The 288,358-nt window shown below is 37.6% G+C and overlaps 10 protein-coding genes across 12 annotated transcripts; 4 read left to right on the top strand and 6 right to left on the bottom strand.

The window, feature by feature from the left end:
- Positions 1-55,732: 55,732 nt before the first annotated feature.
- Positions 55,733-110,297, bottom strand: tns3.2 (tensin 3, tandem duplicate 2). Of its 2 annotated transcripts, none has more exons than XM_065257289.2 (27): positions 110,117-110,297; positions 107,409-107,587; positions 106,896-106,946; positions 106,682-106,804; positions 105,967-106,031; positions 105,313-105,396; positions 102,934-103,043; positions 101,359-101,419; positions 101,190-101,265; positions 100,964-101,093; positions 98,900-98,974; positions 98,701-98,799; positions 87,273-88,058; positions 79,965-80,071; positions 78,410-78,539; positions 78,191-78,268; positions 65,859-66,015; positions 63,122-63,480; positions 62,956-63,042; positions 62,734-62,865; positions 60,467-60,562; positions 59,925-60,002; positions 59,771-59,848; positions 59,459-59,627; positions 57,593-57,661; positions 57,081-57,110; positions 55,733-56,956 (listed from the first exon to the last, which is right to left on the bottom strand). In XM_065257289.2, exons 2-27 carry the CDS (start codon positions 107,571-107,573, stop codon positions 56,812-56,814), a joined length of 3,540 nt encoding a protein of 1,179 aa, XP_065113361.1. In that variant the 5' UTR covers positions 107,574-107,587; positions 110,117-110,297; the 3' UTR covers positions 55,733-56,811. The 2 variants fall into 2 exon arrangements, with proteins under 2 accessions (XP_065113361.1, XP_065113362.1); XM_065257290.2 differs by lacking the exon at positions 110,117-110,297 and adding an exon at positions 108,454-108,499.
- Positions 110,298-112,462: 2,165 nt separating this feature from the next.
- Positions 112,463-118,439, bottom strand: LOC135739033 (MARVEL domain-containing protein 3). Its single transcript, XM_065257288.2, has 4 exons — positions 118,266-118,439; positions 117,134-117,338; positions 116,841-116,950; positions 112,463-113,396 (listed from the first exon to the last, which is right to left on the bottom strand). Exons 2-4 carry the CDS (start codon positions 117,259-117,261, stop codon positions 112,741-112,743), a joined length of 894 nt encoding a protein of 297 aa, XP_065113360.1. The 5' UTR covers positions 117,262-117,338; positions 118,266-118,439; the 3' UTR covers positions 112,463-112,740.
- A 755-nt stretch (positions 118,440-119,194) lies between these two features.
- mcm3l (MCM3 minichromosome maintenance deficient 3 (S. cerevisiae), like) lies at positions 119,195-128,216 on the top strand. Its single transcript, XM_073811430.1, has 18 exons — positions 119,195-119,296; positions 119,468-119,561; positions 119,676-119,788; positions 119,936-120,144; positions 120,571-120,701; positions 122,199-122,437; positions 122,511-122,619; positions 122,720-122,873; positions 122,953-123,084; positions 123,551-123,759; positions 123,858-124,032; positions 126,265-126,391; positions 126,509-126,659; positions 126,960-127,100; positions 127,193-127,284; positions 127,531-127,622; positions 127,688-127,763; positions 127,872-128,216. The coding sequence occupies exons 2-18, from the start codon at positions 119,490-119,492 to the stop codon at positions 128,068-128,070; spliced, it is 2,421 nt and encodes an 806-aa protein (XP_073667531.1). The 5' UTR covers positions 119,195-119,296; positions 119,468-119,489; the 3' UTR covers positions 128,071-128,216.
- Positions 128,217-128,252: 36 nt separating this feature from the next.
- mep1ba (meprin A subunit beta a) lies at positions 128,253-141,353 on the bottom strand. Its single transcript, XM_065257293.2, has 15 exons — positions 141,280-141,353; positions 139,487-139,565; positions 139,328-139,346; positions 139,161-139,220; positions 139,040-139,083; positions 138,817-138,895; positions 138,597-138,714; positions 137,489-137,667; positions 137,150-137,368; positions 133,428-133,580; positions 132,864-133,079; positions 130,791-131,258; positions 130,519-130,704; positions 130,198-130,425; positions 128,253-128,398 (listed from the first exon to the last, which is right to left on the bottom strand). Coding segments are annotated over exons 2-15 (2,028 nt in total). The 5' UTR covers positions 139,544-139,565; positions 141,280-141,353; the 3' UTR covers positions 128,253-128,396.
- A 6,098-nt stretch (positions 141,354-147,451) lies between these two features.
- LOC135739037 (meprin A subunit beta-like) lies at positions 147,452-153,088 on the bottom strand. Its single transcript, XM_065257292.1, has 15 exons — positions 152,710-153,088; positions 152,549-152,567; positions 152,379-152,441; positions 152,197-152,256; positions 152,079-152,122; positions 151,853-151,931; positions 151,457-151,574; positions 150,375-150,553; positions 150,039-150,257; positions 149,735-149,887; positions 149,181-149,396; positions 148,531-148,998; positions 148,258-148,443; positions 147,937-148,164; positions 147,452-147,589 (listed from the first exon to the last, which is right to left on the bottom strand). Coding segments are annotated over exons 1-15 (2,091 nt in total). The 5' UTR covers positions 152,767-153,088; the 3' UTR covers positions 147,452-147,587.
- Positions 153,089-153,226: 138 nt separating this feature from the next.
- Positions 153,227-159,845, bottom strand: rnf125 (ring finger protein 125, E3 ubiquitin protein ligase). The gene is made up of 8 exons (XM_065257294.2): positions 159,564-159,845; positions 158,846-158,933; positions 158,619-158,716; positions 158,242-158,493; positions 158,101-158,157; positions 154,385-154,493; positions 154,055-154,162; positions 153,227-153,954 (listed from the first exon to the last, which is right to left on the bottom strand). Exons 1-8 carry the CDS (start codon positions 159,644-159,646, stop codon positions 153,886-153,888), a joined length of 864 nt encoding a protein of 287 aa, XP_065113366.1. The 5' UTR covers positions 159,647-159,845; the 3' UTR covers positions 153,227-153,885.
- Positions 159,846-161,329: 1,484 nt separating this feature from the next.
- On the top strand, positions 161,330-220,620 carry trappc8 (trafficking protein particle complex subunit 8). 2 transcript variants are annotated; one of them, XM_065257286.1, is made up of 30 exons: positions 161,330-161,608; positions 165,916-166,110; positions 168,523-168,606; positions 172,902-172,991; positions 173,155-173,329; positions 175,253-175,406; positions 175,724-175,808; positions 175,928-176,193; positions 178,277-178,392; positions 179,231-179,381; positions 179,506-179,606; positions 179,768-179,873; positions 180,924-181,055; positions 181,832-182,056; positions 184,069-184,177; positions 189,360-189,554; positions 195,850-196,016; positions 196,104-196,178; positions 197,049-197,142; positions 197,254-197,411; positions 197,609-198,042; positions 199,764-199,929; positions 200,101-200,197; positions 201,973-202,041; positions 202,402-202,460; positions 202,595-202,798; positions 204,781-204,882; positions 215,633-215,775; positions 217,111-217,200; positions 219,413-220,620. In XM_065257286.1, exons 1-30 carry the CDS (start codon positions 161,452-161,454, stop codon positions 219,645-219,647), a joined length of 4,434 nt encoding a protein of 1,477 aa, XP_065113358.1. In that variant the 5' UTR covers positions 161,330-161,451; the 3' UTR covers positions 219,648-220,620. The 2 variants fall into 2 exon arrangements, with proteins under 2 accessions (XP_065113358.1, XP_065113359.1); XM_065257287.1 differs by lacking the exon at positions 168,523-168,606.
- Positions 220,621-233,102: 12,482 nt separating this feature from the next.
- On the top strand, positions 233,103-247,599 carry opn7a (opsin 7, group member a). Its single transcript, XM_065257283.2, has 5 exons — positions 233,103-233,187; positions 240,708-240,870; positions 243,938-244,065; positions 244,450-244,784; positions 244,936-247,599. The coding sequence occupies exons 1-5, from the start codon at positions 233,103-233,105 to the stop codon at positions 245,575-245,577; spliced, it is 1,353 nt and encodes a 450-aa protein (XP_065113355.1). The 3' UTR covers positions 245,578-247,599.
- A 7,454-nt stretch (positions 247,600-255,053) lies between these two features.
- b4galt6 (UDP-Gal:betaGlcNAc beta 1,4- galactosyltransferase, polypeptide 6) lies at positions 255,054-281,670 on the top strand. The gene is made up of 9 exons (XM_065257284.2): positions 255,054-255,809; positions 266,848-266,964; positions 267,080-267,193; positions 270,147-270,268; positions 270,726-270,842; positions 271,175-271,362; positions 272,387-272,509; positions 272,698-272,799; positions 278,511-281,670. The coding sequence occupies exons 1-9, from the start codon at positions 255,695-255,697 to the stop codon at positions 278,656-278,658; spliced, it is 1,146 nt and encodes a 381-aa protein (XP_065113356.1). The 5' UTR covers positions 255,054-255,694; the 3' UTR covers positions 278,659-281,670.
- On the bottom strand, positions 281,414-287,151 carry ttr (transthyretin (prealbumin, amyloidosis type I)). Its single transcript, XM_065257285.2, has 4 exons — positions 287,009-287,151; positions 285,829-285,968; positions 283,690-283,825; positions 281,414-281,876 (listed from the first exon to the last, which is right to left on the bottom strand). The coding sequence occupies exons 1-4, from the start codon at positions 287,072-287,074 to the stop codon at positions 281,769-281,771; spliced, it is 450 nt and encodes a 149-aa protein (XP_065113357.1). The 5' UTR covers positions 287,075-287,151; the 3' UTR covers positions 281,414-281,768.
- Between the last annotated feature and the right edge of the window lie 1,207 nt (positions 287,152-288,358).

Genomic DNA, 288,358 nt, shown 5'->3' with positions numbered 1-288,358 from the left:
ATTTTTGTCTATATTTAAGCCATGGTCATTTGGAGTTGGGGTTAGAATTGGGGTTTGTGTTAGGATGTCATTTGTATATAATAAACCAGAATAAAATGACAAAAAAGATGCGCCGTTTAAGTGAATGGGAAGAACTGGCGTATCAGATAAACGCAAAAGAGGGATTTTCACACTTTGTGTTATTTATACGCAACTCTGTGAGACTGGGTTCATCGATCTGTGTCTTGTAAGCATATGCACACCCCTGGCATGCTCTGAGCAAAGTATCCATTTAATACAAGGCCTTTGTGCCCATTTGGAAGCCTAAAATGTACACAGCATTATCAGATATACGGCTTCATTGAATCTAAGCTCTCAAACATGTCAATTTTTAGATCAAACTTAAACAAAGTAATTGCCTGTGAAGACCAACATCATCTGTTCATGGCAAATTTCCCAAACTCGCTCTAGATTGTGATAGCAACTGTATCTCAACCAGGAAAGAAACCAAATGCTCAAAGCGCTCAGGAGCCAGAGCTGAATATGTTCCTGAATGCATGCTCTCTCTCTCTCTCTCTCTCTCTCTCTCTCTCTCTCTCTCTCTCTCTCTCTCTCTCTCCTCAGGGGTGAATAATTACAGTCACAGCATGTGACTTAACAGCACCGAGATCAAATTCCACCGTGTTATAATCACTCGCTGTTCGGCTATTGCAGCAGCAAAAAGCGAGGGAGTCTAATGGGTGGGGGGGGGTAGCAGGAAAGATTTGCTCTTGCTGGGTTGCAGAACGAGATCAGAATGGAAATCAAAGGAGCTCAGAGTGATTTCGAGAAAGCAGGCGTGACAAACAGGTGGTTTGTCACTGTGAGAAATTTCCTAAGAGGCAAAACGGACTGAACATAATCATTTTGCGTTTTGGCGATAAGCTCTCTGAGCTCTGCTCTATTTTTGGAAAAGCTTTTCCGTGAGAGCAATTCTGAAGATGGAAATAGTGAGCGCACGGTTGAGCGTATAAAGCTGAAGGAATGTGTGAGATCCGAGTATGACTTCGCACTGCAAGGTTTCAGCGTGAGCCAAAACAGATGGATCGGACCCAATAAAGGTTTAGCTCAACACTGTCCCCATTCACCACACGCACACCTTCATGAGTGAAGTTCCTCTGTGCCACTTTTGCAGTGCTACTCAAAACCTCTTCTGGATTTCCCCATTGAGACATTCATTGTGGATGATATATGGAAATTTGTGGGTTTGTGCGCTTACGTTCAAGTTAGTGACGTAAGCGGTTAATTGAGTAATCATTTAGTATGAGAGTGCTTTAATGTACTGTCGTCTTCTCAATGAAATTAAAATGTAAACATTTTTTTTGCAAATTACGTATCTGTAAGATTCATTGTTTTTTTATTCATGTGCCCTCATAGTCTTTAATCAAAATGCAAATCTCCTCCTCTCCATGAAACGATCTCTCTTTACTTCGGTCACAGGGAATGATGGGAGGCTGGGGCCTGGGAAAATGTGTCTAGGTACATCGTGTCTCTGGAGTTAAAACTTTTATTTAAGTTTTTTAAAGCCGATTAATATGAAAATTATTAAATTTGCATCCCTATAATTTGGCAGTGTTGTTACGCTGGAACAGGTTGAATACACATCAATGCCAACGACTTTTATCCCCTGCCAGGTTGGTTTGAAGAAAACAAAGTCTTGAGCTCCCTAACTCTCTCTTGTGATGACAGAACCGACAGACTCTGTCATTTAGGGGCTGACAGCCAGCCAATCACGTCAGGAATGTGAAGGGAGGAAGAGAAGGGTTTGGGGTCGTAGATTAGCTATGGGCCAGTGAGTCTGCAAATACGCTTGAAAACAAGCATGTTGGTTTAGTCTCCAGAATGTTCTAGAGTAGCCGAGCCGGTGGGCAAAAAGCCAGCTCAGGAAGAAAGGTTGGCAAATTATTAAATGTGATGTGCAGTATGTCTATGATTCTTCTGTTGTGCCAGGGGTTGAGATTAGTCTGTGAGCCTCGCAGCACACCAGCCATTACAAACCCAGCCATTGGGTTAAATTAACCTAATTCTAATACTAGGTTAACGTTAACTGAAAAGTTTGGTTTGTCCATAAATATGAAAAGCACAGCTACTAAACGCACCTCCATCAAAATTAGATAATGGCTGTTTTTAATGTGCTTTTTTCAGCGATCTTGTGTCCTTGTGTTCTCGCTCTACGCTCATCATTAACCGTCGAAGTTCAATTCCAATTCTCAAGAACACAAGTACAGAGGACGCGTGAAAATACCTGGATGTGTTCTTGATATCGAGGATGCATCGATTGCAGACTTGCCCGCTGAAATCTGGGTAGGTCAGGTGACCAACAGGAAGATCGGACACATCTCAGTGCGTTCTGTGTTCTCGCGCCCTTCTGAATTTGTTCTTCCAAGATCGCCTGGCAAGACCAGTCTTCGCGAGAATGCAAGTGATACTGACCGAATGCTCTTGGCACGTAGTATACGTTCATCAAATACTTTAAAATCCGCTTAATCCTGACCTCAGGCCATTCAGAAATACTGCTTTATTAGCAGAATCTGTTAAACGACACACCATTTTCAGCAAAGTCATCTAAGTGCATGGAAGACGAATTGGGTGAACGTACGTTTTTTTTTTGGTCAATTGATTACTATGAGCAAAACCATGGTTTTACTACAGTAACCATGGTTTTTTGGTCATAACTGTAGTAAAACCATGGTTAATTTTCGTAAGGGTTGGATTTCAATTATCGAGCTGCAAGACTGTTTTACCTGGTTAAAGGGGGTTTACCAGATACATTAGGATATGAGCTTATTTACCTTTATTCAGAAAGGACAGTGGTAAGTGACTGGAGAGAGATAAGGTGGGATTGGGAAACGAGCGTGGATCACATTCAAACTTGGGTCCCTTGTGAGTACTTACAACACGAATGTGGCAGCAACATACATTATAGCGACCCCTAATGTGTGGTTCAGTTTCTTAATTTTTACATTTTGAACAGTGGCGGCTCGTGAGTGCTCTTCCGAGGGGCACAAATTCAAAATATATTGCAGTTTGTTGCATCACGTGTTTTGTCAAAATAAGTGCCTGCTGCACACACGTCAAAACCGTTTATGATAAAAGAGACGCTCACGTTTACAAAATACACGCAAAACACTCCCTTAACAGTAAACTCTGATTACACATGAGATTATGTGAGTACCTGGCAAACCCTTTAGACGCGTCTGCAGCAGGCACTTATTTTGACAAGACACATGATGCACATAAGTTCATTCAACGCGCCGAACACATATTATGAAATTACGAACCACACACATGATGGCTACATACATGTTGTGACGAACTCGCGTGCGCCCTCGATAAAAGAAGTCACCGGCCGCCACTGATTTTGAATTCTGATTTTCATAATTTGCTATGTTTCTAGTTGCATCTTTAATGATTTTGCAACTGTTTACTATGTCTTCCCATAAAAAGTGGGGGTTTTTTTGAGAAAAAAAAGGCAATAAGCTTATATGAGTTTTGCATCAAAAGGATCAAATTAGTTAAATACCAGTTAAATTACTAAAGTGACATTTGTGAAAATAAGGGATTTCAATTGATGAAATTACTGAACCTAAATATAAGAGCCTGAAAGAAAGCTCATTTATAGGAGAAAACATGTCAGATGCATCTTATAAACTCTTTGGGGTGGTTTCCCGGACAGGGTTTAGGTTAATCCAGTACTGGCCTCATTAATTTTAGGCCATTCTAAAATACTAACATTAAAATGTAACATTCTAAAACGCTTACCTGCCAATGTCGAGAATTTCCGGCTTTCAGCAATACCGCTATTATCCACCAGGTGGCGCACTTCCGCAACTTATACAACCCGGAAGTAGCGCCTCTCGCTAAAGAGAAAGAACTCCGTGTATGTTTTAAATATTGATCTGAATCTGATCTCTATCAAAAGTCCTTCACAAAAATGGAATTATCTCAGCTTTTTGCTCAAAATTGGGTGTTTTTGAAGAAACCTACCCATATTTGAGAGGTGATGAAAGAGAAATGAAGGTAGGATGAAACGTTTCTTTTTTTATGAAAGCAGAGAGTCTGTTCTTTCATTTGATATATTGTTTGTTTATATATATAATTTATTTATATAGAAAATTTTCTGGAAAGCATTAAACCTTTGTGAAAATCATGAAAAATGCTGGCACTGGCTGGCAACTTTAAAAATAAAAGGCTGGCGGGAAAAGAGTTAAAAAGTTTTCAAACATTACAAAAAACCATACAGGTGTGCATCTTAAGACAAAACAATGTCAATGAAATATGTTAAGATTAAACAGAACAAGATGTTTTAAAATTAAAGCCCCTCAAACATGCTTTTTAGTCTAAGACTAAGATAAGCCCTGTCCGGGAAACCGACCCATAATGGACCCCAAACCCATCTGTTTAAATTAACCTTGCTGGGTTTTTTTAAACTCATTGGGTTAAATATTAAAAAAAATTCAAGTTAATTTGATCCAGAGGTTGGGTTGTCCATATTTTACCCAACCATGGGTTGAAACAAGCCAGCTTTTTTAAAGGGCATTGTTTAATAAATAATTACTGGAAAACATGTAAAATTATTGAAAGCAATGTTTATACAAATGACACATATTTAAAATTTACATATCATTTTGGTTTGTTAACATTTATTTACCTATTAATTACTTCTATAAATGTGCTATAAATTAACAGATCATAAAAAATATGTTGTTGGTAATAAATTGTTTTTTGGACAACCCCTCTGCTCCCCAGAATATCTCCAAGAGGTCTTAAATGCTGTTCAGAAGACAATCACAACATTGAAACGTTTTACCTTAATGCGATTGTCTTTCCTAAAGCTCTATAAAAAGGGAACCAGTCGTTCTGCTGTATAACTCTTTAGCTTTGGTTTGCTTTTATTTGATTTTTCCTTTTTACCACTTCATAAAGCATATCTTTCCAACTCACCATCTGACCATGGTATTTTAGTTGCTGTTTTCATGGAGCCAGAATGATTGTGTTTGACTTAGTTGAGTATTTAGTCCTTACCAGGGTTTGCCATTTATGGTTAAAGTCACGTCGTGTGTGCATGTATCACCTCTCCCGACTGTAAAAAAAACAAAAATGTTTAAGTTTACAAGTTTAAACAATGTGAATTTTGGCATTTGTGTGCAGTGGTTCTTACATTAAGTATTTAACTTTACAATGCCATTATAGTTCCTGTTTGTGCTAAGTGCTTCTTGTAGGCGATCAGAATGATTTCCACCTGACAGACAGTAAATCAAGCAAAAAAGGTTTACATTAAGGCTTGAATCCAAAGTCTAGATACTCATGATCGGTTCTGACTTTGTAATATAAAATAATATGACATTGATATACAATAATAAGACTTTATGAGGCATGTTAACGTTTGGAAATCTGTTACAAAGACTGTATTGTATTGAGTACTTGTTCTTAGAAAGCCACAGCTGGAGCAATGCCTGTCAATAAAAATATGGCATGTTTTGATCCCCAAGGGATGCTGTGGGTTCATGTGTGAGAATGTTTCTTGGGAAACATCTGGAGCGAAATTCCACGAACTGCTCAAATGAGGTTTCAGACATTTTAGAAACAGCAGGAGGTACATCTTCACAACCTTTTATCTTGGAGAGCAAAAGAGAGGGAGATGGGGGAGAAGATACAGATGGGATAAAAAGTGGAAACAGGAAGGAGGATACGATGTGGGTGTAAGGCAGGGTGTCTAATGGCACAGAGTGCACTGAAAGCGTGTATGCAAGTATGTGAATGCAAGCAATTTCTGTGACATTTCGTAATGCAACAACACTGTATTCGTAAACGTGTCAGAATGTGGTTTGCATTCCCAGTGTGTGGCAATCTTTTGCCACTAGGGGTGTTATAGAGAGCATTAGAGTAGAGTAGATGTGAACCTGCCTGTGAAACCCCAAAGATGTATGTTTTTTTTACATAAAATCATCCTAAATAAACCTGCCCTAAGATATTCCCCTGAGATATTTTTCAGTTCCGCTTTTCACTTAATTTGTTATGCTGATTATATAGTTATTACTCAATTTGAAAAGGACCCCAATGTATGTAGCGTGTATGTGCACATACTTGAAGTGCGTTAGCCAAACAAGCAGATGAATTAAATACTGTATATCAAACCTATGTTGCGTGACTGCAAACCAGCTGTGTTATGATTGGAACAAATTCAGCCTCTGTTGACCATCACCTGTTGGGATGTTTAGCCCGTGCCTGTGTCTGTGCCCAGCTGTGCGACTGTGGTCAGAGTTGAGAGTTGTTAACACATGACTTGAGCGTGTAAAGACCCAAACACAGTGCAATCCCAACTGAATAATATAAGCAAACCCACATTAATTTATGCATGCCAACATAACACATAAGAGTCATGTGCTTCACATACACATTTGGTTAACAGTTGTTTTAGTTAAAAGAATAGTTCAAGAAAATTAAAATTCTCATAATTTATTTACGATCATGTCATCCCAGATGCACTTCATATCTTCAGTTGAACACAAATTTATAATTTTATATTAAAATGCCATCATGTCATTATATTCTATATTGGAGCCAACATGTCAAATCTCCACACTAATCTTGCACTTGAAGGATTACCCACTTTCTTAAAAAAATCCTGATAATTGACTCACCCCCATGTCACCCAAACTGTTGTCTTTCTTTGTTCAGTCAAGAAGAAATAAAGTTTTTTGAGGAAAACATTCCAGGATTTCTCTAATTTAATAGACTTTATTGGACCTCAACAGTTAACAGTTTAAATGCAGTTTAAAGTTGCAGTTTCCACACAGCTTCAAAGGGCTCTAAATGATCCCAAATGAGGAATAAGGGTCTTATCTAACAAAACGATTGTCATTTTCAGCAAGAAAAATAAAAAATATGTACTTTTAAACCACAACTTCTTGACTTGCCACCATTCCACATACAACAACGTCGATACAGCCCTCTTTCTCCACACTTGTATACACTGGGGTGGTAGTTTCGCATACGTCATGTGTGACCTTTCGATGTGATGGTGCGTTACGTGAGGTTGCGCTGGCGCGTCACACAGCTGGTGCAAGACAAAACGTTGTGGTTTAAAAGTACATATTTTTTATTTTTCTTGCTAAAAATGACAATTGTTTTGTTAGATACAGCCCTAATGCCTCGTTTGGGATCATTTGGAGCCCTTTGAAGCTGCGTTGAAATGGAAAGTTTAAAGTGAATGGAAAAACTGTTGAGGTCCAATAAACTCTATTCACTCTAAAAACAAACGGTGCTATATAGCACCAAAAGTGGTTCTTTGCTCGTAATCATAGAAGAACAATTTTTAGTGCCATATAGCACCGGTGAAGCACCAGTGAAGCACCTGTGTAGAACCATATAGTGCTATGTAGAACCAAATGTGGTGCTATAGTGGTGCTATATGGCCCCTATATGGTTCTACACAGGTGCTTCACCGGTTCTTCACCGGTGCTATATGGCACTAAAAACGGTTCTTCTATGGTTACGATTCAAATCAACAGTTTTGGTGCTATATAGCACCGTTTGTTTTTTTAGAGTGTTGAATTAAGAAAAATCCAGGAATGTTTTTCTTAAAAAAAAAAAAAAAAAAAACGTAATTTCTTCTCCACTGAACAAAAAAAAACATCAACATTTTGGATGATGTGGGAGAGGAAATTATCAGGATTTTTTACGAAAGTGGAGTAATATTTTAATTTTAAGTTTAATCATTTTAAATTAAAAATAATTTCAACTTTCTTGACTAGTGAGAAGTTGTAATAAATTAAAAATAAATAGAAAAAAACTTAAGCTAATTCAACTTTATTTTTATAAATTATAGCAACTCTTCACTAGTCAAGATATTTAAAATGATTTGTAAATTCTAGTTGATTAAACTTTAAAATTTAAATACAACAAGGATTTTTTTTACAGTGCAGAAACCACATACACTGTAAAAATTGCAGCATGAAGTTAAAACAACATGTTTAGGTTTGGTCAATTCAACCTAATATTTTACCTACTGTTTTGACTTGTGATAAGTTGACATAACTTGAAAACAAGTTGAAATTTAATTTGAAAAAACTTAATTTGTTGAGTTAAAGTAACAAAAAAATATGTTGATTTGACATCTTTTTTTACAGTGTACAGTACATCCAACAGCGATCCAGATGTCTTTAGTGAGTTAATACATGTCTTCTACTAATGCCAGACAATACATTTGTAAGAGAAAACAATTCATATTTGATAAATACAATGTAAAAAGTGAAACATTTGATCAACTTAATAGATTACTTCAATTGGTAACACCTAAAAAATTAACATTTTCTCAACTTAAATTTTCACTTAAAATATTTTTATTTGTTACCAAATGAATACATTTTTTTATGTTGATCCAACTTTTCACACTAGCAACTCCTGACTATTCAAGATTTAAAATAGTAAGTTAAACTGACTTATACTGTCAATTTGTTTATACTTTTTTATAATTTAAAGTGAATACCAATAATTACATAATTGTTTTTACATAAAAATGTAATAAAATGGCAACCCAAAAAGCTAAATTACTTCTAATGAAGAAATGTCACCACTTCCCAACTTTCAATCTCTTTCTTTTAGTCACACACATTCTTGTCACGCTATGTAACTGCACTGAAAAGCCCAAATAATCATTACTAACTTGAGGCCTTTAAATTTAACAACATGTCAGTTTTAGGATACTTTTAAACCAATAAAAAGGCAACTTGAACCATTTTAACAAGATGAACTGTTATTGTACTGTAAGCAAGTAATCCAAGAGCCCAGTTTGGCAGCATTATCACCTTATGGTGTGCATACATTTTTATTTATTAACTGGCCTGTTGTCAATTATTGCTGCACGTATATGAGAAGCTGAAGAAACGCGATGGATAATAGATTATAAAGAGATGCACATTCAGAGTTTGAGAGAATGGTTCAGTGCCAAGCGATATATTTTCTTTAACAGAATTCGCTTTTCAAAGCTTACAGCGAATGGCCGGTTTGGACTACAGTCCTCTACTTCCCGATTGAATGACGTCAATAAAAAGTTTTTGACTAAACTCCACCCACAGGAATGCATCAGTCGCCAGCTAAGCTCAAACGGTTCTGCTGAGCTAAGCTGCATGCTGTTGAATCACAACAAGTTTAACTAAACAACTTAACTTAACAAGCTACACAATCAGAACTCATTACTGAAGAAGGGACTTCCCGTTTTTAGGACAGTGAAAACTGCGGTAAAGAGATAAGTGTTTTTTACACAAAAAAGATAAACACATGTTATATTGCGCACCATAAACACAATCAATTGGCTTCCAAAACACAGGAAAAATGGGACATTTAAGCAAAACATGAAACAGGTACCCAGCTAATGACACAAGAGGGCATCTTGTCCTCAAGATGAAATCCCATTGTGTAAACCTAACATATATGCTATGTATCTGATAGAGTTTAAAGTAGACTACTGAACAAACATCTGTCTGGTTTATATAGAAGTGTATACTGTATATCAGAGCAATGTGTAAGAGTGTATCCACACCTGTGTCAGAGCACCAGAGAAGCATATGGACTATGTGTGTGACAGATTGTATAGGAAAGTTGAAATAGACCTTCAGTCAAATCCACTTCACTTCACACCATATGGCTATGAATACACAAAAAGGTTTATAAAAGGTTCTAGCTGTGGGAATGGTAAGGGGTTGTGTGGGGTGCTTGAGTATTGGGGTCCAAATATCATTGGACCAAGTGTTCAGGACATACTTTCCAAATACTGTAATAATGTAAGCTCCTCTACAAGTGTCCTGAGATTAACCTAAACCTTAGCTTTCAGTTCATGAAGGTAACTGATCATGAATGGCACAAAGATTGTTGTGCAGAAGACGCACAAGTGCATTAGTCCAGATTTCAATACGACTATGAATTTTGCACCATCAGTGCCACAGCACAAGATTTATTGATTTTAAATGCAACTGATAGTTTTGTCACAGTTTATAATGCAGACGTGGTGTGGTGTAGAATTAGCGCTTTACAGCATTAACAAATATACAGTTCCGCCTCTGACCCCCTGTGAGCCCCAGAACCCCGGTTGAAGCCCCATAGTTTAAGAGGTTTGGATTTTGACCACATATCTCCATGTGTCATGTTCATATCTTCACTTCTTGGTTGTTAAAAATGTTACCTTCTTATATGGTTTCATCAGATGTACGCACATTTTGCACGTGAACTGAAGTGAAATTTGGGGTCTGTATATTTATCCTTATAACTGGCTAAACTGCTCTCTGACACAAATAAATATGTGTTTGTAATATAGTTGATATGTGTTTGATATGATATATGAACAAAGGTAATTTACCTCTCCATTGTTATCAAAAATAAACTCTCGTAGTCTACCCGGAAATTGCGTTTAGACCACAAAAGCCGTTTGTTTATGTTGTTACTGCTAAAATCGTCTATAAATGTTAGGAATTTGCTTACTCTTCATTGTGTTGCGTGCATCAAAAGTTTGTTTTAGAAATCTTTTTTTATCAGTATTGGATCGGCATTTGCGGAATCTTCATAATTATGTGTTACCGTCAACTGCTATTTCTGAAATCATAACAATTTGGCTGTATTTGGATAAAATGCAAACACAGAAATAAATTGCTTTTGGTAGAACCACAATCTGTGTTTAATGCACGAACAGAGAAGGACTTCCCATCTGGGGACAATAAAAACTTGATTACTTTTCATTAGATTTTTTTTGTTTTTTTAAATTAAAAAAGCATTTCACATGGAAAGCATTTTTCCCAAGATTTATTAGCTTTTACTTTTCATCACATGAATTAAGGGCCAAAGATGAACCATAATAAAACAAATCCAAAGTTGTCAACATTCTTCACAAACACAGTTCTTATCAACTTTTAAAGCTCTTAGAAAAGATTTCGTCATTAATGTTATGGAACGGCATGCAAACTAATAATGTAAGGAGGATTAAGAGAGATCAATGAACTTATCAGTCAGGTGTTAGGGGATGCAGTCGCACTCAGGTCACTCAGTTCAGCGGTCTGCATTATAAACCCTCACTGCCCATTATGGATACGTCCAGGGGTGTAGCACAAGGTCCCGGGCCCTTTCCTTTCTGTTTTGGTGACTTGATAAGCTTTCTTTGAGAAAGGCATTTAAACCGCACTGCAGAAGTTTGCGCTTTACCAGACGCTAACATAAGCAAAATGCGCATGCAGATGGACTAAACCATTTGGCGCATTAGCAAGGGGTGGGACTGTTAGACTTTAGATCATTTTTACTTATCCAAACTGTAGTCAGTCAGCCAATACACTAACTTTACATTTCAACTGACATTCATTATGAAATGTAATTAGGAAATGAAATTATCCAGGTAAAATAAAATATATTCCAGACTTTTCAAGGGCCCTCTCTCCCCTTGGGGCCCTGGTAATCAGTACTGGTTTTACCCCCAGTACTGGTTTTGCTTATAATAAGCTTATCTTTGGTAGCTTTCTTTCAAAGCATCTTGAGTAAAACATTGATCAATTTAATGAAGCACACCCAAAAGTAATGTGACCCGTTTTGCTGAACACAGAAGTCCATTCTTGATATGACAAAGCTTGGTCTAGGAGCTGTGTAGCATACTCGTTCAGGAAATCTCAGATTTCCCTCATGTTGTGCAGTGCGCACCTGCATGACCGAGCAGTTCTGATATGAATAGTACATTTCAGCTGGTGATCAAACAGTCCCCCCAGTCCTTGCAGACTTGTAAGGCATAAGATTTGAGCATCCAAGCTGGATAAGGAAGTGGGGTTCTGTTGATAGGTCTGCAGAGATTCGAGGAGCTCCATCTTGGCAGGAGTTATGGCGTTCCTTAATCCAGGAAGAGATGTCTAAAAGGCATGTAAAGATGATACAAGCAGACATTATTTTCTTCTGAATGGTTTTATTTGTTCTGTGGAATGCAAGATCTTGATGATGTTTCATTGCCTATGTTCAAGTGAAATATGCTTACATCACTTCTAAGACATGCTCAACTACAAATTGGTTCACTGGCTCAAAATCATAACCGGATAACACTTTAAGTGCTATGTAGCACCTGTGTAGAACTATAAGGAGTGCTATAGTCGTGTTATGGCACCACTTTTGGTTCTATATAGGTGCTATATTGCACTTAAAGTGGTTCCCAAATATGATTTTGAGCGAGTGAACCAATTTTTAATAGGGGTGCACCGATATATCGGCTGATCATGCTTGCTATGCTTCTCAATGAATTACAGTGAAAAGCCAGAGGGCGCTCACATGCAGAAACTCAACATGCACTGCAGACGAAGAACCATACACATGCAGCTATGACACGCAGGCTGTTTCTCAATGTCAAGGAAGGATCCTCGGAAGCCAGAATTTCGAGGATGCTACGTCATCGACATCCGTCGAAGGACTGTTCCAATGTCTAGGATCCTCGGAATTGCAACCAGAGTCCGAAAAATATCCCATATACAAGAAAGGATGCATATGTGTATCCTTCGCGATCTTTCACCCTATTTAAATTTCTATATTAATCCGCAAATTGCATGCGAGCCGAACTGTGGGTCGTGATCTGTACGGATCACAGATCAACTGCGATCCGTTACACCACTAATTGTTATTAAAAAACAAACATCTTGAGAAACTTTGTAGCTTAAAATATTTACCTCTTATGATTGAGCATTTGAGACTTGTGCTTGAGTAGGCTACTTGCTGGTGGCAAGTTTCTCATTTCTCCGATAAGTCAACAACGACCGTCATATTAATGTGTGACGAGTCATACAAGACAGAAATCTTGTCAAAGAACGAAAAAATAACGGTATTAACCAGTAGCCATTATTTTAAATAAACGTTTCTGTTCCGGAGCATATCTTTTTTGAAAGTTTCTGGTTGCGTTTCTGTTCCTTACAAAACCTCAAAAGTTTTTGTTTTCACTCCGTGAACCGGTTCAAAGCCTTGCCAGAAATAACACTTTATTGCTATCTAGCCCCCTTTTATTAAAGTCTAGAATAGAAGTGTAGGGATTCCAGCCTTATCTCATGAGAATTCATACATATACAGTACGAGAAGGCTATTTCGTATGAATTCGTGCAAAGTTAATTGTGCGAAAACGTACTATTATCATTTAAAAACAATAACGAAACCCACCCCTTACCCCAATGTCACAGGGGTCAAGGCAAATCGTACAAAAATGTACAAATGTGGTAGTACCAATTAATACGAATTAGCCACTTTGTAAAATATGTACGAATTGCCATGAGATAGCGTTGAGTGATTCATACATATAGTTTTTAAGTCTAAATGAGCAGTTTTAGAGGACTGCTGAGCTACATGAAGTGTAGTCTGTTCCTTGACAAACTTGACCTTGTAAGCTGATTGGATGACTTGGGCATGCAGGTATTTTTAACAAACTTGATCGTACAAACACTTTTGGAGGGAAATAATCACTGAATTTACCAAAGTTACACTGTCAGATAAAACGTTTTGAAAAAATTGACCCTATCTGTCACTGGGGTGGTACCTCATTTATACATAATCTGCACCTAAATGGTACAAGTTATGACATTTTTAAAAGGGTCTGCCCCAGTAATGACCATTTAGCAAAGACTAAGTTTTATTTGTTGCATGTTTGTAGCAAGTTAGGTAGTTATCCACCAGCAGAAGTGTATTTTCCAGAGTTTTCGAGTTATGTGCATACTATTCTTTATTTTCTATACACTTTTCTGCCATACATCTGAAGTGTTTTCTGTCAAACTCGTTATTTAACTAAATTTCCCATGTTGATTATTATCACCAATTTATTTCAGATACCCCCACCCCTGCATTTGGTCACTTTTTACGTCAGTCATTTGGGCGGTTGTAAGGAACACTATGAACCAGACCTTATGACCTTATGATGTTAGTCAACGGTTTGGCTAGTGAAACTGGCGCTCCCCAATATTCGGATGGGTTTTAAATGACAGGTTGGTAAACTTTCACATTCAGCTATGCACATGCGATTCTCAACAGTCGGGTTGTGACCTTGCAAAAAGGCCAATACCTAAAAACTGCATATGAAAGCTATTGAGGTAATAGCATGTATGTACGTTTGTGCGTCTATTAAAAATGGCAGGGTGTGTATCTGAGGGCAAAGTATCTGCGTATGAGTGGTAGAGAGCCTGTGGTGTGTGTAGAGTTAAGCAAGTGTGGGTGTGCACGTCTGGGTCTGGTTTGGGCTTTTCAGAAGTGATTTGTAATGATATGCTGCTCTGTCTGTACAACGTGTATTTGTGCCCCAGTGAGACATACAGAACATACTCTCATTAAGTTAAAAGGACGACGTCCAACCACAACGACTTCAGGGCAAACGCACACACACACACACACACAAATGTCCGTGCACCGGCCAGCATTTAGACACACACACTCGAATGGGATTGCCTGCACAGACACACAAAGTGCCAGTGCCATATAAAGCAGCGATTTTGGACAAATAACATTTTAACCATCATATTAAGGTTACTTGAAAGAAACTGAATAGAAATTATCTACCAAAAGAAATAATAATAATAAAAAAACTACAGTGCTTTTTAAAATATATTTTCAGTAAATACAAACAATTGTGACCCTGATATCAAGGTTATATTTTAACAAAATGTTTACATTATGATTTTATGTAAAAATCACAAAAAATACGGAAAGATTAATCATATTAATTTTAAGAATTCATATTCACATCGTGTTCTTCATGTGATGCTCTGGGTTGGCCTTTTCTATGTATTGTTCATACTAATAATGATTATATTGATAATGTGGATGTCCTTGTATGTGCGTCTGATTTTCACACGTCATATGGTGTGACATACAATCCGCAGAGCACGGGTATCAGGAGATCGGACTGACCAATCAGAGGGACTGAATGAAACCGATGCAACCTGGCGACAGCAATGGCAAGGCTCCCCCCGCTGCAATGATTTTAAAGGGTTTAAATGATCGTGAGCCCCCCACACAGACACACACATACCACCTTTACCCTATTGTATAGAGTTTTGTTTTCCTGTACCAAAATGTCATAACATTGGCATTTACTGTAATGATAAATCCATTGTTATTTGCATAATTAAAAAAAAAAAATAAGCCTTATTGTCAGAGATGACCTGCAAAGGTTATATACATTTATTCACTAGTAAAATAAAATTACCTAATGTATAAATACCAGGGTATATGGGGTAAATTATCAAAACCTTTACATATTAAAACTGGAAATTAATACATCTTTAGCCTAATATAAATATTCAGATCCAATGTATGAACTATATTTACCAACAAATTACACATTTATATTTTATTGTCAAATACAAGCATTACTACAATACATTTCTCTCTAAAATAACAAAGTCCCATCTGCCTCCAAATATCGATAGCAAGCAAATCAAGTTTTTACCAGGCTGTGACTTAAACTAAAAGCTATTAATTCAGATTTTCCGTCAAACCATTTAATAGGACCTTTAAATTTCAGCTTTAATGAAATTCTGTCCCACAACATCTGGGTGTAGTAATGATTGTGTAATAAAGCCTTTATGACAATGTCTACACTATAATAACAGATCAAATGTGTCACAATTTGGGTGAGCATATTTCTGAATGTGTCATGTCGTTCATGAATGTGAGCAGCCTTTGGCAAAATCGTGTCAGCAATGTTGATGCAATTTTCGCTGGCTGCCACCCTGCATGTCCGCCCATTGATATAGGCAGCGTAGCATAGGAAACATCAATGTGAACCAAATACAGAGCTAATAAAGAACACGTTTGTTATGCGTATGCTTAAACACACACCAAAACAAACATGAATACTCTGCACGCTTTCATCAGCCATTTGTGGAAGGCATTCGGTCCTTGTAAACCATTCGAAGCTGGCGTTTTAAAATCACGTCACCGCACGTCGGATAAATCGCACGGACGTCACACCGGAGATTAAACGCTCAAACAAGGATTTCCAACAAGTGCTTCCTAAGAGGATTTGCTTACGTACAAACACACACATCTATAGGACCAGAGGAATAAACACTTAATGAAATGTCAATGGCCTTTACCTCAGTCTAATGTGTGAGGTCATGAAAGTTTGGGTATGTGAACTCCCTCCATCATTTCCTGAACTATTTGATGAAAGCTTTGCTATTCACCCTTGACCTATGAACTCTGGACACATTCCCCCCCTCTCTGTCTCACTCTCTTTATCACACACACTAACCTTGACTTTTGCGACTGCTGACTCCAATATACGACAGATATCCAGCTACCAAACAGAACAGCCGCCACACACTGCCTGTTTTAAACAGCAAAATGTCACACAGACCAACCATGTAGTCATGGGACAAACCTTTATAGCATCTCACATTACTGTCGCATATCTAAAACCTCATGAGGGTGATTTATGATAGCAGGGCCCCTTGATATGCTATGATGATGTGATTTTTTACCTGTGGCGAGCTGCACAAGGATACGGTGGGAGGTAGATGTAAAATAATGGAGCGAGGAACATTAGACGAGATGAAGATATATAGGAATCTCACACTGATGATAAGTTAAGCCTGTGAGCAGAGATTTACTGTTGTGTGACATTCAGAGAAATGGGGGAACATTTAGCTAAGTGGGTGATTCTTAAGGGGATCGCAGACCGGCCGCGCCGTTCAGCGCCGCGTCGTGCCTACCAGAACTCGGAGGTATTGTAAACTGGAAGTGCACATTAAATAGCGCGAGCTTCGTCAGATAGCGTCTACTTCAAAATGCAAAATATACGTTAGCAGCTAATGTTAATCCTTAATGATTTGGGACAAATATGATGTTATTTAATGTTAAACTATGTGAGTGGCGCTGTGTGGCGCGACAGGGATTTGAACAACTTCCACAGTGCCACCTGGCGGCGCCGGTGTGTGTATACTCATAGAAAACAATGTGTTCAGTTGATTTAGAACGGCGCGGCCAGTGTGCGATCCCCTTTAGACTATGGGCACTTTTATGTGCTTTGGTTATATTTTCAAAAAAACTTTTTTTTCAAACTTACAATAAAAAAAATGACGACCTTTCTATTATAATTTTTTTCATATTTTTAAACTCTTAATTGGTGTCAAATTTACTGTTTTCTCCTCATTTCCACCACAACACTGTAATGTGCCTTCAAAAAGTTTGTGTGAAAGATTGTTTAGTGGGTTTCTATGGAAATTTTCAGTGACATGCTGGACATGGAGGAAATGAAAATTTTCATCAACAACAAATGAAGATAAAATCAGGGTAAATATTGCTTAATCAGTAAATATGTTTATTATACGTAATTTCCAACATGCTGTACCCTTAAGGGTGTTTTAAAAAAGCTAGAAATTTCAAGTTAAGTAAGAGTATTTTGCATACATGAAATGCTGAGTATTAATATTTAAAAGAAAAGCTAATCAGTGAAGCTATCTTCAATTTTTTCACAAAAAAAAAAACTGCAGAAATGTCATTACCACCACTGTGCGTTTATATGCACAGAATAAGCGGATAACTATCAAAAATCTGTAGTCAGTAAACCAGCTATGCAGAAAACTGCATTTACATTGGAGTTGGAGATTTGTCGGGTTTCTCGCATGTGTCAGGATCCTGCCAGATCCTTGTTTGTATTTAGATCTAGTTCAGCATGGCAGGGTTCTGACAGTACAATGTTTCATGTGGGAGATGCGTGGTTTTAGTATTGGTTTATTCTGACCACGCATTTCGCGGGTCTTGTCACTTTTTCCCCGATCCCTTACTTGTGATTCTTTTAAGGTTAAGTTTTAATTTCCTGTGTTGTCAATCCAATCTACATTTGCATTTGGGTTCTCTCTGTGTCCGATTCCTAACAGCATGTAGTGACGTCACCGCCTATAGTACATAGTCGTACAAAAAAGCAGACATTATATTTGTCTTAAGCTACTGTTGTATCTTTTCTCGTGTCTGCAGAACCTGTAAATGTAACATGAGCTTTAATTTTCACAGTTTTTCTGTCAACTGCTTTAGTTGCGGAGACTTTTATGCATTAATTTGTGTTTACTTCCGCGTGTAACGTTAATCTTTCACACCACAGAAAGAAGATTAGGTGTTTACATAATAATACATTATGGGGCGGGTTCCTGGACAGGGAAAGTATGTTAAAGTTCTGTAAGCAAGGACAAGTGACTTGAAGAGCAGCGTTACATGAGCACTTTTGGGCTTCTGGAAGATAAGCTGAGCTGCTGCATTCAGAACTAACTGGAGTGGTATGATTGACCGTACAGGATGGCCAGCAAGGAAAGCATTGCAGTAGTACTGCCTAGAGATTACCAGGGCCTGGATCAGGAGTTGTGCAGCATGCTCCATAAGGAATGGCCATATCTTCCTAATATTGTGTAACACAAATCGGCATTATCGCGCTGTCTTTGCAATGTAATCATTGAAGGACAGTTGGTCATGAAAGACTACACTGAGGTTTCTGGCAGTTTTGGAAGGATTAATGGATGTGTTGCCAAGTTGAATGGATAGGTTGTGCCATATCTTGGGTTGTGCTGGAAATAGAAGAAACTCAGTCTTAGCTAGGTTCAACTGGAGGTGATGTTTCTTCATCCAAGCCGAGATGTGTTGTAATGCGTGCTGCTATGGTGGGATCATCTGCGTAAAATGAGAACGTCGATCTGACGTCAAAATCCAACATTGATTTGATAAAATCCAACATTGATCTGATGTCAAAATCCAACGTTAATCTGACGTCAAAATCCAACGTTTATCTGACGTCAAAATCCAACATTGATCTGTTTTAAAAAGCCAACACAATTGGATACAGCAATATGACAACATAAATGTTTTTTCCAGTATAAGTCTGTAAACATTTATCATGAAATATTAGCTTCAACCTAAAGGGTTTCTGCAGATATTAAATGCTCTTAATTCACCTAAAAATTGGGTATTGACGTCGAAATCAGACATTTATCCAACGTTGATCCGACGTCAGGCTCCAACTTTGATCTGAATTCAAAATCCAACATTGATCTGATGTCAAAGTCCAACACAAGTGAATTCAGCAAACTGACAACATAAATGTTTTTTCAGTATAAGTCGTGGACATTTATAATGAAATATTAGCTTACAACCTAAAGTGTTTCTGCAGGTCTCAAATAGTCTTAACTGTCCATGAACTGTCTTTTTTAAGCAATGGAGTGACCAGGGCCTGCTTAAAAGTGGATGGAAATGTGCCGGTGAGTGGGGAGGTGTTGATGATATGTGTGAGTCAAACCAACTAGGCTTTGAGGGTCAAACGCAAATCAAGTGCACCCTTAGTAACTTCAGTGTCAGTCAGTGGGGAAAAAGAGAAAAAATGGATGTCAAATATGAGTGTAGTTTGTCCTGAGGTTTGTGGTTGCTGATGAATTATGTTATTTTTGGTGAAAAAGTTTGCAAAAGTCATCAGCTGACAATGAGGAAGTGATGGAGCAGGAGGGGGACAGATGAGACTCAAACTCAGAACTACACTAAAAACAGGTGTGGTTTGTTGAATGACTTTGTGATTTGAGTTTAATGAGTGTGATGACTTTAAGAATTTTTCTAAGGAATATCTCCACTGTTTCTCCATGTTCACATCAATTAATTGTCATTTCCATCACCACACACCTTTTTTAAAAATATTTAAAAAGCTTTCATTACATATTAAAAATGTACCCCCAATTTATGAAATCATGGTCAATATAACATTTCAAGTAATTTATTTTCTAATAAGCTCTTACCCAAATCAATATTAACTTTTAAAGTGTGACAGGTGTACAGTTTAGCATTTGGTCCTTAGGGCAGTTAATTTATCAAAATGATCTTGAGTGGCATAAGTTATTCTATATAACAACTGTATATTGAGATGTGGTGGAAATGACATTTGTTCATTGCAGGTCTAATAAAATGTAAATTATTAACAATTTCTCTTGTAATCTAAGTTTGTCCTTTAACAGACCTTAAAACTAGAGATATTGTTTAAATGTATGTGTTACGTGATTTTTGAGCAAGTTTTTTTTTATTCAAATTCACAAGGCTAAAAGTGCACCTAGTTGAAGAAATGCCCATGTACTGATTTATATGGGTCCTAAAAAGTGGTCAGTCATGTGAGCACACTTTGTAAGGAAAAGTCTTTTCACCTTACAAAATAAGTCTGCGTATCAATTTGTCCATTAGCAGTACTAACAGTAAAAAAAAGTTGTCTATGATTTTAATCAGAACATAACATATATGCTATACTTTACATATTATACATACTAGCAAATTGTATATGGATAAGTCATATTGTTTTATATATTTAAAATTCAACACAGTGTCATGGCAATTCATATCTATTTTACAAGGTTATAAGCCTAATTTATATAAATCTCATCATATGAGGTTTTGTACTAATTCATATAAATTAGTCACCTTGTAAAATGGTTACGAGTTCTGGCGATTTCAAAATAAATTTTCAAATCATATAATCTAAAGAACAACTAAATTAGGTGAGAAATGTCTGTTGTGGTGGGTTAATAAATTTTTTTTAAACAAGATTTATAATGTGTCTGTATGACGCAGTGTTGGGAGAAACGCATTACAAAATATAATATATTACACTAATATATTAGTTTTTGCTGTAACCATAATTTACCAGACTTTTAGCAGATCATTTTTCTATGTTTATGATTCTGACAGTGATTGTTACTGTATTTTGCCATAAGTCTTCACTCTGCTCAAAGCTCGAGGGCCAACACATAACTTCTAGATTTATAAGCATCAATCAACTACATTTTAACATTTTATAATGCCTAGTCATACTTCGGTTAATTTGATGAAAGTAACTCAAAAGTAACGCAAAATAGTGTAACTCATTACAGTTCAGAGACAGTAATATTGTAATGTAACGAATTACTTTTAAATGACAGTAATTTGTAATATATAATGTATTAAACTTTGGAGGTAACTTGCCCAACACTGGTATCACGGTTACAATATTAGGCCTGTATGTGCCTTGTTTACCTGTACCATATAATTGTGCAGAAACTAGACCTGTGGTAGAACACAAATGTGCAACTTTTTTTCAAAGCATTTTTAAACAGACTTCATAAAGGTTTGAGGTGATGCACATTGTCTTGGGCAAATGCCCATGTCCACTTCCCGTAAAGGGAAATGTCATTGTACACTTGAAGAGTTCATGTTTTCTTGAATAAGGCTCCTATGTTTAGGTTCAGTGATTTCACTTTAATTGCAATGAAAACGTTATTAGTCAGTAACTGAAATGCAGTATTTAAAAAAATAAATAAACAAAATTTCTTCTTTCATTGGTATTTAACAAATGTGACTATATCCAAGCGTTTTTGGGAAAAACCTACACTTCTAAAAAAATCACTTCTTGGACAAGAAAGTAAATGACTAAAGTTGTGATTATAAACATTGCAAATGATGAAAATCGGATGGTAATAATGAAGCACACATTAGGGAGCACTGTGAGCCATGTAACTGCCACATTCACACACAGACACATACACACATCTGAATCAGTCAAGAGGAAGTGAGGCCATGAGCATTTCAGGAATCTTAAAACTGTGCCAGTTATACATACACACTGGGACACCCCACTACCCCTCCACACACACACACACACACACACACACACACACACACGCATGCACACACCCACGCACGCACACACCACACACACACACAGATTTGAGTTAGGGGTTCTGAGAAATGTAGCTCATATTGAATTCTGAGAAGGAGTGACACTCAATGCAGAGAAAAGTTTATGCCCTCTGTTGAAGATTAGGACAGTGCTGTGTTTTTGTTTTTCACACTAAAGGTGCTGTGTGTAGATTTCAGCGGCATCTAGCAGTGAGATTGCGAATTGCAGCCAACGGCTCAGTCCACAGCTCACCCATCCACTTTGAAACGCATAGAGAAGCTACGGTAGCTGTCACAGGACAAGCATGTTGTCACCTGAGACATAGTGAACAAAAGGCCCTATTTTAACAATCGAAGCACATGGTCTAAAGCGCACAATGCAAGTGCACTTAGGCTGTGTCCAAATCCACTTTTGCTAAGTTAACGACAGTAAAAATGATTTGTGCGCCTGGCCAATAAACCAATGAGTCTTATCTCCCATTCCCTTTAAAAGCCAGCTGCGCTCGCACCAATGTGAATTTTATATTTAAATGGCGGAGTTTGTAAGCAAATATGCCCCCCATTTCAGCACTAGGACAGCATCCTGTGTTTTGAAAAAAATTACTTAATAATATTACTTTCATCTCATCATATCCAAAGATACAAAGTTATCATATACAATAAATCAGTGGGGTAGCATTTAAAAAATATATAAATGCAAAATTACATTTTACCACATTTCAAAAGCCTTCATTTTACCAGGTTATAGGTGAAGCAGCTTTTCTTCCAGCTGATCCGAGCCTATGCCTTCTGAAGTCCTGTAAACTGTCCTCATTTATATCTGAGAGACTCGATAATAATCTTTTACATTTTAATCCTTTCATTTTTTATATTTCATTTCATTCAATTCAATTTTATTTATATAGCACTTTTCACAACTGTTTAATCGTTTCAAATCAGCTTTACATTAATAAAAACAAGAGAAAACACAGAAAAATCAGTGGACAACATAAGAAGCAGAGTACAGTGGCTAAGATTAAACGGTAAAAGGCAGCGTAGTAATAATGTAACGTATAGAAGAGAGTTCTAAGTTAAGCCAATGTCAGCTGACTCCCTAGGGGTTAAAAAAAAAAACCCTAGCAGAAGTCAATGCAAAGATGCAAAAATAGGTGAACTCGCGTGGAGCGAAGCAAATGACGTGAATAAAGTGTAAATGCGCCAAAACACGAACTTGAAAATAACAAGCGCAACTTGAAAATAATTCAAGCCAAAAATTTGCATGACACAAAGTTAAATCCCACGAGTAATCTAGAGCAAGGACCCAGATGGTTTATGTTTGGCGTGTACTCAACATAACACTAAACCAACCCTCTTAAAAATAAAGGTGCTTAAAAAGATCTTCGCAGTGATGCCATGGAAGAATAATTTTTGGTTCCTTAAATAACCATTCAGTTAGAGGTTCTAAAAACAATTTTTTTTTCTTACATTTTTTAAACAGAAAGTTTTTTGGGATGTTTAACATTCGTTATGAAACAATTCAGCCAGAAATGGCTGTTCTATGGGATTGTAAAGTACCTTCATTTTTAAGAGGCTGTGCAGAACAATATGTACACAAAGAGATAATGTATTTTTTGGTAGCATTTTATTTTACAGAACGTGCAATTACTTTGTACATATATGGTAAATATGTTGTACATACAGACAATGTGTGGTACTTACTTTTGAGTATCTACATCGTAATTAAATGGTATCATTACTGTACTTACCCGTGGTACATACTGTAATTGGTAGTTATTATCTAACTCTAGATAGTACTGGGTAATACCAGATACATGCTTATAGTGTAGGTATACTGTAACTAACAAGAAACATTACTGTACTTACAAATGAATATACAATATAAGTATTTAGTACTTACAGGTAAGTGTGGGTTAATGAAAGGCACTCATAGTGTAAGTATATGATAACTAATAACAAACATTACTGATGTGCCATTTTTGTACTCAATATCTTTGTCCTTTTTTGTACACTTTAAACCCAAGCATTAAATAGTGTACACATTACCTACACTGCATGGAAACAGGACTGTAAAATAAAGTGTTGCACTTTATATAGTTATTACACAGGACCTACCACCTAAGATATAGCATAGTATACATATGCCAATGTGAGTTATATTTACTAGTAAAACCATAAAATTAGATGTTTTGTTGTGGAGAACTTATATTGTACATTCATTTGTAAGTACAGTAGTGTTTCTTGTTAGTTACAGTATACCTACACTATAAGTATATATCTGGTATTACCTTATCTAGAGTTACATAACAACTACCAAGTATGTACCACTGGTAGGTACAGAAATGATACCATTTAATTAGCATGTGTAGATTCTCAAAAGTAAGTACCACACATTTGTCTGTAAGTACAACATATTTACCATATATGTACAATGTAAGTGTAACGTGTTCCCTGTGTCCCTGTTATCTGGTGTTTTGTTATGCTTGTGTTTTGGGTTTATATTATGTCTCTGTGTACCTGTGTTTCACCTGTGTTCATGTATACCCTTGTTCCCAGTTGTATCTCCTTGTGTTAATTAGTGTCTCCGCCCCCTTGTTTGTAACCATGGATATTCATTGTGATCATGCTTCTCCCCTTGTGTGTTGTCCTAGTCCCTGATTGTATCTGCTCTGTGATTGGTCTTTGTCTTGCATTTATACCCTGCCTGTTCATTCTGTGTTTGTGGATTGTTGTATGATGTCGTAGTCCCTTGTGTGTTCCCGAGCTCTTGGTTTTTGCTTTATTTACACTTTTTATGGAATAAACTGCACTTGGATCCACATCTTGCCTCATCGTGTTGCTTACCCGTGACAGAACAATCCACCACTCAGGATCCAGCAGCAATTCCTCGTTCCCGTGATTTCCCAAGTTCCCTGGTGTGTTCTCTGTGTCCTTATGCTCCGTCTCAGCAGTGTCCGAGTGCACGTTTCACCCCCCACCACGGAGGAAGAATGGTGGAACGCGCTCGCCGACCTGACTTCCCTCCGGCAACAGGGGCAACCTGTGCGCTGTTTTGCGCAGACATTCTGGTCATTTTCGCATGGCATGGACCTCAGTGACTCTGAACTGAAAAATTACTTTAATGAATGTCTCGATGAGCCCGTATCGCAGCAAGAGGTCGACGGGCTGCATATACTGGATTTCTGGGGCTTCGTCGGTTACATGCACAACCGTGGCCGATGGAATTTGTGGGAGTTTCCAACCGAAAGATCCACGGAGACCGTAACATCTCTCGAGCCAGTCATCGTGAAGCCAGCGCGTTGCTCACGTCATCGGCAGCGGAGGAAGAGACCCATGCCCGAGCAATCCGCTGTTAGCACGGACGCTGTTCTCCCGAGTTCTTTTTCCCCTGTGTCAGCGCCCGCGCTCAAGATGGCCGCCACGTCATCCCACTCCATGCCTCAGTTTGCTGTTAATAAACCTGCCCCAGTTTTCGAGTTTGCCACAACCATACCAGCTCCGATTCGTCAAAAGGCCACCATCATCACTGTTCCAGATGTTAAAGGTGCAGTAGTAACACCTACACCCATTGTCAAGATGGCTCCCATACCCGAACAAACTCACAAAATGCCTGCCACACCCACTCCACTTCACCAACTTGCATTGATGAACCCTCCGGCACTGCCAAAAATCCGACTTTTAATCACCAGTCTGATGGATGTACCAATGGTATCTGTACGGGTGGCTGGGGTGCCCCGTCCTGGGGTTTCCAGCTCTGTGGTGTCTGAGGTTCCTTCATCTGAATCTCCTGAGCCGAGTGAATCTCCCGAGTCCTCCGAGCCGAGTGACTCTCCCGAGTCCTCCGAGCCGAGTGACTCTCCCGAGTCCTCCGAGCCGAGTGAATCTCCTGAGTCCTCCGAGCCGAGTGAATCTTCTGAATTCTCCGAGCCGAGTGAATCTTCTGAGTTCCCCGAGTCCCCTGAATCTTCTGAGTTCCCCGAGTCTTCTGTTCCTCCTGAGCTGAGTGAGTCTCCTGTGTCTTTTAAGTCCTCCGAGTCCCCTGAGTCTTCTGATTCCCCTGAGCCGAGTGAGACTTCTGATTCCCCTGAGCCGAGTGAGTCTTCTGATTCCCCTGAGCCGAGTGAGTCTTCTGATTCCCCTGAGCCGAGTGAGTCTTCTGATTCCCCTGAGCCGAGTGAGTTTTCTGATTCCCCTGAGCCGAGTGAGTCTTCTGATTCCCCTGAGCCGAGTGAGTCTTCTGATTCCCCTGAGCCGAGTGAGTCTTCTGATTCCCCTGAGCCGAGTGAGTCTTCTGATTCCCCTGAGCCGAGTGAGTCTTCTGTGTCTCCTGAGCCGAGTGAGTCTTCTGTGTCTCCTGAGCCGAGTGAGTCTTCTGTGTCTCCTGAGCCGAGTGAGTCTTCTGTGTCTCCTGAGCCGAGTGAGTCTCCTGTGTCTCCTAAGTCCCCCGAGTCCCCTGTGTCTCCTAAGTCCCCCGAGTCATCTGAGCCCACAGATTCCCTTGAGTCATCTGAGCCCACTGAGTCATCTGAGCCCACTGAGTCATCTGAGCCCACTGAGTCATCTGAGGCCACTGAGTCATCTGAGCCACATTGGTTGGCTAGGGTGGTCACCGAGATGCCCCAGAGACTCTTTATTGTCACCAAGACTATGGCCAGTGCTGAACTCTCTACAGATCCCAAGATGGCTATCCCCAAGCTCCTTGCCCTCACTGTCTGGTCCAAGATGACTACATGTGAAATTTCTGCCCTGCCTAACCTGGCCCAGAGGGCCTCTCTCTGTTGTTCTCTTTTACCCAGGTTCCTGATACCACCAGCACCGCCCTGGTTGCCGGTTCTGCCGGCTCCGCCCTGGGTTCCTGCTCTGCCGGCTCCGCCCTGGGTTCCTGCTCTGCCGGCTCCGCCCTGGGTTCCTGCTCTGCCGGCTCCGCCCTGGGTTCCTGCTCTGCCGGCTCCGCCCTGGGTTCCTGCTCTGCCGGCTCCGCCTTGGGTTCCTGCTCTGCCGGCTCCGCCCTGGGTTCCTGCTCTGCCGGCTCCGCCCTGGGTTCCTGCTCTGCCGGCTCCGCCTTGGGTTCCTGCACTGCCGGCTCCGCCCTGGCTGCCTGCTCTGCAGTCTCCGCCTTGGTCCCTGTCTCCGCCTGCGGCTCCGCCTTGGTCCCTGTCTCCGCCTGCGGCTCCGCCTTGGTCCCTGTCTCCGCCTGCGGCGCCGCCTTGGTCCCTGTCTCCGCCTGCGGCGCCGCCTTGGTCCCTGTCTCCGCCTGCGGCTCCGCCCTGGCCCTTGGACTTTCATGGCCTTGGCCCACCATCCCTCCCCCAGGTCCACCTCCATGCCACCGCCCACCTGGACTGATAAACTTTGAGTGTTTTCTGGTGGGCGTCTGGAAGCCGCCCTTTTGAGGGGGGGCTATGTAACGTGTTCCCTGTGTCCCTGTTATCTGGTGTTTTGTTATGCTTGTGTTTTGGGTTTATATTATGTCTCTGTGTACCTGTGTTTCACCTGTGTTCATGTATACCCTTGTTCCCAGTTGTATCTCCTTGTGTTAATTAGTGTCTCCACCCCCTTGTTTGTAACCATGGATATTCATTGTGATCATGCTTCTCCCCTTGTGTGTTGTCCTAGTCCCTGATTGTATCTGCTCTGTGATTGGTCTTTGTCTTGCATTTATACCCTGCCTGTTCATTCTGTGTTTGTGGATTGTTGTATGATGTCGTAGTCCCTTGTGTGTTCCCTAGCTCTTGGTTTTTGCTTTATTTACACTTTTTATGGAATAAACTGCACTTGGATCCACATCTTGCCTCATCGTGTTGCTTACCCGTGACAGAAAGTACACATACTGTAAAATACAGTGCTACCTATTTTTTATGTATACATGTATATATATACATATATGTATATACTATTTTATGTAGTTCTTTTATGAGAGTGATTTTCCTTTCTTTTTCCAGAGAATACATGGTTAAGAAAGCGATTTGTTAAAGATTTGGCGATTGCGTGGCAGAATGGCGTCTCTTGAAGAGACGCCGCCATTTTCACTCCGTAATGGTTTCAGGTGTGTTCCTGAGGATAATGCCAAAGTGGAGGATGTGTTAATTTCAGTCGGGGATCAGATCGGTCACGAGAATATTGTGTCTGCATCACGGATGAATCAGGCCGTAGTTGTTTTTTTGAAGGAACAGAATTTGGTTAATCGTTTAATAGTAACTGGCCTTACTGTTAAAGATGCTTTTGTGCAGCTTTCTCCGCTGTATACATTAACAACGAAAGTAACGATATCAAATATACCGCCATTCATATCCAATGACATTTTACAACGTGAGTTAGCGTGTTTTGGAAAAGTTGTCAGTCCCTTTAAAACTGTTGCGCTTGGATGTAAACATCCGGCTTTGAAGCATGTTGCGTCTTTTAGACGGTATGTTTACATGGCGCTGGAATCTCCTGATAATACACTGAATATTAACTTTCGTGTGAAACATGAGGGATGATTATATATGGTGTATGCATCTACTGGGAGTAGAAGATGTTTCGAGTGTGGAGACGTTGGACACAAGCGTCTAACGTGTCCACATAAGAAAACAGATGCAGAAAACGCGGCAGGATCAGACGATGAGGTCGCACTCGCAAACAATACCGCTGATCGGGTTGATACGGCGCAAGATGAGGTTGTTCCCATTGTTGAGGTGAGTAATGTTAATGTTAATTCAGATGCTGTGTTACCTGCTGTTAACACTGAAAATGATGATGCTGTAGTTAATGTAGCCCCAAAGAGTAGTCTGGCCGATTCACTTTATGATGATCATGCTGAAGTAGCAGCTAGTAGCAGTGGTACGACGAAACAGTTGGAAAGTGCAAATGATGGAATTGAAGAAAACTTATATTCTGGTGTTCTGAATAATGAGACAGTCTGATGATACAGCTTCACAAGTCTCTATGTGTGAAAATGATGGGGTATTTAATGCATCTCAGGCCGCTTTTTCAGGAGGCTTCAGTAAAGAATCTTTGTATAGTCTGGATCAAATCAATAGTTTTCTGGATGAAACCTATGGCAAACAAATTAACATACATGATTTCTTTCCTGATATAGACAAATTTGTACAATCTGTTATTTTTTATCAGAGGACAGTTGGAGTTGAGGAACTTAGTGAGAAGAAGCGTTTTCGATTGAAAAAGCATCTTACTAGCATAAGAAAAAGTAAAGCAATGATTAGGAAAAAGAACAACCCAAAAAAAATCGCAAATAATCATGTATTACACTCTGTCTTTTCTTTGCTTTTCTATCATGCTTACTTCTTTGTTTCCCACCTTAATTTTCTTTATGGAGGTTTTGAAGATAGGCTCTTTAAATATTAATGGTGGGAGGGATAGTGTAAAGCGTGCTATAGTCCATGAAACAATTGAACAAAAAAAGCTTGACATTGTATTTCTACAAGAAACCCATAGTGATTTGATGAATAAGACTGAGTGGAATTTATGGTGGAAAGGACATAAAATACTAAGTCATGGTACAAATTTAAGTAGAGGGGTGGGGATTTTCTTCTCTTCAACCATAAGGGTGGATATTATAAGTACAGAGGAACCAGTAAAGGGTCGAATGTTGATTGTTAAAGCTAAAATGCAAGAAACGCTTGTTTTCCTGATAAATATTTATGCACCAACAGTGGGACAAGAACGCCTTAATTTTTTTAATATAATAAATGAGAGTCTTAAAAAGTGTTTTAATGAAGGATGGATTGTTATTGGTGGAGATTGGAACTGTACTATAAACTTTACAATAGACCGTAATACTGAGGAACCTCATAAACAGTCTTCAAGTGCATTATCAAAAATTATGAAGGACTTCCAGTTATTAGACATGTGGATAATAAAACACCCTAATGATAGACAGTATACATGGATTAAAGCTTTTAACAATCGAGTTAGTGCTGCCCGATTAGATAGATTTTATGTGTCAGATTATTGTAATAGTAGAGTCATTGAATGTTGCATTTGTCCTGTAGGTTTTTCTGATCATCATTTAATTATTATGACAATGACCATGTCAAATGCACCTAGAAAATCGGTTTACTGGCATTTTAATGTTAAATTGCTGCAAGATGCTGCTTTTTGTGAGAATTTTGTTGTCTTTTGGGAAAATTGGAAAAAGAACAAACATTCTTTTGAAAACTTGAAACAGTGGTGGGATGTAGGCAAGACTCAAATAAAAATCTTTTGTCAGCAGTATACAGCCAACTGTAGTAGTAGAATAAAGAATGTGATTGAATCACTTGAAAAGCAAATTAATTCAATGGAATTGCAGTTGGTTGATGCACATAATTCTGTATTGTACAATGAACTACAAAAGAAAAGGAGAGAGCTAAGTCTGGTATTAAACGAGAAAGTAAAGGGAGCTCTGATAAGGTCCCGTTTCATGACTTTAGCAGAAATGGATGCCCCTACTTCCTTCTTTTTCAATCTGGAATATAAGGCGGCTCAACAAAAACAAATGCCATGTCTTAAACTCTCTGATGGGAGGATAACGTTTAAGAAGGAAGAAATGAGAACCCATGCTGTAAGTTTTTATTCAAGTCTTTACGCTGCTGAAAACTGTGAAAATGATGATACTATGGCACAGCTTTTTCAAGGTCTTCCTCAGTTGGACATTGACTCTAAAACTGTATTGGATGCTAATATTACATTTGAGGAAATTACTGCCGCTGTGGGACAACTTAATTCAGGACGATCTCCTGGAATAGATGGACTGCCAGCAGACTTTTATAAAAGGTTTTGGAACTGCATTGGATACGATTATTTTAATGTATTATGTGAGTCTGTAAGAGATGGAGTTTTACCTGTCACCTGTCAATATGCTGTTTTATCATTATTGCCAAAAAAGGGGGATTTAGCCTTTTTAAACAACTGGCGCCCTGTTGCCCTTCTTACAACAGAATATAAAATCTTTTCAAAATGTTTGTCAAATAGACTTAAAAAATACTTGGGTTTGGTCATACACAAGGATCAATCATATTGTATTCCAAAGAGGTCTATTATGGACAATTTGTTTTTAGTAAGAGATATTGTGGATATTTGTAATTGTTTGGATGTGAATGTCGGATTAATGGCCCTGGATCAAGAGAAGGCTTTTGAACGGGTTGATCACAATTATCTTTTTAGTTTATTGAAGGTTTTTGGTATTGGTGATTCATTTTTAAAGTTAATACAGTTATTATGTAATGGTGCATCATGTATGGTTAAGGTAGGAGGCGCTTTGAGCTGTCTGATCCCAATTTCAAGGGGTATTAGACAAGGCTGTCCACTGTCGGGTCAATTATATAGTTTAGCAATTGAGCCACTACTTTTTAAACTTCGGGAAAGATTGACTGGATTTAATGTGCCTGGTTTTTCCTTAGACTCAAAAATTTCTATGACCGCTTATGCTGATGATATTACAGTTTTTGTGAATCACACTGAAGACATAAAGTGTCTATCTGAGGTACTCTGTCTTTATGAGAAAGCTTCATCAGCTAAAGTGAACTGGGCTAAAAGTAAGGCATTTTGGGCTGGTAAAAGGGAATTAGCGAGTCTCCCAAAGTTACCTGGAGATCTTAAGTGGGGCAGAGAGGGACTTAAATTGTTAGGGGTTTATTATGCTTCCTTTTAAAAAAAAGTAATTTTATTGTTTTTATACAATAATATTTATTCTTTTTTTGTGAGTCTGTAAAATTATTGTGAACATTTGAAATTGTTATATTAAAGGAGTATTTAAATTCAAAAAATATTCTCTCTCTCTCTCTCTCTCTCTCTCTCTCTCTCTCTCTCTCTCTCTCTCTCTCTCACACATAGTGAATTTGTAAAGCATCTGATCTGTCCATCATATAGCTGTGATTCAGTTTTGGCCTGCTCTTTATCTGTATCACTGCTGCCCACTTATCTCTTTATCACTCTCTCTCTCTCTCTCTCTCTCTCTCTCTCTCTCTCTCTCTCTCTCTCTCTCTCTCTCTCTCTCTCTCTCTCTCTCTCTCTTGGCAAATGATGGGGTATCAGCTGATCTGTGCGGTGGAAGGATTTGGTGTTCCATGAAGTCTATTTAAAAGTACAAATGCCTTGCTCTCTCTCTCTCTCTCTCTCTCTCTCTCTCTCTCTCTCTCTCTCTCTCTCTCTCTTCTTTTCAGCCATATTTATATTATTATTTATTGGCTTCCTGTTTTTTCTGTATTCATATCTCTGCACTGCTTCATATGGAAAAAATCTCACCGTCTCACTGGCTATTTAGATCTCAATTTGAGCTATAAACAGACAGTAAAGAAACTACCCTTGTGTGTATTTTTAGACCAATACCCCATTTAGCAGGTTTGAGACAGCCACCCTTCACCCCATGCACATATTTACATGTCTAAATGCACACATGCATACAAGCAAACCATACAGACCATACATTCCTCTAGATATTATTGCTCCACACACACAACATACACGAGAATGAGGTATGTGAGCATACTGAAATGTGGGTCTTGTAAACCAGCATTTGTGCAGCGCAAGACACATGTTGGAGTCTAAAATTGAATAAATGCTTGTTCCATACAAATGTTATTATTTAATAATCTGTGTGAAGTAAAATTGGAAAATGAGCCTTTAGTGTCCCACAGCTTGCACTGAAGTTTGGATGTTATTCAAGCGTGATTTACGAATGATCCAAAGAACATCATGTGCACTTCAATGAAGCCAAGACATCTGATCTTTCCGAAAAAAAAGTTAACATGGTCACATGTGCTTCCATTTAATTAAACTTAAGTGACTTGGAAATATAAGGCTATAAAGATTTGTTGTATCTCACAGCTTTCATTTGCCACAATTTTTCAAAAAAACAGAAAACAAATTATCTTGTTTGTTTGGATGTTTTATTGAAAATATCCCATTATTGATCCCACATTTGAACTACAATATTATGGACCCTACGTCTAACACAGGCAATAACTATGGAAGTTCAACTTCCATAAAAAACGGAAGTAACACTGAACATGTGTGATACATTTAATACAAACTGTACATTTGATATTGCCACTTTGACCTTTTCAAGATGTAATGTGCTTCTAGGTTTCTACACATAAGAAATATTAGCTTTAATTTTGCCAAACATTGTGTGATTGATGATTACAAACTCTCCAAATCATACAGTTTCTATTTCCTCTTCTCAGTATGTATATTAACTATATGGACACATAAACCCACTGCTAGGCTTTTTGTTCGAATCTGAAAATTAATTGGTTGCCACTTGCTTTTTCTCTTCCAAACAAGCCCCTATGGAGATTCCCAACATTCAGGTCAAAAACTGTTTTTGGTGAACAGATTTTTGATTTCTAGAAGCTCTTCCATTCCGTTCATATAGGCAAACTCCTTGAGATTAAAAAGGAAGAATATCTGACATGATACAGAAAGAGTGACATGATTTTTTTTAAATAAATCAATACATAATACACGTTAAATTCTGCTGGGTTGTTTTTAAGCCAATATTGTACAGACTACAAAAAAATCATAATCATAATCGTAATCATAGGGGAACCATTTTTAGTGCTATAGCACCTATAAAGCACCCATGAAGAACCATACGGGGGTGATATAGCACCACTATAGCACTAGGTATGGTTCAATATAGCACAATATGGTTCTACACAGGTGCTATATGGCACTTTAAATGTTTCCCCTATAATTACGAGCCAGTGAACCACCTTTAGTGCTGTTTACCACCGTTTGTTTTTAGAGTTGCTGGGTTGTTGTTAACCCAACCATGAGTTGAAACAACCCAGTATTACGTTGAACAACCCAGCATAGGTTTATTTATTAACCCAATATGTGTTTTGTCCAATATTTATTGGGTGTAGAATACAAAAACATGATATTTCAACACCCTTACGAAAATTAACTATGGTTTTATGGTGGTAAAAGTGTAGTAACCATCTTTTTATGGTGTATTGATTACAATCAGCCAAACCATGGCTTTAATAAACTAACCATGGTTTAACTATGGTTTTTAAAAACCATGGTTGTCAAAACCATGATTATTTTGTGGTGACCATGGTTTTACTACAGTAACCACGTTTTTTTGGTTTAACTGCAATAAAGCCATGGTTTATTTACGTAAGGGCAAACCAAATTATGTAATGTTAATGATTTACATCAAAATTGTATTTTTTATCTTAAGTTGTGAATAATTAGAAGTCACGAATAGTATAAAATTAGATATTGTTTAAATACCCTGTCAGGAAAATGGTCAAATAGTCCCTAGCTGTCACTGGAACGGTATACCTTTAAAAAGTAGCCTACACGTTTGCACCTAACAAGTTCATATTAATTAAATACCTCTACCAAAAACTGGTACCAAAGAGTGCATATTAGTACCTCAAAGGTACGTTCTGATACCAAATGTATAGGACCTTTTTGAAAGGTACTGTCCCAGTGACAGCTTGGGACTGATTTTTTTATTTTGTTTTTTCTGATCTCAAAAGACTATGGGCCCTATCTTGCACCCAGCGCAATTGACTTTGTCAGTGACGCATGTATCATTCGTATTTTGCACCGGCGCACAGCATGTTTTTCCCTCCACAGACGCACGTCGGCAAACTAGGGAATGAACTTGCGCTCCCTGGGCGGTTCAGCGCAAAAAAAGAGGCGTGTTCCGGCGCAAACCATTCCTGATGCTATTTTTCAGTTTTAAAAAACAATTGCGCCACTGACCAGAAAAAAAAAGTTTAAAGTCAGTGGCGCGTTGCGCGTTGTTCATTATGCTATTTTAAGGGCGCATGCTTGACCATAATGTATAGCGTGCACAACGCGCATACACTTTGCATCTAATCTACACAGATGCAACAGTTATCTTTGCAAATCATAAATTGTTACACTTAAAAATATTAACACATGAGATAAGGGGAATCATAGTGGTGAGCATTGTGGTGATAGTTTTTATTTATTGTGTGGCTGCGTTAAAAAATTCTCAAGCAAATAACGATTAAAATATTTTCATAAGTTTGTTGTGTGGCTGTATTACGTTTATTTTATGTAAATAATAATTAAAATGTTTTCATAAGAAACCTTAATGTATATGAAGTTGATTTGTAAGAGTACTTTGGGGTTGGACCTTGCTTGCGTTTCTTGGGTCCGATTTCAAAGCCCCCAAACCCTTTCAGCGGTGAGGGTGGACGCAGCGATGTCCACTGCTGGCATCAGGTCCTGAGGCAGATCCACCTCCCGTTACACGGCGTGCCCGATTTATGCTGGCAAGCTTGGGATTCCCCCGTCTCCTGACATCATTGTAGCGCTTGGCGCAATGATGGGGATGCCAGCTGATGAGACTGTGGCTATTTCCTTTCAAGCCTGTTTAACCTACGCTGATTTGGGCGGGTTTCTCCTATCCCCATACAAAACAACTTCTCTGTCTTTGACTGCTCTTACAAGAACGTACGGGTCTCCTCGGCTGTGAACCGCTCCTGGCGTGCGCCTGGTAAATCCGTCATAATAATAGCAACCCGCCATGAAACTTGCGCCCTTGCGTTTAAAGGGAATGTTGGATAGCATTCTGATTGGTTTATTTGACGTTACGCCCAAACCACACCTATGAATAATGAACCTACTTCAGACCAACCCCTTATTGATTTGCGCCCGGCGCAAGAGTTATTTCTCACGCCGGGAAAATAGCAACTGCGCCAAAGATCCGCCCACAAACTCACTTGCGCGTTGCGCTTCGCACTTGCGTTTCAGATCGTTAAAATAGGGCCCTATATATATTTGTGGTTATTTTATGATTATTTAGTGAATCTGTCACAGGTAGGGGTGGACCCAGATGTTAATAAGGTCACACCCCTTTTTCCACCTCGAGGAGGTTCCCAAAGCCACCCCAATGACCAGACACACAAGGTAAGCATAATATTAAAATGCACTTTATTTAAATTAATTAAAATAATAAATAGGGGAGGGAGGAAGGGGAACTTAAAATAACGGCCTCTTCAGGCTCTCGTTCTCTTCACAGGCTGGGTTTCACACAGTTCCTTTTCGTGTCGCTCACTCTCTCTCTCTCTCTTTCTCCACAGGCGACGGCTGGGACACAGAGACACAGTCATTTGGACTTGGTTTACTCTCACCTCTCTGCTGGACACAACGTACAGTAAGTACGGGTTTCACACAGCTCCTTTTCGTGTCGCTCACTCTCTCGCTCTCTTTCTCCACAGGCAGCAGCTGGGACACAGAGACACAGTTACTTGGACTTGGTGTACTCTCACCTCTCTGCTGGACACAGCGTACAGTAAGTACGGGTTTCACACAGTTCCTTTTCGTGTCGCTCACTCTCTCGCTCTCTTTCTCCACAGGCAGCGGCTGGGACACAGAGACACAGTTACTTGGACTTGGTTTACTCTCACCTCTCGGCTGGACACAGCGTACAGTAAGTACGGGTTTCACACAGTTCCTTTTTGTGTCGCTCACTCTCTCGCTCTCTTTCTTTCCACAGGCAACAGCTGGGACACAAGAGGCACAGTTACTTTCCACCTGGGGCGTGCTCACAACATTAGTTTAGTAACCACACTGAGACCGGCAGCCTCTTCGTTCTCCCTCGACGAGGCGTATGAAGGTGGGGGTTTGGGCTGACAAGACACACAGCAATACACAGCAATACACAGCACCACGTCAAAGTGAAAGTTCCACAGCACAAAAGACTCACCCACCACGATCCAGTGTACACTTAAGATGCCCGCCTTTCTCCACTTCGCCGGGGTCTGTTCGGCGATGGTTAATACGGCCCAGTCGATAGATGCGTCGCCGTGGCTAGCCCCAGCCAATATTCCTTAGGCTCACCCACCGCGCTAAATTAGGGGTAGGGCCGTCCTCCTTCACTCGGAAATAATCGCTTTCACAACAGGTTATCCAACACAATGCGTATTCACCTCAGTGTGTTATACTCACGGATGCTGTCAACCTTGGTTCCAACTGTCCTCTGTTCTGATTCACACTGCGATCGCCTAGGTCACACAACACAGGGCGTCTCTTCTCCTAACAGGGTTACACAGCAATGTCATGCATCTCAATGTTCTCCATGCAGATATACACTCACGTTATCTCTACTTCCTCTTCGTTATTGTGTTTCAGTTTCCAATGCTTCCAATCTTTCTTCCACCCTTAAGGTGTACAAAGTCCACACAGTCATATAAGCTCCAGCCAGAGAGAGAGATCAACAGCCCACAGCCGGCGTACTAGAGGATGCAGACGCAGCGCTTCACACTGTACACAACAACAACTGCTCTCTTCCGGGTGCTCCTTCAATCGATTTACGACCTGCCTTTCTTTCGCCTCCTGTGGCTCTGTCCTCTTTCCGCGCGCTTCCCAGCGCAGCCCGGATCAACAGAGCCTTCAGGCTCTTCAAAAGGTGCGTGTCATTTACTCTGCCTTTGGCAAAGGAGCTTTCCCCATGGCAATCGCTTCTCGTGTCAATCGTGCTTCTCGTTCGTGTTTCTGCAGAGCCTTTTATGTGGCTCATCCTTCCATAGCCTCCAATCACAATCCGCTTCTTTAATGTTTGACACCTGTGGCTCGTAAAGCCCTGATTGCGTTGCCCTGGAAACCAGGAAGTGAGAGAGTGCATCGTCGAATGCGGCCTGGGCAGAAACCAACTTCGAGCGGAACCAAGTTTCGCCAATTTCGGTTCCGCTCTATAAAAGTCACCCTGTGACAGTTCTGTATAGCATTATGAGTCACACAGATTTATGCATGGATAAAGTGTCTTCTAAATGCATGCATATAATAAATAGGTTTAGTCCATATTTACAAGCTGCATAAAAAAGAAATTTAGTGCCAATAACTATTAGGTTTTTTAACTACTGTGTACTTACATGAGAAAAAACACATTTAATACATTGTACCTGTACTTATATTGTGTACATGAGTGTTGTCCGGGATAGGTTTAGGGGTGGGTTCAGAGTTAGGGGTCAAAAAGTACTTTAAATGCAATTACATACTATACATTTTTCTTATGTAAAAACAATGTAATTAAATACACCTACACTGTCAGAAATAAAGGTAAAAAAATTGAAACTGGGACGGTACTCTATAAAAAGGTCCTAATATGTACCATGATCTTTGAGGTACTAATATGCATCCTTGGGGTACAAAGGTTTACTAAAAGGGTAGCACCCCAGCGACAGCTTTGTACCTTTATTTCTAGCATATATAATAAAAGTGTTACAAAAATAATCTTTTAATTGTACCTGTTGCATGCATTGAAAACTCCATTTTATTCTAGGCCACAGTAGCCCTGTGTTTAAGCAACAGCACACAGTTTGTACTAAAACCCAGTTAATTTAAAGTCAACCCCATCTGCTTCTACCTGTGTGTGTAGTCATTTGTGTATGACTGTGTGTTTGTGATGAGGTAATGGTTACTGGGAGCTCTTATCAGCTGGAGAAAGAGGGAACAGGTGCATTTCCTGTTGGGCCCTGCCGACACAAAAGCTTCTTTGTCTGACCCCGTTCCCTGACTCTGCACTAAAGTGGTGATTCAGCCGGGTCCTTCCCCTCTCCAACCTGGTCCTTCTCTTTCTCTCTCTTCCAGCTCCGGAGAGACCAATTAGAGACAATGCAAGTAGGTTAGACTGCCCATTAACTGAGGACATTGTTAAGCACAATGCCAAAAGGATTGTACATTAACAATAAAACCCATAAGCCAGTACTAGAGTGTCGCTGACATTGTTTGGCTAAACCAAGAGTGCCATTTTGCTCCTGCGGTGAGCGTGAGTCCGTGTGTGCTGGGTCACACAGACAAGATTCTTGTCACTTAAATAGAATCTCTGTGTTCAAGGTTTTTTTTATCCTGTCTCTTTATCTGGTTCTGTTCCTGGACATCTCCATCTTCCACCCGATGACCCTCTCGCACACAAGCGCACAGTCTCTCTACGCTCTGGATAATCATGGGAAAAGGATGATGTAATGCCCCCAGCTGAAGGGTTTCGAGTGAGATGAGCTCACTTTTAAAAGGCAAACTCTCGAGGGCCTGTCTGGGGGTCCTGACCTCCGACCTTGGGGGCCATGGGTTCACCCCCTATTGAGGGAAATCGGTTTTGATGACCACTTGCCTGCGCATTGACATAGAGCGTCGTTCCTAACATCTTAATTTTGTTTTAAATGCATATTGTTGTAGTAAATGTATATTACCCAACAGTGTACATTTTACATAACCCGTACTGTTTATCTTTTTATGCTTTATTACTGTTTATTCTATATTTTATTACTTGTTACCACTTGTGTTTTATATTTATATTATTATTTTTCATATAATTCTCTGACTTGTGGCATTCTAGTGTGGAGTAGTAGTGCCTGTATCTTGTGCATATAACAATAAACGCTCTTTTACTGTACATTCTTATTTCTTTGTGTTGTATTTGCTGAAACTAGATGCCAAGCAGTGTTGTTTTCGTCAACGATGACGATAACGAAATGATTTTGTTGACACACCTTTTTTTGTGACACTAACGCGACGATGACTAGCTAAAAATGGCTCTAAGGTGACAAAAACATGACGAGACGCTTTTGAGTTTTCATTGACGAGACGGAACGAAAATGATTATAAATCTGACGTTCACAATGCATGTCATTTCTGCCTATTTTGCGTGAAATCGGTCTGCTAAAAAGTATCACCAATGTTGCCGCATCCTATCCTTGTTTTGGGTACGCCCACCACCCGGCTGCCGCGCACGAGCACCAGATTTCACACAACAACAACACACCTGCTGCTGTGGCAAGTTCGAAGGACCGTGGCGGTGACGCCAATAAACGGAAACGACGAGATGATTTATGGACATACTTTCAGTATAATCCATCAGAAAGAAAAACGGAATGCATATTGGGAGACGCTAATATTTTTTTAAAGGTAACTAACAAGTCACCCTGTTAACATATCATATACATTCAATTTTACTCGACAATCAGCTTGTGACCCATTTCATGGTAAGCTTAAGGTTTTACAAGTATCTACTTGTCAAATCTAAGCCCATTTCCAATACTTTTTGTGGTGTATTTAAATAACAAGGCAAGACAAGCGTTTCTCAACTTTATAAGTGAGGTCTCAGAGTAACACACAAACTTAACATGAGGGTATATCCATAGGGTATATCAGGCTCAACTTTTTTGTTATGACATGCGCAGAAGGCACACCGACTAAAACTACGGCAAGCCCTCAGGGACAACCTTAATGCACATTTTAATAGTATTAAATACACCACACTTTTTAACCTAAATTAATTTAATAAAAATACTTTTTTTACTAAAATTGATTTAAACCTTTTTGCGTTTTCATCGACTAAAACTTGACTAAAACTATCAAGTTTTTAAAGTGACTAAAATGTGACTAAAACTAAAAAGCATTTTCGTCCAAAAGACTAGACTAAAACTAAAAGGGCTGCCAAAAACAGCACTGGTGCCAAGTGCATGTCATTTTAAGCGTTTTATCTGACAAGATTACCAAAAAGTATATCACAAATACCTGATAACTGGTTTAACCTGTGCATTAAATCATTAAAGGAGCAGTTTATCGAAATATGAAACACAGATAGCATAAAGAATCTCACTGGTTCTTGCCCAATGTTGAACCAATGAGTTTCAACATTATCAATGTGTTGCCATATTTGAATTTACCATGCTAAAAACGTTGCTAAATATGAAGATTTGGTTCTACAATGCAATAAATCCATTTTGACTAATTTGGGTAAAAACATGTTTTCTATACCAAGAAAGTGACAAGTTGAAAATCACTATTTTCTGTAACAAACTTTCACATAACATCTTTAGGTTATAATAACATAAAAAATTCAAATCCATAATTTGATTTATTATAAAAAAGATTTTTTTCAAAATGCTATAAATCTATTGAATCAATATATATATATATATAAATGTTCATTCATCTTTTCCATGTTATATTCATTAAAAAAATAATAATAAACATGAATGGCATTAATCAAAACACTTACTTTGTCGTATTAAGAACACTGTCATTGCTGCTGTCATCCTTGGGATGTCATCGCTGAACTTTTTTGAAAGCGATCAGCTGTAAAATGTTTTGGTCCTGCTCGATTTTCGTTGACTTCGAGTAAAATAATAGAAAGTTTTGCCATAAGATCCATTGGGGGCAATGTGTTGAGATAAGCTTGATGCTGTTGTGTGCCTTCAGTCTCCAGAGTGCCTCTCCCCTCGCATAAATTATTCGTTTTTGATGGCTTACTTTTCTTCCACCACAGGTTTTTAAGGAAAAACTAGGATTCTGTGTGTATTCAATGCGCCGCCATTGTTGTTTACAGTGCGTGGAATGGTGCGCTGTGATTGGTTAAGTAGATTTATTGCATTCTGCAGAGAAGGAGGACTGGTGAAAAGATGACAGAATAACATAGGGAATATCAGATTTTGCGTAAAATAAAGAATTTACTTTTTAATACTGACCTGATACAATACTGATTTTGGTGGTAACTATTTTTTGTTTTAAATGGCGTTTCTCACATTTTGGAACCAAACTCTTCATATGCTCTACTGCGTGAGACAACATATAAACATGGTGCGGCGAAATGGCAACTTCTCTGTAAGGGGACCCGTGGTGTATCGATAAAAACGGCTCATTCTAAGGTCATTAAAACAATACAGCAATGTAAAGTCTTTATACACCACTGATAATAGTTATGTCAAGAGATCCATCTAAACGTTACACTTGGCACCTTTAATGTTCTTTACTATGCTCATTGCACAAATCTGACCCTGTTTAAGTGTGTGGGAATGGGTGGTTGCCCTTGGAGACAGTCTTATTGGCCCATAACAATACTGTCATCCCAATCAGCCTTACGGCTATTTATAAAACCATCTTCTCTCTTTCTCTGTATCACTTGTGCCCTTCGTCTCGTTACCCTGATCTCTTCATTTTTCTAAATCTCTCTCTCTCTCGCTCTCACGCTCTCTCTCTCTTACTGCACATCTCTGCCAGATTAGCTGGTTTCAATGCTCCTTGCTCTTAATAAGCTGTTGGAATCTGGGTCAGAACTCACAGCTGCTTTGGATCAGAGGATGGCGCTGGACCAGCATTAAGACGATATTAGATTTTCCTCAACTATAAATCAGTATAGTTACAAACAATAATTATACAGTCATTTAGCCATAAATCCATTGGCAAGTACTGTAAACTACAGACTGATCCAGTAATACAATTACATATCTTTATAATAAAGAGATTATCCATAAACCAATGTAACGTAAATCACGCTGTTAGCTTTTAGGCGCAAAACAGCAAATATGTGCATGCGATAATTGGTTTTGTCTGTGAAAATATGTGCTACATAAACAATACGTGATTTAGAAACAATGTGTTGTGAATTGAAACTTTTTAATTTGACATTCAGTCTCAGCAGTAAAACTTGATTTTAACTGCAGACCAACACAATGTACCCAAACACGACTTACTAGGCCACATTTTGTTTCAATTGTACATACACTCAGCAATAAAGTTACAAGAAGGGACTAAAATCATCACTGGGGTACAAAAAGTTCATGAACTCGTTCATATTTTGGGCGAACGTGAACTGAACGTACTGTATTACTGCCTGATGAACGTTACCATGAACTTGTTCATTCTGGTGCCTGTGAACGGCACGTTCTCTCAGTTTAACGTCATTCAATAGGGTGCCAGATTTCTATAGTCTTCCAGGCGAAAACCGGCTAAAACACACTGTAAACAGGCCTTAATGTGTAGCAGAAAAACACCCAATCTGGCAACACCCGTGTTTCACGGCTGCATGCGTCATCAATACAAAGATCAGCATGAAAGTGACGCATGCTGAAATCCCTGCCGCGCCACTCACATAGTTTAACATTGAATAACATCATATTTGTCCTAAACGGTTAACGATTAACATAGGCTGCTGACGCATATTCTGGATCTTGAAATAGACTTTGACTAAGCTCACGCTATTTAACGTGCACGTGCGGTGTGCAATACCTGCGTGTTATTCTACACGCGACGCCTCGCAGCGCTTCTCGCCCGGGGTGCGACCCCCTTGAAGCACCTGGGTAGTCTTTCAAGGTATGTGCAAGCAAATACAAAAATTAAAAGACAGTCAATGCTAATGTAAACCCTGGTTGGATAAGGATTTAAAGTTGGATATGAAGATGAAATCTGACGCATTTAGCTTCAGTGTTAAAACTGATCAAATAATTGCTGTCTGTGGTTCTATATGGGCTATAATGGCAATAATTAAAAAAACATAATATGGGGGAAAAGAACTACAAATTAGTTCATTTTTGGAACTGTGAACTAGTTCAAAATTTTGAAATATGAACTGAACTAGTTCATTTTAAAATTTGACAACTGTGAACTGAACTAGTTCATGTGGAAAGTGAACTTTCCCAACACTGAACAAAAATGGTATATATTAGGACTTTTTTAAAGGTCCTAGTGACAACTTTTGTACCTTAATTTCTGCACTGTAAAAAATCCATATCCTCTAGCATGACCGGTTTGGCGGTGGGTCAGTGATGGTGTGGGGTGGCATTTCTTTGGGGGCCACACACCCCTCCATGTGCTTGCCAGAGGTAGCCTGACGGCCATTAGAGATCTTTAGACCCCTTGTGAGACAATGTCCTGGTTCGGTTGGCCCTGGATTCCTCCTAATGCAAGACAATGCTAGACCTCATGTGGCTGGAGTGTGTCAGCAAGAGGAAGGCATTGATGCTATGGACTGCCCCGCCCATTCCCAAGACCTGAATCCAATTGAGCACATTCGGGACATCATCCACCATCACCATGTTGCACCACAGACTGTCCAGGAGTCGGAGGATGCTTTAGTCCAGGTCTGGGTGGAGATCCCTCAGGAGACCATTCGGCACCTCGTCAGGAGCATGCCCAGGAGTTGTGGGAAGGTCATACCGGCACGTGGAGGCCACACACACTACTGAACCTCATTTTGACTTGTTTTAAGGACATTACATCAAGGTTGGATCAGCCTGCAGTGTGGTTTTCCACTTCAATTTTGAGTGTGACTTCAAATCCAGACCTCCATGGGTTGATAAATTCAATTTCCATTGATAATTTTTGTGTGATTTTGTTGTCAACACTATCAACTATGTAAAGAAGAAAGTATTTAATCAAATTATTTTATTCATTCAGATCTAGGAGTTATTTAGTGTTCCCTTTATTTTTTTAAGCAGGGTGTATTTATCTTGACTAGAGATGAGTTGTTATAACTTATAAAAATGAAGTCTCTTGTTTACTATATTTTATAAGTTGTAGCAACTCATCTCTTGTCAAGATAGATAAATAATAGACATGACTTGTAAATCTGAGTTGATTCAACAAAAAAATTTAAGGCAGCAAAGATTTTTTTACAGTGTGAGAGTGTACCATTTAAAGTTATTATATATTATCTTCCGTGCCCCAAATTTCATACATAACTTCAGCTTCCATAAATGTATATAAGCACTGTTTATAAGTAGTGAGCTGCCTACATAGATATCATTGTATGTCATCATAAAAGCAGGGCAAATCAATGCCAATGTCAACCATGGTTTTACCCAATTTTTACAATACTGATGTCAAGGTAAGGTTTAAATAATGCAGCTAAAGTTAAAACAACTTGGTTTTGCAAGTCAATTCATCCTTCTATTTAAGGTTTTAATCTGTGATAAGTTGACATAAAAATAGATGAAATGGTTTATGAAATGTCACATCCATAATGTTGTTTCCTCCTTATAAAAGCACATAACAAAATTAAAAATAAAATAAATATTTTTTGTTCTTTGAAGAGCCTTTCCCTCTCCATTTGTTGGCAATTATGGCTTCTGGTTTGTGTATTTTAGTCTACAGAAATTTTTATGTAGTATGTTGTCTCCCCAAAACTCATTTTTTTTTTGTGACAATAAAAATGTGCATGCATGTTTCCCTCATTTAGTAAAAATAACTCGGACCACATAAATTTGACACTTTCTCTTTGAATATTTCTTTACTGGCATGTACAATACAAGAATGATATCCTCCACATGTTACTGAGGCCAAATTTAAAAACAACTGAAAGCAAAAATAGATAGCGTCCTATAATTTGCCCTGTCCTCCAAAAACGCAAATACACAAACTCCCTCATTAAGTGATTTACAGTAATGCTGATGTAATGAAAACAAATCTGTACTTTTTTTGGCTAAGAAGTGAATGTGATTACCCTGCCCACACCCCCGCATACAGGTTCATTAACTCCCAGTGTGAGTGTGTTTCCATACACAGACAATACACAGAGGGAAAAGATCGCAAAGTGCTCTGAGCATGTGCTTTACAGCACGTAGGCATTGGTGGAAAGGGAACGTGAGAATGAACGAGAAACTGTGCAAAAAAGATTCGTTTCGGAATGAGAAGAAATTGCCGAGTTCATTGTCTTGAGAGTCACAAAGGGAGCGTTCTGAAATGTAGGCGCGTGCTTGAGTGCACTATTCTTGTCTAAGCTGTGACCCCAACGCTTTCTTGACACCCAGTGACCCGGGTCAACATGAGGGTCACAACCCCTTAGATGCCATAACATTGAGAAGCAGCAGTTTGTTCGCGTGAAGTGCATGGGCTGTATGCATTTTATCACCTCTAAAGTGCTCTCGGAGCACAAAGGTACGTTTTTGGTTAATAATCCGATCTTCTTTTTTGGTAATGTGACTCCACAACTGTATGCATTTTTTTTTAAGTTGCTCCACAATTTTTATGCGAAAATGTTTTAATTAAATACATTGGTGAAATGTGTGGCAATTCAAAGCTGATTCGAAAATTTAAAGGGTTGCGGTAGGCTCACCTGTGATCAACTGAAAAGGTTGAAAGTGCATGAGGCAAATTGAGTCTGGAGGCCATAGATCAGTCTTTACTATTTTTCACGAAAGCCACACTGATAGGACAAAGTCAATAGGAAAGCAACTTTTACCCAGTATCAAAAGTTTCATCCATGTCTGCTTATTAATCGTCCCTGAAAATACAACATGCAATGCAATAAATACAAAATGGGGGATCATTCTTTATCATTTGTGACTTTGGACCACAAAACTAATCATAAGGGTAATAATATTTTATAAATATTAATAAATAAGCTTTCCATTGATGTATGGTCCATTGATAACATAATCTTTATATAATATTCTCATGATTTTTGACATAGAAGAAAAGTCGATCATTTTGACCCATACAATGTATTTCTGGCTATTGCTACTAATATACCCCTACTACTTACCTTGTGGTCCAGGGTCACATTTACCTCGAACAAGATGATTTTACTTAATGAAACCTGGATTAACAGGGACATATCATCAAAATCTGACTTTTTCCATGTTTAAGTGCTATAATTGTGTCCGCAGTGCTTCTGTTAACCCAGAAAATGTGAAAAATAACCAACCAGTAAGTTAGTTTACTATTCTCTTTAAGCATGTGAAAAAATAGGTAATTGGAATTTGTCTCCCCTTGTGATGTCAGAAGGGGATCTTATTATAATAATAAGGCCTCTTAATCTGCACTATCCAACCACAGCACTGCTATTAAGTGCAGAGATTTTGAAAAAATAATTGACAGCAGTTTCAATAAAAAAACTTCCTTTATGGCGATCAGTGTTTGCATTTCATCAGTCCATTTGCATTTTAAAGACACAACCAAAAATGGCACATTTTTGCTCACACCTACAAAGTGGCAATTTTAACATGTTATAATAAATCTGTGGGGTATAAAACTTCACATGGGGACACCAAAGATTTATTTTACATCTTAAAAAAGTCCCCTTTAATGCTTCGCATTGTTATAATGCGTGTATGCAGTGCCCCCAATACCCCCATTTTATTTTTTAAGAGTGCGCTTGTTTGCCTCCAGGCTGCATAACTAGCTCAACCAATAAGACTTTGTTGGTTAACCGGCTAAATCAGAACTATAAATATGTCAAATGTGAAATCTAGATCTCTTTCTCAATGACAGGCTGTCCAAACTTAACCCAAAACTACTGTGCAACATCAGGATACGATCAGAAAATAGTTGATGTTTAATGGACAGTTATGAGGAACAGGATTTTTGACCAAAGTGGTTTGGGAGTAAACATCTACCCATGTCACTCTTTTACTATGTTTGGAGTCCTTCATCCAGCACAACAGAAGATTTTCATTTTCCATATGGTAACATTCACAGAGTTTAATGTTGTTTCTGCAAACTGCGGTCAAGCGTGTGGGTCCGTCATATTGCATGACACAGTCGTGTGGTACAAAAGCATAAAACACGATTTCCAGTAAAGACGATTCGTTTGGTAACCGCTGCAATCTGCACGCCAAACAAAAACACTGGAGATTGAAGCATCACTGGTGCACTGTTCCACAAAAGAAGCACAACTAATGCATTTGTGTGCAATTAACACCTCTCCATGGATATCGCATGCTTAGATAATGAAGCAATCTGCAGCATCACCATTTATTTTGAAACCAAAAGCACAGGGCCGTTTTCCAGCATGAAATCAAACTTGGCATGAGCGTTTGAGGAGTTGTTAAGAAAATGTTTGTTTGTGTGATGAACTGACGATGACTGTGCAACAACGCAGGACACAATGGCACCTTGGCATCTTCTCAAGCATGCATCTTTTATAAAACACCGCATCAATGTGACCGAGAGACACCATTTTGTTCATTGCTAAATATTTGGGCTGAGTCGCTTTTCAAGAAAGGTTGTATACTTGAGATTAGGCTTTTTTACGCAGTGTGTTAAATTTCTGCTTTTTCTCTTTTAGTTCACCTTTTGACAGCGGGCTTTGTGTACAGACTGTGGGAAAGTTTTCTTTCCTGGTGAGGTCATCCCTTTAAATCCCCCCCATACACACACACACACCAGATCTGTTTCACTTAAACACACACACACACACACACACATACAAAAAAAGAGGAATACAACAAGGTCTTGGCTTTTATTTGTATCTCCATGTACACACATCTAACTGTGATGCGTTTTTTCTGGTAACATTTAAAATACATTTTAGTAACATCAATGCATCAATCTGATGTCTAAAAAGGTTTGATTTCACCAGGTTTCTTATTTGCATCTCTCAATCTAAAAAAAATACAAATATGTTTAGTATTTTCTATAGTTAACTGTAGTAACTATTGTAGTATACTGTGGTATAATTACTTTGTTAATGTATACTGCACTTTAAGAAAAAATGGTGGTCAAAATATGTATCCCAGCTGTCACTGGGACATTACCCTTTTCTATAAAGTGTGCATATTAGTATCTCAAAGGTACGCATTGATAGCAAATGTACCATTAGGTACAGCTATGTATACAAATTAGGACCTTTTCCCAGCTGGGGTACATATTTTGACAATTTTCTGACAGTGAATAGTATTCTGTACTATTTATTATAGGAAATTGATACACTTTAGTATACTTCAATATATACTCTGCTAAGAAAACACTCTAGTATATATAAACTTTTTCTACAGTCGAATCTGGTAAATACTATAGTATACTATAGTATTGTTTCATGTGGAATGTGATGGACTCTCGCATTAATGCACGGTTTGCTTGATTAAGAGTCTACACAGTACTCCGTTTTGCACGTCTTCCACGTACGCCATCGTACCGTGTCTATCACATTTCATTCAAATACAAATTTTCAATGACCCTTATCCACCTCAACCCAGAACCAATTAAACTCAAGGTCAAAGTCTTTATAACATATAGAAAATAACCCCTCAGGACCACACTTACAGCGCAGCTCACAATATCCCTTATGGCAGCGAAGGTTGTGCTTCCAGAGTGATGCTGAAAGCAAGCAGCAAGCTAAAACATGCTAAACTAAACGTACCCCAAAACACAGACGTTCATTGTAATCATAAAGAAGAATGCCTGAGTCACAGACACACACACACACAAGAGTCTTTGTTTTATGTGTGTTATACACTCACGACTCTTAATCAAACTTGCCCGACTGTGAGTCTTTTCCAACGTGTGTTTATCCAAACATGTGGAGACCTGCAGGGTGTTGAGATGAAGTGTGTGTGTGGAGTTGCATGACGGGCATTCCTCTCAATCAGACTGAAGCCCAAACTAAAAGGTTAAAGAAACAGAAAAGTGAGAAAACACACACACACTTATGGTCTATATTAAGGCCTACCGGAGGGTTTTGCCAGAAGGGGGCGCTCCACTGAAGGAATACCGAGAATGCCAGTAATACCTGGAGAAAGCTATCCATTTAGATTGTCATTCATCTTGATGGCAGTTGCTTGCCTGGATAGTGCAGGACCCTTATAAACTTTTAAAGCCAGTTTGAGACAAAAAATGTTGAGGAAACGCTTTGGATCCACAGGAAGACAAGAGATTTGTTTGACTTGATGCTTATGACATTAAAGTACATACTGTCGAGTGCCTTATTCGGCCTGCCGACATATTCATTCCAAAACGAGGCTGTGAGGGATGGACGCCCAGAGCGTGAGCTTTAAACCTATTGTTTTGTATGTTGGTCATTCAGCCATCAAAACACAGAAAAAAACGAAATCAGAAATCTTGGATTGTTAAAATGAGAAGGGACACATGACCCAATTTTGAGATGTGCAACGCAATGCGTACATAATATCTGTTTTGTTATTAGCCTGTTTGCTAATCACTAATTTCTAATGTTGTAAGCATGCCTACTTTTCTTTAAAACACTATTTTAGTCCTATAACTTATTTACAATCGTATAGATTTCAAAAAACGCAAGGCATGAATATGTTAAAAACTTTTCCGGTAAGTTTTTTAAGCACATTGACCAGAATCAACAGAAGCAGGATTCATTTCTATCTAAATAACATTTGTACATAACTTTAGGGGTTCATATGGGGTTTTTCTTCTGACAATAGACTCTTTTCCTGTTGACTTTATTAACATTTTCAGCTACCAGATCCGTGTACTATAGTGGAGTGGATAGAAGACGTTAGCAAATGGCCAAAAATAAAGTTGCCAGATACATATATACGTATATTAGTATGTTATATTAGTGCAACCAAGCGAAGCAACCAGACATTTTGATGCTTTCTGAGTTGCTAACACGTTAGAACCAATAGGGAATAACACCACTTATGTTGCCCAAATGCGCGCGGGCTGTAAAAGGGTCTATACTCGCACAACAAACTATTATGTAAATAGCTTGTTATTAAGTCAATCACACGGTATAAGTCAATGTTTGTGTCTTGAAAAAACATAACGGAGAAAACACATGGGACATACTCTTCGTTGTTGTCATAAAATATTGTATTGTTGCACTATATTGGTGTTTTAAGGAGCACCTAATTTCCTATTCATGATTTTACACATCCTTTTGTGTTTAAGTATTGTATTTGTACATGTTAATGATATGCAAAGGTACAAATCCCAAAGTAAATAATGACGCAAAATATCACTTCCAACTTAAAATCAAGGTCAAGCTTTATTTAAATCCCTTACGGGCAATTTTGGATACAGTTGTCAAAAAAAGAGAACATATGACAGACCCATACATTACAATAAAAAACATACATATAAATAGATATAAAACATAAAACATTAACCTCTTGAAAAGCACCCCCATTCTGGCCCGAAACCATGAAAATACCTACTTTCACTAAAAGGGCTGTTTTTACTAAACCATTTATAGTATAAGCATAACTGTGGTATCATTAGATAGAAGACATTAGCTTCGTTTTCCATGTTTCAAAATTATTTTAAGATAAAAAATTAAAAAGTTAGAGAGGCTGAAGTACATTGTAATAATTTTTTTTTTGCATAACATCTTTTTTAACACTAAAAACCTTAATGATAAATATATGTGTGAAACCTAGAAATGCAATGAGGCCAAAGCCACAAGTCTAAAGAAGTTATATTTCACGTTTGAAGTCAATAGACCCAAAATGAGGTTCTTGCAAGAGTTTTTGTAAGACTAGTGCCTTTTCTAAGTGCCAGTCAGCCACAAAATAAAAGTCTTTTGTTTACATGCATACACGTTCGTTCTTTTGATTGTTTATTCTTATATAAGCGTATAAAATGCCGTATCCACACCAGGAAATGAAGCTTCACACAAAGATCTTTGAATTCGTGTTCTAATTGGCTACACGTTCTGTCTATCAATATTTTCCATGAAGTCATTGGAGGAACGCGCGAGTCAGATGACGTCACGATATTTGACAGCGCTGTTTGGATATTATGTATTACCGCCTACTTGTACAATCAAGTTTGAGTGCTGGTTTTGAACGCGAGTGTGCTCTCATATACAAGTGTTACGATGTAAATAGTCCTCAGATTGTATATTATAATCTATTACAAGACGTGCATCTGAAATCTGATGTAAACAATGGAAAATATATCCATATTTCACGGATTATACGCATTTGTGGACAAAAATGGTCATTGGATGTACTTTGTTGGAGTTTTTATGGGTTATTCACACATCTGAAACAGACTGAATTCGATTCGCGTTCCTTATACCAGCACAAAGGTAAGGAGTCAGTTTATATTATGCATGTTGTTATCTGGACTTCTGTAATAAAATACTATATTTATGATGCTAGAGCAATTTAATCTCAAAACAGACACCATACACTGATGCTAAACCCTTAGACCTTTTAAACGATGTATAGTAGTGTTATTATTATTGTTGTTTGTACACAGTAGGCTATATATATATTATTAGCAGCATTAAAAAAAACTGACGTCTTTCCGTCCGCGAGCTAGTGCGCGTCGAGAGGTTAAAGCAACACTATGTAGTTTCCATGAAAAAATTACTTACACCATCTGGTCGAAAAGCGCAACAGTGCATGGTATCAGACACTCTTCTGCAGGCAGGGGGAGGGGCGGGGCTGTGTTTCCTACCCTCCACCGCCACTTTCAGAGTGTGCTTGTAGCAGCTAGGAGGTTGCTCGGGGTTGCAGCAACAGTACAATTTGTCCAGTTAAAAGTTGTTGAAATAATTTTAGATACATTATTTAAAGGTAAAAAAACGACATAGTGTTACTTTAAACCTAAGGCATTATGTTTATGTTTATCTTGGACAAACACTACTGACTAAACCATGATTCAAACCCGAGTTTTTTTGCAGTGCAGAGTAGCGCTTGTTGTTTGATGTTTCTACAATCACAAATGCAGACATGGTTTTATGTTTTAGTATCCTTACCTAACCAATCTGTTACGTTCTGCTCAAGCCGCGCTGGCAAAGTTGATCGATCAGCTTGGTCAGCTGCATTTCTGGATCAGAGCTGGTATTGATACGGCAGTAAAGACGATGCTAACTGCTAATGTTCTAAATACGGTAAGGAGTGTCACATTTCCAGTCTCATTCAGGCCAATCAGAGTACACTGCACTTTTTAGAACGATGAGCTTTGTACAAAAACAACGAGCTACAGGGAGTCAGGGCACAGACGAGCAACAATAATCTAATGTATGTGGAAAATAGTGTGATTTCTGAACCACAAACCATGCGAACACATTGTATTACAATGTTGGGGGTAACGCATTACAAGTAACGCGCATTGCGTAATAATATTACTCTTCTAAAGTAACGGGTAAAGTAACGCATTACTTTATAAATGTACACATTCATATTTGAGCTACTTTTTTTTAAAGTAATGCGAATTACTTTTCAGTTTAATTAATTAATTTAAAAATAATATAATGTACTGAATTAACCTGAACATATTAACATAGAATTACACACTCTGTGCACCTGAGCCGGAACAGTTTGAGCCAGAAACGGAGATGGAAGGCCAGAGCTCGACATTTTTGCGATAATAAAAACCACCTACAAGGCCTGAAAGAGATCAAGCCTCAGCCAAGTAAGAAAAAGTAACGCAAAAGTAACGTAAGCATTACTTTCCATGAAAAGTAACTAAGTAACGCATTTAGTTACTTTTTTGCGGAGTAACTTAATATTGTAATGCATTACTTTTAAAAGTAACTTTCCCAAACACTGTTGTATAACAGCAAATACACAAAATAACGTTGTTTTAAGCAATGTAATAGCTGCTTTTTAAAGAAAAGTGAACATGCTTACAACATGAGAAATAAACAATTAGCCAACAGGCTTATAACCAAAACAGATATTATGTACTCAATGCATTATGTACTATGGACATAGCTTTTTCTCATTTCATTTAATGTTTAAGGTTGTATCCTCACGAGGACTCATCCTCTGAAGGATGTGGTCTACAGAGAGTCCTTAACCAGAATTAAACGAGACGTCCTTTATAGGACACACGGGCAGGAAGGAAACAGGAAGTATCACGTCGCTACGCCAACACATTCATGGCAGCGTCGTTGCGCTGTAAATAAATGAGTGAATACATTTTTTTTATTTGGAAAGAAATTTCACACGAGAATGTGTTTGCTTGTTTTATTTGGGGTAATGCTTGAGGAGTTGAGGTTAATGCATAACAGATATCTGCTACTGAGGAGGATATTAAGAAGAACCAAATTTATCCGTTTTTACTGGAGATTTAAGGTAAGTTAAAAAGAGTAATGAGGCGATAAATATAACTAACAGTTAATTTTATTTATAAATAAACGGTTGTTGACGCCAACGCAAATAATTGTGGCCTATTTGCAGCAACAAAGGAAACACCTCATGTATCCTCCGAATTCCTGTGAAAGAAGAGCACATTTGAATGTTGCCTTTAGAGAGTCCTACTTACATTTCTGAAATAAGACAGCCTCAATGACGTATGCAACTTTAGATTGTGACCTCTAGAGGACACAACCAGTGGAACGAGACACAGCGGCTGCGTCCGAAACCGCATACTGTTCAGTAGGTACTGAATGAGATGAAGTACTTACTTACTGACTATTAAAACAGTAGGTGCTGTATAGTATGAATCCTAGTAGTATGAATGCGTTTCGGACATACTACATCTGCCATGTTGATACATCACGTGACATACGTCGTCATCGTGTAACGTCATACCAGCATGAAAACAGCCGCATCGCTGCTTTCACCTTTCTTCTTCGTTGCATAACTCCGCTCCTGTGGCATCATGGGATACTGAAGTGTCCATTTTATGAATGCTTCGAAATCTAACCTGAAGTAGTAGGTCATCCGGGTACTTTTCGCATACTGTTTTTGGAATACTACATATTCAGACATACTCGCCTCGCCTACTGCTTTTCGCCTACCATATAGTATGGAAGTAGGCAGTTTCAGACGCAGCAAGAATCTATATCCCTCATAACCTCGGTTTGGAATCAACATGGCGGCGGAGTAGCCTGGTTAGCCAGACCTACATCAAGATGTAAGGTCTGGCAACTCTTCACACAAACGGCTCAATGCAAGGGGCGGGATATAAGGTTGTCCCTCAAAATGCCTCTGCACGCAAAAGGATAGCGCTATGACCAATCAGAGCAACGAAGAAGGTGACGTAGTTACCGTAACCAGTCGGCAAAACTCCAAACACATCTTTCTTGCTTAAAAAGGACTTCAGTAGGGTTATTTGCTCTTCTCTCAAAGAAAAACATAAGTCTAATTCCTCCAGAGTCGCGGCCAAAGGCGCTTCAAAAGAAAGCTGTTCGCCAGCAGCAGCAGCCATTCTTTGTTTTCAAGTAGGAACCGTTGCAGCTCTGTCGTCATCATGTTAAGCCCGCCCCACAGACGCTACACACGATGTGATTGGCCTGACCAAATTTTGGTTTTTGGAGCTGTTAAGTGTATTGTGAGTGCCTAGACTAAACCCTGGCAGCAAATATATTTTGCGGCCGCTAGGGTGCGTCTAGATTTCTAGGCTAGCGGCGGAGTGAATGAGACGTATGAATTTAAACTTCACATTTTTACCTAAAACAGTAGACCATCCGGGAACTTTATGGACACTCGTTTTAACATACTATGAGACTATTTGGGACATACTTATTCTAATTTCAAATACTATTTAGGATGAATAGTATGCAGATTGGGATGCAGGGATGCGGAGCAGTCTACATCTCACATCAATAGGTTTGTTTGACTGTCGCAAGAACCGACAGGCGGATGACATCACAGTACCGCAAGAGTAAAGTATTTTGATGTCATCCACCTGTCGGTGCTTACAGTGCCACATGAAGTCGAACAAGCCTCAGCTTGCCGTACTTTTACGTCAAATGACTAGGATTGCCAACTGTCCTGTATTTTGAGCCTAATTTATTTGGGACGTCCGGTTTTTTTTGACTGCTACGCTGATCTAAACAGTGACTGATACAACAGGCTTATTCGACTTTATGTGGTGCAACAAGAACCAAGAGGCAGATCAAATTAAAATCCCGCGAGTGATTCGAGAAATAAAAGGAGACTGCTATCGTAATGCTCATGTGGTACTTTAATGTCTTCCACTAAAAGCTTAAATACACTATACACAAAACCATAAACGCACTGCTGCGGCAGACCATCTTTTGACTGTATTTCAGAGCGAGAAAGATGGCAAACCTAGTTGGGACTGTGCACTGCCACATCACATCAACACACTGAATCTCAATACACTGAGATCACGCGGTGTTAGCTGAGCTATGATATAAAAAGCAGCAATAAACTGATAAAAAGCTGATAAAAGAAATGTATAGCTTGAATCGTTTTGGATATATGCCAAATGTAAATATACCTGCAGTATACATGGCTACTTTTCAACAGCCATCAATGCACAAAGATGTTTCTTCAAACCAGATGGTGTAGTTATGACATCTACCAGCAGGGGTTAACTGGGTCATGCTAACCAACAAAACCTTGACCCCATGAGGAATCCAACCTGCTGCTGACTCACAAAATTCTTCAGTTTCTTTTTGTCTCATTCTTTCTTGTAATTCCCCCCTCCCGTCTTGCCTCAAACCCAAATAAAGGCACAGTTTTGTTTAATCAGTAATCACATTTGAACAAGTGAGTCTCTTTCCGTCCAAACCTCTGAATAAGCAAACCATTATACTCCACTGCTCTCTCTCTCTCTTTCTTTTTCTCTCTTAACAGAGAACATGGTTGCCACCGGCAGTGCACCACATGATGCTGGATGGATATATTATTGACAGGTATTACTGAAAGAGATGTCCTGAGTAATCTACTTGTCTCTCTCATTTAGTACCATACTATTTCTTTATTGTATTCTTTCCATGTATGTTACAGTCAACAAAACATTAATTTACATAGCAATACAGTTAGGCAGTATACTAACCAAGTGTCTCCACAAAACATCCTGAACATTTAAAATAATAAGAAGCAAATATAAATATATAAGTATATACTATATGGCTATATCCGCTTCAGATGATTTCCATGTGAAACATTTAACGCAGACTTTTCATCATGCAAAAACCATATACACGCAGAATTTATAGGCATGAATTCACATAACAAGACCTTAAACGAATGTTATCCATATCAATTGTATAGTAAAACATATACGAGTAAAAGATGAGTATACACAGAATATGGATTTCTATGATAAATATTTCCAAATATATAAACAAGGTCAAAGTCAACATAGTTTATAAGGTAGCCAATAATTGGATAAAACTGATAGGATGTGCCTTATAAACCAAAAAGTACACAGATAAACAAAAATGTACTGAATATTTTGAACGAATAAAAAAGTAATATATGATAATTTACACACAGATATATATATATATAAAATGGAAGATATTGAAGGAAATTGGTATGAAGATGATGAGATCTTTGGTCGACTTATATCGAGAAAAATTACATCTCCATTAATTATAAGCATCCTTAATGGATCAGCCTGTTCAATAAAACAAAAATGACCATGGACCTCTAAAATACTGCAAACAGTACTAAAATAAAATCACTTTTAGTTGAATTTCTCATGCCCTTAACTTTGATTTTGAGCTGGTTCAGTTCAAGGGTGATCCTGAAGAAATCTGGAAAGGAAATCTGGCTCCCCCTACTGGATCTGACATGTGGTGCAACAGTTGGATATGGATTTGGGACCATACAAGAATGTTGTCCTGGCATCTGCCATAATGAAAAGTCTGATAAAGTCCGCAGAGGTATAGTCATTAACCCATAGAGCCAATAAAACTTTAGTCATGGGCCCCCTTAAATGTCACAGCAGCTTTTTCTGCCTTTTAAATGTTTGATCAACGATCTCTCATCTGTCTTGCTGTGCAGTAGGAATCTTCGCATAGGTTTGCTTTCATTTGGTCTTCTGAGAACCTATCATCACCTTGGAGACAAAGTTGACGATGGCACTGGCCGGCTGTTCAGGGTCGTGTTCGGCAAACAGGTGACATATGTTCTGCGTACTGCTTAGGCTTTTACGTGCGATGAAGCCGAAGATCCTGTTACACACAAACACATGCCCACAACAATAAATACACTGGCACAAAACTAATGCTATTGCTGAGATAATACTGAGATAAACAAATAAGAGGAAAGTGATTGGTGAAGAGGAGTTAGACTCACTTTGCAGATGTGCAGCCGTCTCGTGTCCACCTGGAAACAGAGCAGCAGAAAAGTCAGAACATCTTACAAAATCCCATGTATCAAACACAACAGTTAAATTTGACTAAGGGACCAGGGACCAAATCTATGAAAAGAAATGAAGAGCACAAATGCAAAACCCTGCAACCCTGTTTTCTTACAAATGAGCATTTATTTTATCAGGCTTAAAATAAATGCTCTATAGTCAACGTTCACCAAACACTCAGGCCAAGAGCATTGGGTTAATATCATCATCTCATTTTTGACAGAGGTGGCGTTTAGCGGCTTTTGCATCTGAGCTCCTCAAATGTAAACTCGAATGCACTGTAAGTCGCTTTCGAAAAACTGTTTGGCAAAATGAATAAATGTAAATTTTGTTAGATTATAATTTATCTACTAATAGTTTAACTATATCTAAAATGGTAAAAGACGACTTTCTTGCGTCCAAATATTTAAAAACAATACTGTGGATAATCTGTGAGTATATTACATACTTCCTGTCCTGGGGATCCAAAGCGCAGAATATCACTGTATTGACGGCGTAGTGTCTCCTAAAGAACAATCTGTACACACAAAGTAGGCAAAAATTAAAGATCTACACAAAAAAAACATACTTAAAAGTTTCATCGATTCTGCAGTGTATGTGTGGCTGTCTAATCTAATGAAAGAATGTATGATGTGTGTTGGTAGCAGGAGTAAAACAATGGTTAGCTGAGTGCATGTGTCAGCATAACTTAATATGTTTGTAAGTGAAACCTGTCATTATCTATTCAGTATATCTCATTAGGCGAATTATGTATTTAAATCTGAAATAATTCTCTAATATAAAACTTGTTACTTGTAGGGGTGGTTCCCCAGACAGGGTTTATATTAAGCCAGGACTAGGCTGTGGTTTAATTAGGTAATATAACTAGTTTTAACAAACATGCCTTACTAAATACATTAGTTGTTTGCATTTTGAGGCAAAACAAAGGGCACTGATGTATTTTAAGATATGTCAGAGCAAGTTGTTTTCAGTTTGAACAACTCTTACATTTATTTTAGTCTAGGATTTGTCTAATCCCTGTCCAAGAAACTGCCCGTAGTGATGATTTTTAATCTTATTGTTAAATATTTTTAATATTAACACGAATATTTAAAGGAGCTGTATTTGTATATATTTAGGAAACATGCAAAGTTCACATATCTGTTTTTCTGAAAAACAATGCCGTTGCCAGTTATTCTCTTTTGAAATGGTACTTACTAGTCAGAATGTCTGTTTTTGTTTTTGTCTGTGTAATCCCGCCCACTTTACCCAAAAGTATATTTCGACAGCTCGGATGCCGGTTATCACAGTTGCCTAAATGAGACCGCAATGGGACGCAACCTCCAAAAAGGCTCTGGTTGAGGTATAAATAACCACACGAGCGGGTTTGTAATTTGCAAACAACAAAAACATTGCTAAAATTTTGCATATCAAGGTATGCTGTCCATCGTCAGTTACACTCCTGTATGTGTCTGGCAACCCAAAAGGGGGCGGAGAAGAAACTGTCTAAGAATTTAGTCTGCGTTACCATCTTCAGCCACTAGAGGTCAATGTTACATACAGCTCCTTTAAAGGGGATATTTCACAACTTTTGCTAAGATGTAACATCTTTGGTGTCCCCAGAGTACGTATTTGAAGTTTTAGCTCAAAATACCATATAAATAATTTATTATAACATGTTACAGTTGCCACTTTGTAGGTGTGAGCAAAAATGTGCCGTTTTTGGGTGTTTCCTATTAATGCAAATGAGCTGATCTCTGCACTAAATGGGAGTGTCGTGGTTGGATAGTGCAGATTAAGGGGTGGTATTATCCCCTTCTGACATCACAAAGGGAGCCACATTTTTCACATACAGAGGTTGTTCTTTTTCACATTTTCTAGGTTGATAGAAGCACTGGGGACCCAATTATAGCACTTAAACATGGGAAAAGTCAGATTTTTATGAAATGTCAGATTTTTATGATAAGTTGCTTTAGTATAGGGAGACTGAGACTGTTTTCACAATTAATTTTAATTAATGTTCCATGCTAACAGGGACTCCTCTGATTTGTATTAAAGCTCTTTTAATTCAGCAACTACACTTTTTTTAATTATATTATTAAAATCACACAAAGTTGTGGCTTTTATAGAAGTATAACCAACCGCTCATAGCAGGTATTGTTTAAAAAAAAACTATTTTCTTTACTTTTTATTTACCAAACCCAAATTTTATGCTCTGTACTGAACTCCGCTAACTGCTGCCTGTGATGTTTTGTGTATCAGGTATGAAGCTGTGGATGTGTATGCATGTCACAGAGAGAGAGAGAGAGAAAGAAAGAGAGAGAGAGAGACTTACTTTCTCTGGTTGTCTGTGAGCGTAATTCCCTGTGCAGACACTTTAAAGTGAACGACAGTGGAAGTGGAGGGAGGATCCATACTGAAGATCACAGTGGTGGCTTTCTGTACACCCTGAACTCCTGTTAAAGACTCCAGCTCCACACTGCCCAGGAACCACACGTTACACGCTGGACACCACACGATGCAAACAATACCACATAGATTAGTTTCTACTAAACACCCATTGATCCTTATCAATGCAATATAAATATGATTGTAATGTACCTACATAAACTCACACATAAATACTAAGCACAGTGTATTTATTTACCTGCTCCCTGCTTTAGTAGCTCAGCTGCAGAGTTGGTTGATGTTTGTGTTTGAGATTCATTAAGCTCTTCAAGTGGGTCTAGAAAGAAAGTATTTGGTTAGCATTTAGACAGACAACAGCAAAAGCACACACAGACGTACACAGATATGAGTACCTTTGTTGGGGATGATGAGTTTGCAGGGTAATGCCAAGGGTGTGATGGAATGCTGACACACCAAAGCTGTGAGACTTCCTGTACATGCAGGAAACATAACCACATATTAATCATTTTAAAATTTGTAAATTTTATTGCATTAATTTTGTTTGCATTAACTAAATTTATCAAAATGGCATCTGCTCCTTCAGATTTTTAAGCCGAGAGGATTATTTAATTCATCTTAAATTTTATTTAAATCCAATAAAGTCTAAAATTGCTTTCTGTTGCTTAAAAGGTTTTTTATTGGAAGAATATTGGAAATTTTTTCTTCAAACTATTAGAAAGTAAGAAAGAAATGGTAATTTCAAGTACATTTGATTAAAAGGTTCTTAGTGGAGCAAAAATGGTTCTTCTTAATCTAAGGCATCACTGTCAAGAACCTTTTCCGGCATTTACTTTTTAAGGACCACCTTTACAAAATATCCACTAGAGGGGGCTCACGACCATCTAAAATCGTGTATCTCTAACACGTTCTCATTACCATACATGCAGATACTTACCAAAGTAGGGTTCATTGGGGCAACCTTTTAACCGCACACCTTTCTGTGTGCATTCAATCAGGAAGTGCCGCACAAGTTCATTGGACAGATCTCCCACTGTGTACAGAGACAGGAAATGACATCATGACATTTAAAATGACCTTCAATCATGAATGCAACAAGAACACAGTATGTGGAAAATGAACGCAGATAAATGACTACCAAAACTCTTTCTGTTGGTCTTCCTTTTTTCTAACAGGCAGCAATTAAAATAAATTAAAAGCAAACTGAGAATTGTTTAAAACTACCTTTCACATTTTTCTCTCCTGATCTCACATGTCTCCAGTGTCAGATCAGATATCAAAAATGGCTCAAAATCAGTATTTCAGCAAGAAGTACTTCTCATTTAATTCTATTAGGATCAAATTATATGCTATCCACATTCATTTTATACCACGTTACCCTTGCTGTATGACAACAATTGTCCCTGCTCTATATTTCTCCCAAGGAATGTTTGGAGAAACACGAGACACTGTTGATCCTTAAATAAAACAACTGAGAATCCATAGAAGCCATTCACATTATTTATGTTATGATTTTTTTTGTGGTCCACTTCAAATGCTATAGTTTTTGGGCACCAAAATACTGCAGTGTTTTATGATCATTTTCAAAAGACTCTCTAAACTTAAGATATAAACATAAAATTTTGCTGCAGTGCATTAAAGACTTCTGCACGTGTTGCATGTAAAATGAGACACAGTCCTGTGATGCTCTCACTGGTGAGGAGTCCAATATAGTTTTAACTGTCCATCATTCAATGACAGCCTCTTTGTAATTCTTACACTTTGACAGGATCACAAAACAAATGCCTGGAAATGTGCAGCACAAAGTGTGACAACAACTGTCAGACTGTAACCGATAAGGCACCTTGTTAAAAATAAACATCAGCCGCTTATTTTCAACTCTGGAATTCATCAAAAGGATATTGCAAGACACAGCCAGAAACAACGCAATATTACACATACGTATATATTTCTTACTAATATATTTTGTAACACTTTACAATACGGTTGTATTTGTTACAAAGTTGTAACATAACTAAATGCATTAGCTAACATGAACTAACAATGAGCAATAACTTATAGTTTACCAGCATCTACAGTTTTGGATAAGCTGTTGGCCCCTTCTTGATTTTTTTTACATGTTTGTCACAATTAAATGTTTTAGATCATAAAAACAAATTTAAAGGGACACTCCACTTTTTTAAAAAATATGCTCCTTTTTCAGCTCCCCTGGAGTGAAACATTTGATTTTTACCGTTTTGGAATCCATTCAGCCGATCTCCGGGTCTGGTGGTACCATTTTTAGCATAGCTTAGCATAATCCATTGAATCTGATTAGACCATTAGCATCGCACTCAAAAATAACCAAAGAGATATTTTTCCTATTTAAAACTTGACTCTTCTGTAGTTACATCGTGTATGAAGACCGGCAGAGAATTTAATGCTTTAATTTAACTTTGCAGCTGTAACATGGCTGCAGGAGACGCAATGATATTATCCAGTAAAAATAGACCCCCTTAGTAACCTTAAATGGCAGGGGACTATTTTCGGGGGCTGCGTAATATCATTGCGCCTCATGCAGCCATGTCACAGCAGCAAAGTCTTTGATTATTATGGCAGAATGAGAGTATAGTTCCTAACCATATCTTCCTAGAAAATCACAACTTTTAATTTTCTTTCGGTCTTAGTACACGATGTAACTACAGAAGAGTCAAGTTTTAAATCGGAAAAATATCGAAACTATTTGGTTATTTTTAAGTGCAATGCTAATGGTCTAATCAGATTCAATAGATTATGCTAAGCTATGCTAAAAATGGATTCCAAAACAGTAAAAATCTTATCTTTAATTCTAGGGGAGCTGGAAAATGAGCATATTTTTCAAAAAAGTGAAGTCTCTTTAAACAATAATCAAAGATAAGACAAAGTTTTTAAATGAAGGTTTTTATTATGAAGGGAAAACAAAATCCAAGTTTGTGTGTGTGTGTGTGTGTGTGCCTTCCTTCCTCTCATTGAGAGAAACACTGTTGACAGAGGGGCTTTGGATATGAACGCTCCAGCTGTGTTCACATTAGCTCTTCATCACACAATAGTGTTGGTAAGTACGGCTCATCAGGGTCTTAAAACTCCCTGAATATCACACCACAATTCATTCAAGTTTTCCTATTCAGTCATATCCAGTGCAAGAATGATGTCACAACTTATATGTCAGTTTAAGCATTCCCTTACCTTTTTTGCTTTGCTGCAGAACCGAGGGTGGGGGCGTGGCCACCTTCATGGCCAATCCGTATGCTCCTCTGAACGAGTGACTGTCTCTGATGATGAACGAACCCGGCTCTCTATCCTTGAGAATGGCAATAGCTGCAGAATAAGTCAAATGGAATATATATTAATGCTTGCCAAAGCGGACACCATATCAATAAATATCTCTTGGATCTCGGTTAACCCTACCTTGCTCTCGAGAAATGTCTGGCTTGTACCAGAACTTTGTCGTATCCTGAACAAACTTCACGTTTTCAGGTTTAGTAGCCATGAAATCTGCAAGTCAGTAAAATCACATTATACTCAAGACTACAAATATAACAAATTCGTCCGTCTGCACAGATCCGGTTCTAACCTGGACTCGGTGTGGATCTCGTAGGTGAAGTGTTATGACTGGCGAAAGATGCACTGAGACCACTCCTGCTGAGCGGGAAACTCAACATGGTCTCTGACCCCTCTGTGCCTCTTCTCTTCAGGGGTAGAAGGGGAGGCTGTGACACATCCAGACCCAAGGCCTCAAGACCCTCGACTGCCTCCAATAGGCTGCTCTCCAGTCCTCCCATGTCCACAGAGGAGGACAGGCTGCGAGGTGCCCCCCGCGGGGAGCTGTGAGAGTTTGGGGAGGAGAGGTTGAGTGGTGGGGAGGGCTGCGGGGTGTAGTGGCTCATGGGGGTGCTGGAGCCACCCTCTAACCAGGAATGAGCTGTTGTGGGGCTATACGGATAGGAGGAAACAGCAAAAGTTGACTTACATATCCTGTGCATAGACAAACACGCCCCACGGTGTGTTTGTACGCTGTTAAATGTAGTTTACATTAGACCACACATGTAGCCTCGAAACAATAGCATTATCATTCCAGAGCGAAGAAAAACCACAAATGCCATCTCTTAAGTATATCGATTGTTTCTCAGACATGAGATGAAATGGAGAGCAAATAGGGAATTTTGCTCATGTCTCCTGTCTGTCAGATCTTAGCAACCTCAATGTGTCTTTATTTAAAGGGCGTTTTGCAGGTAAAATTTTTCAACGAATTTGTGCAATTTGCTTGTTAATAATAAACATTTAAACTGTTATCCATTGTATTTTATGTTGTTGAGTATCACAAAACCCGAAAAAGTATGAAAAAGTACAGCGGTTTGCAATGATTCTCCTTTCCCCCACAACGCACTGTATGACGTCACGCTGGGGAGAGAATTTACCATGCAGCCTTGAGAGCATTGAGAATGACTATAGAAAGACGAGTAAAGTACAGTTCTGATAGCGCAGATTATTTAGATAGATAGATAGATAGATAGATAGATAGATAGATAGATAGATAGATAGATAGATAGATAGATAGATAGATAGATAGATAGATAGATAGATAGATAGATAGATAGATAGACAGACAGATGGATAGGCTAGTACAGAGAGATAGGCAGACAGCCAGATAGCATAACGTTAGCATATTATCTTCGTGTAGAAAGTAAACAAACAATTAACATACTCGTGCATGCTGGCTTGAGGGGGTCCATGATCCTGCCTGAAGTGGGTGTAACTTTTATGCGATCTTCAGCACAAACGGTTTTGGCAGCATGTCTCTAATCCTGGAAGGTGAGTGAAGCACGTCACATCTGTTCGCGGGGACCAGCGACCCAAACGCACTCACTTTCTTACAGCCAGTAGCGGAATTGCAATCGAGAGAGTCGGGACTTTCCCGGTGGGTCGATCTGATAATAGTTATACGTTTCGAGTTAACAACACCGTCTGGCGGCGTGATGTGCGCCGGTTCCCGCAGCCCGCTGGTCAAAGTGCAGCCTCTCTGCTCAACAAAGTATATGAAAGTGCTCAACCTGTTCGGCAGGTCCAAACATGTACAGGATTTATAAAAATACGGTGATCAATGAGCGGTTCCTCCTCAAATGGCATAGTCTGTCGTGATGTAAAAAGCCGCCGAACGCCTGTTTATTACAGTATGTATGCGGTCGGATCCGAGTGTGCTGCTGACTGCTGCTGCGTATGAAATGATCGTGTGATTCGTTATAATCACATAAACAATATAACAAAGCATCCTTTTATTTCACAAAACAATATATTTGAGATATTATTTGATAGACTAGTAAGTGTGGATTAAGGATGTTTAAAAATCTCTAGCCTGGTGGTCAGGACATGAATGGATCCAATCAGCAGATTTGCGAAGTTTTATTTATCTCCACATATATCATAAATAATAATTAGCATGGTAACTTTGCAGTATAACACATTATATATTTCCTACGATGTATATATGATTTCCAAATTATATACGTAAGTATTAAACAGCAATAAATGTCTCATCTATCTCTATGGCTTTGGCTGAGTCTTTCTCCACTTCTCCCCAACGTGACGTCATCGCAGAATTGCGTTAAAATAACCGTTAATACCAAAAACGTAAAAAAAGTGGTCTTTAAGACCATTTTTGAGACATTTTAAAAATTATACACATATCTTGAGTGATTTATGTAGCCATTAATCGACAGTGGTGGTTAACCTGCAACACGCACTTTAAGTTTCAAAGGAGATCTTAAAATTTTCTAATCTGCGCTCAGATTTCAAGCCATTGAAGTTTGTAATTAAAAGTCTGGGATTTTAATGGGTACTTAAACATAATAGAATCTCCTCCAATTCTTCCAAGACAAAAAAATGTTTAGGTTATGCCATCTAGATACTCTTATGGTATAAAAACTCTTACTGTTGTCCCAATAGCTTATTTTTTTATTTTCTTACTGAAACCACCTAAATCAAAGTTGGCTTATGAAGTAAGATTGCCATTCACTCTCATAAATGATAGCACACATTTCCCCTTATCAGTTAGAATTGGGTTCTGGCTAAGGGCATACAGCTACAGCCAAATTTCACAAGATGTTGGGTTTAGGGGTAGGATGAAAAACAGCAGTTCTGGCTAAATATGATACAGCTACATCCTACATCCTGAGAAATGTTAGTTTTAGGGTTCCGTTAGAGGGTAGGATTAGCGTTCATCTGGCGAAATTTTGGCCGTTGCTGTATCCCTTCTAGACACAACCATAGAATTGAGGTCCTGATTGGTTCGTAACTTTGATTGACATCAGTACCTGTCTGTATTGACCAGTGGGCTCGGGGTAGACATAGAGTGCATGGATCCGAACATCCTCTGACAGGAGGCGGGACTTCCTGTGACATCAGAGTGAAAGAGCTCTCCATCTGACGACATGGATGCGTGCGTCATGCTGTCCACAAATCCTCTCGACTCTGCAAGGAGACAAATAGCAGGAGCTTTAAGACCTGGACATGCACCTTTAACCAATTATTTTCTGTAACATTCCTTTCTGTATGAGCAATTTATTATGGCACGCCTGTTTGAAAACCTGTACAGAGTTACCTGCTACTAGTTGCCAAATACAGGTCATAAATCAAACGGTGTTAGTGGCTAAATCACTGCAGGGGAGTTGTAGTTGTGGGCTTGGCAGAAGCCCATACGCATTCTTCAGATTGTGCACATAACAAAACCACAGGGGAGGGACCCTCGAGGAATTTCACTTTGTTTGTCTCACATTCCTCTCACTTTCTGTTTGGATACTAGCGAGCTATAATCTAATTAATTTTATGGGCGTATTTAAAGTATTTTTGTGACACTGCCTGTGAAAACCCAGCTGAAGTCTTTATTTTTTTATTGCTTTCTACATAAAATCATAATGTGCAAGAACATTCTGTGAAAATATAACCTTGATATCTTAAACATTGACTGAGTAAGGTTGTCAAAGATTAAAATCATAGTGAAATGTATGGCTTTGATGCTGGTTTATTTTAGAATTTGAGACTTTTACAGGCTCACATTTCAGCTTCTTGCGTTAAAAGTGTATATTTAAGTCCTTAATGCGGCTGCGTTCAGATTCAGTTCAGTTTTTTACGGGTGTGACAACCGCATTCTATAACCAAACTCACACCCCGTAAATTTTTGGATCTCACAACCGCATATACGGAGAAGCCCTGCTGTGTGAACGGAACCATAGACGTCTGTAACGTCATCCGTCGCACTCCATCTTTAAAAATGTTACCAGGAATACATGTAAACATAAAAACACACACAACATCTGGACACTTTAAGACTTAGATCATAATTGTTACTATAAATATAGCTCATAACTTGACCCACCCAGAAAACCCTGAAACTCATTCCCATGCAGGGTGCATAAATACCAAATGATTCCTCCCAGAGATTCATCTGGTTTGCCTTTGGAATTCCATCCCATTCAAAATCAAGACAGGGGCTGTACACTACATGCACACATTTATGGTGCCGTTTTGATTTTTATACAGAAATGCATTTATAGGTTAGAATTGGCCAGAAAGCTAGTGATCTATCCACTTATCCAAACCAAAAGGATCAACAGATGTTAATGTCATATGAGGATCGAACCATCCAGCAATCCAAAAGGTCAATGGTCTGTTGAACTAAAGTAGCTCTTCAAAGAAATGGGAAGACCCCTGGAGAAGAAATGTTCTCCAGGCAGAATAAAAAGGTCAGTGGATCCACCCTACCGAAATGAAAAACAGCTTAAACCACCAAAAACCAGGAAACCACCTTATGCTGGTTTAAGAAGGTCTCCAAGCCTGTCCAAGTGTGTGTTTAGATGGTCACCAAGCTGATCTCCAAGCTTACCAGGTAAATAGTAGCCAAAACCTCTATAAACCATCAAACGGACCAGCCTAACCAATCTAGACAGAGCCAAGCCTGGAGACCACTGTGCAGAACGTAATTCATGCTTTCCTCTCCGTCTCAAATTGAGAGGGTACAAAACGTCCTCAGTGTTTAAAAAAGCCAGACTTCTCGCAAATGACTTCACACACCTCCCTCTCTCCCAAAAAACTGTGTATTTGTTTGTGTGCAAGTCTCCTGAAAATGTAAGCATTGCAAGCCATATCAATATCGCATGCGGTTTGGATGTTGAATGAATAAACGATGATTAAAGTTTATGTAAGTGTGTTTGTGAGTACGTCTGTTAAACCCATGGCATTCAGAAATAATGTCCTGCATGCCCCAGAGACAAAGGACGACTTCAGTTTTATAGACTTAACAAACTCTCCATTCAGAGGAGGAATGCACACATACACACACACACGCAATGAGCCAAGCTGAAAAATGTCCAGCTGTTGTGATCAAAGCCCTAAAGCTGAAAAGAGAATGTGTGCAGAGAAAGAGAGAGAGAGAGAAAATTTAATGCTTTCTAGTCAAAAGCATTTCACCAATGATATAAGAGACTGTCAAAAATATGTCTGCAATAGCTCAAGACTTCAGCTTCAGTTCTATGATCTCAGTTTTATACTCAACACCTGGGCTTTGTCTCAGACATCAGATGCTATTGTGATCACATACAGAAGATATTTTTTGCCGGAGTGCAAAGATCTGTTTTGCACAACAAGAAAAGTTGTCTGTTCATGTCACCAAACAAAGCATGTAAGAATAAAACAGCTTTGGTTTTTTTGGGCAGTTGCCCGGAAGCCTTATTAGTTACATATTAGGACAGTAACATTATATTGTATTGTGACAGAGATGCACTATAAAAGTGTCCCGGGTTTTGTATTGGCCAGTATAGGTTGAATTTGATCTATTCACACTGCTGGTGATTTTATGGTGAGTCTATGTGTATGTTCACACTCATCCCATGAAGATCCCGTAAAGACATGTGACATAACGATGTGATGTGTAATGTAATTTATACATTTATTCAATCATAAACTAGCGCATTGTGTACCATTCGATTAAGCTGGAGAACAATCTCTGCTTCTGGCCATTGCACGATGAATTATGTCACTGTGACATCATGACATGAGAACTGTTCCTGGGTTTTGTTTACAAAGGACACATTCCGGAAATGATTCCAGTAATGTTAACAAATTGGTTTTGCAAGTCAATTCAACCTACTATTTTAAGCTTTGGTTTTTAAAAGTTGACATAACTTATAAAATCAAGTTGAAATTGTTTAATTTAAAGCTACAGTCGGCAACTCTGGAGGATTGAGATGAGAACCTCCGATGGAGCACATCCTCGTCAGTGTGTGTGCACCAGTATTTTTGTGAACGCGGCCGTCTCTTGACTCTCTTCAGCATTGATCAACACTATGGAGTACTCAGATGTAGGATGCTCTGGCTAATATACCCATAAATAGCAATTGCTAATCGGAAGTTTGTTTGTGAATGTTCTCTTCGCCATCACGCTGCGTTCAATCCAACACACCTGTGAACTACAGACAGATGCATGTGATATTAGGCTTGTTCTACTTCATACGGCGCCGCAAGAACCGACAGCCGGATGACGTCAAAGATGCCAAATCTCCTCCATATAATTTCATGAATCGCTCTCGTGGTACTTTGACGTAATCCGGTTGTCGATTCTTGCGGCGACGCATTGAGTTCGAACAAACCTGTTGTAACGCGCGCGAGGGTGGATCTGTGGCGTGTGCAGGAACTGTGATTGACAGGCAGACTTTACACAGCCTTGCACTGATTGGACCAGATGAAACGTGAACGGTGAATTTATGCCAACCAAATAACAGGCTCTAGGTTGAGGTAGAAAAGCCAGTTTTTTTTCTTATACATCCTAACTTATGTTGTTCTATTGGAGCATAGTGTCGGTTATAGTGAATATGATCAAAAAAATCTTGCAGAATGCAGCTTTAATTTAAGTTAAAGTAACATAAAAATATATGTTGAGTTGATTTGTCCTGGGATCTGGACGTGTTTGCGTTCACACAGAGAGCACACTGGCATTTCTATGGCAATTTTCTGGGATCAACGATCTGTATGAAAGGATTTTATGACTCTTACTTCCAAGGAACTAAAGAAAACATCTGTCATGACTCATGCATGTTCTAACAACATTTACCTCAGTGGAAAATTTACCACAAAGTTAAATTTATATAGTATGCCAGCTAGGCTGGTTTGCTAGTTTTTGCTGGTCTCAGCCTAGTTTCAGCTAGTGCAGCAGGCTGGTTTTAGAGGGTTTTGGACAGTTTATAGCTGGTCAGACTGGAAGACCAGATGACCCACCAGCTTAAACCAGGCTGGAAGCTTGGCCAGCTTGGCTAAGCTGGTTGGCTGGTCCTAGGTGGTTTAATATGGAAGTAGCTGGTTTAAGATGGTCCTCTCAGCCTGGCATAGCTGGTCAAGCTGATCTTCCAGCCTGGTCAAGCTGGTGGGTCAGCTGGTTTCCCAGCTAAGACCAGCTAAAAAGTGGCCAAAATCCATCTAAAACCAGCATGCTACATCACCTTAACAAGCTGAAACTAGGATGGGATGCCACGTTAAAGCAACCAATCAGATCAGGCTGGTTTTCACTGGACTTTTTAGTAGGCTATGGCGATCACTTTTGCTATTGGCTAAAGGTACACAAAGCAAAAATAATCAAATATAGAAATATAAACATTTTCTCAATTTAATCCCCATTTTTTTTTTATTTACTGTAGTAGGGATCATTCTTACTTGTATATGTTCGGCACTGTATAAAGCAATCTTTTACATTTTTGTATACAATCTGACTGTGCTGTTTTACACACTCTTGTTAATAAAGCGTTGTGATTAGGCATGGGCCGGTATAAGATTCTGGCGGTATGATAACCTTTAGCAAAAATACCACGGTTTCACGGTGTTGCGGTATTGCCATTGCAACACTAAAATGTGTTATTTTCAAATGCCAGGTACAATAATGCCTTTAAATTATAATATGCTTTCAAAACATATATAATATTTTCGTAATATATATTAAATGTAAACATCAAATCAATCAAATGACTTCATGATTTAATGAATTTTGTATAAACACAGCTCATACCTTGGAGACGGTATCACAGAACATTTTAGTGGTTTTGAAACCTTGACTGTTTTAAACCTCGGTATACCTTGAAACCGGTAATCGGCCCATGCCTAGTTGTGATGTTTTATTAAATATTATTCTTTAAAAAAAATCTAAAAAATACAGTTTGTCAAAGCAAAGTCTACTTTGGTGAACGTGATCTGTTACCTTTGCCTCTCTATCGCCACCTCTGTTTGAAACATAACATTACAGGTCATTTTAGGTACTTATTTACGCGTATTGAAAAACATTCACTGACCTAAGAGCTCATCTTATTAATTATTTTTATTATAAGCTTACTATTGTGAATCTTGATAAGATGAGCAGACAGTGAAGAGTTTTAAACACAATTTGTGCTTGCGGCTTGCATCTTTGCAGACAAACAAACCAAATTGCTTGTTTGGTTGCACACTTGTCTAACTTTTTAAAACACAAAACAAATGTTCAAACTGCCCCGGGATCTGTACTACCATTACATAAAGCATTCTTTCCCCCACATTCATGTGGACAAAGAGTCACACAGAACCATCCCTTGTCTGGACACAAAGCGGAGAATATCTCTACTGTCTACATGACGCCACCATTAGCTTCTCCTCCAACAAGCATCCATCAAAGACCTCACTATTAAACACATAACCACAAGTGAAGTCACATAAATATGCATCTACCCACAACAAGAGTATCAAGTCAATCTATTCTGATTTAGGATCTATCGTGGCTGCTTGATAAATCTGCCAGGGCAGATGGGAATGTGCCAAACTTGTCGTCCTAAATCACAGATGTGTGGTGATTCATGGGACAAGTCAAGTGTGAGCCAGACAAAAGAATGAAATAGAGTGAAAGAAGTCAGATGGTTTTCCACACAATATCGATTTGGTGAAGCAGTGGCCTATTGAGTTTGTTGCTGTGTTTGTGAGGAATGTCAACCCTTTTGAAACACTGACAGAACCAACAAGAGCATTAGAAATATACACTCTTCGGGTTCTTCCAGCGTTTCCCATACATTGATTTATTTGTGGTGGCCCACCACAGAATCAACACTGGCCCCCACAAATAGAATTTTCATGATTCCCATTTACATTTTTATTTCACCATTTAAAACAGCTTAATTCAGCTTAAAATATAATTTGATATATAATATAGATCAAATACAGATACAGATCAAAGAGTAGAAGTGAAACATATTTCAGGTGCCAACACTAGATCAAACGCAAACACGACATGATGACGTCACATATATGCTAATTAGCGGGTGACGTCATCACCACCACAGTCTCCTCAAAATCCTGTGGGAAACACTGTCTTCACAACTATTTTTGGTTCCTCGGAGTCCAACTTTTTACAATCAGGAGAAACTTTTTCCAATACAAAGATCAGAAATATTAAAAGTTGTGTTCCTGTAGTGATAGAGTACTAGTTAGCAGTGCAAAACGTTGTGGGGACGATCCCATGGGAACACACATAACAATAAAATGTATACTTTTGTAATGCACTGTATACTTTGCAACTGCTTTGGATAAAAAAGTAAAAAAATATAAATGTTGATATAAAGGGTTAGTTTTGGAACCATACAGCCTTACAGAAAGGTTTGGTTTTTAAATGTAGGTTAAGGATGAAGTAAATAGATTTTTTATGTGTATGTGACACAATTTAAATCATCAGAAAAGTATGCGCGCACCACTGGATTTTTTTAAACCCTGAGTACATAGTCACAAAAAATATGATTCATTTATTTGTGTCTATGGCACGAAATTCAGCTTTTTTGGTGCCTTTAGCACGAATGTCTTTTTCGTGTCAGTCAGTACAAATTTCTATAAATAGTTTTTCGTGTCCATGGCACGACTTTCTTTTTCTTGTCATTTTTGTTTTGTTATTTCATTTTTTTCCTATTTTTAAATCATTGTCGCTTGGAGTTGGGGTCAGATATGGGGTTTGGGTTAGGATGTACTTTTATGTATTGGTTTCTAAACGTTTTTCTTCTGCTTTTAAAACTATTCTCGCCTGGAGTTGGGGTTAGAGCTGGGGTTTGGGTTAGGATGTCTAAAAATGTAACAGAAAGTGATTCTAACCCCATGCAACAATGTTAATGAGAAATTAGAAAACAATTAGGGCCGGGACTCGATTAAAAAAAATTATCTAATTAATAAGAGGCTTTGTAATTAATGAATCAAAATTAATCACATATAAATATTTGACCTGAGAACATTGAGAAGTTATTTTTTAACATGGATTTTTAGTATACCATGAATAATGACTGAATACATAAGCTTAAGCAACAAAATATTGTTTATTTTTGTTTAACCAAGTCGTTGTACCCGGAGTCGGGCTAACGTCCACGCTAGCTGCTATATGTTTTGCATTGAGATGATACTTGAGGCTCGATGTGCTGCGGTGATATGTGAATTCCTTGTTGCATAGCTTACACACAACCATGCTCTTATCAACGCTTCCATCCGTTCGTTTTTAATAAAAAAAAATCCCATCCACGTGGCCAACCAAAGCGATCTCATCAGCTTCTTCGTTCATTTTCACTGTGGTTTGTTGTTGTCTGAAGTCATGAACGCTAGTTGGTGATCCAGAATAATCGGTCCGCCGAAACTCATCCAATGAGAAATGTTCCGCGGTGCAAAAATAAGTGCGATTAAAATGCGTTAAAAATGTTTAACGCGTTATTTTTTGTGTAATTAATTAATCTTAATTAACGCGTTAAAGTCCCAGCCCTAATAACAATACAAAAAAATGACACGAAAAAGAAGTGGCACGAAAAACTATTTATAGAAATTTGTGTGAGTGACACAAAACAGACATTCTTGCTCAAGGCACGAATAAAAACTGAATTTCATGCCATGTACACAAATAAATAAATAAAATTTTTCGTGACTATAACACGACTTTCCGTGAGATCAGTCTGCAAATAAACTATACTTTGCAAGGCTGTGCATTCGACAGTGCATGTTAAAAAACAGACTATACTTCATGCTTAGGTGAAAGCACAGCTGAGCGGGATCTTTAAATGACTGTTTTGGTCAGTGCAGATGTGTCAAAGCCAATATCTAGTTCAGATCTTCAGACAAACTGGCCACAACTTTAAGGGCCAGTGAAACAGGAAGCATTCACATATAAACAAACCAAAAGAGCTCTTAAACAAAAGTCTACCATATCACGTACCCAAATGTCCATGCATTTATTATGAGCATTAACTTCCACTTTTGAATTTTGCAATCTCAGCTGCTTAGTGTACAATAATACATTTCTAATCCATGTTTTGGACTTGTTTTTTAGTAGAAACACATTCTTAAAACATCCTTTAAATGATATCAGCAAAACTGCACAATAGTATCTTCATGTAAAAAGTGAAAGAAGTCTTAACTCAGAAAACAGAAGCTCCTGTATCTCACAAACATGTTAATACTTAGGTAAAGATAAGGATGTTTTACTGCAGAAGCCAATATACTGATTAAGAAACAGGACTGTTGCCAGTGTACTAAAGATGGAGATGCTCACATAAAAACAAAGGTGAAGAGACCACGTTCTTCATAGTGTGGGGGCAGTCAACATAGAGATGAACAGAAGACTGTCTGTTTGAGATGACTACAGCAAATGGCTGATGCATTAGCATACAAACACAGACAGTGTGTGGAAGTCACCGGAAAACACAGACAAATGCTTTCTCACACAACAAGCACAAGTCCTAAAAGTTGGCTGAAATGACCAAATATTTCCTTTCATACCTAGAGAAGCAGTCATGTTGAAGAATTCCTCATCCAAGGGGGTAAGTTGAAACTGGTGCTCACTTATGTGTCCAAAAACTCCTGCACAAATCACTTTGTTTCTTTGTTTGAATCTGAATTTCCAATGTGAATGAAACTTTTGCTCTTCAGTTTGCTCTTTCTCTGCCTCACTCTCGTACAGCAACTTTGTCTTTCATACCATCTCACATTCTCTCTCCCGAAACAAACAGTGACCACGGACGGCACGTCACACAGTACAGTTTTGTCCAGCTCTCCCCCTTACTCTCTACAAACTCTCTCTCTCTCTCTCTCTCTCTCTCTCTCTCTCTCTCTCTCTCTCGCTCTCGTGGAGTCTCTCTCTCTCTCTCTCTCTCTCTCTCTCTCGTGGAGTCTCTCTATTTCTCTTTCCCTCTCTCTCTCTCTACTCATTTATGGCCAGTCTGAATGAAGTCATTGAGTTTTTGGAAATATGTTAAACCCCAGATGGAAAACTACTTCACGCTATTCTTCTAGAAGGACTGACTTCAGCTTTGAGGAGTTCGGCTTCGAGTGGGGGTGGGGGCTGAAGGGGCGGGAGGTGCTGAATAAAAGGAAACAGGAGGTTGGACAACTGCCCCCAACTGGCACGAAGCAGAAGGACAGTGAAAGACCCCCATGGCTTCATTAACATACGAGTTCATGAGTGATCTCGCGTCTTTGATAAACTATGCAAGCATTGTTCTCCTCAGACTCGCACACAGTCTGCTACACCTAAGCTAACTGCAGCAGCAGGGGTCAGAGGTGAGGATGTCCTTTTATGGGCGTCTCACGCTCTCAATGGTAAAACATCTGCTCCATACTGCAATCATCCAGCCCTTTAAAAGTATATTAGTTGTATTTTCCAGTAAATTATCAAATTAGGAAAAAAGTGTCAAGCGTGTGGTTTCTCAAGAGTGAAATTAAAGATGATAAACAAATTAAAGACTATTAAAAAAACAATTGCATTACACGTCACATGTCCTTACAGGATCTTTACGGGATGTGTGAACATATGCAAAGATGCTAGAAAATTACTGGTAGCAAATTGTATCTGTATTTTTTTTCGTTTGCTTGAAGGGCTTCTGTGAAGTAAAGTCTAAGTTTGGAGTCCTTGTGGAGTCAATGACAGCAGTAGTGCATGCTTAAGGCCGAAGTATGGTCTATTTATGCACGTATGCAAGGGTCCACGTACAGTGCAAGTGATGCAATTTTCGTCATCAGAAAGCTGCATTCAGACTAGCAGCGACTTATTTGCTGCGTGTTGCTCGTCTTTTTTAATGAGGTCGTTAGGAGGTGTTTCTAAATCTGGTTGTCATAAATAATGAGTACCATTCACTCCAGTAACTTACGAAAGCAGATGATGTGAACTTTACTGTTTTTTCTCATTGATAGTCACTCCTGAAAGTCGCTCATTATTTGCATAAAGTTAAATTTTTCTCAACTTTGTCGCGCGACTGGATACACCCCATTCAGTCGCCAACAGTCACTGTCATTCATGTTGCTGGAAGTCGCCTGCATACATTGTACGCGTAGGTCATGTATGCGCCTACAGGAGAATGTAATACAGTATTTAGCCCAGGAGATGTATTGTATCTGTCGAAAGTCTGAGTACATGTATAAGTCAGGTATACTATACTTTGCAAGGCTGTGCGTTCGACCGTGCACATACGTTTGCATCCACGTAAAAAACTATACTCTGGCCTTTAAGACCGAAGTATGGTGACACAATTTTCATCATCAGAAGAGTGCGCACGTAGTGTATGCCCACTGCTGGATATCTGATACCCCTCGTACATGAGTAGATCACGCATGAGCGTACCATAGACTCTTAAATTGGTGAAAAGTGAAGCCGCCAGTGAATATGGCGATATGGCGCTGACATCTTGGGTCTTGAGACTGCACAGTAGCAATTTTGGGACCAGTCCTGCGCAGTAATTAGCAGGAGGTTAAGCCGTGATATCAAGGCCCCGCCCTCGCAGAATGCGCATATCACAGCTGTCAATCATGATGTGACATCGTTTTATAGCATTAAATAACTAACTAAAAACAAAAGTATTTTAAAAACAAACACTTGAATTTACATAAGCATGATAAAAACTACAGTACATGACATGCTTCGGAAAAAAGATGTTTGAAGTCCCATTGAATAACATGGGGTAGGCGAGGGTTTATGACCTATAGTAGGACCAGTCACTAGGGCGATTGAGACGTTTTGGCTTCACTTTTCAGGGCTTGTGCGGCACGCTTGGTGCGTGCATGAGTGTGTAGTATTTAGGCCATGAGAGGTATTGCAAAACAAGAGTTACAATGCACATGCATCGAACAACAGAGTCAAATTAACTATGATGTCCGTTCGACTGTGCGTGTACGCTTGCATTTGCATCAAAAAAAGACTAAACTCCAGACTTTACATACCAAATACAAACAATTCTTAAATCTATTATTCACTCTTGTTCTCACTCAAAATGCAATGGCATTTAATCAAATTCTGGCACCCTGATTTGTAAAATTGTGCAACTTTTTATTATGATGTCCCCAATGTGACCCCATACACAGTAGCACATAACTAAATGGTCATAAATGCTTTCTCTTCCTCCCCCCTTCTTACTTCCTAGTAAATATTTGTGTTTTGTCAGAACGTAAGAGTTTTAGTGAAGAAGCTTCTATTGTTTATTTGGAAATTAAAACATGGATGAACTGAAGTTATATAACCCACTAATCTTCCCATATCAGGAATTTAAATAAACAACTCATTCTTAGGCTGTCTTGCTGAAGAAAGTATGTCTGAAAGATTATAAATAAAAACAGGTTTATTTTATTACTACAATTTATTGTTAGTCATTAATCTATAGAAGGAAGAAGGAAAACTTTTGGAACGCTTCTCTTTTGGATTACATTGTTTATGGATCATTTTTTGTAGATTCAGTCTATCTTTCCGCTCTCTTCCTGTGTTTTCTCATTCAGATGTAATCAGGGGATTTAATTTCTCTCATTATGAATTATATAACTGATAGAAATAACGTTGTGCGAACAATCTTAGGAATTACCTAAGATGTGGACTGTGCCAGCTGATAGCAACATTTATCTGCACACACTGTCTGTTGTCGAGTTCCTGTAGAGCTTTCGGTTAGCAGTGGGTTCAGTCCCAGGAAACACACATACAGGGGTACTGATCAAATGTATTGCTTGAATGCACGGCAAGTCGCTTTGGATAAAAGCAAAATCCATCAATGTTGTTTTAAAGTCAGTTCACAAAAAAAAGTAATGGTGCGAATCTTTCATGCTATATTGCAGTCCAGTTCTGGGTGCTGGTTGGAGAGGATACAGCAGATTGATACTTTTCAGTGACACTCTACCGCTTATTTTCCTCTTTAAAATAAATAATAATTCCTACTTACTACTATTTACCATTATTTCTACTGGGACTAAACTTGTGAATTGTTTTACAAGCACTGCACTGAATGCTATTTTCTTAATGACATTTTTAATCCACAGCTCCAGCGCACAAGTCCATGAATGAGCAGGTTACAGGAAGTTTGCATCATGACCCGAGGGCTACATCCTGTAGCAGAGTTATTTTGAGTCACAAAGAAATTGTTACAGAAGCATGGGAGTCATTTTTATGTTGGATGCGTTCCTTGCCTGGATTAACCAGAGACTATTCATCTTTTAGCGGAAGACACACACAAAATGATTTCCACACAGATCCTCAGGCCATTTTATCTAGAACTTCCTCTTGATGTTGATGATGTAGACATAATATTGATATAGTAGATATAATACAAGGATGTAGCACAAGTAAGGCCATTTAAATAGCAATGATTACCTTGCCATATTGGAGAGGCTGTGTATTGTCTGCTGGCTTGAGAAGAAGGTCTTGAAGGAAAATAATATTCACGTTTTACTGTAAAAAATTTCAAATGTATTAGATTATAGGTTTGAAAAGGTATTTATTACTCTTTACAAATAAACAATATTGTGGTGACTCCATGACCTGTGATACCATGGTATTCTTACAGTGTATGTATCCCATGGTCATTCTTACCGTATGGAGTAGGGGGCGACACAGGAAATGCTGGTGTAGATGGAACTTGATTAAGCCCCACCCACATAGGGCTGTCACCATCTGGAGTGAAGTCACCGTAGTCAACACTGTCCATGTTGTATAGAGTTTGCTGAAACATACGATAAAACAAAAATGATATTTGGCTATACTGTATAAATGTTTAAACAAATTTAGCTTGGATTGTTAATGCTGGTTATGCACTCTAAAAAAATTTGGGTTGTTTTAACCCATTGCTGGGTGACAACAACCCAGAATAAGGTTATTTATAACCAAACAGTTTGGCCAGCTTTAACCCATTGTCCAAATGACTTTTTACATGAAGCAGTGAGAAAGCTTAAAGGAAAACACTAACATTTTTCAATATTTTACTATGTTCTTACCTCAACTCAGATGAATTAATACAAACCTATCTTTTTCAATAAGTGGACTTCATCTTTGTACAGTATGCCATGAATGTGTTAGCATTTAGCCTAGTCCGCTTAAATAATCGCCATGTTTTATTTTGTGCCACCATACTTACTCGTGTAACTACTCATGTAACAGTCTATAAATAAGGGAAAACATGGAAGTGTTTGGTGGCTTCTATATTCATCTCTGTTTGGATCCTAAGGAATGAATGGGGCTACGCTAATTGCTAACACATTCACAACATGCTGTACAAAGATTAAGTGGACTCATTGAAAAAAGATAGGTATGTATGAATTTGTCTAAGTTGAGGTAAGAACATAATAAAATATAAAAAACGGTGGTGTTTTCCTTTAAAAATGAGCCCTAAGGGATAGTTCACCCAAAAATGAAAATTCTGTCATCATTTACTCATACTCATGTTGTTCTAAACCTGTTTCAATTACTTTGTTCTGATGAACACAAAGGAAGATATTTTGAGAAATGTTTGTAACCAAACCATTTGTGGACCCCATTCACTTCCATAGTATTCTTTTTCCTACTATAGAAGTTAATGGGGTTCACGAAGGGATTGGTTACAAACATTTCTCAAAACATCTTCCATTGTGTTTATCAAAACAAAGAAATTTATGCGGGTATGTAGCAACATGAGAGTGAGTAAATAATGACAGAATTTTCATTTTTTGGTGAACTATCTCTTTAAATATCCACTTTACTATGGGCTGAACACTCTAAATATGCTGGGTTATTTTCAACCCAGCGTTTGGTCAATAAGGGACAAACCCAGCTGTTGGGTTAAATTAACTCAGAAAATGTTTCTATTCGACCCAACAATGGGTATAAACAACTTTTTTTTTGATCCAACACTGAGTTGAAAATAACTAATTTTAGAAAAAATTTGAATCAATTGACAGCCCTGATTTCAATGTTTATTTCAGCGGTATGCCCCCCTACAGCCTTTTTTTGTAAGTGTGTTAACTGTGGGATGAATTAAAATAACTTTCTGTCACAAATGATAATTAGACCTTAAACTGCATTAAACCTAGAATATTTATCTTTATGAATGCATTGCAAAGTATTTTTCACAACATACTTTACACATCACAGTGTGAATTTGTGTTATCTGTACCTTTGATGGTGTGCCGATGGCAAAGTTCTGAATGGTCTGCGACAGATCATCACCTGAACTCCGAACAGAGTATTCAGAGACATCGCTTAGTTGTCTATGTCTCCAGCCTGATGAGAGAGAAAGAGAGAGAGAGAGAGAGAGAGAGAGAGATTTTGTAAGCATTCACAAAGGCTATTCACTCAATGACAGTTCACATTCCACTGTAAGCAGTCATTCAGAAAATCAGCAATGGATATTGTATGTGTGCACTTACATTGCAAACACATTACAGACACAGTCAAGGGAACTTAAAAAGGAAAATCTAGCTTGTTCATGATTTTGTCAGACTAAAACAACATCAAGCGAGGTGAAACATACTTCCAAACACAGAACTAAAATAACATGTCATGTTCTCAAACAATGCTTGTTTTGATAAGATCCCAGAGGCATTTATAATCGTTCATAAACAAGAGACTTTCACTCCAGGGTTAGCCTATCATAAAATTCATTCAGCCAAACATTATCCACTTAAACCATGGCAAGAGATTTTATTTCTTTGGTGTAAAAGATAAAATGTACAACAGCTGAGCTGTCTAAAAAAATGCTGTGTTATTTTCAACTCAGCGTTGGGTCAAAAAAGGACAAACCCATTCGTTGGGTTAAATTAACAAAGAAAATTTTTATTTTTGACCCAACAATGGGTTAAAACAACCCAGCGCTGGGGTTGAAAATAACCATGGCCTTAGCCAGCTATGAGGTCACCTCGGTAAATTTTTCATATAAAAATTTTTTATTTAAAGTTCTCTAAAAAAACTAATTTGTTTTTTAAAACGACTCATATTGGCATACTCGTATATAATTAAGCTTGGACAGTTTACTGTGTAGTTAAGTGTAAAAATGACGGAGAATGGTGGGTGCAGAATTTGCAGTGTTGCAGTGTTCCCATTGCTAAAAATCCTTTTTAGACGTACAGTAGTGTTTTAGCAATTATGTGACACTTTGGAATATTTATAAAGTGATGATTAAAAAGTAAATTTTCGTAAAAAAATCAAGATAATTTACTCACCACCATGACATCCAAAATGTTGATGTCTTTCTTTTTTCAGTCGAGAAAATTTTTTGTTTTTTGAGGAAAACATTCCAGGATTTTTCTCATTTTAATGGTCTTTAATGGACCCCAACACTTAAGACTTAACTCAACACTTAACAGTTTTTTCAATGGAGTTTCAAAGGACTCTAAACGATCCCAAACGAGGCATAAGGGTCTTATCTAGCGAAATGAAAAATAAAAAACATTTTAAACCACAACCTCTCTCTACTTCCGGTCCTGTGACGCGCCAGCGCGACCTCACGTAATTGTGAAGTGCGGACCATTTTAAACAATAAACTGACACAAAGACAATTAATTAGTATAATTCGACATACAACAATGTCGAAACGGTCCCCTTTCTCCACACTTGTAAACACTGGAGCGTAGTTTTGCATACATCATCTGTGACCTCTTGACATGATGATGTATTGCATACATCACAGGACCGGAGATAGACTAGAAGTTGTGGTTTAAAAGTGCATATTTTTAATTTTTCTCTTCAAAAATGACAATCATTTCGCTAGATAAGACCCTTATGCCTCGTTTGGGATCGTTTAGAGTCCTTTGAAACTCTGTTGAAAAAACTGTTAAGTGTTGGGGTCCATTAAAATCCATTAAAATGAGAAAAATCCTGGAAAGAAACCTGGAATGTTTTCCTCAAAAAACATAATTTCTTTTTGACTGAACAAAGAAAGACATTAACGTTTTTGATGACATGGTGGTGAGTAAAGTATTTTTCTTTTAAGAAAATTGACTAATCCTTTAAGTGTAGGTTAGTTTTAGCGATTTCTCTGATTTTTTTTTTTTGAAAGACAATGTTTGAACTTACTTAGTTTTTTTTTGTACTAATATCTGGCAACACTGAATGACCTAAACTTATAGTTATCAAATAAGGCATCATTCAGCGTGGGTAGGTTATTACTGCTGACAGGATACTACAGTACATTCGGTAAGACAAAAGCAGTAATCATCATATTTGTGTTTGTAAGTATATTAACTGTATCAACACCAGTGTTTCCCACAGATCTGAAATTTACTTGTGGTGGTAGCTGGTGAAAAGGGCGATCATTATTATCCACCGACAAAAAATGGTCTACTATACATGTAACAAAGAACTAATAATGTGTGACACAACACAATACTTTGATTTATAAAACATTCATATTAATTTCACATTATAGTTCATTAATCTAACCACCCCAAACTTTTTTTGCCATAAACAAAGCTGACACTGTTTGTCAAAGCACCACGAAAACACTTTATGTTTTTGCACTGATATATGAAGCAATTTGATGACCCCTTTTATCAAACTCAATTATATACAATACTATGTATACTATAGCCTATATAGACAGTGCAGGTCTATAGATTTTAAATGTGACTGATGTTATAATGTTAATAACTTCTATAAGATAGGCACTTTTACTGCTTCTGCTTTCTATTTCTCTTTTGCCAATTAAAAAAAGCTTAATCCACTAATTATTTCAGATTTAAAAGTCTACTTGCTGTCCCGATGACAGACTTTACATTAGAGCTTAGCATTTTTTATATCCTGAGCCAGCTAGAGCTTTGCTCGTTCAGTATTAGCACTGCTTTTTGCTACAATCTCTGTGCTAACTGTTTAGATTTTAGTAAAGATATTGTCTATTAATAGTAAGATTAAAAAATGTGATAAAGAAAATGAAGCGGCGCGTGGTCGTGACAAGAGCCAGTTGCTATCGCCATAGGAACCGGAGGCACGCTAAAACAGCACTCGAGCTTTAGCACGGTAGCGCTCACGGCCGTTCTCCGATCGACTCGGGTTTTACACACAATATTAATCAGACTTGGGACCCGAAGTAATGAACTAGGACCGACCCGGACCCATCTGACCATTTAAAATATAAACCCGGAACCGTACGGGTCCCGCGTCCTCAGTGAAGAAAGACCTCTAATGGTAAAACTCTGCTCAAGTTCAGAAACATGAAAGGATACAATGTGACACTGAGGTTGCTTCGCGTCGCGCCCAATTCATTGAGAAACAGAGAGCACGTGAACGGACACTCAATGGGAGAGACACAACGTGCTTGCACACAAAATGAAGCCAACTTAAGATGCTATAAACACATATGCACGTAAGCATATGCGACCATTTTGGTCGCAGTGTGTTCCCTGGCTGCTCCGTATGTGCTGCTGCAGTTGATCCAGTTTGCCGCGCTGGATGATGAGTTTATGACGCGTGCATCATCTTCACGGTCACCCGACCCCCACCTCTCTCTCGCGCTCTCTCTCTCGCGCTCTATCTTTCGCTCTCTCTCTCTCTCTCGCTCTCTCCAAAACACGGGTCATCCAGTCGAGTTCAGAAAATACGGAAATTCGTAAAATGATTTTTTTTTACCTGGGCGGGTCGCAATTTACCTGGGCGCAGCGCCCAAGTAGAGCCTATGTATGGGAAACACTGAACACTACAAAAAACTGAAAATTAGTGGGGTACAAAATTGTAGAACAATTGGGTTTAAATGAAATATGTAAAATATTTTAACACCCCAAGCGTAAAACAGTACAGCTAATATCAACAGAACATTACCATTAAGAAATCTATGTTTCATTCAATTTAGGAGTCCTGAAAACATTCATAAGAGCACTAAACAAAGTTCTTGTTCAGTGTCTTGTAGAGTTCTTGTTCATATAATATTGCTTGTTGTGATAACAATAATAAGCATTGCATGGAAAAAAAATAATCCACCCTTATTTAAAGGCGCTCTAAGTGAATCTGTCTCCCACTTCCAAATCCTTCATGTCGTTTATTGGCTGGAACAGTTTTTTGTTATGTGTCGTGGTGGTTGGTTTGATCACTTGGTTTTTGTTGCCATTTGTGGAGCCTGGGCTGTCTACAGAGACCGCGTTTTTTACAGTGTGTTCAGGGGACAGGCAGCTAGCAGATAGTGAGGAGATGTTTACTGTATGAAACAAAAAATGTTTTATAGCTTAAAACGCGTGAATTTGCTTAAAGCACCTTAAACAGTCCCAGTCCATTCAGCAAAACAAACAGACAAATTGTAAAATGGCAAAAAGTTTAAGACAGAATACATTAGATCCTCACCAAAAAATTAAGTATACTTCAATGTACTAAAACTACACTGAAATGCTAAACATTAAATACTAATATTAATACTAATATTAAAATTAAAGTTCTGCATTAGTAGTACTTCAGTGCAGATGAAAAAATATACTAAATGGTGTATTGAAATAAATGGTGTCTCAAAATAGCACAGTTGTGTACACTTAAATATTAATTAATTAATCTTAATTCATCTTAAATCTACATTTACTATGTGTACTTATAAAAGTGTATTTTAGGGCATTTTTTCAATTGAGATTTTGTTAACCCTTAACACCCCTGGACCACACTAATTTTCAAACCCTGGCTACAGCCACGAAAATAACCCAATATTTCTTAAAGCGTAGATTTACACACCCTTACAGAATGTGGGTGAAAACATGTTTTTATATAAATGAATAACAGGGGATGGTTTTCCTATGGATATTTTTCTTACAATATAGCATTGATTACCTGTGAAGACCTTTATTAACCCATTTTAGCCATATGGATTATCTCTGTGGGGTTTAAAGTTAGAGTTCCCTAATCCATGTTTTCTACCATTATACAGATCGAAAGAGCAAGAACATTTACTATCTCATATATATCCCGTATTGCTTGAGGGTGAGTAAATCATGGGGTAATTTAAATATTTGGCTGGTGTATCACTTTAACATTATTGCACCAATATGATTGAGAACTGAAATATGCAAGGCATGCTGAGAAACATCGGAAGGTGTTCGTCATAAAGTGGCCAGTTTCAGCAGGTACTTACTTGCAACTTTATTGCAAAATGCTACCAACAGAAATGACTATATTTGCGGTACTATATAAAAGCAAAGTATAATTTTTATGATTCAAAAACATCTTAGACATTCTGCAGTGCTATATAAACTGTATCTGTACGTGTTTTATTTTCATAATGATTATAAAAACAAGAATCCAAACCAAGCAAATGGCAAACAGTGCAACACAAAACAAACAAAATTCTTCATACAGGCCCGGTAAAGGGGAAACACTGTGTCAGTAGACGTTCACTTCAAAGGCATTCCTTAGCCCTTACACTGCGTTTATTCAAACACACACACTAGCACCACAGGGCAAATATCTGGTGACGCACTACAGTAGCAACAACACAGTGCATAGATATCTATTCACGAGGATCAATTCAACCCCACTACTCAAAGACCTCCATACCAGTTATCTTAGTCAAGAGCTACTTTGACCTGGGGCTCCCAAAGTTTCTATTCCATCAGAAATGTTGTTAGGATCTAGAAACACAATGGGCCGGAGACATACGAGGTGTAAGGCAGAAAAAGCGCGGGGAAACTTATTAAAGCGATAAGAACTGTTCAATGTGCAAAGAAATCACTGTATAAATATATAACAGAGAAGTCCATAAAAAATCATCGTGTCACTAAATAGTTTGCATTCTTGTCAATGCCAGTATTTTTCGCACAGCAAAATACAATTATGGCAATCAGACGTCACATTTACGCTATGCAAGCACTCTTTATCGAACCTGGATGTTTACATACTCGAGCAAAGGCACTTTTGTGTGCACGCACGCGTATCCGTTCACTGAAATGAATGTGCGGGCAGGAACATGTTTTCTTTAGCTAACCGGTCAGGAGAAGCACATAGAGGACCTCTGTGTGTATTCATTAACATAAATGACATTCCTGCCAACAGAAACTTCAAACGTTTTTTAAAAAGTGATTGACATGTGTACAGTATAACGCATAAAACAATACTGTTACAGTACACTGTCAGATAATTTTTTTTTTTTAAATGGTCCCTAAGGTACTGGGGTGGTACCCTTTCAAAAAGTACACTTTTGCACCTTCAGATTAGTACCTCAAAGGTACACTTTTTGGTACCAATATACATAACTGGACCTAAATAGGACATTAGGACCTCTTTAAAGGGTACTATTGCCTAGTAATCAATTACTGACAATACAATAGCAATTTGACATTAAAGGGGACAGAGAATGAAAAACCATTTTTACCTTGTCTTTGTTGAATAATGGTAGTCTACCCGCATTCACGAACATACAAAAAGTGCTAGACATGCTAAACATCTCAGTCTCATAGAAATTCCTCTTTTAGAAATGTCAGCCAGAAAACGGCCCAATCTGATAAACTGATGCTTATGACATCACAGGCATCTCACTGCCCCTCCACTTTAAAATAATTGGCAACATTTTTTGAGTGGCAGCAAAGTCAGCCAATCAGTAATGAGATTGCAAGTTAAGCCAGTAGGGGGAGCCAAATAGGTGCAAAACCACTTGTTTAAAATCCCCCACCCTAATAGAGCTATCTGAGAGAGGTTTTTAGGAAGCTTCTAAGGCATTACAGATCCAAACAAAAAAAATGTCTACATGTCACATCACAGAACAAGGATAAATACTCCGTTCAATCATTCTATGTCACCTTTAAAGGAACAGTATGTAAGAAATGTATATCAATTAATCATAAAATGGCCCTGATATGTCACTAGACATTAAGAAATCATTTTCATTTCACATACTTATATTACTGACAACAGTGGTCCGGCCAGGATATTGTCATTTAAAAAGTGGACTTGCAGCCCTCAACTGATGTTTATGTTGTCATGTTGTGTATTGGCCACCAGTTGTGTGATTGCAGTACCAGTTTTATCCACAAGTTTTGTGATTGCAGTACCAGTTTTGGCCACAATCCTACATACTGTTCCTTTAAATATTGTAATGTATGATTTACATCATTAAAGACCCTGCCAATGAAAACCCAGCTAAAGTCATTTTTTGTGACTTATTGTTTTCTACATAAAATCATAACCTTATGAATAGTAAATATCATGAACATTGACGGAGTAAGGTAATGTCAAAGATTGAAATCAGAGAAGATTGAAATCAAACTTGATGCTGCACATCAAAATATGAGAATTAGCATGGGTTGGCCCATATTCATCTACCACAAAAAGCATCTTTGCATCTCTGGATGTATCGTATTAACATGGTAAATCAGGGTACTTAAAAGATTCATGTTATAAAAACTTACTAGTATTGCCAAGATATTATATAAATCATAACAGAAGCCTACTAAGGCACTTTTTGGTACTTTTTAAGTAAAGTTTGTGCATACAGTAAGTTGTCAATGACCAACATTTCTCTTACCTGACTGGTGAGATTTTGCCTTTTCACCTGAGTGAATCTTCCCATTGGTATGAAGGGAGGTTGAGCGGGTCATGTGGCCCCTTGTCTTTGTGGGGATTGGCTCAAACTCTGGGTCAAGGTCCAGGATGAGCTGATTTAGCTGTTCAATGGATTGATCTATATCCAAAGCAAGCGTAGCAAACTCATCAGTCTTTTCTGCCTTTGGAAAGCCATTGTCTGGTACTGAGGCTTTATTTACATCTCTGTGGATCTCCGTCACATCTCTTTGTCCTGGTCTGATGTCTGATGGAGTGTTTGAGAAAGAACTGCCAGACACTGACTGCTGCTGTTTCACCCATATGTGTGTCTGATATCCTGTTGATACTGATGGGTTCATGTTTATACTATCTCCACCTCGACAAGCGTTCTGTTCACTTCTAAGTGAAGACAAATCAAACGTCTCCCTTGAAGAAAGTGTTTCTTTAGACCCTGAAATAGCCGGAATGGTATTATTAGGGGCGGAGATATCGTCATCATCTATGATGTCTGTTTCCCGTTCTGTGAAAATAGCTCCACCATTTAAGTGATTAGAGTTGTAAAATGTTCCATCTGGTCGATTGGGGGGTATAGGGCCCAGAAAATGTTGTTCCTGCTCCATCTTGACTTCAGGGAGAACTTTGTGGAGCTGGGTTTGGTCCTCAGAGCAATTGCTGATATTAAAGCCAGAAATTTGTCCTCCAGTCCACTGGGAAGCGCTAGAGAGCCCAGAGTCACTGCTCAGGGAATGGGTGCCTTGATTTGGCAGTGCTGCAGGAAACAGAAGAAAACAATAAGTACAAGTTTAAGGTGCGCAGAGTCATTTTTCTGTTTTATTGACCTCTGTAACTACACTGACACTGATTGTGTGGTGGTGAAGCATTATAAGTGATTTTTGTTATAGGTAGCTGTGGAGAAAGTAATTCTCATGTGAATTTGTCAGCTAATAATAATTTATATTTGTTTCTTTGTTTATTCTTAAAGCTCACATAGCACACGCCATATCTGCTTATCTTACATTAATCTTGAGTACCTATAGAGTAGTATTACATCCTTCATATCTCAGAAGAGTATGAGTTTTATCAGATTAATAAAAGACAGATCAGCTTTAGCGATTGTTTCCAGGGTAAGCATGAAATCCCTGAGGCCTCCAACGTCATTCTTGCTCTCACTCTGATTGACGTGTGGGCGTGCTTTTCTGGGGGAAGTGCCCATAAAAGGAATGGGGTCACTTATATGTAACGGGTACCCATGTTCAAAAAAAAAACTTACCGAAACTTGTAGGAAAGAGGCAACATTATCTCACGGCAAGTCGTGTTATAGTCACAAATAATTTGATTAATTTCAAATATTCATTAAATTCAGCTTTTTCGTGCCTTGAGCATGAATGTCTTTTTCGTATCACTTTTCTATAAATAGTTTTTTCCTGTCCATAGCATGATTTTTTTCGTGTCATTTTATGTATTGTTTTCTTATTTTTTAAATAATTGTCGCTTGGGGTTAGATTTGGGGTTTGGGTTAGGATGTACTTTTATGTATTGGTTTCTACATGTTTTTTTTTTTTAAACTATTCTCGCTTGGAGTTGGGGTTCGATTTGGGGTTTGGATGTCTAAAAATGTAACAGAAAGTGATTCAAACCCCAACCCCAGGCTACTATGGTAAGAAAATAGGAAAAAACTATGAGAAAACAATCCATAAAATGACACGAAAAGAAAGTCGTGCCACAGACACGAAAAATGTTTATAAAAATTTGTGCTGAGTGACACAAAAAAGACATTTGTGCTCAAGACACAAAAAAAGCTAAATTGCGTGCCATGGACACAAATAAATTAATCAAATTTTTTGTGACTATAACACGACTTTCAGTGAGATCAGTCTGAAAGCGTGAGTTTGACCTATAAATACTCTGTCAGACGCTCAACTGCTTTTTTGACGCTTTGTGTTTGTTTAGCATGAGAATTTCAACTCTTAATCTGTGTTAATAAATCAAAATGCATAAAATAGCATTAACCCGCCCCCCCACAACGTCATTCCAGCATTTATGGTTATATACATGGCGAGAACCAGTTAAACCACACAAGTTGATCCATACACATGTTGGGGGAGGGACAATTCGGCATCTCCAGTTTTTGCCATGTTTTAGGAAACTGGAGTACCTGGTGTAAACCCATGCGGACACAGGGTGAAAACTCCACACAGACCTAGCTGGGGCTTGAACCAGGGGACCTACTTGCTGTGAAGCAGCGTAAATGCATATAATGTAAATGACATAAACATATAGTAAATCATAAGTTATCCAGAGATAGTTGGATAATGTTTTGTGTGTGTTGCCTGCTTGTGACTCGCTCCACTCACGGTACACCTCCAGGAGCTCTGCTTTTTTCAGAAATTATCGGTACAGCTGATCTGTCTTTTATTAATCTGATAAAACTAAAAACTCACATTTATTTAGGTGTAAAACTTGGAAAAAGTAAAAAAAAAAAGGTTACCACGGTCACACACAAATACAAATGTTGAAAAAAACACCTGTGGCCACTATCTAGACTATTCACTCTACATGAGTCCAGTAGCTTTACAGTATGTGTCAGAGTCTGGGGTACGGTTCCCACTTTACCACTCCTGAAATGAGTCATAGACACCTTAGTCATTGCACGCTTACACACAGGTAGACCAGACAGTAACCCTGATATGGTTTAGATATGCGTGGCCGCAGTGTGTGTTCTTACACAGACACATCAGTCAGCCAACAGCAGCTGAACACAGATCAGAACAGATAGCATCATGTGTCATCACACACTCATACGCATTCAAAGCCTTGCAGCATTGATTATATGATAACACATATATAGTGCTCAGAATGAAACCACCACTCATGCAGGCTGTACAAACACAACCAGCCAGACACACAAACACACACACACAGACAAACAAACAAACAGGAGTACATTCTAAATATATGGTCAGAAATACAATATTGTTATATAGGCTAGCTATTATAACGCACTGTTTGTGAATAAAATGCTATTTTGGAAAGCATGGTTGTTTTCGGATCTCACAATGGTCAGAAGAATGACCTGTGAAAATGCACAAACTGTTTTAACTTAACCAGTTAAATCTCAGGAGGCTGAAATACCAGGCATGCATGATAAAACGCCACAGCTGGCACAACTCTCACACAAAAACACACACCAAGCAACCGTAAATCCACTGTCATCCTTTAGAAACTAATAAATATCTAGAAGACCCCCCCAAATAATCAGAATAGTGCACTGTAAAAGATAATATCTAATCAACATTATATTTTATTTTATGTTACTTTAACTTAAGGTAAACAATTAACTTGTTTTTAAAAGTTATGTCAACTTATCACAAGCGAAAACTTAAAATAGTAGGTTGAATTGATCAAGTTGCAGGTTTTTTTACGGTGTGGTCAATCAATATTATCTCTTAAACAAACTTTTACATTTTATCCTCCTCCTCAATCATGAATATCTGGTTACATTGTAATCAACTCATGACAGAATGACAATAACCTTGACTTTGGCTTTTGATTAGACTTTAATGCAATTAACAAACTGCATATGTTATCAACAAGTTAAACAGCAACAGACTATCCTCCCCAAATCTATTATCGCTTCAAAAATCAACCATTTAAGACGAAAAGAACATCTAAAAAGTACTCTGAAATTGACTTATGCAACAACTACAAATCAACAACTGTTTTAGGTGATCGCAAGAGCTTTCAACACACAAAGCAAACAATTCGCAGTACACATTCCTGTTGAAAGTACACCCCACACCGCTTCATAAATACACAAAACCTAATGCTTTCCAGAAACATCTTCTCAAGTCAGACCCCAAAGGTATGTACAGATGACTTTGACCATAAAAAACAACAGCAGAAAGCAAAAGAAAGAACCACATTTACTAAATAGTACAGGACACAACAAAAAACAATCAATAGCATTTTTCTGAATGAACAACAAAGTTGAAAAGGAAGGAAAGTAGTTCTGACCGTATCATCCTGCAGGCGACTTTACAGATTGTGTCCATTTTTTCTTTCTCTCTCTCTCTGTCGCTTTCTATCTCTCTTCATGCAATTTTAAACAGACGGGCAGCCTGCATTCTTTCCAATAAGGTGATAAAAGCTCCCGAGTTCCTTCTTTCTTTACTCATTCTCTTTCCTCCCCTTACACTGTTTTCCCTCCTCCTTTTCCCTCCTTTACTGCTCTCTCCCTCTCTTTTTCTTTCTCCACCTCCACACAGGTAACCCCTTTTAGGTGCCCCTCCTCGATGTCCGTGAAAATCCTGGCTTGAAAAGCTTTATCCCGTTCAAGTCAGCCAATGCAACTCAGAATACAGCTGTGTTCTCCACACACCTACACACGCACACACTCGCATACATATGCTTGGTGTGGAGCACACACACGGACACTTGGAGGACCTTGAGCTCTCCAAATATGGAGCGGGGAATGTAAACACGAGGGCGGGGTTATGTGTGGGTGGAGAGATTGAGTGCAGAAAAGAGAAAGAGAGAGAGAGAGATAAGGGGGGTATTGATGTAGTAAAGAAAAGGAGTGCCGGGAAAAAGAAATGAATGATGGCAAGAAAGAGAGAAAAGTTTAAGTTCAATTGAGGAAAAAAACAAGAACGTTTTTGGTTGTCAGCAGCATTCGTGCAAGAATGTTTGTCGCTACAACTGGCAATAATTACAGACAGACAAGTGTGTGTTTGTGTGTAATTCTATATTTGACTCGATGCATTGTAAATTGTAAAGGCTGTTTGTGTTTCAACCGTGAGGTATCTTTAAATTACACGCCTGCTCTTAACAGACTCACACAACCAGATGTGCATCAACCATCGGTCCCGTGTGACACATACTCACAGACACACATGAAGCTGTTAGGATTGAATTTTTCACAGACAGAAAGTCCCAGCCTTTAAATATCCTGCCCTGGAATTTCCAATGCTTGCCGTGAGTTTGTAACTTTACTGTGTGAAACACTGGGTTCTGTCAAGCCAGAAGACATTTAAAGGCCTGACTGAAAAGGCAACTTATCAGCTTCCATCTGATCACTGGAGTTTAACAGGATGAGGAGAACAAAGTTAATTTTGATGGGGTTAAACATTCACCGAATTCCATTCCACGAAGAAGATTTACTGGAGATTTAACATGATTGAACAGAAACACTGGGGTAAGATGTTGGATAAGTAAAGCCAACCTGAATTGTTTTTGTGTCAGAATGAGAGGAGCCACTTCGAAAAGTTTTTTTTCTACATGTCAGGGAAAATTACATTTGTCACACACACATATTGGAGGAAAAACTAAATAAAAGAATAAATAAAATACACTCACTGCTGCCTTAAATTGTTTTAGTTGAATTAACTTAGATTTACAAGTAATTTCAACTTACTATTATTTATCTTCACAAGAGATGAGTTGCTACAACTTATGAAATGAAGTTGACTTTTTTAAATATATTTTATAAGTTATAACAACTCATCTCTAGTCAATATAAATAATAGTAAGTTGAAATGACTTGTAAATCAATAAAAAAATAATCAGTGCTCTAACTGTAGGTTTACACCAGACACGAGTTCAACGATTTGCGCGAGTGGATTACATACAAAGTCAATGCAAAGATGAGATCAGACGCATCCTCGCGTGGGGTGATGCGAATGACCCGATATGGGTGGCGAGTTTACCGCGAAAACACTCGCTATTCGCCTCAAATGCGTCTTCAAACAAGTTGAAAATAATCAACTTGAGCAAAAAATTCACATGACACGAAGTTAAATCCTGAGAGTAATCTAGAGCGAGTAACGTGATGACCTGCGTTTGGTGTGTACGTAGGATAATGCTGCGTTCACAAGCGCGAGTGATTTCAATGTTAAGTCAATGTAAAGACGCATTCACACGCATCTGGAGGAATTAGGCGTTTAGTGTGGCCCGGTAGACGCAAATCCGCCTCATTCGCGCATCTAGTTCGTGCGAATGATGCAAATTGAGCAGGAAACGCGCAAGATGAAATCTGAACTTTGGCGGAAAAACGTGCCGCATTAACCAATCAGGAGCTTGCTCTAGTAGTGACGTGATTACAGGAAGCAAGCGGAGTCGCAGAAGCCCCTCTCATGAGGCGAACTTCTGCGTGAATGTCTCGAATTACTAGAATTTGACTGCAGCTTTCACGCACAAATGAAGCGAGTAAACTCAAAATGTTCAAGAGTCCAACTGCACGCAAATAGCGCGTTTTTGTCGCCTCTACCGCGTCTGGTGTGAACCCACTGTTAAAATGCTGGGCTATTTTCAACCCAGTGTTGGGTCAAAAGGGACAAGCCCAGCCGTTGGGTTGAATTAACCCATAAAATGTTTATATTTGACCCAACAATAAGCTAAAACAACCCAGCATTTTAGGTTGAAACAACCCAGCATAGGTTAAATTACGACCCAACAAGCTGGGCATGTCCCTTTTAGTCATCCATGCACTGGTCGCGATATTCCGATACGGGGCACTATCACCTGTGCTTCTACCCATGTTATTTATTTAATTCGCTGCCCGTGTGGTCTTGCATATGTGGGTAAAACATCCAGACAATAACGTAATCGTATTTGTGAACATCGCAGCTACATTAGGACCGGTGATATGCGTAGTCCCATAGCGTCTCATTTTAGGCAAATGGGTCATAATGTCAGTGTGTTACAGTACATCAGCATAGAAAAGGTAACCAAACCATCAAGAGGTGGAGACTATAAGAAGAAATTATTACAGAGAGAATGTTTTTGGATTTATTCTTTAAATACTTTGTCACCATTATTGAATGAGGATTTTGATATCAAGCCATTTCTATAATAATTTTTAAATGTTTGTTATTTGTTTTCATGTTATATGATATGTATTTTGAGTGTTTCTGTCATATGATTTGTTTCTGTCACATGATCTGTTTCTGTCACATGACTTCTTAGTGAGCATGTCTAATTAAGGTGAGCACCTGTTATGTATTTAAAGATGTTCCTCACTTATTGAGATTGTGCCTGATGAAGACCTGAGGGTCGAAACGTTGCCTTTTAATTAAATACATTTTTGTATGGAGCAGTATCTCTCAGTGTGCGGACTTCATTTTGTAATTGATTGCAAATCCAGTTCTCCTGCATCTTGCCCAAATTTGGGTTTATTTGATGTGCACACCACTTCTGTGTGTTTTCATGTCCCTTTTTGACCCAACACTTGGGTTGAAAATAACCCAACATTTGTGTAAAGTATTATGCATATTAAAAATAATGCTTCCGATATAAGCAAAATCAGACCATTCATTTCAAGTATGGGCATCTCTAAGAATATATAGAATTAGTTTTACTTAAGTATCATTTCTTATGTCTAAAAGATATCAAGCAAAAACTGGTAGTGTATGTCAGTCCCCCATTGTGAATGTGAGACCTTAAATATATAAGCCACCATCTCTTCTTTCAGGCTTGTACTTTTGTACAGTTCTTTAAACAGGCCCTCTTTCACTATAGTTCATTTACTCCAGCAGCGTGAACATTTACAGTAATTACAAACTCCGAGGACAAAAACCCCAGCATTATCTTAAAGCACTGTGTTGGTACTGTATGGTAACCGGCAGCTGTCTACTTATACTGTAGTATTTTGAGAACTTTCTGGCCTGGAGACCTTGTGTCATACAGGATTAGATTGGGGTCACATACAAGAACTTAACTATTATTGTAGAAGGTTAAACTTTCCACACACCATGACCAGTCCAGAATGTTCTCATATGTTCCAATTAACCTCAGCAAACTGTGACCAGATTTAATAGATGCATTACAGATAATGTGCTTCCTGTTTCCAGACCAAATATTACTAGAGCGTTACAGAGACTTCTGATTTAAAAAACTTTGTTTTAGGTCTAAAACCCTTCTGTGTGCATTTTTGTTTTATATAAAAATAAAACGGCAATGCTGTGCCTTTATGCAATGCTGTGCCTTCTGTTCCGTCTTACACAAGGTCTATGAAATCTCACTAGCACTATAAAAACACCTCCCTGAGTGGGCTGTGAATCCAAAGCCAAGATTTGTGTTTGCAGTATGTCAAGAGGTACTGTTTATAGACCGCACTGTAACATGCCTCCACATGAACAACATTACAGAAAACCAAAAAAATTACACTCTGAAATATGTTGTTTAGACTCAACAAAAATGTTAACGCAACAGATTGCATCATATTGTTGAGTTGTGACAACTTCTAATGAAATTATGTTAAATTAACAAACTACTTTAAGTTGTATTTTGAGGTATTTTTTATTAACACTTACTTTACAAAATAATCACAAAATCATTACACTTAATTTCTCATAAAGATTCAGATGTTCTAAGGATTTTTTTTACATGATTTTAATCAATATATACATTTTTTGGTTTAACTGTAACTGCTGGGCTTGTCCCTTTTGACCCAATGCTAGGTTGAAATTAAACCAGCATTTTAAAGGGTTTAACAAAAAAAAAAAAAACATAAAATTGCAGTTATTTGCAGAGTTAATTTCTGTATGTGAGCTACTTTGTGTGGAAATATCTGATGTCTGTGATCACCGCGTCAGAGCAGATGTCATTTACATCGACATGAAAAAGTCATATATCTAAATAAAATTCACCTCAAACTAGTAATGTATAAATTAAAGTGTAAATGTTTCAACAAATGACATTGCTGATGATGTCCTACCGGTTCCACATTCAGTGTTTTCAGGTATTCGCAAGATCTGATAAATCAAAAATTCAAGATAACTTATCTATATCAAAAGAACAGAATGCTAATGCTAAAGTATCATTCTCTTCTCATCTTGATTGGATTGCATAAAATACAACTATTCTACATTTAACCTAATTATTCAGTCCCATGCAAACCATACTAAGAACTGGAAATCCAGTTTAATAAAACAGACATCCTTCATGTAGTACCAAACTTTAGATAAAGTTTAGATGAATGAAGACGCTAAACACAATTTTCAGCTTTTAAAACAACTAACATGCAGAGTTTTAACTTTTCCATGCATAAATGCTTTAAAAAAAACTTTATATGCTTTAAAACTTGAACTTATCAAACCATTGAGTTTTTTTATTGTTTTAATCAAACTAACACAGATATTTAAGTTACACACAATACTGTATTAACTTTACGTAACTATTATTATTAACATTATTATGATTATTATGTCAGCACGACTTAATAAAAAATAAAATAAATGTTGCGACTTAAAGGTTTAAGTAAATCAAAATAATAGAATTTTCAACTTGCACCAATGCATTAAATTAAACTGTGGTAACAGATACAGTAAAATATTTCTGTCAAACGTCAGATTTAGTTTCTTGGGTTTCCCTTTGTTTATCAAGATAATTAGTTATTTTATTATGCTTTTAAGCCCCTCCTATGTTTAATTTGTTCACACCTTTGTCTTGTTTGGTTCAGTCATAAGTTCTGCCTTTGTTTTGTTCCCATTCAGTCCTCATTTAAGTAAGTGTTGGGCTGGATGTCTAATGCTATTGTTTATGTATTTCAACTTTATTTCAAGTAAAAGTAGTGATGATTAAAAGAAGTCTCAAATGAAGAACAGAGACTTCCATTGACTGTATTGAACTAAGACTCAAAGCTTCAAGAGTGTCAAAACAGTGCAGTCTGTTGGATAATAAAACATAGTACATGTACAATACTATCTATACCAGGTGTCTCCAACCCTGCTTCTGTTGAGCTACCGTCATTATTCCAGCAGTTATTCTCATCTGCCTTGTTCAGGAAAAACTTTCTCTTGAAAACCATACACATGACTTTTTAGATCTGACATGCCTTAATCAATTCCCGGATGTCTTGGATTGTGTTCTACAATTCCAGCCTCAATGAGGGACACAAGGCATGCCTGCCCAGTGTAGGTCCTCAAGAGAATATTCCAGAGTACGTGGAGTGGGTACTCTGTAACTGCAGTTACCCCTTCAACATCTGCGAGGCAGAGGAGAACCTGAGAATGACAACTGAGGCCGTTAAGGAACTAGAGCATGAGCCATTGCCCACCACGGACCATGAGATGGTCTCCCACCATAAAGCGAGAGCCTCCTACAGTGTACATCCATTATGTCCATCATAAGGCTGGTCTGTCTGCCCCCCAAGAGCCTGTTAAGGAACTCTGGCTTATGGACTTTTCCACTTAGCCAGTCCCCACCCATGTCCCAGCCCCTAGACTTATTTCCCAGCTATCAGTAATAGGTATGCTGGATGACCTGTTCCCGGCCTGTATCCTGCCCACCGCTTTGTTCCTGGACTTTTTGCTAGTTCTGCCTAGCCCTGATTCTCCCATTCCCCCACTGGTTCAGACTACTCTTAAATGTCTTGTGAACCTTCCGCCCAGCTCTCTGCTTATGCCCAATTCCTTGGCTTTCGTCTGGCACTTCGGTTCTGCCTTATGTTTTTTTTTACCTGATGGGAGGGGTTCTAGTGGACCAATCACAGGGCTTGCGGTCCGCGTAGAACTGACACGCTGTTAAAAATTTTGCAAGGTGCACGTCAGGCTACGCAGAGCTACACACAGGCTACGGATAACCTACGGTGTAGCTACGCCATAGAGTTAACGCACAACTGTAAATGGGACTTTAGGCTTCTGTGTCTTTTCTGTTGTTATCTCGACTCTGCCTGGGTCTTCACCTCTGCCAACTCTGCTTCTGTTGATCAGCTCCCAGACTCCACCCGAAAGTCCTACTAGAGCTCCACCTTGGCTCCTCCCTCTGTTATCCGTGCCCTGGTGTTTCTCTCCACCAGCCACTCTTATTTCTGTATCGTACTGATTATTCGTCCTGCTCCCAGACCTCCCCCCTTTTCTATGGACAATTAGTTCCCCCCTTCCACCACTTTGTGGCCACACCTATTAGGAGAGGGGAGCACTGTCACAGTTTAGCTTTAGTTTCTTGTGTTTCCCTTAGTTTATCATGTTAATTAGTTAATTATCTTGTTTATTAGCCTCTCCTATCTTTCCATTGTTCATACCTGTGTCTTGTTTATCTCACTCACCCTGCCTTTGTTCTGCTCCTGGTCAGTCCTTGTTTACGTTTGAGTGTTTGGCTTTATTTTAAATAAAAGTGAATCTTATTTGATCATCTTTGTGCCTTGGATTTATCTACCCAACAACAATCATTACCATTTCTTAGTGTGATAATGTATTGGAATGGATACATTACAAATATATAATGTGTTTTATATTGTTTTTATGAATGATTAAGAGAAGATGATCAGAAAATGAGAGCAAATAAGGGAGACTGAATAAATATTTAGTGAATATAAAATGTGTGTTTTTAAAAAAGTATACATTGTTCAACACTACTCTAGAAAAATGAAAGATGTCTTTATCAGTCATTTAGCGGGTCAGAAGACGTGTTACCTCCTGATGTACCATATTCACTAGAGTCCCACTCAGTCAGTGAGTTCACAGGGTCATTTTCAATCACACCAACTAGACTGTTTCTCCGGTGGCCACAACCTTGAAATGCAATGAAGTGTGTTAATATTACCTATAACTCCCCATACCAGAAATCTGCAAAGATCAATAACTCTTCTAACACTTGTTTCAATAAGAATACCTGAAGCAAGAGGATCTCTGTCCGCAGTCTCTGAAAACAGCACCTCCACCACACCGTCCTCTGGAAATCTCCGATCTAAAATGAAGGGAGTAAATGATGGCGGTGGTAAGAGATGGAAAAACGATGTCTCACAGTGATGCGGGAACATCAACACACACCGCTCCATGATGACAGCTGATGTATCTGTGACGACTGTAAACAGTTATGAATGTGTTTCTGATTCTGTTTGATTAAATTACATTTGAGTTGATTGTGTAAGGTTTCCATAGTGCACGTGGTTATCCCTGTGGTGTGGGAACATTTAAGATAGTAATACCAGTAATTTTTTAACCTTGCGGGGATATTTTGTAGTGTGTGTTTCTTAGGTATTCCTGTCATCATGTGTCTTGCCTGTCATTATTTACAAAAAATAACACTTGCTACAGTTGCTACATGGTGAGTCACACAGACTCATATACATGGACAAAAGCATTTTGAGGCATTATTGTGTCCCATAATAGCTTTTGCTCCTTAAAAACAGTATTTGTATGACTGTCCAGGGGTGTAGCCATCATTTCAAAAGTGGTGGGGGGTGCGACATGTGTAGTGTTATAGCTGTTTGTTTGTTTGTTTGTTTGTTTGTATTTAGTTAAATGAATAGTCTATCCATTTTACATATTAAACTATGTTATTACCTTAACTAAGAAGAGTTGATACATACCTCTATCATCTTAGTGCGTGCACGTAAGCACTGGGGCGCGCTGCAACACTTCGATAGCATTTAGCTTAGCCCAATTCATTCAATGGTACCAAACAGAGATAAAGTTAGCAGTGACCAAACACATCAACGTTTTTCCTATTTAAGACGAGTAGTTATACGAGCTAGTATGGTGGAACAAAATAAAACGTAGCGCTTTTCTGAGCGGATTTAAAAGGGTAACTATATTGTATGGCGGAACAGCACTTTTGGGAGTACTTCGACTCGGCGCAGTAACACTCTCCCTATCCCATTATGAGAGGGAGAAGGGGAGCGGATTTTTCAGGTGAGTCAAAGTACTCCCAAAAGTGCTATTCCGCCATAAAATATAGTTCCTCTTTTAAATCCGCTTATAAAAGCGCTACGTTTTATTTTGTACCGCCATACTTGCTCGTATAACTACTCGTCTTAAATAGGAAAAACGTTGATGTGTTTGGTCACTTCTAAATTTATCTCTGTTTGGTACCATTGAATGAATGGGGCTAAGCTAAATGCTATCGAAGTGTCGCAGCGCGCCCCAGCGCTTACGTGCACGCACTAAGATGATAGAGGGATGTATCAACTCTTCTTAGTTAAGGTAATAACATAGTTTAATATGGAAAATGGATAGACTATTCCTTAAACCCTTGTGTAATTGATAGGTTTAATTTTTAATCATACATTTTGTTGCTTTATATGCTTTATGATTATTATAAAGATGCTGTAAACGCTGTAAAATCACAGTTCAACATTATCTTTATTCTTATTTGAAGGGTTTTGATAACATAATTGTTTAAACAAAAGACAAGAGAATTAAGGAAAATACACAGAAAATAAGTAAACGTTTGTCCAGCAGCAATTTGTTCCTTATAACTTCCAACAATATTTGCTATTTATTCAACAATAGCAACAGGCAGAGTTACTCAATATTGCGCAACACAATTTGGATACCATATGCCAACGTACGCTGCTTGACTTTTTCGTAAAAAGGAGTGAAGATTTTTTTGCCGCTTTGAACTCAACGCAACCTCTGTGAATGTTGGATACAGCGCGGGACCACGGGTGCGAGCTAGGGCATGTGATGATGACGTGACAAGTGAGTGACTGATTGCCATGGAAACCTGAACGTCATCCTTTCTCAATAAATGTTTTATCACTCTGCATTAAAATACATTACTCAATTAAAACCTCAACATGTCGTGAACACAATAAAAAATACAAATAAATAAAAAAGTGCAGGACGAAATTATTATTGTTTTAAAGTGGGTGGGACATCCCACGTGTAATCTACGCCCCTGTCACTGTCAAATACTTTTTGGGGCCACATACAGTAAATTCGTAAATGTTACCTTTGTTCGCATGATCAAGATCTTGTTTCTGAAAGGAAAGTTTGTGTCCAGACACAGTGCCCATATGAAGCTGCACTTGAAACACTATCTCATGAGTCTGCAGTGAAACAGCTTTCTGATAACATGCAATCTGCAAGACAAAAAAATGTCAAATGAATAAAAACACATATGCAGGTATGAAAATGGTTAATACTGTGCGTGTGTACGTGAGAGTAAGACATCTTACCATAATATCACCCTTAAGCATCTGTGGGGGTTCCACAAGAAAACATACTCTATTCATCTCACCTATGACAACCTGACTACAAGTCATACACAAAACACAGAATTTTACTACCAAAATGTCATTACAGGATTTTTCATATTGTATTTAAATATGATTTACAGTGTCTTACTGTACTTCTGATGTGTATACTGTCTGCATGCCTTCGTAGACTCTGATAAACAGTTGGTACTCTAAAAACAAACAAACCAGGAAGAAATTTCAAATACTCCGTTTTATAATTTAGAAGGCTTGGAAGCAGTGATTGTGCACTCAGGAGCCCATAAATTGACCTGATACTGCAAGAGATTATTTTCATTGAAATGTAACCCCTACGTTTCAAGTTTCGTGCCTTGTGAAAGATTTTTTTAAACATATTTCAGTATTTCACACAAAAGGCTTAAGGAGAAATATTTGTTGACAGTTGACACAATAAGAGTTTAGGGCTAAAGTCAAGGCCATTAGCTAAGATAATCTGGTCTTAGATTTGGAAGATTAGATTTGGATGAATTGCTTTAGACAAGCTTTTGTATTAAGATCTCGGTTTTCGATTGCAGACTTTTATATCGTGGCAAGTCCAAACAAAGTTGAGATCTTTTCTGAAATTCTAGAGGAGACAAATGTGACGTTATCAAATTAGACAGAAGTTCTCATTTGTTCTCCGTTACCACCAAGGAGGAATAATTCAGGAATTCGAGGGGGGTTTAAAGCCATTCATGCATTCTGACCTATTAAAACTGTTTAAGAGTTAGATTCCTCATGCTAAACATAGGAAAAGTGTCAAAAAAGCAGTTGAATCTATGACTTCGCCAGGGTTTGTACACGTTCCAGAAAGTGTACTACAATAAAGATCCATACGTAACAATCTTGCTTTATTTCTTTTATGGGCAATTTCAGTGCAGGAAGTACAGTGGAAGTCCTTATATGGGCAGAGTAGCGCATGCACGGACCAACCAAGAGCTGACATGAAATTAACATCACCAAAGAAGTGTGTGATGGTTTGTTCAGATTCCCAAAGAACCCAGTATTATGAAAACAATGGATATAGTTTGTTTTTCCGGGATAGCAACGGAGTTGTGCGTGTGTGTTTGTTAAACACTGGATTTTGTTAAAAAGGGCTGCCCCAACCGGGTAATGAGTCACATATGGTAAGTAAAACTTTATGAAATGTCTGTGTTTTGTTGGCAATCGGTGCGTAAATACAAATAATGTAAACAAAACATACGGTGAATCATAATTGTCCAGAGATTGTGGGAAATGTTTTGTGCATGACTCGCTCCACCTGTAGTATGCCTCCATGAGCTCGGGCAAAAACAGCCTGTGTTATGTGAGTTTTAAAGGAATATAATGCAGAGATTTATAGGCCTATAATCGGTACTAACAGATAAAAGCATTATTTCTCAATATCGTACATTGGCTGATTGTTTATAAACAGCCGATGATCAGGGCAGATTATATCAGGGCAATCAAAAGGGGCAAAAAATGCATCCCTCTGCGGCTTTCGTGATGTAATAATTTAAAAATTTGTTTAAAAAGTGAAATTATCGGTATCGGTAGATATCATTCTAAGTAATCGGATATCGGTATAGGCACAGAAATTTTGTATCAGAGCATCCCTAGTATTTTAGTTCCAACAGGGTGATTAAACAACTAACGTAACTTGGTGTGTAAAAAAACTGCCCAGATGATGTATGCGTGTTTTCCTCACCTGTAGGGTGGAAGTCAGGAATGGGATGGAGATCAATGTGGTGGATGAAGAGAGGGGAAGGATTCATATGGATCTGATGGGTGAGCAGTTTGCCAAACACCTGCACATACCTGAAACATCCACAAACACCTCTATTACTCTCACAGAGCCCAATGTATACCAGTCAACAACAAATCAAGTCTCAGAACACAGGCACAACTTCAAATAAACTTAACAGATGCATAAAAATCAGACAGGTTTTATTTGGAAATGATCAGCATAATATATTTTAAAGTTATTTAAGCCAAATATGTTATTGACTATGAGCAAAAATGTCATACTTCTTGATACTTCTACTCGATTTATAATGATTTGGGGTGTGGCTCAATATCAAATGGGGTACATAGTGTCTTTATAGGGTTGCCAACAACAGCTACGTTGTGTGATTTCAGAAACAGAGTAAAATATGTATGTCTAAAATATATGAGTTGCCAGGAGTGTTGATCCAGGTGGATTTTCAAGTTAACCTGAACATATGGTGCATTAAAGTCCTTCTGGGAAGTTCGTATTTACGAGTTGGATGCGTTCAAGTCAGTGTAGTTGAAGTTAGATGGTGGCGTACCCTCTCTTATTGAAATATACTTTAGGATTAATTATTATTTATTATTATTTTATTATTAATAATTTTTATAGTAAAACACGGAGTAATGTATTGCATTTATTGCTGTTTCTCACTGACATCCCTCCAATTTTGGAAACTCACTATGACAAATCAAAAGTTGGTTCAACTTCAAAAAGTAAGTTACCTGGTTACCTAAAAATTATTTGTAAAATATTAGTTGACATATTTATTTAGTTGACTAATATTTTTTAAGATAAATTAAATTACACATTTTAAGGCAACCCGGTGAAGTTGAACCAACAAATATTTTTTTAAAGTGCGGGTCGCAAAGAGTTTCCCACTCATATTTACAGTGTGATTGTGTATTGGGGTTCATGTGCCTTCACATGGTAACACTTTAATATGGGGAACACTTAATGGTTATTAACTATGACTTTTGCCTCAGTAAACTCCTAATTTACTGGTAATTAATAGCTATAAGGTAGTTGTTGTAAGGGATGTTGGGTTAAGGGATGTACAGTATGGTTTGCAGAACAAGGCATTAATATGTCCTTAATAAGCACTAATAAACAGCCAATATGTAAGCTAATAAGAAATTAGTTAAAAGTAAGAATTGGTCCTATACTAAACTGTTACCTGTTCGATAAACATGATATAACCAACAGATATTGGTTTTTGCTGTGATACTGTATGTCAATGATTGCACCATATTGAGAAGGGCACAAATGCCTAAACGCATACAAGTGAACGGGCCTGCAATTTTTTAGGATAAAAAAGAACAAAAACACATTACTCAATAGTTTTTGATCTACTTGGAGTTCAAAACACTCTATGCCATTGAAATACTGTTACATTTTTTGTTCATTATTGTGTTTTTATTCAGAAAAACTTCAGCTCCCCATCTACATGTGTGTTTTAGGGCAGTCTTGACATTGCTGTACAATTCAGGGATCCATATGGTGTCTATGTATGGTATACAGTCTGTGAACATTACAATAATTTATCATGAAAACTGCTGACAACTCTAAACTATTTCTTCTAAAAGTACAAAAAAAGCAAATGATACACTAAACAAAAGGAAGAAGTTAAGTACAAAATCCCTTCCTTGAACTGCATGAGCGATGGGTGGTGGAGGTTATGATAGTGTAAAAATGAAGATTTTTCACAGAAGAAGGAAGTGAGAATAATGTAAGAATGGCCAGAATGCAAGGGGGGATTTCCTCTCTTATGTGGCCATGAACCACCATCCTGAGGGAAACCTTAACTCGTTTCCACTGTTACAACTTATAGTATGACACCATGCACCACTTTTGGGGAAACATTATTGTTGGTGTCATATTTTCTGTGCAATAATATGTGCGAATTGTGACAGCTTGCACCTGGCTTCCATGTTTTACTTCTACCTTATACAATAAAAATTTACAATTTACAATAATACAGTATGCAACATTGTAAGAATGCACTATATAAATAAATTAATGAGGACAGGAACCCTATTAACAGCAAAAAAGAAGCTAATGCATATACTCTCAGAAATAAAAGTACAAAAGCTGTCACTGGGGTGATGCCTTTTCAAAAGGCACACCTTTGTACTAAAGTGTACATATTAGTACCTCAGGCATTATTGATACCTCAAAGGTACATATAGCGCCTAAATGGTATAGCTCAAAGGTACATAACGGTACCTAAATAGTACATATTAGGACCTTTTAAAAAGGTCCATCCAACGGACAGCTTTGTACTTTTATTTCTAACAGTGAACAGTAAATGAGTCTTACCTTTTTTGAGATGGGGTCATGAGGTTATCCATTTTATCACTGCAGAACCTCTTCATGGCGTAGAGATCCAACGCCTGTTCCTCACTAAGAGTCAAAAATATGGAGAACATGCATACATAGAAGATGTTTGCACACACCTATTAAACCATTTATTTATTTTTTATTTATTTTTTTGGAAAAACGGCCAGTAGTTATAGTCCTGTATTGAATGTGTATCAAATATTAATTTTACATAATGATGTGTACATAGCCCTCTTAATTACTTAATCTCTGGTTACTTTGAAAAAATCTGCTGTCAAATATATCCTGTAACTCATTGGTCACAGGTTTGATCCCATGAGATCACACATTCTGATCAAATCTATAGGCGACCTATTACAGTAATGCACTGTTAATCGTTTTGGATTAAAGCATCTGCCAAATGCATAATAGTAATTGCAAATATATAAAATGCCATACTTATGCCTATACTCCAAATTAATTACTAAGTTCAGATCTCAAAAGGCCCTATATATCGGCATGTCACAATCAAATGTCTATAAATCTATATCCATCGCAAACATCTTAATCGTATTAAAGCTTACGTGAGAAAGCGCTTGTCTTTTTAACAATATTTTGACATGTGCACAATGTACATGAGTTGCTGAGTTTTACCTGCTGAAGAGATTTGATAGTTGAATGTAAGAGGATATTACCACACCCACTCTGTCTTTGTTACCCTGTTACAGACAGGAAGAAATAAAAAAACAAACAAATATCATTCTTTTAGGATGGAATCAAAGATTTTCCAAAAACAACTCTACACTTTCTAAAGAAACTTGCTGCTTCAGTAATGTAACTAACTTCGCAATGATCTATTTTCAATTATTTCTCATGTCTCTGTGATTTTGTAGTACCTTCAAATGACTAAGGGCCCTAATGGGACTGTAGTGCCCCACAAAAAGCCTATGTACACTACACCAAATTTAAAGGGCCCAGCTCCATGGTTCTATTATACTTTTGTGCCTAAATATAGCTGACACCTTTGGGGATGACAGGGATCGATGTACACTATAATCTCAGGCCAAATAGGGACCTAAGACGTACCGAGGGACCAGATATCTTTTGACTTGGTCCTGTTTTTGTCCCCTTATTTGTTTGCTGGTTGAATATTGTAAGTATATTGATTAGAAAAGTATTAGCAGGCATGTTTATAACAAGTAAAACAATCTGAGGTATGGAAAAGGGAAATGTCACATAATTTTTATTAACAGCTATGGTGAAAGTGACTATCAAGCACCACTGGACTAGCATACATATATATATATATATAGCTATAATGCAATAATAAAGGAAAGTTAGAAGCAGTTTACAAGTCTGAATGTCTTACTTTACAATGTAGCAGTAGCATGTGTTCAGGGTTTGTGCTTAACCAGGTATTCATGCTTTTACACACTGAACACAGCAGATGAAGTGATGGAGCATGCTGCTCAGGCAAGCCAATGTCCACCACCTAACAGTCAATAATATGGGACAATTGTTATACATGCATGTCCAGTATACATAGCATCACATAGTCTGTAACAACAACATAGGATATTTACCCTTGGATTTATCCTGTTGAGAACATCTGTGGGTTCAGATAAGTTGATAATCTGCAGGAGGAAAAATAAAGGTTTTGATTGATCAGACCACCCTCAAAAAAAAAAAAAAAACCTAACACATACACTGGAGAGAATGGGGCTAGTTTTTCAAAAATTTTATTCAAGTAAATATTTAATTGTTTTTTATTTAAGTAAATGTTTGTATAAGCATATGTGTTCCCAGGGATGAATGTATTTGATTTAAGTCACTTTGGATAAAAGCATAAATGTAAACGTACAAAAAAATTCACAGTTCATTGAACACCAGTTGACTTTCTGGGACAACATGTCCCAAAAATGTACAAAACTACAGCTAGAGAAAACATGTTATTAGACAACAGACTAAAATGCTTTTAGTTACTGAGAAACAGCACCTGTGATATGCACAAAAGTCAATTATTAGACAGAGATAAACATTTATGTGATGTTTTTTTGTTTTGTTTGGGATGGTTGTTGTTTTACTTGGCTACTCACCATGTATTGATCAGAATGTTTGGACTGCAGCATCTGTGTGATACTGTGCAGATTTTGCTGATAGGTTTGCTCTGAGCAGGATTGGTGAAAGGTTACAGCGATTATACGCTCTGTAATGTAGTTCAGGTCAAATTCAGATACCTCCGCCATCATAATACTGTTCATTCATGTAAGAAGATCTACAGGAGAGAGAGAGAGAGAATAAGAAATATAAATTCACTTCAATAAAATGCAGAATTGTTTATAAGCATTAGCTTTTGATTCAACGATTTAATGAAGAGCACATTTGATTCACGGGAATTCTGCAGCAGTTGAAGTCAAGAGGCAGCCAAACATTTGGCGGGATATTGCAATGCTATCTCATTGCAATTGGTACGTTTTTTATTTTTTTTTTTTGAGGTGGCAACTTTGTATTGATTTGTGATTTACCTTTGCCCCATGACATTTTGGGTTAGCAAAAGGGGTTTCGTTACTGTTATAATATTTTAATGATAATCATATGTTTTTGTACCATTCACTTCGTATGAATAAAACATGTATGATTTCTCGTCAGATCAGGCAGGATATAACCATAGTTTAGCAAAAAGCTAGTAAGTGTGCAAAGATGCAAAAATGTCTGCACACAATCTTCAAGTTTTTAATACTAATAGCCAGGTTTTATGCTGAAATCAAAACAAAAAGTAACCATTATGACACATTTTTTATAAGTCAAAAATACATACGTAAGGGGCTGATCACACCAGGCGCATTTTAAACGCTTGGAAACGCAAAGTGCGGCGCAGCTTTTTATGTTGCAAGCAACCACAGAGGCAGCTGTCCTGTCAATCAAATAGCGAAGCATGAGTGCTCTTTTGGTGTAACTGTCATATTAGCATTTTTCGGAAGCAAACTTAAAGGCAGGGTATCTGATTTGATCCTGGTTAAAAGTCTCCTCACATCCTGATAGCAAAAAATTCCTTCAATTGGTAACCCCAACAAAGTTTTCACCTTGAAGTGAAAAAGCTAAAGGAAAACAACTGTTTTTCAATCTTTTATATGTTCTTACCTCAATGCGTGCACTTAATCGTTGTTCAGCGCGTCGTGAATGCGTTAGCATTTGGCCTAGCCCCATTCAAACAGGGATTCACGACACACTGTACAGAGATTAAGTGCAGGCATTGAATAAAGATGGGTATGTATTCATTTGTCAGTAAGTTGAATAACATAGGAAAATATTGAAAAACTGTGATGTTTTCCATTAAATAAACTCATTTTATGAATTAATTCAAACCAATTTCAATAAACTTTTTTTTACCATGTTTACTTGGTACAAAAAAAAAAAACTTTTAGACCTTCTTGCGTCCATTCTGTTATTTAAGCAAAATTGGGACATCCAGTTCCAAATATTTTGTAATTCTGAAATAAATTTATCAACACACTCTAAAAGATAATGCAGCACAAAGTTTAAACAACTTAAGTCAATGCAACCTACTTATTTAAGTTTTGACTTGTGATTAGTTGACATAACTTAATTTGTTATGTTAAAGTACCTGTACAATAAAGATTGCTATGAGAATAACTTATAATTAAATTGAAAAAATTACAATTATTTTAATAAACATTGTACAAATACAAGCATTCTCACTCATGTGAATTGGATGCCAATTTATAACACAATTCCTTGTTTATTAACATACACATGTATAAAAAACACACTAAAAAAAGACTGGGTTATTATTAAGCCAGCATTGGGTTTGAAAGAGACAAACGCAGTCATTTGGTTAAATTAACCCAACATGTTGGTTTTGTCTCTTTTTGAACCAGCGCTGGGTTGAAAATAGCCCAACATTTTTTCACAGTCTGACTATACTTCTTTGGTCAAGTACTCATATGGGATTTCTCTATTTTACACAGACCAGAACACACCCTCTATTTTTGAGTCAGTACCTCAATTTGTCAGTATGATTCATGCTTTTGATGCATTTCGAATTCCACAAAACATATCATGCAACATTCAAAACATGAACACATGACATCCCATGAGTACCAGCTAACATTTGTCTGACCCTGATCATGTGATGAAGAGGCTTGTACAGATCTATTGAACTACGCAAGACTGAAGATTAGCCAATCAGATAGTCTCTTTTGTTAGTTGACCTGATACAAAGTAGACACACCTATCAGCAAAACAAAAAAAGAAATAAAGAAAGGGGACTGTTTTCGATTCTCTCTTCTATTTATTTCTATGTCTACAGTAGGTATATGACTCCTTTTCCCCAGACACCTGCTACTGAATGTACCAGTTTTGCACTTAAATGAAAGATTTTTATGCAATGTAAGATAAAATAAAAAATAATACACTGTATAAAGGTGTGGTTGTGCGCATTTGATCTTCCCCTTGTGTTCTTTAAAAAAAAAAAATCAGATCAGATTTCCTAAAGTTCATTCACATCCTAACTTCATCTTATGCAACACCTACTCCATGTGGCCTGTAAAACAGCTGTGTCTACCGCCGGTATCAGCAGTGTACGTGTATTTGGTCACTTATCTGTGTTTAACCTGTGCTTAACCCCTTCAAATCTACTGGAGCTAAACTTACAGACTGTTGTATACAAATCAGACATTATGACAAAACAAAAATGTTAACATGACCGTGTCGATGTAGCAAAAATACTATACAGTATACACACTTTACTGTAAATACAGAAAACACAAGTTCAAGGACTTACCTTTTAGTAGAATGACAAAACCAAACTTCTGGCTGATATCTTCACACAATAGTCCACTCATCACAATGAAAGAGAGAGAGAGAAAATGGCAAAAAAAGACACAGAAGTTTTGTCTGGACTGCAACTATGGTCACATGTACTTTGGCCGCTGTGGTGTACTGTATGTGCGCGTGTTCGTCTGGCGTGACAGCACTCGCTGTGTGGTAAGCATGAGTAAAGTTACATTACCAAGGGAACACACCTCCCTCTTACAAAGCAAAAAGCCCTGAGTCACACAAGAGACGTATTATTATACTTTTTGGTTTTTTAAAGCCCAGGCCTGGTATTATTAAATAGAATTTTATTCTGTGCTAATTAATTCATAAACGTCACAGATGTTTCTATGCAGGTGCTGACTGTAACTAGGTAATAATGGTTAAATATTAGCAGTGCTTTAAGATTATGCCTGCCAGTCACAAACTGAAAAACAACTCTGGAAGACGTGCAGTGTTACGTGTAAGCGTTATTTTTGTTTGTTTTGATCTGATTTAACATAAGTAATATTTAAAACCTTACAGTGTTTGGCTAACAATGTAAGGTTAACAAACATATCTACTATTTTATTAAATCCAGGCTTCCCACACAAATAACTTCAAATTCAAGGACCTTTCAAGGTCCAATACCCTCAATACAAGAACTAAATGTGGGGAAACATTTCAAGTGAGAGTAAGGTTACCTTTAAAGAGACATTGTTACAGTTCCCTTTCAAGGGAACTCACGCTGCGTCACTGCGGTGACACTTTGGGGACACCTCCAAGGGTATAAGTGCGTCTGAGTGTGTTCATTAAATTCAACCAATGGTGAGGCTTAGCGACAAAGACGGGGTGACGCGGGAGCCAGGAAGTATATTGCTATCTGAAATATTGCCAAAGACGGCGTTACAGCGACGCAGGAAGTATGGCAAGGGAGACGCAGCACCTTGTTCCCTTCTCAGGGAAAAACAGTCACATACGTAACCCAAGATGTTTTCATGTGTCAAACAAAACTATGCAAAAACGCATTTTGGTATAAATCAACATTCACATACAGAGGATATAAGCATTTAAAGGGGACAGAGAATGAAAAACCATTTTTACCTTATCTTTGTTGAATAATGGTAGTCTACCCGCATTCACGAACATACAAAAAGTTCTAGACATGCTAAACATCTCAGTCTCATAGAAATTACTCTTTTAGAAATGTCAGCCAGAAAACTGCCCAATCTGAAAAACTGATGCTTATGACATCACAGGCACCTCACTGCCCCTCCACTTTAAAATAATTGGCTAAATTTTTTTGAGTGGCAGCGAAGTCAGCCAATCAGTAATGAGATTGCAAGTTAAGCCAGTAGGGGGAGCCAAATAGGTGGAAAACCACCTGTTTAAAATCCCCCACTCTAATAGAGCTGTCTGAGTTTTTAGGAAGCTTCTAAGGCATTACAGACCCAAACAAAAACATTTTTGTCTACATTTCACATCACAGAACAAGAAAAAATACCCCGTTCAATCATTCCATGTCACCTTTAAAGCGAACAGTTTAGCATGTGTGCTTAAAAAGTCTTAAATTTTTATATTATCCTACACTACACAGGAAATAATATGGATTTTTTCCCCAGAAAACTTGCATAAACTAGATTCAAGCACTTTCAATGACCTGTATCTATGTATGTATATTTTCAAAAACTTCCCAGAGCCTTGAATCTTTTGACAAACAACTCTGAATATAAATTGAATGATATCTTTAAAAATAATTTTTAATAAATTGTAAGAGGTTACTATTTGGCGCATAAAGATCAAAAGAGTGCATTATGTATGTATGCAGAGGTCATGATCAACATTAAGGTCTATTTAAGGTCAAACATCATAGTTTTTGTAAGGTCATTTACTGACAGGTTACTATAGTGAAGCCGCATAGATTTGTATCTGCTGCCCCCTACAGGAAAATCCGTCATAGAGAAACTAAAAACCTAAAATTTTGCATAATTCATAATATTTAATGAAAAATTAATATCAAAATAATACACTGTACTTTACAATAAAAACTTTGTTAACACTTTTCAATAACGTTGTATTTGTTAACATTAGTAAATGCATTCGCTGAAGTAAAAATGAGTAATAGCAAAAAGCCAAAACAATTGTTTATCTTAGTGCATGGTGCATTAACTAATGTTAACAGATACAATTTGTATTAATAAATGCTTAAATTATGAACTAAGATTAATAAATGCTGTAATTGTTAGTTCATGTTAGCTAATGCATTGAACTAATGTTAACAAAACAACCTTATTGTAAAGTGTTACCAAAACCTATTTATATTTATACAGTCAGAAAATCATATGCTTTTATTCATTATTTATTCATATGGCTAAAAGGCACTTGCTGTTTTACATTCAGAGTTTATCATATAGTTTAAAATATATTTGAACAGCAAACTACACTGAGTGTCTGTTAAAACCCAAAGCTAACTGCATATTTACAAACAAATTATAAAAACAAGTTGTTCACAGTCAAAAATATTAAAAAGAATTAAAAACATATTTTTTAGATTTTGTTTATATACATCAATTCCTGAGGGTTTGGGATATAGTCCATGTTTTAATGCAAAAGCTAGACATAAGTATCAGGATGAAGACGTGAACTCTGGGAATGTTTAGGTTGGTCTCTTTGGTCTGCTTCGTAACGGTCACGCTCCTTACAGTAGCGACCGACATCCCTAATCGCCTGAGCAGTCAGAACCGCCCCAGCAGTGTACAAAATTGCTGTTATGATTCCAAAAAGTGCGACGGCTGCATCCCCTCCGTTTACGTTACAGTTCATCCATGTATATCCGTTACGGGCATAAAGCCGCTCACGTCGAGTGCACACTTCGGTTGAGTTTACTGAAATCACAAAATGCAGATACAAACCTATGGCAACCACATACCCCACCGCACCGATTATTTGGAATGCAAACTGTCCGATCATCAGCTTTCGTGGAATCCGGTGGTCGGGTTTGGTGCTGGACACGACAAACATGAGTGAAATTAAACCGAGCGTGAGGCTGAAGGCCACGCCCCCATAGACTCCAGGAGCTCTCAATTGTCCATACTGCATGTCAAGATCACGTACTTGCTGAAGCTCAGTCCCTTCAAAAGGAATCATGGCGTCAACGAAGCTCCCGCCACCCATGCCCATCGCAGACATGCCCAACTGTGACACATGAGCAGCCACTATGCAGATAAGCACCAATGCATTGGTCATGACAGCGCATATCATCACAATACCTGAAAGAAACACAATTATGCCATCAGTTTTTTTAAGATGCAATAAAACATTAACAAAGAAATTAATACAGGTTTATAAAACGGGCAGTTCTGGTTCTTCATTCTGATTGGTTGAAACGCGTTCTAAGCCGTGATAAAATACACCGGTAACCTCACGGTTCAGACCACATTACATAAGTATCACTGCGCCACTGTTGCTGCGTACTGATTTATGAAAATAAACACCACAGTCTTAAATCATATTTTTAATTTGTCTACAATTGCACAATTAATGGCGATATCCAGATGAATGTCAATAAATATTGTTGAGTCATCTCGTCGATAAAGAGAAAACCTTGTCTGAGGATTTTATAACTCAAGTTCATACGTCCGCTATTATCCACTGGGTGGCGATCTTACCCAACTTAAACACTGACGCATTCACTGAAAACACCATGTAATACTGTTCATGGCTCCGTCTGAATCTGATCTCTTACTAAAGTTCTTCACAAAAATGGAATTATCTCCGCTTTTAATAAAAAAATTTGAGAGGTGATAAGAGATCAAATGAAGGTAGGATGAAATGTTTTTTTGTTTGTTTTTGTTTCAAAGCGGATGGTCTGTTCTTTAATTTGATATTTTATGTTTATATAAAGAAGATAATTTTCTGGAAGGCATTAAACTAAAACTGGGTGGCAACTTAAAAAAAAAAAAACGCTGACGGGGAAAGAGTTCAGCATGCTTCCAAGCATATTTGATCATCACTTCAACAGTTGCACGATATAAATGTTAATGTATAAATTAGATGAATGGTGATTTATAAAATAAACACCACAGTCTTAAATCATATTTTCATTGTGTCTTTGCTGTGTCTCTGTTGGTTGGGAACTGCCTGCGCTCTGGTTCAGTCACACTTGATTCTGAGGAACTACTTTGTTTGGCGGAAGAGTAATATTTGTACTAATATAATTACAACTTTTTTGGGTTTTATTTTATAAAATCCCGCTAACGTTATGCATATGAAGTAACCGTTTTATAAACGCAATAAACCCCTCGAAGCGTTGGGTTACCAGTGCATTTTATAACAGCTAAGGGGGTTTAGGCACTCCGCTTCGCGTCGTGAGGGTGAGTAAATTATCCAATTTTAATTTTTTGGGTAAACTATCCCTTTACTAACTATTATCCCGCTTCTTCATGAAAATGCACTATACAAACTTAAATAGCTGTTATTCATGAACGCTTTGGAATATAAACATAAGGTTGACCTTATTTGAATGAAAACACTAGAAGATTATTGCTGAATTGGGATAATTAAAACACATATTTTGTCTCAAATTTATTGAAGTTTAACCGTTTAAATCTGTCACCGTCCCGTATACGGGACACCTGAGTTTACTTCAATAATTTTACACCGAGTCATGATAAACTACGTATTATTGGAAAGGTCTAAGCCTCTAGAATAAATATTTTTAAAGTGTTTTATCAAATAAATTATGTAGGGAGAGGAAGCGATTTATTTCTGAAAAAGCATGTGCCTCAAAATATAGATAATCTTGCTAAATGTTATTGTCACACCAGCGGGACACCTACTTCTACTTTAGTATTGCATGTGAATCCTTATCTAATCACGACAAACTATATATCGCCGAAAAGCTCTAAGAGTATTTTTGTCATGTATCATTATTATTCAAAAATTAGTGAGTTTTTTGTAATTATTATATATTTAAAACATTATGGGGCGATTTCTGGTACAGGGTTTAAGTTTAGTCCAGGACTAAAATGCTTGTTTGAGCTTGCACTGACACATCATGAAATATTTCAGTGGCATTGTTTTGTCTCAAGATGCACACAAGTACTGTTTTTTTGTAAGGTATGTTAAAAAACTACTTAAATGTCCTAATTAAGGCCTCGTCATGGCTTAATCTGAACTCTGTTTGGAAAACCGCCCCTATAACCTATTATAAATCTTAAAAAATGTAGACAAACTATATATCAGTGGCGGCTCGTGACTGCTCATCCGAAGGGCGTTAATTAAAAATAAGTGTTCGAAGTGTCATGTGTGTTGCTTTTGTTTTCAAAATATGTGTTTGTTGTGTCATGTGAACCATGTGCATCACAATAAGTGCCTGCTGCACACCCGTCAAAACCGTTTATGATAAAAGAGACGCTCACAAAATACACGCAAGACACTCCCTTACCACTGAACTCTAATTACGCATGAGATTAAACAAATATGTGGCAAGCGCAAGCGTCTCTTTTATCATAAACCCTTTAGACGCATCTGCAGCAGGCACTTATTTTGACAAGATACATGATGCCCATAGGATTACTCGACGCGCAGAACACATTTTTTGAAATTACAAACCACACACATGACGGGCTACATACATGTTGTGACCAACTTCGCTTCGAGCTCCCTCGAAAAAAGAAGTCATCGGCCGCCACTGCTATATATATTATTGTAAGAATGAATAATCTGTAAGAATGTAGCTTTCATATTTCAAAAACTTTTAACAGTAATAATAATGCAGTGACAGTAATTTATTAATGTGTGGTGAATATGTGGCAAACTGTTGAAACCTAGTGGTCTTTGTTGGTAAAATCACAAAAAGTGTGACAGAAACCTTTTTTTTTTGCAATTTTAACTTAAAATTTGGATCAGAACTAGTTGAGACTTGTGACTTTTTGTTTTTAGCATTTTGGGCATAAAACATTTTGATTTTTATGTTTTTAAAATGTAAAATATATACATTATTGTGTTATTTTTATTTATTTAAAAGATTTAAACTGTTGTAACTATTTTATCTGTTCAATACATGCCAGATATATTAATTTGAAGGTGCACATCAACTTTTCACCCCACACTCAAAAAAAAAAGGGGGGGTGACAGTTAAAGGGTTAAGCTGAACACAAAGGAAGATATTTTGAACAATGTTTGTAACCAAAGCGTTTTTGAGCCTTCAAGTCTACTTCTGCTGCATAGGACTTATGCATGTTCCTACTAAGTATAAACTACGGAAATGTTGTCATTTTATGAAAGAGCTTATACGACACTCAATAACATTGTTTAAATAAACTTTATTCATCTACTTCCTACCTATAGGTATCCCGCTAACTTTTTAAAATGATTGATGCCGTTTGTATGTTTATTTAAAATAGGAATGAGAGTGACAATATGGTTCTTCATAAAAGATTGGTATCAACAGGCCTAAAAAAGCTAAACCGGTTAGACGAGCAAATGAGAAAGGGGGGAAAAACATTGTGATGTTTGAAGGCGTGTCATAAACTAGAGTGAAACTGGACCAGGTGAGCAATGTTTGAAAATACATGACCTAAGAATCAATAACTATATTTGGAGAAACCACCGAAACAATAAATACCTCAACATAGTAATACACCAATTCTATCAAGCCTCATGCAAAGATACTTGGCTCTGTTTATTTCTCAGTGTCAGTGAATGCTCACCTCTCCTGGAGCAGACATTAGAGCATTTTGATTCCTCATTTTCTTCTCTAGGAACACCCCTTGCTTGTCTCTGAGAACCTCGTGGATAGTTTGATGACCGACTGGATGTCCTGGGAAAGAAAACAAAAGCACTGAATTGGTAGAGCGGTTTGGTCCAGTACTGCGCCTCACATAAATACAGTATAAGACAAGTATAGCATATAGCATACGTATAGGCCAGAGTTTTATTACTGTTAAAGAAGTCTTATTGTTGAGCCCATCACTTCTTCAAATAGATTGCTTTTTTCACGCACCTGTCACCGGCTGACCGTCGGTCAGGAGGATTGTCTCGGCGGCTGCGAGGATCTCTCTCTCTCTTCTCACCATGGTCTCCTCCGTTTCTCTCTCTTTGCGCGCGATGGTTTTTGGCTGGCTGGCTCATTGTTTCAATAAGGAGATTTTTTGGTTGTTATGTTGCAACCACGGCGTTAGAAGTTTTAAAATCCAATTGCAGATCTCCTATAGTGAAAACACACAATCACTAAATTGCACTGCAGTAGACATTTATTAAGTTAACAGATGCTTGACTTATGAGGGAGCATTTACATGAGCCAGTGATGTGATCATTACCCACATGAAAAAAATGTAGTCTTCCTAAGTATTTACTGTAGAAAATTGTAGTATATACACTTGTAATTGTATACTGTGGTATTATCTATAGTGAAAAGCTGTAGTAAATACTGTAGTATGTCTTCATATTTATTATGATAAGGTTCAAAAACACTATAGTATGTATAAACGTTATTACAGTTCACTATGGTAAATACTGCACAATGCAATATTTTTCCATGTGGCTATGTTGGATGTAAACATAAATGTATATAGTCCCAGTATATTAGAAAATATAATAGTAAAAACTGCTAATACAAATAGTTACAGTATCCATCCGGTAAAAACATTGTTACTGTTCTTTTACTATGATAAACCTATTCGGAGCCACGTCTAATAAAACACCTCCATAAAACTTTCCAGCGTGACAAATACTGTAGTATACTTTAGCATTTAATGTACTTAAGTGTAGGTAAATTCCTAGAAAGTGAACCTTATCATAACAAAGTAGCTATAGGCTAATAGTATTTACTACTATTTATTCAATATAGCTAATACTATAGAATACTGTATACAGTAAAAGTAGTAATTACTATAGTCTACTATACTACAGCACATAACTTAATGCATTTAATGCAGCTTACTACAGTAAATAGACTACAACGTTTATTTTGTGGGTTAACAATGGCAAAGTTAAGGCGCGCACCTGCGCGTCACAGACAGTATCGATAAACAAGTTTCTGTCTCACTTGACTTGAACACCGAACTTTCATTTAAAATATACAAACAATGTTTTTGAACACACCAGACGAAAACAATACCGCTTAAGCAACTTACTCGGTTGAAGTACGTCGATCACATTTGTTTTTCATGCGAAATCAAAAATCCACTTTTTCCGCAAACATCTGATTTTGACCGAACCTCGACATTCAGATCTCGCGATGTTTACCTGACGTTCGCCTAGCACCTATGGAATGGGCGGAGCACAGATGAATGAAAAGCAGGTGACAGGCAGAGCCATTTGGCTCTGGTGACAGGCGGAGGTGCAGCAGGAGTGTTCGACTGTGACATCAGAGTACCGTGAGAGCGCGCAGTTGTCGAGTCGCTCTCGCGTTACTTTGAGGTCATACTCCAAACGCTCCGCGCTTAATCCCTTGTCCTAAAACAAACAGTGATAATCGCATAAATGTTTTTTTTTTTCTGACAAAAACTCTTGTGTTGCCACAGCAGTTTCTCCATTATGAATTTAAAGTAACATGAGGGAAAAAGTGGCGGTCTGTTGCTACAGGCTCTTGGAATGTGGTACTAAAAATGAAGCAATTTATATGCGCACTATGCAACACTGTGTCAACGTCAACCATTATCTCACAGCATGAATTATCACAGTGTGTCAGACACTGTGGCATCTTTATGGGTTTCTATTGAGTTGCTTTCGTTTTGTAAAAAACAGTAAAAAAAAAAACATTATACTGAGGGATGCCTTAATAAAAAAGACATTTCACTCTGCATGAGATCTAGCACTACAGAGCAGCTGGTGCTTGGCTAGCGCACTGCATATTGTCTCCTGCTTGTTTGAGACAGAAACAGGGTCCAATACAAAATATCTTTATTAAAAATATCATCAGTTTTGTTTATTTAACAGCTATGTAGCTTGAGGCAGGGCTATGGTGTTGTATAATTGGTTTTGAATAGGTTAATGAGCTTAATTAACATAATTAATATGCAGGCCTGTGTGCCCTTAGCTTTTTTCTGAGACAGACGAATGTGTTTCTTTCTGCAATGTACTAAAAAATATAGCCAAACTGAGTGCAAACAATTCATTTTGGTGCTTTTGCTCCTGAGGTCTAAGCTTTGCACATTTGTCAGGGGTAAGAAATCTCTTTGAAAATATAAAAATTTACATGTTTGTGTAGTTAGAAATCAACTGTGAATTTCATATCTTCTTAGTTGTGTCATAGAACAAAGAAGGGATTATTGTAACGGCATTATTTGTCTGAAAATGCAAATATTGAGCCTCCTTTAAATTTTTCTTATCATAGTTTTGCTGATGCTGGTGTATACATGGATCCTGGCTTTGAGGATCTTGAACTGAGAGAATCTCAGAGAGAGTATCTGGACTTTCTGGATGATGATGTGAATCCTTTTATACTTATTCATTATTTTTGAGATGCAATGCTTTGCTTTAATTTTCTGTTGCTTTGTCTGTCACATCATGTAAATGTTTGATTGTCTCTCTGTCATTTACAGCAAGACCAGGGTATCTACCATGAGAAGGTAAGAAGTATGGTGTCTGAGGGTCAGTGTCGTCTCATTGTAAACGTCAATGACCTGCGTCGGAAAAGTGAAAAAAGAGCAAAAGAGTGAGTTTTTTTTTTTATGTGGTCATTTTTTGATAAAGCCTTCATACCATTTGCTTGTTTGACGGATTTACGAATTCATCCATAAATTGATCCTTAAATCTGTCTACTGGTACAATGATCTGATTGATGCACTGTTTGTTTCAATAGATTACTGAAGAATGCTTTTGTTGAGCTGGTGGCATTTCAGAGAGCCCTGAAGGATCTTGTGGCTTCAATAGATGCCACTTATGCAAAACAGTTTGAAGAGTTTCATGTTGGTTTTGAGGGAAGCTTCGGGAGCAAACATGTCTCTCCTCGAACTCTAAGTGCACGTTTTCTGGGAAATCTTGTGTGCGTGGAGGGCATTGTGACCAAATGCAAGCGGCTTTTACTTTTATCATTTTATACTATTATCATTGATTGTTTTAACTGTAATATAAGTCTCAAAATACCCCACAGATTATTTATTATAGCATGTCCAAAAATCCCTTATTTGGATTTGAGCAAAAAGTGCTGCTTTCATGCATGAACGTATTCATTTTAAATTACACAAGACCCGAGGCCACTAATATTATACCCTATATACCCGGATGCTTTTGCAACAAATCTAAAGCGTAATTTGAGAAACTTATCTTTTACCCATGCTTTTTTGATATTAAATTTTATATACTTAATTTCATATCACTGATTAGCTTTTAGTTATAGAATATACTGTATAATGCATTTTGCATGTATATTCCACCTCAGCCATGAGTAAAAATGCCACAGGCTGTCCTCTAACTTCATTTGTTGTTACTGAATAGGTTCCTTGGTGAGGCCCAAAATTATGCGTAGCGTCCACTATTGTCCAGCCACAAAGAAAACCCTGGAGAGAAAATACACAGATCTCACCTCATTGGACGCTTTTCCTTCTAGTGCCATTTATCCAACCAAAGTAAGTTATGTGTTTAGTTGCAACAGTAATGCAGTCTCTGGATTAGCATAATTTGTGACCCTGGATGGCGTTTTTTTTTTTTTTTTTTTTTTTTTTTTTTTTTTTTTTTTTTTTGAAGAAACATTTATTCAGCTTTATTCTTTAAGCTGAATAAATATGCTTTTCATTGAAGTATGGTTAGTTGGATTGGACAATATTTGTTGGAGATACAACTACTTGAAAATCTGGAATCTGAGGGTGCAAAAATGAAAATATTGAGGGAATCACCTTGATGTCCAAAATGAAGTCCTTAGCAACACATTACTAATGAGAAACTATTTTTTTATTAAATTTTACGGTAGGAGTTTAACAACACACTCTTAATGGAACATGATCAGATTACTTTAATATCCTAATATTTTTTTTTTGGCATAAATGTATAATTCTGATCAAATGTATTGTTAGATATTGCTACACAGATCTGTGCCATGACTGGTTTTGTGGTCCAGGGTCACATTTATTTCTCCTACAGTAGGCTTTTATAACTAAAGATGCTAAATAATTTTATGTACCATTTTTGGTTGTGTGAACCCTATAAAAAAGTGCTTCTTGATCTTTTAACCTTAAAGGGTTCTTTTCTTGGACATTTTTTTTCTATCTTTATTTAAGCCTGTAGAACCTCATAATGGAAAAGATCACCCTCTCATCAAAATGGGTACAAGAGTTGTGCTTGCCCTGCGTTCCAGTTCGTTTTTTTAAGACCTTCCCTCGCTAACTTCCCTCAGTCTCGTTCACTCGGATGTACGTCATTGCTTATGTTGTACGAGTGCCCACTACTGCTGAAACACTTGAAGTAGGTTCAAATGGGTCGCCCTAAGCTCTTGATGACATGAAAAGTGAAGACCGCCCCTCCATCATTTGAACTGTGCAAAGCGCGAGTTGCTGAAGTGACGTCACAATCGTGTTGCATTGTGGGATATGGAGCTGCCTGAAGTGTACGTATGAAGTAGACTCGGTCAAAATCAAGGGAGCGAGGGTCTGTCCGTACAAACTTCCCTCGTCCACTTGACGAAGTGGAACACACTTCAAAATGGCGATAGGGATTCCCCTGAGGGGAAGTGTTTAGGGAAGTTCGTGAGTGCGTGTCTAAAACTGGACTGGAACGCACCCCTTTTGGTCACCGGGACGGTACCTTTTAAAAAGTTCCTAATATGTACATTTGAGGAACCAGTATGTACCTCTAAGGTACCTGCATGTTCCTTAGAGGTAGCATTTATGTACCTTTTAGGTACAAAAGTATACTTTTTAAAAAGGTACCACCCCAGTGACAACATTTGATAGCATGATAAAATCTGAAGGATATAAATGGGTAATGCCCCAAGTGAAAATACCACCCTGGAATAATCTTTTCTCTATTCCTAAATCTGATTGGTTAATAGGGGACATTGCTGATCACAGACTTCACAACAACAGTTACTTAATGCCATAATTACATGAGAAATTCTGTTCCTGTTTTAGGATGAAGAGAACAATCCACTGGAGACCGAGTTTGGGCTTTGCTGCTATAAAGATCACCAGACACTCACCATTCAGGAGATGCCGGAAAAAGCCCCTGCTGGACAGCTGCCACGTTCAGTCGACATCATCGCAAACGATGACCTCGTCGACAAGGTCAAACCAGGTGATCGTGTGCAGATCGTAGGGGTATACCGTTGCCTACCCGCAAAACAGGGCGGCTTCACTTCAGGAACCTTCAGGTGTGTGTTTGGACCCTCAAATGTTATCTGGATTAAAATGTTATTTTTTCTGATTGACTTGGAATGCCTGCAGAACGATCATGTTGGCTAATAATGTGAAGCTTATGAGTAAGGAGATTGTGCCAACGTTCTCTGCAGATGATGTTGCCAAGATCAAGAAGTTTTGCAAAACTCATTCTAAAGTAAGTGTTGTGTGTGTGTGTGTCCGTATATTAGTATTATGAATGAGTTTGGATTTGGTTTATTTTAAGCTAATGGGGAGTTGATGTTGGAATGTTTTAGAATGTGTTTGAGCAGCTGAGCCACTCTTTGGCTCCCAGCATCCATGGCCATGAGTACATAAAGAAGGCAATCCTGTGTCTTCTGTTGGGTGGCAATGAGACCAATTTGGAGAATGGCACACGCATCCGAGGGGACATTAATATTCTGCTAATAGGTTTGTATTGTACTATGGCACAATTTTGTTTTCGAAATCCTGACTTACTGTGCTGCGTCACTTTATTTTGATTTATCAGGTGATCCCTCAGTGGCGAAATCTCAGTTGCTGCGATATGTTTTGTTCACTGCACCAAGAGCGATTCCCACCACAGGTCGAGGCTCATCTGGAGTGGGTCTGACGGCTGCCGTCACTACTGACCAGGAGACAGGTAACATTGTGTATATATATTTTTTTTGCATTTTTACTATGCATATGTATATCTGATTATATATTAGCAATATGCATTTAAAGGTACAGCACAACTTGACAGCGGATGATGTGAGTTTGGTGTGGGGCTATCTGACCAATGTTGGACAGTGGGGTTTAATCCCCATTGCTAATGCTTAAAGCACGGATATTAAAGTGTCCCTGCCCCCCAAACTCTGCCTATTGACCGTTATACTGCGTTTCTTTATAATATTGAAGGTTTCTATAGCTGTGTTGTCTTCATGGTATAAAGAGGTGGTCAGGTGGATTAAATCAGGAAGAACATCAATGAAGGCCTAGGTGTAAAATACATGGCCTTTAAGGCACTTTGGTTAACTATTTAAAGTCTGTCAAGCCGCCAAATCGCATCATTTTCTTTGTTTGTAATGCTACTATAATATTGTTTCCTCACTGTTTGGCTAATCCAGGTGAGCGTCGCTTGGAGGCGGGAGCCATGGTGCTTGCTGACAGAGGAGTGGTATGCATTGATGAATTCGATAAGATGTCTGACATGGACCGAACAGCCATCCATGAAGTGATGGAGCAGGGCAGGGTCACCATTTCCAAGGCCGGGATTCAGGCAAGGCTTAACGCTCGCTGCAGTGTGTTAGCTGCTGCTAACCCAGTGTATGGCCGGGTAAATATTGACTCTGTGCTTGGTTTTCCCAATGTAAGGTGCAAGATCTGAAAGTGGTTATTTGATTGAATATTAATCTTTCTGTATTTGTCACCCAGTATGACCAATATAAAACTCCAATGGAGAACATCGGGCTCCAGGATTCCCTGCTCTCCCGTTTTGACCTGCTTTTTATTGTTCTGGATCAGATGGATCCGGATAGCGATCGGGAGATCTCGGAGCATGTGCTGCGTATGCACCGGTATCGAACACCTGGGGAGCCAGAAGGGACAGGTGAGACCGCCATCTGGTGGTCATCCATGTGGGCACAATGTAGATGCATGTAGATCAGTGAAAACTCATAGGGGCTGTTTCCCGGACAGGGATTAGACTAGTCCTAGACTAAAAAACGTAAGAGATGTCCAAACTGAAAACATCTTGCACTGACATATCTAAAAATGCATCAGTGCCTTCTGTTATGCCTGAAAATGCACACAAGTAATGTTTTTAGTAAGGCATGTTTGTTAAAACTAGTTATATTTCCTAATTAAACTAAGGCCCAGTCCTGGTTTAAGCTAATCCCTGCCTGGGAAACCACCCCATAATGTTTTAAAACTTAATGCATTTTGTAATATTATTTATACACTGTAAAAAACTACTTCAGTGTAGTTCACATGTTTTTGAATAAGAGTTTAGGGGGGACCTGACCCCCCCCCCCAAGTTTTATTACACTGTAAAAAATTACTCTGGAGGGTGTTAAATTTAACCCATGAAAATTAGTTATAATTTAATTAAGTATATAAGCTAGCAAGTAAAATAAAAAATAATGGGTATATTCTACCTTCACTATCCAATTTTTAACAGTAATAACTGCAATACTAAAAAAATAAGTAACATATACCCCAAAATATTGGCCTTAGCACCGCAAAGTGCGCATGAATCAACATCCAGGCGGGACTCGAGTCACCATTTTTTCATATCATATCGGCGGGAGAACTGCGGTTTGTTGACAGGTAAGTTTTTATTTAACTTGTTGATATCATCATGAATGGAAATGTTAAGTTGGTTAACTGTAAAATCTACCAGAAGTTTAGTCATTTGCGTGCTTCTCTGTCTCTGTTGTTGACAGATTGATAGGTTAGAATATGTCAGTCAGGTTAGCTTTGAATGAAACATCGCCCAGTTCTTGCACCTGCGAATACGAATAAATATCCATATTTATGATAAAAATATTAACTTCCATTATTATTATTTACATGTCTGAATCTCGTGAACAGCGGAGCTGCTCAATATGAGTGGTTGAACTTGAGCAAGCCACGTGACGAGAGAGAGCAGCGGACGGTTGATGTACGATACAGACGGGAGGGCGTCGAGCAGACAAACAAACAACGGTAAAGCTGTCGATGCTAGATAATTACTGTAAAAGTTTTCTTGCATTTATCTGTTAATATATTGAGTTTTGTTTTAGAAGGGATCCATTTATGAAGCCATTTTATTATTATTATTATTATTATCATTTACGGATATATACTTAACGTTGCCTTTCGCTTTTTAATGTCTGTTCAAAAAAGTATTTCGGAGTTCATATGTTATATATGAGACTTGTATATGACGTTGAATCACTTAAAATTGAATGTAAGTACTTCTTGTTAGTGTTCAATGTTTTATGCACGTGTACTGTGAGTTATAGCATAATATGAAGTTGTATTTTTGCACTTAATAAGTTTTAAATGAAGTTGAAATGTTTGTTTGTATCGATATAGCATGCTAGTCTACTGAGGTAAATGAGATCAGTTTTTCCTCTCATATTATTGTCTTCTTTAATTTTCTAATGATAACGTGAAGAACAGTATTTAGGAATCTTGCTTTTAATGGTTTTTTAACATCTCATGAAGCCTTGGTTTATTTTGTTTTATGAAATAATATGTTCAAGAAGCTTTATGTAAAACTATGATATGTTGTATTTCACTTGAAATGTATTGGGGTTATTATACGTCCAATAATTAGTTTTAAATGTTTACAGAATGTTATTTGGTCAATAAAGCAAGCAATTTATGCAATCTTGTGCATGACTATTTTCTTATTCAACCCTCTCTGAATAAGTAATATGTAATGTTTCTTAATGGCTTATCATTATTAATAATAATTTAATAGATCTGTGCCTTAATACCAATAGGGTTAATGTTATTCATTTTTTTATAAGTAATTAGTTATGAAAAAATAGGTAGACCTTACCTAATTTTTTTTACTTTATCATAGTAATTAAATTTAGGTATTTTTTAATCAAATATATAGGATATAATTTACTCAAACAAAGTGAGTGCAAATTGTTACAACAATTTTTTTGAGTAAATTCTATAGGTTGTTTTTTACAGTGTACTAATACAATTATTTATCTTTATACTATTTATTTACACATGGCTTTAATTTTTGGATGACGATCCTCAGATGTCCCCCGAACCCCCCGGGATTTTTGCCTGTATCAGCACTCTTCAGTTGTCTGATGCTATTGTTCTGTACCAACAGCAATGCCATTGGGAAGTACAGTAGATGTGTTTGCCACAGAGGATCCAAACATCACAGAGGCAGCTGATCAGGAACTACAGATCTATGAGAAGAAAGACAATGTCCTGCATGGCCACAGGAAGAAAAAGTAAGCACTTTATTATTTCTCTTCATAAAGGTGATGTAGTTTGTCTGCAGCAATTCAAAACCTTGGGCACCATGTTGAAAGCTAAAAAGTGAAACGCTTATTTGTGTCATCTTAAAGGGAGAAGGTAGTCACCATGGAGTTTATCAGGAAGTACATCCATGTTGCTAAGCTGGTGAAGCCAGTTTTGACCCAAGAGGCATCGGACTACATAGCAGAGGAGTATTCCAGACTCAGAAGCCATGACCAAGTCAACAGCGATTCAGCCAGGGTCTATAAAGCTCAGATCAGTTTTACCACTGCTTTAGATAGTATCATTAGCATGATTGTATGGAACTGCAAAAAAATTTGTCCATTTATTGTATGAGTTCTTGATGTTGGTTAAGCCAGTCTTATGTTAGACTGTGTCTGGATGTTTAATGTTTTAATAAGGAATGCAGGATAAACCAGTGGAACAGCATTTTAGAATAAAAAAATTGCACACTTTCCTTTAAAATCATTTACAATTTTACTTTTAGAATTGCTTGGTTTGGTGTAAGTGGACTGTGTGTGTGTGTGTGTGTAACTACAGACGATGCCCGTGACCGCTCGAGCTCTGGAGACCATGATCCGATTGGCTACGGCCCACGCCAAAGCCCGCATGAGTAAAACGACTGACCTGGGAGATGCAGAAGCTGCACTGGAACTCATGCAGTTTGCTTATTTCAAAAAGGTAACTGGTGAAATTTCGCAACTGGTCCTGCCTCCTACAATGCAAGCTCGGTTCTGTTGCGTCTATGAATTGTATCTAATTTGATTTTGTAGATTCTGGAAAAGGATAAGAAGAGGAAAGTTCCTGAGGACTCAGAAATAGATGTTACTCAAAGCCAGGAGACAGAAAGTCAAAGAAATGTTCGGTCAGTCAGATGTAGGCTACTGATATAATAAATCATGAGGCTTGTGTGGGACATTTGATAAACATTATGAAGACATTTCTAACCTTACGTAAATTCATACACTGTAAAAATTCTCAATTTGAATTTTCATAATTTCAACTTTATTTTTATAATTATAGTTGAAATTAATTTTAAGTTTAAGCGCAACAAGTAATATCTACAGTGAGTATTTAAATTAGTGAGTGTTGATTTGGCTTTGGTTTCCAGGAAGCGCTCTCGCATCTCTAAAGATGATGATGTGGAAATGACCCAAGATGCAGAGGACTCAGACCCTTATGACTTTACAGATGATGAAAACAGTAGGTAGTCACTCTTATATTCATTTTAACTGTTTCAGTTAAAACTTTAATCATATCTCTGGCAGCTCAGACCAGTCAGAAGAGCAAGCCAGCATCTCAAAGGACCAGTCAGAGGAAGAAAGGTGACATTAGCTCGGACAGGTATATCAAAAATCTCTTTCTCCATCATATAACCTCGGCTAATATCAGTTTATCTACAGCAATGGCACTAAAGTTTAACAGATTTTTCTATTCTTTGATCTCTTGTAGGATGAAAGTCTTCAAGACTGCTCTGCTGAATGCATTTAAAGTCACCAGGTCACAATCTGTGGCAGTGCCTGAGCTTCTGACTCACATCAATAAAGGTCAGGATGAAGAGTTTGACCAGAATGAGGTTAATCTACTGCTTGAACGCATGCAGGATGACAACCAGGTCATGGTATCGGAGAACGTGGTGTTTCTCATCTGAGGGAGGAGTGAAGATCAATGCCGTGTTTTATACGTTACAAAACACGGATCACGTTACTTTGATATTACAGCACTTATTTATTTCAAATTACCAATAAACTGTGCGAGCATCAAATGACTGAGTTTATTTTTTGAAGCAAAATTAAAAAGGCGTTTTATTTGTGTAAATTTGTGTTTGATTTATTTTCTTAGCCCAGCAGTATAGCAGGTTTCATTACAATCGATTTGCATTTATTTATATTACACTTTATTGACAACATTGGGTATTTAGGATGTATTCTGCATTGCGGTTGGTGTTTAGTCCACATTCTTTTAAATGAGTATTTATCCTGTAAAAGAAATGAAAATTGAGTTAAATGCATTTTTATAGTGCTGGGCAAAGATTAATCGCATAATGTGTGTATTCTGTATGTAATACACACACATACATGTATACATTATAGAACATGGGTCACCAAACTAAGGCCCGCGGGCCGAATCAGCCCCGCCACCCCCCTTTGACCGCCGCCCCTCAGCCCCCAAATTCTTGAACCGGTCATGTAATTTTTTTTTTGGAAAGTAATAACATGTTCGCATCTGGTATTTTGTTGATTTTTTTAAGTTTTTAAAATGATATTTAGTTATAAAATTAACTATATGCTTGTGATCAAGCGTTGACAGACAATGCACGTGCAGATAACTGTCACAGAACTGGAAGTGTTCAGAACGGCAAAATAGATTGTGTGTGTGTGTGTGTGTGTGTGTGTGTGTGTATATATATATATATATATATATATATATATACACACTCACCGGCCACTTTATTAGGTACACCTGTCCAACTGCGCGTTAATGCAAATTTCTAATCAGCCAGTCACATGGCAGCAACTCAATGCATTAGGCATGTAGACATGGTCAAGACGATCTGCTGCAGTTCAAACCGATCGTCAGAATGGGGAAGAAAGGTGATTTAAGTGACTTTGAAAGTGGCATGGTTGTTGGTGCCAGATGGGCTGGTCTGAGTATTTCAGAAACTGCTGATCTACTGGGATTTTCACACACAACCATCTCAAAGGTTTACAAAGAATGGTCAGAAAAAGAGAAAAATCCAGTGAGCGGCAGTTCTGTGGGCACAAATGCCTTGTTGATGCCCAAGGTCAGAGAAAAATGGCCAGCCAACAGTAACTCAAATAACCACTCGTTACAACCGAGATATACAGAAGAGCATCTCTGAACACACAACACGTCGAACCTTGAGGCGGATGGGTTACAGCAGCAGAAGACCACACCGGGTGCCACTCCTGACAGCTAAGAACAGGAAACTGAGGCTACAATTCACATAGGCTCACCAAAATTGGACAATAAAAGATTGGAAAAACGTTGCCTGGTCTGATGAGTCTTGATTTCTGCTGTGACATTCAGATGGTAGAGTCAGAATTTGGCGTCAACAACATGAAAGCATGGATCCATCCTGCCTTGTATCAATGGTTCAGGCTGGTGGTGGTGGTTTAATGATGTAGGGGATATTTTCTTGGCACACTTTGGGCCCATTAGTACCAATTGAGCATCCTGTATTGTTTCTGACCATGTTCATCCCTTTATGACCACAGTGTACCCATCCTCTGATGGCTACTTCCAGCAGGATAATGTGCCATGTCATAAAGCTCAAATCATCTCAGACTGGTTTCTTAAACCTGACAATGAGTTTACTGTACTCACATGGCCTCCACAGTCACCAGATCTCAAGCCAATGGAGCATCTTTGGGATGTGGTGGAACGGGAGGTTCTTGCCCTGGATGTGCAAGCGACAAATCTGCAGCAACTGCATGATGTTATCATGTCAATATGGACCAAAATCTCTGAGTAATGTTTCCAGTGCCTTGTGGAATCTGTGCCACGATGGATTAAGGCAGTTCTGAAGGCAAAAGGGGGTCCAACCCGTTACTAGTAAGGTGTACCTAATAAAGTGGCCGGTGAGTGTATATATATACACATGTAAATGTTTCTTAAATATAAAGGATGTCTGTGTTATTATATATATATACATAATTACACACAGCACACACTCAATCACAAATCATTTATTTTGTATGTCACTTGTCATCATTTTGGTAGGACAATATCAAAAATAGGACATGTAAATACTCACAACCATCTGTCCTCTCCAGTTCAATCTCTCCATCTTTTTCCATCTGTCGTCTTTTTCGGACTCTCTGCACATAGTACGACATGCTCACGACGACACCCAAGAATGCGACAGCTGCCACAAAGACACTTACTGCCACCGTTACCGTGGCACTGCCAGTGGAGGCGGTTGTAGGGTCATCAACACCTGATCTCAGATCTGCTTTCCAAGTCTCCAAAAGTCCAGTGGCATCTATTGAAAACAATTATCAATGACAATTCACAATTGTGTTGTACTGTAGGTATTAACCAACTGTAAGATATACCAACGTTATTAAAAGCAAACCTTCGAGAGAGAGGAGAAAGATTACATCATCTCCTTTAATAAAGGTTCGACTCTTCATGTGTTCATGTGAGATGAAACTGCTGGTGCCATAACCTGGCCCTCGGTAGTATGAGTTGCCATCTTCGTCAGTGACCAGACTTCCCACTTTTCGTGGATCATCCCAGAAATACTCCACATTACCCCTGGCTGCACAAATAGAAGAGAAGAAACTGTTTGAAAGCCAAGAGATGAAAACAATGGCACTTTATTTAGTCACAAAAATTTTATTTTACCATAAGTGGAGGTCTTGGTTGGATCTGTAGTGATCATCCTGAGGTTATTCATGCGTTTTTGGATGTCCGGATTCTGCTCCATCATCTCCATTGAAGCTTGCCGCCATGGACATGGCCATTGGAGATTGTCATCATGTGGTCCCGAGGTCAAGTAGAAGTAGATCGCCATTTTATCTGGACTATCCTTCCTGCCATTAATGTACAAACTAACCTGGAACGAGTAACCTTCCCTGGACAAGATGGGTGGGCTATAGATTTTAGAACCAACGGGGGTTGTAGCAAGAAGTTTGCTAAAGTTACGAATACGCCAAGTGTGGTGAGGACACTGTGTCTCCGAGAGGTTGATGTCATCCAGAGACAGACCCCCTGTTGATGCGCCATGTCCTTTAACCCCCTCAAACACCACTCTGAATTTATGAGAGACATCTAGGGACACATGGTACAGCTCCCAGGAATGTTGAAGTCCACCTGAATAGTAGAAAATTATGCATTACCCATAATGCACATACGTAGGTTAAATATTTGTGACGTTGTTTGTAAAATCTATGGTAAGTTAGGAGATTTGAGACTTCAAAGTTTGATTTCATTCATTGATTTCAATCTTTGTGATGGACTTACTCAGACAATATCAGTGCTTTAAGTGGGCCGGAACGCACCGGTACTCAGTACCGGCACTTCTAAATATAGCTCTTGAGCGTACCACCACCTCTCCGTGCGCCCAGAACATGCTTTTAGCGTACCAGAACGCTCATTTGCACATCTGTTTAAAAATCAAAGGTTTAATTTAATCCTTTGGCTGCGCTGCCACTTTTCAGAGCACCCTTCACAATGTACGCTTCCTATTTCATCCCACCGAGAGCAGAGACTACATTACCCATACACCCTTGCGTTTACAAGTTAAAAGCGCATGCGTCGCTTTAGCCGCTGACTGTCAGTCAGTGTGGTCTGGACTGGAAAGATGTGTGTTTGTGTGTGAAACGCGCAACCATAGCTGCTTGGTTAAAATGAAAGTACAGTGACCACTTAATATGCCCTCCTTGTTTTAGACTCTGAGTAGTAAAAGAACAAGGTCAGAATCAGAGGATTCGCTGCCTGACATCCCACCAAGCCAGAATGACAGCTACAGGTCAGACGCAAGCTTTATCCAATACCCTTTTGTAGGTACGTGACAATCTCCGCTGTGTCATGGCTGTCAATTTGGTTCAAGCGCCTTCGGAATTCCTCAGGCAATGTGCAGAATAAAAACATTCTTGAAATTGTAATAGACATTTAGTTTAATTGCTAAACTACAGTACAAGTGAACGAAATTTAAATTAATTTGAACGACAACGGGAGTTTTAACACCTGCAAAATGGAAAACAATGGGACAAAATAAAGTGATGACTTTAGTTTCAGTGGCCAGTATTTTGTTATTCTTGAACCCATGGACATGGTCTAGTGTCATTTTAAGGTTTTTTTCAAGCTCTTTCTATCTTTAACCATGCTGAAAATTTTACTCACATATCTACCTTTTGCACAGATAATCCACACATTTATATTTACAAGGTCGTCTGTTGACTGCTGAATATAAAACCCCTTCAATATAGGAGTCGAGTCAGAAAAAAAAAAAACTGGAGTACCGGCACCTTTTTTGGGCCACTTAAAGCACTGGACAATATTAAAGATATTGAGGTTATATTCTGACAGAATGTTCTTTACTTTGTTTTCTATAGGAAACAGTAAATTACATAAATGACTTAAAGGTATAGCGGAAGATTTTCTTTGTCCGGATGTATCATCAAGACTATTGGTCATCCCAGTTGTCAATCATTCTGATCATATGTTGACGTAAGGCTGTCGTACGTGCTCGTCTCTAGGTTCGCTTTTTGCACATGCTCACTTTAAGGTGTATATATGTGGTGTGCTACAGCTTCAGCCATTCATTGTAAAATGTTACAAAAAGTGGAGGGGAGGTTCTTTTCAAACATTTGGGAAAATCTTCCGCTATACCTTTAAGATGGGTTTTCACAGATAGGGTCATATATATTTATAAACTGTAAACAATTATGATTGTGGTGTATTTAAGATTATTACCACTAATCTCTTGAATAAATCTCATGTCTCCTTTGGGGTTATCATCTGTATATTCTCGCACCCAGATGTTTAGGTGGTCATCAGCGGCCCCGCTGTTGTAATGATAGAACTGCAGGCACTGGAAGTCTCTTTTGGGATAAAAGAAACGACTCTCCAGGTAAGCCTTGTCTCCATAGTTACCTGTGGTTGTGCTGAAATGCATGAAGAACCCAGCACCTATGGGAGTATAAACTTTATTAGATAGGGGAGTCATATAAAGATCATTTGGAGTCTTATTGCATGTTATATAGCTTGTACTTGTAAAGGGCAAAGGAAATAGTTTCATTATAGCACACATGGATCAATAAACAGTTTTTATCATACAGACAAAAGTGCCAGCATAACAACATCATAAAAATAAACCATTGTAACTCTTAAGCCAAGCAGTTTGTGATGCAAAAAGTTATGATAGGAGTTATCAGTGCAAAGTTATGAATTCAGCTTTTTTGTTGTGTTATTGTAAACAGAAAGAATCTAGCATTTTAATTCTTACTGGACATTTTCAGAAGAAGGGTTCGTTTATACCTTGATATTGGCCCAGATTGGAGAAGTCTGTCTTTGGACCGCCCTCTGCTGTTTGCACTCGAGCCCATCTGGCATTCCCACTCTCACCTTGGATCATACCACAGATGTACAGCTGTTCGAAATGACAAGAGTCCAGAAAAGTTGAGGATGTCTCTGGAAAAAAATTAAAAGAGTTTGATTATGAAACTAGACAGGATTTTTAAATCATAGCTCTTTCGAGTTGAATGTTGTTACTATCAACCACTTTACTAAAATCCATTTTCTAGTTATCTATCGCCCCCAGGTCAATTTGGCACCTGACACTTGTAGGAGTTGGATGTACTTCTGTCTTCATTGCCAGAGGATGGTACTCCTTTAGTAGTACTTGATGACTTCAACACCTTGAGAAATCACAGGCAGCTGACTTCAACACCTTGACTGCATCGTTTGACCTCAAGCGTGTCCTAACTTCACCAACTCACAGGTCTGGTCATCTTTTAGATCTTATCTACACACACTGCTGTTCCACTTACCACACCCAGGTCACCCCACTACACACATCTGATCACTTCCTCCTCACTCTTGGGCTCGACTTAACTCCCTCAGCCACTGCACACGATCCCCCATTGGTCACGTTCCGGCACAACCTGCGCACGCTCTCTCCCATCCGCTTATCCTCTGTGGTCTCATCCACACTCCCCCTCTGTTAGATACTAACAACGCCACTGACACACTATGTTCCACTCTTACATCCTGCTTAGACAGTTTATGCCTCTGACATCTGGACCAGCCCGGGCCACATCATCTGCCGCTTGGCTATCTGAGGTTCTCCGTGAGAATCGCTCCAGCATTAGGGCTGCAGAGAGGAAGTGGCACAGATCGAAAGATCCTGCTGACCTCTGTCTCTATCAATCTCTTCTTGCCTCCTTCTCCATGGATGTCTCCTCTGCTAAGACCCAATACTATCACTCAAAAATCAACAACTCACCTGACTCTCACACTCTCTTCAAGACCTTCTCTACTCTTCTTTGTCACCCTGCCCCCCCCACCTAAATTCGACTTAACGGCTAATGATTTTGCTTCCTTCTTTGTCAAGAAAACGAATACTATCAGCAGTCAGTTCTCAGAGCCACCGATTCTTGCCCATGCTCAAACCTCTGAGAAATTCTCGCTCCACTTCTTCTCTCTCCTAACTGACGCGGATGTTTCCAAGGTCTTTGCTTCTAACCATCCGACTACCTGTCCGCTAGATCCCATACCCACCCATCTCCTTCAGGCCATCTTTCCGTCGGTTATCCCTGCTCTCAGAGATTATTAATTCATCTCTTTCCACTGGTACCTTCTCCGCAGTTTTAAAGAGGCTTGGATAACCCTGCTACTGAAGAAACCCCCCACTCAATCCTGCTATGCTAGAAAACTACAAACCCGTTTCTCTTCTGCCCTTCATTGCCAAGACTCTTGAACGCGTGGTGTTCGACCAGCTCTCCTCTTTCTTCACACAAAATAACCTCCTGGATAGCAATCAGTCTGGTTTCAAATGTGGTCACTCCACTAAGACTTCGCTGCTCTCAGTCATTGAAGCCCTAAGGCAGGCAAGGACAGCCTCCAAATCATCTGTACTGATCTTACTGGATCTATCCACCGCTTTTGACAAGGTCAGTCACCACATCCTCCTGTCGACCCTCATGGCTATGGTTGTTTCTGACACAGCGCTTTTATGGTTCAAATCGTACCTCTCAGGAAGGTCATTCAGGGTATCCTGGATAGGGGACATTGCCGAACCCCAACGTCTCAATACCGGGGTGCCTCAAGGCTCCGTGCTTGGACCACTGCTCTTTTCGATATACATGACATCCCTGGGTTTTGTCATTCAAAAACATGGCTTTTCCTACTACTGCTATGCGGATGACACTCCCCATGGTTTCTGCCCACATCTCAGCATGCCTGAGGGCAGTGTTGGGAATGTTACTTTAAAATAGTAATTAGTTATAGTTACTAATTACTTCTCACAAATAGTAACTGAGTTAGTAACTGTGTTACATTATTATAAAAGTAATTAATTACCAGGAAAAGTAATTACTGCGTTACTTAAAAAAAAAAATATTTCAAATAACTTGAATGCCCCTTACAAAATTAAATATGTTAAATGACTAAAATGGATACTAAAGAGAAATCACTAATTTTTGGCAGCATGTGACGATGTGATGTGCTTTATTAGATCAGAATTACTTGCCACAGACGTGGAGAGACCTTTTCTTCATGGGCATAAGTTGCACATTACACAAAGATTCTTTCCTTTCACCTCAACAATGGAAAAGTAGTGCTTTAACTTGTTAAAAGCACACGTGTTTGGGACCGCTACCTTTGAGCTTGTTGTACTTGCCATCGCCCTGTCGCCGGTGTTTTCGGAGTGATTGATGACGATGACCGGGCTGCATGTCAGTGCTTTGAGATGGGGCACAGTCAGCAGCAGCACCGCTGCTCGTTGAGAAGAGAAAATGACGCGTATTTTCATGTCAGTCTACAAAAGTCTCCAACCACGCCAGAAAAGATAGCTAGATTTGTCCTATAAAGTCGCTAAAGTGATAGAAAGTTGCTAAATCAAGCAACAAAGCGACCAAGTTGCTCAGACTTTTTAACACTGCTGCTCGCTCCTCGGACTTGGACTGCGCATGTGAGCGGGCCTTTTTGTGAACTCTGCCTCTGGTTGGCTACCGATGGAAATTCAGCCAATCATCATCCGTTATGTTTCTCACAACACACACAAGAGAAAAACAGTGTTTGGCTGAGAGAGTAAGCATACGCGGCTGAAAATCACTACAGTAAGATCAATTTTAGTAACGCGCAGCATTTTAATGTCAGTAACGATAACGGCGTTATAACGGGGGAAACAGTAATTTATTTGATTACTCGTTACTGAAAAAAATAACGCAGTTACTAACGCCAATTACTTATAACGCCGTTATTCCCATCAATGCCTGAGGGACATCTCACTCTAGATGAAGGATTACCATCTCCAGCTTAACCTTGCAAAGTCAGAACTGCTTGTCATATCATCTGAACCAAAGATTCATCACAACCTTTCCATTCAGCTAGGTTCATCAACCATCACACCATCAAGGACAGCCAGAAACCTGGGAGTGGTCATTGATGATCAGCTTAGCTTCACGGCCCATGTTGCCAGCACCACCCAAATTTAAAGCTCTGCTCCTGGCCTTCTAAAACCACCACTGGGTCACCACCCCTTACCTTTGCTTGCTTATACAGCCCTATCTCGATCCCTGCACTCTGTCACCGAGTGACGGCCTGTGGTGCCATCTCAAAAAGGAAAAAAAGAACATTATCCCATACCATTCTCTGGAGCTGTTCCACAACTGTGGAATGATCTGCTGGTTGCAACACTATCTGCTGACTCTGTAGCTGTTTTTAAGAATCGGCTAAAAACCCATCTCTTTCCACCATTACCTTACCTCCTAATATACTTACTATCTTTGTCTTTTATTCTTGATCTCTCTCTATACATTCTTACAAAAAAAAACTAACCCATGGATATGTATACTGTGTTGGATTTGATGAGACTTTTCCAGTGCACTTATGTATTGCTGTTCTTGTGTTGCTATAATTGCTTTTATTGTTTACCTTATTTGTAAGTCGCTTTGGACAAAAGCGTATGCTAAATAACTATGTGTAAATGTAGGTCAGCATTAAGTAGTCGTCTGCAGAAACTGGAGTCGTAAACTTACTGCAGTCATACATCCTGTTGAGCTTGAGCAGGTCATTGTCACTGAACTCCATGCGCTGGCCGATCACATCAATAAACTCTGGGATCTTGGTAATAATAGTTGGCTCTCTGTTTTTGTTGAAGGATGTCTTACTGTAGTGCATGACAGAACTGTAGTCGTACGGGACACCAAGATCGGTTGACATGGTGTCGTCATATAAATTAAAGTTGTGCTCTTTGCCTACATAATAAACATACAATACATTATATAGTTGTATTGGAAAACATCATTTATGAAAAAAGTTTGAAGAGTTTAGCTAGATAAATACATTTATGAGATAAATGAAAACGCAATTATTACCTTCTTCAATCTGATCCCAGACTATGGTAACATAATCATCTCTGTCATATCTGGATTGCTCATGCCAGAAACCCAAAGCATGTAGAAATTCATGCTCTATTGTTCCCAATCCATCACAGTTTGAACCAATCGACAGATCCTGTTTCCCAACGTGCCGATTTCCCACTGAAGAATAACACCTAATGGAAAAAAACATCATTGATGTCAGTTTTTTTTAAACACCTTTGCAAAGGCTACATACACAGTAAAAATTATATCCTATCAACATATATTTTATGTTACTTTAACTTCATAAATTAAGTTAAACAATTTCAACTTTTTTAAGTTATGTCAATTTATCTCAAGTCAAAACTTACAGTAGGTTGAAGTGACTTATGTTGTTTAAACTTACATTTATATTAGAGATGCACTGACTCAAAATGTCTTTGCAAATAGTTGATTATTTAGAATGACATCTAAATTCTGTTGTCATTGTCCAGCAACCAATATCCATAATTTTACCATCGCGTTAAACTGTATAGACCGGATTATAGACTGTATAGACTATATAGTCTGGATAAGAGGAACCCACTTCTAGCCAAAATAAACTTGAATTTGGTTGCAGGTCATTTTTGCTCTGATAATCAGCTGTTTTTAAACAATTGTCTGAAAAAAAAAAAACGGTTTTATCGGTCTATACAGATAATGGGACGATACATTGGAGCATCTCTAAATTAAATGTAAGTTACTACTCCATGTGACAGTATTTAAGCAGTAACAACATAAACAAGCTGCTTTCGTGGTCAACACGTAACTTCCGGTAAACTTCGCTAAGAATAAATAACAACAAAGTCCTTTTTAAGTGGTTTATTTATATAACAAGCAAAATAAACAACACGTACATTACCTAGGAAACCAAAACATTTGTTATTCTCGACAAGGTATTTGTTCAAGGTATTTGTTTAAGAGTTCAGTTTAGCAACTAGTCAGACCATTAAAAAGACTGAAACCGGAAGTAAAGTTTGGACCAGATGGGTGTTGCGTCACCGAACTTGCGTACGATGAAACCATCTATAAGATGTTGATAAGTAATGTTTTTTTAATGTGTTTTGGGTGTCTGTTTTCTCACCCGCTGCCTTTAAAAACAAAAATGTAGTTTGGTTCTCCACTCCAGGGCTTGAAGTCAATGCATGTCTTGAGTCTGAATCGCTCAAATGCTTCTAGTATCACACCTTTGGCATTAATTTCTGTTCAAGTTTGTAAAAATACACAGGTTGAGCAAAATACGTTTATTCTAAATAAAAATTTTAGTTAAATTAAATGTAATCTGTTTTTCAAGATTTACCCACCAAGACTGTTATCCAAGACGTATGGCACAGTGGTAGGCCAGCGATAATTTTTATTCAAAATTCCATTTCTTCCCTTAGCCTGCAAACCACAAACACAACAGAACAACCTTTTCACATATAGGCTAACAATATTTAAAAAAATTATATTATTATGTTAATAATATGATAATATGAATTTAATTACATGCTGAAAATACTGTTTGGGTGAAGTACAGATACTGACCTCATCAATAACCAAATCTCCCTCAAGCAAGTTAAGCCCCGCCTCTGTGGATGACACCAATGGTTTAGTAATAGTGATTTTACAATGTTGTAGATTTAACACTAATGTTGTTTGCACAAACCTTCATTTATGTCAAATATGTCCTGGTCTTTACCATTATCTACATCAATTTCAGTATCACCTGCAAATAAGATTATAATGTAGATAATAAAATATAAAATTCTTCTTTGAAATCATGTCTGATCATTGTGAAGATGTTTAATTTAAATAACTGTATCTAAGGTTTACCTGTGAGAGAGGATGTTGGCTTTAAAAAGTAAACATAAAAATCATATAAATATACACAACTATAATTGCAATATTGTTATGGATATTTTTACTGAGAAACAAAATAAAAATACTGATACAGAAAATCGGGGAGTACAAGAAACTTCTTACAGAACTCACCAAACACAGGCTTGCAGTACATAAACACAAAATGAGAAAAGTCTGAAGAGAGGCCATGTCACCATTAGTCTCTGCTCACCTTAAAACCAATTTCAGAACAGAATAGCTTAGTTTGCACTAATATGAGCCACTAGCAGCTGAAATGATTTATTACAGTGGTTCTTAACGTTATTCCTGGAGGCCCACTGCCCTGCACATTTTGTATGTCTCTTTTGTCTGACAGACTCAGTTCAGTTCATGGAGATCTCTTCTAATGAGCTGATGATTTGAATCAGGTGTGTTAAATAAGGGAGACATACAAAATGTGCAGGGCATTGGGCCTCCAGGAATAACGTTAAGAACCACTGATTTATTATACTGATGGTCATTATGATTATAACAGTCAAGTTGAACTGCTTGTTAATAATAACTATAATAACTATGAAAAAGACAGTTTTTCCATATAGATTATAGTACATGCCATAGTGGGGAGTGGGGACGGTTGCAACACTTTTTGCATTTCTAAGAGACTGTTTGCATTGGAAGCCAAGATTTTTATACATTAAAGGTGACATAGAATGGTTGAACGGGGTATTTATACATGTTCTGTGATGTGACATGTAGACAAACATTTTTTTGTTTGGGTCTGTAATGCCTTAGAAGCTTCCTAAAAACCTCTCTCAGATAGCTCTATTAGGGTGAGGGATTTCAAACAAGTGGTTTTGCACCTATTTGGCTCCCCCTACTGGCTTAACTTGCAATCTCATTATTGATTGGCTGACTTTGCTGCCACTCAAAAAATGTAGCCAATTATTTTAAAGTGGAGGGGCAGTTAGATGCCTGTGATGTCATAAGCATCAGTTTTTCAGATTGGGCCGTTTTCTGGCTGACATTTCTAAAAGAGGAATCTCTATGAGACTGAGATGTTTAGCATGTTTAGCACTTTTTGTATGTTTGTGAATGTGGGTAGACTACCATTATTCAACAAAGACAAGGTAAAAATGGTTTTTCATTCTCTTTCCCCTTTAAACTCTGTCAGCTACCCAACCACACTTTTATAGCATGTGTACATATGATAATATTTGCACAGACAAAGTCAAATGTTGCAGCTGACCCCACAATAGGGGACAGTTGCAACACTCCACAGTTGCAACATATATTAAAATGTAATGAAAAATCAGTCTTAAATAATCTTTCCACTTTATTTTATTTGTGCACAGCAGGTTAAAGGAACACATTACAAATGTAGCACAAGAATCATTTTAATCAACAATGTTAATTATACCCACATTTTAATTTAAAATGTTTTATTTAAAATCGAGAGAAATTTCATAAAACCGAGAGAACTGAACTGTTATGTCTGTGTGTGTGTGTGTGTGCATATGATGAAGCATATTTGTGTGTAACAGAGAAAGTAAGAGAAAATAAAATTAGTCCACATCAGACTCCCTATCTGTCACACGCTTTCTCTCTCGTGGCATACTGAAAATAAAGAACAAGTGGTCTACATTATGGCCTAATCTGATTTTAAAAATCTTAGTTTAATAAAAAGAGGAGATAATGGACTACTAAAAAGTATTCTTTAATAATGCATAAAATTACTGTTTACGTTATAAAGAGCTTTTCATGATGTTGCAACTGTCCCTACACTGACAGCCATGATAAAACTTGCTATGCTAGTTTAACAGAATAGCTTAGACACATGGGACCTATACCAATTAGAAGCTGAGAAAACACAGATTAAAATTAAATTACTTTAGAATTCATTTTACAAACCGTTTAGACAGTGTGACAAAAAATCCTTTATTTTTTACCTTGAAATGTGTTTTGTTTGGAAGCAATTGGCCCATATGGCTGAATTCTTCCAGGAGTGGGGGAGTGTCTGATTGAGTGTTTGCATAAAAAAAATCATCACTCTTGCTCATTCCTAATTGGTGGAATAACCCATGTTGCAACTGTCCCTCGTTGCAACCGTCCCCACTCTACCCTACATAGTGCAAATATTTTTCAGCAAATGGATCATCTGAAGAAATATGTTATGCAGAATACCGTAGTTTAAATGAATCAACACCTGAGATGCATGAGATATTTGTAAAGTTTGAGGAGAGATGCTAAAATCTGAATGTATTCGGGCAATAATCCAGTTCACAATTAGCTTTTTGTTGGGTTAAATGTTGTCTAGTAAAACCTTTTATATAGTAGCCTAAACAGGGCTCAAATGTTTTTGGCAAATGATGCCATGATGGCACACTGAATGTTGATCTCATCACTCTGGTGAATGTTCTGTCGAATACAGAAATAAAGCATTGAAGTTAAACCATTGGCAGTGTGGAGAGAAAACCAAATTGTGTTATTTATGTATGTGTATATACGTAACTTACAGTTATCCTCAGTGTAGAAGCAGTTACACAGGTAAAGGTGGCCAACGAAATTGCGGCTATTGTACTGAGGGTCACCATGGGGCAAAGCCACACACACAGGACAAACCTACAGTAGAGAGCGCCATAGGGAAGAAAAAAGCTTTTAGTTTTCAGTCAAAAATTCAACATATTGATCAGCATTCAGCAAACATTTACTTATGTATTAAGTGCACCACTATTAGTCATATTCATTAACAAATGAAAGAAGTTTATCTAATGAAGTTCAGGTGCAGTTTAAAAAGATTTGTAAATGAATCCCGACTGACCACACTTCTGATGTCATGAGCATGTATAGCATTGCAGTGATCACGTAGATTTAATTCATCCAACCCATTAATTGGACAGTAGGGACATGCAAAAGTCCTCATGTTGGAGCTGAAGAAACAATGAAAACAATAAAAGAAGAAATATCAATTTGAGCCTTTTTGTATTTTTTTCTGTAATTTACAGTAATAATACATGCATCTGTGAGTTAATATAATGGAAAATAATGTTTTAAATAATGTTCTCCTGATATAACAATTTAGACATAACTTCATGTCATTGTTTCTTGCATGTCTTGTGAAGAAATATCATATGGTTTCAGTTCAAAAGTTCAAAATATTAAAGCAACACTTTACCCCAAAAATGAAAATTAGCCAAGTTACCATTAAGCCTCAGTGTGTCACGTTAGGAACCAGGAAGGAGACTGAAGGTAAGCATAAATGTTCTTTTTATAACACACACGGTTATAGAAAGCAAACAGGTGAGTAATGGTTTTAGGCACGCTTAGCTGGGAGTAACAATGTCTCTGTTGCCGGTGAGGAAGATGATCTGAACAGACCGGGTTTGGAAGAAGAGCATAGGAATATCCAGGTAAGTGAAGCTGGTGAGTCCAGCGTTCTTGTGATGAGACCAGACGGGGACTGAGAGTGGCGGTTTTAAAGGGATATGCTGAAGGAACACAGTCGGTGGTGATTAGTACTCAGGGGAATGTGAACGAGTGGGAGGAGTGAATGATGATGTGTATGGTTCTGGGGATCTTGACAGTACCCCCTCTTCCCGAGGCGGCTCTTGACACTGGTTGAAAAGGATGAGCATGGGTCTGGGAGCAGGACAGAGTTTTCGTAGTGGAACTGAGTAAGGAGAGTGGGATTTAAGATGTCCTCGCAGGGAACCCATGAGCGTTCCTCAGGGCCGTAGTCCACACGGGTACCTCGCCGCCGGGAGTCCAGGATGTCACATACTCGGTATATAGGATCTTCTTTGATGGGAACGATAGGAGGAGGCACGTCATAGGTGATGGGATCTGTGGAATGAGGGAAAACAGGATCAGTGTAAGGCTTTAATAAGGAAACATGAAATGAAGCTGCAATCCTGTATTCTGGAGGTAAGTTGAGCTGGTAGGTGCCCTCATTCAGATGCCTCTGCACGGTGAAAGGGCCAATGTATCAAGGACTCAGCTTACGGCAGGGTAGTCGGCTTGGGCTTGGTGTCATCTGATGGCTTGTTGAAGATACATGTAAGCTGAGTCCCGAACCCCCTCGCTCTGATGAAACCAGTGATCGACAGCTGGAACCACAGAAGGCTCACCCGACCAGGGGAAAAGAGGAGGTTGATAGCCCAGAGTGCATTGGAATGGGGAGAGAACAATGGTAGATTGAGGTAAGGAATTTTGGCCATATTCGGCCCAGGGGAGATAGCGGCCCAGCTGTCCTGGTACTGATGGCAGTAGGTACTGAGCGTAAAAATCTCCTGAATTTTACTCTCAGTTTGACCATTGGTTTGGAGATAATATCCGGAAGACAAACTGACGGTAACTCCTAAAAGTTTGAAAAAGGCTTTCCATACCTTCGAGATGAACTGCGGCCCTCGGACTGACACAATATCTTCGGGGATGCCAAAGTTACAGAAGAATAGGGCCTCAGCAGTCTCGAAGGCAGTAGGAAGATTAGGTAAAGATATCAGCTTGCAACCCTTGGAGAACCTGTCCATGACTACTAGGAAACAGGTGTAGTTCTGGGATCTGGGTAAGCCCATCATAAAATTGACTCCAAAGTGGGACCATGGGCGTTGTGGAATAGGTAATGGTACAAGTTTACCTTCAGGCAGTTTGGTGTTGGTGATGGCACAGACTGAGCAAACTCTCACATACTTAGATATGTCCTGGGAGATGTAAGCTTTGTTGTAAAACTTTTCCAGTTTTAGGTACAATTGGTGCTCAGGTATTTTCTTCAGGACTTGGATTACATGGTGCTGATGTTGAGAGAGAGTGTTGGAGTAAATCCACAAACTTGTTGAGGTACTCGTGGAATATATCATTCATGTATCCCTGGAATACGGAAGGCGAGTTGGATAATCCGAAGGGCATGACTTGGTATTCATAGTGGCCTGAGGGGGTCGCGAAGGCAGTCTTCCATTCATCACCTCAATGATCGCAAATTAAGTTGTAGGCACTTCTTAAATCCAGTCTAGATAAGATACGGGTTCCTTGCAGTTGCTCCAAGGCAGGTGGGACCAGAGGAAGGTGGTACCTGAACTTAACTGTCTGTGAATTGAGGTGTCGATAATCGATGCTGGGTCTTAAACCTCCATCCTTCTTTGCCACAAAGAAAAAGCTTGAAGCAGCAGGGGATGTAGATGGTCAAATAGATTGTTGATTCAGAGCTTCCTCCACATACTCCTCCATGGCCTTCTGTTCGGGGATAGACAGCAGATAGATGCGAAATGAGGCTCCAGGTAGCAGGTCGATAGCACAGTCCCATGGCCGGTGAGGGGGAAGTTGAGTTGCCAGTTGTTTAATTAATTAGTTACATTTATATAGCGCTTTTCCAGTGCTCAAAGCGCTTTACATTTGAATGGGGGAATCTCCTCAACCACCACCAATGTGCAGCATCCACCTGGATGATGCGACGGCAGCCATATTGCGCCAGAACGCCCACCACACACCAGCTTATTAGTGGAGAGGAGACAGAGTGATATAGCCAATTAGTATGAGGGATGATTAGTAGGCCAATGGGCAAGTTTGGCCAGGATGCCGGGGCACACCCCTACTCTTCTTCGAAGGACATCCTGGGAAACATTGTACTAAAAACATTGTGGAACGCCCGGTATTCTTTGGGTATTTCCACCGAATGCTGGACAGGGGGGCTTTCGGCAGTCATGGACCCAACAGTGAGATTAGATACAGATTCAGATGAGGAAGAGTGATGAAGAGCATCACGTTTTTGAACAGGTAAAAGGCATGACTGAGAACAATTCTCAGTTGCACCTCTCGATTTCTCAGTTGCACCAGTCGATGTTGGGTAGATGTTTAGAAAGCCAGGGGCGTCCCATGATGATCTCTTTGATGGATTCCTCCAGCACCATAAAAGATAACTCTTCCACATGTAAGCATCCAACACGAAGGGTTAAAGTGGGGGAGTGGTGTCGAATACAATCTCGACACAACGTTTTACCTTGTATGGTGTGCACTATTAGATTCTGTGGTGCTTTGCATCTTCGGTTGTCTTCTGTCACGTTGGGAACCAGAAAGGAGACTGAAGGTAAGTATAAAGGTTCTTTATTTAAACACACACGGTGATAGAAAGCAAACAGGTGAGTAATGGTATTAGGCAGTTGAGTAACAATGAGTATTTTGGCTGTGAGTAACAATGTCTCTCTTGCAGGTGAGGAAGATGATTTGAACAGACAGGGTTTGAAAGAAGATCATAGGGATATTCAGGTAAGTGAAGCAGGTGAGTCCAGCACTCTTGTGATGAGATCAGATGGGGACTGAGAGGGAGTGTTTTAAAAGGATATGCTGATAGAATACATTAGTTGCCACAACAATTTTTACAGTGACAACAATTGAATAATAATAACTAATATTTTTAACTTGAATTAACTTAAAATATAAGGCAACCAGGGGCCTCATTTATTAAGCATGCATACGCACAAAACCAGGCTGCAAACGTGCCTACGCCACTTCCTACACAAAGGTTGAGGCCCTGTTTACACGTACATGGTTATTTTGAAAAACTGAGACATTTCCCTTCGTTTGTGCCCTTCTTAACACGCAAACGAAGAACTCACCCCTGAATCCGATTCTTTCTAAAAACTCCGGCCAGAGTGGAGATTTGGAAAATCTTCGGTTACACTGTTGCATGTAAACTAAGACAAAACGGATGTTTAGTTAGCCAATGTCAGATTATGCACCAGAGCTCGCATCCACGCCAAAATTGTGACCTTGTTCAAAAGAGGAACAGGAAGTGATTTGTTGCTTTTTCAGGATTCTGATTGGCTTACGTGAGCTTGAGTTTCTTGTTGCACAATATATACATGGGTACGATAAATGAAAGATGTCAAAGAACACTTTTTTGAAAACATACATTTGTGCACAAAGTTATTTTTTAAACCAGAGAGGTTGAAATGTCAGTTTATGAAAATAGCCACCAATGTGTAAGCGTAGTCTGTAATCTATAAAAAAACTTGACTGCAGAATGTGCACACCTGTAAGCAAACTCTGACCCATGCGTACCCACATTTTGGAGACATTTAATCACTTTCTTTATTCACTTTCTGGCAATCTGTGTCGCCAATTCCCATTAAATGTCTCCATATATATATATATATATATATATATATATATATATATATATATAAATGCATATTGCTTATAAATTATCTTAAAATCAGATATACACATGCATGGTAAAAATGGTTAAAAAAAAAACTTGACAGCTGATGATATGAACACATTTGTACCCTTACATAAATTCATATGCAGTATACATTTTCAACTTGAATTTTAAAAATTTATTTAAACTTTTTTTATTAGTAAGGAGTTGCTATGAATAAAATAATTCCACCTTATTCAACATTATTTTTATAATTTATAATTGAAATGAATTTTAAGTGCAACAAGGAATATTTACAGTGTATATTTAAGAGTATTCAAAGTAGTGAGTGTTGACTTGGCTTTGGTTTCCAGGAAGCGCTCTCGCATCTCTAAAGATGATGATGTGGAAATGACCCAAGATGCAGAGGACTCAGACCCTTATGACTTTACAGATGATGAAAACAGTAGGTAGTCAATCTTATGCATTTTAACTGTTTCAGTTGAAACTTTAGTCGTGTCTCTGGCAGCTGAATATGGTATATCAAATCCCTTTCTCTGTCATATAACCTCGGCTAATAATATCAGTTTATTTACAGCAATGGCAGAGTTTAACAGATTCTCTATTCTTTATGATCTCTTGTAGAATGAAAGTCTTCAAGATTGCTCTACTGAATGCATTTAAAGTCACCAGGTCTCAATCTGTGGCAGTGCCTGAGCTTCTGACTCACATCAATAAAGGTCAGGATGAAGAGTTTGACCAGAATGAGGTTAATCTACTGCTTGAACGCATGAATGATGACAACCAAGTCATGGTATTGGAGAACAGGGTGTTTCTCATCTGAGAGAGGAGTGAATGTCAATGCCGTGTTTTATATTTTACAAAACACGGATCACATTACTTTTGATATTACAGCACATATTAATTACAAATGACCAAAAAACTGTGCAAGCAACAATAGCTGAGTTTGATTTATTTTTTTAGCCCATCACCATAGCAGGTTTCAATAAAATCTATTTGCATTTATATAAATTTATATTACATTTAATTGACATCATTAGGTATTTAGGATGTATTCTGCATTGAGGTTGGTGTTTAGTCCACATTCTTTTAAATGAGTATTATTCCTGTAAAATAAATGAAATTGACTTAAATGCATGTTACAGTGCTGGGCAAAGATTAATCTCAATTAATCGCATACAAAATAAAAGTGAATTTTTGCATAATATGTGTACTGTGTGTAATTATGCATATTTAAATTCACACACATACATATTTATTTTTATGTATATATCAGTTTTGTTTTATTTATTAAATATACATAATTACACACAGCACACACTTGTATATTATGCAAAAAAATCACTTATTTTGTATGCGATTAATCTTTGCCCAGAACAATTTTATTATAATATAGTACACTTGTCATATTTTTGGTAGGACAATATCAAAAACAGGACATGTAAATACTCACAACCATCTGTCCTCTCCAGTTCAATCTCTCCATCTCTTTCCATTTGTCCTCTTTTTCGGACTCTTCGCACATAGTACGATGCGCTCACGGCAACACCCAAGAACGCAACAGTTGCCACAAAGACACTTATTGCCACCGTTACCGTGGCACTGCCAGTGGAGGCAGTTGTAGAGTCATCAACAGCTGATCTCAGATCTGCTTTCCAAGTCTCCAAAAGTCCGGTGGCATCTATTGAAAACAATTCTCAATGACAATTCACAATTGTGTTGTACTGTAGGTATTAACCAATTGTAAGATGTACAAACCATATTATAAGCAAACCTTTAAGAGAAAGAAGAAAGATTACATCATCTCCTTTAATAAAGGTTCGACTCTTCATGTGTTCATGTGAGATGAAACTGCTGGTGCCAGAACCTGGCCCTCGGTAGTATGAGTTGCCATCTTTGTCAGTGACCAGACTTCCCACTTTTCGTGGGTCATCCCAGAAATACTCTACATTACCCATGGCTGCACAAAAAGAAGAGAAGATACTGTTTATGAAATCCTAGAGATGACAACAAAGGCACTTTTTTATTCACAAAAGTTTAATCTTACAATCAGTGGAGGTCTTGGTTGGATCTGTAGTGATCATCCTGAGGTTATTCATGCGTTTTTGGATGTCCGGATTCTGCTCCATCATCTCCATTGAAGCTTGCCGCCATGGACATGGCCATTGGAGATTGTCATCACGCGGTCCCGAGGTCAAATGGAAGTAGATCGCCATTTTATCTGGACTATCCTTCTTGCCATTAATGTACAAACTAACCTGGAACGAGTAACCTTCCCTGGACAGGATGGGTGGGCTATAGATTTTCGAACCGACGGGGGTTGTAGCAAGAAGTTTGCTAAAGTTACGAATACGCCAAGTATGGTGAGGACATTGTGTCTCCGAGAGGTTGATGTCATCCAGAGACAGACCCCCTGTTGATGCGTCACGTCCTTTAACCCCCTCAAACACCACTCTGAATTTATGAGAGACATCTAGGGACACATGGTACAGCTCCCAGGAATGTTGAAGTCCAGCTGAATAGTAGAAAATTATGCATTACCCATAATGCACATATGTAGGTTAAATATTTAAAGTTTGATTTCAGTCATTGATTTCAATCTTTGTGATGGCCTTCCTCAGACAATATTAAAGATATTGAGGTTATGTTTTGACAGAATGTTCTTTATTATCACTGGAGTGCATTTAAGATTATTACCACTAATCTTTTGAATAAATCTCAGGTCTCCTTTGGGGTTATCATCTGTATATTCTCGCACCCAGATGTTTAGGTGGTCATCAGCGGCCCCGCTGTTGTAATGATAGAACTGCAGGCACTGGAAGCCTCTTTTGGGATAAAAGAAACGACTCTCCAGGTAAGCCTTGTCTCCATAGTTACCTGTGGTTGTGCTGAAATGCATGAAGAACCCAGCACCTATGGGAGTATAAACTTTATTAGATAGGGGAGTCATATAAAGATCATTTGGAGTCTTATTGCATGTTACCGTATATAGCCTTTACTTGTAAAGGGCAAAGGAAATATTTTCCTTATAGCACACATGAATCAATAACCAGTTTTTATCATACAGACCAAAGTGCCACCATAACAACGTCATAAAAAACACACAGCTGCAACTATAAAGCCAACAGTTTGTGATGCAAAAAGTTATGATAGGAGTTATCAGTGCAGAGTTATGAATTCAGCTTTTCGTTGTGTTATTGTAAACAGAAATTTGAATTCTTATTGGACATTTTCAGAAGAGGTGTTCCTACCTTGACATTGGCCCAGATTGGAAAAGTCTGTCTTCGGACCACCCTCTGCTGTTTGCACTCGAGCCCATTTGGCATTCCCACCCTCACCCTGGATCATACCACAGATGTTCGGCTGTTCGAAATGACAAGAGTCCAGAAAAGTTGAGGATGCACCTAAAAAAATTAAAGAGTTTGCTTATGAAACTAGACTTTATCTTATCAAACAGACTAGTGTCAATATAATTTTATAAATATTAATGGAGGATTATTAAACCATAGGTCAGCATCAAGTAGTCATCTGCAGAAATGGGAGTCATAGACTTACTGCAGTTATACATCCTGTTGAGCTTGAGCAGGTCGTTGTCACTGAACTCCATGCGCTGGCCGATCACATCTATAAACTCTGGGATCTTGGTAACAATAGTTGGCGCCGTGTCTTTGTTGAAGGATGTCTTACTGTAGTGCATGACAGAACTGTAGTCGTACGGGAAACCAAGACTGGTTGACACGGTGTCATCATATAAATTAAAATTGTGCTCTTTGCCTACATAATAAACAGACAACACATTATATTGTTGGCTTGGAAAACATCATTTATGAAAAATGTTTGAAGAGTTTAGCTGGATAAACATATTTATGGGATAAATAAAAACGCATTTACCTTTTTCAATCTGATCCCAGACTATGGTAACATAATCATCTCTGTCATATCTGGATTGCTCATGCCAGAAACCCAGAGCGTGTAGAAATTCATGCTCTACCGTTCCCAATCGATCACAGTTCGACCCAATCGACAGATCCTGTTTCCCAACGTGACGATTTCCCACTGAAGAATAACACCTAATGCAATAGAAAAACATCCTGGATGTCAGTTTTTTGAAAAACACATTTGCAAAGGACTGTGCCACAGTAAAAATGATATGATATCAACTTATATTTATGTTACTTTAACTTAATAAATTAAGTTAAACAATTTCAACTTATCTCAAGTCAAAACTTTAAAGCAACACTATGTAGTTTTTTTACCTTTAAATAATGTCTCTAAAATGATTTCAGTGATAGAACAACTTTTAACTGGACAAATTGTACTGTTGCTGCAACCTAAGCAGCCTCCTAGCTGCTACAAGCACACTCTGAAAGTGGCGGTGGAGGGTAGAGCACACAGCCCCACCCCTCCCCCTGCCTGCAGAAGAGTGTCTGATACCAGGCACTGTTGCGCTTTTCAACCACATGGGGGAGCTGTAAGTCATTTTTACATGGAAACTACTTAGTGTTGCTTTAAAAAAGTACAGTAGGTTGAAAAGACTTGCATGATTAAGTCTTTTAAACTTACGTTTAAATTAGAGATCCACTGATTCAAAATGTCTTTGCATATACTGATAGTTGATTATTTGGAATGACATCTAAATTCTGTTGTCATTGTCCAGCAACCAATAGCCATAATTCTACCATCCCGTTTAACTATATAGACCCGATACAGTCTGGATAAGAGGAACCCACTTCTAGTCAACTAAACTTCAATTTGGTTGCATGCCATTTTTGCTAAAATAACTTTTAAAAAAAAATCTTTGATTGCCAAAATATAATTTGCTCTGATAATCAGCTGTTTTTAAACAAACGTCTGAAATAAAATCAATACAGATAATGCGACAATACATTGGGGCATCTCTAAGTTACTCCATGTGACAGTATAAGCTGCAGATGGTAATGTTTTCAATGTGTTTTGGGTGTCTATTATCTCACCCGCTGCCTTTAAAAACAAAAATGAAGTTTGGTTCTCCACTCCAGGGCTTGAAGTCAATGCATGTCTTGAGTCTGTATCGCTCAAATGCTTCTAGTATCACACCTTTGGCATTAATTTCTGTTCGGGTTTGCAAAAAGACAGGTTAAGCAAAAGATTATATTTATTGTACACTGTAAAAATAATATGCTGGATTTACTTAAAATATAGGGCATAATTTTTGCATCCACTTTTTTAATTGCATAAATTGCTTAAAATTCTATATGAAACTTAAAAAAATGGATGCAAAAATGATGCATTCTGTTTTTAAGTAAATCTAGCGTACTATTTTTTTCAGTGTAAGAAAATAAATATTTCAATGAAATTAAATTTACTCTGTTTTTCAAAATTTTACCCACCAAGACTGTTATCCAAGACGTATGGCACAGTGGTAGGCCAGCGATACTTTTCATCCAAAATACCATTTCTTCCCTCTGCCTGTAAACCACAAACACAACAGAAAAACACTTTCACACAATATGTAAACGTTTTCTGATTAATAATATGATAATAAAATTAATCAGTGCGATTTTCTTGCAAAATTCAACTACATGCTGAAAATACATGTGAAGTACGGATACTGACCTCATCAATGACCAAATCTCCCTCAAACAAGTTAAGCCCCGCCTCTGTGGATGACACCAATGGTTTAGTAATAGTGATTATACAATGCTGTAGATTTAACACTTATTTTTGCACAAACCTTCATTTATGTCAAATATGTCGTGGTCTTTTCCATTATCTACATCAATTTCAATATCACCTGCAATAAAGATAAAAATGTCGAAAGTAAAATATAAAATCCCAAACAAGTTAAGCCCTGCCTCTGTGGATGATACCAATGGTTTAATAGTGCTTTTATTTGACACTAATGTTTGCACAAACCTTTATTTATGTCCAATATGTAGTGGTCTTTTACATCATCTAAATCAATTTCAGGCCTATCATCTGCAAATAAGATTAGCATGTAGACAATAAAATATAAAATCCTTCTTTGAAATCATGTCTGATCATTGTGAAGATGTTTAATTTAAATAACTGTATCTAAGGTTTACCTGTGAGATAGGATGTTGGCTTTAAAAAGAAAACATAAAACATATAAATATACACAACTATAATTGCAATTTATTGTTAAGGATATTTTGTTACGGAGAAACAAGACAAAAATACTGATACAGAAAATCGGGGAATACAAGAAACCTCTTACAGAACTCACCAAACACAGGCTTGCAGTACATAAACACAAAATGAGAAAAGTCTGAAGAGAGGCCATGTCACCATAAGTCTCTGCTCACCTTAAAACCACAGTGCACCTTTATGTAATAACCAATTTATAGAACAGAATAGCTTAGTTTGCACTGATATGAGACACAAGCAGCTGATACGATATGATTTATTATACTGATAGTCATTATGATAATAACTGTGAAGTTGAAACTGCTTGTTAACCTAACAAATAATAAACATGCAAAAGACAGTTTGGCTAAAAGTTATTTGCATTATTTACATAAGTATTTATTTATAGCCTTTCCAAACTTGGATGTTAATCAGGAACGTCAAACACCATTCAAAGTCTTTGTCTTCAGGAAATAAATGTTAGTAAATGATGAGTACTCAATAACAGAATACTTAAATGTTAAAGTAATGCATTGTTTTTCACATACCCACCCACAAAACACACTTTTCATTTTAGGAAATGTTTTTAGCTTAATAGTGATTAAAAGGACATAAAATAAAGTATTCAAATTTTATTGCACATATTACATTACACATATACAGTAATTATATTCTGACCTTTTTATATAAAGCTTTTCATCTGTTTATTATTTAAACAGCCTTCATAGTTGATGCAGCTTTAATGTATTGCATATTTTTTGCATATAGATAAAAATGTTTTGATTTCAAAAACAACTTATATGAATTTGAAAGCAAACAGATCTAAAAAGCATTTAAGCTCCCTTAATCCCAAAACATTTTGAGTTCAAAAGCATTTACGGAGACATTTATGCAAAATATCTTTAAAAAAAATAAAGTATAGCATTAATTAATTCAAGTGGAAAAAAATATCCTATATAGACAATAAAATAACATAATCTATATCTTAATACAAAGTACATAGTGCAAATATTTTTCAGCAAATGGATCCTCTGAAGAATAGGTTATGCAGAATACAGTTTAAATGAATCAACACCTGAGATGCATGAGATATTTGAAAAGTTTGAGGAGAGATGCTAAACCAACACATTAAATCTAAATGTATTCACTTTACACACCAACATGTAGTTTAATATCAATAAATGCATGTTTTCGAGCATAAATCCAGTTCACATTGAGCTTTTTATTGGGTTAAATGCTGTCTAACACCTTTATACTGTAGTAGCCTAAACGGGGCTCAAATGTTTTTGGCAAATGATGCCATGATGGCACACTGAATGTTGATCTCATCACTCTGGTGAATGTTCTGTCGAATAGAGAAATAAAGCATTGAAGTTAAACCATTGGCAATCTTGTTATTTATGTACTGTATGTTTATATACTGTATGTTTATATACGTAACTTACAGTTATATCCTCAGTGTAGAAGCAGTGACGCAGGTTTAGATGACCAACGAAATTGCGGCTATAGTACTGAGGGTCACCATGGGGCAAAGCCACACACACAGGACAAACCTACAGTAGAGGGCGCCAGAGGGCAGGAAAAAGCTTTTAGTTTTCAGTCAAGAAACAAAAACTTCAACATATTGATCAGCATTCAGCAAACATTTACTTATGTATTAAGTGCACCACTATTGGTCATATTTATTAACAAATAAAAGAAGTTTAACTAATGAAGTTTAGTTGCAGTTTTACACATTGGGTATTAGAAAGATTTGTAAATGAATCCCGACTGACCACACTTCTGATGTCATGAGCATGTATAGCATTGCAGTGATCACGTAGATTTAATTCATCCAACCCATTAATCGGACAGTAGGGACATGCAAAAGTCCTCACGTTGGAGCTGAAGAAACAATAAAAACAATAAAAGAAGAAATATCAAGTCTAACCTCTGTCCAGTTTTTTGTATTTTTGTAATTTACAGTAATAATACATGCATCTGCATGTTAATATAATGGAAAAGAATATGTTTTAAATAATTTTCTCCTGTTATAACAATTTTGACATAACTTCAAATGTCATTGTTTTCTGCGTGTCTTGTGAAGAAATATCACATGACAGCTAGTCACAAGATGCACAGTTATTGATTCAATGCGCTAATGCAGTATATGTTTGCTTCGGTTTTAGTTCAAAAGTTTAAAATATTAAAGCAATACTTCACCTCAAAAACGAAAATTAGCCCATTTACCATCAAGCCTCAGTGTATATGTTTTTTAGCCGAGTACTATTAGTATTAAAAAATATGTATTTTTAGCTTTGGGTTAGGTTAGTGTTAACCGTACAGCATTGGATAAGGCCCCATTTTGGAAGCTCCAAAAAGCGCATGGGTTTATTGTGAATGTGCATGCAGCAATAGTTTATAAAGTTTGAAATCTTTTCCTTAAAAACCCCATCACTTCACTTGGGAGGACATTTTAAAAACCTTATGGATCAGTTAATAATGGATGAATGCACTTTTTTGGACTTTAAAATGGGGCACTATCCAATGCCATTATAAAGCTGAAAAGAGTCAGGGGGCCCTATCTTGCACCAAGCGCAATTGACTTTGTCAGTGACGCATGTATCATTCGTATTTTGCACCGGCGCACAGCGGGTTTTTCCCTCCACAGACGCACGTCGGCAAACTAGGGAATAAACTTGCGCTTCCTGGGCGGTTCAGCGCAAAAAAGGAGGCGTGTTCCGGCGCAAACCATCCCTGATGCTATTTTGCAGTTTCAAAAAACAATTGCGCCACTGACCAGAAAAAACTAGTCTAAAGTCAGTGGCACGTTGCGCGTGGTTCATTATGCTATTTTAAGGGCATGCTTGACAATAATTTATAGCGTGCACAACGCGCACACACTTTGCTTATCTAATCTACACAGATGCAACAGTTATTTTTGCAAATCATAAATACAATAAAAAATATTAACACATGAGATAAGGGAAATCATTGTGGTGAGCATTGTGGTGATAGTTTTCATTTATTTTGTGTGGCTGCGTAAAAAAATTATCATGCAAGTAACGATTAAAATATTTTCATAAGTTTGTTGTGTGGCTGTATTATGTTTATGTTATGTAAATAATTATTGAAATGTTTTCATAAGAAACCTTAATGTATGTGAACTTGATTTGTAAGTGTACTTTGGGGTTGGACTGCTTGCGTTTCTTGGCTTTCAGCGGTGAGGGTGGACGCAGCGATGTCCTCTGCTGACGTCTGTGTAGAGGCAGATCCACCTGCCGTTACACGGCGTGCCGGATTTATGCTGGCAAGCTTGGAATTCCCCCATCTCCTGACATCATTGTAGCGCTTGCGGCACAACGTCCTGGTGATGCCAGCTGATGGGACAATTGTGGCTATTTCCTCTCACGCCTGTTTAACCGACGCTGATATGGGCGGGTTTCTCCCATCCCCATACAAAACATCTTCTCTGTCTTTGACTGCTCTTACAAGAACGTCGGTCTCCTCAGCTGTGAACCGCTCCTGGCATGAGCCTGGTAAATCCGTCATAATAATAGCAACACGCCATGGAAGTTGCGCACTTGCGTTTAAAGGGAATGTTGGATGACGTTCTGATTAGTTTATTTGACGTTACGCCCAAACCACACCTATGAATAATGAACCTACTTCAGACCAACCCCTTATTGATTTGCGCCTGGCGCAAGAGTTATTTCTCCCACCGGGAAAATAGCAACAGCGCCCAAGATCCGCCCACAAAGTTATTTGTGCTTTGCGCTTCGCACTTGCGTTTCAGATCGTTAAAATAGGGCCCAGGATGTTATTTTATATAACTCCGACTGTGTTTGGCTGAAAGAAGAGTCTTATACACAAATAGCACGGCTTATATGGGCTAATTTGCATTTTTGGGTGAACTATAGAGACAGAGCGCCGATATGCAAATTTGAAAACCACGCCCACCGGGGGGGAAAACAATCCAACCGTCTCCATTGACTTTGTATTGCGAGAGGCTGCCTCCTTGTCATTTCTGGCTTATAACAAAAAACAGAATAATGCCTAAAAGCTGCTGTGTGACAATATGTACAGCTAACAAGCCAAAGAACCCAGAAATAAGTTTTTATAAGCTGTCGAGCCGTAAAACCCTGTCTTTAAGGAGAATAAAGTGGATCGCCGACTACGTTTCCCCCTAGTGGACGCAGTTCTACTAATAGAAGTACTATGAAAAGTTGCCTGTTTCCACTTTTGTTTCTTTAAACGCTCGTTTTATGAGGTCGACATCTTAAAAAAAACTTAGTTCTGGGTTTTTTTGGCTTTTTAGCTGTACACCTTGTCACACAGCAGCTTTTATGTATTATTCTGTTTTTAATTTTAATCTGTAAATAAGTTTTTATAAGCTGTCGACCCCAAAAACGAGCGTTTAAAGACACAAAAATGGAAACAGGCAACTTTTCATAGTAATACTATTAGTAGAACTGCGTCCACTAGGGGGAAACGTAGTCGGCGATCCACTTTATTCTCCTTAAAGACAGGGTTTTACGGCTCGACAGCTTATAAAAACGTATTTCTGGGTTCTTTGGCTTGTTAGCTGTAGATATTGTCACACAGCAGTTTTTAGGCATTATTCTGTTTTTTGTTATAAGCCAGAAATGACAAGGAGGCAGCCTCTCGCAATACAAAGTCAATGGAGACGGTTGGATTGTTTTCCCCCCCGGTGGGCGTGGTTTTCAGGTTATGACGCGCGGCGCTCTGTCTCTATTACTCTACTCTAATTGATTTTCACATATACACATTTAACTTTAAGGGACAGTTTCCCAAACAGGGTTTAGACATACCTTACAAAAAAACAATACTGGTGGTGTGCATCTTGAGACAAAACAATGGTACTGATAAGATATGTCAGGACAAGATGTTTTTAAATTAAAGCAGCTTAAACATCCATTTTAGTCTAGGATAAGCCCTGTCCGGGAAACCGCCCCTAAAAGACTTAACCCATTAGAGTTATTTGGATTACTTGATGGCTTTTATAAAGAATGTAATGTGTTTTAGTGTTTTGTAGGTTCAACATGTTCTGTGATCCTACTGTAAAAAAGGTACTGTTGCCTTAAAATTTTATGTTAATTCAACTTAAAAATATAAGTTGACACAACCATTTTTACAATGATAACAATTGTATAACAATAACTAATATTTTTAACTTGAATTAACTCAAAATATTAAGGCAACCAGGTAACTTACTTTTTTAAGTTGAACCAAATCTTGTCTTACAGTGTGGACATAATGTATTGGAATATTTGTATAAAAATCTTTATTTGAGGTCAGGTGAAGAAAGAAAGTCATATACATGTGGGATAGCATGAATTAATTTTTTTTGGTGAGCTACACCTTTAACAGGGAAGCACCCACAAATGCTTAATGGGGAAGAAATTATTTAAAATGATAGTGCTGAATTGACTGAGCCACCCCATGTCGGGTGTACATACGCATGTGTTTGTTAGTGTGACAGGATAGTTACCTCTGAGGTTGTTGCTGATGCTGCATTTCCATCAGATGGATCTCAGTTTGCCACGGCCTGTAAATAAAACATTACTTTGTAAATCCAGACAGGAGTTATTTAAACCATGCAGCGTAGTGATCAGTTATCCTTCTAACTCACCATTCATCCAACTCAGCTTCCAAATTTTCCGGTGCTGGGTTGGGGTTTAGTCGTGCCACTGAAGGTGGTATGCCTCTAAAGGCATGAGCTCGATTTCGTGGCACAGGCAGGGCAAAAAGAGGTGCAGTGAAACGTGAAAGGGGAGGGGCTTGACTTTGTGGGGCAGGTGCCAAGGCACTCCAATTGGGCAGACTGCCTTGATTGGCAGTGTTTGTATACTCCGACTGAGCAGCATGAAGTTGTTGAAGGCGACTGTTGGTGCATTAAAAAGTCATAATGCATTAGTGTGACTGAAAGAGCAATTCACAGAAAAACATTCTAGGCATGCAGTATGCTACATGATATAACTTCATTGTTGATGTTTGGCGGAGACTTACTTTAGTATGCGTGAGCCAACAGGTCTTACTGGATTGAATGTTGAAGAATCGCCAAACAGGTTGTGGCGCCGACTCCTCCGTCTATTTGTAGAAGGGCGCTGAAATAAAAAGACAAGAGTAGTGGACAATGTCCATTTGCACACTGTCTTTGATCTACAACCACACAAATGGATAAGTAAGAATGTATCCTAAAATCGGGATATCGCATAAGCAGAGGATTCCCTTACCAATGGATTTACTTGGTTTATTTGGCCTCTGCAGTGTGGACAGTGAGCTCTATGTTGAAGAGATTGATCTAAGCACGTCTGACAAATTCTAAAAGTACAATAAGAGAAAGAGATTTTTATTATCATGTTTACAAACTTGCTGACAAGATGATAATCATGGTGGATGACACGAAATGGAATTTCCCTATACAGATATACTTTCACTTTTGCTGCCAAGAACTGCTTGTGTTTATAGAAAGTATAGGCTAGTAGTCAGTGGTGGAGAAGAGTAAGTTTAAACAAAGATGGTAACAAATAGAATAGTATGTGCATATGAGATAAAAGTAAAAGCTCTTATTCTGCATAAAATTACTGAGTTCAACCTCTATATCCCTTATGATTAAATAGACAGAGAGATTTCACAAGTGTTAAACATTAAGCAGCTGTCTTTGTTTTCACTCCTGTCTGTTTGTAAAGCATTTGCATAGGCTCTTTATAATAAATAAATCTTTCTAAAAAGTTTCAAAAGGAACCATTAACATCCACATAAACCTTGTTGCTCAAAAGTTTCTTTTTAGTGGAAAAAGATACTTCAGACTATTTAAAGATAAGAAAGAAATGGTACTTTAAGAACCAAAAATGGTTCTTCTATGGCATCGCTGCTGAGAGCCCTTAAGCACCTTTTACTTTCAAGAATGTAAAACTAAAAATGACCATAAAATGTGAGTGACACACTTACACTTTTCCGCAGCAGGCAGTAGGCTGAGACGGATTTGTTATTGTGTCCATACACACAGGACACTCTTCTTCTGAAGTGGACATCTCTTAATCTTCTGCTGTCTAACACGTCGACTGCTACTTGAGTCGTCTCTGCCTACTGTCTCTTTACTTTCAGATCTTTTCTTTCATCTTATTATGTAAACAGTACAACTTCCTGATGTCCTCTTTACATGGTACTTTCCTCTTGTGGTGATAAACATAGAACCAGGTTGAAAGCTTCCAGTCATTTCAGAAACAAGTTCCTGAGTTGTTTTAAGTCACGTGTTTGATCAAAAGTGAAAGTAAACCGCTTGAGAAAGGGGACTTTCAAGTGAATCTTTAGGTTTCACTTATTCCTGTTCATTGTGTTCCTTACTATAATTAGCTATTAGTACAGTCTAACTAAAATAGAAATTACAGTTGTTTTATCAACATAAAGATTGTAAGGAAAACAGGCAGGGGTGTGTTCTTTTGTGTGTTTTGAAATGTAGGCTATGTCTATGGTTGTGGTTGTAAAAGGATAGTTTACCCAACCATGTTGTTCTAATCCGGTATGAGTTTAATTCTTCTGTTGATCACAAAAAAAGATATTTTTTATAAATAATAAGAACGATGAAATACCCGTTGCCTTCCATAGAAGGAAAAATTACCATGGAAACCAATGGGTGCCATCAACTGTGCGGTTACTATCATTTATCAATTTTAAATTTTGGAATCCTGTTAATGTGTAATGTGCTTCCATTTTTTTTATTAAAGGGGGCGTATCATGAAAATATAACTTTTTCCATGTTTAAGTGTTATAATTGGGTCCCCAGTGCTTCTATCAACCTAGAAAATGTGAGAAAAAAACAGTAACATAGTTTTGGTAAACCATTCTCTGCAAACATGTGAAAAAGTAGGTCATTGAAATGTGTCTCCCCTTGTGATGTCAGAAGGGGATAATACCACCCCTTAATCTGCACTATCCACTGCACTGCCATTTAGTACAGAGGTCAGCTCATTTGCATTTTTTAGGACACACCCAAAAACTTTTTTCTCACGCCTACAAAGTGTCAATTTTGACATGCTATAATAAATTATCTATATGGTATTTTGAGCTAGAACTTCACATACGTACTCTGGGGACACAAAATATTTTTTTTTTTTTAAAGTCTTGTGAAATGTCCCCTTTAAATATTATATAATATATGTTAATAATGTAAAATATTTAAAATAAATTATTTTTACTGTTTTCCCAACAATATGATTATTCAGACTGATATAGGCAGATACCAATAGTTTGGTGGTTATAATATTAACTTCCATTAACTAAATTTTGAAGATTACATTTCTTGATTGTTATTCATTTATATAATGACCACCAGTATTGATCATCAAACTAGTGATGTTTCTTTACATTTTCTATACACAGAGCTCAAATTCATTGCATTTTCCTGATCTCTTTTTACTGACAGGATATATCACGCATTACAAAAAATTTTTTTGAATGACTGTAGATTGAAATTGAGGCTAAAAATGTAACAAAAATATATTTTGCATTTTTGCATCTAATCTATATCCGTCGTCTTGTCCACACAATCATGCATTTAATATAGTTTTCAGGTTTTCAACCATCACAAGCTGTTAGCGTTTGAGGATATCCGTGAACTGGGGAGCACAAGGGCTTTTATTATGGAAACCATACGGGGCTTTTATTTCACTGCGGAAGAAAAATCACCTGATCGCCGCACAGCTTCATGGGAAAAAAATCGATCAGCAGCAGGCAACATTGGATTTCAACATGTCTGCCGTGAGCTGTCAGTAAAGGAGTTGTTTTTTGAGCTCAACAGCAGCAGATCCGCGAGGTCGGCGGACGACAGCAGACGCCCATGGCTCAGTGCGTGCAGTCTGTGCACGAGTTCATCCAGGACTCGTTCGTGCCGATGGTGGCCGTCCTGTGCAGCGAAGATGCGGAGCGAGTGACCCGCAAAAACAACCTGAGCTTTGCCGAGCTGCTGCGGCCTTTCTGCCGCCTGACGTCCGAGGGTAAGAGCCCTGATCAGACATAAAACCCTATTCACAATATCACTTATGACTGATCAATCGAGAAGAGCGATGTTAGCTTTCACAGCTCCTCTAATACACACACAGGGGCTGTGTCAAAACGTAGTAAGCTCCCTATCTTGACAGCATATTTGGGATTGCGCGAAACTGCTGCATAGGCTTGTTTCAAATGCTCGAACGCGCCTTTGATGAAGATGTTGTCTAGGTAGTCAGCTCATTAGATCTTGTGACACAGCCTTGGTCAAATGACAGGAAGAGTAGCAACATAGCTTCATCTAGTCTGATCTTTCTCTTACCCTGTCCGTGAATCTGATCTGATTTCTAGTGACCACTGTCACAGTCAGACAGATGACAGATCGAGTTACTTATACTGGTAACATTTGGATTAACAATTAAAAGGCCCATGTTGTCAACTAGCTATAGTATATGTCTGTATTGGGCCTGTGCTACAGTATTAACCAACAGCCTGGTAAACTATTCTGGATGATCTTAAGCAATCAACCGGTTAGATCTGCTGCCTCATCTCATGAAGACTCAAGTTGTTTACAATGCTGCACTACAAGATCATGTACTGTGTCAAATTCACAGGAAAGCCTTTAAGATGACCAGATGTCTTCTGTAGTCTTACATGCTAGTCAAGTGATAGAAGAGCATATAGCTTATTTACATTTTTGTGTTTATGCAGCAGGTTTATCAAAGCGACGTGCATTGCATTTAAAGCATACATTTTATCAGTGTGTTAACGTGTTCCCTGGTATCCAACTCATGACAAACCCATATTTTTGCTACAGAAACATACAAGCCATGTGTCGACAACTTTCATAATTTTAGAAATAACAAATGAGAGTGGAAACAAATACCCCAACATTACAAATAGACGTCTACTAACAAATAGATGTAGTTTTAATTGGTTTGTTAATAAAATGGTCAGTCGAGTTCACAATAAGGCCCTGTTTACACCTGGTATTAAGATGCATTTTGGTTACACAAGAAGGCAACGCTTACAAGTTGAAATGTTTTGAGCTCATCCACTTTCGATTACTTTCAGAGGTAGTCGAAACTCATTCAACCGTGTTGCTTTTGTGGTGTAGATGCTCATGTAGTCGAATGTGTTCGAGTAGCCACAAAAAGACCGCCTACACTCCCCCTACTGATCTAATGTGATGTTTTTTTTATCAGTCCTGACTTCTAGTGTGTGAACCCACAGTGTTCGGCGTGGTCACATACGTCATCAAGTCTGATTATTTAAGCTATTCTGAAATAAGAAGTCTTGATTAGGGCTGTAGTCAACCAAAGAAATGCTTAGTCGACCAAAGTCCTGTCATGCGCATCGATTAGTCGACTAAAAATAAAAAAGACGCAATGTTTTGCATTTTGATTGAACATTTATTAAACAATTGTCATAGAGAATTTATAAAACAACAAAGAAAAAACATCAATAATAATAATACATAAAACTATAATAATAACACAAATCTTTAAAAATTAAGTGATTTTTTTTAACTGCAAAGTGAGGAGCTCTGTACTAGGTCTATAGTGACAGTCGCAATCGCGCACCTGACCACACCCGCACGCTACAAAAAATATAACTGCTAAAACTGCCAAATAATGAAAACTCCTAAAAGCTCTCATTTATACAGGCTGTATATTCTTCTTTAATTTGAAGCTATGGGTTGACTTTTGTCCAGCCGATCTAGGCATTTTAAAACAAACACACAAAAATAACCTAAAACAATCCTAAGAATAATAGACTGTATAGCAGGATGGACTATAGGTTTATTTTCGTGAAGTTACATTATTTAGGCTATTTTCAAACGCGTCAACTGTACAAATAAAAACAAAAACATAAGTCCAGCAAACGCCGAATCGGAGGACAAATGGCTCCTTAGTTTCGAAATGGTTTGGGTACGAGGTGATCGTGTTGAAAATAAAGGCGTTTGTCTAGCGTTAGAAGCTCATTTGAAACATTGCCGTGGCTCATTTAAGAAAATGACTGCTGCGAAGAGACTCCGCTTTAGTTTGAGGTAGTGCTACAATAAAGAAAGAAGATGGTCACCGTATCTGTTACCACTGAAATGTAGATGTAATATATTTCCAAATCTAAGCCTGTTGTATGGGGAATGTTGCCGAATAGACTGCAACACGATAAAACTAATGGATACAATAGGCACATTAAGAATGCGTAAAAAGACGCACCGGCCAAGGCGGGTCTAGCTCACTGTATGTGAGAAAGCTCTTGTCATCTTCTAGAACGAATGCAGCAAAGATATTTAATGCTAATGTATGAGGCATATAGGCATACGCTGAGTTTTATTAATTTACAACGAGGTGCGTTCTAGTTAACAATGCAATGCAAGTAAGCGCGCCGTGCCGGCGCCTCCATGCGCGGTTATTATATTGTCTGCTATATTTTCTTTTTATTTATTAAATACATGCAGTTGGTTGATGAAACATTTATTAAAATTAAGAAACAATTTACACAAAACGAAATTCACTTTAAAGAAATGCTTTCTATAAAGCAAAACTTAATTAAGTGATAAAAATAATGTCTGAGGATTTACAAAAACAAAACTTAATCTGCAATTTACTTATAGCCTATAATACGTAAATGTTAATAATTTGGAACACAATCAGGAGAGACTTTCATTTTAATTATTTTATTACTGTATTTTATTTACTATTCGAATGAAAGAATTTACAAATAAATAGACTGTACCATTTACTTTACGCAAATCTTGTGAGCAGGCGAACTCAAACTCCGTGAGCTTTTTTTGTAAAATGCAGCCAGACAAAAGATTTAGATTTCTTGGACATTTTGCTGACTAAAGCCAAAACAGGTAGTGTTTGAATACAGCAGAACTACCTATATTCCTTTCTGAGCAAAGTAGCAGTGCAGCCAGCCACAGGTGCGGTTCCAGAGTGTTCTACGTGGTGCGCTAAACTGTGGCGCTGTTACAAAATAGCCTAAATTAAAGCATTTAAAGTTGGGGATAAAACATGGGCTAATTATATTTAGAATACAGTAATATTTAATTGCTTATAAAGGAATAAATATCAAGGAGTAAATCAATGAAAATTTCTTTATTGGGGAAAATAAATTAATTATGCAAATGGTCGACCAATGAAAATGTCAGTCGACCAAGACGGCATCGACCGATTAGTCGACTAAACGACTAAAGTTGACAGCCCTAGTCTTGATGACTACAAATACGACCTCCGGTGACCGCAGTCTTCGAATTGAGAAACGGCTTATGCCTCTTTCATTTTGATTTCATTTTGCAAGTGTGTGAAAGGTGTTGTGAGCTTATTTCATTAATTGCCCTTAAATATCTGAGAAAGCCCTTAGATTAAGATAACAATACAACAAGCACATGGTCCTCTCTTACATAATATTAATGCGCATCAACTTAACCGTAATTTTTCTTCAGCAAAATTCTTATCCACAGCATCTTATATTTGGAGAAGGGCCTGAACTTTCTCTGAATGACCCCTGTTTATATTCATTAGTAGTGATCTGAGCCATTCAGAAATCTGGAGGTTGTAAGTTAACACAGGTCAATGGAGGTTCACTAGTTGTGGTCAGCTGTATTTTTAACGTATGATAGTAGGAAATGTATCAGATAATAAGAAAACATGCTGTTTCAGATTCGTAGAAATAACAGTGACACTGTTGTTAGTTATTATTGGTTTGACGTGACCGAACACAGAGCTCTGTTTGTGTTTATCTTTAGCCCTGTGTCATATGGATAAATTGTATTCTTTTAAGAATTCCTTGGCATGCAGGGACAGAAGTCACATTAATCAATGATGAAATTTTTTTATTTAAAGCAATTATTCAGTCAAAAATAGTTCAACCCTCACGTTCTTTTGACCGTTCTGACCTTCAGTAGAAAGTTTCCAATCCTTAAGTGCTATGATCGAGATACATCAAGTCACTGAATTGTCTGATTGTTTGTCTAATGACCTCTTTTTTCCTAAATTTTTGATATGAAATTTCCCCCGATTTTCCTCATGATTTTATCTTAATAAAGCAAAAAAGCAAATCTGGTGCACCATTTACTTCCATTTGTATTTTTTTCCTATTATGGAAGCGAATGGTGCCCCAGATCTGCTTGGTTGCAAAATATTTTTTTTCAATAAACTATCACTTAAATATAAATGTACTGTTATAAATTATTCACAACCCAGGTCTTGCTCCATTATGTTTTGACACCAACCAATCTAAAATGCAAACCTCCTTTTAATTGTTCTCCTCATGTTTTTGACCCTGTGGTTTGGCTGTTTTGCAGGTCACCTGCGAGACCCCAACAACCAGGTGGTTGTGGTGAAGGGTCTCCGGATCAGTGTGACGGGTATCAGCACAAAGCCTCCGCAGACCCCAGACCTGCAGAAACTCCTCAGTCAGGCGGTCTCTGTCTGCCAGCCTCCTGAGGGTTCTCCTGCCAATGTCGTCACGGCTGGAGATTACGACCTTAACATAAGCGGTAAGTACTTGCTACAAAAGAGCTCCTCAGTTTGAGGAAGTTCATAGCACGTCTGGCGGTGTTAATAAAACTGAAAATACAGCAAAGTGAAAACAAACAGGAACTAATGAGACAGAAACGGTACATATAGTGTTTGAGGCAAGTAAAATTGCTTCTGTTTTTCATGTTTTAAAGAGCATCTATTGTCCAATTCACGTTTTTAAATTTCCTTTGGTGTGTAAGTGTGTGTAAACGATATGCAAAAGGTACAAACCCCAAAGTAAACGATGACGCAAATTAGCGTCTCCAACGTGAATCTCTTTTTTTTTTTGGACTACAACAAACACACGGATTGTAGGCAACAGTTTACTTCCTGGGTCTGTTGACGTAGACGAGCGACATTTATAATTCCTCTAGCTTCGGACTCACAGCCTGTAAGTTAACTCCTGTTAGCAACTGAATATTTCAAACATGGTAAGGAGCGTCACATTTCCGGCTGACGTCAGAGATATTCAGGCCAATCACAACATACAGATTAGCTGGCCAATCAGGGACACAGTTTCAGGAAGATATTAAAATCTGGAGCTACAAAAATGTATGGGATGTGGAAAATAATGTGATTTTTAACCATAAACCACGCAAACACATTGTATTATAGCAAATACATAAAATAATGTTGTTTTTAGCAATGAAATAGGTGCTCTTTAAGTTTAATGCAGTCTTAAATACAAATCTTTAAAACCTAAAAAATATTTTTTTGTTAAAAAGTCACAATTGTGATAGTGTTATTATTTTATATGTTTCTTTATTTTAATGCACATGCTTCACAGGTTAATGCAAAACCTGATGATCCATGTTATCCCAGAATGATTCAAGATGTGCTTCCACTGAAGCAATGTGGTTATTGAAAAACCACAGATATATAAATATTTTTCCTCTTTTTATATCATGAAGTCTTTTTCGTTTAAATTTTTTGTAATCCTACAGCTTTATTTTAGGTTTATATTTTCTATTTGTCCTCAGACCTTTGAACCCAACTGTATCTTTATTTTATTCAATAATTATTTCTTTTGAGATAAAATTAAATACCAACAGCTTTAAATGTTTTTATTTATTAAGGTAAGTTTCTGTATACTTTTACCTCGCTACCTGAAGAGGGCAGTAGATCACTTAAAGGCATAGTTGACCCAAAAAAAAAAAAATTCTGTCATCATTTACTCACTCTCATGTTGTTACAAACCTGTATATATTTTTTTGTTCTTATGAACATGAAAGCAGATATTTCAAGGATTTTTTGTAACCACGTCGATCAGAGACCCCACACTAACAGAATAATATGGGAGTCAATGAGTCTGATTGGTTTGGCTACAGACATTGCTCAAAATATCTTCTTTCATGTTCATCAGAACAAAGAAATGTATGCAGGTTTGTAACAACACGAGAGTGAGAAAATGATGACAGAATTTTCATTTTTAGGTAAACTATCTCTTTAAGAGCAAGCAATTCAATTAAATGCTATAATTGTCTGTGAAATTAAAGGGTTTGGTTTCCATTACACCTTTATGCTTATCATTTCTGATCTTGTTTTTTGAATTTTCTTTTGCCCCCAAACTCCTGTGGATGAATTTTTGGTAAGAGCTATGACCCTCATATGCACCCTCTCTGGTGTGTGTATGCCAGGTCAAAACACGTGTGCTATGCTGTGCTGTTAACCCTGTAAAAAAATGAGTGTTTGGTCACCTTTCATATCAATTCCTTCAAAGGCCCTCCACTACCTCACTACACAAACAACAAAGACTAGGTGCAATATATTAAAACCTACACGTCAAGTGTAGACAAGTTCACATTGAGTGACTTGTACCTGATTTTGACAATAGAGTCAAAATGCTACATGTCAGAACTGGTTGGGTGGTGCCTCCACCTAGGTGTTAGTCTGAAACAAAGCCAAGTAAGTTTTCGGCTAAATTATATTCATTATGCAAACTGCCAAATAGCTTACGGAGGATTGTGGGAAGGAAGGATACATAGAGTAATACAGCTGCATTACCTGCTACTCCAACTTCTGTTTGAACAGCTGTAATTATTTGGCATAATAAGATTTCAGTTTTTATAAAATATTAAAAATGTTATCTTATCCTTGAGACTTCATTGTTCATTACAATTGTTTTTTTATTTGTATTGTACTTTTCACAGTGTTGCACAATTATGGATATTGCTTAATTTATTTATAAACCCACAGCGTGAGATGGCAATGAAACAAACAAAGCAAAATGTTGCTTTGTAAATCAGCATTGCTAGCTGAAGTTGTTCAAATCTTCCTGTCTGTGGTGAAGGTTCACTTCATTTTTTTAAACCCCCATTTGGCTTCATGATGCCTTTTTGGTTCCTGTAAGTATTAACCAGATCGGCTCCCATTTGCCTCTCTTCTCTTAGACCGCACGGTCAAAGCGAGCGTTCCCTGGTACTCGGACTGGAAAGAAACAATCACCCAGCTGAACTCATCCAAGTGCTTCACAGGTATTCCCCTCCTATCCCGAGCTGGGACTGTGTCACTTTCCGGCCTCGTCTGACTCGCTCGATAGTACCGTCGCTAAACCTCCTTTCCAATTCAGCTTTCTTCACTTTCCTAGGATGTTGGTGATGGTCCTTTAGTTTGATTTGTGTGTGTGTGTGTGTGTTTGTGTGTGTTGAGATCAAAGGGAAATGACTTATTGGACGAAAGCTCACACCTCAAACTTTAAAGCATTTTTAGATCAGACCTTTTCTTTGCCAGGAAATTCACAATCACATCTTTTCTGCCGCATTGGTTAACAATTGAGAAGCTCAGATGCAAAATGCTATCAGCACATATTATACGTTTATCAAATACTTCAGGCCATTCAGAAAACTCCATTAAGAGTCTGATTAAAAATGCTAATTTACTAGAAACATGTCAGATGCACTTAGTGTTTTGAATCTGAGCTAGTTAATTGTTTTGGTTTAGTTTGTGTGTGAGCTTTTTACTTCAGTGAGTCATTTTACCTATAGTGAGTCAAAACAAGCTCTTTTCGTATAGACTTTAGAATTTCTCCTCTCTGTAGATGAGCTGTTTTCCAGATTTTGTGAAGTACGGATCAATTTACAGATGCACTTTTCGCACATTAATCATTATCTGAAATCCAAGCAGAATGAATGTTGTAGTGTCTAATTTTGCAAGATGTTGGAGGATAAATGAGATGTACAATAACATGCTAAATGACAAATCATAATAATGATATAACAAACATTCATGTTTCACATTCTTCTGAAAACAACTAAGCATCATTCTCTCTGTCTCACCCATCTTTCTGCATAGAATTAAACCTTTGGCTACAAATACTTTTTGAAATATTGTGTAAAATGTTTGATTTTGATACATCTCTTGCAGCTCTAAGCACTAGAATCAACAAACAGAACTGCAAAATGTTGTGGTAGTTTCGAACAGTTTTCCAGACGCAACAGTTGAATTAACCAGGCAAGGCAAGCAACAAGGTGAACGTAAAAATCTTAGGTCATCTTCAAGAGACCAACTCTTAATCAGAAGAGTGCGTGTTTGCTGCGCACCGCCAGATTATTGAAACCCAGCGTACATTGTATGCGTAGGTCGCACATGCGCCTACAGTAAAAAATAGTATGTAGCCCAGGAGATGCATTGCATTTTGTCCCAGTTTGCAAGTGTCGAATGTCTGTGTACACGTACAAGTAAAAAAAACTATACTTTGCAAGGCTGTGAGTTCGATCATGCGCAAGATGATGTGTTTTGTGGGCAGAGCCCAAATGGTGGCAGAAACTGACAGCTTTGCAGTAGCGGTGTGAAGTGTTTTAGCGTTAAACTGTGATTCTGTCGAAGTCTGTTTCCCCTATGTTTACCTTTAGTGCAGGGATGGGCAACCTCAGTCCTGGAGGGCCGGTGTCCTGCAGAGTTTAGCTCCAACATGCCTCAGCACACCTGCTTAAAACTTTCTAGTATGCCTAGTAAGACCTTAATTGGCTGCTTCAGGGGTGTTTAATTATGGTTGGAGCTAACCTCTGCAGGACACCGGCCCTCCAGGACCGAAGTTGCCCATTCCTGCTTTAGTGTAATGTTTCTTATAGCGTTTATATCACGTTACATTAATTTTTTATATTAGATTTTTTTAGACATGAGTCTGTAAAAGCTCTATATAAATGCAGTCCGTTTAGCATTTTTCCATTTATAATACCATTAAATAAATAAATATTATTTTTTGTTATTTCTTATATTTATAGCCTGTTCTAAAACTATTTATACTAAAATGAATGTAGGCCTGTTTATATATTAATAACACTTCGTGTGCATGCATGCATGCATGCGTGTGCGCGCACACACTATATTTATAAATTTATTATGTTTGCATAGTAATTTTAGAAGAAATAGGAAGACGACATAAGATAAAAGGTAAAAAAGAAATAATAGAAAACATAAAAAATGATGAAATATTTAACAAATTGTATTACAAAATACATGATAGTAGAATACATGATAGTATAGTATTGTTTTTTTAGTATAGCCCATTCAAAACTTTTAGCTTTCTAAATAAATTTTAAAGGTAGCGTGAGCGTCTAGCGTGATAAAAACGCTATAACACATGGAGGGAACAGACAGAACACCGGACATCTTCTCTAATTATTTTCTATTACAATTATTAATAGAGTTCCAGATAATTTTATCACTCCACTATGTCTGTTGAAGGGCTTGCAACCATAAATGCCTACGTTTATTCGACGATGGTATTTAAAAAAATTAAGGTAATCTTTTTTTGTCATTCCTATTTCTGACACCCAACAGCACATTTTCTAGTGGTTTATCCTGCCCGTTTCACTCGTGTATAATTCATTTCCACTAGGGATGCACCGAAATGAAAATTCTTGGCCGAAAAACCGAAAATGAGGAAACCAAGGCCGAAAAACCGAAACACAGAAATAAATTATTATGCCAATTATTAGTACAAATGCATTTATGTCTATCACTGTGTACTAACTTTACTAGGGGTGTGTGACAGATCACAAAACTCACGGTTCAGGTCACATTACAGTTTTTGAGGCACGGATCGGATTATTTTTCAGATCAGCAAAAAGGGGGTGGGGAAAATCTAATAACAAATAAAGAAATTACAAACATTTATAAAAAATAACAAAGCTGCACATTAATAAGGGCTAACATTAGCATTAGGTACAGAAATCGAATTAAATGAGTCATAACACTGTCTTTATTGTATAAATTAAATATATTATTATTTTTAGAGCTATTTGTCTCTTTGTTAGACTTAAATAGGTTTATTGAGGTTACTGTCTCTTTAAATAAGCAGAGACTGGTTTATGACTGTAATCTATACATACACTTAAGACATAAACAAATGTTTTTATTAGAAAAAGAATACTTTGGAGATAATTTTGTTTATATGTGCCCTGTCAATAACAGAAAGATTTTATGTTCGCTTGTTTGCGTCTCACTCGTGTGTGCACTATTGAGGGCACTTAAACGCGCGCGCGCACACACAGAGAACAAAGGCGAATCCCAAATAGCGCAGCATAAAAACTTTACGTTGTTTTTCATTGCTTTATTTGGCACACGTATGTTAATGGACTATACAGTATGAGACACATTTGCGGAACTCTCTCTAAAGTTTACACATCAAGAGTTCTGATCTTTGAAGGGCGTACTCACTGTGATGATCACGTCTGGACCGGACACAACCGCATGTGCCTCTGTGCGTACTTTAGCGCCTTTTTGTGGTTAAATACATCCACGCCGCATACATGTTGCTTCAGACAAGCACGTGCAGGGCGCGGTTTCTGTTTGCGTCATCACAACATTTCGGTCGTATTGTTTCGGTGATAAAAGTCTTTCGGTGGCCGAATATTCGGTGCATCCCTAATTTCCACTGTTTTTCTGCCACCACATTGTGCACACAGCTCTGCCTTTATCTCAACATTAACACATTTCCACAAAAGAAGATTTTGATAAATGATGGTAACAACACATGAGAATTAGTAATGAGAACAGATTATTTTAACTTTCGCTTAAAAAAGCAGTATAGTTTTGTAGGGTAGAAGCTGTTTTAAAACTTCACCTTGCTTCCTCTTAGACTCCATTCAGAAGATTTATATTATGAATTATATGAATTTAATGATAGACTGACAGAGTAAAGTGATTTATGCATTGACCTTGTTTTCATAAATGATTCTGAAACAGCGATTGATTGAGAGGAAATGTCAAGGAGGTAATAAATCTTAAGGGGAAAAATTAATTCATAAGTTATTCCTCATCTTCCCACATTTCTGGATTGATCGAAAGGATGAATTTGGCTGTGAATGCTGATGTGCATCCAATGTTCTGGTGGATTCATAAATCTTTGAACAAAGTTAGGTTGAATCTTAAAGATTGTGAAGTTGCAGAACAATGTTTATATTTTCTAACTACATTATTAATGCTGAAATGCTGAAAAGCAAAAATTTGTATACATTGTTGGCAAATTCTAACGTTTTAATTTATTTTAAAGTATTTTTTTTTACTGTATTTTAGTGGGGTTTTTTTACTGTCAATGTATGTCTTTACACACAGGTTTTTGATTAATCCGTTTAAGTGACCAAATCTTTTTAATTTTAACAGTGTTTCCAGTGTCTATTCAGCTTCTTGTAGCTCAAATGTTTTTCCTCTTTGCTTTCATACTGCGATCCCCTTCTCTTCTGCCCTTAGGGCCGATCGTGGAACCTCCAAAACTCATGTTTCTGAATCAAGACAATATTTCTTTGTGTGTGTGTTTATATTCTAGCCACAACGCCATGGTTTGAGACCTACAGGGAAAACTTCCTACAGTCCATGCCTGCATCTGAGCACGAGTTCCTCAACCACTATCTGGCCTGTATCCTTCAAAACGTAGACATATGACTTTCTTGTGTCTCTTTCTCCTTTGTTTTGCTCATAATCACATGTTTTATTTACTACTAGAGATGCACTAACATTTGTGCTGATATAGCCACTATATAGGAAATATTGTTTGTGAAGTCTCCTGAACTCATGGGCAGGTATGTTGGTGGTATCGTCACGTGACGCTGTACCCACAGAACAGTTCCTCAAACTCTCACAAGAACAGCACAGAATCCAGCACAGCGGAGAATACACCATCCCTAAATGGTTCATCCCCAATACACTTAAATATTACGTCTTACTCCATGACATCAGCGACGGAGATGAGCAGAGGTGTGTGTGTCACTCCGTTTAATATCAAGTGCTTCTTTTGTAAAAAAATTTGTTGCATTTGTAGATCTTTTGCGCAATTAATGAGACAAAATAGCTGTGTTTCTATTTTGCAATAAAAACAATTACAATTTGAAAATACGCCCATGCAAACATGTCAACTTATCAAAAACTCTTATATATAGCAAAAGTTTTGCTATGCTCACGGAGCACTTAGTTTGCAGCACTTCGACCTCGGGCGCAGTAATACTGACGGAAGTTTGAGCGAGAGGGGGAGTAGTCAGGAGTGATGATGCACCCCAGGTTGAAGTGCTGCAAACTAAGTGCTCTTCCGCCATACAACATAGTTCTCATTTTTTATTCGCTTAAAAATCACCACGTTTTATTTTGTCCCACTATACTTACCTATCTTTAACTACTCATGTAAAATTCTTTAAATGGGGAAAACATTGAAGTGTTTGGTGGTTTCCAAATTGATCCCTGTTTGTATCCTAAGGAATGAATGGAGCTAGGCTAAATGCTAACACATTTACGACGAGCTGTACAAAGAATGAAGTGCATGCATGTATTAATTAGTCTAAGTTGATGTAAGAACATAGTAAAATATTAAAAAAAGGTGGTGTTTTCCTTTAAGTATATTATATTGCATTTCTGTCAAGAGATCTTTCTAAAAGTTAAAAATTGTTTCTTTAATGGAAAATGTGTAATTTTGCAATAGTTTTAAATCAACATTTAGAATAAAAACTGACTCACTTCTGATATATAGGCACCAGGACTTTGATCGCATTGGTCATGTGAGAAGTAGTCACATTCGAACACAATTGAACCCTTGTGTTTCTCATTGAACTTTAGTGTTCTTTGTCATTGTGAAGCTCCATGTGTCTCAGTGTTGTCGATGCAGTGTAAACCAAATGATTTAAGTAAAAAAGCATTCTTCTTGCACGCAAGCACCTTTGTAGCAATAGTATCCACTTGTTTATTTTTAGGAAGTTTAGGAAATTTTATTTTTACAGCTTAAGCTTTGTGTAAACATTAGAAAAATGCTTTTTTTGTGCGAGTTTCCTTAGATCTATGAGCCTCTGTGATTCCTCTTCAGTCATCAGAATTTACAGCTGTAGTTTGATAAAAATCTTGTAATGAAACACTTCGATGCGCTTGTCTGACCTGCGCACATTATAATGTGATTGAATTTTACTTGAGCCGTGATTTGTAAATGAATATTCCATAAGCCATTCAAAGCCCTATACATATTTCTAAAGTTATTCTGGTTGCATTACTTGTTCTGGGTTTTTTTTTTTCAAAATGCAGTCAACCAGTGACTCTAAACCTGCCTCGAGTGTTAAAACTAAATTGATGTCATGAGGAAAGACTTCTGCTTTCCTTGTGGTCTTGTTTGCATTTAATTAAACCGCTATGAGAATAGCAATGTATTGAAGCTTAAACACAACATGAATGGCATTCACAATGCATTTGACATCTGTAATGTGATATTACAATGTGAACATAATATGAGTTTAGGATTTTATTGCCTTTGATTTAATCACAAGATGTCTGGTTGTGATATTGCTGGTGGTGCTTGCTAAGGCTTTTTCAAAATGTTACATTTCGGCACATATCTGGCTGCACTGCGTGTGCCACGGACATGAATTACACCTCAGATCATGTTGCTTGTTATTTTTCATATAAGTGAATGTAAGACTTATGCAACAGTTATGATTTGTCACTGATTTCACTGATTTCTACTTCCACCTCTGTGAATTTTGCATGTAAATAAGTTGCCAGTCACTTTAACCATGTGCTGTTTGCAGCCCAGAGCTCTGATGAATATAAGATAAGGACAACTGTGGGGAGAGAGATTAGACTGTCATATAAATGTATGATGATATAGACAAACTATTAATGTCTCTCTCTCTCTCTGTGTCTCAGGGCGGACTTAGTTTACGAAGATATGAAACAGCGATATGGTACGCAGGGCTGCTATCTGCTGAAGATAAATTCCCGTAGTGGAGCCGGTGGTGCGGATGAACAGATTCCGGACCCCTGGAGTCAGTACTTGCACAAGACCAGCATACACACCCCTGTGAGTGCCACACCCTCACTACATGATTAGAAAATAAACTAACCCACGTATCGGCATGTGCTCTGTTCTTCATTGCTTATTCGGGGCAAGAACGAACTAGATTGACAAGACATTTGAGGATGTTTATTTACTACAAAAGTTTTCTTATTTTAGTATCAAACTTTTTAAAAATCTGCCCAATCACAAAAGGGCTTGCTGTTTGAAGAAAGCTCTGGCATTGTGTGTGCATGCATCAGACAAAATTTGATTTTTAATGCATTAGTTAAACTTGTCAATGTCCAAATCTTTATTATTTGTGTTTGTATGTCATGCTATAGGAGCTGTATGAAGAGTCTGCAGTGAACAATGTTGTTGAAAATAATGTTGACGCTGTGGAAGATGGTCTCGATTCTGCTGCAAGAGGTGAGCACAGTCCTCCATTATTAGGGTTTTAAGGTGTACGGTAAAGCTCATATTGATGTGACCGTTTGAGAAATATTATTATTTATAATGTTAATTGAATGTTGTGCTCATGTTTACAGACGGCATCTCCGAATCGCATCCTCTGCAGCTGGACCAGGCCACTGATTCTTGTTACCCTAGCAACAACCACAGTCAGTCCGCGAACAGCGTAGATGTGACGAAGCCTCAAAAACAGACCAGCGTGACCTCTCACACCCCTGTCACCCCTCCAGGAACCTGCCTGACCTTAAACGACCACGACCGTATCCGGCAGTTTATCCAGGAATTCACCTTCAGAGGATTATTGCCACATATTGAGAAAAACATTAGGCAGCTAAATGACCAGGTACACACACAAACTGATGTTTAAGTGAAGGGAAAGTGACATGTTTGTCAAGTATGGGAGGCATACACGCATACTCAAAATTGGACCTCTGCATTTAACCCATCCCAGTGTAGTGAGTCTCAAACCAGCAACTCCCGGGTTACAAGCCCGACTCTCTAACCCAGGGGTGGGCAGTCCTAGTTCTGGAGGGCCACGGTCCTGCAAAGTTCAGCTTCAATCCTAATCAGACCTGAATGTCATTTTCAAGTAATTTGCAGCTTTTGAATAGAGTTTCAGGTGTGTTTGATTAGGATTGGAGCTAAACTTTGCAGGAAAGAGGCCCTCCAGGACCAGGAATGCCCACCCCTGCTCTAATCATTATGCTACGACTGACCCTAATAGGTCACAGGTTTGCTTATCAGGGAATGAAGCTTGATTTCCAATAACCCCAATATAGGGATGTAAATCTTTGGGTAGACAGTAAATCGTTTTGATAAATGATTTATTGGTTTTATAATTTGTTTCAAAAAAGGTTCAGCATAGTTTGATTTGATTCAAAATGAGATTTGATTTCGATTTAAATATTTTTTACCTACTTAAACCTTAACCCCTCATTTGCATTGCTCGCGTCTGTGGCTCCGACATGGCCACCGGTGCATTCAAGCCGAGTTTGAATGCAAAATAAAAGTAAGACTTAATTTACAAAAAAACAAAAAACGTACGAAAAATAAAAGGAAAACAAAATAAACATACTGTGCAGAACATAACTGTATCTTTGGCAGGAGGACAATGATGGACGACGAGGTTCTTTCTTAAAGTTGAACATTTTGATTATGGGCTACCATACTTGACAATCATGTCACTTTCAAAACTATTAATTGCACCCTAAATCTTTTCATTGCAAGCACAGGAAGAGGAAATCCTTGTATATTAAAATTGTACACAATATATGGTATATATGAAGAGTTTGGTTCCAAAACACAATACATTTTTTTTTAGAATTTCCATTTTCACCAAGAAAGTGACAAAATGAAAACCACTATTTTTTGTTACAAACTTTCACATAGCATCTTAAGGTTTTAAAAACATTAAAATTCAAATCCATAATTAGATTTTTAAAGATTTATTATAAAAACAGATAATTTTTTCCGCAAAATGCAATAAAGTTTTTAAAAAAATATGCTATAAATCTATTGAATCAATATATAAATGTGTATTCATCTTTGCCATGTTATATTCATTTAGTTGACTAGTGATATACACTGATAAAAAAAAAACATTAATGGCATTAATTAAAACACTTACTTTGTCATATTAACACTGTCATTGCTGCTGTCATCTTTGGGACGTCATCGCTGAACTTTTTTTGACAGTGATCAGCTGTAAAATGTTTTGATCCTTCTCGATTTCCGTTGTAAAATAAAGTTTTTCATGAGATCCCCTGGGGTCAATGTGTTAGCATGAGAGAAGCTTGATGCTGTCGTGTGCTTTCCATCTCCCTTGTCCCTCTCTAGTAAATTATTAGATTTTGATGGCTTACGTTTCTTCTCCGGCACAGAAAACCACCACAGGTTTATCAATGCCATCAAAAGTATTATTTTGTTTTTGTTTGTTTGCTGATCACGAAGTACAAAGTAGATGAGGAAAACTAGGAATCTGTGTGAATCAAAGCGCCGGCCTTTCTGTTGACAATGCGTGGAATGGTGCGCTGTGATTTGTTGAGCGGATTTACTGCATTCTGCAGAAAAGAAGGACTGGCGTTTGCTGCGTGTTGGGGAAAAACAGAGAAAACATGACAGAATAACAAGGCGGATATCGGATTTTGCGTAAAATGAAGAATTTGCTTTTTAATACTGACCAGATACAATACTGATTTTAGCGGTAACAATTTTTTTTTAAATGCCGTTTATCGCGTTTTGAAAGCCATACTCTTCACAACAGTACAAGTCAAGGGTCTCTTATAATGTAATATTTCTTTAAAACGGCTGACTAATACACATTTTGTTCAAATTCTTTGTTTCCAAAAAAATGCACTTCTCCTCCCATGTCTATACAACACATCATTTTCCCATATTATTTACTTAATCAGTTTCTCTCGTTCCAGCTCGTGTCGAGAAAAGGTCTCAGTCGATCTCTTTTCTCTGCCACAAAAAAGTTGTTTGGTGGAGGGAAGGTACCAGAAAAGAGTATTGCTGATTTAAAGAACACTGCTGGGTTACTGTAAGTGACTAACGTGCATATTAAAATATTTCTGTTTCTATTCCTTAAAGGAATAGTCTACTCATTTTCAATATTGAACTATGTTATTACCTTAACTAAGAAGAGTTTATACATCCCTCTATCATCTGTGTGCGTGCACGTAAGCGCTGGAGCGCGCTGCGACACTTCGATAGCATTTAGCTTAGCCCCATTCATTCAATGGTACCACACAGAGATAAAGTTAGAAGTGACCAAACACATCAACGTTTTTCCTATTTAAGACGAGTAGTTATACGACCAAGTTTGGTGGTACAAAATAAAACGTAGCGCTTTTCCAAGCGGATTTAAAAGAGGAACTATATTGTATGGCGGAACAGCACTTTTGGGAGTACTTCGACTCGGCGCAGTAACACTCTCCCCCTCGCATTATGAGAGATTTTTCAGGCGAGTTGAAGTACTCCCAAAAGTGCTGTTCCGCCATACAATATAGTTCCTCTTTTAAATCCGCTTAAAAAAGCGCTACGTTTTATTTTGTACCACCATACTTGCTCGTATAACTACTCGTCTTAAATAGGAAAAGCGTTAATGTGTTTGGTCACTTCTAACTTTATCTCTGAGTGGTACCATTGAATGAATGGGGCTAAGCTAAATGCTATCGAAGTGTCGCAGCGCGCTCCAGCGCTTGCGTGCAAACACACAGATGATAGAGGGATGTATCAACTCTTCTTAGTTAAGGTAATAACATATTTTAATATTGAAAATGAGTAGACTATTCCTTTAACCACCAAGAGAAATATTTTTCTATTTTTCTTTTCTATTTCTGTTTGTCTCATCTTATTTTTGACCTCTGTAATGTCAGCTATCCCTCAGAGGCTCCTGAACTTCAGATCAGAAAGATGGCCGACCTCTGTTTCCTTGTTCAACACTATGAGCTGGCCTACAACTGCTATCATACTGCTAAGAAGGACTTTCTTTCTGACCAGGCCATGTTGTATGCCGCAGGAGCACTGGTGAGATGCTCTGTTTGACATAAGATGAACAGATAGGACCACTAGCACTGCCTTTCTGTATTTTATCAATAAAAATTTTGTTTGAGCACACCTCCGACCGCCTGTCCGATATCTATGTCTACAGGAGATGGCTGCGGTTTCTGCCTTTCTACAAAGCGGGGCACCCAGGCCGTATCCCGCACACTACATGGACACGGCCATACAGACCTACAGAGATGTGTGCAAGTAAGGGCATGCATTTGGTTTGTAGTTTGTTACTGTATATTAGGTTATGTGAATTAAGTGCATTTCTTGCATAGATGGAGAAAACCTCCATGCAAAAATGAGAGTGCTGTGTATGAACCCAGTGTTGGTGTATTGACATCATTGATTTCTGTGTGTTGCAGAAACATGCTGTTGGCTGAGAGGTGTTGTCTATTAAGTGCTGAGATACTGAAGAGTCAAGGAAAATACTCAGAGGCTGCTGCACTTCTCATCAAGATGACCAGTGAGGTGAGCACAAATCCCTGCCCACAGGGTTTTTTAAGAGTCACAGTGTGCCATTATGCTACCACTTGCATAACCAAACAGAAAAAAACTTTTCGAAATTGATTTTCTCAAAATTTCCTAATCTCACATTGGTCGGACACCCAAACACATGCCGTTGGAGGCAATGTTATTCCTTATGTTATCCCATAAAAAGCGTTCCCCTATTCCAACTTGATGTTCAGGGACATGCATGCTCTGAATCTGTTAGCATGGATTTACCAGCTAAAACCAGCATAAAGCTGGTGAGCTGGTTTTAGATGGTCTCCCAGCTGGGTTTTAGCAGGTGTAACAAGCTGATTTAGCTGTGTTTTGGTCACTTTGTTAGCTGGATTTAGCTGGTCAGGCTGAAAGATCAGCTGACCCACCAGCTTGACCTGCTTTGCCAGGCTGGGAGGACCAGCTACTGACACCTTAAGGGGGTGTGCACACCAAAGCATGCTTTCCATTGATTCCAATGGAAACCCGGCAATTTTTCAAATAAGCAAGCAGCTAGCGTTTTTTTTCCGGTGCTTTAGGGAGTTCAAAAATATTCAACTTTGGGGGAAAAGCTCCGCTCGTCAATGTCAGTTCTCACACGGACATCCAATTACAGTGGAGGAGGGGGCGGGACATTACCACAGCAACCAACCGTCTCACAGCTGAAGGATCAGAGCTACCAAAGTGCTCGGCCGAAAAACAGCTGACATTCGGCATCCTCAAGGCGTTTTCAGCTGTGTTTAAAAGTTTTGGTGTGTCCAGCCCTTAAACCAGCTACCTGCTTTGGCTGATTTTAGCTTTTATAAAAGCTGATTTTTAGATTTTACAATAGGGACCGCCTGGTTTCCTCTCAAAGTCCAAAAACTGTCATGTTAAATGAATTGGAAATATCAAATTGCCCTTCCCCTAATGTGTATGAATTAACCAGTTCTCGCAACAGTACTATTAAATCGATACATTTTATATTGTATGTATGCTTTGACTTCAGCTTAAGTCAAATATAAATATGCATATGTAAATCTTTCCTTTTTTTGACAGGACTCTGACCTGCGGAGTGCGCTCCTATTGGAGCAGGCAGCTCACTGCTTCATTAATATGCGTAGCCCCATGGTGAGGAAATTTGCCTTCCACATGATATTGGCTGGTCATCGTTTCAGCAAAGCTGGACAGGTACATGAAACGCACAATAAATACACTCCTGAAATGGAAAATTTGTATTTGTCTTAATTTTAACCTGAAAAGATTGAATGTTGAGCATTTTGTTGACTCTGTGTCTATCTTATTACTGTCATTTTTAAGTGCGGCTAATTCTAAGTTACTAAACATAAACTGAAGTCGTGATTTATTCATGTCTCAATACTAAAAGCCATATATTTATACAAAGTGACTTACAGTGCTAATTTATTAGTATATAATTTTGTGTTGTATGTATGTATGTATGCCAAATGCATAAATATAATGTAAATAGATGTTCTTCTCTAGAACGGAAATAAGGAGAAAACATTTATTGATACAATATCGTACGATCTTTTAGCTTGTCTGTGTTTGTTGCTTATGGCCACAGACAGAGGATCTAAGAGAAAGTTTGTTTAACATGAGCTCACGCCATTATTGTTGATCTGGAAGCCGATGTTATTTTAACAGCTGTGTTTGCTGTATTATTATTGTCCCCCATTCACTTGTATGTGTTTAGGGCAGTCTTCCCCTCCCTAAATGCCACTGGTATTTGATTCAGTCAATATGGTGTCGGACACCACTACAAAATGACACCTTAATAGAGCATCGTATTAGTGTATAGGGGTTTATTTCAGACTTAGCCATAGTTTACGCCATTTTGTCTGTCAGAAACAGACGCTTTGCAAAAGTCTGCATTACATGTTTATGAAACGAAATAATAACTGCAATAATGTGTCAATATCTCTTTTTTTTCTCTTTTTCTTTAATAGAAGAGGCATGCATTGAGATGTTATTGCCAGGCGTTGCAGGTGTATAAAGGTAAAAGTTGGACACTAGCTGAGGATCACATCAACTTTACCATCGGTCGGCAGTCTTTTACTCTCCGGCAGCCAGAGAACGCGGTGGCTGCATTCCGGCACATTCTCATCAATGACAGCAAACAGTCGGCTGTACAGCAGGCTGCTTTCCTCAGGGAATACCTTTATGTGTACAAGGTCAGCATCACGTACAGGTCAATGTGAAATCAAAATAGACCCGATTTAATTTCTTAATATGTGACCCTGGACGACGAAACCATATAAGGGTCAATTAAAAAAAAAAAAATTGTAAATACATTTTTTGAATAAATAAGCTTTCCATTGACGTATGGTTTGTTAAGATAGGGCAATATTGGCGAATATTGGAAAATTCCATTATATATAATTAAGTTTCTTTTATTAAATTTTCTACATGGATTATCAAATCACTAATTATAGCATGCTTTTATAAAATTCTTACACCATGTTATTACTAGCTCGGTTCATCAGCAGTCTGACCTCAGGTGGTTCTGCTCCATCAATGGGGCTGAATGCATAAGAAGTGGAAGTGATATCATTTTGTTTGTGTTTTGCCAACAAAACACAGACATTTGATGCAGTTTTACTTATGTCCTGTGACTTATGACTCAGTTGTTTTATCACTGGGACCGTCCTATTTCAACGAAATCCAGCATTAAACAAACACAACCGCACAACTCTTGGTTGGTGTGTGAGCGCTACTATAGGTGAAGTGCCCATATAAGGACTTCCACTGTACTTCCAGCACTGCTTATGCAACAGATTCAGAAACTTGTACAAACCCTGACGAAGTGCATTTGGCACAGAAATACTCCAAATGGTTCTTTGCCCATGTTTAGGATGAACTCTTTAATTGTGTTAATAAGTCAGCATGCATGAAATGCCCCCACCCCAATGTAATGAACATAAATGGGAGACTGCCGTAGCCAAAAATGACAAAAAGCACCACAAAATATCAAGTGTGTGACCGAGTCTTTGAAAACCCAGCTAAAGTAATTTTTGTGACTTGCTGTTTTCTACATAAAATCATCATATTTAATGTAATCTTTTTCTTTTAAAAATTGACTGAGTAAGGCCATGTCAAAGATTGAAATCAAACTTTGATGCTCCAAATCTCATAAATAATGCATTATGAGACTTTAGCCTGGATTTCAGATAAGAAAATGTCAAATATAAACACAGTAAGTATGCAGTATGTATTTATTCGCCGAAACTTTACTATTGCACTGAAATACAATATTATGATGTTAGACATGTAATGTCAAGTTTGATGTGAGTCCCCATTCATCTTCATTACATAATGAACTATAAATGAAAAACAAGAAAGTAACTGGTTACATTTACATTTATTTATATAGCTGGTGCTTTTATCCAAAGCAACTTAAAAATTAACTAGCTTTCAACATTTGTCCTAATTGGTTAGGAAGTAAATGACAGAACTTTTAACAGGTGATCCTCCCAAGTCATCTACCTGACGTATAGGAAAGGGACAAAAGTAAATTTTCAGATTTTTGCTAGGAGTTTGTGAGAGCACATGAATGTTTAAAAGAAAATATGACCCGCACAGATAAATGGTTTATAATAAACACTGCAATTTTCAATTAGAAAATAAGAATTGTCACTTTTAATAGTTTATAATGTGGCTTTAAAGCTTGTTAAAGACTGAGATTAATGTGACTAAATGACATGAAAGTATGAAATATTTGCAAAGTCTTTTACCTGAATAAATGTATTATCATCGAAGCAATTAAAACCGTTAACCTAGCCTCTGTATAAAAATGTGCTTTTCTGTTTTTCTCCTTTTGTTCGAAGACTTTGCCCTGTGCATTCAAATTTTTGGAATTTAGATTTTAGTTTTCATGCTAGATCCTTGACCTTTCATACCTCTCTGAGACAGCAGAGAATGCACTTGATTCTTGCAAATTAACCCTCTCCACTATGCCCAGTCAAATGTATTCATTCTTGAAGAGCTTGTTCATTTCTGGCCATATAGTTACTGAACAAAGGCACCTAGGTGATAACATGACCCGTGTTATCCAATTAGAAGGCATCAGTAGATGATGGTACTCTATGTTTCACTAGAACTCATTAAAGAAAACATCAGTCATGTTTTCATTTATAGATGTTGAAGTGGCTTTAATATGCCTAACTCTTGGATCTCTCCCCCTCAGAGTATGGGTCAGTTGTCGGGTGAAAGCTCCCTCCCTCAGCTGCCACTGCCCTGCCTGCACAGCTCACAGACGCGGGTGTTTTTCGGCCACGAACGCAGACTTGCTGAGGGTAAGCTTTACTATTTTAATAAGTTATCGGCCTCCCTCTCTCTCTTTCACACTGATACACTGTAAAAAGTGAAAGTTGGATTAACTTAAAAAAATTAAGTCTTAGTAAGATATAAGTTATCAATTGAATACATTTTTATTAAGTAGATTCACTTTTTACTGTGCATGACCCTTTCAGACTTAAAGGAATATTAAATTTTCTTTAAAAAAAAATCCACAACTTTTCGTCTAGATCCGGTCGTGATGCGTCAGCGTGACCCCACGCAATACGTCATGACGTCAAGAGGTCACAGAGGACGAACGCGAAACTCCGCCCCAGTGTTTACAAGTGTGTTGAAAGAGGACCGTTCCTACGTTGTTGTATGTCAACTAGGGATGCTAAACAATTAATCGCGATTAATCGTTAGCAGAATAAAAGTTTTTGTTTACATCATATATGTTTGTGAACTGTGTATAATAAATTTGTATAAATAAATGTACACACATGCATGTATATGTTTTAGAAATGTTTACATGTGTATATACATTTGTATATTTATATATAATTTTTATTATATATAAATATACATACTTAATATATACATTTTTTTCTTCTTAAAATTATACATGAATGTGTTCATATTTATATATATACATATTTATTATACACAGTTTACACACATATGTGATGTAAACAAAAACTTTTATTCTGCTAACGATTAATCGCGATTAATTGTTTAGCATCCCTAAATTGTCAACTGATACTAATTAATGTCTTTGTGTCAGTTTATTGTTTACAATGATCCGCAAATGTGCGTTTTATATATGTAACACGTGACCTCCCTACGTCACTACGCATTTACGTTAGGTCACGCTGGACCGGACCTAGACGAAAAGTTGTGGTTTAAAAGAGCATATTTTTTATTTTTCTTGACAATCGTTTCGCTAGATAAGACCCTTATGCCTTGTTTGGGATCGTTTAGAGTCCTTTGAAACTCTGTTGAAAAAAACTGTTAAGCGTTAAGTATTAAATGTTGGGCTCTAATAAAATCCATTAAAATAAGAAAAATCCTGCAATGTTTTCCTCAAAAAACATCATTTCTTCTCGACTGAACAAAGAAAGACATCAACATTTTGGATGACATGGTGGTGAGTAGATTATCTGGAACTCTCATAATTTCCTCATGCCATTCGAGATGTATTTAACATCCCTTCTTCAACAAAGAACATTTTATATTAAGATGGCACCGTGTTATATTAAAATACAGGGCTCAACATGGCTTCAAAATGCACATACATCCTTCATTAAAGTAGTACAGCTGACTCTAGTGTGTTAATAAATGTCTTCTGGACTGAGACAATATGTTTCTGAGAGAAAACTTTTAATATTTTGAGTTTATTTAATGATCAATATGTCATTTATTTTTGTAAACATATCTTATGCCTGTGGTACCTTTTTTGGTACTTTACTCTTTTAAAGTAACAAAAACATTAAGTTCTGTGAAAAAAATCAATCCAAACATTTCAGTTTGAACATTTTAGTGCTTTAGGTTGGCCTGTAGTTTTCTGTAATTTTCAGACACAGAGTCTTCACTGTATAATACAAATATATATTTACCCTTAATAAAGTTACAAACGTGAATCAGTCAAGACAAGTGAATGATTTTTTATTTGTTCAATTTTTAAATAACCGAGAACATTGTGTACTGTCCCTTTAAGAGTGCATGGATCCAATATAAAGTTACAGAGTTTTATTTCTCTAATGCTACTACTAGCACTTAACATGCTGTGTTTACCAGCATAATCACAAGATGTTAAGATCATTTTGTAGAAACATGTCCATTCCAGTGCAAGAAAACATTAACTCAGTTAGCATTTGCCATTTTGCGTGCTGTCTGAAGCTTTCCAGGGACGCGCATCCAGTGGTTTAGTTGGGCCTGGAAAAGTACTCTTAATTTATGCCCTCATATTTTTTTAAGGTAGAATTAAGTATTCCCCATGCCATCAAATAAAGAGGTGTGTATACTCTGTATACTTGCGTACACCCTACACAAATCTAAAACAGCGCGTGAGAGATCTGTTGACTGTGTCGTCATGTGAGAATGATAAAAGTTGGTGACAATGCAGCACATTGAGCTGTGTGTTTGAGCTAATTGCAGAATTGACGTCATGTCACAAGGTCTCTCTCTGTGGCCCTCGCTCGCCCTTGCTCTCCATACCGACCCCATGATGCACCCATGATGCATTTTCACGGACCGAAATTTGTCAACACTTGATTTAATGTGAATTGGTCTTGACATAATTTGGTCGATCCTCTAAAAAATCGGGTTTGGTACCCAACCCTAGCAGGAACCAATGAGATTTAAAGTTATTATAGTTCTACCATTTTTTAATATATAGTGGTAGTTTGTGTGTTTACATTAAAGGGATAATTCACCCAAAAATGAAAATTCTGTCATCATTTACTCTCATGTTGTTACAAACCTGTATACATTTCTTTGTTCTGATGAACACGGAGGAATTAATCCAAAAAAAAAAATGTAACCCAACTGTTTGTGAGCCCCATTCACTTCCATATTAGGAAAAAAGAGTCCTGCGCTGCTGTTCAGTTAAACAAAAAGGCCCTTATTTCACAAATATCACAGAACTTAGATATGTAAAAGAAAAAAGCAAGGGAGTGACGAGAGCGACCCACGGAGGTTTTAAAACCTTTTTTAATTAAAGTCCTTGCCCTGATCCCACGCTTAAACCAGAACGGTGTGCACTGAATGATAAATAAGCATACATCTCATACATCCATTCCAATGCTCTGTTCGCTTTAGGGTCTGAATCCATAATGTCCCTTGAGAAATCCAGTTGATTGGAAGTAAGGAAGCTTTCGTTGGGCATTTGTTGGGTTGTAATGAGCATATATCCTTGAATCCCTGAAAATATGCTTTCCATTTCCATGATTTTGCAATCGTTTTCATATTTGTAATCAGTGCATGTAACCCTGAGGGAAGTCTTCATTGGATTTAATTTATTAGTTTTCATAGGAGGTTTTTAAGAGGAAAATAAATGCAACTGCCCTGATGTGCGTCACCTTTCTCTAATCATCAAATCCAGACTGGTTTGAGCCACGACCTAGCGTTTAGCACTCATTTTTGACGTGTTGCTCAGTTTTGTACTTATTCCTTACATATTCATACATATTTCTAGGTCTTGTATAACCATGCATGTATTTTTATGTTAAGGCCTCTCATGCGAGGTTTGTCTTACAATATACAGACATAATTTAACTGTTGAGTGAATGAAGTTAAAACAAAACAACCATGGGAATCTTACTCCTAAGTTAGAATTTTAGTTCCGCTTTTACACATACGCAGCTTTTATGCATCCAAAGATTAGGAATTATTGTTATTCAACACTTTACATATAATAATAAATACTATATTAAATATAAAGAGTTTGATTCCAAAACGCAATAAATCCATTTTGACAAATTTCAGTAAAAACGTGTTTTCTATACCAAGAAAGTGACGAGATGAAAACCACTGTTTTCTGTTACAAACTTTCACATAGCATTTTTAGGTTATAAAAACATAAAAAATTCCAATCCATAACTTGATTTATAAAGATTTATTATAAAAACGAAAAATAAATTCTGCAAAATGCAATAAATCCATGATTTGTTAAATCATGTTTTTTTTTTTTTCAAAATTCTATGAATCTATTCAATCAATGTATACATGTGCATTCATTTTTGCCATTTTATATTCATTTAGTTGAACAGTTGTACACAATGATGTAAAAAATAAACATTAATGGCCTTAATCAAAACACTTACTTTGTCATATTAGGAACACTGTCATAGCTGCGCGGTTATACTTGACGTCGTCGCTTAACATTTTTCACAGCGATCAGCTGTGATTTTTGTTGACTTTGAGTAAAATTATGGTAAGTTTTTCATAAGATCCTCTGGGGTCAATGTGTTAGCACGAGAGAAACTAGATGCTGTCGGGAGAACAAGCGATGGTCTCCCGAGTGCCTCTCGCGTAAATTATTAGATGTTGATGGCTTACGTTTCTTTCTGGTCACAGAAAGCCACCACAGGTTTATCAATGCTATCAAAGTATTATTTTGTTTTCGTTTGTTTGTTTGTTGATCACGAAGTACAAAGTAGATGAGGAAAACTAGGACTCCGTGTACTCAACGCGCTGCCATTGTTTGTTTACATTGCGTGGAATGGTGCGCTGTAATATGTGGAGCGGATTTATTGCATTCCGTAGAAAAGGAGGAGTGGTGTTTATTGCGTTTTGGGAAAAAAGGGAGAAAAGATGACAGAATAACACGACGGATATTGGATTTTGTGTAAAATTAAGAATTTACTTTTAAATACTGACCTGAAATAATACTGATTTTGGCAGTAATTCATTTTTTTTTTAAATGGCGGTTATTGCGTTTTGGAACCAAACTCTTCATATATAGATATAGATATATTATATTATATATTATATGTATATATAAACTATCAACTATTTTGGATACTACATGACGTGTCTCCATAGACTTGCATTGTAAAAAAAAAGCCAAAATATCAAAAAAATGGCAGCTGACATCTTGCGCCGATGACATCAAATTATGTCATCGGCATCCTGCTTTCAAATGGAGTTTGCGCAGTAGTGAGCCGCGGTATCATGGCCCCGTCCATTTTGTTTGATTTACATACACACAAATCAGGTTGTTGTCACATTCCTTTTTAATAGCATTTAACCAACTTAAACCAAACTTAAGAAAAAGAACACTTAAAAATTATACGAATTTACTACAACAATAGAAACCATTTTAAGTTTGGCTCACATTAGTTTACATAAAGAGGGTGGAGTTTATGACCTATGCTGCAGCCAGCCATAGGGGGCGATCGAAAAGTTTTTGCTATAGTTTTCAAGACGTATGTAGCACGCCTGTTAAAAACATGTTAGATTTGAGCATCTTTAAACCTAAAATTTGCAAAAATGAACTAATTTTATAAGACAATATATCAAGCAGTTTCTTGAGGTCTCACATCAAGATACTTTTACCACTGTATTTAATGTTTTTCGATCTATTCTGGACTCTTATTGGCTGCTTTTTCTTCATTATTTTGTCCAAGCCATCTATTTCACTTACATTCTTCATTTCTTGACCTCATTGGAATGTTTATAATGGGCTCTTATTGATTTCAGGTGAAAAGCAGGCCGCCACACACGTCTCTTTGGACCAGGAGTTTGACCGTGACCTTTCTCAGATGTGGAGGGAGTTGGAGGAGCGGGTTGTCGCTGTGGCAAACCGAGGAACGGTGCCTGCTACCTTCCAGCCATCCCAGTGTTGCCTGAATAGCCAGACGGACAACCTCAGATACCCCCTGGCTGTTGTGGAGGGTATGGCCTCTTTCAGCTACCATCACTTTATCCAAATATAAAAAAAATCTATTTCTTCATCTCTTTCAGAATTTAGTTTTAAATTCCCTCCTACTGCTTTATTGACATAACAGGGTTCCCGCGGGGTCTTAAAAAGTCTAAAATTCAGAATGTTAAATTTAAGGCCTTAAAAAGTCTTAAAAACACCCAGATTTTTATCCCAGGTCTTAAATTTAATTTACCCAAGTCTTAAATTTCTTACCTCTTTTCATTCCCAAAAAGCGTTGTCGGCAGAAAATAAAATAGTAATTTAAAACGCTGAAGAACTAACTTAATGGCGGAAAGTGTATGATGGTGGGTCTCTAAAAAGAAACGTTCCGCCCTTTGTCATAATCAACGCAAATCGTGTCATAAGCTATATTTCAGGTGTTGTGATCTGACTGTTTACTGTGGGTTTGGCGAGAAACAATCCTTAAACTTATAAGCAAAAATCTTTTTCGGGGTAATTTATAAGCCCGTGGCTTACCTGAGCATTTGCCAGGTTCTGAAACATAGAGGACACAGAAGCGAACAAAAATCAATGCTGCTTTATTGAAAATCAACTTAAACAGTCGGGCCGTCGAGTCACGAGCCACCAACAGCGTGTCAACTTTAGTGTTACACAGTTTTATATTTTAGACTTTAATATTGCTCTCTGCTGCGATGCACTTGAACCTAACGCGCTTTCCCTTCAGCTCTCCACAAACAGCAGCGATTGGCAGACGGAAAGCAAGAAAGTACCGTATTAAACCATATATTTCAAAAAAGTGCAATTGTCGTCTTTTAGGAACAATTCATACTTTTTGATTGCGCAAATGCTTCAGGAGTTACGGTTAAATGAACAGCGGTAGAATCAGAGCCCTTTCGCATAGGCAGGCTGCTGCATACGGCATCGCCTGGTTTATTTGAGTTAACTGAGCATTACATTCGCAAGTCATAAGCATATTACAACAATTAACGATTAACTAAGAATAATTATCAATATTTTAAAGTTAATTTCAAAGTTAATATTCTGAAATAAGACCATTTCTGAAATAAGAAATGCGATTCTTCTGAGGCTACAGCCTTCGGATTGAGAAACGGTCTTAGTGGATAACGTTAGCAACACATATTAAACAGCCTTTTAATGGTAAATTTCATTTTCTTAATGCAGATTCATCCCTTATTGTGTAATTAGAGAGGCTATTAAACCTGATGGCGGTATACAGTGCATATTTATGCATAAAACGAATGGGTGGAGTGTTTTTTTGTAATAAAAAAGTGTTTTAATAACTTGTATTAATAAAATGCATATATTAATGCTTTTAGGGATTAATAATAATTGAAAGTGATCTTTTGTTCTTTGTATATTTATAAACAGGCACAAGATATATACACAGCACACAGTCAGTTGTACATTAAACATTATGGGGTGGTTTCCCGGGCAGGGATTAGCTTAAACCAGGACTAGGCCACATATAACTAGTTTTAATAAACATGCCTTACTAAAACCATTACTTGTGTGCATTTTGATGTATTTTAAGATATGTCAGTGCAAATTGTTTTCAAGTTTGGAAAGCTCTTATCCCTGTCTGGGAAACCTCCCCTATAAGCTTACGTACTACAGAGTGTGACAGAGTGTGATGCATTTTAAAGCTTTAAAGTTGTATGTGGCAGTGTAAAACTAGGCACAAACCAGCAGCTGACCATACTAACTGATCTCATATTAGTGAATTTTATTTGTCAAAAAACATTGTTAATAGAATTTTATAAAAATACTACTTACGCATATTAGTGTGATGTATAAATATTGTAAATCAATGAATTTCTTGACTATTAATTAAGAAAAATCACAGCTCTTTGCCTCTAACACAATGTATTTCAATGTCTCACTATGAGCCATTTTTGGGCTTCCATTGTCAGAATTCTCTTCCTAAAGGGCTATGGGTCAAATTTGTCGGCGCCAACACTCGCGGTCTAATAGAGTTAAGCATAATGTATTTCCATGTATTTTGATTATCTATTTTAAAACTGCGTTCATTTTATATTTTTCTATAACTGAATCAATACAAATAGAACGTTTTAAGAATTTCTGAGATCATTTGAATGCTTCTAGAAATGTGTCGTGTTGGTCTTAAATTTGACTCATAATGGTCTTAAAAGGTCTTAAAAAGGTCTTAAATTTAACTTGCTGAAACCTGCAAGAACCCTGCATAACCTTTTGGTTTCTGTTGAGGTTTCAGAGCTTCATTATTGCGTTTGATGTATTGCTGAGCTGTGATTTTTGGTTTTAGGGTTTTTTTTATTGGACCCAAATTAATTATTTACTATTTGTTTTTATCTTTATTTGATTATTTAAAATACCAGTTCCACAGAGAGCTCTAATGAAAAAGCAGCCTCTTATCTACCTCTTATTTGACTGTGTGTGCGTGCGTGCGTGCGTGCGTGCGTGCGTGCGTGCGTGCGTGCGTGCGTGCGTGCGTGTGCGTGTGCTTACTTCATGTTCTCCTAGTTTCCATTGGTGCACGTGAAATATTTGTTGATCAGGAAAAAAATTAATTAGTCAATTTTAATGGCTTCAGCACTTAAGTTAAGAGCCCACAGCAATATGGAATAAGACAGGAGGAACGGTCTACAAGTCCCCCCTCAGGCTGTGTTTCTCCTCATCTTCCTCATTAGTAAATATTTAATCAGCACATTACTTTAGATCAAATGCTTAACCTAATTTCCAAGGTCCTGACTCTCTGTGGTCATTAAAAATCCCAGGATGTCATTCGAAAAGTAGGGGTGTCCCCCGGCATCCTGGCCAAACTTGCCCATTGGCCTACTAATCATTTCCATATAAACTAATTGGCAATCTGTCTCCTCTCCACTAATAAGCTGGTGTGTGGTGGGCATTCTGGCACAATATGGCTGCCGTCACATCATCCAGGTGGATGCTGTACATTGGTGGTGGTTGAGAAAGAATCCCCCATTTCATATGTAAAGCGCTTTGAGTGCTGCAGAAAAGCGACATATAAATGAACAAATTATTATTGTAATTATACGCAATAAGGATGCCTAATCATCCTTGTTATTTTATGATATGAGATTTTTGTGAAGGTTTAATTTATGCAGTCACTTTTTGGGTCTGTGGTTTACACTTGAGTTTAGCTCATGTTTGTGATGTGGTTTCGAATCCAAAATATCTTAAACACTTTCTTCCCAACTTGGAAAAATGTGATGAAATGCAGATGCACCACTAGTTTTTAAATTGTTTATGGGCTTGCCCCACCCTTATTTGAAAAAAATGTGTATGGCTGATTGTAGACGAAGCTGTAAAACACTATTAATGAAAAGTTTCTTTGGCCAGGGGAATTTTGCTTGCTTAGCGATTCATGACTGGAATGTACTGTCAGCTCATTTAAAAGTAAGCAATAAGGGTGCTGCGGAGTGATATCAAATTCGGTTTTGGCTAGAGGGGTACAGCTATGGCCAAATCTTGCGAGATGTTGGGTTTAGGGTTTGGTTTGTGGGTAGGATTAAGATGAAAAACAGCGGTTCTGGCTAGATAGAATACAGCACACGGCCTAAATCCTGTGAAATGTTGTGTCTAAGGTTAGGTTTGGGGGTAGGATTAATCTGAAGGTATACTTGGGTCCGTGTATGACAGCGCATGCCCATAAAAATGTTGAGACAGAACACTACACTACAAACAATTTCACAACAGCAATTGACAGCATTTGCACACACACCATCGTCTTTTCTTTTTTTATTTTCACTTCTTCCAAGAACAGAAACTGTGGAGCATTTTGTCACCACAATGTTTGATTCCTGTTCTTTGTTTCCTTGTTGTTTGTTCTAAACTTTGTTTGCAATGGTGGATCCGCTATTTTTATTGATTTATCCTAATTTTTTAATGCATTATAAACATCACGAATCAGTGCTGTTTTGACGGCCTGGTAGAGTAATAATTTGAAAAAGAAATCATTTGTATTGCCGTACGCGTCGAATGCAGCCATCCGCAAGTAGCCGCAATGAGTTTACTTGGAAACCTGTACAGTCTGCGCAGCTTTTCAAGAAGCGGACAAAAGGTACACCCGGCACTTCAGAATAAAAACAGCACTCATCCAGTGAGATTTCACAAGATTTTGGCTGTAGCTCTCTCCCTTCTAGCCGCAACCACCAAAGTCCTTTTAACTGTTTAAGGCCTAGTCCACACTGACACGGGTATTTTTTAGGGGTGGGAATCGCTTGGACCCTCATGAATCGATTCAGAATCGATTCTTAGGGTCCCGATTCGATTCAGAATCGATTCTTGACGTACTAATTTGCATATCTGTGACGTCATTACGTCGCATTGCTTTCAAAGCCAGGTTAATGTTTGCACTTTTGCTAGTCTCTGTACTTTAATATACTGTAATTTAATGCAACTAGGGATAAATAATGTCATTCTTATATACATACATGTCCTGTTTCTGTTGTAAGACATTAAAACCAGTAAAAATATTAATTTAACTTGACATATTAATTCTATATGTTAACCGGCATTAACTTCCACGAACGTTAAGCGTCTAATCATCATCATTATACACAGTGATTGGCAGTATTACTGTATTTATATAATGCAGCGCACCCAGCGACTGAATAACAAACTATGTGCATATTTTTACAGAAGTATATTCATGTTATATCTAAACAGTCTGCGGATGGTTTAGGGCAGGGGTGTCCAATACGTCGATCGCAAAGGCAATGCCGGTAGATCGAACAACTGCTGCTCCACGCGCAAAATTGTCATTATGGTCTTTTGGAGTAATTGTGAAACATGCAGGTCTTTTTGAGTTGCTGCGCCTTTCTTCTCAAATGTGTTTTGCCAGGCCACTGCAGCTCAGTCGTCTTTAACTTCCAAAATTCACATGGATGCGCATTCTTGCCTCACGCAGTTCCTGATTCACACGCACGGTGTGTGTTAGCGAGCAAACGAGAGGGAGAGAGAGGCAGCGTATCGCTGATTTGTATGCTTCTGATACTGTTTGTTTCACTAAACCGCATCTCCGCTATTTTAAGGAGTACTCGACATGTACTCAAGGATTTTTTTTAAAACTCCTCAAAAAGAATAGAGTTATGGTGACAGCCCTAAATTCAATGTAGAGATATATGCAGTATAGTCCTACAAGCATTTAAAGTGTTCTTTCTCTTCTGCTCTTGTAAGCTCTGCTATGCGCTCGTACAGTGCGCGCTCTCTTAAGTTGTCCGTGTGCATCACCGTTCCCCCAGTTGAGTTCCGCCTTTTGGTTCTGATAACGTGACGTTATTTTGTAAACTAACATTTAAGAATCGATTCTTGACATTTGTGAATCGATTCAGAATCGGCCCACGTCCGAATCGCGATTTATCTAAGAATCGATTTTTTTGCCCACCCCTAGTATTTTTATAACCAGAGTTTTTCCTCCTGCTGTTTAAAAAAAATCCTGTCCACACATGCTCGGTTTAAAGGGGACAGAGAATGAAAAAGCATTTTTACCTTGTCTTTGTTGAATAATGGTAGTCTACCCGCATTCACCAACATACAAAAAGTGCTAGACATGCTAAACATCTCAGTCTCATAGAAATTCCTCTTTTAGAAATGTCAGCCAGAAAACGGCCCAATCTGAAAAACTGATGCTTATGACATCACAGGCATCTTACTGCCCCTCCACTTTAAAATAATTGGCTACATTTTAAGAGTGGCAGCAAAGTCAGCCAATCAGTAATGAGATTGCAAGTTAAGCCAGTAGGGGGAGCCAAATAGGTGCAAAACCACTTGTTTAAAATCCCCCACCCTTATAGAGCTATCTGAGAGAGGTTTTTAGGAAGCTTCTATGGCATTACAGACCCAAACAAAAAAATGTTGTCTACATGTCACATCACAGAACAAGGATAAATACCCCTTTCAATCATTCTATGTCACCTTTAAAAGAAAAGATCCACGCAAAAATGCGCTGCCAAGAGCATTCCACACCAGCAGGCGATGATATAACCCTAATCGTAAAGCCACCTTGGCCAATCAGAAGCAAAAACCCCGGTTTTACTGTCTTCACAACAACACTGCAACCGGCGTTTCTGAAAATCCTCACCCTGGCAGGGGTTTTCAAAAATGTTTGGTTTCAGTGACCTGATACTGCGTTTCCGTGTGGATGAACAGCCGGACCGCGTAAAAAGTCACAGTTATAAAAATACCCGCGTCCGTGTGGACAAGGCCTAAGAAAGGACATAAAATGCAGGCATCTCCTTTTCTATCGACACTATTGCTGAAAAAGTTTTTGTTTTTGCGTGACAGAACCCATAATTGTGGAGGTGGTCTTCCGTAACCCCTTGAAGGTTCCTTTGGTTCTGTCGGCACTGTCTCTGCTGTGGAAGTTTACTCTGAAAGACTTCTCAGGCCCTCAGGGAGGCACGGTTGGAGAAACCATCACCAATGAAAAAGAGGCTACGTCTTCAAAAGAAGTAAGACCCTTCATCATCTCTTGCTTCGTCTTGCCTTTAGGGTTTAAGTTTTTCATCCATGTTAGTTAACTTTTGAATCTGTTTTAGACCACGGCCCTTAATGATGTCATCGACACACAAATCATTCCAGAGTTCAACATGAGCCCAGAAGAGACCAAAGTGGTGAGGTTCTTTGATATGTTTTAACAGACAAATGGTTTAACCGCTTGAACAAGGATCACATAGAAAAGATAAAATGTCAGCAGGAATTTGCAATGTTAAAGGTAAACACCACCGTTTTTCAATATTTTACTACGTTCTTACATCAACTTTCAAAAAAAAATCATCAAATTAATACATACCTATATTTAATCAATGCGTGCACTTTTGATCTTTGTTCCACGCGTTGTGAATGTGTTAGCATTTACCCTAGCCCCATTCATTCCTATGGCTCCAAACAGGGATAAATTTACAAGCCACCAAACACTTCCATGTTTTCCCTATTTAAAGACTGTTACATGAGTATTAACACGATTAAGATTAAAACTTTTGTTTGGAGCCATAGGAATGAATGGGGCTAGGCTAAATGCTAACACATTCATGAAGCGCTGTACAAAGATTAAAAGTGCATGCATTGAAAAATTATAGGTATGTATTAATTCATCTAAGTTGAGGTAAGACCATAGTAAAATATTTTTCTATCTTTTACAATAAAAGTAAATTCATCAGAACTATGAAATAACGCAAATGCAGCTATGAGAATTTGCAAAATGTACTTAAAAATGTAATGTACAAAAATATTAGGTCTCACCCTGGGATGTTGTTTTTCGTACTGAAAGAGTTCTCATCTTTTCTGGACTCTTATTGGCTGTGTTTTCTTCATTAAATGTTCCAAGTCATCCATTTCAACGACATAGAAAAAAAATGCACGTTTGCACTATAGTATTTTTCCACTGAAATGTTTTCAGACATAACTTTTTTTAGTGACCTTAAACTTTGGATGCTGGTGTACTTTGCTTATAATTTCTGTTTCTGGCTTTCTCAAAATTTCAGGCTCGTTTAAGGTTGCTTCCTCATAAGACAGGAGAGCTTCATGTTCTCGGGGTGGTTTACGACCTGGGCACTGCAGATGTGGGCAACAGCGAAGGTTCGATCCAAACGCACTTTGATCGTTACACCTCTGAACCCGGTTATAGATGTGATTTGTTATAGTTAATTTGTAATAAAAACAATAACTGATGATGTTTTTGTGATGCAGGTTTACCTGCCAGTGATCTGATGTGTGTGCGTGGACAGCAGAATCTGGAGATCCAGGGTCCCAGGCTCAACATGACCAAAGAAGAAAAGACCTCTGTGAAATATGGACCAGACCGCCGCCTGGACCCCATTATCACGTCTCCTATGCCTTTACTGGAGGTACATTTAGAGATGCTTTTATCCAAAGTGACAAAATTAGGAAAGATTCATCTTGGTGTGTTTGAATGAAGGGTGATGTGTAAACCATGTTGACTGATCTCACATGGATGTCTTTCTTTGGTAGAATAAACTTCATGTGGACCAGACTTAGTTATAACTGTATCTATTTCTATTTTTTTTTTTTTTTTTTCACACAGGTGTTTTTTATCAATTTCCCTACTGGTTTACTATGTGGTGAGATTCGAAAAGCGTGGGTAGAATTTGTGAATGTAAGTGCAGTCCCGCTCACCGGCCTGCGGGTGGCGTCCACTCACCCAGAGTTCTTCACATTCGGGAGTGCCACGTCTGACCTCACGCCAGTGACGCCCACGGCAGCAGAGCACTGTTCCGCTTACAAGACTGTGGCCACACCCCCTTCAGTAGCAGCGGTGACCCTCGTTTCACCAGCTGCGTTTGGGGTCACCAGCGGTCATAGGCCGGCAGTGACAGAGATCCCCTTATCAAGAGGCATTTTGGGACCAGGGGAGGCGTTACAGATTCCACTGTGGCTCAGGGGTCCTGACAGAGAGGGTGTCCATGAAATCAACTTCCTGTTTTACTATGACAGCACAGAGAAGGCTGCAAAACTCAGGTACATGGTGATTCTTGGTGTTTTAGAATAATGGCATACTACAGTTATTGTAAGAAAGTTTGTCCAGATGAGTGCTGCCGATTTTGGGTGCATCAGTATTTCACTTGCTCTTTATTTAGTTTGTATAGCAGATCACAGTGGGTTTGATGAAGACCCTGCGCACGCACGATACGTTACCTACACGCTATGCGATAGTTTTTAATAATAAAATCTTTTGATACTTTTGGAGCTCCGGTTTTGCAGACTTTGCTTCTTATACTATTAGGGTTTTTTGGTCGAGCACCCAACTAAGATTAATGTGAGTGCTTTTGCCTGCTTTTTGTCTTTATTCATTTTGTAAATGAGTTCACATGGATTTCCTCACTACGACATGCCCTTTCAGAAATGTTCCAACAATATTACTAGATCTTCTTAAGGGGAGCGATCCTTGAATCAATTACAGGACGTGTTTGCATTCACACAGTAGGCACACGGGCAATTTAATGGGATTTTTCTTCAATTATAATAAGAATTTATAATTGAAGTAAGCATTTTATGAATGTTACAAAATAAGCAAAGGTGTATTTGCTACGTGTTCTTGTTATTCCTGTTTGCTTTTTGTTTCATGCTATTAAGTAGCTTATCATTAAAGAGCACCTATTTCATTGCTAAAAAAAGGTTATGGGTATTTGGTATAATATAATGTGTTTGCGTGGTTTATGGTTAACTCTTTCCCCGCCATCCTCGAGTTTAAGAGAAAACGCTTCCCTGCCAATGAGAATTTCTGGCTTTCCGCAATGCCCTTATTATCCACCAGGTGGTGCACTTCCGCAACTTATACAACCCGGAAGTAGCGCCTCACGTGAAAGTCAAATAACTCTGTGTTTTAAAGATCACTCTGCATCTGATCTCTATCAAAAGTCCTTAAGAAAAATGGAATTATCTCAGCTTTTTGCTCAAAATTGGGTGGTTTTAAGAAACCTACCCATATTTGAGAGGTGATAAAAAAGTGAACTAATGAAGGTAGGATGAAACATTTTTCTTTTTTTTCAAAGCAATTGGTCTGTTCTTTCATTGGATATATTTTTTGTTTATATATTTAAAGAAGAACATTTTCTGGAAGGCATTACACTTTTGTAAAAATCATGAGAAATGCTGGCGCTGGCTGGCAACTTAAAAAAAAAAACGCTGGTGGGGAAAGAGTTAAAAATCACATTATTTTTCACATACCATACATTTTTCAAGCTCCAGATTTCAATCTCTTCCTAAAACACACAGATTTGAAAAGCTCTGCGTCCCTGATTGGCCAACTAATCTGTACGTTGTGATTGGCCTGAATACATGACTCCTTACCATGTTTGAAAGATTCACTCACAATGCAATGCTAACAGGAGTTAACTTACAGGCTGTGAGTCTGAAGCTAGATAAATTATGATAATGTCGGTCTTGTCCACGTCACCAATCCCAGAAAGCAAACTGTTCCGTGTGTTTGTTGTAGTTCAAGAAAAGAGATTTACGTTGGAGATAATAACTTGCGTTATTGTTTACTTTGGGGTTTGTATATCGCTAACATGTACTAATACACACTTACACATCAATGAAAATGTAAAACGTGAATCTGACAATAGGTGCTCTATACAGAAAAGTGCATGTGCCTCGTCTAAAAAAAAACGTGCCGTCAGCTGTTTAAAGAGAAATAATTTGATAATGACTCCTCCTTGTTCTCTTCGTGAAACCTTTAGTCACAGGGTGCTTCGTCATACGGTTTTCATCTGTGCAAGCCGCTCTCTCAGCGTCACAGCTACGGCGAGCCGAAGCAACACGCTGCAGGGCGGAGAGGAGCAGAGAGGGAAAGATGAGAACCACAGCAGCATGTTGGTCTTCGTAGACGTTGAAAACATCAACACAGTGAGTTCTGTCCCTTGCATAAACATCCTACTCGCACATCTGCTTTAAAGCTTTTTTATTCAAATGAAATCCAATGAAAACATCTGTCACAGGTTGTTGAACTTTAACCATGGTTTAAATATCAGCTTTTACTATATATTTAAAATCTCTATCTCTATCTCTCTTTCTCAGAGTGAAGCAGGTGTTCGTGAGTTCCACATTGTTCAGGTTTCCAGTAGCAGCCGGCAGTGGAGGCTGCACAAGTGCATCAATCCTGCAGGAGATAAGGGTACGAGTCCACCCCTGTGTTTTAAAAAAACATGCTTAGTTGCTTTGTAGACAGCGTATTCCAAAGCCATTACATCCCCCATAGAAACAACCGATACATCTACACACACTAGATTTAAAAGGTTTGGGGTCACTTCACTGAAATGTTTTACATAATCTTAAAAATCTTTTAACCCCGAGGTGTGCTTTTGACTCTGATTGAATAATGAACTGCATCTGAGCGGTGTCTTGTAAATCCAACTTATACAGTGCTTCTTTAACCAACTTCATACACCCACCCTGTTTTTAAATATGTCATTCCCAGTTCTTTGTAACACTGATCCATCTTTAAATTGTTTAAAACCTACATAAATCTATAGATCCAGTAGGGCTGGGTATCGATTCAGATGTTCCGGATCGATTCGATTCCGATTCATAAGCTATTGGATAGATTTGATTTCGATTCTTGGTTCGATTCCGGTTCTCGGGTCGATTTTTATACTTGATTCTTGAAAAACAGTGAACGTAAGTTTATAAGTGGGTAATTAATAAAAAGAAATTAAGAGTCACCAACCTGTATATTACACTTTTTTTTATTTTAGGTACACTTGGGTACCCATCTCTAATTTTCAAATGCATGCAATTATGTTAAATACAATAAAATGTTAATGCAAGATGAAAAATTTATGCTGAAAAAAGTAAAAACAGTCGCATTCCTTGATCAAACCAGATCAGATTATTTCAATTTTTTTTTAATCGATTCGTGGCCTTTGAGATTTTTTTTTGCCCAGCCCTAAGATCCAAGTATCCCTAGGAAGGTGATATTGATAGCTTGTGAGGGTGCCAACAGGGCAAACACAGTATGATATGCACCTGCAGTTGAGAGCGTGCACAGCAGGATATCCACACAGACACTTACGCTCAGTTGCCAGCAGCACTCCAGTTCTCTTTTGAAATTGGATCCCATTGCATTTATGTTGAGTCATCTGTACGGTTACACCAATGTTGTGAAAGAGGAGCGCGTGCTTATGCCCGCACACAGTGATGAAGCAGATCTGAGCTGTGAGATGAAATTAGGTCACTTTGATATTATGCTGAGTGTGTGAAACTCGCAGGTACACGTGAATAAATTTAGTGCCTACTACAGTGTAAATTTAATCACATGCATGCATCTTAGCTTCTGGTCAGGTTTAGATGGAGTGAGTGAACGAAGTGAAGTGAAAATTTATGGCGGAGAAGTAATGAAAACAATACATCTTTAACCAGATACTATAATGCATAAGGTACATCAGTGTCTACTTGTTAAATTCATCAAATCAATCTTCTGTGAAACATCTAAGCATCTAAGTGCTATCATACTTTAGTTTTTTCTGTATAAAGTTAAAGTTTACCCCAAAATAACTTGATGTGCCAATGAGGTGTACCAGCACATACAGTACGAGACTGAAGAGCAACAGCGAAGAGGAGGAATTTCACATTAGATGTGCGCATATATGTCCACTTTAATGTCTCATTTAAAAATAAATATAAAATATGAAGTATAGCAGATTTATATAATGCAAAATTTCAACTGCACTGAAATTCTGACTTTGCTTACAGTAATTGATATATAAACCGTTTGTACATGGCTCCGTGTTGTTTAGAAGTTGTTTCCTTTAGACTTTCGAAAAAGTGTTTCATCTATCATGTCAAAAGTGAACACTGACCTGCATTGGCACCACAAAAAAAGCTTTTCTGTAAATGTGTGAAAGAACCCTCATCTTCTTTCTCTATGTTTGTTTCATCTTGTGTTTGCAGACTCTAAGCTGGCCAGCAGGGAAAGGGGAAAGCTGTGCTTCAGAGCTACCAGATGCCGAATAGAGGAAGGTGAGGCTTTAAGTACACACACATTCACAAAGCCCCATCTGTATCAAACCCTGTCCCTGTTAACACCCTCCATCAAAATTCAGTGTCTGTTTATCACTTAAGTATTTCAGCTGCTTCGCCTTACAGCCAGTTGTGGTAAAATCTCAACCAATCAAAATGCAGCAGACTGTGTATGACAGTGGGAATATGGAAAGTTGAAACCATTATGCTGTTTAACCTGCATTATGTCTTTTAAAACAGTATTTTAATTACTATTTTATAGGAAATATTATAGTACGTATTTATTATATATATTATTATACAACTTTTTTATTATTATTATAGTACTCACATGCTGACCTTTTTCTCTTAATCCCTTAGCTACCTCAGATGCAGTAGAAAAATACACATTTGCTGACCTCAACCTTGGCAATGAGCAAGTAAGAAAGCACTCATGATGTTATTACTATTAAGCACCCTTGAAACCAATAAATAAGCATTATTGACCATTGATCGTGGTCTTTATCCGTCTTTTGATGTGTCCGTGTTCTTCTTTCATTGTCACTTTTGATAGATCATCAGCTCTACCACTCCATGCGCTGACTTCTTCTTCCGGAGGGATTTGCCCTCTGAGCCAAGGAGAGGGGGCGTGGCCACAGGCGGTGCTAGCCAGATGGGCAGACAGAGCCTCACGCCGCAGAGCACGGATGACGATGCCATGACGAGTATCATCAGAAAATGCAGCGAAGTAGAGTTTGACATCATCGTCCTTTGGAAGGTAGTTATGGGTTCCAGTGTTTTCTATCATTGAAGCAGAGATTGGTAATGACAGCCCATGCATTTAAAAAGCTTCATGTAGGGTCCAAAAAAATAAAAACTTGCAATAGCTACCAATAGCTGATGTTTCGTCATGTTAGTCCTTTTGCCAAATAGGCAATTCGTTGAGTCCCATTGTGAATCAACACCTGTCACAAACCCATCATAGGTTTAAAATTATTACAGTTGAAATTACAGTTTTGAAATTATGCCAATAAGCAAATGTTGGCTTCATATAAACTTGTAAACAGACTCCAAAAAAGTGATTATGCGATCACATGATTCAGCAAATAATCAGCCAAAGTATGCATATTTATGCGCGGGCCACATTTTTTAAAATACGGCACACTTTGCAGCATAAATTGTTGATTTCTGTTCCCAAAATATGCGGGCTTGCATGATTTCATAATCCCTGCATTTTCGTAGCAAAAATCACATATATCTTAGCAGAAAGTTAAAAAAAAATTCCATTTACTTCACACAAGCGCAGCCATGTCCCCTGTTGCCATGGGAACATTATGAAGTGACGTGATTATGTGACATGAACATCATTGAAAAGCTACAAACTGTTTTTGCAAGTTCCCGCAATTTTTGCAAGTTCCCGCAATTTGTGCAAGTTCCCGCAATTTGTGCAAGTTCCCGCAATTTGTGCAAGTTCCCGCAATTTGTGCAAGTTCCCGCAATTTGTGCAAGTTCCCGCAATTTGTGCAAGTTCCCGCAATTTGTGCAAGTTCCCGCAATTTGTGCAAGTTCCCGCAATTTGTGCAAGTTCCCGCAATTTGTGCAAGTTCCCGCAATTTGTGCAAGTTCCCGCAATTTGTGCAAGTTCCCGCAATTTGTGCAAGTTCCCGCAATTTGTGCAAGTTCCCGCAATTTGTGCAAGTTCCCGCAATTTGTGCAAGTTCCCGCAATTTGTGCAAGTTCCCGCAATTTGTGCAAGTTCCCGCAATTTGTGCAAGTTCCCGCAATTTGTGCAAGTTCCCGCAATTTCATTGCATAAAACTGCATAAATGTCCTGCATATTCCATTGCATTTTTTCTAAGATCAAGGATTTTTGCATGCAACAATCACAAAAAAAAAAACTCTTTCTGGAAGGACTGCTTGTAAAGGGGACATTTCACAAGACTTTTTAAGGTCACAAATAAATCTTACGTGTCCCCAGAGTACATATGTGAAGTTTTAGCTCAAAATGTTTTATTAACATGTTATATATTTTAACAATAACTTTAAAAATTGCCGCTTTGTAGGTGTTAGCAAAAATGTGCTGTTTTTGGGTGTGTCCTTTAAAGAAGCAAATGATCTGATCTCTGCACTAAATGGCAGTGCCGTGGTTGGATAGTGCAGATTAAGGGGCGGCATTATCCTCTTCTGACATCACAAGGGGAGCCAAATTCGCAGAGAATGATTTCCCCAAACTATGTTACCGGGTTGTTCTTTTTCACATTTTCTAGGTTAAAAGAAGCACTGGGTACCCAGTTATGGCACTTAAACATGGAAAAGTCAGATTTACATGATATGTCCCCTTTAAAGATTTCCAATTATTTAAAATGTGTCACTGGATTCTGGTAGTGCTGAATGTACATAAAGATTTAAATTCATAGTAAGTCCAACAGGACAAAAGGAAAGAAACCATTTAATCAACTCATTTGGTGTTAAGCATGTAGTTATTTTTAACTTTAGCCTAGTGTTTAACACAACTAGTCTATTATATTTTTTATTTCATGAACAGTGTTAAAATACTCCCAAATCGTAATTTTTAGTTTGGTGAAAATTGTGATGCTTGTTTAATACTAATTGATAAAAATTGTCTTATTTTACAGAGAACTTTGCACCACACAACTTATTTAGTAAATTTTTTTGATGGTGCAGTTTTGGAATTGCAGGCGGGTCTGTAGAGTGTAAGGGGTTAAGGTGTTTTAATCACGCTTTTTTTGTTTGTTTTAGGCATATGTTGTCGAGGATAACAAGCAGCTTATTGTAGAGGGTCAGCTTCACGTTTCACTGCAAACTATTGGCAAAGAGGCCTGCACGCTCACACAAAAAGAGGTATTACACACACACCTGCTCTGTTCAAAAAATGCCTACAGAGGTATCATAGACGCTCCCTATGGAAGCATATGGGTAGCATAATTCAATTTAGAATGTAATATGCAATATGACAATGCAATATGTAGAATGGTAATGCATTTCTGTATTTAAGTTTACATTTTCCATGCTTGTATGTGCAATGCTTGGTGCAAAATAAAAATGAAAATGTAATACTTTAATTTACATTTTCTATTTTCTACAGCCCTGTTTTAAATACATATTTTAATGCTTTAGAAGTTGCAAAATTAAAATGGAAATGTATTACCCAAACTGATATAATGTGTTTCACATGGTCAAGCAAAAACTGTAGCAAAATTATAATTTAAATGTAATTCTCCCTAAATGCATTTACTTTTACAGGTGGGAAACTTGGGATTGCATTTTCATTTACACAGCGTGCAATGGATGTAGCAAAATTAAATTGGAAATGTATTAGCTGGATTGATTAGATGTGCTTTACATGGTCAAGCAAAAACTGTAGCAAAATGATCATTTAAATGTAATTTTCCCTGAATGCATTTACATTTACGGGTGGGAAACTTGGGATTGCATTTTCATTTACATAGAGCGCAACGGATGTAGCAAAATTCAATTGAAAATGCATTCCGAGTTGACCACGCCCCCGCCCCGTGAATCACTGCGTCAAGGCGGGGCCAACAACTCCCATTGCCTGGCCTCTCACGTGGGAAACATGGCGGCAGCAGGGTTTAAGTGAAGCATAAACAGAAAAATATTAGTGTTTATGGAGATTATTACGTGTCTGTAGGTGACCGAACTACAGCGTTGTTTGATCCTCTCACCGAATTGTGGCCATTATCAGACGCTGACAACTGTTTGGTCACTAGTTCACCTCACACTGTCCTGTGTCTGCCTTTCGTGCCTTTGCATTCAAGTAGCATTTTCGTAAGGGTCTAAGACAGAGTCATTGTTTTACTGTTTGCCGTTAAACGACCGTCTCCACCAGTAATCCGGTTCTAACCAGAACACCGCATGTAAAAATTGTCGATCTCCATTTCGTTTCATATTCTCCATGTCTGTCTCTTGTATCAGTAAAACTTCAGTATAGTAACATGAATTTAACTAATCTGTCATGATGCGAGTGAGGCATGTCTGGTCTAAGAGGGAAATCACAGATTATTTACGCTATACCAGCTTGTTTTAACATGGATCCTGATGGATGTCTGTTTTATATATTTATGTTTGAGTAGGCTATTGTTGTGTTTAAATATTGTTGTAATATTTGTTTAAATTTAATTAGCTTATTGCAAAATATAGAATAGGCCATTTTAAACGTAATTTTTCTTCATAAGTTTTGTTTGCTTCTTTAAAACGAATTTCATTTTAATCTATGTTTTGTTAATAACTTTTGTGGATATAAATAAATGGAACATTAAAAGTAGTGCATAAGATAAGCGAACCCTAGCCACAGGTCAGTAGTATAGCCTTCCATTCATTACGCTTCTGCTAGGATGAAAGTGTATAAAAGTACAGAAAGTTAAATGTACGTTTGGTCTGATCGGGTCAATATGCTGATGTCCGGGTGTGCAAGACTAGTCGATCTGCAATACTTATTCGAAAAGAAAGAAATCTATTCAAAAAATTTTTAACGTGTCAGTGCAGGGTATTGTAATATAGAATGGTCATTTAATGCGCTATCACTTCATTTGTTTTATTTTATGTAAAGAAGTATACCTGAAAATTATTTTGTATGTATTTCTGATTGTTTTGGCCATTCAGGTCGCAGTAACCTCGAGATTTAACACCGCTGCTGGGGGTTTTCTGATTTCACTTGCTCGCGTGTTATTTAGACGTGCTCCACATCATGAGAAATTAAGCCTCTTTTTACTGATAAAACAGAAGAGCTAACCGAGACAGATACAGAGAATGAAACGCAACTTAGATTATTATATGCGGTGCTCTGGTTATGAACCGAATTGTTGGAGATGCAAACAGTAAAACAAGCAATGACGCCGTCTTAGACCTTTTCGAAAATGTATCATAGTTTGACTATAGTTAAAGCCAAAATCATGGTAACAACAAGATGTTTTTGAAAACCAACCACACAAGAGCTTTAAAAAAAACTTAAACCTTACAGTAAAACCATGGTTATTCTTGTTAGATGATAATCTATTATTGCATAATTGTTAAAGACTTTCACCGGAACAGGTAATGTTTATTCTTCTTCACAATCACATGTCAAACTATATAAAGTAGTAGTCTGTTATAAACCTTTTATCATTCGCTCCGTGGGAGGTTTTAACGCCATTATCTTTATTTTAAAACCATAAAAAAATGTAACAATGTTTTCAACGTAAAAATACATTCACATATATGAAACAGTCAATGTTTATTTGAACTGTGATGAAATGTTCGCGGTAGAAACATCCGTAGGCTACTTGAATGCGAAGGCAGACACAGGACAGTGCGGGGTGAACTAGCGTCTGATAATGGCCACATTTCGGTGAGAGGATCAAACAACGCTGTAGTTCTGTCACCTACAGACACGTAATAATCTCCATAAACACTAATATTTTTCTGTTTATGCTTCACTTAAACCCTGCTGCCGCCATGTTTCCCACGTGAGAGGCCAGGCAATGGGAGTTGTTGGCCCCGCCTTGACGCAGTGATTCACGGGGCGGGGGCGTGGTCAACTCGGAATGCATTTTCAATTGAATTTTGCTACATCCGTTGCGCTCTATGTAAATGAAAATGCAATCCCAAGTTTCCCACCCGTAAATGTAAATGCATTCAGGGAAAATTACATTTAAATGATCATTTTGCTACAGTTTTTGCTTGACCATGTGAAACACATTATATCAGTTCGGGTAATACATTTCCATTTTAATTTTGCAACTTCTAAAGCATTAAAATATGTATTTAAAACAGGGCTGTAGAAAATGGAAAATGTAAATTAAAGTATTACATTTTCATTTTTATTTTTTCAACAAGCAGTGCACATACATGCATGGAAAATGTAAACTTAAATACAGAAATGCATTACCATTCTACATATTGCATTGTCATATTGCATATTACATTCTAAATTGAATTATGCTACCCATATGCTTCCATAGCTCCCGACATGTTCCAAATAATGCTGTCCCCAAAGATTCACGATTTTGGCCAATTTTACTTGCAGATTGATAAACTCAATGAAAAAGCTGTTCAACACGGTGAATAAAAAAAAGCTGTTCAACACGGCGAATCAAATGCAGATTATAAATAATCTGATATTACATCCAATACTGAAAAGTATATCATACAGTTGTTTAGTGTAAACTTACATGAATATTCAATAATGTATATGGCATTTACAGTGCCTTCCAAAAATATTCATGCCCAATGAACTTTCCAAATTTTTTGAGTTACAACCACAAACAAAAATGTATTTTATTTGGATTTTATATGATAGGCCAACACAAAGTGGCACATAATAGTAAAGTGGATGGAAAATTATAAATGGTTTCCACAATTTTTTACAAAGAAATGTCAATATGTTGTAGAACCACCATTGGCTGCAATTACACCTGCACCTCTTTTGTGGTACGTCTCTACCAGCTCTTGAGAGTGACATTTTTGCCCATTCCTTTTTGGAAAATAGCTCAAGCCTCGTCAGATTGGAACCGCAATTTTCAAGTCTCGCCACAGATTTTCAATAGGATTAAGGCCTAGACTTTGACTGGGCCATTCTAACAGATTAATATACTTTGATCTAAACCATTCAATTGTAGCTCTGGCTGTATACTTAGGGTCGTTGTCCTGCAGGAAGGTGAACCTTTGTCCCAGTTTCAAGTTTTGTATGCTCTTTTCATTTTCAGATGATGAATTGTACAGTGCTCTTTGAGATTTTCAATGCTTGGGATATTTTTATAGCCTGCTTTAAACTTCTCCACAACTTTATCCCTGACATGTAGGGGTGTCCTCGACTAAGGATTTACATATTCGAATCAAAATTTTCGAATCTTTCCATAGTCGACCGATAGTCGAATCATCTATGTTTGTATGCATGGGTTGGGAGGGGGCCAGACCAGGTACAAATTGGTAACTTTTATTTTCTTTCACAAACAGCACACATAAACAACTGTCTGATAAAGTGACCAAAACTGTCTTTCAAGTAATAAACGAAGACAAAACTGACGATGCATTTATATATATATTTTTTAAGGTAAAATGTAAGGCAACATTTGTTTAATTATTCCTCATAACATTTTAAAGCCACGATCTACAGAACATCACACAAAAATACATTTTGATAACTAAACCTAAAAAAATAACAAAGGTAATCCTGCCTTGGAAACTCCGGCTACAATTACATGTTTTTATTTAATTTGGAGATAGCGCGTCAAAGCAGTCATGACCAAAAAAACCCGACAAATGAGAAATGACAAATAATTTGTGATTGTGACTGTAAATGATAAAAACTAATCTTTATTTACAATTCATTAAACGTTAATTTATAACAAGAAAAACACTGAAATTAATGATTATATAGACACTACGCGTTATTATTTAGCACAGAAATACCTGCTTGCTTGCTTTGACTTTGATCATCTCTGTATTCACTTTAGATACAGAAAGACCGGATGATATTATTTATTTCAGGAATCTCTTTGCTATAATTTGAAAGTGAACACCGACTGACCATAATATTAAATCACAAGAAAGACATTCGTGTCAGGCAGAAATAGGTTCGGTGCAGATACTAGTTTCCGTTTCATCACCGAAATAAAAAAAACGGCTTACCTGTTTTGTAGTTTAACTTTAAGATAGACAATATATGTTTTAAATACATTTTAAAAACTTATACTCGTCGAAAAACATCCGTTTTTTAATGTTTAGTTTGATGAACTCCTAAATATGAGACGCAGAGCACCTAACCGTTCGGCTAAATTACATGCGCAAGCATGGCCAGCACGCAATAGCGCAACATCCATACAACGAAAAGCTATCCAAAATTTACATACTTAAATTAGATCGGAATTTAAGTTTATAATAAATACAATTTTTTTTAATAAAATAAGGTCAGAAGTAACAAAGTGCAGAACAAATATGCAAAATGCCTCAAGTGCACGGAAACAAAACACAAGCCAAATAGTTAAATCAGATAACCCAAAGTGATTTATAAATAAAATAAAATATAGAAATTATTAAAAGAACGAAAGTCATAGTTTAATTTGCCAGCTTTGTCTTTTAAATGTCGAAACAAAGAGGCAAGGCTTTAATAACATAGAGACCTCTTATGGACGTGAAGTCCGGTCACAGGGGTTGTTGGATTTATTAACGCATTTTAAAAATATTTATTGAAAGCTGCTACTTCACATATTATTTGCAGCATTATCATAATATGCAGTATATTAATATATTGTGAGAAAGCTGTTATATGTGAAATCAGATAATGTGTGCACCCTTATACGGCCAAAATTAAATGATCCTCATTTCATAACACATCTGCGACGATTCGACTATGAGATTGGTAGTCGAATCAGGCTTCTCCTATCGATGCATCGAATCTTCGACTATTCGGGGTCACCCCTACTGACATGTCCAATGTGTTCCTTCATGAGGCTGTTTTTACCATTTTACTGTCTAAGGCTGCGTCTCAATTTATCCAACAACGGGCTAGGCCAAGGATCAAACAGAAATTGCGTGTTGTGTTAATCACACGTTAATAAAATGTTCATTGGGTATGAATACTTTTGCAAGGCACTGTAATTGCATATACTCCTCAAGTGTCCTTCATTGATACACCGAGATATCGTGTTCAAGTGTTCAAATGATGTGACACAAAATGAACGCAGGTTGCTCCTATGAGTTTTTTTCATACAATGTGTCAAAAAAAGAACCGAAACCCCCTCTGCCTGTTAAAATACCAGCATGCAAAAAGCCTATTCAACATTAAAGGAATTTAAAATTAATACTCAGAAAATGCGACCAGCAAAGGGTTAAGGGAAGATCTATGTTCATCTCGCTGTTGTTTCGTGTTCTTTGTGTTTGAAGGACCTTGATTCTTTTGTAGGTATGTTATAAAGGCACTGTGAATAATAGGAAAAAATGCATCTCTGTCTGTTGACATCACTCTGTGTCAACTCTTGATTTTAAACTTTTCACAAAGGTTTATATGAACGTTTTTATGTACACAGTGCTGGAAGTATTAAAAGGAAGAGATAATCATTGAAAATGATTGTTATGAGCACTAATTGGATACCTGGGGCCTCATGAATGAAACTTGCGTAGATTTGCACAAAAGGCAGATTTCACGTATGCACAAAAGTTTTCAGATTTAGTAAGAACCTACATAAATAAAACCCAGTGCAGACATGCAACTCAACACCATCTTCTTCCTTGAAATAACCATATATGGAGCTTACAGTGCTTCGTTTTGCTATGCATCATAATGTCATGTGCATATCATTTCCATATCTACATCACGGTACAAGACACAATGAAAATATGGGTGACAGACTATAATGTCTTTTGTTTTGTCGCATTACATTGCTAAAAATCATTCAGTGTCCTTTTCTTGTTTTAAAATAAATATAAAAATATCCATAAAAGCAAAATTGTATACTTTTCAAAGTAGGTTTTTGACTACTTTTGCATACATAGATCTCATTAAATTATTATAAATAATGGCTAAAGAAAGGTTTGGAAATTTAAACTGATATTTTCTACTGACACACTACAGCAGAAGATACAATACAATTTACTGGCTTCAAACTATTTTTTTGGGGGGGGGGTCCTACCGTGCCTTGGACTTTTGCACAGTACTATGTATTACAATTGAAAAGGAATGTGATTTTCAACCAGTAACATTTTTTTACAACTAGAGATGCATCGATATAAAATTTTCCACCGATACGATAGCCGGTTATTCAGACTGATGTCCCTAGTTATAATGATATAATCTATAATTTTTTTAACCTTACATGTTTTCAGTCCTTATAAGATCAGGGCGTTGACAAAACTTTAGGGGCTTAATCCCCTGACCTCCACCCTCGTAACGCCAATAATAACAAACCAAAAATACACAGTCATCTCTACATTGGCTCCGCCCCAAGTCTTCCCCTCTGAATTAGTCTTTGTATTTTCAGCAAAGTGAAATTGGGAGCATTATAAGTGAGTTCTGTTCTTTATGAAGATGGATGCATCCAAAGGTGCCTTTACCGGTCAGAGAGCCAGATAGTACAGAGACAGATGGGCTTTGACCTTCAGTGTGTGTCTGCTGTTTTATTCTGTCGCTATTCCACACTACAAGTTTCTCTTTCTGAATCTGTAAATTGATATACGTGCACTGAATGCATTAAGTGTGCTGAATTATAATTTTTTGTCAGTATCATCCTACTGCCATAAAACTGCAATGATGAACATAAGCTTAAATAAATAAGATTGTGTGGGAGTGTGTTCGCATTTGGATTTAATTTGGACTGTTAGCAAGGTGAAGGAATCTGAGAGTTGTGTGTGGGTGTTTTGCACAAAGTACTCTACATCGAAAGTCTGTGTGCACATGGATGTGTGTTTGTTAGATGCTGAGTATAGTTCACTATAGTGTTAGGCTTTAAGGATACATATGAAGAGTTTGGTTCCAAAACGCAATAAATCCATTTTGACTAATTTGGGTAAAAACGTGTTTTCTATACCAAGAAAGTGACTAGATAAAAAAACACTATTTTATGTTACAAACTTTAACATCTTTAGGTTATAATAACATTCTAATCCATAATTATAATTTAATTCTTTTTATAATATTTTTTCCACAAGCTGCAATAACTCAGTTATAATCTATATCGAAATGTGCATTCATCTTTTCCATGTTATATTCATTTAGTTGACTAGTGGTATACACTGATTAAAAAAATAAACATTAATGGCATTAATCAAAACACTTACTTTGTCATATTAAGAGCACTGTCACTGCTGTCATCCTTGGGACGTCATCGCAGAACTTTTTTGACAGCGATCAGCTGTAAAATGTTTTGGTCCCGCTCGATTTTCATTGACTTCAAGTAAAATAAAGTTTTTCATAAGATCCCCTGGGGTCAATGTGTTAGCATGACAGAAGCTTAATGTTGTCAGGAGAACAAGCAACAGCCAGCATTTTTCCTTTGCCCAAGTGCACAAGTAGTTTACGTTTCTTCCCCGCCACCGAAAACCACCATAGGTTTATCAATGCCATCAAACGTAATCTTTTGTTTTTGTTTGTTTGCTGATCACAAAGTACAAAGTAGATGAGGAAGCTAGGAATCCGTGTGTATTCAAAGCGCCACTATTACTGTTTACAATGCCTGGAATGGTGCGCTGTAATTTAATGCGTGGATTTATTGCATTCTGCTGAAAAGGGGAGAAAAGCTGATCGAATAACACACTGGATATCGGATTTTGCGTAAAATTAAGAATTTACCTTTTAATACCGACCAGATATAATTTTATATATAAATGTATAAATATTTTTAATACATGGACACATGAACATAAATTACTTTGTTTAATATCATTTGAGTTTGTCATTAATCTCTTTTATTGATTCTCGAAAGCTTTTTTACCCACTGTCGTTGCTCCATAAAGCAACGAGCGTGTTGTCTTTGTTTGTTTGCCTCTTTGACGGCTAACTTCTGGGTGACATGCTTTCGTTTGGGAGGAGTTATGTGCTGAAAGCGTGGTTTCATCAACCAGATGTATTTACACTTGTCCAGTTTCATCTGAAATGCGCCCCCGACCACCTCCTGAAGTGGTTTGAGCGATCGGATTTAAATCTGTCTCGAAAACGTTTCGGAGGGCATTTACACCTGGTCTTTTTACGATTGGATAGCAATCAGATCAGAGAAAACGCATGAAGTGACCAGGTGTAAAAAGCCCCATGGACTTAAACCTTTTCCCCATCAAGTTTAGGGTTGCAAAACTGAAAATGTTTTGAATAATTTAAAGTAATTCCACAGCCAAATATCAAAATTACCCCATGATTACCCCAATTTAGTAAATTTACTTGCTTTTTCAAGCTTTACAATGGTAGAAAACACGGATCAAGGCACAACATCTGACTTTAAACCCCAAAAATGTGCATTCATCCTTCACAGAGGTAATCCACATGGATTCAATAGGTTAATAAAGATCTTTTGTGGGTAATAAATGCGATTATGTAAGAAAAATATCCATATTTCAGACTTTATAAATTTTAATAACTAACTTTCAGTTTTGGTGCCATCTTGGACACAAATATGAATAAAATATTGCCGGTCGACATTTGGCGCATCAAGAGTTCAAGATGGCATCATTACTGAAAGATAGTTATTATAGTTTGTAAAGTTTATGGATATTTTTCTTACAAATTTGCATTGATAATACCCAATTTTATCCCATTGGAGCCATGTGGATTACTTTTGTGAATGATTGATGCACTTTTTTGGGGTCCAAAGTCAGACATTGTTCCCTAATATCCATTTTCTCCCATTATAATCTTGGAAAAGCAAGGACATTTGCTAAAATAACTCCAAATGTGCTCATTTGAAAGATGATGATGTGTGTATCTCGGATTGCTTAAAGGTGAGTAAATCATGAGGTAATTTTGATATTTGGCTGGAGTATCGCATTTACAGGAATTATTTGGAAATTTGGGATAATTTATACAAACTGTATTAGATACATTGTTTGTCAGCATTTGGCTCATCTACAACCTAAAGACTTGTGACATTATTCCCATAAATTCCTGTAGTTTCCTGTAATTTTCTAACTTCAATCAAAATGCATTCTGCATGGTTTGTGAAATATCTCTCGTAATCAGAATTTAAAATAATAAAGTATAATCAGTATAGCCTAACAAGTTTACTTTTATAGTCACTTATTTGTTTGTGAGTGTTATTTGACTTAACCATGTGAGAGCTGGGAAGTCATATGGTTGCTTCACATTTGTCTGAGTGTTCATTAACTATCATGTGAGTGTCGTATGGTGAACTATTGACTTGAATGAGTTAACACTCTGGAGGTAAATCATATGCCTTTATACATGAATGCAAACCCACTCTGAAAATAAAGTCTGTCTTTTAGTATTGAAATCCAAGTATTTGAGACTGGTACTGTAGATGATAGTTTCACCCTATAGACAACATTTAAATATAGAGAAATGCAAATGAGCTTAAAGGTCTTTTAGGTATTAATGGGGAAAAGGATCATGGACATTCTTTTGAATTTCTCCTTTTGTGTTCCACATCATACAGATTTATAACAATAGACAGTGTTAGGTTCTGTGAAACGTCAGGTTTCCACAAGTTCTTTTACCTTTCAAGTTTCTCATTCATCAGTTTTCATTTGTTCTTTGGCTTTGTGATCTTTCATTCATTTTCTTTCAATGATTCTCGCTTTGTATTGTGGTTGATTCCATCCTGTCTGACATCTCTCTCCGCATGCTGTTGCATAGCAACGCTTATTCACGACCGAGAAAGTCCCTCACGTGAAGAATCGCGTCACACATGTTGATCTCAAAGTCTTTTTATAGAAACCCTCACGTGAACACGTGCTTTTCTTCCTTTTGCGTTTTTTTTTGTCTCACCCACTTGGTTCGGCCATTAACCCATGCACTTACTCTAATCCCATGTATCTCTCTAATGAAATGAGTGAAGATTTTGATAAAAAAATAACTATTTGCTCTGCAAGGACTGGTTGTTTCCCTGAGGCTTAGTAAACACAATGAACCTGAATGATGTTTTTTGTCAACCAGGAGACTCAAGAGATGGTGCTTTTGAAGTTCAAACCAGACGTTCCACCTCCTATAAGCAAGCCTTCATTGGAACAGCTTTCCCACCTTATAAAGACCTGTCTCCACTACCCCGAGTCTTACGATCATCCCTTTCCACAAAAGAGGTAAAACACACGAACAAACAAGCACTTGACACTTGAATTGGTTCGCCAAAATCCACAAGCTGTGTTTTTAACTCGGTTATTGAGTGATGCTCTCATGCAATACACGAACACTTGTCGGGCCTATTTCTGCAATGGTGCGGAGAAAGTAGGTGGGTCTGGAAAAGTGTGAAAGATTGATTTGATTTGTGATGTGGACTCTGAAAGCTCCATCATCACTCATAGTCTTAAGTTTATGTGCGAGAGAAACCTGCGGTCTGTACTTTTTTAGTTAAAAATGAACACAAAACAGTTTTAAGCATGTACATTAAGCAAAGCAGCAAACTTAAAATAAAAAATGTTATCTGTCGTGTCCAATTTCATGCATAAGGGTGCAATGTGGGACTTTTAGAAGGATCTCTGGAGGGAAATGCAATATAATTTATTAGTATATTAAATGCATAATATATTAAATGCAATACAATATAACTATATTAGTGGTGTATAAAAACCTTTTCAAAATAAAACAGTTTAGTTTTTTATTATCTTTGAATGAGCCATTTTTATTTAAATACGTCTTACATGGAAGACGCCATTTTGCATCGCCCTGTTTCTACAGTAGCCCTAAACAGACAAACCGTTCTTGTTGTCTCAGAAAATGACGTGTTTGTCTTGTGACCGCTACCATAGCTTCACTATGCAATTTGAAAAGGGGGTAAGCTGTGGACTGAGCCATTGGTTGCAATTCACTGCTAGATGCCGCTAAAAGTCCCACACTGCACCTTTAATGCTGTTTTTACCTGATTTTACGTTAACCCACATAAAATAGCTATGTAAGTAACTTGCAATTTGATGTTTTAAACAGAGATGGCGATCGAGGGAAAAGTTACGCATTGCAGCTTTAAACAGTCTTAAGTATAGAAGAAGGAGATCACATTGTAGACATTGGCCATTTCTCAATCTCAAGGGTGCAACCTCCGGAGGCTCCATACATCATGAAGCCTGGTTTAACTGAGTTTTTGCATATATAAACATATATAACAACTTACCAATTATAACAATTTACGATGAATTAAGAATAATAGTCAACTTTATAATTGTTACTATTCTGGAATAAGACAGTCTTGATGCAGCCCAAAAATTTGTCCTCCGGAGGCTGCACCCTTCTGATTGGGCTCTGATATAAAAAGCTTAAATTTCACCTGCAAATTGACCCAAACAATGAAACATTAGCGTTGATGTTTCTGGTGCACTTTCCACCTGAAATTTCTCCAGAAATGTAAAGGTTTAAGCTTACATGTGAACACCAACATCCGTTGCAAAAAATTTCACCAGCTAACATCCTTGTGTTTTCCCCAGTTTATGTATGGTACCAGTTACCCTGACGTTGTCCAACTGTTCCTTGGCTCAGGTAGACGTCATCATTGATCTGCGACACAAAACGACAAGGTACGTCTCAATTTGAACTAATGGCCTACATATATATGTATATATGTATATGTGTATGTGTATATGTATATGTATATGTGTATAATTCAAGGGTACATCGACTATAAACACATGTATGGCTTAATGGATTAATACAGGGATTGGCTATATCAATGTTAAATTTAAAACAGTACAAATGGCATGGTTTAAAAACTTAATAAAATTTTTTCCCACCATCGTTTTTTTTATTATTCCAACCAGAGCTTTTTTATTTTCACAAAAGTTTAATGCCTTCCAGAAAATGTTCTTTTTAATTATATAGAGGGTTCCCACGGGTCCTTGAAATCCTTGAAAGTTTGTGAATCTGGTGGGAAAAATTCAAGGCCCTGGCAAGTTTTTGAAAATCTACATACATAGATACAGTTGAAAGTGCTTGAATCTATTTTATGTAAGAAGTTTTCTTGAAAAAAATCCATATTATTCCCTGTGTAGTGTAGGATAATATCATAAAAATTCTAGACTTTTTTATCACACGTGCTAACTGTTCATTTTAAATGCTTATATCTTCTGTATGCGAATGTTGATTCATACCAAAATGCTTTTTTGCATAGTTGTGTTTGACACATGAAAATGTCTCGGGTTGCGTATGTAACCGCTGCGTCTCCCTTGCCATACTTCCTGCGTCCCTGTAACGCCGTCTTTGGCAATATTTCAGATAGCGATATACTTCCTGGCTCCCACGTCACCTTGTCTTAAGCCTAATTATTGGTTGAATTTGATAAACACATTCAGACGCACTTACCTCTGGAGGCGTCCCCAAAGTGTCACCGCAGTGACGCAGCGCGAGTTCCCTCGAAAGCTAACTGTAACAATGTATCTTAAAATATAGCACACTGTAACCTTGCTCTCACTTAAAATGTGTCCCCACATTAAGTCCTTGAATTTGAGGGTATTGGACCTTGAAAGGTCCTTGAATTTGAAGTTAACTAAGGTGTGGAAACCCTGTATATAAACATACAATATATCAAATGAAAGAACAGACTTCTGCTTTCAAACAAAAGGTTTCATCTTACCTTCATTTGTTTTCTTTTTATGACCTTTCAAATATGTGTAGGTTTCTTAAAAAAATACCAAATTTTTGAGCAAAAAGCTGAGATAATTGCATTTTTGTGAAGGAATTTTCATAGAGATCAGATTCAGAACGTTGATAAAAACATACACGGAGTTCGTACTGTTTTATCTAGGGGGTTGGTTTTATAAGTTGGGTAAGAGCACCACCTTGTGGATAATAGCGGAAATATGGATTGCCGTAAAAACGTCATTGACAGGGAAGCGTTTTCTCTTAATTGACGACTTAACTCATCAATGCCGTGAAAATGCCAATTTAATCATCTTTTCACTTGGAGGCCGGCATTTTGTTTGCATCACAATTCATGACATCAAAAGTTTGCAATTAAAACTCGATCTATTAAAGCTACACCAGAAAAAACTTAAAAAAATCTACTTTATTTGCTCACTTTAAGCTTTTTCAAATTAAAATTTTCCTTACATTTTTAGGTACAGTATTATCAATTGAAGTAATTTTAAAAAGTTTTTTCACCTCAAGTTTTCTCACTTTAAGTAAATATTCTTTGAAGTGTTACCAATTAATTTGTTTACATAGATCCAACTTTTTATAATGTACAGCGAAGTAAACAAGTCTTCAATCAGGTGATTGTAAAATAATGTGAAACAAATGATGAGGGGTATAAATGCACACACACAGTAGGTGATGGTATGTGGCAACATCTATGTTTTCTGTTCAGCCCTTTCAATAACATAAATGATGAACAATACAGTAAGATGTTCCAAATTAAGGCTATCTGAGATGTAAGAAGGTGTGAGTGGAGAATAAAACATTTTCACATGAAACTATGCAAGATTTCATATTATTTACTATAGTAAACTGTAGTAATGACAACTATTACACGCCACCGACCCAGAATGCACTATGCGCAAAACATAATGGCGGCATCCACAGCTTTAAATAAGTATTACATGTTGCCATTTTTTGAAGTAATGAAAATATTTAATTTGTTTCTATCAGTGGATTTAAACAGTAAAAGGCAAATACAAAGCATTAAAGCATGCAAGTCTTTATAGCCAAGGTACCCTTTAAATGTGAAGAATTTCTGTGCACGTATATTGATATTTTATTCATGAACAAACTCTATTCTGTTCTTCTCTTATTTAGCCCAGAGTCATTGGAAGTGCACGGTTCATTTACCTGGCTGGGCCAAACCCAATATAAGTTACAACTGCAGGCACAGGAGGTGCACAGGCTTTCCTTAAAGGCCTGCTTCTTCCAGGCTGGGGTTTATAATTTGGGCACGCCTCGTGTCTTCGCCAAGTTGGCACAGACCAGCGCTATGTGTGAGACGAGCCAGCAGAGCGCCATGCCTGCCCTCATAGTCATCAACAGCATTTGAGTAACCGTGTGTTACTCTAACTTCGATCCAATATTTCTTCAACATTCTCTAAAGACTTGGCACACCTAAATATTGGAGGAGGACTCCCAAGATTTTTCTACTACTTCCTGAAACTAATCTAATTGAGAAAGACTTGGACACAAATATTTCAACTTAACACTGCATCTGATGTGCTCGTAAGGTCTGCGATGGTGACTCTAGATGTTTCGTCTTAAATGCAAAGAATCGTGCATTTGAAGTGTGACTGGATCTTTTTCTTAATTTATCTCTTTTTTTTGTCGGTTGTGTATCTTTGAAAGATTTCTCTTTTATGTAATATTTTTGTTTTTAGATCTATCGAATGATGATTTACCCACATACTGTATGTTATAATGTACATTAAATTGGCTATGCATTTGCCTCATACTCCACTGCTGGCTCGTGGTTGTCCACTGTTTTCGGGTTGCCACAGTAACAAAAACATCTCTCCAATTTGATCTTAAATCCAGTGATACTAAATGCTTTAAACTGATGAGTTGCAGTTGGTATCATTTCAGCTCCTGAAAGAACTTAATATTCTGTGCTAATGAGGAATTAAGTGGAACCTCTGTGACCTTATGAGACGCCAGTTGAAGTGCAATCCAATGAGAGAAGCCATCTTAATGTTTGTAACCCAATGAGAGAATGGCAGAATATATGTTGCCCTAACAGCAGAGACTGGAACTGTGACACCAAGAGGGTAAAAGCCACTGCCTGTGTGAGGGTACATTTTTGTTTCTGTATCTTTGTGTGGATGGACTGTGCTGTTTTCATTAGACAATTTTAATTTTCTACAACTAAACATGTCCCGCAATCTCGGCTCTCATTCGGTCATCTCCACTCCAATGATCCAGCTGTTATTTAAATGTATCTACATGACTGCTTTTCTGAAAAAATGATGTATTATATTTATAACAAATTACTGTACATAGAATAAAATGTAACCAATAACCAAGATACTTGCTGCCTGTTACCTTTTTATGTTTGGTTTATTTTGAAACATTTTCTGTAAATATTTGTTTAACCAAATCATATAGCGAGCACAACAAATAAGTTGCTGTAGTTGAAGCACTAATTAACAGTGTCAAGGAAGCCCTAAAGGGACAATATAGTCCCCGAAAAATAGTCCTCTGCTATTGAAAGTTACCAGGAGGACTATTTTCAGGCACTACGTAATATTATTGCGCCTCCTGCAGCCATGTTACGGCAGCAAAGTCCTTGATTATTACGCCAGAATGAGATTATAGTTCCTAGCCATATTGGCCTAGAAAATCCCAACTTTTAATTTTCCGTCTGTCTTCATACACGATGTAACTACAGAAGAGTCAAGTTTTAAATAGGAAAAATATTGAAACTCTTTGGTTATTTTTTAGGGCGACGCTAATGGTCTAATCAGATTTAATGGATTATGGTAAGCTATGCTAAAAGTGCTAGCGCCAGACCCAGAGATCAACTAAATGGATTCCAAAACGGTAAAAATCTAATGTTTAACTTTAGGGGAGCTGGAAAATGAGCATATTTAAAAAAAAGTGGAGTGTCTCCGTGAACAGGAAGATCTGATCGACTTTGTGACATTTTTCCGAGTGAAACAGAATATCATGCGAGGCGTCACGTTTGTTTTACACTGTGCTTTGAGAAAAGTAGACGTTCCATTCAGAAAAAGAACTGGCAGCAGACTGACAGTTGGAGGGGGGTGGAGTTAACAATTTCGCTCAAGCCATCTAGCTGATGTCATCAGATAATGATGGCCACAAGGGGGCGGAAGTACCTTTTTAAGATGTTGATAAAGTATGTGAGGGGAACTTATTTAAAATAAATGACTTTGATAGATAAAAAGTTCATAATAAACACTGCAAAATTACATGAAAAAATTAAGAATTGTCAGTTTTGATATGATTGGGACTTTAACTGAATATGTGGCACATGAATGTGAGGTTTTTAATTGTCTAAGCATATTCCTCCCTGTGATTTTTTTTTTTTATCAGTATATCCAAGTCTCTCCAGTGTAAGTTTTTACTATTTGCATGCATGGTTAGACTGCTAAAATTTTATGTGGTTCCTGGAACCTTAAACATTTGCCATTCATGGCAGCTGATCGACTGTGTGAGAAACACTATTGCAAAAATCTTTGAAACTGTTGAAAATGAAAACCCACACAAAAGAATGTTCCCATTGTCAGCTGAAACATCAGACGCTTTACACAAATCAAGACGCACACATATTCCTTGAAGGGAATTTAATTTGAACAACAAATCAACTATTCAAAGTATTGCTTATTCTGTTTTACCGACTGTAACCCCATTTGAAATCAGTTCATAGTTCCTTATACCCTTTGGTAAACACTGCCCAGTAAAGATGCACAATATTGGATTTTGCAGATATCCAATATGCTGATAATTCAACTCATTTGAGCCAATACTGCTATAAGCCACTTTTGTTTAGAAATAATCAAATGAAAAAACTATAAATTAAATATATAGTAATTTAATTAAAGGGAGGCTTCAAAAGTTCTTCAGCCAATAGAAATGAGTGAATGTTTTATTCTCTTTAGTTCTTACCATTAAAGGAATAGTTCACCCTTACATTTTTGGGTAAATTCTGTCATAATTTACTCACCCTTTTTACAAACAAGTATAAATGTCTTTGTTTGGCAAAAGAGAAAGGAAGATATTTTGAGGACAATTTTTTGAGCACCATTAAATTCCATATATTTTGGTCCCTCCTATGGAAGTGACTGGTGCTTCTCTTTTGCTTGATTGCAAATATATTTCTATGTATTTAACAAAACAAAGAAATTTAAATAGGTTTGTAACAACTTGAGGATGACTAACTGATGACAGAATTTTCACTTAACATTATCTTACTTGTGTATTTCTTTTTGAAAAAAGTGTCATTGACTATTAAATGCTTTTTATTTCAGTCACAAAGTATAATTCGAATTTATTAGTGATACGGTGTCCTTTAAAATGTGTCAGAAGCACACAATAGAAAAAACGCATGGGACTCAAGTTTTATTTCAGTCGTTTACTTTTTTTGTCCAACAGTCAAAGACATGTATAGTTGTAAAGCATTGTTACACTGTTGTGTAACAGCTGTTGTTATATGAAAGGATACATTTCTAGCTGTTCGTAAAGGGGACATTTCACTTTTTTTAAGATGAAAAATAAATCCTTGGTGTCTCCAGAGTACATAGCAAAATAGCATATATATCATTTATTAAAATTGACACTTTGTAGGTGTGAGCAAAAATGTGCTCTTTTGGGTGTGTCCTTTAAAATGTAAATGAGCTGATCTCTGTACTAAATGGCAGTGTTGTGGTTGTTTAGTGCAGATTAAGGGGCAGTATTATCCCCTTCTGACATCACAGGGGGAGCCAAATTTTAATGACTTATTTTTTCACATGCCCACACGGAACGGTTTACCAAAACTAAGTTACTGGGTTGATCTTTATCACATTTTGATAGAAGCACTGGGGACCCAATTATAGCACTTAAACATGGAAAAAGTCAGATTTTCGTGATATGTCCTCTTTAAGGCTATTTATTAAATGCAAAAATACCCCGATCCTTTAACTTTTACCTCACGTGAAGGCTGCTGAAAATAAGTAGCCTATTCCATGCTTTTCTCTTATTAGTTGACTTAATAAATTCCTTTACTATTGAACAGCCTTAATTACATGATAGAGAAATAAGGGAAACTTTCCCTACTGAGAAAAATCCACAGTTAATAGCCTATGTACCTGCACGAGACTTTGCATTAAAGTGTCTTCAATTGGTTAACAGAACCAGGCATTTTGTAAAACCGCTCCTTCACAGAAGGGGGGGGGGGTCATTCACAATTCACCGTGTACCACTCCTTACATTTGGGATCACCTGCATGTATAGGATTGATCCTTGAAAGGTCTCGTCTTGCTTTTGTCTCCCACGCGCATCCACTCGACTGCGCGTGCCACCGCTTCGTGGTCCGAACAGCGGAGCGTTGACAAATGAACTACGGATACATCACGGAACAGACGGAGGAATCTCTTTGGCTGCCCAAGGAGAGGCGAGGCTGGCGGCTGTAATGGTAGGAAATTGTGGTGATTTTGGGGGGATGCCAATTAAACCCAGTTCGCTTTAGCATTAACAATACTTAGAAATGGCATAATGAAAAGGTGAGCAGGTGCATGTGGATGAATGAGGAACGAGGGGAGAGAGTTTGGTGATGTGACACTGGAGCACTTTACGCACTGCTGTACGCCACTGCCGGTAAGGCTTGTTGCGCTTTCTCTTTAGTTTGTGCCTCATGATGGATTTTTACACTTGTTGATTGGTTGTAATCCAGACCCGAAAACTCATGTGATGGCATATATTTCTCAGGCTTTGGGTTTGCTCAAATTAGTGAATGAGAGAAACTGAAGACTCGTAATCTTATTGGATTTTTGCGATGTAATGATACCAATCCAAAATCAAACTTAGATGTTGATTTTTCAAACATAGACCACATGTTTCTGAAATAATATTAATATACTATATTACTATATTAAAGTCATGCATAGTCACACCCTGTTTAGAAAAAAAAGCTTGGGTTCATCTTATTTATCTGTAAGCAGTTTCTTAAAACGTATTTATCAAAACAACAGTCGCTTTTGCGATACTTAATAATGAACTTTTGGCTCACACTCCTTGGGATCACTTGACTCATCATCCACAGATGGAGAGATGGCATAATGCATAAAATAAATGCTTTTCACTACTGCAGTCCCTGACTGAAGCATTTCGTTTATACACTCTAAAAAAATGGTGCTAAATAGCACTAAAAGCTCGTAATCATAGGGGGAGCATTTTTAGTGTTAAATAGCACCTATATAGCACCTGTGAAGAACCATACTGTAAGTGGTGATATAGCAACGCTTATGGTTCTACATAGCACAATATGGTTCTACACAGATGCAACACATGTGCTATAAAACACTAAAAATCGTTCCCTATATGATTATAAGCAAGTGAACCATTTAAAGTGCTATTTTTTTTTAGAAAAAATGAATAAATTCTAAAAAAGCTTTATTAACGTAGCCAAGTTATTAAAAATGATATTGATGCACATACAGTATGTGGCATAAATTGAGACTCAGGGAATCATATAATATAGTTAATAACAATTAAATGCAGTCAGTCTAGATCATTAGAGCCAGGTATGTCTAGACTATTTCTAAAGGAAAACTTTTTATATAGCAGTACTGTATTCACATCAGGCTGAGCAGATCAAGAGAATGATTGACATTTATAATAAGCGCAATATGCTGTTAATAGGCTTTATGCCCAGCTGCACTACTTCCTGAACTTCAGCCAGCTCCTTGTTTCCTGTCTTCCATTATTGGACAAACTGATTAATCCAGGTGTGCCTGACCTCAGTAGTCACAACAACGATAACCAGACACACCTGGATTAATCAGTTTGTCCAATAATGGCAGATAGGAAACAAGGAGCTGGCTGAAGTTCAGGAAGTAGTGCAGCTGGGCATAAAGCCTATTGGGGGTTTTGCAGGTCACTAATAGATCTGATCATACCACACATTCAGGATGAGAGGGGAAATTATGCATTTAAAGACAATAATGAAGGTCATACTCGATCTTTTCCATGCAATAACAGAGAACAGGGACTAGAACTTACGATCTTTAAAAAGAAAAAAAAATTGCATGTGCATTGTGCCATACTTCAAATCTTTTAAGTCATACATAGTGTTGTGTGAGTAACAACAAGTAGAAATTTTTACTTAAAGGGACATTCCACTTTTTTGGGAAATATGCAAATTTTCAAGCTCCCCTAGAGTTAAACATTTGATTCTTACACTGTAAAAAGATTCCGTAGAAATTACAGTATTACTGGCAGCTGGATGCCAGTAACTTACTGTAAATATAAATTTATGTTATTTACTGACAACAGTTTGTTCAAAGTTAAATGAACATTAAACATTAACAAGTCTTTGTCTTACAGAATAAAAATATTAAATAACAGCCTCATGCAAAGCATTCTGGGAACCAAAAATCCTCATCAACCTTTTTCTGGGTTTTTCCTTCAGATTTTGTTTCCCAGAATGCTTTGCTTGAGTCTGTTATTTTAGTTTTATTCTGTAAAGATACAGACTTGCTAATGTTTAATTTTCATTTAACTTTGAACAAACTGTTGCAGGTAATTAACATACATTTAAATCTACAGTAATTTACTGGCATCCAGCTGCCAGTAATACTGTAATTTCTACGGAATCTTTTTACAGTGTACCGTACCGTTTTGGAATCCATCTCCTGGTCTGGCGGTACCACTTTTAGCAAAGTTTAGCATAATCCATTGAATCTGATTAGTCCATTAGCATCGCGCTAAAAATAACCAAAGAGTTTCAATATTTTTTTTCTATTTAAAACTTGGCTCTTCTGTAGTTACATCGTGTACTAAGACCGACAGAAAATTAAAAGTTGCGATTTTTTTTTAGGCTGATAATATCAGTGCGTAATATCACTACGCCTGTTGCAGCCATGTTACAGCAGCAAAGTCCTTGAGTATTACGCCAGTTTCAGAGTATAGTTCCTAGCATATCTGCCTAGAAAATCGCAACTTTTAATTTTCAGTCAAGTTTAATACTATACATGGTACACTCTCAGAAAAAAGTTACATGAGGGTACAAACGTTGTCACTGGGGCGGTCCCTTTTAAAAAGTACACTATTGTACCTAAAAGGTACATACTGTATTAGTAACTGTGAGGTACATAAAAGACTTGTGTACCTTTTTTGAGCTTTTTGTGCAGTTTTGATACAGTGACTAATACTAAATGCATGTCCTGTTGAGAGTTAATACGTAAAGATTGAGGAACTGTATGAAGGTATATCTGATAGGACCTTGGAGACATGAGGATTTTGCTCAGATCAATCTAACAGCATGTGTGATTCCTTCCTTATTAAATTGGAGATCACTGCGCTGAAACCTTAACCCTTTCCCTTAGTTATGGCTGTGTAGGGGGGCTTTGTGTATGTTCCATTATGTATGTGTGCATCCATATGTTTATTTGTGTGTCCCTGAGTGTGTAATCATTGGATGACTGTTTGTTCGGCTGATCCTCTCCATTTCTCTTGTGAGGGTTTTACAGCTGAAGATGTTGATGGATTTGTAGCTGATTTATCCCTGCTTGTTTGATTGTTTTTGTAAATGAGTTTTACAAAGACTCCTGTTGTCAGTTTGACCGCAAAGCATTCATCAGCACAACAAAACTGTCAGCAATAGCTGTCAGCGTTGCCAGTATCTGTCTTGATTATTCATCAGTTAGCATCAGTCTGCCGTACCGCTGGTGTGAAATTTCACTGATAAATCTGGTTGAGATTACTGTATACCTAGGGGAGAAACAAGCTTATAGCATTTAAATTTTCATTTCAGCGGTGAAGGCTCATAGTCATGCTGGTGAAAGGTTTCTGCAGAAGTGAACTATCCAATCATATTCACCCCCCTTCACTCTTAAAAATGAAGGTGCTAGGGTTCATCTCAGTGGTGCCACAGAAGTGCCATTAATGGTTCTTCAGTCAAATTCTTTCATTTTTTTTCCTTAAAGTCTGAACATTTTTCTACTGTAAAACTTTTGTTAAACAAAAAATGTTCTTTGGATAGTTCACCTAAAAATGAAAATCCTATATATACTTACCCTCATGTTGTTGTAAATGTGTATGAGTTTCTTTATTCGGCTGAACAAAAAATAACACATTTTGATAACTGATGGTACCCACACAGTTGACAGTACCCATTGACTTCCATAGTAGGAAAAACAAATACTATGGAAGTCAGTGGGTACCGAAAACTGTTTTTTAACAAAATCAAGAAAGTCATACAGATTAACAGCAATATGATGGTGAATAAATAATGACAGAATTTTTATTTTGGCACAAACTGTTTATTAGGAACCATTTTAAGAGATTTCTTTTATTTTTTTAAACCTTATTTTTACTCATAGATAATGTGTGGTTTCCAAAGATAAGATAAGCTGTGTCCCAAATGACATACACTATGCACTTAAATGCATTATTTACTCAACCGTTGATCATTAGTTGATGGGATGCACCTATAGACTGTAAGGTAGCAAGCTATCAGACTAACATGTATATATGAGGGGTTGACTAAGACAAAGCACATTTAAATTTTTTTTTTCAATTTTCTAAAAGCTGAAATGTATTCACTTCATGAATTAATTTGTGTCAACTCTGTCAGACACACAAAAGCGTTCTTTCTAATGTGATCCATTCAACAACATTGTAAAGCCTTCAATTATCTAATAATGGTGTTCAGTATAGGGCCTAAGTGATAAAATGCATTTTGTGTTATTATGAAACATCCAGGTTTTTTTTAATTCCCCAATTCTCAATTTTTTAAAACATAATGGGGCGGTTTCCCAGACAGGGATTAGTCCTAGACTAAAATAAATGTAAGAGCTGTCCAAAGTGACTCAAAACTGCAATGACATTATCTTAAAATACATCACTGTGCTTTGTTTTGCCTCAAAATGCACACAAGTAATGTTTTTAGTAAGGCATGTTTGATAAAACTAGTTATATTTTCCAATTAAACTCAGGTCTATTCCTGGGTTAGGCTAATCCCTATCTGGGAAACCACCGCTAAGCATGTTGGAGCAGTTTCCTGGACAGGGTTTTTAGATGAATTCAGGACTAGGCCTTAGTTATATTAGGACACTTAAGTCGTTTTTACAAACAAACAATACCCGTGTGCATCTTGAGACAAAACAATGGCACTGGTATATGTTAAAGAGCCAGTAAGATGCAATTTTAAGCGTTCTATCACTGTTTATAAGTCCCGGACAACAGGTTTAGATGCATGCAAGGTCAAAAAACCCTGTCATTTTCTCAAAATATAAATTTAATATTATCCCGTTTCTTAGAGATCCTACGACGATTCATGTGAAGCCGTTCAACAACTCAGTTGGGAAGCCCAACCTGTCCTTTTAGCTCACGCCAGCGTGTGAAATAGTCTCCCATAAACATTCTGGTCTTGTTTGTTTATTTATAGTCCTTTCTCTTCTTGTCATACAATTCGTAGACACTTTTTCTCTTGTGACCCTCAGACATTTTGAAAAAAACACAGTGAGAACGCGACCTTCAATGAATGGTTGAAACGCACAACACACATACACGTGAAAGTGCGCATGTGCAGAAAGCGAACGTAGAGGCGAGCACGTACGACGGTTATACGTCAACATATAATCAGAATGATTGACATCTGGGATGACCAATAACAGTGGTGATCCACCCGGAAAACGAAAATCTTCCGCTATACCTTTAAGTATTAAAGTCATTGTTAGTTTAATTAAGAGGTAAAATAGTTTGAAATACTACAGGTCTTGCTTTCTTTTTTTGCACTGCAAATCTAATCTGATCGCTCACCAAACTTTTAGATGTCTTGTATTTTGGTACCAAACCACATATACAGTTCTGCCTGATTGCCTATGTGTCCTGTTGTCATTTATATTGCTGTCTGCCTGCATACATCTTCCATCTGTAGTTTAATACCATACAGCAGAGAAAATGACTTTACAAGCCCATGTCATGTGTGAGTGGTATGACTTTTCTGGCTTTTTAAACTGTAATGAAAAAGAGAATTTATAGATATGTGCAACACAAATACCCCAGGCTGCTGTAGGCTACTTTTAAAAGTCATACAACAGGTGTGGAATAAAGTCATTTCAGAGGGAAATCTAAGTGTGTTAATTTATTCCCTTGGTTATTGCATGACTTTAGCCTTTAGGCTGGTTATGTTTATCCAGTAAAGAGACTAATTGGGTTGTATTCTCTTATAATTGAAAAAGAGCTCACTTGAAATTTCCACAAGATTCACACCAAGTTAGAACAAACATTATACGCACGAGTTTGTTTTTACATTTGTTCTAATGTAGATGAACTAGGATTGTTTCAAATAATAAATAAATGCATAAGGCATCTCCATATAAATACAGTAAAAATATGCTTATTTCAGTGAAAAGATGCTTATAAAGATGCTATTACAGTGAAAAGATGAGTTTATTCAAAGTTTTTAGTCAAAAAGACACAAATGCAACATGTTGGGTTGCAATTTAACCTATTCTGGGTGGTTTCAACTCAAAATTCTGGGTTTATTTTACAGTTGTTTTAGCACTCAAAAGGTCTTTATTCACCACTGATAATATAGTTATGTATGTTATATTGCATTTCTGTCAAGAGATCCTTCTAACACATTGCACCTTTAAGTTTATTTTTCTTACCCTAATATGCAGAAACTTTGTCCTGTTTTAAGCATAAACTCACTTAATTTTCATTTTTTTTTTTTTTTTCAGAAAACCAGACTTTATCTCTGAGGTTTTTTTGCTTCTCAAGTATGTCTTGATTTTAAGATATTTATACTGAAAAACAAAACGAAATTACTTAGACTTATTTTTAGCACTGAGAGACAATTCGGCTTTCCATTTTGAAAGGCCACAGAAGTTTGTGATCTTTGCGAATCTTGCTAAATCATGTTATCTGTGTAAACAGAGGTTTTAAATGCAGTGCACATTCAAAAAATGTCTTTACCAATTATGTCTGCGTGCGCATGTCAGCACAAGAAAGTTTTCAAGAGAGGACAGATGTTGTGAAGATCTCTCTCGTGTAAAGAGACATAATGAGAAATTCATTTGGTGTGTGTGTATGTAAGCAGAATGTGTTTCACTAATCCTTAGCATATCTGTATCTCAGAACTACAGTGGCTGGAAAACTTCCCTGGAGGATGTACACAGTTGTTTGATTATTTTTAGGTCTTATGGGAGACCTGTCAGTATACCAGGGCCGGAGTGGGACCACTTTTCAGCCCGGGAGTTTCAGGCCCAAGACCGGCCCACTTTTTCCATAGTGTTATTCCAAATTAGCACTTTTTTCAAATTGGATAAATAAAGCAACAGTTCAGCTCTTACCATAGTTTTTATTAATATCATGGTTCAACAAATAAGGTAAAAGTTAAATAATATTTCACTTAAGAAGTTAACAAAAATATTCCTCTACACTCTAAAAAAGGCTGGGTTACTTTTTACCCATAATGGGTAAATATTGGACAGAACACATGCTGGGTTAAAAATTACCCCATGCTGGGTTAAAAATAACCCAATGTTAGGTTGTTGTTATGCAACCATGGATTATAATAACCCAACAGGTGGGTTAAAACAACCCAGCACTGGGTCAATTTTAACCCAGCAGCGTGTTCTGTCCAATATATAAAATATATAAATAACCCAGCCCTTTTTATAGTGTATTCCATAAGGAAAGGTTGATAAATTATTAGCATTGCTAATGCTATGAGGCCGATGATTAATGCAAATAGAAATATAAAAGTCCTAATTAAAAAAGAAAACAATTTGACAAAAATATTGAATACAATATTGGTTATATAGCATAACAAGTGATTTATAAGCTTTTTTAGGCTGGTCATTTTTGACTGGGAAAACAAAAGGTGTTATAGGGTTCTGAACACAACCTGAGGGTTAAATAACTTTAATTCATATTGTTTATTCATGGCCTCCTCATTTTGAGCCGGGGACTGCTCAGAAGCTGCTTGCATAATATTTGCAAAGTCTATGAATCGCCATGTATACACAAAAGGGTAATATTTTAACAAAAAAAATTTTTGGCTTGTAAATAGTTTGACAACGGTATTAGTTGAATAATTACGTTGCTAATGCTAATCATTACTAGGCTTATTTCTCTTTAAGTTACCTGTGGTCACATTTGTTTGTCCTCTTGAAAATAAATCTGTAGGTTTGGCACATTTGGCAGCATCCTCCTACAATGGATTTTTTCTTCAACCTGTTTTTTACGCCCTCCTCCTCTCAGACGCGTATTGTTACGGTAGGGCCGGCCCAAACTACCGGAGAAAAGTTTTCTTGGACGTGCTATGGACCGAACCAACTCTATGGGAGGGGAGGGGAAAACTCCTTCACATGGTAAAACCCATGCAGAGGCTGCGCGCTGCAGTGTCAATGCGAAACGTGTGAAGTTTCATTTGAACATAGACTCACTAACGTGACAAAAAAAAAAAAAAAAAAAAACTCGACCGGCCCAAAAGTGAAGCGGCCCACCGGGAATTCTCCCGGTTCTCCCGATTACCCACCCCGGGCCTGCAGTATACGCTTAAAACATCAAAAGCCCTTTTTAGTCAAAGCATGGGTTTGTGAAACTCTCTCCAGAGGTGCAAGTGAACAACAGTTCAGCCGACATATGCAATGTTTGTACTCAGGGGCGTCATGCACCAATTTTTTTTAAGGGGGCACAGTGTCAACAGCTCACAGAAATTTGTGCATACACAGACATCAAACGAAATATTTTAGAGCTTTCAGTCTTTTCCATGGCACTTACATTTCTAACAATCTGAAAACCCCTGCTTTCATGCAAAAACCTCCAAAATAAGAGCTATGACTAACTTTAATATCAAATACTATTCAATCGGAATAATGACACATTCGCATCATATTTACATCTGAAACGGCATGTTTTATTTAAGTCTTAATGGCTTGTTTAATTCTGTCATTAATGCATTTTGCACAACAACTACATTATCATATAAAATTTATGTAATTTTAAATCCATAAAGTATATAAACAACGAAAATGACATAAGCTGTAGCCACGTGATTGATTTTAATGTTCAATAATGATTTTAAAAAATATGTTTAGATAAAATTATTAGAGGAACGGATTTTTGCATTAAATTTTACCTCATGTGAGCATGTGAGATTCCGCGCCCGCGTGAACTCTGGCGAACTTTGGCGTTGTGCCAAGAAGATGAATCTCTACTAATATAACGTTGAGACGGTCACATTTAAAACCATACATTTTCTACACAGAGGAGGTTAGCTGCACATTACCGTACTGGGGTTTGGAAATGTTGTGAGCATTTCTAACACGTTTTAATTTCTCAGATAGCCAAATGCAGCAGCAAGCCAGCAACAGCAAAGAGCTCGTGAGCGCGCCCAGACGCTGATGACGTCTGCAACTGCGCTCTGACTGCAGCGCCAGCTGCCGCCAGAATAAAAGTAATGTAACATGATCAAAACACTATCAAAACGGCGAAAATCTCCGAAAAGTGACAAGGATGCAGCACAGAATGTATAATATTGTGCATATTAAGATTAAAAGTCAAATAACAGGTTAATGGACGCTTATTTTGAGGTTGGATGCAAAATCCATTGGCTCAAAAAAACCAAGGGGGCACGTGCCCCCTCAGTTTGAATGGGCATGACGCCTCTGTTTGTACTGTATTAAAGTTAATACATCTATGTTTCTGTGTGCGCGCATGTGTGCGTGTTTGAGGTAAAATGGCAAGAAACTGAACTGCATGCGCTTGAAGGTAAACAAATTTGTCAGAACGAGTCCGGCACAACTCTGACTTAAGTTTGTATGTGTTGCAGATGCGAGGACTGGACAACAGCACTTTCCAGTCCAGCATCCCAGTGGCTGCTGACATCACAGTGGGTGTGTTTTACTCCCTGTTTGGTAAGAAAGAAAATTTGTTTTATTTACTCATGATGTGTAGTCAAGCATCACACAAAGTGATAATTGAAAATAATTTTTAACACTTGCTAGTGACTTGTGTCTTCCCTTTACAGTGTTGTTAAAAGGATAGTTCACCCAAAAATGAATCATTTACTCACTCGCATGTTGTTACAAATCTGTATAAATTTGTTTGTTCTGATGAACACATTAGAAGATATTTTGAGGAATGTTTGTAACTAAACCGTTCATGGACCCCATTAACTTCCATAGAAGGAAAAAAGAATATGAAAGTAAATGAGGTCCACAAATGGTTTGGTTACAAACATTTCTCAAAATATCTTCTAATGTGTTCATCAGATCAAAGAAATGTATACAGGTTTGTAACAACATGAGGATGAGTAAATGATGACAGAATTTTCATTTTTGGGTGAACTATTCCTTTAATGTGCATATTTAAAGGTGCAGTGTGTAAATTTTATTGGCATCTAGTGGTGAGGTTGCAAATTGCAACCAACAAATCAGAAGCTACGGTAGCCGCCACAGGACAAACATATTACCGTTGAAGATAACTTAGTAAAAAAGTTTGTCCGTTAAGACTTCTTCTGTAAAAAACATGGCGGCACAAAATGGCGACTTCCATGTAAGGGGACCCTCTGGGTATGTAGATAAAAACGTCTCATTCCAAGGTAATAAAAACATAACGGTTCTTTATGAAAGGTCTTTATACACCACTGATAATAAAGTTTTGTATATTATTTTGCATTTCTGTCAAGAGATCCTTCTAAAAATTACACACTGCACCTTTAAGACAGTAATGTAGTATATATGTGTATAATGCCTTCAAGAGCTCTGCCCTTCGGAGAGAAAAGAGTCAAGTAAACTCTCCATAATAACTCACCCAAAATAAGGTTGCCTTTGACAACAGCCTTGGATAGTACAGGTTTAAGTACTGTGTTAGCATCTCAAGTGCTCTGATCGGAGAAACAGTAAACAGCAGTCCAGTTTAGTGTTCTCAGTAAAGGTGTTTTAACGTGAGTGTTTATGTGAGCACATCCATCTACACCTCCACAGGTTTGTGGTTTTCAGAGCCTGCCAATGCTAACAGAGTTTGTGGCAGACATTCAGTAAGAATGAACCGCACTTGTTTCATTTGAAAGAACTGCTGCTTTTTCAACATGTAGACAGATTCTACAAATCTGGTAACGGCATAAACAAGCCCTCAAAACTGAGAAAATAGACATGTGATTCGTCCCACATCAAACACAACTGAACTGCTTTTTGAGAGTTCATTTAAAACTAGAGGTGATTATTGTAAGTCCTGTATAATTAATAATTCAAACAATTTATAGAAAGAAGGTATGCGTGCACCATAAATATTATATTAACATTACTCTTATACCATGTCTGTAGGTTTTATCTTACCTTAGCATTCACATCTCAAATGTGCTTTCTCTTTGATGAATGCTTGAACTCTTTGTATCTTTCATATTCATACTGCTTTAGTTTGATGTACTGTATTGCCCTCCGGGTTGTTTCATAGGCAAGCGCTGCACAAGTGTTATAATCTCAACTTTAAAACGTGCTGTGGATGTCTGCAGGGTTCATTGATTATTAATGTCAAGCATACTGTCAGTGGAGCACTAATGAACATCGTACAACCCTCACTGGTCTAGTTGTTTTTTATGTTGATCTGTTTGGTGGTTTCTTACAAGGCTATGAAACATTGAGTTGATAATGGTTGTAGTGATTTTCACACAGGGAAACAAATTGGTAGTATGCCATACACAGGACACTAGAGGTGAATTTTACTGTGTGTGTGTACCTGGTAATTATCACGTTGTGGGGACCAAAAGATAGGAATAGCAGTGTTTTTATGACCTTGTGGGGAAATTTTGAGGTCCCCATGAGGAAACAAGCTTATAAATCAAACAGGATGATGTTTATTAAAAATCTGAAGTAGCAGAAAGTTTTCTGTGAATGTTGGTGTTAGGGGAAGGGAATACAATATACAGTTTGTACAGTATAAAAACCATTACGTCTATGGAATGTCCCCACAAAACATGGAAACCAGAATGCGTGTGTGTGTGCATGTGTGTCAGATGACCCTCCATCCATTACTTTGGGGCAGAATGGTTTCTAATAAGATGAAAACCTTATGTTTCATAACACAAATAATCAGATAATCTGATAAACATGAGCCATCCGGTGGTGTATTTTTATGATACCAACACTTAAAGGATTAGTCCATTTTCTTAAAAGAAAAATCTAGATATTTACTCACCACCATGTCATCCAAAATGTTGATGTCTTTCTTTGTTCAGTCGAGAAGAAATTATGTTTTTTGAGGAAAACATTGCAGGATTTTTCTCATTTTAATGGACTTTAATAGAGCCCAACATTTAATACTTAACTCAACACTTAAAGTTTTTTTTCAACGGAGTTTCAAAGGACTATAAACGATCCCAAACGAGGCATAACGGTCTTATCTAGCAAAAAGATTGTCATTTTTGACAATAAAAATAACAAATATACACTTTTAAACCACAACTTCTCGTCATGTAGATCCGGTCGTGATGCGCCAGCTGACCCCACCCAATATGTCATGACGTCAAGAGGTCACAGGGGACGAACGCGAAACTCCGCCCCAGTGTTTACAAGCATCTTGAAAGAGGACCGTTCCTAAGTTGTTGTATGTCAACTGATACTAATTAATGTCTTTGTGTCAGTTTATTGTTTACAATGGGCCGCAAATGTGCATTTTATATGTAACACGTGACCTCCCTACGTCACTACGCATTTACGTTAGGTAGTGCTGGACCGGACCTACACGAAAAGTTGTGGTTTAAAAGTACATATTTTAAATTTTTCTTGTCAAAAATGACAATCGTATTGCTATAGACCCTTATGCCTCGTTTGGGATCGTTTATAGACCTTTGAAACTCCGTTGAAAAAAACTGTTAAGTGTTGAGTTAAGTGTTAAATGTTGGGCTCTATTAAAGTCCATTAAAATGAGAAAAATCCTGCAATGTTTTCCTCAAAAAACATAATTTCTTCTCGACTGAACAAAGAAAGACATCAACATGTTGGATGACATGGTGGTGAGTAAATTATCTGGATTTTTCTTTTAAGAAAATGGAATATTCCTTTAATGAGTAAAATATATTTTCAAGCCATTCGGCATATAGTTTTTGTATTTTATTTTGTAAATGTTTAAGTCTCTCACAATTTCTTGATTTCTAATCTGTTTATTTCACATGTCAGGCACAATGTATAGCGCAAGACTTCTTTGTGTGGCTAGCAGATTAGCACCTTATATGAATATTTTACTGTTGACTGGACTCATACCAAAGTTGCAGGCATCAAACCTTAGTTGACTGCTATGCAGTACAATTCCAGTCTTTCATTTGTGTGCCCTGTGCCGTCCTATACATAAAGGATCAGAAATCATTGTGAGGTTTAGATACTACAGGTGTAAACTGAATGCAATTTCTTGACAATGTACAAGGTTGGTGTTCAAAAGGGGCAACCAAGTGAAAGTTCTGTCAGATCTGCGTAATAGACTTGAAATGCATTTATAATAGTCGTATTTCCTGATGCATTCTCACCAGCTGAGGCAAGCTTGAGATCTGATTCAATCTAATTTACTAATCCTAAAGTTTGCCAGAATTTTTTTTAAATCATTGTTTTGCAAGTTAAACACTTTAGGCCTAAGTCTGAAACAATGATGGAAAATAAACATCTTATACATAGAAGGTGTAAATAAATGAAGAGCTCAGATGCAAAAGCCGCTAAACTCCACCAAATAATGATATTAACCAAATGCTCTCTGTGCCTATTATGCGTTACCTTACATACCTTTTTCAACTCTGTGCGTGCCATAACTCTGTCTGAAGCACCCACCGCTAGCCTAGCTTAGCACAAAGACTGGAAGAACATGACTCCAGCTAGCATACTACTCCTGATAATGACAAAATAACGGCAACATTGTTGGCAGAGTGATTAGCGCAACACTTGCGCAAACTCTCTGCTTCTCAACGTGGGTGCTACGAGCAAATCACTCCGCCCAAGTAGCAGTGCTTCGCCTTCTGAGAATATAGTTCCCAGTATGAAAACGGTTAAAAGATGGCTGTGTCTCATATGACCTTGTTATTTGTACACACTGTGACTATGCAAATCACAACATGTGAAAATGTTGGTGTTATTTTGTCACTTATTGGGAGCAGTATGCTAGTTGGAGCCATTCACTTCCAGTCTTTGTGTTAAGCTAGGGTAGCGGTGGGTGCGTCAGACAGAGTTATGGCACGCACAGAGATGAAAAAGGTATGTATGGACTTATCTAACTATGGGGGATACGGTGAATAAGCTAAAGTCCCAAAAAGTTAGCGTGTTCCTTTAAATACTTTCGCTTTAAATGTGCTTAATCCTGCCCTCAGCCCATTAAGAAATACTGGTTTGTCGGCAGAATCCATTAAGAGTCAAATAAAATGCTAATTTCAGGCACACTTAGAGAGGTTTGCATCTGAGCTTTAATTACATTAATGTTACATTTTTTATGTAAAGTTTCTGGAGACAGCAAAAAATACCATGTAGACTTTAAAGGGATTAATTGCTTTGTCACGGGAAAATTGCTTGTTTAAAGTCCAAAGTCATTGTGATCAAGTTCAGTTATAAATACATCTTTTCTTGGTACGTATGATACCAAACATCTGTTCTGCAACTATACTACTTTTGTTAAGAAATAAATAAGTTGAAAAATGTTTCTTCATGATATCTATTCAATTCAATTCAATTCAATTTTATTTATATAGCGCTTTTCACAAAAGTCAATTGTTTCAAAGCAGCTTTACATAAATAGAAGCAGTGAAAAGCACAGAAAACGACAGATAGCACAACAAAATACATGAAAGCATGAGCAGTTAAATTTGCTGCGGCTATGACTCAATATTATAATTGCACGTATTACTAAAGCAACGTATAGAAGAGGAAGCTAGGTAAAGCCCAAAAAGGCTGCCTCCCCGGGGTGAAAAACCCCCTAGGAGAAAAAAAAAACCCGTGCTTTTATCCGAGGAAAAATAAGTCCTAGGAGGGAAAAACCCTTGGGAGAACGGAAATGGAGATTTAGCGGAGATTAAGCGGTTCTGCCGGTGATCGTTGGTCAGGTATCAGCTGGGCATAACGTTGCAGGACAGCCAGTAGATCAGAGGTGTGCCGACTTTCACATCTACCGGGACTGGGTCTGTTTGTCTCGTCCTCGGGTCGAGGACGAGACAGGGAGAGAAAAACAAAATCGTATTAGCGTAGCGGCCGTTCATATGTATTGAAGTGTCACACAGTGATGTGGTTTAACTCAGCTTAGTTCCAGACAGACTAAATATTGCGGCATAATTATGTTATCCACAGTTGAGGATTTAGCAAATTGGGGGCCCAATGCGAGGGTATATATGGTAAATAAGGGTCACCTTCCGATCTTTAAGAGAAAATGAAACCTGACGACCCGTTTGACTAAGGCCTAAAGCCCCACTGTCGTCGTTAATACAGGTTCAGTGGCAAACGGGTCTATATTGTATACCATTTACAGGACCAGGAGAAAACGCCAAAAACATCGCAACCCGACCATACGTGTTAACCCGTTTGACTAAGGCCGGAAGCCCCACTGTCATCGTTAATGCAGGTTCAGTGGCAAACGGGTCTGTATGGCATACTATTCATAAGACTTACGATAGCGCCAAAATCGCAACCTGACCATACGTGCCAACCCGTTTGACTAAGGCTGAGAGGCCCCACTGTCGTCGTTAATGCAGGTTCAGTGGCAAACGGGTCTGTATGGCATACTATTCACAAGACACACGAAAGCGCGAAAAACGCAACCCGACCATACATACCAACCCGTTTGACTAAGGCTGGAGGCCCCACTGTCGTCGTTAATGCAGGTTCAGTGGCAAACGGGTCTGTATGGCATACTATTCATAAGACTTACGATAGCGCCAAAATCGCAACCCGACCATACGTGCCAACCCGTTTGACTAAGGCTGGAGGCCCCACTGTCGTCGTTAATGCAGGTTCAGTGGCAAACGGGTATGTATGGCATACTATTCACAAGACACACGAAAGCGCGAAAAACGCAACCCGACCATACATACCAACCCGTTTGACTAAGGCTGGAGGCCCCACTGTCGTCGTTAATGCAGGTTCAGTGGCAAACGGGTCTGTATGGCGTACTATTCACAAGACACACGAAAGCACCAAAATCGCAACCCGACCATACGTGCCAAACCGTTTGACTAAGGCCGGAAGCCCCACTGTCGTCGTTAATGCAGGTTCAGTGGCAAACGGTGGCAAACTATTTAATGCAATTCATTTTAAGTGTTCATGCAGAAAAGGTTTTTATTTATTTATTTGGTTGGTCTGTGTTATGACCGTGAGTGCTTTGTTCCGTGAAAATAACTATTGCGAGTTAAGAACCTTTACTAGACAAATTATGCGAATGCTTTGTTGAAGAGAAAAGTTTTAAGTCTAGATTTAAAATGATCGACTGTGTCTGATTCTCGGATATCGGTTGGTAAATCATTCCAGAGCTTAGGGGCTAAGTAGGAAAAGGATCTTCCACTTTTAGACACTTTTGATAGTCTAGGATAATCAATAGGCCAGAATTTTGCGACCGTAGTGTGCGTGATGGATTGTATTCTGATAGTAATTCTCTAAGATATGAGGGTGCTAAGCCATTTAAAGCTTTGTAGGTGATTAGTGATATTTTAAATTGGATGCGATATTTAACTGGTAGCCAGTGTAAAGATGCCAGAATTGGGCTTATGTGGTCATACTTCTTAGATCGAGTGGGTACCCTTGCAGAAGCGTTTTGAACTAGCTGAAGCTTGTTGATCTGATTTGAATGGCATCCCCCGAGTAGCGAGTTACAATAGTCTATTCTAGAGGTCATAAAAGCATGAATAAGCTTCTCTGCGTCAGATGTAGACAGCATATGGCGTATTTTTGAGATATTTCTAAGATGGAAGAATGCTGTGCGGCAGACGTTGGCGATATGACTATCAAAGGATAAGTTGCTGTCGAACATCACACCTAAGTTCCTAACCGTGGAAGATGGCACCACAGTACAGCCATCTATGTGCAATTTGTAATCTGACATATTATGTTTGTAGCGATTTGGTTCAATAATAAGTACCTCTGTCTTATTGGAGTTGAGCTTAAGAAAGTTATGTGCCATCCAGTCACTAACATCGCTAATGCAGTCTTTTAGCTTAGAAAACGTGTGTGTTTCGCTGGGATGCGAGGAGATGTAAAGCTGGGTATCATCCGCATAGCAGTGAAAACTTATGTTATGTTTCCTGATAATGTCTCCTAGGGGTAACATGTATAACGAGAACAGGATAGGACCTAAAACTGATCCCTGCGGTACACCGTATTTAACCAGGGAGTGATATGACTCTTCCTCATTTACATAAACAAAGTGAGGTAAATTGGTTTACCTCATATTTATAGCACTTTTTTGTGTTGTACTGTAGGTGTTTGTTCACTCTGTGGAAACAGCTTGCTGCTCTATGTGTCCTACAAAAGGAAACACCTCTTAAAACCAGCAGAGTTCTTCATTATTAACCTGGCCATCAGTGACCTGGGCATGACCATCAGCCTCTACCCTCTCGCTGTCACATCCAGCCTCGCCCACAGGTATGACTCAAAAGGAAACTATAAGACAAAGACAGGAACTAGGGTCAAAATGATGTGGAAACTGGACTCGTTCATAGTAATGTTTGTGCAGCAGCTTCGCTTTTAAAGAGAAAGTGAGAAAACACCTCGCATGTGAATCCAGATCGCATTGATCAGGTTCAAACTGTCCTTTACTGATGTCATGAATAACAACTACAATCACACACACACACACACACACACACACACACACACACACACACACACACACACACACACACACACACAGTATCTATAGCAGAGGTGCCTAGACGTTTTCCTATTGGACCAAGGACCAAAAATCAAACCTGACTGAGGGTCATGGGGCAAAAGGAAATATTGCATTATACCGGACTGTATTATTTTGAAATTTAAGTTGCTCTGATTCTCCTTATTTATAAATTTCCTCCTAATTTATTTTTCTAATTAAATGTAAAATATTAATAAAAAAATAAAAAAATATATAAGCATTATTTTTTTCAAAGGTAACTTGTTTTTAATCTAAAAAAAATCAAACAATTAAAAATGTACAAAGCACAATTAAAACATAGAAACAAATTGCAAAATACAACTATGCAATCAACCAGGGGTGTAAATCATTGGGGGTAGGGTGGTTGGGTGGACAGGTCGCCCATCTTAGGGTTGTTCCCCCTTAAAGGATTAGTCAATCTTCTTAAAAAAAAATCCTGACACCATGTAATCCAAAATGTTAAGGTCTTTCTTTGTTCAGTCGAAAAGAAATTGTTTTTTTAGGAAAACATTCCAGGATTTTTCTCATTTTAATGGTTTTAATGGATAATACCCAATACTTAACAGTTTTTATGCAGTTTAAAATTGCAGTTTCAAAGGACTCTAAACAATCCCAAACGAGGCATAAGGGTCTTCTCTAGCGAAACGATTGTCATTTTTGGCAAGAAAAATAACAAATATGCACTTTTAAACCACAGCTTCTCATCTTCCTCTGGTCCTGTGACGCGGCAGCGTGGCCTCACATACAGTCTTGTTCAAAATAATAGCAGTACAATGTGACTAACCAGAATAATCAAGGTTTTTAGTATATTTTTTTATTGCTACGTGGCAAACAAGTTACCAGTAGGTTCAGTAGATTCTCAGAAAACAAATGAGACCCAGCATTCATGAAATGCACGCTCTTAAGGCTGTGCAATTGGGCAATTAGTTGAATTAGTTGAAAGGGGTGTGTTCAAAAAAATAGCAGTGTGGCATTCAATCACTGAGGTCATCAATTTTGTGAAGAAACAGGTGCGAATCAGGTGGCCCCTATTTAAGGATGAAGCCAACACTTGTTGAACATGCATTTGAAAGCTGAGGAAAATGGGTCGTTCAAGACATTGTTCAGAAGAACAGCGTACTTTGATTAAAAAGTTGATTGGAGAGGGGAAAACCTATAAAGAGGTGCAAAAAATGATAGGCTGTTCAGCTAAAATGATCTCCAATGCCTTAAAATAGAGAGCAAAACCAGAGAGACGTGGAAGAAAACGGAAGACAACCATCAAAATGGATAGAAGAATAACCAGAATGGCAAAGGCTAAGCCAATGATCACCTCCAGGATGATCAAAGACAGTCTGGATGGAGTTACCTGTAAGTACTGTGACAGTTAGAAGACGTCTGTGTGAAGCTAATCTATTTTCAAGAATCCCCCGCAAAGTCCCTCTGTTAAAAAAAAGGCATGTGCAGAAGAGGTTACAATTTGCCAAAGAACACATCAACTGGCCTTAAGACAAATGGAGGAACATTTTGTGGACTGATGAGAGTAAAATTGTTCTTTTTGGGTCCAAGGGCCACAGGCAGTTTGGAGACGACCCCCAAACTCTGGATTCAAGCCACAGTACACAGTGAAGCATGGAGGTGCAAGCATCAACAAACCAACAAAATTAATGTTATGGAGTGGCCAGCCCAATCTCCAGACCTTAATCCAATTGAGAACTTGTGGGGTGATATCAAAAATGCTGTTTCTGAAGCAAAACCAAGAAATGTGAATGAATTGTTAAAGAATCATGGAGTGGAATAACAGCTGAGAGGTGCCACAAGTTGGTTGACTCCATGCCACACAGATGTCAAGCAGTTTTAAAAAACTGTGGTCATACAACTAAATATTAGTTTAGTGATTCACAGGATTGCTAAATCACAGAAAGAAAAATGTTTGTACAAAATAGTTTTGAGTTTGTACAGTCAAAGGTAGACACTGCTATTTTTTTGAACACACCCCTTTCAACTAATTGCCCAATTGCACAGCCTTAAGAGCGTGCATATCATAAATGCTGGGTCTCATTTGTTTTCTGAGAATCTACTGAACCTACTGGTAACTTGTTTGCCACATAGCAATAAAAAATATACTAAAAACCTTGATTATTCTGGTTAGTCACATTGTACTGCTATTATTTTGAACAAGACTGTAATTGCGTAATGAGAAAGGTCACATGTTACATATATGAAACGCATATTTGTGGACGATTGTAAACAATAAATTGACACAAAGACATTAATTAGTAATATTCCACATACAACAACGTCAAAACGGTCATCTTTCTCTACACTTGTAAACACTGAGGCATAGTTTTGCATACGTCATCCGTGAACTCTTGACGTGATGACGTATTGCGTGTGGTCGCGCTGGCGCATCACAGGACTGGAGGAAGACGAGAAGTTGTGGTTTAAAAGTGAATTTTTCTTGCCAAAAATGACAACCATTTCGCTAGATAAGACCCTTATGCCTCATTTGGAATCGTTTAGAGTCATTTGAAACTGCATTAAAACTGTTAGAAAAATCCTGGAATGTTTTCCACAAAAAATTTTTTTCTCAACTGAACAAAGAAAGACATCAACATTTTTGAAGGTATGGTGGTGAGTAAATTTTTTTTAGAAAATAGACTAATCCTTTAAAGATATCATGAAACGATGCAAATAATAAGAGTTCATCAATATTCTACGAACAATAGATGTGTGGATTAAACATTTTTAATTGTAAAAATCCTCAAGCTGCATCCAGTTGAAGCTTTACATTTATTAGAGTGCTGTGTATGGTTACAGGTGGTTGTATGGAAGGACAGTGTGCGTTATCTACGCCTTCTGTGGGGTTTTGTTTGGGATCTGCTCTCTGACCACTCTTACTATTCTCAGCACTGTTTGCTGCCTCAAAGTCTGTTATCCACTACATGGTACGAATGCATGCACGCACACGTGTGCGCACACACACATAGGTCAAATGTGGTAATTTTACATGCAAAACACTTCAATATGTGCATGAATCTATACTGTATATTGTAATTTAAATAAAAACACCCATTTTTATTTTGATCCAAATATTTTCATCTGAGTAGCATTTGGCAGAAGCTGTTATCCAAAGTGACTTACAGTACATTCAATCCATACATTTGTTTATCAGTGTGTGTATTCTCTATTGATCAAACCCACAACCTTGGTAACGCAATGCATATCTCTTCTTACACTTTGATTTTGACCTATGTTGCCTGCCAGCTGAACACGCATATTATATTTGCATTATATTAATTTGATTTTTTTGTGCATGTGTGCATCTGAAGGTAACAGGTTCAGCTCTGAACACGGTCGTGTGCTGATAGCCTGTGCGTGGGCCTACGCTCTCGTGTTTGCTTGTTCACCCCTCGCGTACTGGGGACAGTACGGACCAGAACCCTACGGGACAGCTTGCTGTATCGACTGGGGCCTATCCAATCACGACACTATTGCCCGCTCCTATATCACTGTTCTCTTCTTCGCCTGCTACCTGCTGCCCTGCACCATCATCATCATCTCCTATACACGCATACTGCTCACGGTTCGGGATTCCCGCAGAGCCGTGGAGCAGCACGTCTCAGCGCAGACACGCATGGGCAACATCCAGAACATCATAGTGAAGGTATAAAGAGAGATATAAATGTACACCAGTCAAAGCTGGATGATATCAAAATGTAAAAATGAACTGGATTTGTGTTCAGGAATTACAGGATTTCTTAAGTCATTGGTGTTTTAATGTCCTTACACTTCTCTCTTGTATACTCTTTCTTCAGCTGAGTGTGGCTGTATGTATAGGTTTCTTCAGTGCATGGAGTCCATATGCCCTCGTGTCAATGTGGGCTGGGTTTGGCCATTTTGAGGATATTCCACCACTGGCCTTTGCTGTCCCGGCCATGTTTGCGAAATCCTCCACCCTTTACAACCCCCTCATCTACCTCTTGCTCAAACCCAATTTCCGCCACCTGCTCTGGAAGGACATGCGCTCTCTACGTGGGATTTGCGTTCACAACTGCCTGTGTTTAACACGATGCAGCTACCGACCGTCACTGGCCCTCGGTCTACAGCGCCGTGGCCGATCCATTTCGGAATCTGTGGGAGGAGCCATGGGGTCGTGTTACTGCCCTTGTGAGAAGTGCAATGACCCATTTGAGCAGTTTAAACACTATCCACGGCACTGTCCCGTCAACGTGAACACTGTGCAGCTATCTCTGCAGGACAGCATCGAGCTTGAACCCGAGTCAGCACGCGGACCCAGAGTGATGAAAGAACGGAGACCAAAGAGCCAGTCCATGGAGGGCAAAAAGTCGGTGCGAGTGATCGTAAGGGGGCGAAAATGCTCTGAGATTGACAGTCTGGAGATCACGTTGGAAACTCTGCCTGCTTATGGCGATGCTGCCAAAAATGGCAAACCATAAGACCTGGGCTATGCAGGGTATGTGTTTATATTAGGGCTGTCGGTCGATTAAAATATTTAATCGCAATTAACCGTGTCATTTTGTAGTTAACATGTTATGCAGTCTCTTCTGAGACTTTAGTGTTGTTATTATTAGGTTTAAGTATTTGTATGGATGACTTTTTTCATGCATACCAAAACTAACTTGTAGTGCTACATTCAATAGAAATTTGCAATAGGTCAATAACAAAACAACCTAAAATGCACTGTATACTCCGATGCTTAATGTAATTACATAAATTAAGTAGTGTAAACTTAATTTAATGAAGAAAATTCTACTAACCTAAATATGTGGAGTTTTGTAACATTTTCTGCTTAAACGTTATTTAAACATATTATTTTAAATTAACTTGTTATTATTTTATTAACCTTTTATTCACTTTTTGTTGGTTAAGCAAGCACAACTGAAATTTATAATTTCACTGTACAAACAATTTGATTTTATCACATTAAGGCCTGGTTTAACAGACAAGACTTAGCTAATGCCAGGACTAGGCCTTAGATGTTTAAGCAACATGCATCAGAAAAAGACGTTAATGATGTGTTTCTTAAGAGAAATCAATGGCTCTTGCATAGTTTAATATATTTTAAGTCTAGGACTAGCCTTGTCTTTGAAACCAGGGGTAAGTCAACTTGAGTTTGGACTACATTAATGATTCTCTGTGTGTTAAATCAGCATTGATAAAAATAGGCGGAGCATTTCCGGTTCCCAGCATGCTTTGCATGAGACTGCATTATGAGAGCAATGTTTGACATTTTTTGTGTTATTTTATGTATTTTTCGCTAAAGAGAAAAATCTTGTTTTGTTTTTTTCTTTTCTTGTTTTGAGTTATGGTACAAGTATATATTTGAGTATAAACTACAAGTTTTAAAAGCTTTTTGGCTTTTGTGTGAACAGAAAGAAAAGAAAAAAAATAGAAAGAATGACACACATTAAAATTAGTCCAACTGAAAACTGCATTTTAATCTACTTATTTTTACTTTATTTTTAAGTTCTGTCAACTTGATGTAGTGGGGAAATTTGAAAATTCAAAGTAACATTAACTGAACATATTTTGCAGGTTAACTCTGGTATACAAAGTAATTGCAATTTTGTTGGCTTAAATTAGTCCAACATAAATAAAACTAGTGACCCCAACACATTTTCTTTAGTTTTAATAACTTTTATTTGTCCGCCTACTCTAAAAGTTTAATGCAAACATAACCAAACATTTTTAAAGCAGTATGGAGCTTACCTTGCCTGCTTAAATTCTTACACACCTTTTTAAGTAAAATCAACTTATAACTTTTTAGGGTGTAGTAACCCAAGGCATAGAATTAAAAGTTTTAAAAATGTTAAAGCCCTTTAAGGACAAAAACTATTTACATACCACAGCTTTTATCAGGGTGATACTGGTCAAGGCTTTCTTTAGCAATGTGCTGGTATGTAAAACCATTACAAGACTTCACATTTAACAACCAATGAAATGAAATGAATTAAATTGCATGTGTTAATGCGTTAATGTTTGTGTGTGTGTTTATGTTCAAATGCAAGTAAATTGTCTCAGAAAGGAGTACAGATACTTTCACATATGCCTCAATTATAACGGACATAAAAAAGTGTATGTGTGTTGATGCATAAATGATTTCAATGACAAGTGTGTTTTGTAAAACAAAGCGTTCTAATGAACTGCTAATCTACAATTAGCCTATTTTTAGTTATTGTAGTTTATTTATTTATTTTGGAAAGAAATCGTGTAATGAATCAACATCCAAGCTATGCTACAGTACTGTATACATGTTTAAGAAAGTTGTTCAAGTAAATGTAAAGGTGTTTGTCTGTTGGGTGGACCTCAAATCTCTTCAAGTTATACTATTTGAATTTTGACTATTATAGGAACAACTTTAATACAATTATAATGCTCCCAGTTTAAGTTCTCATATACAGATAGATACAGATAGATACAACTAACATTCGGACTATCAGTGTGCATTCCCTGGGATTAAATCCATGACCTTGGCACTGCCAAATAGTTGTGCATACAGGTATTCATTATAAAAAAATCCAGTACTGATGTCTATTGTTTTAAACAGCAATAAGGCATTCAACAGTTTGCAATATTGTCAAAATAGTCACGTTTTAAGGGGTTGCTTTGACGGGGACTTGACCTTGTATCATCTGTAACAGCACCTTTTATCATGACTATGTTCACAATATAGTGTAGCATCTTGTATCATATTTCTTAAATGTAAGCTATTGAGTTTGACTTTCACTGCTCAAACCAGTACTACTGTACTGTATGTGTCAGTGTGCATTTAGCTATTACTTGTGTCCCTGGCCTATAAGACAATCTAAAAAGATGTTTCTTCTTTTGTATAGTGTATTGTATATTTTCTGCACAAATCTACTGTACTGCTCTGTACAGGGATTTATGGTAACAGGGATTCTATACTCGAAAAGTAGGAAATGTGAATTATTTACATTTGTATATTTTTATTCTGTTTATGTGAATGTCTACTGAACATAAACTATTTTTTATTCATCATTGTACATATTCTGTCCATAACATATTTTATTTTTGAAATGCATTGTCAACTTCATTCAGTGGCCAAAGAAGAGCTCACAGATTTATCCAGCCTGATCTCATAAGAATTCATACATATTTTACGAGTTGGTTAATTTGTATGAATTCATGCAAAGTTAATCGTGCAAAAACATATGATTATCATAAACAACAATAATGAAACCCCAGCCTTAACCCCAACGTCGCAGGTGTCGAGCCAAATTGGAAATCCACTTACCAATTATTACGAATTAGCCACCTCGAAAAATAAGTACAAGTTGCCATGAGATGGCGTTGGATTTAACAGATGTGCACTTATTGATGTTTTATATGCTTGATTTATTTTTAATTTTTAAGACTAAAACAATTTGGATCTATTTATTGACCAAATGTATTACAACCCTAACCCTAACAATTTGTAAATTGTATTTTTTCCACAATTTACTTACTTATTTATTTATGAATTATTTATGAATAAACAAACATAAGAAAAGCTACATTCTTTAAAAAATTTAGCAAAATTAATCAAGTAAATAAAAGCATTGATTACTTAAGCTCAACCCTTTAACAGTGTCTGACATCTTGGATTAAAATTTGCTGCTTGATGAAAAAAGGGAGTTTGTTGTAGTTGGGTATAAATGTGACCTTGCTGTAAAGTCTAAGCTAAATTCTCATAATCTATTAAATTTGGAGCATCAAAGTTTGATATTAATCCTTGATTTTTACTTTAATTCCAATCTTTGGCATATTTGGTCAGTATTAACGATATTAAAGTTATATTTTCACAGAATATTCTTTACATTACGTAGGATGATTTTATAGAAAACAATAAATTACATAAAATGACTTTAGCTGGGTTTTCACATGCAGGGTCACAAATTTACACAAGCCTCATTTGTTTGGTGCTGCTAATGTAAAAATGGACATTTGAATTTTGGCATTTAATAGCTGCCGAAACTTTGTTTTTAACTAAGAAAGAGAATAAATAAAAATACAAATGAAATAAAAAGTAGAGTTTTGACTAATGTTTCTGTGATAAAAAAGTTAAAAACAAAGACTAACACTACACACAAATGTCTGATTCTCCTTCAAAAACATTTAGGTTTTAAAGGATCGCAGTAAAACATGAACATTTCCAATCATTACTTGTAGCTTGAAATCACTCAATAATTAATATTTATTAGCCGTTTTAGTTATTAGCTGCCATTTATACCACGGGTCTGTTGAATGCTGTATTCTGATTGGCTGAGAAATGTCTTAAAAATAGGCACCAGAACAATGTTTGTGGTAACCGTTGTATAAGAGGAATAATTGACTTCGGTCCTTTGAATTATTTGAAGATAATGCACACCTGCGGTGTAATGCACACTTCGCGTTGTGCCGCATTGCACCTTGGGTGTGCATTATTTTCTTATAATTGAATGGCCCGTCGTCAATTATTCCTTACTTATTTTATATTTTTGTTTAAAGTGTGAATAGAGAACATGACTTGAAACTAAGGGCCTTCGACGTAACATGCTCTGATTAGGGTCAAGGACAGATGGTAGGAAGGCCCAGTGTGTACCCAAGATTTCTTTCCAGAAAAGGGGTGTTTATTGGCTCTGGTGGAGGTAGAGAATATTGTAGCCTACATAAAAGTGCAAAGAAAAAAAATATATAGGTATACAATTTAACAAAAACTTGGCACTTGAGTCAGTGCACACTTTGCCCTCACTTCAACAAAGAAATCATTGCACCAGTCAGCAAAAATAAATAAACTATGTGTAAACTTCCAACAGCATAACTAATTCTCCCCAGGGTTCAAAAAAGGTTCAAGGTTAACCTCATGTGTAATCAGAGTTTGGTTAAGTTAGTGTCTTGCGAGGATTTTGTGCATGTGAGCATGTCTCTTTTATTATAAACCCGTTTGCATGTATTTTGACACAATGCCCATGTTCACATGATGCACCAAACACATATTTTGACATAACAAGCCACACACGACACTCCAAACACACATTTTGAATTTGCGCCCCTCAGAAAAAGAAGTGCCAACCCAAAGAACTTTTAACTTTAAGTCTTTAATAACTTTACTCCCAACCTAAGAGGAATAGAATTCATTTAAAACATGCAACACAAGGGGCCGATAAACCAAAAGAAAGCAACATTATATATATTGGGTTAGCATAGCAGTGATGACGTCACATATAAGATCTTTATCACACTCTTCTGTGAAACACAAAAGAAGATATTTGGGAAATGTAATTTGTTTCCAATGAAAGTCAATAGGGGCCAGTGTTGTTAGGTTATCAACGTTTTTAAGCAATTAAAGGATTTTCATTTTGGAGTGATATACCTGAACAACTGAAGACGAAACAGAGATGAGACATCAATGTAAAAGAAAATGGGGAAGTGACACAACTGACCAAAAAAAATTTGGATAATAAAATGCTCATGGAATAAGTATAAATTGCTAATGACAAACATCCTTAGTTTAAGAAATGAGGGGAAAGTGCCTCAAGAATCGAGAAATGACGAGTTGACAACGTCAAAAAAATAATCAAGACACGGAAAAAAGTGATTGGGAAGCTTGAACAGAGTGATATTTTTAGAGCTTCAGAACTCCCCTGGTGCTACCGCTTCACGTGAGGCTAAATTTAGATCGGCTGTTGTGGCGACGAGACCAGCACAGAATACAAATCAGAACGCGCGCCTGCACACACGTGATGTACGAGAGAAATACAGATGAAAATTCTTTCTATAATTCCTTCTTTTTCTTTTGTGTGTCTTGTTTGTGTAATAAGATGAATTATTGTATTACTGTGTCCTGCTGAGTGCTGTACAGGTCTTGTTTAGACTGTGGAAAAGTGATGCATCAGTTTATTAATTTATTTATGCAACTTTATGTATTCTCTTGCCTTTAACAGTTGATACAAAACATGCATCAACTGTTGAAAAACAATGATTTCCTTATTTCTACACAAGAAAACGTGTTTTGGCACTGTGTAACAGCAATGGGTTTACAGAAACAAAGCTGACAGATATGTTAAGTCTAGGCTACCTACCCTTGTCTTTTTTGCTTTGCATTATGAAACTGGAGGTACAGAACTTGCATCACATACAAATAATTGTATTACCGTATTGTGTCATGAATCATGATCCTGCCTCTTGTTTATGCTTTTCCTAGTTTTGTGTCAGGATCATGGCAGAGCCATGTTTTGTATGGAAGCACATGGTTGTTGTGTGTGTTTTAGGTGCCATGTGCTCTCCTGTCTTGTGTCTTGACCCTGCCCCCTATTGTTAATTATCCAATTATTAGTTCATGCCCTCCACCTGCCTGCCCTCGTTACCTAGTTTATTTCCTCTCCTATTTAATGCCCTTGTGCTGGGTTGTTGTGCATCTCTTGGTGTCGTTGTGTGTTTTTTGTCTCATCCTGCTAAGTTTGATTAATTTATCATCATTGTTTGCCCACTTGAGGGTGTTTAATAAAGTCTTGTTAAAAGCTGTCTACGACTGGGTTGTTGTCCTCCCCACACATGACATTATTTATTTACTCATCATATTCCAGCACTGCATCAGCTGCTGCAGCTCTTATGGAGGTTTAATTTCAAGTGGAGCTACAGCCGGGATTAGTTGCTTCCATTAACCTTGGCAAAAGCACAACTTGTGCAGGGGCTTTCTGAGTTCGCAGAGATCCAGAATTTGCTGACTGAGCTCAGTGAGATGTTCATCACCAACACCTTGAGGTTAAGGACAAATATGTTTACTAGTGCAGTAGCACCTCCTGTACCTTGGGGATCAAGTTGAATCCCCTACACAATAAAACTATATTGTACTTTATATGTGAACCAAAATGTGAAAACCCAGCTCAAGTAATTATTTTCTGATTTACTGTAAAATCATTCTAAAGGGGTCGTAAGCAAAAAATGTGGGTGGATCCGAAACATTTACTGCAGGAGATGCCATTTTTTTGTATCCGGGTGCCTTTTAATTAACAATTACTTTTATAACCTGAAAGATTTGTTTACCTTGTTCTGTCGCAGGATTGAAGCAGGCGAAAGTAAACACGAAATAGAGTTTAAATTATATGAACTTTAGGGGGCGTGCACACCAAAGCTTTTAAACGCGGCTGAAAGTGCCAGGCCGATGGCGACTGCCAGCTTTCTTCAGCTGAATGCTTTGGTTGCTGTGATACTTCTGCTTTGTTTATCAGTCATTGTACGATGCGGGGGGGCGTGCACACCACAGTTTACGCGGCGGCCGGCGTATGTTTTCAATTGTTTCCAATAGAAGCCCTGCGTTTTTTCAAAAAAGCCAGCAGCTGGCGTTTTACTTTTATTTTGTGCTAAAAGCCAACGCTCGGTGGTTTTTCCCCTTTCAGTGGAAAAAAGCTGCCAGTCGGCGTCCACCTGGCGTTTTCAGCCGCGTTTAAAAGCTTTGGTGTCCACACCCCCTGAGCATGGAAAAACTGCAGCTTTCAGCACAGAAAAAAAGCCAGCTATTGGCATTTTTTAAACAAAACGCTGCGCTTTCATTCATTTTAATTAACCATTGCATTTAACAGGTAACTGTATTATTGGTAGACTAATGCCTTTGTTATTTGCCCTATGATGTTGTGTGCAGTCAATGAAATTAAACTCATGGACATATAATCTTTGCATTGTTTTATGCATCATGGTGGTATTGTCTATTCACTTACAACAGCTTTGGAAAAGGAAAGGATGGCCTTTCTTCAGCCTTATCAAAACAAAAAGCAATTAAATGATAGCCTAACTCTTAAGATAAAGTTAATGTTTACTAAAGCATTTAGAAATTTGCAAGTTAATCTAATATTTATGTTTTAAGGTTTAAAGGGAAGATGATAGCTCATTGATAAAGTTGTACAACAAAGCGACATAAAGAGCTATGGCATTCATAGTGAGCAGTGGCTCCATCTATAGGTCAGAAGCCTGAAATACAATGTTAAATTTAGCAAACAGTGCTACTATTCATCCATTCATTCATCTATCTATCTGTTCTTTATACCAGTAATCCTATCCAATGTTTTTCCGTTTTCATTTTTCCCCCCAATACAAATAACCTTTTGTGCATTAAAAAGCTTTTGTGGATGTTAAATGCCTTTATTGAACCATGCAGCCAAAGATGCTTTTAATACAGTACATGTATTTAATACATGTCACATTTATTTTTATACATTTTTTTTGCCATTAAACTCTTAAAATAAAGTAACTTGCATAACTTGAATAAGTGGCCAGTGTTTATTTGTATTTAAATATTAAAACAAGAACAGAAAAGAACACCTCTCTTTTATATGTGTTTATTGGTTTGGCACAATCTGCATGGCGGCACCTGTCTCACTGCCAAATCCTGCACCCTTATCTCACCTAACCACATAAAGCTGTTGGTGTAGATGTTTCATGATCATGAATAAATAATGGTTGTTTAAGCTGAGGTGTGAATAAAGCTGGATGGTATCAGGTGTAGGTTTTCAGGCTTTCTGAGTGTAAACAGACAATAATGTATTATCAAAGGCTGTGTCTTTACCCTGGATTATTTGATTAAAAGATCAGTACACCTATTTACCTGTATCGCATATCAGAAGAGTCGTGTATCGCTGATAGCAATTATAATTTATTGTGTTTCCTTGAATGCAGTAAGAGGTCAGTGATAGAAGTCTTTCCTTATTATCTGTTTCCCATTTAGGCACATAAACCTCCATTTCTATAAAGGGACTTTTCAGTTGGTCTGTAAATTACATTAGATTAAAAGCTTTAGCTAAATGGAAAATTATTACTACAATTAGATGCTTGTTTCCAATCTATTCAATAAAAGCAAGCATTACAAGTCATATCCTAACAATAGCTTATTGCAAAAATTATGTCGTATAATTTCCCCAATGTCACCTTCGTAGATCTTTATGAAAATATCAGTTGCAAAAGCTGCAGATGCTGGCTGGAATTCATCCAACAAGCCCACAAGCCTCTGTTGTAAAATATGCAATCTACATCATTTTTTGCACAGAACCTTGGGACGACCTTGGATGTAGGTTGACTTGATTCAAGGCCTTGCTTTAAAGATTAGCCTCTTTATTAGTTTCTTTGCAAGCGTTTAATGGGTTTTTATTAATCACAAAATTACAACCCTTTAAGACTGCTCAATCTTGTTTTAAAAATTTTAAGAATTTTATAGTAAATATTCATACCTGATTTCTTGTTTCAGCGTAAAATAAATTCCACATTTTAAGTTTAAAATCTAAAAAAGGTACACTGTAAATATATACATTTATATGTATGTGTCACCATGTGTTAACCTAAATATAAGTTAATGAGTTTCCTTTCCCTAAGTTTAAAACAATTTATTAAGCATTCAAGGACTACTCAGTCTGGGACAAAATGCTTACCAGGATAAACCTGGATGAAGTATTTCCTGTTTAGATAAAATTATATATATATATATATATACATATATATATATATATATATATATATATATATATATATATATATATATATATATGCTATACTACCACTTCATTTTTTATGTTCATGTCATAATGTGTGGTGTTATTCCTGACTTTTTTCTCCAAACATTTGCATGTTTCACTAGTAGACAAAAGCCAATAAAAAATTGTGGTGCTCATTGTTTGCTTTAATGCTGACATTGTGCGCTTTATCGATTTTATTATACTTTAAAAAACATATCTCTGTAGATACGATTAATTTAAATAACTTTATTAAATGGAAATGTAACTATACTTTGTCAGAGTTTTAGAAGCTGAGAGTGTTTCTTGAATTTTTATCACCAAACTCTTAACTTCGTTTGGTCAATGTACACTTTTATTTTGAAAAACCTCTCAACCGCGAGCCATGACGCCTTTGGCTGACGGCCATTTTGGTAAGTCACGCCTACCGGAAACGGTGTCTGCACCTGCACCGACAGCAGAACCATAATCGTAGGAATCACCGGTCGAGTCCGTCACGTTTTTTTCGACTCTCATCTCGGTTATCGGTATTTCCTACGGTGGTTGACTTCCGTTTTACCCTGTCGTTTCGGATATCATTAAGCCGGATAACTGACTGCTGACGCGAGGGGGTTTTCGAAAGAGTGAGGGTAGGGGGAAAAGGAAGGGCTGGTCCCTCCTCACCATCATTTTGCTCCCTTCATCATTTCCAAACATCATCATCATCATCGACGAGGCGTGTCCGCGATTGAAATATACAGGAGTCCTAAAGCATCTACGTGAAAACCAACCGAAGAAAAAATGCACCGCATTGACCATACGCCGAGCCCAGACTCCGTTTGATGCAGGCCCGTGAACGTTTTATTATTTATTTATTTTTCTGATCTGGAAATTTCTTGACTTTGTCGGGAGAGCGAGGGAGCAGTGCGGCCTAGCATCCGCTGCGTACGGCTGAATGAATGATGCGGACTTTAGTAGCTCCCAGATTTACCGCCGCGTTCTAACCGATGACCGTTTCACCGCGTCAAAACAACGTCTCTTCACTTCGATCTGCGCGTTTTTATGGGATTGACGGACAGCTGCTAGGACGTATAAAATGTTGAATTGGAGGCGGCTGATGCGGTTGTCCAACCGCTCCTTAATGGCCTTCATCTTCTTCTTCTCCTTGTCAACGACCTGCCTCTACTTCATCTATGTGGCCCCCGGAATAGGTAAACACGATCTCACGCCAGTATGACTCATTTGAATGATTAAGAGGAATGTGATCGGTGGGTTTAGTCACTGTTAACTGAAAATCGCTTTTCATTGCTCACCTGACAAATGAGCCTTAGTGACATGGGAAGTGTCTCAACAGTCACTGAAAGGTTAACGTTTTGGAATCCGTAGGCACATTTATCCGACTCGAGATGAGAGAGTAGTGCTGCTGATACGCCCATTATGTCTAAAACCAGTGTTTATATATTAGTCAGCTCGCTCGGTTTAGAAACAAGCAGTGTGATAGACCCCACTTACATTAGTGGGTCTTCACCTTTTTTGACATTAAAGCTTCTTACATTGTCTAAAACAAAACTGTTGCAAACCCCCACTCACAACTTCTACCCAGTACAATATTTTATAGTTTGGCATGATTAGAAAGATGTATGGCACGTGGTTGTTGAATGCTTTATTCTGATTGGTTAAGAAATGTTCCACGGGTGTGCATTATTTTTAAATAAACACACACCTGACTTGTCAACAGTGTTGAAATAACCACCAGACCAATGTCTGTGGTAACCGTGGTATTTTGAATTGTTTGACAATTAGGCACACCTAATTGATTTGTTTTCAAAGTTTTGATTTTTATTTAGTTTAGCTTTTGTTATTCTTGCTTTTTTGCCATATTTTAAATTATTTCAAGTCCCATTGATGCTCCCTAGCGGGCCCCGGTCTCCTCATTGAGAAGGGCTGTCTTTAATGAACAAATTAAATTAGTTTTTTTAGACAATATAATTTGTCAACTCAACATTTTACCACACATGTTGAACAAAAAAACAACAAGATTTTGGAGATGTTGAAAAATGGCCTCTTGTTTTAAGTTAACTTCTAGTATTGTAAACTCCACAAAAGAGGCTGATTTATTCATTTATTTGTGAGCTTTATTTAGTAAGTTTTTTTTAAGTAAATACTTTAGTGGTATTTGTAGTGAAACGTGAGTGACCACAGAAGAATATCCGCATGGCTTCTGTCACAGATACCATAGTAGTTAACTTGGCTTCTGTCATGGATACCATAGTAGTAAATCTAAACTAAGAGATAACGGTAACACTTTATTTTACGGTGTCTTTGTTACACATGCTACCTGTAATTATTATAGTAATAACAGTTAATTATAGTTACATGCAACTAACCCTAAACCAAACCCTAATCCTAACCCAAGCCTATAGTAAGTACATGTTGTTAATGATTATTACTTAGTACTTAAATGTATTACACTGTAACAGTGATGCCGTAAAATAAAGTGTGACCGATATAATTTGTCTTCCATTTGTTTTCCGCACCTCTCTTCCTTAGAGCTTTACTAGGATACCCATACAACAAACGTGAAGCCTTATTTTACTGTTTGCTTGTGTCCATGACTACACGAATATAACATTGCTACAGTTAAATGTTTTTGTAGCCGTCAGGGAAATCTGAGGAATTCTACTTCCTTCTTGGAATCCATGTTGAGGTTCTCCTAAAAACGTGGGTGACATTTAACAGATCAGGTTGCTGTCCCTGCGTTTGGTGCGTTTCTCTAGAAGTCCAGGCAACGCTCCAACACATGCCACTACACAGGAACACAAAAAGCAAATTTCTGTTTAATAGCTTTTGCTGTGTTTGTATAATAAGTGCACAAGAAAGATCCTGTTTATTCCTTACTGTTTTCAAACTGGTGTCCACTGGACTGTGTCTAATCTATGAGCTTGGGGCAGTCGGGAAGAGCCGAGATGTTTTCGTTTCTAGGCCCGGAGTTAATATTTTCTCAAATGGGATGCTTGCTGCTTACATCTGGCTTGAAGATTTGTATCATCGGTGGTAATGCAATAGCTGTGGTTATACGTTTTGCTGATTCTGCATAGCAAAGCTCATTCTTTAAGGAGTGACTGGCAAGTATACAGAGTAGATATTGTTTTTTTTTTTGACCAGACTAAGCAGATGACATTTATATAAAAAAGCATATGAGGTATTTATATAAATACATAGACATGCACACACCAGGATTGTGAATGTTAAGGAAGTAAAATAGATTTTAAATTAAATTATCAATCATTCCACACTTTGGCAATGGTTCTTGAAATACCAGAATTAAAAGGTGCAGGGATTTCTTTGATTAATGTATTATTATGTTTTAACATGTTAAATTATTAATACACACACACACACACACACACACACACACACACACACACACACACACACACACACACACACACACACACACGTGATATGAATGAGTGCATCGTCTAATGAATGGGTTTGGCTGTTTTAGTTACACCTGATACCAACAGGTGCATAAAATCGACCATGCTACCCTGTAATCTCCCTAGACAAACATTTACTGAAGAATGAGCCCCTTTTCTCTTAATGATAATGTCCCTGTGCACAAAGGTCGGTAAAAAAATGTTTACTTAGTTTGGTTGAACCTGACTGGTCTGCACAATGTCCAGACAGGAATTTAAATGCTTTTAAATAAGAACTGTGTGAGACAGGGTGTAACCACAATAGACATTAAGAGGGACTAAAGTCGTGTGTAAGGTCTACACCATATGTTATCTTAGGGGTGGGCGATATCTTGATTTTCAAACTATATCGATATTTTTTTTAAACTCGAAATGGATTTTGACATATCGTATATATCGATATAATGTTTATATTAAATTCTGATTTCGCCACTTTGCTTCTTTGCCTTCTCTGTGTGCTGTGCTCGCCCCTACCTCCTTGCTTTTGTTCCCCCTCCCCTCGCGTGTTGTCTCTTTTAACACGGCGGCGCCCGTCACGGAATCAACTAGGGCTGGGCGATATGACCCAAAAAATTATCGAGAAAATGTTTTCCATATCAGTCGATATCGATAATTATCATGATAAATAACAAATCTTTACTCCTGTCAAATTTAAAGGCAGATTTTTGCTCCTGAATGAAAATTGTAAAAACCAGACAGTTAATAATGGTTTTAAACTACTTTTTATTCAGAACATGACAAATACAAAAACTAAAATCTTGTTTTAATGCATCTGTATTAAATGTAAATCTATTTGTTATGAAATCAACACATTTCTGACACAAAAGCAGCAAACTACTGTCCCTTTAAGACCCAAGACAGACTGCTTTAAGTTTCAATATACTGAGTAACAGCTGTTTATGTTCACTTAAACAAGAAAGAAAACTTAGTTCAGTGATCACGCGTGTGTTATACATATACGAGCTATACACGCTGATAAATGGATGTCAAGACTGTCACGTTGCTGTGGGAGCGCACATACCCAAACACTATATTCACTGCAGTGTTGGATCTGCTGCTTTTCCTCAGTTTCCTGAATTTGTGAATGTCCTGTAAATATACTTTTAAAGCTGGGCGGACGCTGAATGAAAGTAAAGTATACTGCACGCACCTGTGTCTGCTGTGTTTGACGAACCCTGTTTGCGCGTCCAACATTACACACAAGAAAATGTTTCCGTGCATTTGGATTCCATGATTCCGTCCGCGTTATCCGCATCGCGAAAATCATAGGTCTCTACTAATAAATGAATAACTTGCCTCATCTTCCACTCCTTCAAGTCTGTCATTATTTACTCACTCTTATGTTGGTAAAAACCCGCATAAATTTCTTTGTTCTTATGAACACAGAGGAAGATATTTTGAAGAATGTTTGTAACCAAACCGTTATTGGACCCCGTTCACTTCCATAGTGGAAAAAACGAATGCTATAGAACATGCGGTCCATGAATGGTTTGGTTACAAAATATCTTTCTTTGTGTTCATAAGAACAAACAAATTTATACACGTTTGTAACAACATGAGGGTGAGTAAATGATGCCCGAATTTTCATTTTGGGGTAAACTATACATTTAAATGTTGCAGAAGCTCTTTGTTCCTACGTGAACTACCTCTTTGCACTTCAATAAAAAAAGACCTTGTGGATTTTGACATATTTGTTTTGCAGTAGTTTTTTGGGGAGGGTATTTTTCATGCAAAGCCACCGAGATATAGCAAAATATATCGAGATATAATTTTCACTCCATATCGCCCAGCCCTAGCTCTCAACTAAAGTTACTGCTGTCTAGAGCCCGATCAATATGGATTTTGGGGGGGCCGATGCCGATATTAACTCGAAAAGAGCAGATTTATAAGCCGATATTTTGATTTTTAAAATAAACTGGATATTAGACCCATTTCCTATAAACTGCACTTACACAACATTCAATAGCAAAATATCTTCCTGTTCTATGTATGTGGGCTGTATAAACCATTTACCAGAAGGGATTATGTTAAAAAAAGCCTTAGATTACAGCCTCAATGACTAAACAATTGCACATCAAAAGTATAAAAATTTTTAATTATCAAACTAACTGTCTGGTTTTAAACATTTAACACTTTTACTTAATTCCAGTTGAAGCTGGTTTTAACAGTCTGTGTACTGTAAATAAATTTTAATACATGTCCCCTCTGGTTTAATCATTTCTGACGCACCTACTGTAGTTACTGTAACTACACTATATTTGTTCTCACAGACACATTCACAACGGACCCGTATATCTTCTCCCCTTCTCTTTGTGCAGTCTGAATCAAAACATTTGCAGTTAACAGGTCATGTGCAGGGTCCGATATTAACTTTTTGGCTCACCTGCCACGGGCACTGGTAGATGAAAAAATCCACCAGCCAAGCATATTTTTTACCGGCCAGAATAATAAACAGCCTTTTTTTGTCACATGTACATTAATTTCATTTGCTGTATATTCATGGTCACAAATGTTCTCAAGTAAGTTTCATCGTTTTTTTTATCCGATGACAAATTAGTGGTTTCTAGGGGTGTGCCGGTTTCAGAATTGGTGATGACGGTTATGACGTGAGTCAAATGTGACGGTTCGTCACATAACCGTCGGTGGGGGGCGTTTTGCTCGTTTAAATGCTCGTGGATGGATGGGAAAGTGTCATTTTACCATAAAATCATGAATGTGATGCCAAGTGTGTTTTAAACAGTAATAACTTTGAACAATTTAACAGAAATCAATGAAATATTTAAAAAACACACTGTTGCCAGAAGACTGCGCTGTCACTCTCTGCCCAGCATAAATTAATCCTCTATCTATCATCTATTTTAATAATCTACAGAGAAACAGATTTGTGCATTGGGCTTTTTATGTCTGTAATTGTGTCTATATCTGTCATTACACGGACCAGAACAGCACGAAAACAATGTGGATTAAAAGCGTATTGAAGAGATTTTGCTCATAAATCCAGTTAAAAGAAAGTAATGTGAACTTGAGATTGTTATTAAATGCAGCCGGTGTTAAAGCAAAATGGCCACGCGCAGCAAACGCTCTCCGCAGATGCGCTGCACAGTGCTCACCCGGCGTTTGAATAAACTAGAAACTGATTAGCTACTTGCTCTACGTTTCTTTAAAATTAACAGCAAGACAACTAGCAGTGAATGTGCGTTCAAGAGAGTTAGTAGATTAGCAAGGGAGGATTTGAACTTGAAAAGCGGAGTGTACTGACGCCTTTCCGCGGTTAAAACAACATTCCTTCTCATGGTCATTCGTGTTTATTTGATGCTATAAATTAACTAGAAGGAAGAGATGATTTGAAAGGCGAGACTTTGTGTAATATGTTTAATCTCAAAAGTAACCGAAAAGTAACCTGGTCTGTCCTGTATGTCAGCGCGTTGTCAGTGTCTGCTCCGCTCTGTATTTTTCACTGCGTGAGAACGTGAGGGGGCGTGTAACACAGACTGTTAACAGTTTTTTTAAATTAGTATTTAAAAATTCTTTATGATAAAAAATGTTTTAAAAAATATTTTAATAACACGGTTTTGGCGGTTATAGAGTTCTAATGACGGTGTTCAACTATAACCGTCGGTCTCACGGTTATATAATGACCGTCACACCCCTAGTGGTTTCTGTTTTTATCTTAAGCATACTGGTGACACACTAAACAACTCATCACGACAGCGTCAGAATCATATTGTAGCCAGCCTCTTGAAACTTTATTTTTCCATCCCTCCATTTCTCACAAAACTTTCTATTTTTACTTTTTACTTTTATTTAACTCATCCCCCTTTTCGTCTGTGAGTTTTCGTTTCAACTCCTTGTAAATGTCGCCACATATCAGCTGATATGCAGCAGATAGCTGCAGACCGCAAGTTACCTGCAATACTAGCTATCAACAGACGATCTCTAGTGCGAGACTTTGAGCGTAGAGGCTTTCTGTGGCTAGCTCACCTCGTCCCCAGATTAGTTACTGGCAAACACATTATATTGCATTAATATTTTGGTATGAAAATCACCCGCCAGGGTGGCGGGTAGCCTTTTGAATTTAGTCGCCAAACGGAAAATCTACCCGCATTTTGCGGCTGGCGGGTGTTAATTTCAGACCTTTCCGGTAAATTTCCCAATTTACTTGTAAGACCGGTTGTAAATTGAAAGTAATTTACCGGTAAGTGCTATGTGTGAACGAAAAATATAGATAGCTTTCTTCTGTAGTGGATTTCTGGCGCTGTTGTCAACTGAGGAGTTGCAGACCTCCCTCTGGTGGGGAGAGACTGTTTCTTATGTTTTATCAGCTGTTATAAACGCCGATGCCGATATAAATGCAATTAGCCCATATCGGCCGATAATATCAGCAAACTCTTCCGATGATTTCTCGACTCACCCTTGTGGTACTTTGATGTCATCAACCTGTCGTTCTTGCAGCGCAGCTTGAAGTCGAACACAATCTATAATAGTGGGCTTCCCCCTGCAGGAGCTCTCCTGATGACCGCTGCTGTTATTATCTTTATTTTCGCAAGTAAAATCCGTTTTTTTTTTACATTTAAACAGACTCACGGTTCTCACCAACACTCGCGCTATGCATATTGCATACATTATTCCAGAAGTAATATGATTTGTTCTCTATGAACAAATAAACATGTTCTGTTCCACTGGGAATTGTAACCAGCATCAAACCAGCATGGACCAGCATGGGAATTATGCTGGTCTATGCTGGTTTGATGCTGGTTTAGCTGGTGGTCACCAGCATACCAGCACCAAAACACAACAAATGCTGGTCTTGCTGGTATGCTGGTTTCATAGATTCGTTATTTGAGAATGGCCTTCTTGTACAAAGAATTTTTGCCATACCCTAGGTTTTGCGTGAAAGGCAAAGGGTAAGAATTCATGTTTGCAAACTTAAATATAAGCTTAGTCCTACATATATAAACCTGGCTGGGCTACAAACAGAGGAGGAGGAGCCAGCAGCAGGAGCAGATAGGCCTATGTCAGGATCAGGCATGGACATTGGTAACCATTATTCAGAGCCAACTTTAATTTGTGCTTGAGAAAGTTAATCAATGAAGCACTTTCATATTTAAATGCATCAGGAATATTAGGATTAGGAGTATTAGGATAGTCCTCACTGAGTTTTTCAGAAAGTTTCTGAGTTGATGTCATGGATTTAAAAAAAATCATGTCCATACACCTGTCTGTGATCTGTTCTGATATCAGAGCTGTACACCAAACACTTTTTTTATTCATAAAATTATGAAATATAATGTCTAATGTAGTTTGTTGTCTAATTCAAGTCTAATGTAGTCTGTTGTCTACTATAATAACACCTTTTATGTACTGTGTGTGTGTGTATGTATATATATATATATATATATATATATATATATATATATATATATATATATATATATATATATATATATATATATATATATATATATATATATATATATATATATATATATATATATATATATATAATCCTCAGCTAGGTCCAGCCGGGCTAAGCCCAGGTTGTCCTTAAAGTCTAGAGCACTCTCTTAACTATGGAACCCATGCTAATGTCTGTGTTGTTTATTATGAGTCGTTTGGTGCGTGGATTACGGAGGCAGATGATCAGGTGAGTGGTCGCGCAATTGGCGACTCTTCCTTGCACATGAGCTTGTAATTCACGCGGCTCTAACATTTTGGCATGAGAGGTTGGCACGCAGGGGTTTAAAACCATCGAGTGTGTTTACCCACTTCCTGGCACACAGGACATTTCAGAGTGACTGTGCTTTAATGATGTGCTCGGATTCATGGCATCAGTTTTACGAAGGTTACGGTCATGACACTGTTGCCCTTAAAAAAACAAAAAAAGAATGTTTCATTTTTGTCCACCAATCAAATGACTTGTCATAAATTAGTAAAAAATGAACAAATAAATAAATTGGTAAACTACTGCCCCAGGGTTTCCCGCAGAAAATGTGTTAGTTAAGGTGGTAGGGTTGTGCAGGTGGGCGGGCCGGGGGCGTGGCAATCAAAGGGGCGGGCGTCTGCATCATGATGAAAATATTTTTATTTAAAAAAACTCAAATAAAACTCAATTTTGAAGAAATTATGACAGAGAATTAACAAATACTAGATTATTAATGAATTAAATGTTTTATAAACAGGCTAGTTATCCTCCAGACATTGACGGACCATGTCTTTCTCTCATTTCGGCCATGTGGTGCGTGCCCGCTTGCAGTGTGAACGCGTCAATGCTATTCTCAGAGATGCACTTGACGGCCTTTTGTGCAGCGAATTTTTTTTTTTGGACGACCTTGTTAAGGTGGTAGGGTATCCCAGCTTAGGTGGGCCGCCCCAACTGAAAAGTGCTGCGGGAAACCCTGACTGCCCGCCCCCGATACTATTGTGTATCGGTGATCTTACAGTCTGACAATAGGACGATCTCAAAATGGGGCATATCGCTCAACACTATTTTAGAAATACATAATTCACCAACAAATAATAAATGTTTCATCTGCCATTAATGCCAACATTTTATTTAAGCATTTTCTCAATTAAAAAATACACAAACAAAAATTTTCAACATGAAAAATAAAAGTAAAGTGTAACAAATCACATAAAAACAAGTCCAACATAAATTCAGCCTAACATAAACAGTGCAAAAGGGACATAAGTCACCTTAAACAATAAAATAGGAAAATATATATATGTAAAATTAAAAATAAATCAAACTTAATAAGCATCAACTTTAACATTGAACTTTTCTAAAGTTCTGAGAAAAAAAACAAGTTTAGCTAGAATGATCTTCTTATATTTAATAAACTGCCAGGAATACCTAACAAGACGAGCTTCTGTAATATCTGCGCACATATTCGCAAAGAAATAAGTTAGTTAGGAACTCCGCACTGCCAGCTGCCTTTCTGTGCATGTGGACACATGCCCTGTCAGCTCACTGTGTGACAGTAACTTATTATTTCATAACTTCTTATTAACATAAAAACATGCCCTGCTTTTTATTTACTGTTTCAACATACTTCCCAGATGCAATGCAATGTCAGTCAGGCACCTCGCAGCTCTTATTAAACAAATATGTGAATGCAGCTGTATTCAGCACAATATATGCATTTTATTGTTGTGTAAAAACTTTCTGTAATAGTTCAAATGCTTAAGCTGCCGTCTAGTCATTTTGAGGTTGGAGAGCACAAGGATGTTTTCTTTTTAGATGTTTATGCATAGATGTTGTGCTGCTGTGGCATGCCATTTCAGCTTTACACCGTGTGCACAGCACCATTTTATTTGGTCTGTGGCTGCATAAAGTATTTTCACCCTTTTGATTGCGTTATGGCTTTCTGGTTAAACACCTGATTGACAGTATCACCCAGAGCTGAAGCTGCCATCATTTAAAAATGTAAACAATGTTACCCATCGACTTATTTCCAGCAAATCTTCACAATTACGTAATTGTTACCGATCTATGTGTCGTTCAAGCCCTAATCACACTTCTTAAACGAACAGGCTTTGGGGGTCTAGTGTGCCTGAGTGCGGTTTGAATAATGTGAGGACGCCCTTAATAAGGAACCCCACAGTATTTAATGTTTTTAATATATCCATAGCCCTGAATGTTTTGGTACCCATAACTGTTCAAGGTGTGGTTACTGCCTTGGTGTGACTTTGTCGCCCTCACCCATCCTGTTATTTATGAATAGAAGAAACTTCCTCAGCCCTGTTCCAACTTTCAGTAGAAAGCTACCGCAAAGAACTAAAGCTGTCGCAGAGGGCGGAGGGCTGAGTGACCTATGAATTTACATAGTTTTTCATTCAACTTAGTGCACACATGGGTGCGGTGTTCAAGTGTCTACAAAGTTTTGGCCATAAATTATATATTGTCTGTAACTTGCGCAGTGTACATCGAATACGCACTCTTTTTTTTTTTTTTTTAATGTTGTCTAAATTATATGCTGATTGTTATTTTGGAAAACGCTTGTCATCAGTATTGGCCAACTGGTTATTTACATACAGTAACCAAAACAAACATTTGGTAAAGAATAGAGTACATGTTTACTCTTCTACCTTCGGGTCATTTTGTGATGTCTAAGATTAATGTTCGCGTGCTCATTGTTTGTCTCATTTGACAATGTGAAGCTAAACACAAACCACTTCCCTTTGGTCTAGAGTCATTCTGCCAATCTGAGGTTTTTATATATCTGGTCTCTATATATCTGTGAAATGTTGGACATTTCTTTGCTTTGAGTAATTGTATTTAAACGGATGGAGTAAATTATCGATAGCTAAAATGATTCCATGTCATATATTGAGTCCTTATGGGTTACATAAGTGCAAAGATAAGTTTTGAATGGAAAACCAGGAATTGAAACCAAGCTGCTGACTTATTGTCCTATTGCTTGTGGTTTGTAAGGACAAAGAGATCTTTAATGACACCATGCATGGTGAAAGCAATGTGTAAACAAGTCTTTTTTTTTGTAAATGTCTACACATTTTTTTCATAATTAAGCATTCTGTCTTTTACCTAATTCATTTAAATAAACAAAAACTATTTTACTATTCAAATTTCGGTTTTACATGTCCACAATTGTCTCTTGTGGGTTTTTCCTTGTTTTTTTCCTTTGGGTGTTCTCCTTTTCCGTAAAGCTCAGCAACATTTTGTGTCAGTAAGCTATTATACTATAATGCAATTTTGCTGCCTTTAAATGTCATTTGGGAAATTCATGATCTCTCTTCTCTCTCTCTCCCCCAGTCAACACCTATTTCTTCATGGTACAGGCTCAGGGTATCATGTTACGAGACAATGTTCGAACCATTGGTCACATGATCAGGCTATACACCAATAAGAACAGTACCCTCAATGGTACAGGTAAGATTTAACATGCCTTCATAAATGATAACTGCTCCGCTGTCATACTGCTCTATACACTGTTATCATGATAGACTGTTCCTCTACTTTAATATCTACCCATCTTTATCAACAGATTATCCAGATGGAAATAACTCTAGTGAATATTTTGCTCAACCAACCACATACCTCCCTGAGAACTTTACCTATGCTCAGAATCTGCCCTGCCCAGAACGCTTACCTTCTATGAGTAAGTATTTGCATGAAAAATATAAACCTCCACCCCCCCGGTTCACCTCATTTAGAAAGGTTATCAAACACCCATAGCTCTCAATTTAAATTTAGAGCTATGGGTGTTTGATAACCTTTCTAGATTGTTTTCATTGAGGTTAAGGGCGAAAGATGTTTGTTTTCTGAGTTAATGGCTGCTTTCCAAGCCATAGTAAACTCCCTTGCTGCTACGGCACTGATAAGCCACATTTTTAGGAAATTAAACCTCATAAGTGTTGTGCTTATCATTCCTGTTGCTCATTGTTAGGGCGTGATACTATCAAAGCCAAGGTCGAGGGTTTATTTCTAGAGAATGCACGTACTGATTAAAATATATGACATTAAGTTGCTTGGGGATAATAAAATGCTGGTATAAAACACATTTCATAAGAAGCCGGATTCAGTTGCATAGAGCAATGAAAACTTGACGGTTAGTTTGGCAATAGCGTGATGACAAGGCAATGGTGCAATACTGTAAGCATAAAAACAGGGAATGTATAATAAATATTGGATTTAAAAGTCAATTTTGGAACGGATTACTAAAAGTTTTTTTTTGGCCTTAAAGGGATAGTTTGGCCAAAAATGATATTAAACCCATGATTTACTCACCCCCAAGCAGTCCGAGTTGCATATGTCCATCGTTTTTCAGACAAACACATTTTCGGATATTTTAGAAAATGTTTTAGATCTTTCAGTTGATTAAATGTAATGTTACGGGGTCCACGACCTTCAAGTCCAAAAAAGTGCGTCCATCCTTCACAAATTAAATCCAAACGGCTCCAGGATGATAAACAAATGTCTTCTGAGGGTAATCCGCGTGGTGTTGTTGTAGAAATATTAACGAAAATAAATACCTTCCGGTAGCGCCGCCATCTTAGTCGTGTCCGCATTCAGGATGAGAGCTTACGCAGCTTACGGAGGCTACTCTGCTGCTGCTCTGTCCCCCTGCCCTCCGAATTTGTCATACGTCACTAAGAAAAGTGCGTACACTACGCTAATACTCTCTCCTGAATACAGAGGAGTCTAAGATGGCGGCGCTACCGGAAGGTAGTTATTTTCATTAATAAAGTTTTAAATATGGATATTTCTACAACAACACCGCGCGGATAACCCTCAGAAGACCTTTGTTTATCATCCTGGAGCCGTTTGGATTTAATTTGTGAAGGATGGACGCATTTTTTTTGGACTTGAAGGTCGTGGACTATGGGTGGACCCCGTAACATTACATTTAATCAACTGAAAGATCTAAAACATTTTCTAAAATATCCGAAAATGTGTTTGACTGAAAAACGATGGACATATGCAACTCGGACAGCTTGGGGGTGAGTAAATCATGGGTTTAATATCATTTTTGGCCGAACTATCCCTTTAAAGCCCCCCTGTAGTCGATCATCTTTGAGCTCATCAGTAAAACATATGTAAAAGTTTTACCTGTCACAGTTATTTCTTTATGCTTTAAAACAGCTTAAATGTAAATCTACACACTTGCCATATTTATTATACACGGATCTGTGAATATGCAATTTAGTCCCTGCCACTCCTCTATCGCACAGCTCGGACCATAAATATGAATATGCAAATGATTCCCCCTCGCCGCTCTTTTGCAACACCCCAGACCATATATATTTATATATATGTATATAGATGCAACGACTTTTAAGTCCGGTATCACACAATGTATACATTAACTGCACTTTTGCAGCATTAACTTTTTAGCGCTGATGTTAACTGTTTAAAGTAAGAGGCAGCATTGCTGTTTAGGGCAAACTATGCACACGCGGAGGGCATAGTTTGTGGGCATAGTACTTTCTTCATAGTAGCTTGCATAGTAGGTGGTGTGCATGTCACAAACTATGAAGAAAGAACAATCTCGATAAGATATAAGACCTGTATGCATCAATGTGCGCATGCAAATATGTGCATGCACACACACACGTCCCCCACAGACAATCTTTAACCACCACAGTGAATTAGTGTGTTACCATCGCGGTGGTAAAAAACGCCACAGCCCTAATGATGTGATCGTTTCGGCACCAAACTCTTAAACGAATATGTTAAAACAACACATGTTTTGTTTAGTTAAGGAAATCACATTTAATGTGTTGTCTTTAACTAGACACATCTCTGTGTTATTTTTGGAACAACGCATTTTGTTGCATTTTAACACACCTTGTGTTGTCCCTTTTATTTATTTGAACATAAAATCAACACGAAATGACACATAATGTGTAGGGCTGTGACCGTTGTCATAAACACAGCACAACCGCGGTGGTGTATCGGACCCGCAGTGGTGAAGTGGAACCCGCGGTGTTGTGCATGTCACAAAAATGAAAAAAAAAATTAATTACAATCTCAAACAGGAAACTTTTCAAGTCTCGTATGAACCAAACGGCCAGTACATGACACCCAGAACAGCACATATTTTGAATTTGCGCCCCTTAAAAAAGAATTGTCACCGGCCACCCCTGTGCAGCATCCATACATATCTATGGCTTGAACTACTGACCCACTCATTTAACTGTGATGTGATTGTTTAAATTTTTAACGTATGAAACCAAAATGATTTTTAACCACGTTTTTGAGACTGTCTTTGAAAAATTCTCAGCAATGGTGTGGAAGGATGAATTTGCACATGGTTTGTCTTAAAGCATTTTTTCAACACTACATGCACATATTAATAACAAAACTTGATTTTCACTACAAGGGGTCTTTAAAATATTGTTTTTCTCTGTAAGGAGTACCCATCATAGTGGAGGTCTCAAGCTTCTCAAGCTTCTTCTACAGTTTTGCTTCTTAGCTGTTTGATGTGGTGCAGATTTTGGTTACATGGTCTATTTAAAAAAAATCTTTGCAGATTTGCTTTGCAGACAAGTCTGCGTTTTTTTTTTCTTCTTGGCTCTGCTCATTGGTAACGGCATTGCATTTTCTCGCAGAGGGTCATATGGAAGTTAACATGACGGAGCTACCTGTGGAGGAGGTCGAACTGAGGCTCAGACATCTGGACATTCAGTTCGGAGGCCATTGGAAGCCCAAAGATTGCAAACCACGCTGGAAGGTGTGGTGGCTACGTATTTCTCACATCATCATTGATGAGAATTAAATTTCGCATTGACAAACAGCATTTCTTTGGGGCCCAGCCTGCAGTTCATCAGCCACATGTGACTGTGGCTGGAAATGCGTCAGGATTTTTTAGCTTTTGTGCAAAATAACCTTTTTACAATGAGAAAAACAGCTTGCACATTTAATAAGATAGTTGTGTCTCATGATTTTTGTCCTTATAAACTTTATTGTCCTACATTACAGGTTAGCCAAAAGTCAATTTGATAGGACTTCTGTAATAGTGGCATAAAAGCAACATCATCTCTGAATAGAACAAAGTCAGCATTTTTTTGCATAATTATGCTTTTGAGTAAACAATACAAATAAACGTAATGCACACGGAAATGTCAGACATGCTGGAGTATTTCCTTCTTCAGGACATCATCAGGACTTTTTGGTTTTTCTCTTTTTAGGTGGCCATACTAATCCCGTTCAGAAATCGCCACGAGCATCTTCCCATTCTTTTTCAGCATCTCGCTCCCATGCTCCAACGCCAACGCTTGCAGTTCGCTTTCTACGTCATCGAACAGGTGTGTACGTTATAATGTATAGTGTACATGAGCAATTGCCAACTTGTCCTAAAAAACGTGTCACATGTCTTTGGAAAGCTGAGATTCTTTAGATTTGAATGATGCAAACTCTTTTAAGATACAATCTACACAGTAGGCACAATTAGTGTCCTTTTTAGGCATTTTTAGCCTTTTCGGGAATGCTAAGGGTTACAATAGGTTAGTAAATTAATAAGATGACTAGCACACATTTTCTGTTTAAAATTGTATTTTGCCTTAAAGGTCCCGTTCTTCCTGTGTTTTGACCTAGGATCAGCCGAAGTATTTGAAGCATTGTGTTTGTGTGCTTTCAGATGGGTACTCAGCCGTTTAACCGTGCCATGCTGTTCAACGTGGGCTTTAAAGAGGCTATGAAAGACCTGGACTGGGACTGTGTGGTGTTTCACGACGTCGATCACATCCCGGAAAACGACCGTAATTATTACGGCTGTGGTCAGATGCCTCGACACTTTGCTGCGAAGCTGGATAAGTACATGTACATGTAAGTGATTCAAAAACATGTATCACTGAAAAAAGTCTGTTGCTAAAATTATGCTCTTTTTTTCACCTCTTCTCTTCCTTTTTGTCTCTTTCTTTTGCATGATCACATTCTTCATGTTTTAGGTCCGAAATGCAGCTAAGTGCACGTTTGAAACAGTTATAGGCACGTGTATTGAAAGTTTTAGAGTACACAGTGTAGTATGATGTGTCTTAAATGTGTTTAAGAGTACACAAACTGTTGTGATGTAATTTAGCACCTATAGAACCTCGCAGATCGAAAAATCTGTGCTTAGTTGGTGTGTTGAGGTGTGTTTGAGGTTTTGTCCGTCAGGAGCCCTGGTTTAGATAAAAAATGTACCTAATCAAAAGATCATCACAAAACAAATCTCTGGAGGAACCCTCTAGGGCATGAAAGTACTTTCTCACCACACAGACTTAAAATAAACTTGAGATATGCTGTATGTTGTTCAAAAGTTGCCCCGCAAGCCTCCTGTACCAACCCCGAAAACGACTTCTGGGAACTAACTGCGTTGCTTGGGCTGTTCTGAGAAATGACTGGAAAAACAAGGAGGCATAACTCATGTTAAAGAAAATGACAGAAAGCATGACTAAAATGACTGCACCTGCCATGACATGAAAATTTTGGTGGTTTAGCATTTACAGCGGTGCACCGATACAAATTTTTGACCCCAGCTTTGCCTCACCGACTTTGTCGGCCCTTCCGACGTATAGATGTTTGCTATGAACGTATCCTGGCTGAGGTGAAAAGGTTTGTTTGATTAAGGGGATTACGAGGAAGTTCATGTGTAGGGTATTTCCTCATTCCAGTGTGAAGTGCTGTCTCAGTCTATACAATAAAATAGCTTGTTCTTTGTTGCCTATTGCTTACAAGTGAATCCTAATGGTAAGGTTTCTGTTTATTTTTGTTTGTTTGTTTCCCCATGTTTTTATTTCCAAGTTCTTGAATGTTTCCCTGTGATCACATATTATAGTTTATTATACTAAGCGTGCGTGTTTGTTTTTAGTCTTCCCTACAATGAGTTCTTCGGTGGAGTGAGTGGACTTACTGTCGAGCAATTCCGCAAAATCAATGGCTTTCCCAATGCATTCTGGGGCTGGGGCGGAGAGGACGATGACCTCTGGAACAGGTTTGTTTTTGTTAGTCATATGTGCATTAACCAACAAGCAATGTAGAGCTGTTGTGTGTTTACTAATGCACTTTCAGGTGTATCTATGTGATAAACAAATTTTAAAGTTTATACTTAATACTTTGTGTCACCACATAGTATTTATCAGATACCATAAATAAACGAATGTGTTTGTTTCTTGTACCCAGGGTTCGTTATGCAGGTTTTAATGTGACCAGGCCAGAGGGAGATCTTGGCAAATACAAATCTATCCCTCATCACCACAGAGGAGAAGTTCAGTTTCTGGGAAGGTTAGTTTACCCATGCACACATATTAAAAGCATTTGGTTGATTAAAGATATGCCTATATATATATATATATATATATATATATATATATTTATTGAAATAGTGGTAAAAAAAGGAACAAACTAAAACAGTTCAGATGAAAGAGACTGACACATCTGAAGCTGCATTTCAACTGTTGAGTGAGATGTGTAATGATCCCTTTTGCATAATGCTATAAATGGCATGCCATTCATGCAAATTGCCATATGTAGAAATGTGATAATTTTTTTTTAAGAAACCATTGGTGTTACAATGTTCAATAAAAAAATAAACGGAATAACTGCAATTAATTTTATAGTTGTAATATTACAATGAATTGACAAACCTCATAAATAATAACAATCATTAACTTTGTTTATCTGTTTTTGATACATAGTATTGCATAACTTCACAATAAGGTTTTATTTGTTAAGGGTAGTTATTGCTGGTTATAACACTGCTTGTTGAAATGCTTAAGGTAACACTTTATTTCGATAGTCCACTTTAGACATTTTACTAACTATAAGTAACTTTGTAACTACTTATCAACTACCAATCTTTAGAGAATTAGTAGAATGTCTGCTTAATATCTACTAACACTTTTTGGTGATGATATCTCAACAGACATTCAACTGTCTATGAGAATCTTTGCAGGTGCATTTCAACTTATTCCACTAACCCAAACCTCTTCCCTAACCCTAACCCTTACAGTCTACTAATACACTAATGACAGTTAGTTGACGTATAGTTGCAAAATATTGAAAGTTAGTTGACATGTAGTTGCAAAGTTATTTATAGTTAGTAGAATGTCTAAAGTGGACTATCAAAATAAAGTGTAACCCTGCTTAATTCTTAATTATTCCCAGATAAGAACCGCTCAAAACTTATAACACACAGTAGCCCTGATACTGCAGATCATTTTAATATTCTACAAAAATTCAATATTTAAATGTCTTTTAATAACATAAATTACATTATTTTTACAAGTGATTAAACCAAATGGTGTGTTTGTGACAATTGAACATCTCGTCTTATCTTAAAGCCGAAAGTAAATGGGTTTTTCCTCACGGAAGGTCTGCATTTGTAAAAAAAATAGCAAATAAAATGTCAAATCAATATTTAATGTTCTTACCATACTTATGAGGTAAATAACTGCGTAATAAGCGGGGTAATGATGAACAGGGAGCTGGTTGTTATAGCAAAATAAGCCCCTTCATTGTTGAAGACGATAGCCTCTTTCACACAGTAATTCTGGTAAATTACCATGAATTTCCTAGAATGAATTAACCAGCAAATACAAAAATGTGCCGTTCACACATGCAGTGACATTCCGTCTTTTTACCAGTAAGACATCATTCACACATCGGTATCAAAATCCGTTGAGAAAGCGGAAGTTACATGTGGCGTGCGGTGAGCTCAGTGTTGTATTTTTTTTAAACAATCCACGTCGTTCATATCCACGGTCCCTATTTTGTTGTTTTCCCGTCTGTGTTAAACGCTGACGGTCGTGAAATTGCTCGGGACCAAAAATAGCTCATTGAAATTGGGATCCCCTTGTGATGTCAGAGGGGGATAATACTGCTCCTTAATCTGCACTATCCAACCACGACACTGCCATTTAGTGCAGAGATCAGCTCATTCACATTTAAAAGGACACGCCCAAAAACAGCACATTTTTGCTCACACCTACAAAGTGTCGATTTTAACATGCTATAATAAATTATCTATATGGTATTTTGAGCTAAAACTTCACATACGTACTCTGGAGACACCAAAGATGTATTTAAAATTTTTAAAAAGTCTTGTGAAATGTCCCCTTTAAAAAAAAAAATATTAGTAAATGCTGTAATGAACATAAACTAAGATTAATTAATTCTGTAGAATATTATTCATTGTTAGTTGATGATAGCTAATGCATTAAATAATATTAACAAATACAATCTTATATTGTGTTTTAATTCAAAGAAAAACTCAAGACCTTATTTCTTTTTCGGTAAACAATTCTCCATCACACATTTCTTCGCACAGTTTCAGGTTGGGCATCATTGGTGGCCGTTGACTTTTTTTTTTGAGCATTTTTCGTTCATCATGCATCATGTCAAAATATGTGCCTGCTGCAGATTCTTCGAAGGCGTTTATGATGAAAGAAATGCTCACGTTTGCCAGATACTCGCTTAATCTTATGTGAAATCAGAGTCTAGTGTTAAGTGAGTGTCTTGCAAGTATTTTATGAATGTGAGCTTCTCTTTCATCATTAACCCTTTCACCATGTGCAGCAGGTATGTATTTGGACATGACGCATAATGCACAAAGGTTAACATGGCGTTTCGAACACACATTTTGATATGGCGAGCCACACACGACACACCAAACACATTTTTTTATAACCTTTTAGTAACAGTATGATATGGGGCGGCAGTGGCTCAGTGGTTCATGTAGGTTGTCTACAAACCGGAAGGTTGGTGGTTCGATCCCCGGCTCCACTGGACCAAGTGTCGAGGTGTCCTTGAGCAAGACACCTAACCCCAGCCGCTCCCGACGAGCTGACTGGCGCCTTGCTTGGCTGACACCGCCGTCGGTGTATGAATGTGTGAGTGAATGGGTGAATGTGAGGCTAATTGTAAAGCGCTTTGGATGGTCATAGGTCTGTTAAAAGCGCTGTATAAATGCAGTCCATTTACCATTTACCAATATGATTACTAGATATAAATGCGGCAATTATTTAAAATCCCCTGAGGTAATTCATTCAGTGAGATTGCTTATCTGTATTAAACATTTCAGAAGATCTTGACATTATCACTAAGATGTAGTGCACACTGCATGACTGAAATTCCTCTGCTTTGATATTTTCTAGTTGGGGACAGGAAGGCACAGGTCACTTCACCTTTAGTCCTATAGTGCAAGCACGTACACAACACTTAAAGGCAAAAAGACAGATTTGAAACCTGATATCCAGGCGTCTTATTCATTTTTTGCTACAATCTGACTACAGTCAATGCAATTTGACTACAGTCGTGCATTGTGCACAAGGTATAAAAAAGGTGGCTTAGTATAGTTAAATTGACAGTTTCAAATTACTTTTTGGTCAAGCTTTTTGGTCAATGAAAAAGGATACAGTTGCCGCTCTGCCGCCTTCCTTCGTTGCATGTTTACCCAAAAATGTATTAATTTTACTTTTTTATTTTTATTTTAAATTTGTTTCAATTTTTTATATACTCTTACAGTGCATATTTTATTTAATGTTATATACGATTTTTATGTGCTTTCACTTTTATTATCTATATTTCATATGATTATTATTATTATTTACTTAACGAAAGTAAATGTGGACTGCGGCTGTCAGGGTGCAAAATAAAAGGCACCATAAAAGTGGTGTACACAACTTAAAGGGGCGGTGAATTTGTCGATTTTATTGTTTTATACTGTTGTCTGATGTCTACTTATGATGTTCGCTTGGTTTTTAGATTCAAAAACATCAAAAGCAATAAGTAATAGGCTATTTTGTAACCTGGATTAGTGGCTCTCTGGAGAAAAGTTTCGTTTGAAGGGGCGGGCTGCATTGAAGACCTGGACGTAAACACCCACTGCTATGATTGGACCGCTTCATTCCCCGTCATTACATGTGGGGGAATGTTTTAAAAACATTAATGTGTAAAAATAGCAGCCGAACACATATATGTTCGACCCACAAAAGATTCTGGGTGCTAAAGATGATACACATAAATGACAATACGTATAATAAAGTAGAAACAAAACTTTAAACTCGATGTGACTAAATAACCGTATACCAGTGGTTCTCAAACTGGGGTCCGGGGCCCCGAGGGGGGCCACGAGATGGTGCCAGGGGGCCCCAGTTTTATGACATTTTTTAAAATACATTCATTTATCATGAATTCTGTGAAATTAAACCTAAAAAAATAAGGCTACTAACCAACAGCACTACTTTGTATAACTTAATGTTTTGTTTAATTGAAATGTAAAATTTTAGAACAGTTTTTTGTCATACATCTTCTTTGGGGGGGCCGCGAAGGAATGCACCGTACACAAGGGGGGCCGCATGCGGGAAAAGTTTGAGAACCACTGACGTATACAACACTGTAAGCGCTGATAATCTAAATCTAATCTAAACGGCGGCTGATAAATCCTCATCAATAACTTTGTATATTTCTATTGTGCTTGTGAGTTTGCTCTTAGATACACGTAACGTTACATACCACAGTTATATAATAAAAAAAGCTTTGTTGAGTGTTTGACCGTTCAAACGCAACTTGCCTAAATTACCGTATACAACACAGTAAGCGGACATCAGAATTTAAATTGCGTCTGGTAAGTCCTTCCTTATCACTAACTTTGTATATTTCTATCGTTATATTACAGTCGTATTGTTAAGTGTTGTACCTTTATTAATCGTTTAATGTTTTTAGTAAATTAAAACAGTCAAATATACGTGTTTAGACACTGATGTTATCAAGCGATCTCTTCTAACAAAGCAATAGTGAAACCCAGTAACTTAAAGTAAAATGTTTTACTTACTGTGTATACTGCTGTGTCATTTTTGTCAAGTCCAATATAAGTGGTGCTTTTAATCACAGTTTCTCTGCAAATCCAGCATCGACTTCTTTACAAACGAATCCGCGGTACACAAAGTAAACAAACACTCCCCACGCAAGCTGGAACTTCTTCAAAAACAAACTTTAACCACGCTTATTTTATCCATTTAACCATTCCTAATGTTATGTTCGGAGCCTCCGTTATCCAGCGTCTCTGTGTTCTTCCCATGTTTACTCTATCATAACAGATCACCGCGTCAAAATAAAAGTCTCTCAGATTTTTTTTTATTTAAAAGTCATTTTGGTTACATTTGGCAATCTTTAAAGATGTTTACTGATTATTGAGACACACATGTGTCACGTGAAGCTGTGGGCGGGGCTACAAAAGTGGTCGTGGTATTTGGGTAAAGGGAGGTGCTTCAGTTCTACTCTGATTCTACCAAGTTATAATCCAAATCATCTGACGTCACATAATGCCTTAATACAAACTGTAATTTATGTTTTTCACTCATTATTTTGACATGTCTTTCCTCTCCTTGCTGTCTTAAAGAAATATTTGGTTTGTTCATTACACAAAGCTATCATGAGGTTTTAAAATTTAGATTTTATGTTTATTTTGATGATTTGTTAAATAGAAAGACATAAAGATTTGAAATGAAAAAGCAAATGACAAAACCTTCATTTTTTCAACCTTTTTTGGTGTACCCTGTCAGAAAAAATTGTCAAAATATGTTCCTCAGCTGTCACTGGGGGTCTGAACCATTTTAAAAAGTACACTTTGCACCTTAGTTAATTTTAGTACTTCAGATATACATACTGGTACCAAAGAGAGCCATTAGTACCTCAAATATACATATACATACTTAATAGTACATATTAGGACTTTTTAAAAGTGCCCTAGTGACCGCTGAGGTACATATTTTGAGTATTTGAAGGGTGAGAAACAGCTTTTTTTTACCTCTGACCTATTTAAACTTGACCTGACCCAAAACTATTCATCAGTCAGTGCCTGTCGGTGCGTACCCTGTAGCGGAATGACCTACGTTTGACAGAAGAATATTTGCATTAACAAGCTTGTTGATCTTTGCATATTGTAGATAAGCTCAAGGTCACGCTAACCAAAGTTCAACTTGCTTTCCCCTCAGGTACAAGTTGCTGAGGTACTCCAAAGAAAGACAGCATCTGGACGGCTTGAACAATCTGCACTACACGCCAGAGATCTCTCGAAGTAGCTTGTATAAGAACATTACGGTGAATCTGATTCCTGAACTCGCACCCATATCAGATTACTGACAGGTTCCGCCCACCCCATTGTGACCTCCAATTGGGTTGGACTTAAAATGTGATGTATCAATGCCAAATGCCCTTAATAATAGAAGAGGAAAGGGCAAAGGCCTGTTTAATGCACAGTTAATAGAGTGATATGTGTGTGTGTATGCTTGTGTGAGGATGCTGGATCATATCTGTAAACGTGTGTGTGTGTGTGTGTGTGGGGTGATCGTTTATCTGCATGTTCCTGTGTCCATGCTGGCTTTAGAGAATTCGATCACAATACATTTCAAAAAAATCAAACTAAAGAAGAGAGGAGTGCCAGCATCAACAAATCAGATGTTTACTGCAAAGCCTTAATTGAATTTTATAGGCTATCAAACTCTGTAAATTCAGTCCTTCGTGCTAACATTGTAGAAAGCTTGGTCTTACATTACAACAGCACTGTTGACGCCAATAGAAATACTGTCACGTTATGTTATGTGTACGATTTTTATACACGTCTTTTTTTAAAAAGAAAAAATGATCTCGAGGTAGTCGAAGCAAATGGATGGATGATGTTTTAAATCAGTCCTTCATTCATTTCAGTTAGCGCACCAATAGAAACCATTCTCCCAAACCCATTGCTATACAGAAGGCTGTGAAACATGCATGCACATCCCAGAGTCCCCTGTAAATACCTGGCCTTTCAAGCAATGCTTTAGCTATGTCACTTAAAGACGCCTGTGATTCCAGTGGAAACACTTATTTTTGGCAGCTATATGTTGTTTTGAATTCTATTAATTTTATTATATATATTTTTTTTATTCTTGAAGGGTGTGTGACAAAAAATATCAGACTGTAGAATGCAGAAGTAATGGATAACAACATACGGATGATATTACCTGCTGCATGCCTTAATTTATTTTTTGTAACATGATTATTTTGTGTCTTAATTTCGTCGAATGTTTATTTTTTCGTTGATGGCATAATCATTCTCCCGTCTTACATGTGAGGTGTACTGAAGCGAGAAACGCTAGAGAGGGAGTTCATCTCCGAGGTCGTTCGGGTTCCGGTCGGGTTCACAGCTGCTAAAGCCAAAACGCCCAGGACAGGGTTTGGCGCGTGTCTCAACCTGTGTGTTTATGTGTGTTTGTGTCCGTGTATGTGTGTAGCTTCTTAACACGAACTACTGGCTGATGTTGCGCTTTGGTCGGACCGCGAGAAGGGCCAAAATGAGAGAGCGGTGTCGGCGTCGCTCTTGAATGGCTTTTCGAAGTACACTTGGGCCATGACGACTTTATGCTGTTAAAGTTTCGAGCATTACAAGCTGTTGGTCGACGGTCTTTTTTTTGTATGCTTGCCTTTTTGTATGATTTTAAGTTGTTGAGTTGTTAACGTAGGTTGTTTTAATTTGTATATTTTTTTAATTAAGTTATCAAATGTCCTATAAACTGCTGTTTTATATCCACTCGTATCGTGCGTGCATATTTCAATCAACTCCAAATTTACACAACGGTTCCCCTGCGGTGAGATTATGTCAGCAGCATGATTACTTCACAACTGACATTGAAGTACACTCGGCATCCTAGATAGCAGCCCGTGTTGTCTTGTTCTGTCCACCCGTGGCTTTTGAAGTCACATGCTTTCTCTCTTCTGATTGGATGTTCTCCTAGTTGCCATTTCTTCAGTTGTGGTTACAGAAATCCAGGAACTGAAAAACTACACAGCTGACGGTAATAGATGAAAGAGACTTAGGTGGTTACTAGTGCCAAAGTCTGCTTTTTTCTTTTTGTACAGTACAATGTAGCTCTTTAGGACATCAGACCGCGTAGTTAAAACTGCCTGTTCAAGCATTAATAATGAATGGATGCAAACTGCTTAAAGCCGGTTTGTTGTATATGTTGAGACTCTATGTATAACATCATATCATATATTCATAAGCAGTCTGTATGTGAGAATAGCTGTGGGCTGTACAATGACACGGATGATGGCTTGAAAACCCCCGGCTTGCTTTTCCTCTACGCAGAGCGTACAGTTTTTACATAAAGCGAAGCAGTGACATTGGCACACTGATAAGATGTTGACATCATTTCCACATGAAACAGTAAATTGAGGAATCTAGAACTTGATAAGAGGAAATCCGGTGTGTACACATGTACAAGTGTCCAGTTTTGCTGAAATAATAATATCATTCCACCAGCACAGTGCACTCTTTTTTATTTTTATTTTATTTTACAGGCACAAGACAGCACTAAAGTAGCTTTCATATGCTGCCTGTTGTGGATTGTGTTAATCGACAGCTTTTTCAAGTTTTTATTCTTTTACGTAGTTCAGAGCTGACATTGTTCTTAAGTTATTCTTTAAATGAGGTGGGTTGCAATATATGAAGTTTGAATGTCATTTATTCAGGTGGTTTCACATTCCCCTGATTCGAAGAATCGGCTAATGCCGACCGGGTTACCGCATAACGTGTCGGTTTGTTTTCTGGTGGTTAGTCAGTCGTAGCTCTCAAAGAAGCTTTGTTTAGTGCTGTTGTCTGTATGCAGGTTTAGATTTCACCCCGATCCCACCCTCACATAGCTGCCCCTTATCATCTTCACCTGTCTTTTGAATATATCCAGAAATAATAGATAGAGAATTTAAAAGATGATTTATTCACCTTTACAAGTCTGTAATGTAGAGTGTTACATTATTGCAGTATTCATATTTGTGCCTTGAGTTTTTTTTTTTCACTTCCATGTTGAGATGTGCAGTGGGGTGCGTGTGGATGGTGTTTGAAAATACAATTGGGTGCACATTTTCCCTTTTAAGTTTATTTGTATGTTTTTATTTGAATCTGGAACAATCTACAAAACTGAATAAACTGCTAGTCATTAAATTGAACATTTGTGGGTCCACTTTAACACCGGTTTAAGAAACAGAATGTCTGGTGATGACAGCTGCTTTGCCTGACATTTCCTGGTTCCAGATTTTATTTTTTTTCTTGTTGTACCGGTCTGTTCACTGCGTTACGCTCTGTAATGATAATTAAAAAAACTTTATAGTTGAAAACTTGATCAGAGTGGGACGTCTTTCTTTGGTGTGGTTGGAGTGAGTGTCGTGTTTTTTCCTCTGTTCAGGTGGATGACGTGCAGGGTCATGTTACAGTGTTGTCAGTCGTGTGCTTTGACTACCACGGCTGTTGAAGTGTATGAGAAGGGGCTCAGGAGAAGAGCCAGAGTGTAATGGCGATGACCCTCCGCATGAGCCTCGAAAACGACCTGCAATCACAAAAACACCTGAGAAGCACATCTGCTAGACAAAAGTACATACATGTGGTCCGAAAGACTAGGTTATATCTGTAAATGGGTCAGTGACAAAAACGGTTTGGCAAGATGAGAAATTCAAAAATCTTTTTTAAAAAGCACACATCAGGTTTATTTCAATGCACATAGTGTATTTATGTTGGTTTTATGCAATAAAAATGACATTTGCACCATTTTTATGACAGTTAAGACCTGAAAATGTCCAATGGTGTAACCGCCAATTGCGCCAAAGAATGAGAAATATTTAATATTTTATCCAACTTCATGACATGTAAGTGTAATCATAATTTTTTTTAAAATATCATTTTATTAGTTATTTGTAATGAATTTTTGTAATTTTTTTTCCGGACTATGCTGAACACAGCTCTGTAATTTAAATAATCTTTGACAAATGATGTAAAAATGTTTTGAAAAAATCATATTACACCAAACTAGATGATTATGTTTTATTCCACATTTTTTAGAAATATATTTATATTTTCGTTTAAAAAAATACTAGTTACACCAATTGACACAGACAGGTTATACCACATTGACATTTTTGCAATTATCCCCCAAATATTCTTTCAAAATGAAATTAAACCAGAAATTTTTGACTTGGTCCTCAAACAGGAGAATGTATGCAAGTAATCTGCAAATTTATTTTGAAATTTTAACCCTTTTACATTTAATTGAAGCATACCGACACAAAAGAATTAATATCACGTCATTGACCCAAATACAAATCTATATGTGACCCTGAACCACAAATCCAGGGTGAAGTTTTTAAATGAGATTTATGCATAATATAAAATAAATAATCATAATAATTAGCTTTCCATTAATGTTTGTTTTTTAGGATAGGACAATATTTGGTTAAGATACAACTCTTTGAAAATCTGGAATCTGAGGGTGCAAAAAATATTGAGAAAAGTCCTTACCCAAACACACATTACTAATGATAAATACTTTTTTTACGGTATTTACAAAATATCTTCATGGAATGTGATCTTTACTTAATGTCCTAATAATTATAAATATATTGTTGGCTATTGCTAGGTTTTTGGTCCAGGGTCACATACAGTTCTACGATCCTAAAAATGGGAACCTGTGAACAGTACGTGAAGACAAATAGTGCTATGCATGTTCATGTACATGCATGAGTTGTGCCTGAATTGCTCTTATCTAAAACTGTCCTGTGTATCTATAGAAAACAAGATATAGGCTTTTAAATATTTACCTCCACAGTTAATATAGCTCTTGGTTGACATCCAAGACAATCATTTAGGTGAATACTCCACACATATTTGCTAAATGAGAGTATTTGGTCTTTTGCACACCAGTAGTTGCTCACCAAAATAAAACTATGCATGTGATCTTTCAAACAAGGATATAGAAGATGCTGTAAGCATTTGTTTGTGTAAATTGCCTCAATACCTTAAATATATATATCATCACTCATTGTATAGTAAAAGGCAAAAGCTCTGTATAGCAAAAAAAAGCTTAGTGACCCATGCATTTTAGCCAATTAAACTGCTCCATGATTGTAAAAAAAGGAGCTCTATATTAACCTCCTAAGACCTGGATGTCCACATACATGGACATCAAATTTTTTTGTTCTTTGCACCATTTTTGATAATTATATTTATTGGTTCTTCCTAACTACAAAATAGCTGGAAAAAACAAAGCTTGGGTCTTAGGAGGTTAATCATAACAGAATCGTGATTGTGATTCAGCCACCTAGAAATTAACGCCCAGAGAGTGCAAATGTTTCTTATTGCTCACTTACGTCAGCTATCTGGTGGAAAGGTGTGCGACCTTCAGCCTTCCAGTATGTTTTAGTGTCAAACTCCACCCGATAGACACCAGGAGTGAACTCCTGCTCCGTTATCAAGTCATGGACCTCACCAGATGCATCTACTTTTCTGCATGAGATTAAAAGCGAATTAATAATACTGAAAAAAATGGGAATGAGATATAGTGAGGATGATGAGTGTGTGAAGATGTAAATAAATTAATAATATGCAGTAATCTAGCACGCTATGAAATAGAGCAAAAAATCAGACTAATGGCTTTATAAATCTTACATAAAAACAATCATATCTGTTATATACTGAACATATATGTAATCCTATGTTTCTTTTATTTTACTTTTACTTTACTGTAAAATGAAGCATAATACATTGTTAGGAAAAAATTGAGTTAAAAGCCGTCACTGGGGCGAAACCCTTCAAAAAGTACAATTTGGTACAGCTACCAACATTTGGTACAAATATGTACTTTTGAGATACTGTACTAGTATGTTTTTTTGAGATATTAATAAGCTCTCTTTTGCACCAGTATGTGGGTCATTCTACGGAAATTTCAATTTTTCTGTCCCTAGCCTTTACAGAAATATTACACATGAAACACCCTTTAGGGTTGCAATTTTTTATATTTTAAAATCAAAATCACACTGATGACATCACTTGACTTCCTTCTTTCAATTTCCTGGAGATGTATGAAGAGACGCCCATATAAGTTCACTGTCTCTTTTCAGTTATCAGAAATCTTCTCATTTGTCTCATGATTTCATATGAAGCTTTTAGTTTCATTTACTGGTATGACTTCCCTTATTGTTTGGGAATTGCAAAAAACTAGAATAAAAATGGATTAAACTACTTAATTTAGTGAATATACAATGATTGACAACCCTGTGGTTTGATACTTTGCAGCAGAAATTTTGTAAAATACAGTTTTCATGAAAATTGTCACTGGTGTTACTTTCACTGGTGTTACCTTCCTTATGGGTAACAGCAGCGAAGATCACTAACACCAGTGAATGGTGAACTGTTGTGTCACTGGTGTTACTGTGATTTTTTTCTTTCACATTAAATAAAATCTTTCACATGTGAATTTTTAATTCATTGAATTCTGCTACACTTAAGAATTAAGCTTTAACACCTTCATAAACACCTTTTAATATTGCTAAAGAAGTAAGGTAACACCAGTGACAAAAAAAAGATCTATGCAGTCTTGAAGTACATGCACAAAAAAACCTCATTAAGCTGTCATTTATGTGTACTTATAAAGTCAAAGAGTAATCTAATAATGTGTTCTAAGTTTAAATGTTAGAAAAAGAAATACATTTTAAGACATCTTGCCATACCAAAAGTGGACATTTCTGTAGAATGACCCATGTACATCTGAGGTACACTGTAAAACTTGAAAAGTTAACTCAAACCATTTAAGGAAACTGATTGGCTTAAACCATTTAAGTTTAAAAACACATGCATATGAGAACTGTGACCTTAAATATAAGTGCATATTTGCATATGACTCAATATATTTAAGTTTACAGGCTTTTGGTTTCCTTAAATAATTTTAGTTGAGGCAACTTATTGGGGCGGTTTCCCGAACACGGTTTAAATTAATCCTAGGCCTTAGTTAGATTAGAACATTTAGGGAGTTTTTACAACAAACTTTACAAAAAACAATACTGGTGTGGATCTTGAGACAAAACAATGGTTAAGTTATGTCATTACAAGGTGTTTTTAAATCAAGGCAGCTCAAACATGCATTTTAGTCTGGCACTAAAACTGCCCCATCAGGTTTTACGTAATCTTTAGGTGCAAAGCATTATAAGAAAGCGTAACGCCCTCTAGTGACAGTTGAGGCACATATTTTGTCTAGTACTAGTACTTCATTACTAGAAACTTATATTGGGACTAGACTTAAGTGTAAAGAAATTAAATGTAATAAAACAACTTGTTTTTATGAAATGTACAGTAAGTAAAAAGTAAGATATACTTTAGTCATGTTAAAGTTTCCCAATGAAAAACACTAAAGTACAGACACTTGAGTAAAAATACTTCACTACTGCCCTCTGTTTACATATTAATATATGGGATGGGACTTTATTAAAGCATGAAGATTAATGTGGTCTTACCCACTGGCAATCTTTTCCCATGTCCCACCTTGACCCTGACGATAAACATCCAGAGCTACATTTCCAGCCGGAATGCCCTTCACGGCATCCAAAATCTTAACCGTCAGAGGACAGTGAGAATCTGAACCACCATGAACACCCTGTTACACAAGTCAAAACAGATCAGTGCACGCAAACTCTGGCTTCTCACGGGTCAGTGTATACTGAATACACACATACATACATACTGAACACATATATATAAGAGCAATTGATATGTGCACTCATTTTTAGTTTGGCTGATGGACGGCAGAAGCTTTATCAGCTCTGCTGAGCAATCTGTGGGGTCAGTAACCGCCTGAACATACAGAGCCTTCCAGGTATAGATAGTTTACAGCAGTACTTTGTAGTATGGTTAGGCTGTCCAACTACTAAAAGTGCCTTGTTTCACCCCGAAGGGGTCATCTAAGGGGATTGTGATTACATTATATAGACAATTATTTATGTTACACTTTATGGTGTGGCTTGCCGGACAGGGTTTAGATTAATCCAGGAGGAGGCCTTAGTTGGGACATTTAAGTAGTTTTTATAAACATACTTGACCAAAAATGTGCATATAACAATGATACTGATATATTGTAAGATATGTCAATGCAAGTTCTTTTTATATTAAGGCAGCTCAATTTTTTTACTAGTCTGGGACTAAACCCTGTCCTGCAAATCACCCCAAGATGAATTTATTTGAATCAAGCAGTGATACTGACTGTATTTTACATTGTAATTCAAAATTGGCTTTGGTAAGTAAATAAAAATTTGGATTTTATTAGGAATTACAACATAATTGCTCAATTCAAATTCAAGACAAACTAAAATTCAAGAAAACCACAAGTCAACAAAAAACCATTGAGTCATGACGCTAATGTGCAAAAAAGCTATTACAAATGCAAATTACCATTTTATGATCAATGAGAAATTTTCAGGTGAGTAAATGTTCTCAATTCAGCCACTATGGCAGGTGTGGCAAAATCTTTACATATATACAAAGTATCGAAACCAACTTTTGGAATCAGTTCTCATTAAAATTTATTCTAAATCACTTGGTCAGAGTTAATTTTTTACGTTTTCATATTTTGTTAATACATTTCAAAAGGTTTACTTAAAAAATGACACACAGCATTTAATCATATATTACTGAACTTACCACTGGAGCAGATGTACAGAAGGCTAACAGAGATGCAAGTATCACACAAATCACTGCTTTAGCCATGTTAGAGCAAGACTGTGTGAAAAAACACTCAAACTGCCCTTTATACAGCTGTAGGCCGTGTAATCAGGTGACTTGGGGGAATCAATACCCTGTTGACACAGTAAATAAAGGGGAAATAAGTAACTCCTTACAAAATTGGGATAATCCAGTGGAAACAATCAATTTTTCCCTTTTATTAAACACCATCCCCATTCTTCAGAATTAATGCATTTCATGAATGTTTTACTCACAGTTAAACCGCTCTGATGTAATATCCGCTTCATAGTTTTGCTTTTCGAGGAAACTAGTTCTGGTGATAAATTTCTGGGCAACAAAAATTTTAGGGTTTGAGCAATCACTGACAGTTCAAAGATGAGTGTACACTTACTCCTTTATAGGCAGGCGCACACCTGTTTTTACATATTTTTAGGTGCTAGCTGTGTCGCCAAAGGCACTGAAACTTTAAGTAGAAACTAGCAGAAATCCTTTGCTTGTAAATTCAAAACTGGCCCACAGTTGGGCCATAAATCATACAATCCAATACTGCATTTGAATATTCTTTTGAATATATGTGTTTGGGTTATTACAAAATTATTTAGAAAACACACAAACACACTGTATCAATTCTTTTGTTAGAAAACTTTTTAATTAGACAGTAATATTACCAAGGAGCGGCATGTATATTAAGAATATCAAAGGTCCCAAGACAGAACCTTGTGGTAAGCCATAATTTTCTATTTAAATGAACCAATGGTAATGGTCAGACAGGTATGATCTGAACTATTGTAATGTACCAGTATAACCAGGGATGAATTTCACTGCGTAAATATAAACTACAATCCAATTTAAACGGGGCCATGGCACAAGACTTTTTTAAGATGATAAATAAATCTTTGGTGTCCCAGAGCACATATGTGAAGTTTTAGCTCAAAATACCATATAGATAAATTATTATAACATGTTAAAATTGCCACTTTGTACCTGTGTGCAAATATGTGCCGTTTTTGGCTGTGTCCTTTAAAATGCAAATGAGCGGATGAAGTGCAAACACTGGTTACAATGATGGTGGTTTGTTGCAATTGAAACTCAATTGTGCTGTGAATTATTTTCTCTCTCTCTCTCTCTCTCTCTCTCTCTCTCTTTCGCTGCACTAAATGGTAGTGCTGTGATTGGATAGTGCAGATTAAGGGGCGGTATTATTATAATTAGAGCTCCTTATGACATCATATGGAGAGCCAAATTTCAACGACCTATTTTTCAAGGGGCTTGTAGAGAATGGTTCACCAAAACTTGTTACTGGGTTGA

This window comes from Paramisgurnus dabryanus, chromosome 12, assembly GCF_030506205.2.
Source record: "Paramisgurnus dabryanus chromosome 12, PD_genome_1.1, whole genome shotgun sequence".
Lineage (NCBI taxonomy): Eukaryota > Metazoa > Chordata > Actinopteri > Cypriniformes > Cobitidae > Paramisgurnus > Paramisgurnus dabryanus.
The sequence above is the reverse complement of the archived record's forward strand: the minus strand, read 5'-3'. Positions and strand labels throughout refer to the sequence as shown.

Coding starts and splice junctions, on each gene's coding strand:
- tns3.2 (XM_065257289.2), bottom strand. CDS start 107,573: ATGAACAGTATTATGATGGCGGAGGTATCTGAATTTGACCTGAACTAC. Junction 98,975..100,963: donor TCTTGATCATGCGAACAAAG/GTAACATTTACG, acceptor CCTTCATTTTAG/ATCGGAGATTTCCAGAGGAC. Junction 88,059..98,700: donor TGAATATGGTACATCAGGAG/GTAACACGTCTT, acceptor TGTTTCCTGCAG/CACTGCCAAATCAAGGCACC.
- LOC135739033 (XM_065257288.2), bottom strand. CDS start 117,261: ATGAGCCAGCCAGCCAAAAACCATCGCGCGCAAAGAGAGAGAAACGGA. Junction 116,951..117,133: donor CGACGGTCAGCCGGTGACAG/GTGCGTGAAAAA, acceptor TTTCTTTCCCAG/GACATCCAGTCGGTCATCAA. Junction 113,397..116,840: donor TAATGTCTGCTCCAGGAGAG/GTGAGCATTCAC, acceptor TGTTTCTTTCAG/GTATTGTGATGATATGCGCT.
- mcm3l (XM_073811430.1), top strand. CDS start 119,490: ATGGATCCTGGCTTTGAGGATCTTGAACTGAGAGAATCTCAGAGAGAG. Junction 122,620..122,719: donor TTTGCAAAACTCATTCTAAA/GTAAGTGTTGTG, acceptor GGAATGTTTTAG/AATGTGTTTGAGCAGCTGAG. Junction 127,764..127,871: donor GGTGACATTAGCTCGGACAG/GTATATCAAAAA, acceptor GATCTCTTGTAG/GATGAAAGTCTTCAAGACTG.
- mep1ba (XM_065257293.2), bottom strand. CDS start 139,543: ATGGCCTCTCTTCAGACTTTTCTCATTTTGTGTTTATGTACTGCAAGC. Junction 137,668..138,596: donor TTTGTTTTTAAAGGCAGCGG/GTGAGAAAACAG, acceptor TTTTTCCATTAG/GTGTTATTCTTCAGTGGGAA. Junction 130,705..130,790: donor AACCAAGACCTCCACTTATG/GTAAAATAAAAT, acceptor CTATTTGTGCAG/CCAGGGGTAATGTGGAGTAT.
- LOC135739037 (XM_065257292.1), bottom strand. CDS start 152,766: ATGGCCTCTCTTCAGACTTTTCTCATTTTGTGTTTATGTACTGCAAGC. Junction 151,575..151,852: donor CGTCTTGGATAACAGTCTTG/GTGGGTAAAATT, acceptor AAACCCGAACAG/AAATTAATGCCAAAGGTGTG. Junction 148,165..148,257: donor CTTTCTTCTTTCTCTTAAAG/GTTTGCTTATAA, acceptor TGTTTTCAATAG/ATGCCACCGGACTTTTGGAG.
- rnf125 (XM_065257294.2), bottom strand. CDS start 159,646: ATGTCCACTTCAGAAGAAGAGTGTCCTGTGTGTATGGACACAATAACA. Junction 158,158..158,241: donor GAAGCTGAGTTGGATGAATG/GTGAGTTAGAAG, acceptor TTTTATTTACAG/GCCGTGGCAAACTGAGATCC. Junction 153,955..154,054: donor TCTACACTGAGGATATAACT/GTAAGTTACGTA, acceptor TCTATTCGACAG/AACATTCACCAGAGTGATGA.
- trappc8 (XM_065257286.1), top strand. CDS start 161,452: ATGGCTCAGTGCGTGCAGTCTGTGCACGAGTTCATCCAGGACTCGTTC. Junction 181,056..181,831: donor GTTTCAGCAAAGCTGGACAG/GTACATGAAACG, acceptor TTTCTTTAATAG/AAGAGGCATGCATTGAGATG. Junction 197,143..197,253: donor AGATGTGGGCAACAGCGAAG/GTTCGATCCAAA, acceptor TTTGTGATGCAG/GTTTACCTGCCAGTGATCTG.
- opn7a (XM_065257283.2), top strand. CDS start 233,103: ATGCGAGGACTGGACAACAGCACTTTCCAGTCCAGCATCCCAGTGGCT. Junction 233,188..240,707: donor TGTGTTTTACTCCCTGTTTG/GTAAGAAAGAAA, acceptor GTTGTACTGTAG/GTGTTTGTTCACTCTGTGGA. Junction 240,871..243,937: donor ACATCCAGCCTCGCCCACAG/GTATGACTCAAA, acceptor GTATGGTTACAG/GTGGTTGTATGGAAGGACAG.
- b4galt6 (XM_065257284.2), top strand. CDS start 255,695: ATGTTGAATTGGAGGCGGCTGATGCGGTTGTCCAACCGCTCCTTAATG. Junction 270,843..271,174: donor CTTTCTACGTCATCGAACAG/GTGTGTACGTTA, acceptor GTGTGCTTTCAG/ATGGGTACTCAGCCGTTTAA. Junction 271,363..272,386: donor CTGGATAAGTACATGTACAT/GTAAGTGATTCA, acceptor GTTTGTTTTTAG/TCTTCCCTACAATGAGTTCT.
- ttr (XM_065257285.2), bottom strand. CDS start 287,074: ATGGCTAAAGCAGTGATTTGTGTGATACTTGCATCTCTGTTAGCCTTC. Junction 283,826..285,828: donor TGGGAAAAGATTGCCAGTGG/GTAAGACCACAT, acceptor AATCTCATGCAG/AAAAGTAGATGCATCTGGTG. Junction 281,877..283,689: donor CTTTCCACCAGATAGCTGAC/GTAAGTGAGCAA, acceptor TTGTGATTGCAG/GTCGTTTTCGAGGCTCATGC.